Source organism: Oncorhynchus mykiss, chromosome 7 (genome assembly GCF_057628025.1).
Source record: "Oncorhynchus mykiss isolate SJ-2025 chromosome 7, ASM5762802v1, whole genome shotgun sequence".
Lineage (NCBI taxonomy): Eukaryota > Metazoa > Chordata > Actinopteri > Salmoniformes > Salmonidae > Oncorhynchus > Oncorhynchus mykiss.
In genome coordinates, this window is record NC_143028.1 from 70782501 (window position 1) to 71000000 (window position 217500).

General features: G+C 41.9%; 4 protein-coding genes across 11 annotated transcripts in view; 1 reads left to right on the forward strand and 3 right to left on the reverse strand.

Annotated features, from left to right (window-relative positions):
- Positions 1-20030: 20030 nt before the first annotated feature.
- On the reverse strand, positions 20031-33930 carry LOC110528509 (Krueppel-like factor 15). The gene is made up of 3 exons (XM_021610615.3): positions 33733-33930; positions 30272-31784; positions 20031-22637 (listed from the first exon to the last, which is right to left on the reverse strand). Exons 2-3 carry the CDS (start codon positions 31528-31530, stop codon positions 22472-22474), a joined length of 1425 nt encoding a protein of 474 aa, XP_021466290.1. The 5' UTR covers positions 31531-31784; positions 33733-33930; the 3' UTR covers positions 20031-22471.
- Positions 33931-46563: 12633 nt separating this feature from the next.
- LOC110528510 (cilia- and flagella-associated protein 100) lies at positions 46564-60378 on the forward strand. The gene is made up of 15 exons (XM_036984089.2): positions 46564-46656; positions 47000-47026; positions 48280-48374; positions 48688-48874; positions 50251-50318; positions 51908-52071; positions 52247-52327; positions 53158-53372; positions 54160-54256; positions 56407-56449; positions 58162-58316; positions 58615-58750; positions 59002-59204; positions 59523-59616; positions 59905-60378. Exons 2-15 carry the CDS (start codon positions 47002-47004, stop codon positions 60016-60018), a joined length of 1677 nt encoding a protein of 558 aa, XP_036839984.1. The 5' UTR covers positions 46564-46656; positions 47000-47001; the 3' UTR covers positions 60019-60378.
- A 17372-nt stretch (positions 60379-77750) lies between these two features.
- On the reverse strand, positions 77751-213767 carry LOC110528512 (copine-9). The gene is made up of 20 exons (XM_036984091.2): positions 213447-213767; positions 200374-200414; positions 190920-190966; positions 174266-174369; positions 155114-155153; positions 154809-154811; positions 147353-147429; positions 125542-125605; positions 119971-120074; positions 119439-119543; positions 118554-118595; positions 117295-117370; positions 115668-115721; positions 115392-115453; positions 114769-114815; positions 113843-114024; positions 108921-109048; positions 88390-88492; positions 88250-88307; positions 77751-79601 (listed from the first exon to the last, which is right to left on the reverse strand). Exons 1-20 carry the CDS (start codon positions 213521-213523, stop codon positions 79327-79329), a joined length of 1689 nt encoding a protein of 562 aa, XP_036839986.1. The 5' UTR covers positions 213524-213767; the 3' UTR covers positions 77751-79326.
- Positions 213768-217140: 3373 nt separating this feature from the next.
- The window catches only part of LOC110528513 (phosphatidylinositol-3,5-bisphosphate 3-phosphatase MTMR14), a 48052-nt gene continuing 47692 nt past the window's right edge, over positions 217141-217500 (reverse strand). For all 8 annotated transcript variants that reach the window (XR_016497435.1, XR_016497434.1, XM_036984094.2 and 5 more), the window contains one exon: positions 217141-217500. This exon is cut by the window's right edge and continues 140 nt beyond it. Coding sequence is in view for 6 of the 8 variants with exons in the window: in XM_036984094.2 (XP_036839989.2) it covers positions 217460-217500 (41 nt within the window). In the remaining 2 variants the exon portion in view is untranslated.

Here is a 217500-nt window from a genome sequence, read left to right on the forward strand (position 1 = left end):
TCTCGTCTGCTCTCAAACCTCTCCTACGCAGATGTGTAACCTACCCCTCTTCTTTTTCAATTGTCTGTCTTCTGAAAAAACCCTGTCTTCTAAGTCTATTTTCTGCCCATGTTTTTTAGGCTGACTATTCACGATTGCCAAAGGAGGTCATTTTCACTCCTCCTGAAACCACAATGGGGGAGAAAGTTAAACAGACAATATCTGTAAATAGGGCCTAGTCAGACTTGCTGGTACCAGTTCGAAGCAGAGGGTGTTCAGTAAACTGTCTCTACTTATGTAAATTGTTTTCTCTCCGTGGATACATGTATCATTATTACAATTAACTCCATGTTTTGGGGTTTTAACTATAGTTAGAGACGTCACCCAGACAACAGGAATAAATTGAATTTTATACCACAAAAATAGAAACAACTCATTATTTTCAACTTATGCGTCCAACTTTTCGCAATTACGTAAAAAGTTAATAAACTACATTGAACAGTTTAAAGTAGATTTTCAATGTGTGTGAGCTGGAAAGTTACTCTAAGAAAGGGGTCGGTAACAGGCAGCCTGCAGCCCAAAACCGACAGACAAGATGATGCAGACAGACACGGTTGACAAGATGACGCAGACAGACACGGTTGACAAGATGACGCAGAGACACGGTAGACAAGATGACGCAGACAGACACGGTTGACAAGATGACGCAGACAGACACGGTAGACAAGATGACGTAGACAGACACGGTAGACAAGATGACGCAGACAGACACGGTAGACAAGATGACGTAGACAGACACGGTAGACAAGATGACGCAGACAGACACGGTAGACAAGATGACGTAGACAGACACGGTAGACAAGATGACGCAGACAGACACGGTAGACAAGATGACGCAGACAGACACGGTAGACAAGATGACGCAGACAGACACGGTAGACAAGATGACGTAGACAGACACGGTAGACAAGATGACGTAGACATGTTTGCCCTGTTTCTAGCTCCTAGCCAACTTCACAGTAGATACAGGATATATGTTTTGTTGTATTATTTATTACATATATAAAGAAATGCAGATGCAAGAGAAGAGGAAGTAGAAGTGAGGCCCTCGTCAGACTCAGGCAGCGTGCATACCATCCACCGCTTCCGAGAATATTACTCGCTAACGTTTAGTCCCTTGGACAATTAAGTAGACAAGCTCAGGGACTGTAACATCAATTTTTTTACGGATTCACGGCTCTCTTCAGATATATTGTCAACGTCAATTCAGCCAGTGGGGTTCTCTGTCCATCACACGGACAGGAAGAAATAACTCTCTGGGAAAAATAAAGGTGGAGCAGTATGTTTCATGATTAACAACTCATGGTGTGATTGTGGTAAAGTACAGGAGAAATAGATGTATATACTGACTCGTGACTGGGTTCATCAGGAAGTGCATAGAGGATGTAGTTCCCACTGTGACAATTAGAACTTCTCCAAACCAAAAACCATGGAAAGATGGCAGCATCCACATAAAACTAAAAGTGCAAATTACCACATTTAACAATAGCGAGGTGACTGGGAACAGTCCAGCTATGACCTCCGTAAGGCAATCAAAGAAGCAAAACAACAATACAAGGACAAAGTGGACTCACAATTCAATGGCTCGGATACGAGATGCATGTGGCAGGGACTCCAGATAATCACAATTATAAAGGGAACCCCATCCACGTCGCGGACACTGATGGCTCGCTCCAGGACAAGGTAAACACCCGCTTCGAGGAAAAAACACAGACCACCAACGTGGGCCCCACCGCTCTCATTCTCCGTGGCCGAGGTGGATAAGACATTTAATGGTGTTAACCCTCGCAAGGCTACCAGCCCAGATGGCATCCCAAGCTACGTCCTCAGAGCTTTTACAGACCAGCTGGCTGCAGTGTTTACAGACATATTCAATATCTCCCTATCCCAGTCTGTTGTCCCCACACGCTTCAAGATGTCCACAAGATGTCCACCATTGTTCCTGTACCCAAGAAAGTGAAGATAACTGAACTAAATGACTATCGCCCCGTAGCACTGACTTCTGTCATCATGAAATGCTTTAACAACGTAGTTAAGAACACTACAATTTGCATACCACCCCAACAGATCCACGGACGACACAATCGCCAATGCACTGCACACTGCATACCCCACCTGGACAAGAGAAATAACTATGTAAGATTGTTGTTCATCGACTACAGCTCAGCCTTCAACACCATAGTGTCCTCCAAGCTAATCACTAAGCTCAGGTCCCTGGGTCTGAACGCTGCCCTGTGCAGTTGGGTCCTAGACTTCCCGACGGGCCCAGGTGGTGAAGGTAGGCAGCAACAACACCTCCGCCATGCTGATTCTCAAAATGGGGGCCCCACAGGGGTGCATTCTCAGCCTCTTACTGTACTCCCTGTTCACCCATGACTGCGTGGCCATGCACGTCTCCAACTCAATCATCAAAAAACATTATCTAAGTTGGTATTCAGCAGTCATAAAAGTGTGCCTTATTTACTTTGAAGAACTACAAAATAGTGATTTTGTCAGACAGCATAGGCAGCAGTTGTATAGAGATGAAATGTTGACTTGGAATGAAATAATAATGTCATCAAACAAAACAAATGTAATATACACAATAACTCTCTGGATCTGATGGGGCCTGGTGTCGATGTCGGAGTTCTGGACCTATCGCCGGGAGCAGTGGTCATATGCTGTCCTGCTTCTCGTGGGCCCGTGAAAGGTTCAAAGCAAAAACACTGTGCTCTCCAGGAGCACGAGTATAGGACATCAATAAGCTGCTCCCCAACATTATAAACCTGTATCAGGACATCAATAAGCTGCTCCATAACATTATAAACCTGTATCAGGACATCAATAAGCTGCTCCCAAACATTATAAACCAGCATCAGGACATCAATAAGCTGCTCCCAAACATTATAAACCTGTATCAGGACATCAATAACCTGCTCCCCAACATTATAAACCTGTATCAGGACATCAATAACCTGCTCCCAAACATTATAAACCTGCATCAGGACATCAATAAGCTGCTCCCCAACATTATAAACCTGCATCAGGAAATCAATAAGCTGCTCCCCAACATTATAAACCTGCATCAGGACATCAATAAGCTGCTCCCCAACATTATAAACCTGTATCAGGACATCAATAAGCTGCTCCCCAACATTATAAACCTGCATCAGGACATCAATAAGCTGCTCCCCAACATTATAAACCTGCATCAGGACATCAATAAGCTGCTCCCCAACATTATAAACCTGCATCAGGACATCAATAAGCTGCTCCCCAACATTATAAACCTGCATCAGGACATCAATAAGCTGCTCCCCAACATTATAAACCTGTATCAGGACATCAATAAGCTGCTCCCCAACATTATAAACCTGTATCAGGACATCAATAAGCTGCTCCCAAACATTATAAACCTGTATCAGGACATCAATAACCTGCTCCCCAACATTATAAACCTGTATCAGGACATCAATAAGCTGCTCCCCAACATTATAAACCTGTATCAGGACATCAATAAGCTGCTCCCAAACATTATAAACCTGTATCAGGACATCAATAACCTGCTCCCCAACATTATAAACCTGCATCAGGACATCAATAAGCTGCTCCCCAACATTATAAACCTGCATCAGGACATCAATAAGCTGCTCCCCAACATTATAAACCTGCATCAGGACATCAATAAGCTGCTCCCAAACATTATAAACCTGCATCAGGACATCAATAAGCTGCTCCCCAACATTATAAACCTGTATCAGGACATCAATAACCTGCTCCCCAACATTATAAACCTGTATCAGGACATCAATAAGCTGCTCCCCAACATTATAAACCTGTATCAGGACATCAATAAGCTGCTCCCAAACATTATAAACCTGTATCAGGACATCAATAAGCTGCTCCCAAACATTATAAACCTGCATCAGGACATCAATAAGCTGCTCCCCAACATTATAAACCTGCATCAGGACATCAATAAGCTGCTCCCCAACATTATAAACCTGCATCAGGACATCAATAAGCTGCTCCCCAACATTATAAACCTGTATCAGGACATCAATAAGCTGCTCCCCAACATTATAAACCTGTATCAGGACATCAATAAGCTGCTCCCCAACATTATAAACCTGTATCAGGACATCAATAAGCTGCTCCCCAACATTTTAAACCTGTATCAGGACATCAATAAGCTGCTCCCCAACATTATAAACCTGCATCAGGACATCAATAAGCTGCTCCCCAACATTATAAACCTGTATCAGGACATCAATAAGCTGCTCCCCAACATTATAAACCTGCATCAGGACATCAATAAGCTGCTCCCCAACATTATAAACCTGCATCAGGACATCAATAAGCTGCTCCCAAAAATTATAAACCTGCATCAGGACATCAATAAGCTGCTCCCCAACATTATAAACCTGCATCAGGACATCAATAAGCTGCTCCCCAACATTATAAACCTGTATCAGGACATCAATAAGCTGCTCCCCAACATTATAAACCTGCATCAGGACATCAATAAGCTGCTCCCCAACATTATAAACCTGTATCAGGACATCAATAAGCTGCTCCCCAACATTATAAACCTGTATCAGGACATCAATAAGCTGCTCCCCAACATTATAAACCTGTATCAGGACATCAATAAGCTGCTCCCCAACATTATAAACCTGTATCAGGACATCAATAAGCTGCTCCCCAACATTTTAAACCTGTATCAGGACATCAATAAGCTGCTCCCCAACATTATAAACCTGCATCAGGACATCAATAAGCTGCTCCCCAACATTATAAACCTGCATCAGGACATCAATAAGCTGCTCCCAAAAATTATAAACCTGCATCAGGACATCAATAAGCTGCTCCCCAACATTATAAACCTGTATCAGGACATCAATAAGCTGCTCCATAACATTATAAACCATCATCAGGACATCAATAAGCTGCTCCCCAACATTATAAACCTGTATCAGGACATCAATAAGCTGCTCCCCAACATTTTAAACCTGTATCAGGACATCAATAAGCTGCTTCCAAACATTATAAACCTGCATCAGGACATCAATAAGCTGCTCCCCAACATTATAAACCTGTATCAGGACATCAATAAGCTGCTCCCCAACATTATAAACCTGCATCAGGACATCAATAAGCTGCTCCCAAACATTATAAACCTGTATCAGGACATCAATAAGCTGCTCCCCAACATTTTAAACCTGTATCAGGACATCAATAAGCTGCTCCTCAACATTATAAACCTGCATCAGGACATCAATAAGCTGCTCCCCAACATTATAAACCTGTATCAGGACATCAATAAGCTGCTCCCCAACATTATAAACCTGTATCAGGACATCAATAAGCTGCTCCTCAACATTATAAACCTGCATCAGAACATCAATAAGCTGCTCCCAAACATTATAAACCTGTATCAGGACATCAATAAGCTGCTCCCCAACATTATAAACCTGCATCAGGACATCAATAACCTGCTCCCCAACATTATAAACCTGTATCAGGACATCAATAAGCTGCTCCCCAACATTATAAACCTGTATCAGGACATCAATAAGCTGCTCCCAAACATTATAAACCTGTATCAGGACATCAATAAGCTGCTCCCCAACATTATAAACCTGTATCAGGACATCAATAACCTGCTCCCAAACATTATAAACCTGTATCAGGACATCAATAAGCTGCTCCCAAACATTATGAACCTGAATCAGGACATCAATAAGCTGCTCCCCAACATTTTAAACCTGTATCAGGACATCAATAAGCTGCTCCCAAACATTATAAACCTGTATCAGGACATCAATAAGCTGCTCCCCAACATTATAAACCTGTATCAGGACATCAATAAGCTGCTCCCCAACATTTTAAACCTGTATCAGGACATCAATAAGCTGCTCCCCAACATTTTAAACCTGTATCAGGACATCAATAAGCTGCTCCCCAACATTATAAACCTGTATCAGGACATCAATAAGCTGCTCCCCAACATTATAAACCTGCATCAGGACATCAATAAGCTGCTCCCCAACAACATAAACCTGTATCAGGACATCAATAACCTGCTCCCCAACATTATAAACCTGTATCAGGACATCAATAAGCTGCTCCCCAACATTATAAACCTGCATCTGGACATCAATAAGCTGCTCCCCAACATTATAAACCTGCATCAGGACATCAATAACCTGCTCCCCAACATTTTAAACCTGCATCAGGAAATTGAGTCTATCATATTGTGTGATTCAATGACATTATGGAGGGCAGCTCAGAACAGCTGAAGATGGATTTTAAAGAACTGATTGGGTCTCGGCTTGACACCAAAAAACGCACCATAATATCTGGCCCTGTGCCCTCCCTTATTCATGGCATTTTTAGCTTTCCATAACTGGCTATGAGACAATTGCAGCTCTGTGGGTGCGACATTTATTGACAATTTTGATACCTTCTGGAAACAAAGCTTGTTTTATAAGGACGATGGGATCCACCCAAATCATCTGGGTTCCTGGATCCTTAAGCAGCATAATAAGGCTGTGTTGAACAATGACTTATCAATGACTCAAACCCAGCTCAGTTAATCCCTACCATTGTGTCACTGAGTTGTCATAATGCTTCAGCAAATGTACATCATACCAGGGGCATTGGAAGACACAATGTACGTAACCGAATGTATGTATTTGTAACTGCCTTGAATTCCTCTGCTAATCCTACAGCTATTGTATGCAGTAATCACATGCCTACGAACCAGAGTTATCAAATCAAATCAAACGTTATTTGTCACATGTGCCGAATACAACCTTGCCACGAAGCCCTTAACCAACAATGCAGTTCAAGAAAGAGTTAAGAAAATTTTTACCAAATAAGGGGGTACTGGTACCGAGTCAGTGTGGGGGGGTACAGGTTCATTGACGTCATTTGTACATGTAGGTAGGGGTAATGTGACAATGCATAGATAATAAACAGCAAGTAGCAGCAGTGTAAAAAGTGAATGGGGGGTGTCAATGTAAATATTCCGGGTATCCATTTGATTAATTGTTCAGCAGTCTTATGGCTTGGGGGTAGAAGCTGTTAAGGAGACTTTTGGTCCTCGTGTTGGCGCTCCGGTACCGCTTGCCAAGCGGTAGCTGAGAGGACAGTTTTTGACAATTATTTGGGCTTTCCTCTGACACCGCCTAGCGTATAGGTCATGGATGGTGGGAAGCTTGGCCCCAGTGATGTACTGGTCTGTACGCACTACCCTCTGTACTTACTGTCAGATGCCGAGCAGTTGCCATAACAGGCAGTGATGCAACCGGTCAGGATGCTCTCAATGGTGAAGCTGTATAACTTTTTTAAGGATCTAGAGACCCATGGCAATTTTTTTCAATCTCCTGAGGGGGAAAATGGGTTTTCGTGCCCTCTTCACAACTGTCTTGGTATGTTTAGACCATGACAGTTTGTTGGTGATGTGGACACCAAGGAACTTGAAACTCTCAACCCCCTCCACTACAGCCCTGTCGATGTGAATGGGGGTCTGTTCGGCCCGCATTTTCCTGTAGTCCACGATCAGCTCCTTTTTCTTGCTCACATTGAGGGAGAGGTTGTTGTACTGGCACCACACTGCCAGGTCTTTGACCTCTTCCCTATAGGCTGTCTCATCGTTGTCAGTAATCAGGCCTACCACTGTTGTGTCGTAAGCAACCTTAATGATGGTGTTGGAGTTGTGCTTGGCCATGCAGTCGTTGGTGAACAGGGAGTACAGGAGGGGACTAAGCACGCACCCCTGAGGGGCCCCAGTGTTGAGGATTAGCATGGCAGATGTGTTGTTGCCTACCCTTACCACCTGGGGGTGGCCCATCAAGAAATCCAGGATCCAGTTGCAGAGAGAGGTGCTTAGTCCCAGGGTCCTTAGCTTAGTGATGAGCTTTGTGGACACTATGGTGTTGACCGCTGAGCTGTAGTCAATGAACAGCATTCTCACATAGGTGTTGCTTTTGTCCAGGTGAGAAAGGGCAGCATGGAGTGAGATTGAGATTGCGTCATCTGTGGATCTGTTGGGGCTGTATGTGAATTGGAGTTGGATGTGAGCCATGACCAGTCTTTCAAAGCACTTCATGGTTATCGACATGAGTGCTACGGGGTGGTAATCAATTAGGCAGGTTATCTTCACTTCCTTGGGCACAGAGACTGTGGTGGTTTTCTTGAAACATGTAGATATTACAGACTCGGTAAGGGAGAGGTTGAAAATGTCAGTGAAGAAACTTACAAGTTGGTCAGCGCATGCATTGAGTACACGTCCTGGTAATCCATCTGGCCCGCGGCTTTGTTAATGTTGGGCAGCATCACTGGTCAGCCTGAGGCTTAGTTTCCCTTTGTAGTCCATAATGGTTTTCAAGCCCTACCACATCCAACGAGTGTTGGAGCTGGTGTAGTAGGATTCAATCTTAATCCTGTATTGACGCTTTGCCTGATGAATGGTTCATCTGAGGGCGTAGTGGGATTTCTTATAAACGTCCAGATTAATGTACCGCTCCTTGAAGCTCTAGCCTTTAGCTCGATGCAGATGTTGCCTGTAATCCATGGCTTCTGGTTGGGATATGTACGTACGGTCACTTTTGGGATGACATCGTCAATGCACTTATTGATGAAGCCAATGACTGAGGTGGTATACACCTCAATTTGATTGGATGAATCCCGGAACATATTCCAGTCTTTGCTACCAAAAAAGTCCTGTAGCGTAGCATCTGCGTCATCTGACCACATCCATATTCCATATACTGTTAGCACTGAGGCAGTGTGTCCTAGTAGGAAGTCCACTGTGTACAGCTCATGCTGCACTAACATAAATAACATGAGCATGTCTTCTTCTGCTAAGCTCCTCAGTAAAGCAATGAATAGAGTCAAGCATGCCAGAAAAGTGCTAAACGTTAACATATGCATCTTAAGAAACAAGGTTCATGAAATCAATAATTTGCTAGTAAGAAAAGACATTCATATTCTGACAATCTCGGAAGCTCACTTAGATAATACCTTTGATGATACAGTGGTAGCAAGACATAGTTATACCATCAACAGAAAAGACAGAAATGCCAAAGGTGGAGTTGTTGCAATTTATATTCAGAATAACATTACTGTAAAGATTAACGAGATATCATGTTAAATACTGTTGAGGTAATATGGCTAGAGGTTCATCTATCTCACCTAATGCCCATTCTGGTGGGAAGTTGCTATAGACCACCAAGTGCTAAGAGTCAGTATCTAGACAACTTCTTGTGAAATGTTTGATAAAGTATGTGATATCAACAAAGAGGTATATTTTGTAGATGATTTAAATATTGACTGGCTTCCATTAAGCTGCCCAATCAAGAAAAGCTTCAAACTGTAACTAGTGCCTCCAACCTGGTTCAGGTTATCAGTCAACCTACCAGTGTAGTTACAAACAGCACGGCAATGAAATCATCAACATGTATTGATCACGTCTTTACTAATGCTGCAGAAATTATCTTTAACAACAGTATCCAAATCCATCTGATGTACTGATCACAATATAGTAGCCATATCTAGGAAAACCAAAGTTCCAAATATAGTCATGCTATACATTTTGCAGTGATTCCTGTTTCTGATGTAAATAATATATCTGTGGTATGTAATGAGGAGCAACCAGATGCTGCAGTTGACACATTTATGAAATTGCTAATTGCAGTTACTAATAAGCATGCACCCATCAAGAAAATTACTGAACAAAAACATTAAATCTCTGTGGATTGATGATGAATTGAAAAATGTTATGGTTGAGAGGGATGATAGAAAAGGAATGGCAAATAAGTCTGGCTGCACAACCGATTGGCCAACGTACTGCAAATTGAGAAATGTGACATAAATGTACATAATGTACATAAAATAATGGTGGTAAAAAGCTTTGGAACACCTTAAATTACATTTTGGGCAAAAATGCAAAATCAGCTCCGTCATTCATTTAATCGGATGGTTCATTCATCACAAAACCCACTGATATTTCCAATTACTTAAATAATTTTTTAATTGGCAATATTAGCAAATGTAGGCATGATATGCCAGCAGAAAACTCTGACACTACACATCCAAATATGAAAGACAAGCATTGTAATTTTTGATTCAGTAAAGTGAGTGTAGGAGAAGTTAAAAAAATATATTGTTGTCTATCAACAATGACAAGCCACCAGGGTCTGACAACTTGGATGGAAAATTACTGAGAATATAGCAGAGGATATTGCCACATTGCAACGATTGTCGTCGGGGGAAGGAGAAGAGGACCAGAAGAGGACAAGCAGCGTGGTATGTATTCATAATACTTTTAATAAAGATGAATACTGAACTAAAACAACAAACCGACAAACTAACAGTTCTGCAAGGTGCAACAAAAACACTAAACAGAAAATAACTACCCACAATCCATAGTGGGAAAACAGGCTGCCTAAGTATGGTTCTCAATCAGAGACAACGATTGCCAGCTGCCTCTGATTGGGAACCATACCAGGCCAAACACATAGAAATAGAAAACATAGAACACAAAACATAGAATGCCCACCCCATCTCACACCCTGACCGAACTAAAACAGAGACATAAAAAAGGAACTAAGGTCAGGACGTGACACACATCTTCAGTCTAAGCCTACTAGAAAGTGTGTGCCCTCAGGCCTGGAGGGAAGCTAAAGTCATCCCACTACAGCGGAGGGACAGTCACAGACACACATACACATGATAAGACAAGCACTGTACACACACGTACACATGGATGTTGTATTGTAAATATGTGATAGTGGAGTAGTGGCCTGAGGGAACAGACTAAATGTATTGGGTAAAGTCTTATGAAATGTAATGTCATGTAATATTAAAAATGGTATATAACTGCCTTAATGTTGCTGGAACCCAGGAAGAGGGGATCCTTAATACGTACAAAGACAAATCTAAACTGAAATATTTTATTAAAGTAATTAATAAATGGTTAATAAGCGGTAAGCAGTAATGGGCAGAAACCTGGCACTATTACTACCATCATGGGAATTTTATGAATTGTTTTATTCTGTGTTGTTACAGCATTCAACCCAAATACTCAGCACTACCGCCTGGTATGACAACTGCACCTCCCACAAATGCAGGGCTCTCCAGAGGGTGGTGTGGTCCGGCCAATGAATCACCGGGGTCACACAGCCTCTCCTACAGCACATCTACAGCACCAGAAGGCTAAGGAGATCGTCAAAGACATCAACCACCCGAGCCACGGCCTGTTCACCCGCTATCATCTAGAAGGCTGAGACAGTAAAGGTGGATCAAAGCTGGGACCGAGAGACTGATAAAAGAGCTTCTATCTCCAGGCCATCAGACTGTTAAACAGTCATCACTAGCCGGCCTCCTCCCAGTATTCTGCCCTGAACCTTAGCACTGTTACTAGCTGGCTGCCACCCAGTACTCTACACTGCACCTTAGAGACTGCTGCCCTTTGTACATAGAGTAATTGAACGCTGGTCACTTTAATAATGTTTACATACTGTTGTACCCAATTGAAACTGTATTTATATACTGTATTCTAGTCATGGCTCATCCTATATAATTACTTCTGTACACAACTTTTCTATTCATATCCATTCTGTCCATTCTGTCTATACACACACACATATATATATATATACAAATAAAGAAATACCCTTGAATGAGTAGGTGTGTCCAAACTTTTCACTTGTACTATGTAGATATATAGCCAACCTTTGCCTTGATGACAGCTTTTTACACTCTTAGCATTCTCTCAATCAGCTTCACCTGGACTGCATTTCCAACAGTCTTGAAGGAGATCCCACATATGCTGAGCACTTGTTGGCTGCTTTCCGTTCGCTCTGGTCACTCTGACAGAGCTCTAGGTGGTTCTGTGGAGGTTGGAGAACCTTCCAGAAGAACAACCATCTGTCACGACTTCCGTCGAAGTTGGCTCCCCTGCCTGTTCGGGCGGTGCTCGGCGGTCGTCGTCACCGTCCTACTAGCCGCTACCGATCCCTTTTTCGTTTGTCTGTTGGTTTTGTCTTATTAGTTTCACCTGTGTGTATTTTGGTTTAATTAGCTTCCCTACATGTAGTAGTTTGAACCGCCCTTGTTTTGTGCGGGATTGTTTTTTTGTTATTCTGTTGTTTGTGGTTTCATGTTTGTATTCTCCGGACTGTTTGGTCCTGTGTTTGGGCTGGTCTGTTTTATGTGCCCTTAATGTTGGCGTGACCGTTTTTTGCCGGAGAATAAATGACGATTTACCGAACCATGCTCTCTGTGCCTGATTCCAACCCACCACTCCGAGTAGGCCGTGACACCATCTGCAGCCCTCCTAGGTTTTCATCAATGATCTCTATGTACTTTGCTCCATTCATCTTTCCAGTGATCCCAGTCCCAGCCGCAGAAAAACATCCCCACAGCATGATGCTGCCACCACCACCATGCTTCATCGTAGGGATGGTGCCAGGTTTCCTCCAGACCTGAATGCCAAGCGTCAAGTTTCTCATGGTCTGAGAGTCCTTTAGGTGCCTTTTGGAAAACTCCATGCGGGCAGTCATGTGCCTTTTGCTGAGGGGCTTCTGTCTGGCCTGATTGGTGGAGTGCTGCAGAGATGGTTGTCCTTCTGGAACGTTCGATCATCTCCACAGACTCCACAACTCGGGAGCTCTGTCAGAGTGACCATCGGGTTTTTGGTCACCTCCCTGACCAAGGCCCTTCTCAAACTGATTGCTCAGTTTGGCCGGGCAGCCAGCTCTAGGAAGAGTCTAGGTGGTTCTAAACTTCTTCCATTTAAGAATTATGGAGGCCACTTTGTTTTGGGGGACCTTCAATGCTGCAGAATTTTTTTGGTACCCTTCCCCAGGTCTGTGCCTCGACACAATCCTGTCTTGGTGCTGACATGCACTGTCAACTGAGGGACCTTCAAATCATGTCCAAGTAATTGAATTTCCAACAACTGGACTACAATCAAGTTCTAGAAACATCTCAAGGATTAGCAATGGAAACAGGAGGCACCTAAGCTCAATTTCAAGTCTCACAGCAAAAGGTCTGAGTTTATGTAAATAAGGTATTTCTAGTTTTATTTTTAATACATTTGCAAAAATTCAAAAAACCTGTTTTCACTTTGTTATTATGGGGTATTGTGTGTAGGTTGCTGAGGGAAAAAAATATTGAATACATTTTAGAATAATGCTGTAACGTAACAAAATGTGGAAAAGGGGAAAAAGTCTCAATAATATCCGAATGCTCTGTATATTACGTTTGGTATGTTTACATCAGACAGATGGAAACTTAAGGTGGGGAGGATGAGTGGGCGTATAACATGAACATCTATTAGCCCAAAAGTTTAAATCTCATCATTTAAGTAATTATTAACTTTTAAACTACTTACTACTTTTTAGCTAATTCACACCTACTTGTTTTTATATATAACCATTTTTTTTGTAGGAGGAGGTGGATCACCTTTAATATTCCACCTGCTTGTTAGCATGTTAACTAACCCTTCCCCTAACCCTAACAACACTTTTAGCAAACCCTAACCTTAACCTTAACCCTTAACCCCTAACCTCTAGCCTAGCCACTTAACTAGAATTCATAACATATCATACATTTGTAACATTTGTAACATATAGGTTTTGCGAATTCATAACATATTGTATGTTTTGCAAATTCGTAACATATAGTACGTATTGTAATTCATATCATATCAAATGAAATGGGGGATGAACATCCAAAAATTATGACATACCCCACGAAACGTAACATATCATACTTAACGGAGTCTCGGATTTACGTAGAGAATAATACAAAATGCTCTGAGAACAGGTTGAGTCCTGCCCTGACAAATTGAGGCTGTTCTGAGGCCAAAAGTGAGTGCAACTCAATATTAGGAAAGTATTCCTAATGTTTTGTACACTCAGTGTATATCAAAATAATAGAAGCACATTATGAGCACATTATGACTGCATGTTGGAATAAGCAGATATGTTTTATTGTTTTCCATAATGTAAAAATATTGTTTTGTTTTCCCGTGTGGCTCAGTTAGTAGAACATGGCTCTTGCAGCACCAGGGTTTGGGGTTTGATTCCCACGGGGGACCAGAAAAAAGAAATGCACTTACTAGTACTGTAGGTCGCTCTGAATAAGAACATCGGATTAACAAATAAAATATTCAATGTGAGTAATCATTCTTGCAGCATGTGATGATGCAGCCTTAGCCTGGCCTCATCATCATGTTACATTTGGTGGCATCGTTGAGATCCAATCTGTCACGATCGTTGGAAGCACCCTCAGACCAACGTGCAGCGTGATCTAGGTTCCACATCTTTTTTATTTAAAGTAATGAACCACGCAACAAAACAATAAAGAATAAATGAAATGGAGTGCTGACATACAACTACACATAAACAATATCCCACAAAACACAGGTGGAAAAAAATCTACTTAACTATGATCCCCAATTAGAGACAAAGACAGCCAGCTGCCTCTAATTGGGAATCATACCAAACACCAACATAGAAAACAAAACTAGAACCCCACATAGAAAACATAAACTAGACTAACCCCCCAGTCACGCCCTGAACTACTCCACCATAGAAAATAAGGACTCTCTATGGTCAGGACGTGACACAATCGAACATCACAGCATAAGAAGAAGGATGTTGTTGCAAGCTTCCCATTGTCCTACTTAACTTTGTCATGATCATTAGCGTTTAATTAATTTAGCGTTCTTTTATTGCTGTAAATTGAATATGACGATGTGATTGTGCGTGGTGGTTGACTGATTTCCACTAACAGAACCTCTTCTGGCCAATAGAGAGATGCTGCTGAAGGAGTGCATGGGATTTGGTTTCAGAACCATTTTTTCAGAGCTATTTTTACCACACGTATTTTTGAAAAACTAAAGATGAGAATATCTCTCATTTGAAAACCAATCAACTTGATCAATTCCCTTTGGCAGTCAGACAGAAAGCGCTAGATGTTTGTCATGCACGGCTAACCTTGAGCTTGTCTGAACACTACAAAGTCACTGGGAACACTGATAAGATACTGCCCACATACATATGTGCTCCTGTACACATTGCCAGATGTTTGCGAGTGTACCCAGTGTTTTCGAAATGGTGTGTCCTTTGACTGAGATAATATAACTCATGGGATATTTATTGCACTACACGTTTTAGTTATTGACTCTCATGTTTCTTGTGTATTTCTTGTCTCTGTGACTGTTTGTTGTATGTCTGAAACAATTAAGGTAGTAATTGCCCTAAGGGGATAGTTGTTTGAATTGAACTGACAATACCTACTGTTGGTTTTTCCTAATGAAATATGTTGTGCTGAGACTGAGGATGTCCTAATATGAACACCATAATATTGATGGAAAGCAAGTTACATCTTTAAAAAAGAGCTTAAACCGTTTTCCCCAAATCACCAAACCAGACCAATTCCTGGGCGAATGTAGGCGTTTTAAAGTCCTCCGACCCTCCTCCTTATTTCTCCCGTTCAATAACAACATTTTGACTGTCTCCTGATGGTGAGTGAGTCAGCACATTTTGCACATGGAACACTACATGCTATCAACTGCTGCTTGTAATGGATATGTCACGCCGTGCATATAGACGCACGGGCTGATTAAAATGGAAATCACGTAAATAGAGAGGCCGTATATCTAAAATGGTGTCCACATGTTTACTTTACATTACATTGGGGCTTGGCAGGAACTGGATGTTCCTAATTAATTTAAATGCTCTCTGCCTCTCAGTCTCATCTTTGTGTTCTCTGAGTTCTAGGAATCAGAGGGTGGGTGGGGGGATGGGTTGAGGGGCATTGATGTAGCCAAACAAGTCGGTTCTAAACTAGGGCTGGAAGTTGATTGCAAAAAGAGTTGATTACTGATTCTAACAATGACTGGAATCAGGAATCGGGAATCGGGACTACTTCACAAGGAATCGGTTCCTGTCCTTTTCATCAAGTTCATGTTTTGTGATAATGATTTCGCTGAGTGCACACGTAGAAATTTGATATTTTCATTCAAATTAGTGAGATATTTTATAATTTTTGGTGCAAACAATAAATACACATTACTACATTTGTGTAAATGTGTTTTGTACCCGTTTGTCTCTTATTTTGAAATCGACTCTTGATTCCCGACTCCAGGAATTTAGGAATAATTTTTATATTTAAATGTGTGTCATTTAGCAGATTTCTGAACATTAACAGCCCTATTTAAAACTGACATTTTCCAGTTTACATACACTTGTTTTCAACCACTCCACAAATTTCTTGTTAACAAACTATAGTTTTGGCAAGTCAGTACATCTACTTTGTACATGACACAAGTCATTTTTCCAACAATTCTTTACAGACAGATTATTTCAATTAAAATTCATTGTGTCACAATTCCAGTGGGTCAGAAGTTTACATACACTAAGTTGACTATGCCTTTAAACAGCTTGGAAAATTCCAGAAAATTATGTCATAGCTTTAGAAGCTTTTGATAGGCTAATTGACATCATTTGAGTCAATTGGAGGTGTACCTGTGGATGCATTTCAAGGCTTACCTTCAAACTCTGTGCCTCTTCGCTTGACATCATGGGAAAATCAAAAGAAATCAGCCAAGACCTCAAAAAAATGGTAGACCTCCACAAGTCTGGTTCATCCTTGGGAGCAATTTCCAAACGCCTGAAGGTACCACGTTCATCTGTACAAACAATAGTACACAAGTATAAACACCATGGGACAACACAGCCGTCATACCGCTCAGGAAGGAGACGCGTTCTGTCTCCTAGAGATGAACATACTTTGGTGAGAAACGTGCAAATCAATCTCAGAACAACAGCAAAGGACTATTTGAAGATGCTGGAGGAAACAGGTACAAAAGTATCTATATCCACAGTAAAACGAGTCCTATATCGACATAATCTGAAAGACCGCTCAGCAAGGAAGAAGCCACTGCTCCTAAACTGCCATAAAAAGACAGACTACGGTTTGCAACTGCACATGGGGAGAAAGATCGTACTTTTTGGAGAAATGTTCGGCCGTAATGACCATCGTTATGTTTGGAGGAAAAAGGGGGAAGCTTGCAAGCCGAAGAACACCATCCCAACCGTGAAGCACGTGGGTGGCAGCATAATGTTGTGGGGGTGCTTTGTTGCAGGAGGGACTGGTGCACTTCACAAAATAGATGGCATCATGAGGCAGGAAAATTATGTGGATATTTTGAAGCAACATCTCAAGACATCAGTCAGGAAGTTAAAGCTTGGTCACAAATAGGTCTTCCAAATGGACAATGACCCCAAGCATACTTCCAAAGTTGTGGCAAAGAAGACAACAAAGTCAAGGTATTGGAGTGACCATCACAAAGCCCTGACCTCAGTCCTATAGAAAATTTGTGGGCAGAACTGAAACAGCGTGTGCGAGCAAGGAGGCCTACAAACCTGACTCAGTTACACCAGCTCTGTCAGGAGGAATGGGCCAAAATTCACTCAACTTATTGTGGGAAGCTTGTGGAAGGCTACCTGAAACGTTTGACCCAAGTTAAACAATTTAAAGGCAATGCTACCAAATACTAATTAAGTGCATGTAAACTTCTGACCTACTGGGAATGTGGTGAAAGAAATAAAAGCTGAAATAAAGCATTCTCTCTACTAATATTCTGACATTTCACATTCTTAAAATAAAGTGGTGATCCTAATTGAACTAAGACAGGGACTTTTTACTGGGATTAAATGTCAGGAATTATGAAAAACTGAGTTTAAATGTATTTGACTAAGGTGTATGTTAACTTCCGACTTCAACTGTATATGCAGTCATTGTTAGACATACAGTACGATGCAATATAAAATCAAATGTACCCATCAACAACACCAAGGTTATTATAATCCTTCCATACTATCCCAGATTTAAAACCTAGTGACACTTTCTTGGAATGGTCCGCTTATAACATGCTTATAAACATTAATACAAAGTTTGTTAGCCATGGAGCAGAGTTAATACATAGATAAGGTCTGTTGGTGTATGATTACAGGATTGCCACTTTTAATAAATATTTTATATATAAACATGTATTTGTGTTAATAAATACATTCATAAGGATATTTAGCTATGGTCAAGAAACTAATGATACATACAGTACCAGTCAGATGTTTGGATACACCGACTCATTCAAGGGTTTTCCTTTATTTGTACTATTTTCAACATTGTAGAATAATAGTGAAGACATCAAAACTATGAAATAACACATATGGAATCATGTAGTAACCAAAAAAGTGTTAAACAAATCAAAATGTATTTTATATTTGAGATTCTTCAAAGTAGCCACCCTTTGCCTAGATGACAGCTCTGTACACTCTTGGCATTCTCTCAACCAGCTGCATGGGGTAGTCACCTGGAATGCATTTAAATTAACAGGTGTGCTTTGTTAAAAGTGAATTTGTGGAATTTAATGCGTTTGAGGCAATCAGTTGTGTTATGACAAGGTAGAGGTGGTATACAGAAGATAGCCCTATTTGGTAAAAGACCAAGTCCATATTATGGCAAGAACAGCTCAAATAAGCAAAGAGAAATTAGAGTTCGTCATTACTTTGAGACAATAAGGTCAGTCAATCCAGAAAATATCAAGAACTTTGAAAGTTTCTTCAAGTGCAGTCGCAAAAACCATCAAGCGCTATGATGAAACTGGCTCTCATGAGGACCACCACGGGAAAGGAAGACCCAGAGTTGCTTATGTTCCAGAGGATAAGTTCATTAGAGTTACCAGGCTCAGAAATTGCGGCCCAAATAAATGCTTCACAGAGTTCAAGTAACAGACACAAATCAACATCAAGTGTTCAGAGGAGACTGCGTGAATCAGGACTTCATAATCGAATTTCTGCAAAGAAACCGCTACTAAAGGACACCAATAAGAAGAAGAGACTTGCTTGGGCCAAGAAACATGAGCAATGGACATTAGACCGGTGGAAATCTGTCCTTTCATCTGATGAGTCCAAATTTGAGATTTTTGGTTCCAACCCCCGTGTCTTTGTGAGACGCAGTGTGGGTGAACGGATGATCTCCGCATGTGTGGTTCCCACCGTGAAGCATGGAGGAGGAGGTGGGATGGTGTGGGGGTGCTTAGCTGGTGACACTGTCAGTGATTTATTTAAAATTCAAGGCACACTTAACCAGCATGGCTACCACAGCATTCTGCAGCGATACGCCATCCCATCTGGTTTGAGCTTAGTGGGACTATCAATTGTTTTTCAACAGGACAATCACCATACACACCTCCAGGCAGTGTAAGGGCTACTTGACCAATACAGAGAGTGATAGAGTGCTGCATCAGATGACCTGGCTTCCACAATCACCAGCCCAATTGAGATGGTTTGGGATGAGTTGGACTGCAATGTGAAAGAAAAGCAGCCAACAAGTGCTCAGCATATGTGGGAACTCCTTCAAAACTGCTGGAAAAGCATTCCAAGTGAAGCTGGTTGAGAGAATGCCAAGAGTGTGCAAAACTGTCATCAAGGCAAAGGGTGGTTACTTTGAAGAACCTAAAATCACTTTTGTGGTTACTGCATTAATCCATATGTGCTATTTCATAGTTTTGATGGCTTCACTATTATTCTTCAATGTAGAAAATAGTAAAACATTTAGAAAAATCATTGAGTTGAGGCCAAACTTTTGACTGGTACTGTATATCCTTTGTTAAAGTGTCCAGTGTTTCCAGATTTCTATGAAATACGATCAATAATTAATTACTAAATGAATGAAATAGTTTTCCTTCCAAAAATGGTAGTTAAGTATGTTAAAAATAAGCTTTTTTTGTGTTTGAATGGTGTGGGCATACCCCTACAACAGAATATTGTGGGAGTATACCAGTACCAGTACACTTTTAAAAGTGAAATTTTCACTGGACAGTTACTTTCAACAATGTGTTGCCCCTTAACATTAAGAATACATTTCTGTAATAAAGTCACAAGATCAAATGTGAAGAAATAATAAAAAGTAATGATCACAGGATCGCTTCTTAAAATTTTATTTGTAAATGCATCTTGGGTAGAACAAAGAAAAAAAATATAATATATTGATATGTTCTGAAATGTTTTGTTATGTACACGTTTAGGGCGTATACTAGAAATCTACACAACCACAAACGAAGGGTCCGATTCAATCAGATCCGGATTAGCATCCATCCACATAGCTGATGTTTTGACGGTGTCCGAGGTGGAACTGTGTTGGAGCTGTCAAATCCACAAGTGGCTCCCGGCATTATACCTAAAGGGGACATTGCCATTGGCTGCAAAGTCACATTAAGAGAAATCCCATGCAGCCTTGTTTACAAGTTGGAACACTGGAATGCAAAATGGAATCTACACCTCTATTAGGCTGATAGAAATCCTTAATATTCTGTTGAATGATTTTCAATGAGCATCATTATTTCTATATAGCCTAGACTTTCTCGTTCTGAACTTCTAATGCAAGTGGGATGGGTGTGGCTTCATGAAAAAGATAACAAGAGCAGCTGCTCAACGATTTGAGCGCTCCAACGCAGTTCAGACAACGCCAAAACATCAGCTATGCAGGTGTCGGCTATCGCCGATTAACGCTTGATCTGATTGAGGGCTCTATTCAATCCCCATCGCAGAAGTTCAGCTTTACAGAGTGATTTAATTTAAAGGCAAGGTTCCTGTTTAGCGGAGACTGGATTCACGGTAAACACTGCATATGTCAGCTCAATCAGAAATGACGCTTCAGCTTTACAGATTGAATAGAGTCCTGAATCTTGGCCTTAAGATATGTTATTACAATAGTCTTCTGTGTAGCCATGTACACTCCTGCATATTCACATGCATTCATAGGATGCGATAAAACACCTGTGTTTAAACAAGCATTAAAAATTCAAAAATTGAATGAAAGGAATTATGTACAATATAATGTACCCCTGCTTTTTCATCTGCGAACATCACATTAACTATGCATGAATGGTGTCTCACACACCGTACTTTCACAACAGGGCGTGGCGTACTTAACCAACAAGTCTCAAGAGCAAACAGGACATCAAGAATAATGACAACTGTGCCATGGCCTAATAAGTGTGTTATGACAACAGTTTCCAGAAGGTAGTTATTCTGGTTGTTCAGCACCGTGGTGTAGTGGTATCCACATACATGATAACCTCACTTCAACATAAGCTTCTGGGGTATTCCAGTAACAGATCAGATTGTGGAGCTGATTTGAGGCAGATTTTGTGTCAACAGCAAAAAGGAGAGAAAAAGCTCATTGAGATTCAATTCCATTGACAGGATTAAAGGATTATGCATTTCCAATTCCCTTTCCTCATTCTCTCAAACCATGCCACCATTAATCCATAAAACATGCCTGCAATGAATCACTTGTTATTCAGACCATTTTGCCCCCCTAGTAAGGATGCTGTGGCGGGTTAAGGCCAGACAAGTGTCTTACGAACGGCTTGAGCCACTGACACGAAAAAGACCAACAAATACACAACATGAGTTTAGAATAAAAAGCTGAATACAAAATCTAACACTGATTGGAAGGCTTTTTTTTACACATAAAACAATCAACAATCATAAATGTGCGCAATTCTTTCTTTGTTCCATTCTTTTACTTTCATCCGCCTTGTCTCAGAATCTGAGCTGGGGAAGTTTTTCTGGAACTTGAGAAGAGTCCCAGTAGCTTATAGCGAGCGACATGTTCATATTTGTTATCAGTAGTTTATGTACAGAATTGACAATATGCTCTGCCACTCCCTTTGAACAAACAGTGTGATGAATGAGTAAGCTATTCTTTACCCTCTGTCAATGAGCTATGAGTGACAAGGCAAAAAACAAGGAGAACTTTTCCGGGCGAACTTCAACCGGACTTGGATGAGGAATGTCAAAGACATTGGCACTTCTTAACAAGGTAAAAGGCAGTCATATCCAGGTAAAATAGAAACTCAAGGCTATTACTGAAGCAATTAATACATTTCATCTCAAATGAAAACAATCTTTAATTGAAAAATAAAATAAAGACTGAACAGAAAAACAAATAAAAAGTGTACAAAATACCAACAGCAATAAGAATCTCAAGAAACGTTGATTACTAAGAAGATGGTAAGTGTCATGTGTTGGTTTTGCTTTTGCTTTCAACAATAAATTATAGCACAAGACCACTGTTATAGATCTCTCTAAAAGGCAAGGCACACATAAATCTTCCATCTCCATCGCTCTCTCGTGCTCGCGCTCTCTCGACCCCTCTCTCTCTAGCTCTTTCTCTCTCGCTCTTTTTCTCTCTCTCTCTCTTTTTCTCTCTTGCTCTCTCTCTCTGGCTCTTTTTCTCTCTCTCCCCCCCGTAAGTCATACCACACTCTCACACAAGCACATTCACACAAATTCCATCTCACAGACACACATTCCGTGCTCCTTTGGTCTGTGTCCATTGAAGAGTGGTCCGGGTGTGGTCAGTTTGTTGTGCGCAGTGTCCGGCTTCGCGGAAAGCGGTGGACTTTGATGTGTTTTGACAGATGGTCACTGCGGGCAAATTTCTTCTCACACACTGGACACTGGTAGGGCTTGATCCCTGAGTGGGACCGCCGGTGTCGCGACAGCTCATCTGACCTCGAGAACCTGGGAGAGACACAGATAGGAGAGAGATGTCAATCATTTTAAAATAGAACAGAATAAAACATTATTGTTTACATATGTAATGTGATATGTTTATTTTTTCAGAATTATACTTTTTATTTTCTTTGACATAGCAACAGACAAGAGAATTTGCTTTTAGTTTCATTCCATATTATTGTTAAACGTTGACAGTGATTCCGAAATGTTAAGATATACAGATTTGTCTACAGTCACGATAGTAAAAGTAATTTTACAGCACAAAGTTCACAGGAGGCTGCTGAGGGGAGGACGGCTCATAATAATGAACCCTAAAGCAAGACTAGCAATGCTAAATAATTAGCTTAAAACACATGGTTCGGCTAAGCTTAAGGAATGGCAATACAAAAAAGGTTCATGCTAACTTAAAACACATTACCTTACCAGTGCTATGCAGATCATTGTTAGCTAGTTAGTGCTAGCTTAAAACCCAGGAATAAACCCTGGAGAAATGCTATGAGGAAATTCTAAATAGTTAGCGATAGCGTGAAACAGATGGATAAAGCTTAAGGCATGACAACTATTGGCCTCCCAGCAGTCTCTCACAAGCCTAGCTCTTTCTGTCTCCCAGATGTTACAGCCAGAGCTGACAGGATGACGAATTCATGCAATCTGGAGCCTGTGATTTAGCTGCGGAGTCGGTATAAAACCCACTTTACTATCTGTCACACACACATAAAACATGAGTCCCCAAACCACAAGGAAAGGAGAGAAGAGGTTTAGTCTCAGCGAGCCAATCTCAGTAGATAGGCAACTACAGAAGGCCTACAGCAGTGACTCTCAAAATAATGGCTTATAGTCAAATGATAGTAATGAAATAATAACATTGTTATTAATAACAGTCAGCTAATAATCTATTACAGTGCAGACATGTAAAAAGGGTGTTGAAAAGCGTTTATAAGTAGATTGTATACAGTTTATACAAGAGTACGAATCTAGGGCAAACATTCAGAGCACATAATGACACAAGCTCTACTACTCTCTACTGCTACTGCTCTAGAACTGGTGTACGGAGGCCCATGGTGGCGGCTAGAGAGTAGTAAAGTCTGTAGAGTAAGGTAGTTTCTCATCTTGGCCTTATCTTGTTCAACATTCCTCTCACGTGTGGGCACACTACTACTAAGAACCCCCCCCCCCCTTGTGATGGAGTGAAATCGATGTCAACTCTAGATGAAATATGGGGAGATTTAATTAGATTTTTGTATTTGTGTGAAAGAGAGAGAGAGAGAGAGAGAGAGAGAGAGAGAGCGAGAGAGAGAGAGAAAAGGACACACATGAGTGTATAGTGTATGTTTGTGTGTGTGCGTGCGTGCACACAACATTCCCATACCTGTACGTGTGTGTTTGCACGTGTATCTGTTCGCATGTGTGTCCCTCTGTCCAACTGTAAACATATCAGCCTCACATCGATCCTGCTCCCTTTTCAAGCAGCCTGCCAGCCTAGACGTTCCTATCACACAGTCATGCTATTCAGCACTTAGCCTTTTGTTCATCTCATTTCCACACCAGTTTCCATCAGACTGATTGTGTGTACAAAACTGAAACAGGCCCCTCTTGCCCTACCTTCTCTCTCCCTGTCCTCCTCCATTTATATTCCTTCACTCTCTCTTTTTCTTGCACTACATTCTCTCTCCCTCCCTCTCTTCCTCCATTTATATTCATCCACTCTTTCTGTTTCTTGCCCTACCTTCTCTCTCCCTAAATCCGGTCTTTGTGTCCAGGCAAGACCCATGTTGTAGGGATGAGATGCATTGCCTGGATAAGTACTAGTGGGATTTTTGCTGCTCATCTACTGGGACAGACTATTACAAATACATTACAAATACAATACAAATACATTACAAATACATTACAAATACAATACAAATACATTACAAGTACAATACAAAACAAATACATTACAAATACAATACAAAACAAATACATTACAAATACAATACAAAACAAATACATTACAAATACAACACAATACAAAACAAACACAAATACAATACAAATACATTACAAATACAATACAAAACAAACACAAATACAATACAATACAAAACAAATACATTACAAATACAATACAAAACAAATACATTACAAATACAATACAAAACAAATACATTACAAATACAACACAATACAAAACAAACACAAATACAATACAAATACATTACAAATACAATACAAAACAAAACAAACACAAATACAATACAATACAATACAAATAGATTACAAATACAATACAAAACAAAACAAACACAAATACAATAAAATACAATACAAATACATTACAAATACCATACAAAACAAAACAAACACAAATACAATACAATACAATACAAATACATTACAAATACAATACAAAACAAACACAAATACAATACAAATACATTACAAATACAATACAAAACAAAACAAACACAAATACAATACAATACAATACAAATACATTACAAATACAATACAAAACAAACACAAATACAATACAATACAAAACAAATACATTACAAATACAACACAATACAAAACAAACACAAATACAACACAAATACAATACAAATACATTACAAATACAATACAATACAAAACAAACACAAATACAATACAAATACATTACAAATACAAAACAAATACAAATACAATACAAATGCATTACAAATACATTACAAATACATTACAAATACACGGCCGCTGGCGGGTTGCCAAGTTGGTCCCAAGGTCATCATAAATAAATTGACTGATGCAGCGGCCTTTTCAGCAATAGACTGTAGATTGCTCACTGTGGAGAAGTGGACTGGAGTCCATGAATGATAGAGCATATCAGGTACGGACGGTAAGCTGATTCTATGCAAACTAATATGCTGTATGGAGTGTGTAGACACATACAGCACATACACACATGCACCTGTAGTGGATGTGAAACTCGTCTGTAGCATGTTTGCTGGAAAACTTCAGTGACATCATACTTTCCCTGAGATCTTAAACTCTCATGGACAAATTTTGGTGGACAGATGAATCTGTCAAGACTCACATAGAATTATGTGATTATGAGCAGCAGTAGTTCCTGGTTTGGGGTTTTCGTCTATTATTTGAACGAATCAGGATTGGGCAAAGAAAGTTCTTAAACTGGTGTGGTGATTTTCAAGCCTGTGTGTAGATTATATAGTTTTCCACTAGATTCCACAGCCACAAAGTAAAGATAGTCTAAATTGTAAAAATTAATGAAAACCAAAAATGTGCTTTTTGGCCATGATAAACATGGGTGATATTAGTTTGGCAGAGAGTTTCCGTTTGCAAGGCAAGACACTTCACTTCCTTCCCTTGCACAAAGGTAATCACAATTGTTAACGGCATTCCCCCCAGAAGTAAAAAAAGAAATGACAATCTTCCGCGAGATAACTTTACTTCTAGGTAAGCGAGATTACTAAGATCTGAAGACAAACGTCACTCACCAAGTGACAGACTAATCTTTTTCTCTATTGGCATAAATGGTTGGTTTGAATTGCATGTGATGTTGTGTAAAACATTACAAATTCTATCCCTGCTCAGGGCACAACAGAATGCACCCTGTTACACACACACACTAACACACACATGTTACCTCGTCCACCTCTTTGTAAGTACAGTCACAATTCACATATCCCTACTTGTACTTTGTCCATGTGTTAGCCACCTATACTCAGTAAGGTCTTTGCAGGCCAGTGCATATAGATGCATTCCCCTCTGGCTTACAAAGCCAAAGGTTACACTCTTTCACCCGAGACTGTCACTCTCTCCGACTGACCCTGTGTCCTCAGGAAATCAGGCAGCTAAGTGCCAAGAGTCACACACACCATCACACTCTCTCTCTCTCTCACACACACACACACACACACACACACACACACACACACACACACACACACACACACACACACACACACACACCAACGCTCTCACGCATGCACACTCATCAATGCGAGCTCAAACACACACATACAAACACACACAAGCACACACACGGTTGAAAACTGACACCCCTATTCAGATCATGACCAGCCTGATCACTACAAATAGACTTCGATATCGGACGTTTGAAAAGGTCCTGAAAACATCACTATATACATTCCTCAGCGCTCACAAAAAAAGAACATCAATTGCCCAACACTGGGTGCGAACTCATGATGTTCAGTGCCAAAGTGTGCTGCTCAGACCAATGCATCACCGCAGTTTACAATGCTCTCGCAAGCCTTGAGGATACTTGATAATACTTGATGGTAATAGCATGTCGTATTTTGATTATTTTGTTTTAAGTCTTCCCAAACCATAGCCCTAACCTTAACCACTCGGAATCAAAGGATAAACATTTGACTTGTTTCTGTTTTTATCATGTAAACACACAGAACTAACCCAAAAATAGACTCCATTTTGAGGGATACAATGAGATCTTGTTGATGAAGACATCCGTAGGCACTCTTTCTGACACACACACTCTGCAGCAGCCACTGCACAGCTGTGGACTCACAACAGGAGGTGCTCATGTGGCCTCGACCCAAATGCTTCCATTAGTTTTAGTTTCCATCAGTGGAAATATGACACCAACACCATTCTCACATATCCCAGATATCTCATGCCTGACAAAAGTGTGAATCTAAGGGAACACATTTATATCTTTTGACAAACCTCCAATTAAAACTTTGATCGCAGCCTGACAGCCATCACCTTCTATTTTCTGACTATACTGTAGTTGTTTTTGCAAGTCCTGCCCATTGTGCTGTTAGCCAAGAATGTTTGTACCATGTTTTGTGCTGCTGCCATGTTGTGTTGCTACCGTGTTGTTGTCATGTTGTGTTGCTACCGTGTTGTTGTCATGTGTTGCTACCATGCTGTGTTGTCATGTGTTGCTACCATGCTGTGTTGTCATGTGTTGCTACCATGCTGTGCTGTTGTCTTAGGTCTCTCTTTATGTAGTGTTGTATCTCTTGTCGTGATGTGTGTTTTGTCCTATATTTATATTTTTTATCCCAGCCCCCATCGGAGAGGCCTTTTGCCTTTTGGTAGGCCATCATTGTAAATAAGAATTTGTTCTTCACTGACTTGCCTAAATAAAGGTTCAATAAATAAAATAAATAAAAGTCAAATACGTTCCATTTCTTAAAGAGACATCGTCTTGATTATAAGTACTTACCAGGAAGTCCCCAAAGGGAATATCACTGAGTGGTAGACAAGTAAAATGATTCACAGCGCTCCTACTGTCGTGACTAAATTGTGACGCTGCAGTGAAGGAATAGCATGTCGAGTGATCGCCAATTAGCCAAAATGAAACAAGCAACTCAAATCCATGTTAACCAGAAGGAATGCTGCACCTACTCTGAAAGCTTGATGCTGTGAGAGAGGAAGTCTTTCAGGCTGAATCTCAAATGGCACCCTATTTCCTGGTCAAAAATAGTGTACTATGTAGGGGATAGGGTGCCATCTGGGACGCACATTAAGCAATATTATCTGAAGGGGCCTCTGGATCCTGTGAAGTCACACTTTAAGCCACTCACTGGCGCTAATTGATGACCTCATCGGACTGGTCAATTTGGGTGCCAGTCACAGTCTGTGGTACAAAAGCTGCCTTCAATTGAGAAACATGACACCCAGCTTGTACTGTAAAGTGAACTTCCCTGCTAACAACAATGAGTCGTTAGGACGTCCCCGCGACATCACAAAATGGTTGCCTAATGTCATCAGGATGTTGTGTCATGATCCCCTTGAGGTTTTGTCTAGTTCCCGGTTTGTCCTGGGGACATTTTTAGGATGTTCTTGGGACGTTGTGTCATGGTCCCCTGGAGGTTTTTCTATAGTTCCCAGTTTACTGGGGCATCAGGTAGCCTCGTGGTCAGAGCGTTGAACTTGTAACCGAAAGGTTGCAAGATCTGAATCCCAGAGCTGACAAGGTAAGAATCTGTCGTTCTGCCCCTGAACAAGGCAGTTAACGCCCTGTTCCTAGGCCGTCATTGAAAATAAGAATTTGTTCTTAACTGACTTGCCTAGTTAAATAAAGGTAAAAAAAAAATACTGATGGTCTCAAATAAATGTTCTCCCCCCAAAAATGAATAAAACGTTCTACCATGGTCCATCAAGGCCCTGACTGGTAAACCACTGATCCATTCACAGCTCTTTGTCTTTTGGCAATGCTAGGGACACCCACACACAAACTGTGCTATTAACAACTTACATATATTACACCGTGTAAGTTTATTCATACAGTAATTATTATTTAACATGTCCTCACCTGGGATTTGCACTGACAATCTCTTGGTTCACAGTGTTTCGATTGCCCTGCTTTGCCACCATGTCTGTATCAATGACTGATTTCACCTCTAGTCCTATTACTACCCTTCGCAAATCTCAGCTCTGTTAAAAATACACCCACGAAAAACGATGATATCTATCATAGTGATTCAGCAGTAACATTAAAACAGAACAATATGCCCCACCAACATCAGACAACTATATTAACAATCCAAACTCAAATTTCTGAAATAAGTAAATCAATGAGAGAATAGTCAGATTAACTGATAATTACAATAGCAGTGGAGATCGCACTCCTTTGCTAGGAGCAGAGATGTATTATAGGTAATGAATGTGTCTGGGAAATTGTACAGCATAAAGAGCAGTATACCTCAAATCCAAAGGATGTGAGATCAAATCCCAGGTGGGATCACATTGAAAAGTCAGTATGAAGTGATCATGTAACAATATTGTTTATATATTTTTACACTATTTTAGCTGAACAGCGTACAACTTACCTTAAAACTCAGATCCCATTTCATTACTTATAATGGTTTGGGACACCTAGGACAATCGGGGGAGCATCAGAGGACCATGACACAACGTCCTAAGAACTTCCTAAAACATATTTGGGGACGTCCCCAGGTCAAACAGGGAACTAGAAAAAGGTCCCCCAAAGAACGTTCCCTTGGGACCATCACCCAAAGCCCTAAGAACGAGTACAATGAAATTCCTGAGAATGTCCTAAAAAGATCTGATTTGGTCCTCAGTGATGTCCAGGGAACTAGACAAAGGTCCCTCAGAGAACGTTCCCTTGGGACCATTACACAACGTTCTTAGAATGTTCTCAGAACGTCAGAGGGATATTGTTATGCCAAAACCCATAAGGGACGTAATGGGAATGTCACTGAATGTCCTCAAGACATTTGCTGGGTTGTCCCATTGACATATCATTTCCCCAATGTGTCCAGAAAGGCCAAACGATAACAACAAGGGATAATACCCCCTCCATATCTCAGACATGCTTGTGAAAGCTTGGGCTCACTGACTAGTCACTCACTCACCCTAAGCATTCTTTATACAACCTGCCGTAACCTAGCAATGTCATTCAAATCTCGAAACAGGATGTCTTAAACTCTTTAACTTCAAAACCCTGCCAAATACAATTCTGATAACGTGTGATGAGATCATTGCAGCTATCGTAATTCATTATGAAGAATCATCAAGTTATGTGCTCAGTGGTGTATGTTTTCTATTGGTATATGTCTACTAACTTGAATGCCTAAAGGCCTTTAGGCATAGCAAATCCATAAAATGATGATGATCATCATCGTAGTCAACGAGCACCCACTCACCTCCATCCACAGCCTGGCCAGGTGCAGGCGAAGGGCTTCTCCCCTGTGTGTCGCCGGAGGTGGGCTTTCAGGTGGCTGCTCTTGGTGTACATCTTGGTACAGCTGGGGAAAGTGCATTTGTGCATTTTGATGAGGTCCGCCACAGGGTTCTTCTGAAACTGCTGACCCCCCACATGGAGCCCTTGGCCCTGGACCCCAACCAGCACCTCCCCAAGGCCCAGGGGCTTGGCTGCAATGGGCACTGGAGCGATGCGCACAAACTTGGAGGAGACATTAAGGCTGGTGGAGGGCAGCAGCTGGGGAACCAGGGCGAAGGTCTGCCCCTGGATGTTGACCAGCAGCTGGGCAATTTTGATGTCGGATGCCGGCTGAGGGGGAGGCTGGACGACTTGGGGAGGATGATGAGGAGCCGAGGAACTGGGTTCATTTTTGATCTGCATGGGCTGGATCTGCAGGATGACCGGCATCCCACTGCTGCCACGGTTTGCAAAGCTCTCTGTTGTCCCAAGCCTGCTGGATAATGAATCACTCTTGGACCTGTCTTCGTGCAGACCTTCTATGGACTCCTGTGCCGGCGAGGCCGGTGTGATTTTGGTCTCGGTGGTGGTGGCAGCATTCTCGGTAAACACAGTTTGGTCTGAATGCTTGGCCTCGGGCTCCAGCCTTGACCCTGGGGATGAGGACTCCCTGTACACCTCCAGTCCCACCCCCAGCCCCATGATCTCCTCCAGACCCAGCCCCAGCGCCCCCTCCCGGGCCTCCTGCTTCATGGATGACACCACCTCCATGTTCTCCTCCAAGAACTCCTCTATCTCCTCCAATGTGGGCTGGAAGGATGGCTGCTCCATGTCCACCAAGGACCAGACAGAGAAGTCCACACTCTCCTCCTTCAAGGCCTCTGGATGGGGGTGGGATGGCTCATCCCTCTGTGAGTCCCACAGAGAGGTGGGCAGTGACATGGGGATGGCCGCCGCAGTCCCTGCTCCGCCTAGGGAGGTCTGGGACAGCAGGAAGTCCAGGATGCTGTCTGAACTCTCGGCGCTGGAGCTGCTGCCATAGCTGGAGCTGAGCACTTGGGAGTCGGGGCTAGAACAGGAGCGAGGGCTTGATGACTCGCTCAGGTCATCCTCGGAGAAGGGCGAGGGCATCACCTGGTAGGTCCCTGCATCCGTCACCATGTCCGACAGGTGATACACCGAAGGGGCGCTATCGTAAGTTACGAAAGTCTCCTCGCCGCTCAATAGGAAGTTATCCACCATTCCTGGCTATGGGCCAAGAGATTGTCACTCCAATTTGTGTTGAAAATTGTCTTACTGATATAACAGTTTGTTAGGGTTATTCCTCTTGTTGTCGGGAAACTGTCAACAAATAAACCCCAGAAGGGGTCACCACAGCAAGGTCACGCTTCGCAGAAAAAAAATAGAGAAACACCTGTTGTTCTCTCTCAGGATAAAAAATAAGAATGCTTCGGTAGGAAAATACTTTAATTCCAAGGTTTCCAGCCAGGATATATCTAGACAAACACCCATTAGGAGAGAAGAAGAGAGAGAAGATTACTAAACTGAGTTTTGAGATTAATACATTTCATACATAGTAATGCATGTCACTGTAAGAACACACAGACAAGAGTCTACAGGCACAAGAACAGAGGCAAGACCTACTGACAAGTCATGAATCACCAATGCACCACTTGTGAAACAAATGATCTTCCGCCTCTCTGTTCCTGGCTTGCATGTTCAAAATATGGAATGCCGTGCCTGTTTCCATTTCAAGTTCACATGCGGTTGGCGTGAGAGCTGAAGTGGTTACCAGAGAGCATAGGCGGCTATCGCATTCCTTTACTTGTATTTCTGATTCAAAAAAATTCAAAATATCTTTATGAATGCACTCTGTTACACACACACACACTAACACACACACACACACACAACAGTACAATGGGCAAGACTTGAAAAAACAACTACAGTACAGTCAGAAAATAGAAGGTGAATGCTGTCAGGTCAAAAGATGTGTTCCCTCAGATTCACACTTTTGTCAGGCATGAGATATCTGGGATATGTGAGAATGGTGTTGGTGTCATATTTCCACTGGTGGAAACTAAAACTAATGGAAGCATTTGGGTCGAGGCCACATGAGCACCTCCTGTTGTGAGTCCACAGCTGTGCAGTGGCTGCTGCAGAGTGTGTGTGTGTCAGAAAGAGTGTCTATGGATGCAATGGAAATTATTCCTGCCAAAGCACACCTTCGCCTCACACATTTAGGCTACATTTAAATAAGTGTTGTGTGCATTTTTTTAATCAAATTAACTTATTTAATATTCTGTAATTTGAACAAATGTTTTAGTTAACTATGGGGAATCGTTTTCATATTTTTTATCTTACAAAACGTTGCCGTTTTCTTTCATATCTAATTTGCAAAATCCATGCAGCGTTGACCCCCACCCACCCACACACACACAAAAAAAACTGGCAAAGCTGAGATGGTCATCAATGTCTGACCGTCGGTCCCCTTCTCTGGGCCTCTTGGCTCAGTGACCGACAATAAACCTCCAAAGGAACCGTCAACATTATTAAAATAACACCGCGTGAGGCAGCCGTGAGCACTGCGCTCCTAATAGTGCACAAATCACCTGTCATGCTGTTTATAACACTCAAACCGCAATAAATCAACACCTATCGCGTGTAGTGGAATGACACGCGATTATCGCGTCATTATTATTATTTAATTACATGTTTTATTTTTACTCGTTGAGAAGCAACAATTTCACGGTATACAACTGTTCTATTCGGCGCATGTGACAAATCAAATTACATTTGATTAGATTTGTTTCTGCTTGACCACTTATCTTGTTCACGACAAGTAAAATGTGTTTTCGTTAGATTTGTTTCTGCTTGACCGTTTATCTTGTTCATAGATTATAATCAAATCTGGTTTTATTTGTCACATGCACCGAATAAAAAACAGTAAATCTGGGCTTTTATGATCTCTATTAGTCAAGCCACGTGTGCATCAAAACATTATTCAGCCATTACATGCTATTACATAACAAACACTGAATAATTACAACATAATCATTGAGAATATTTTAAAACAAGAATGAGCGTATATAGGCGATCAAATCTAAATCAAATGCAAAGCAATTTAAACACCGTAGGCTAGGCTTACATCTCTACCGATTACTGGCGAAAAAGTCTAATTTTTAAACTTCTCCTTGTCTCATTTTATCATAACTCATAACCGTCAACATATTGATTCTAGTTTTGAAGCAAACGATCACATCTTCTGCTCATCCCGTAGCATAGGATGCGCAGATAAGTGCAGCTTCACCGCTACAACGTAAATATGTTTTCGTCCAGCGGTGCGTGCTGCAGAATGGTCATAGGTTGGAGGAACACACGCCCACGATCTCTTGCAGAACCCATTCATTCTCAAGGAAAAAATGCGGTAAAACTCCATCTTACCTTTTTCAATAAAGCATTTACAAATCCCTTATTTTATCCCAATGCATTGTCTTTCCTTTGCATTTGATGGGGAATCTCTATCTCGAATGCATGGTTTGTCCTTGAGACTTGCCTACCAGAACCGTTCAGACTGATTAGCAGCGAGGCAGAGTAGTTGTACTATATTACCGTCACATGACTGCTGGTGTACGTGTGTGTGTGTTATATGAGTCAACATAAGAGGTTGGATCTGAAGGCTCGACCCAGCTCTGTGCAGCAATTGGCCAACGAAGCGCGAAGGCTGGTCTCTGGATATGTCAATCAGGTTGCGTACGCCTACATGTGGGATGTTTAGTGACAGCAGACAGGTCCATTTCCAAGTGTTTCTCCCTTCCTTATCTGCCCATCGCACGAGGAGCAGATACAACTGTTGCAGTAAATTGAGACGGGGGAAGTTGGCCTATTTTCAGGAGGTTCATATGACCCCAATAGAAAGCAACATAATTGATCATGGATGGAAAATTGACATGGTTGTGAAAATAATACATTTAATTGATTTAATTTGATTTATTCTTTACTTAACTAGGCAAGTCAGTTAAGAACACATTTTTATTTACAAAGATGGCCTACCAAAAGGCAAAAGGCCTCCTGCGGACTGGGGTCTGGGATGAAAATAAATAAAGAAATACAATAGAAATATAGGATAAAACACACATCACATCAAGAGAGACAACACAACACTACATAAAGAGAGACATAAGACAACATAGCAAGGCAGCAACACATGAAAACACAGCATGGTAGCAACACAACATGACAACAACATGGTAGCAACACAACATGACAACAACATGGTAGCAACACAACATGACAACAACATGGTAGCAACACAACATGACAACAACATGGTAGCAACACAACATGACAACAACATGGTAGCAACACAACATGGCAGCAGCACAGAACATGGTACAAACATCCAGTTTGAGAGTTTGTTGCAGCTCGTTCCAGTCGCTAGCTGCAGCGAACTGAAAAGAGGAGCGACCCAGGGATGTGTGCGCTTTGGGGACCTTCAACAGAATATGACTGGCAGAATGCATCGAGTTCATTTTATTACATTTCAATTCAATTATTTTGCTTTCCTCTAAAGGAGCTCACCACACAGTGTTCTCATTAAGTAGGCTATCAAACTGCTGGAATAACTGAATATGTTGTATAATGTTATTACAATGTAATGTTATTACATTGTTACAATCATCCTCTCTGTCCATGCAATATTGATACACCAAAACATTGAATGTGAAGTACTGTAATATGCATTTCTAACACAGTGGACTAGTACTGTGTGGTATTACTTATTGTGAATGAACTTGACAAATGTCATACACAACAGTATCAAGATGCCCTGTTCTACTAGAGCCGATTCAGACCTAGGAAATGTACACGTTCCTATGCACGCCTTCCCTACGAATTTCTCATTAGTTGGTATTCAGACACCATATGCTGGTGCATAACAGGTTCCCTGGCGCGTGCTGAATAAATTTAGTTCAACCTCTGAAAAACCTCTCACTTGCTGGCCAACAGATTTTCTCATGTAGTTTTCATCCAATAGTGTTTTCAGTACATTTAGGTAAAGCCATCCCTTAAAAGGTGCAATTCAGTCCATTTTGGACTTATAAATCCACAGATTGTTGAAGAACATAACTTATAAATGACTCATGACCTTATTTCAACTGCCGTACCCTATCAGAACCAAAAATATAAGCTTGTTATACTCCAATGTTTGAAAACTAGGTAAACAAACACAAGATAGTCTCACAGCATGCGTCCATAGCTCTGTCTATGAATTTGAGAGTGATCACATTTCTCCAGCCGCATCCTTCAGCTTTTTACCGAAACAGGGGTGGGGAGGACACTTTGTTATTGTTTCAACTGCTGATTGACACTTTAAATTGGGTGTACCTTGAATTTAGATTTTCTGGACAGACTCACTAGAGTTTATGGAGAGAAGGGTTCAGAATTTTAGGGATCGATGAACAAAAGTCATATTAATGTTTTAATGTTATGTTTTAATTGAACCTTTATTTAACTAGGCAAGTTAAATATATAAAATATATAAATGCATAAAAAATACAGTGTATTGATCCAATACATGCATATTTGTCTCTGTTTCACCACCAATTGGGAGATTTAAAATGACTCTGATCTTGTAGATTATTTAGAGTAAGGAAAATATTTATTCATCATAAAAAAACAGGGTTGGAGAGCCTTTACGCACAAAATATATAAATGCATAAAACATACAGTGTATTGATCCAATACATGCATATTTGTCTCTGTTTCACCACCAATTGGGAGATTTAAAATGACTCTGATCTTGTAGATTATTTAGAGTAAGGAAAATATTTATTCATCATAAAAAAACAGGGTTGGAGAGCCTTTACACACAAAATATATAAATGCATAAAACATACAGTGGATTGATTAATCCTGAATTTTGCCATATTCAAGTTCAATAGATGAAATATTGGAAAGTGATAAAAGCGTACAATAGGGGTTGATCAGAAGTCCTATAAATCTACCCTAATAATCCTCTCTAATCATGGAACTGTGACGACAACGGTCCAGTCGTGAACCGTGTGTCAGGCTCCAGGTTTAAACTGCTACAGATGTTCTGCGTATCATAATGATTCAAATAGGCTACATGTTATAAATTATTGCACGACTTGTAATACATTAGCCTAATATAATCCACAATTGCTAGCGATCCTCAGGAACAACCACACGAATGTGACAGAGAAAGGAAAGGCAAACTAATGATGTCATGGAATGAGGCACATGTAAGGAAACTAACTCTAAAGTATCAGTTATGTGGGTATAAATGACAGTGGCTACCAATAGTGGCTAATATTTAACACGACACAATTTTGAAATATTAAGTGAAAAGTCTGGGCATATAATTAAAACATTAGAGAAATCATAAATCAGCAGGTTTGGCGCTATACTGTTAATTGCTCATGGCTACAGAGGCCTATAGCTTGGGTTTTCACCCTGCGAGTTATAAGGCCAGCATTTCATAAACTTCACTGTGGAAAACGTGATATGTTGATATGTTTCAGTTTGCTGCCATATGACTAGTTTACCATTTATCTACGGCGATCATACGGTAAAATAGATCTAAAACAATTGTGATTTATATTCACAATCCCGTTATCCAAACAACTTACTCATTTACCTAGCCCCTATAGCTCTTATCAATTAGTTAATGACAGAGCATGGAGAAGGGTGTTATTTCTATCGGAAAAAAATAAAGTACATGTTGTTCCACTTGGAACCGACCTTATTCATCGTTTCATCAAATGTAAAGTTGGGAATGAAGTCAAAATCAGAATACAGTGTATCTGTAGATGCACCTCTGCCACACCTCCATTCCTTTGACCTCCACCCCGATAGAATAGCTGACTGAAACACGCTTTGCCTCATGCCTAAGTTCAAGGTCAGAATACAGGTAGAGAGAAAAGTGGATAAAAAGGGAATTAAGTTCCATTTAGGGGAGCATTACTCAGATCTGAATCGGCCCCCTAGAGAAGTTACTATAGGTCAATGACCTCAGATATGCAAGTGACCACAAATCAACACAACACTCCTCCTTTAATAAACTTGCTTCAAGTTCAGTTACAAAGAGAGGAACCCATGCTCAGGAGGAATGTAGGCCGACCAGTGCAGCAGGCGTACTCCAACAGGATGTTTCAAAAGCATCAGAATGCTCTTGACAGTGCCTGTTTGTTTTGTCAGTGTCTGCAGCATCCTGAGAGAAACACATGACAGGGGAGCAAGTTATTCTGGGACACAGTGAGAGTTTTGTTTACATTTCCACAACGCCTAGAGGAGGAGGAGAGTGAAAATAGACATCTTGGGCGTCCTGAAAATGACACATTTGCTTTCTCTTGCTGTTGATATGTTGTTTGTGGTGGATAGAATACAGTGTATCACATGTATTACCTGGATAATTCTCCATTATCTCTCCCTTTAGAGGAAATAACAACTGACATATATGGAATAAGCAGTTAATGACCACAGTATATATTTATTCTACATTAATATATTTCTACGGTATATATTTCTTCTACATTGATATATTTCTACAGTATATATTTATTTTACATAAATATATTTCTATACAGTATATCTTTCTGTACTTTAATCGACCCTCTGAGGCCTATGGACATTACACAGTAACACTCTCTCTCCCTCTCTCACCAGCTCCAGTGAAGTACACAGAATGGGACCTGACCGCTGTCACAGTCTGTCAGCGGGGGTCTGGCTGGTAGGAATGTATTCGTGTGAATGTAATACTGTGTTGTATGACATGCCAGCCTGTCTGGAAGGCAAACAACAGGCCCTTGCTGACCTGCCCTGTCCTAATCCACAAATCAAACAGCTAGGAGACCTGTTGAGATTGTCGTCCCGCCCGGGGTCACTCCCTAGATTAGGACTGGGTCATGTTCATTAGATGCCAAACGTACTGAAACAGGATTGAAACAGGAGTGACTGCCTGGACTTGTCCAATAAGAAATGCAAATGTTCACTTTTCATTGCAAAACTTTAATAAACTTTTCATGCCCTATTGAATATGACCTCGAGGGATGTAAAGGGGAGTTGAGAGCGGCGTAGAGCAATGGATTAGTCGCTTTGCCTTTGGCCTACTTCCTGGACCTCAAGGGATCGGACTGAGCTCATATTTAGAGCCAGAAAATGTTGGTTAACGTTTCAAACTGACTGTATCCCTAATGACAGGCCTGACGATAGGCTACAGTTGAACTGTGGCCAAATATGTTGACATACAGTATATGACATGGTGTGGACAAGGAGATGTCCTAATGACATATATGTGTTAATATATGTTGACATACATTGTCAGTTGAAATGATGCATGCATCATTTAAAAATATATATGTTAACATTCAAACCAGGGAGTCACATTGAGATCTAAGAGCCCTTTGACAAGGCAGACTATAGCCAAGAAGTCAGCTCCAGCATAATACATAAAAACCTATGGTTAAAATACTGTAGGTTTTAGCAGAAGGCCTGCTGGCACTGTGGTTGCACATTGCACATGAAAAAAAACCTTTCCTTGCATGGAAAAGCACAGCGCAGCATCGGTTTCAACTACATGCACAGCTGACCATGCCACAGCGAGGATTACTTCAAGTGTTTTGAGGAGTGGACTTTACCTGGAGTGCAAAATTGTTGACTACGAGTGTGAGGTCATGGTGGACTCGGGGGCCCAGGATTCCATGGTACATGGACATGTACCGTATGGAGAAATGCTACTTGAGGTAAGAGTGGCACATTGCAACCATACCACATCATGGTTAAAGTAGAAAATGGACAGTTTCTCTCAGTCCTGGGGAGCTGGTCCACAGTCATGAACATTGACGGTTTGAATCTGACCTGGGAATTTGTAGTCACTAGCAACGCAGACCAGTATGCACTGGTAGGGACAGAGTTCCTGCTAAAATATGAGTCTGTACTTGATTTGAGAAAGAAAACATGTTGTGTATTGGGGGAGAAGATTCCGTTGATTTTCAGGGGAGGGGAAGGGGGAGTGTGTAAAGTGGTGGTGATGAATGACACGATTATCCCCTCCAGAAGTGAAATGTTTATAACTGGTAAAGTTGAGGGTACAGTAAACAATGCCAACACTGAGGGATTCTAACCAACCGCCGTACTCTCCCACCACAGCAAAGTGGGACGTAGAACAGGTCATGCAGGAGCTGGACATAGATTGCAGCCAGCCAACTGAGGTGCAGTTGAAAACTGTAAAGGAAATGGTGGGAAGGTATGTGGAAGTGTTTAGCACTGGTGATTTTGACTTGGGTTACAAGAAACTAGTCCAGCATAGGATTGACACAGGGGACACCAGGCCTATCAAACAAGCGTTGGTGCGGGTGTTAATCTGCAAGCAGAGATGGTCGTACATTCCAAGAGCATTTGAAGCATTTAAGACAATTATTTCAGCAGATTGGAGCAGGCAGAAATTAAGGTGAAGCCATCTAAGTGCCATTTGTTCAGCTCGCAGGTGAGCTACCTGGGACACATCCTCTTGGCTGAGGGAGGGTCCACTGACCCCATGAAAACAGAGACCGTCAGGTCATGGCCTAGCCCCGAGTCACTGACAGAGACAGTCAGGTCATGGCCTAGCCCAGAGTCACTGACAGAGACAGTCAGGTCATGGCCTAGCCCTAAGTCACTGACAGAGACAGTCAGGTCATGGCCTAGCCCCAAGTCACTGACCGAGACAGTCAGGTCATGGCCTAGCCCTAAGTCACTGACCGAGACAGTCAGGTCATGGCCTAGCCCCAAGTCACTGACTGAGACAGTCAGGTCATGGCCTAGCCCCAAGTCACTGACAGAGACAGTCAGGTCATGGCCTAGCCCCAAGTCACTGACCGAGACAGTCAGGTCATGGCCTAGCCCTAAGTCACTGACAGAGACAGTCAGGTCATGGCCTAGCCCCAAGTCACTGACAGAGACAGTCAGGTCATGGCCTAGCCCCAAGTCACTGACCGAGACAGTCAGGTCATGGCCTAGCCCTAAGTCACTGACAGAGACAGTCAGGTCATGGCCTAGCCCAGAGTCACTGACAGAGGCAATAAGCTTTTTAGGCCTGAACTACAGGAGGTTTACACCAGATTTTTCAGCTATGCCGGGGCCTTTGTACAGATTGACAGATAAGGGGAAAATGTTTGAGTGTATCGCAACACATGAAGTGACCTTTAATGAATTAAAGTCCAAGCTTACCACATCCCCCATACTGGCTTTCCTGGACCCAAATCTAGATTTCATAATGGATACCAGACACATGTGACACAGGCATAGGGGCAGTCCTCTCCCAGAAACACGAGGGTAGAGAGAGAGTAGAAGCATATGCCAGTCTGGCACTGTCAAAACAAGAGAGGAGGTATTCAACCAAGAAGGAGCTTCTTGCTGTGGTAGTGTTTCTTAAACATTTCGGACACTTTTGCTGGGGAGGAAATTTCTCTGAGAATTGATCACAGCTCACTAAGGTGACTGAGTAACTTCAAACAATCTGAGGGACAGTTGGCTAGATGGTTAGAGAACCTGGATCAGTTTGACTATGATATTGTCCACAGGCCAGGGACACTGCACAGTAATGCAGATGGTGTGTCACACCGACACACACAGACAGAGAGTGTCGACACAGCCGCCTCACACGAGGTCACTGTCAGCCATCGTAAACAAGCCTCAGGATGTCACTATTGAGCCTATAGTTGGAACTCAAACAAGCCAGGCAGAACCTAAAAAATGCAGCTTTTCTTTTGGAAGGAAGGAGCGTGGAGCAGAGCTCCCTGTGGAGTTGCAATCAGAGACAAAGTTCAGGCCTTTCGAACAAGTGTGGGGGGCATTACATGTGAAGAATGGAGTGTTATACCTTGAGTCAAAACTATGAGAGAGATGACACCATCTGGAGAGGGGTTGTACCAGATGAGCTCGTACATGAGATACTTACCTTTATCCACAATGATAGAACAGGAGGCCATTTATGAGTTGAAAAACTCACCAGTAAAATTAGAGCAAGATTTTATTGGCCAGGCTGGCCGAGAGCCATAAAACAGTGGTGTAAGGGCTGTGTGGCGTGCATACAAGTTACAGGGTCCAGCCCCAAGAGCACCAATGACAAGTTATGTCGCAGGCCAACCTTTTGAAAGGATAGCTTAATGGGTCAATTTACAGAGCTGGGGAGAGGTAACAAACACATCATGGTATTTTATTTAACCAGGCAAGTCAGTTAAGAACAAATTCTTATTTACAATGACGGCCTACCCTGGCCGATGCTGGGCCAATTGTGCGCCGCCCTATGGGACTCCTAATCATGGCCGGATGTGATGCAGCCTGGATTCAAACCAGGTACTGCACTATCTTAGACCACTGCGCCACTCGGGAGCCCGGGTACTGTCAGATTACTTTAATAGGTGGTCAGAGGCATATGCCATACCAAATCAGGAAGCAGAAACAGTGGCCAAGAAACTGGTAGAGGAATTTGTGTTGAAGCTAGGCGTTCCTCGATCTATCCATAGCAACCAGGGGTGAAATTTAGAATCTACTATTTTTAGAGAGATGCGCAATCTTTTACAAATGAACAAAACACGAACCACGCTGTACAACCCACAATCAGATGGTTTTATTGGAAAGAATGAACAGAACTCTGATCATTATGCTGTCCCTTTTTGTGGATAACAATCAAAGAAATTGGGATGAGATACTACCATCTGTGATGACGGCATACAGGACTAGTGTTCAATCTTCGACGAGGTTCACACCATACAGGGTGCTGTTCGGTGCTGAAATGACTTTACCGGTTGATGTGGTTATGGGAACACAACCAAATGAAGGGAAACAGTATGTTTCTCAGTATGTGAAAAGGGTGGAAGGGTATTTAAGCACTGTAAGGGAAGCTGTAAAGAGAAATCACCTAAAAGAAACAGGTAAACAAAAGCAATACTTTGATCTAAATGTGTCACCCCAGAGGTATGAGGAAAATGAATATATGTGGCTTAGAGACTACCAGAGGAAAAAGGGGTCGTCACCCAAACTAAGAAAGAAATTCAAAATGGTCCTTTCAAAATGGCAAAGAAACTGTCAGAGATGCTGTATGAAGTACTACAGTGTAATGGACCTTATCATGCCATGGTACACTACAACAGGATCAAACCTTACTTTGGGGTTGTTTCAGAGCATGAGGTCACTGGCACGGAACAAGAGACTGAGTTGAGCACTGACTAATTTGTGCCTAGTCAGACATACTACCCCTCAAGGAAACAGGGTGCTCCGAGGAAAAAGAAACCAATGTTGCCTAGGTTACCTTTCAGGAGAAGGGTGGGGGACATTGTGAGACTGTGGGCTCCAGGGGATGTTAATGCCTCATTGGAACAGGAACTGAATACTGTCAGGACTAAAAGCTCAGTCAAAGACACAGAGACTCATACCACGCAAATGGTCGTGAACACTGAGTTGCCCTGTGCACCTGCAATAGAAAGTGTCTCCTTTGAGACAGGTCAAGCACCTGAGTCAATTGCAGCAGAAGATAACATGGGTCAGGGGGGTAGACCCCAAATAACTATTAGGAGGCCTGTTTGGCAAGAGGGTTATGTGTAAAACTCCCGAGTGTCACAGCGGTCTAAGGCACTGCATCTCAGTGCAAGAGGCATCACTACAATCCCCGGTACGAATCCAGGTTGCATCACATAGGGCGGCACACAACTGGCCGAGGTTTGGCCGTCATTGTTAACTGACTTGCCTAGTTTAAAAAAAATTAAGTACATGGTCAACGCATTCTGAATGTGTTTGGTTACTGAACACTTCTCAAAGGGTATTTTGTGTGTGTTTATCCAGGTTATTAAACACAGGGTGTGTTCAGTTTAAGAAGGGGGTAATATAATGTTTTACACATTTGAAATTCTCTCAGCCTTTCACACAATATTATGTAAATGAGTTGCTGTATGTGAGGATGCGGGAAGCATGCTGAGAGATGGGATTTTGGGGAAGGCGTTGGGTGTGGTTGGTCAGTGCTGTGGTGCACGGTCTGTTCATCCAAATAAAAAACGACTTGATTATTCCATGGTAAATCAGTGTCCTTACTCTAGTCAACAAACAACATGCGCGTTTTGGTGGTCTTACAGGTTTGTTACAATACCAACCACACACGTTTAGTATTTCCATCATCTAGCCATCTAGGACTAAAACAGTTAGACACAGTCCTGCAACAGAAAATCTCATAGAAAAAAAGGTTCCAAAAGGGTTCCTAACACCACCTGTTAAAGGGTTCCAAAAGGGTTCCTAACACCACCCGTTAAAGGTTCCTAACACCACCCGTTAAAGGGTTCCTAACACCACTTGTTAAAGGGTTCCTAACACCACCCGTTAAAGGGTTCCTAACACCACCCGTTAAAGGGTTCCTAACACCACCCATTAAAGGGTTCCTAACACCACCCGTTAAAGGGTTCCTAACACCACCCGTTAAAGGGTTCCTAACACCACCCGTTAAAGGGTTCCTAACACCACCCGTTAAAGGGTTCCTAACACCACCCGTTAAAGGGTTCCTAACACCACTTGTTAAAGGGTTCCTAACACCACCCGTTAAAGGGTTCCTAACACCACCCGTTAAAGGGTTCCTAACACCACCCATTAAAGGGTTCCTAACACCACCCGTTAAAGGGTTCCTAACACCACCCGTTAAAGGGTTCCTAACACCACCCGTTAAAGGGTTCCTAACACCACCCGTTAAAGGGTTCCTAACACCACCCGTTAAAGGGTTCCTAACACCACCCGTTAAAGGGTTCCTAACACCACCCGTTAAAGGGTTCCTAACACCACCCATTAAAGGGTTCCTAACACCACCCGTTAAAGGGTTCCTAACACCACCCGTTAAAGGGTTCCTAACACCACCCGTTAAAGGGTTCCTAACACCACCCGTTAAAGGGTTCCTAACACCACTTGTTAAAGGGTTCCTAACACCACCCATTAAAGGATAAGTTGAGTAATTTACAACGTAATGTTAGACGGTTCCTTGGCCTGAAAGTACTTTATGAGTCAGGAGAAACGGTAATCCATGGTTTGGCTTTATGCAGTCACTACACTTCAGCTAACTTTAGCCAATGCATGTATTCTATCACATACACTACAAGTGAAATGTATCGTCTATACAACAATAGCTGAACAAAAATATAAATGCAACATGTAACAATTTCTACGATTGTACAAAGTTACAGTTGATATAAGGAAATTAGTCAATGGAAATCAATTCATAACACCACCCGTTAAAGGGTTCCTAACACCACCCGTTAAAGGGTTCCTAACACCACTCGTTAAAGGGTTCCTAACACCACCCATTAAAGGGTTCCTAACACCACTCGTTAAAGGGTTCCTAACACCACCCGTTAAAGGGTTCCTAACACCACTCGTTAAAGGGTTCCTAACACCACCCGTTAAAGGGTTCCTAACACCACCCATTAAAGGGTTCCTAACACCACCCGTTAAAGGGTTCCTAACACCACCCGTTAAAGGGTTCCTAACACCACTCGTTAAAGGGTTCCTAACACCACCCATTAAAGGGTTCCTAACACCACTCGTTAAAGGGTTCCTAACACCACCCGTTAAAGGGTTCCTAACACCACTCGTTAAAGGGTTCCTAACACCACTCGTTAAAGGGTTCCTAACACCACCCGTTAAAGGGTTCCTAACACCACCCGTTAAAGGGTTCCTAACACCACCCGTTAAAGGGTTCCTAACACCACCCGTTAAAGGGTTCCTAACACCACCCGTTAAAGGGTTCCTAACACCACCCGTTAAAGGGTTCCTAACACCACCCGTTAAAGGGTTCCTAACACCACCCGTTAAAGGGTTCCTAACACCACCCGTTAAAGGGTTCCTAACACCACCCGTTAAAGGGTTCCTAACACCACCCGTTAAAGGGTTCCTAACACCACCCGTTAAAGGGTTCCTAACACCACCCGTTAAAGGGTTCCTAACACCACTTGTTAAAGGGTTCCTAACACCACCCATTAAAGGATAAGTTGAGTAATTTACAACGTAATGTTAGACGGTTCCTTGGCCTGAAACTACTTTATGAGTCAGGAGAAACGGTAATCCATGGTTTGGCTTTATGCAGTCACTACACTTCAGCTAACTTTAGCCAATGCATGTATTCTATCACATACACTACAAGTGAAATGTATCGTCTATACAACAATAGCTGAACAAAAATATAAATGCAACATGTAACAATTTCTACGATTGTACAAAGTTACAGTTGACATAAGGAAATCAGTCAATGGAAATCAATTAATTAGGTCCTAATCTAGGGACTTCACATGACTGGAAATACAAATATGCTTCTGTTGGTCAAAGATACCTTTATAAAAAAGTAGGCGCGTGGATCAGAAAACTAGTCGGTATCTGGTGTAACCACCATTTGCCTCATGCAACACAACACATCTCCTTTACATAGAGTTAATCATGCTGTTGATGGTGGCCTGTGGAATGTTGTCCCACTCCTCTTCAATGGCTGTGCGAAGTTGCTGGATATTGGAGGGAATTGGAAAAGGCTGTTGTACACGTCGACCCGGAGCATCCCAAACATGCTGCATTTTGTCAACTTTTTATTTAATTTTTAAAATGTAACCTTTATTTGTCACTCAATGGGTGACATGTCTGGTGAGTACGCAGGCCATGGAAGAACTGGGACATTTTCAGCTTCCAGGAATTGTGTACAGATCCTTGCGACATGGGGCTGTGCATTATCATGGTGAAACATGAATTGATGGAGGCGGGTGAATGGCACGGCAACGGGCCTTAAAGATCTCGTCATCGTATCTCTGTGCATTCAAATTGCCTGAATGCTATCGATAAAATGCAATTGTATATGTTGTCCATAGCCTATGCCTGCCTATACCACTGCCACCATGGGGCACTCTGTTCACAATGTTGACATCAGCAAACCGCTCTCCCACACGACGCCATACACACTGTCTGCCATCTGCACAGCTATGCATAAAAGGGTGCAAATATAGCATTTTGCAGTCTGGCTCATATTCAAAATGGTCAGCTGTGCTTTAATAACCTATCAGATAGTCTTCTGTACCCAAAGTAAACAAATGAGACCTCCAGGCCAATTTGATGCTTAACAATCTAACTCCCAAAATCCCTGACAGTTTTTTGAATGAAGTCCTATTAAAAATGCATTTGAGACTGAGGAGAATGTTGGGAAACAGCGCCATCTAGTGGTAATAAAATAGAACCTTCTGAAGAATGATGTTACCACGGCAACATAACGCAACAATCGAGTTCCAATTCCAAAGTAGGGCAGAACTCTCTCAAGATGTGTCAGCAGAAGACATTGTCAAGGGTTAAATCAAATTGAAGGTAAGGAGAGGTGTTAAAACAAAACCGTATTTTACTCTGATAATAATTATCTTAAATTGGTTGGGGAAATATTTGGCTTGTCACAAGAAGCCAATTTGGCTAAGTTGTTGTTCGATTTTTTGAAACATTGTAACATTCTCTAGATAAAGAAAACAACTAGGCATATTCACCATTAGTAACATTCTATGCTACATTGAACACCCTGGGCCTATATATACATTGTTGGGATATTTGTTAGATTAAGTAATAATTGGCATGCAATATATGAGGGAAAAAAACAGTCCCTTTTTTACAAGTATTCGCGCCCCTAATTGTGGTAACTTGCATTCACTTTCTACTCTAGGGATGTTGTCACCAGCATCAAGGCACAGTAAGTAGACACGACGGATCTTCATTTGAGCCAGTTTGCTACAGCAGGAAAATAATCCTGCAGCAACAGGAAATATGAATTATGTGGATTATAATTAATGGCCAGTTTTGTATGGGTTGATGTGTTTTTCATAAGAGAAAATCAAGTCTGAAATTTCAAAGTGAAAATTAAAAACTTCAGAAGCCTTTTTAAACCTCAAATACACTACATGTTTCACATTTCCTGCATTGCATCAAAGTTCTCCAGCAACAGGGTGATCAAATTAAGATTCAACATCTGTATTGTCTTATAAATCTTAATTTTGACAAACTGATGCTGTACTGACAATGTCTTCATCTTGACACACTGATGCTGTACTAGCAATGTCTTCATCTTGACACTGATGCTGTACTAGCAATGTCTTCATCTTGACACACTGATGCTGTACTAGCAATGTCTTCATCTTGACACACTGATGCTGTACTAGCAATGTCTTTATCTTGACACACTGATGCAGTACGAACAATGGCTGTGATTGAGACGGGATTTGGGAGGCTGGCCACGCAAGACTAGGCTACTAAACACATAATAACCTGGTGTTTCTACTGGGGTGAATTCTAGTTTAGATGTTCTATATGATCCTATTTGACAGGTGGACCAAACATGCTGACAGGTCCTCTGATAGTTGCCCAGTCGGCGAGTGCCACCAAGTCATTGACCCCCCCCCCCCCCCCAGGTTTTGGTTTTTACCCTAACACTACACAGCTGAATCAAATAATCAACTCATCATCAAGCTTTGATTCTTTGAATAAGCTGTGTAGTGCTATAGGGGCCCCAGAACCGAGTTTGGGAAACCCTGACCTAACTAACTGGTTAGCATTACTTGTAAGGTTGATAATGAGTCAGTCTGAGGTAACCCGAGAATGACTCTGTCATAAAAGAAATGAGGAAGTAGACATGGGAACCACCTGATCCAATTTCATTCACTGCGTGTTCCATTTGACATCACTCTAATCCCAGTCTAGGGTTAACCCCATTTATAAACTACTGTAGATAAAAACAAATTGTATGGAAAATGTCATCAACAGTTGGGGTTCGGAAATGTATGACACCATCCTAAAAAAGACAGTGACATAGTAGTTAGTACCAGTTTATTCTTGTGTGTTGTTACAACATGCATGCTGTTTTGGAGAGATTATTGTACTGGTACTGGTTTAAATACAAGGGCTACTCTTCTTCGTTGACATTTTCCTTTTTTATTGCAACGTGTGAAGATGTTGGTAAACTGAAGCCTAGGGCAAACCCTTTCGAAGTGCTCGATGACAACATTTCCCCGATCAGGAAGAAGGAAAAGGAGAGCAGGAAACTGGTGTGTATATGTGCTTTTATTATCCATTCAATCCAATTGTTGACAAAGCGCCCTGGGCCGGGTTTCAGTCCGATCGTGGGGTACAGGCATTGCGGATTTTAAAGGCAATTTCTGGAATGGGATCTCCCCGAACACAGGAGTATTGCCTTTAAAAGCAGCAATGCCTATAGCCCACAATCGGATTGAATCCCGGCCAAAATATATATTTTCCAATGCATTACACACATAGTTACTGTTCAGTTACCTCTGTCCAACTGGTATCTGGCCAACATCAGGTTAAAACATGCACCTATTTTCTTTCCCTGAGCTGCAGAGCCAGTTGGGCTTGCAGGTTCATGAGAAGGTGACATATGCAGGCCGTATGAAGGCCAAGCAGGCTGATCTCCGCAGGAAGCTGAGAGAGGGGCTGGAGGAAGAGGACACAGCCCAGCAAGGAGGAGAGGAGAGCAGGCTGGCCGAGCTACAAAACACCCCTGCCTGGAGGGCGGCCTTGATCAAAGGTGGTGACAGACAGAAAGACAGACACACATTCACGGACACAAACACACCTACACACACCATGTTGCTACACCATAATTGACATATACTGAGTGTACAAACGATTAGGAACACCTGCTCTTTCAATGACGTAGACTGACCAGGTGAAAGCTGTGATCCCTTATTGATGTCCCTTGTTAAATCCACTTCCATCAGTGTAGATGAAGGGGAGGAGACAGGTTAAAGAAGGATTTTTAAGCCTTGAGACATGGATTGTGTATGTGTGTGATTCAGACAAAAGTTTGAAGTGCCTTTGAACGGGTTTGTATGTGTCAAGAACTGCAATGCTGCTGGGTTTTTCACGCTCAACAGTTTCAAATCAAAGCACATTTTATTTGTCACATGCACATGGTTAGCAGATGTTAATGCGAGTGTAGCAAAATGCTTGTGCTTCTAGTTCCGACAGTGCAGTAATATCTAACAAGTAATCTAACAATTCCCCAACAACTACCTAATGCACACAAATCTAAAGGGGTGAATGAGAATATGTACATGTAAGTATATGGATGAGCGGTGGCCGAGTGGCATAGGCAAGGTGTAATAGATGGTGTAAAATGCAGTATATACTGTACATGTGAAATTAGTAATGTAAGATATATAAACATTATTAAAGTCACATTATTTAGAATGGAATTGTTTAAAGTGACTAGTGATCCATTTTATTAAAGTGTCCAGTGATTGGGACTCAATGTAGGCAGCAGCCTCTCTGAGTAACTGACTGAATTTCTTCAGCCTCCTGAGGTTGAAGAGGCGCTGTTGCGGCTTCTTCACCACACTGTCTGTGTGGGTGGACCATTTCAGCTTGTCTGTGATGTGTACGCCGGGGAACTTAAAACTTTCCACCTTCTCCACTGCTGTCCCTTCGATGTGGATAGGGGGGTGCTCCCTCTGCTGTTTCCTGAAGTCCAGTTTCCTGTGTGTATCAAGAATAGTTCACCCCTCAAAGGACATCCAGCCATCTTGACACAACTGTGGGAAGCATTGGAGTCAACATGGGCCAGCATCCCTGTGGAACGCTTTCAACACCTTGTAGAGTCCATGATCTGACGAATTGAGGCTGTTCTGAAGGCAAAAGGGAATGCAACTCAATATTAGGAAGGTGTCCTCAATGTGTTTTGTTCACTCAGTGTACATGTTAACACACATTTTAGGTCTACACACACATACAGTGTAGGTCTAAACACAAAGGCTTGCACTGAAGTCATTGATACAACTGAAATCATTCTTATGGAAAATCAAAAGCCTTTGTCATTGGCTCTTTGCCTCTATACTCAACCTCAGTCCCATCGTTTAACATTGTCATGCTGTGTAACCAACCAACCCTACCGTTTCTCCTCAGATTGTAATATAGACAAAGAGAGCATCAATGAGTTTATCAACCAGAAAAAGGAGATGTTTCTGTTGGAGGTAAGAAGGGAACAACAGTCCATATAAACTGACCTGGTAATCATGTTATGGTCTTGATCGACTACAACTGGAATGTGTTTGCAGATATTCGGTCTTTACACAATTGATAATGTAATTGTTATGTATTCATTGTCTTTATTGGTTTTCACTAGTGAAGGGTAGCCCATGTGTAGGTACAGTCAATACAAGCTTTCTCCACCTCCCACATGTTTCTGGGATTCTCCACCTACTTTATTTCTATCTATCTATCTATCATCACAGGAGGTTGGTGGCAACTTCATTGGGGAGGACGGGCTCGTGGTAACGGCTGGAGCGGAGTAGGTGGAAAGGCATCAAATACATGAAACACATGGTTTAATACCATTCCATTGGCTCCATTCCAGACTTTATTATGAGCTGTTCTCTCCTCAGCAGCCTCCACTGCTATCCATCCATCCCGGTATGTTCCTCCTCATCCATATCTCCCTGTCTCTCTCTCTCTCCCAACCCTCTCTCTCTCTCCCATCTCTCTCTCTCCCCAACCCTGTCTCTCTCCCCTCTCTCTCTCCCCAACCCTCTCTCTCCCCCATCTCTCTCTCTCTCCCCCATCTCTCTCTCTCTCTCCCCATCTCTCTCTCTCCCCCATCTCTCTCTCTCCCCATCTCTCTCTCTCCCCCATCTCTCTCTCTCCCCCATCTCTCTTTCCCTCATCTCTCTCTCTCCCCCATCTCTCTCTCTCTCCCCATCTCTCTCTCTCTCTCCCCATCTCTCTCTCTCTCTCCCCATCTCTCTCTCTCCCCATCTCTCTCTCTCCCCCATCTCTCTCTCTCCCCCATCTCTCTCTCCCCACCCTCTCTCTCTCCCCCATCTCTCTCTCCCCACCCTCTCTCTCTCCCCCAACCCTCTCTCTCTCCCCCATCTCTCTCTCTCTCCCCCATCTCTCTCTCTCTCCCCATCTCTCTCTCTCTCCCCAACCCTCTCTCTCCCCCATCTCTCTCTCTCTCTCTCCCCAACCCCCTCTCTCACCCCAACCCCCTCTCTCTCTCCCCAACCCTCTCTCTCTCCCCCATCTCTCTCTCTCCCCCATCGCTCTCTCTCCCCCATCGCTCTCTCTCCCCCATCGCTCTCTCTCCCCAACCCTCTCTCTCTCCAACCCTCTCTCTCTCCCCCATCTCTCTCTCTCTCCCCAACCCTCTCTCTCTCCCCAACCCTCTCTCTCTCCCCCAACCCTCTCTCTCTCTCTCTCCCCAACCCTCTCTCTCTCCCCAACCCTCTCTCTCTCTCCCAACCCTCTCCCTCCCCCATCTCTCTCTCTCTCCCCCATCTCTCTCTCTCCCCCATCTCTCTCTCTCTCTCTCTCTCCCCCAACCCTCTCTCTCTCTCCCCCAACCCTCTCTATCTCCCCAACCCTCTCTCTCTCCCCCATCTCTCTCTCTCTCCCCCATCTCTCTCTCCCCCCCCCATCTCTCTCTCTCCCCCATCTCTCTCTCTCTCCCCAACCCTCTCTCTCTCTCCCCAACCCTCTCTCTCTCTCCCCCATCTCTCTCTCTCCCCAACCATCTCTCTCTACCCCATCTCTCTCTCTCCCCAACCCTCTCTCTCTCTCTCAGTACTCCCTGGCGGTGAAGCGTAGAGAGATCGAGCAGCTGGAGAAAGTGGCAGCGGCGGAGGAGAGGAAGCTGACGCACGCCGAGCAGTTCCTAGAGGACGATGCCATCATATTTGACCAATTCCTTAAAGAGAACGACAAGAACTCTGTGGAGGCCATCAAAGTGTAAGTAACCGACAAATAACATTCTCACAACGTAACATTAACCCAAACCCCAACACGTAGAGCTCTATAGAAAAGTCAGTGGAGGACATCAAAGTGTAACTAACAATGTGTTAGATGTACAGTATGTCCAATGTATTGTCTTCTTAAAGTCACATAGTGTCTCCATTTTGCACAGTGCTGAGTTGGAGACCAAAGTGAAAATGGAGAAGATGTCTGAGATCAAGAGGATCACAACCAGGATGGTGACCATTAAGAGGTGGGTAACAAACAGAGTATTACAGCTAAGATGGTGACCATTAAGAGGTGGGTAACACACAGAGCATTACAGCTAAGATGGTGACCATTAAGAGGTGGGTAACAGAGTATGACAACTAAGATGGTGACCATTAAGAGGTAGGTAACACACAGAGCATTACAGCTAAGATGGTGACCATTTAGAGGTAGGTAACACACAGAGCATTACAGCTAAGATGGTGACCATTAAGAGGTGGGTAACAGAGCATTACAGCTAAGATGGTGACCATTAAGAGGTGGGTAACAGAGTATTACAACTAAGATGGTGACCATTAAGAGGTGGGTAACACACAGAGCATTACAGCTAAGATGGTGACCATTAAGAGGTGGGTAACACACAGAGCATTACAGCTAAGATGGTGACCATTAAGAGGTGGGTAACAGAGCATTACAGCTAAGATGGTGACCATTAAGAGGTGGGTAACAGAGCATTACAGCTAAGATGGTGACCATTTAGAGGTGGGTAACAGAGCATTACAGCTAAGATGGTGACCATTTAGAGGTAGGTAACACACAGAGCATTACAGCTAAGATGGTGACCATTAAGAGGTGGGTAACAGAGCATTACAGCTAAGATGGTGACCATTTAGAGGTAGGTAACACACAGAGCATTACAGCTAAGATGGGCATGGCCTCCTACCTCAGTATAATATTGGAACTGTAGCTGTAAATCAACTATAACATCAATGCATGATGTACGTGTATATCATGTATATCTCAAGGATGTGTGTGTGTGTGTGCACATGTTCATGCCTTCGTTCGTTTGTGTGCGTGCGTGCTCTCCCCCTGCAGTGACATCTCTAAGTTTGAGGACATCATAAAGGAGTTCAAGATGCACAAGGAGTTCCTCTTCAAGCTGTCCCCTCTAGAGTGGCAAGAGGCACATAGGGCCAAGGCCAAGACACTTAAACTCAAGTCTGCCACCAGGTCTGCCACCAAGTCTGCCACCAAGGACAAGCCCAAAGAGAAAGACAAAGATGAGAGGGCTACTCCTAAAAGACGTACTAGTATGTGTTCTTTCTTAGTGTTTGTTATAAAACATACAGGATGTGATCCACTAAAGTTACCTTTTTATAAGTCTCTCTATCTCTGTCTCGCTATCTCTGTCTCTCTATCTCTGTCTCGCTAACTCTGTCTCGCTAACTCTGTCTCGCTAACTCTGTCTCTCTCACTCTGTCTCTCTCACTCTGTCTCTCTCACTCTGTCCCTCTCACTCTGTCCCTCTCACTCTGTCACTCTCACTCTGTCACTCTCACTCTCTCCCTCTCACTCTGTCCCTCTCACTCTGTCCCTCTCACTCTGTCCCTCTCACTCTAACTCTGTCCCTCTCACTCTAACTCTGTCCCTCTCACTCTAACTCTGTCCCTCTCACTCTAACTCTGTCCCTCTATCCCTGTCCATCTATCCCTGTCCCTCACTCTGTCTCTCACTCTCTCTCACTCTGTCCCTCTCACTCTGTCCCTCTAACTCTGTCCCTCTCCCTCTGTCCCTCTAACTCTGTCTATCTATCTCTGTCCCTCTAACTCTGTCCCTCTCACTCTGTCTATCTATCTCTGTCCCTCTAACTCTGTCCCTCTCCGTCTGTCCCTCTAACTCTGTCTATCTCTCTCTCTCTCTATCTTTGTTGATCTCTCTTTCTCTGTTCCTCTCTTTCTCTCTTTCTTTCTGTCTATCTCTCTCACACACACACACACACACACACACACACACACACACACACACACACACACACACACACACACACACACACACACACACACACACACACACACACACACACACACACACACACAGCTACGGACAGTAAGGAGTCCTTTGCGGGCCGAGAGCTGCCACCTATCCGGGATGCTAGGACCCCCTCTAGACAGTCGACAGGTCGGAGTGACAAATTGTGAGTGTTTGTGTGTGTATGTATGTATGTATGTATGTAGGTATGTATGTGTATGGTGTGTGTGTATGTGTATGGTGTGTGTGTGTGTGCAAGTCATTGTAAATAAGTGGAAGACGGCGCCGGAGAAGATGGCTGACGTTTTACGTGCTCCTAACCGATTGTGTTTTTATGTTTGTTCTTTTGCATTGTTTGTAACTTATTTTTAAACTGATTTTGTACATAATGTTGCTGCTACCGTCTCTTATAACCGAAAATAACTTCTGGACATCAGAACAGTGATTACTCACCAGCCACGACTAACATGCAATCACCTGCGAGGAAGATTAAACTACCAAAGGGACATTAAAACTGTAACATCTTATGCTTCACGGAGTCGTGGCTGAATGATGACATTATCAACATACAGCTGGCTGGTTGTACGCTGTATCGGCACGATAGAACAGCGGCGTCTGGTAAGACGAGGGGTGGCAGACTGCATATATGTAAACAACAGCTGGTTCACGATATCTAAGGAAGTCTCAATGTTTTGCTCGCCTGAGGTAGAGTATCTCATGATAAGCTGTAGACCACACTATCTACCTAGAGAGTTTTTCATATGTATTTTTCATAGCTGTCTACATACCCACCACAGACCGATGTTGGCACTAAGACTGCACTCAATGAGCTGTATTCCGCCATAAGCAAATAGGAAAACGTTCATCCAGAGGCGACACTCCTAGTGGCCGGGGACTTTAATGCAGGGAAACTTAAATCTGTTTTACCAAATTTCTAGCAGCATGTTAAATGTGCAACCAGAGGGGAAAAAAACTCTAGACAACCTTTACTCCACACACAGAGACATGTACAAAGCTCTCCCTCACCCTCCATTTGTCAAATCTGACCATAATCCTATCCTCCTGATTCCTGTTTATCGACCTAAAATTAAAGCAGGAAGCACCAGTGACTCGGTCAATAAAAAAGTGGTCAGATGAAGCAGATGCTAAGCTACAGGACTGTTTTGCTAGCACAGACTGGAATATGTTTATTGCGATTCTTCCTATGGCATTGAGGAGTATGCCACATCAGTCATTGGCTTCATCAATAAGTGCATCGATGATGTCGTCCCCACAGTGAGCGTACTACATACCCCAACCAGCAGAAGCCATGGATTACAGGCAACATCCGCACTGAGCTAAAAGGCTAGAGCTGCCGCTTTAAGAAATCCCGCTATGGCCTCCAACAAACCATCTAACAGGCAAAGTGTCAATACTGGACTAAGATCGAATCATACTACACCAGCTCCGACGTTCATCGGATGTGGCAGGGCTTGCAAAACATTACAGACTACAAAGGGATGTACTGCTGAGAGCTGCCCAGTGACACAATCCTACCAGACGAGATAAACTACTTCTAAGCTCGCTTCGAGGCAAATAACAATGAAACATGCATGAGAGCACCAGCTGTTCTGGACGACTGTGTGATCACGCTCTCCGCAGCCGATGTGTAAGACCTTTGAACAGGCCAACTGGTTGCATCACTGGTATGGCAACTGCTCGGCCTCCGATCGCAAGGTACTACAGAGGGTAGTGTGAATGGCCCAGTATATCTCTGGGTCCAAGCTTCCTGCCATCCAGGACCTCTATACCAGGAGGTGTCAGAGGAAGCCCCTAAAAAATGTCAAAGACTCCAGCCACTCTAGTCATAGACTGTTCTCTCTACTACCGCACGGCAAACAGTACCGGAGCGCCAAGTCCAAGAGGCTTCTTAACAGCTTCTACCCCCAAGCCATAAGACTCCTGAACATCTAATCAAATGGCTACCCAGACTATTTGCATTGCCCCCCCCCCCCCCCTTACACCACTGCTACTCTCTATTATTATCTATCACTTTAATAACTCTACCTACATGTACATGTACCGCAATTACCTCGACTAACCTGTTCCCCCGCACATTGACTCTGTACCGGTACCCCCTGTATATATTCTCGATATTGTTATTTTACTGCTGCTCTTTAACTACTTGTTGCATTCAGCGCATGTGACTAATACAATGATAAGAATTTGTTCTTAACTGACTTGTCTAAATAAAGGTTAAATAAAAGAAATAAGAAAAGTGATGACCATGTTATATGCTCTAATTGTTGCTATAGTGCTGAATTCCTGTCTTTTCAGGAACCCTGTGGCAGAGCTGAAGACTGACAGCTCTGAATATGAGGTTAGTTTCAACTTTAGAAGATCAGAATTACGCTGGAAGACAACTGCTTTCTGGCAAATTTCAGCCATCGATAAGCTGACACCAGAATGTTATGAATGAGAATACAAGCCTGAATTTGAGGTTTGAATAAAATGTGAATACAAGCCTGAATTTGACAGAACATATAATGGGCTGGTTTTCTGGACACAGATTAAGCCCCAGGCCTATAAAGCAAGCTCAATGGAGAGTTGAAATACTATTTAAAATATCTCAACTACTTTCACATACATTCAGAGTAAGTATTCAGATATCTTTTATTTGATAAAAGTAGTTGCATATTTTACTGTATTTGGAAATACACTTGGAAAGTATTTGAAAACACTAATACACTGACACAAATACACTCCCATGCATTTAACCCAGGTATTTTAAAATAATATTTGAAATAAGTATTTGAAAATACTCTAAAATATAATTTGGTAGACTATTTGGTTTTTAACACATAACCATTCAAATAATCAAATAAAAGTATTTTTGGGCTGTGTATTTCAAAATACTAAAATTGAATACCAGATACTCAAATACACATGTATTTGAACCCAGGTCTGCTTAAAATATCTACTCCACAGGTTCTTAAATGGTTCTTCCTCAGCTCTTAATGTTACTTGGAGAACACTTGCCCGATAAAGAACCTTTGAAAGTGTCTGTTTTCTTGGCGTGGCATCTACGGTTTTTCAGAATTCTTGAAATGTACGGAAGCCTGCGGATGTCTCCCTTTCCTAGCACACAGCAAATTGGCCACTGATAACTACTGTTGCTTTTTCGGTGTAATAAATTACACTGAAAGTATTAAGAGAGTTCAATTGACTCTCAGTGGTGTAAAAGATGGTGTAAAAGAACCCCCGTGTTGGTGTTAATAACCAGAGTTGGACCAAAACCACTCCCATCATTATCATTTTTCCAAGCATGCTCTATTGCAGGTATATTCTTAGAATTGCTTGTTTCAATATCGGTGTTTGCATGTACATTAATTATTAAATCAATCTTATGCTACTCAAATATAAATAAGACTTTTCTAAACTAATCCAATCTGTTACTTGGACTTATTGCACCCATTACTGAAATGATTGTTCTAGTTTAAATCATTTAGGTAGTCTCATAAAGTATCTTACTATCCTCTTACTCACTTAGTATCTCACTTGGTGAAGACCACAGTGATGAAAATGAATTTATGCAACAACAGTGTCTCTGTCACTAGCAAACACAGTCATGGGTGGTACTCGTAACTCTAAAACTCATTTGAAAGGCACCCTGGGAAATATACAAATAAGGTGCAAGACCCTACAGCAGGACTATTCAATTCCGGTTCTAGAGGGCCGAAACATTGCTGGTTTTTGTTTCTACCTGGAGTTTTGTATGGTTCTTCACATAACCATCTAATTTAAGTTTCTTCAGAGAACCTAAAATGGTTCCCCATATGGATTCGTTCTTAGAAACCTTATTTGGTTCCAACTTTGACCTTTATTTTTAAGAGAGCATGACTAGGATTAATCTGGGAAAACCAGCCCCAAATCTGACAATGCCGAACTCAAACCCCACTATTCGCATTTAGGCTAGCTAGCTTTCTGTTAAAGGATATCTTTCTCTTAAATGTTTTATAAACTTTACCTTTAGTTTTCCACTTACCCCGAAATAAGTCTGTCACCTGTATGTGGTGTTTGTTGCCCCTGCAGGAGAACCCGGAGCTGTACTTCAGGGACCCCAGGCAGCTGCTGGAGCTGCTGACAGAGCTGGAAGAGCAGAACCTCTCTCTGATCCAGAACTCCAGGGAGACCGAAGACGCCCAGGAGGAGTTCCGACAGGTCATGGACTACAACCGCAAGAAGATGTAAGAAAGGTCTGCAGGGGTTAGAGGTCAGAGGTAGATAGAGAGGGAAGTGAGGGCCAAGTTGAAAGTGAATGTAGACTTCCATAGTTATTGTAGATATGCTAGAACTCAATGGTATAGCAGATCTCTACGTAATGTGGGGCTCGTACAGTCGGACTAAAAAGGACGACGAGAAATGACGTTGACTGACATTGACAAGACCAAGGTTTTATGTCAACACTCTACCCTCTATAGTTCCTTCTCTCTTTCCTCACTTGCATTTGTTTCTATTTATGTGCACACATCCCCCTCTCTGAAGGGAGGTGGAGACCAACCAGCTGACCCAGCAGATAGACATCATGACCCACACCATCCAGAGGGAGAGGGAACGGGCTGCCGAGCTGGAGTTGAGGGCCCGCCTCTTCAACTTTGGGAAGTACAAGTCGGACGACCAGGTAGGAAAAAAAGTTGATTTAAGGTCAGTTTAGAGTACATAGTTGATGGTAGGATTTTGGGAATGTAAGCAGATCCTAGATCTGTGACTACGGACAACTTTTACCCAAAGCAGGAAATGGGAGAGGTCACTGGGAGTTACGCAGAGAATCAGAGGACATGCTAATACCAGTAGTGTGCCAGTCATTGGCCTTAGATCACACAGATATTTCACTCTCTTGTTCTTTCTCCTCTCTCTCCCTCTACTCTGAAGGAGGGTATGTTTGACTCCCTGGGTGTTAAGGTAGAGGAGGTGTACCGGGGCTGCGTGGGCGACAGCGAGGCCAACCTGAGCACGCTGCAGATGCTGAAGGCCATCGAGAGCCGCCTGGACGAGCTGCTGGAGAACGTGGAGATCGTCCCCAAGGAGCGGCTGGTGCTGGCCGAGAGGGCCAAGGAAAAGGAGAGGAGGTTCAGGTACGCAAGAGCTGGCATGCAGCCTCGTAGGACCGTCAAATAGGCTAGTCACTTTGGCCCTATTCCATTTAAATCTCTAGGTCCTTAGGCTTTAAACTTTGCCTAGTTGCCTTTGGTTAGTTCATGAACGTGGTTAGTTGATGCAGAGGAAGAAACTCAGGTCTGTGCAATTGGACTTGGGCCCTGTTACATTTCATATTCCATGTGCTGAGTACCAGAGCAGATGATTTATTTTTTAGTTTGAAGCGTATCTAGTTGTTTAGATTAATCTACCCTTCTCTTTCCCCCTTATAATCACTTCCTCCTTCCCTTCCCCAGGCTGCGTGATGAGAAGATGCATCAGGACAAGCAGCACCAGGAAGAGAGGCTGAAGAGGGCCCTGGAGAGAGCCCATGCTGACGTCAAGAAAACAGTCAGTCACACAATCTGCCTCAATACTACACAATTACAATCCTATAGTCCAAAATTATGTGCCAATTTCTGCCCGAAAATCAGTGTGTAACATTACATTGTCATTAGATGCCTATAGGCTAACTGAGATATTGCATAACTAAGCCATTTGTTTAATTACCAAGTGGGCTGTTCTAGTACAATAACATTTGATAAATGTCATGAGTTCATTTCATATAATTGTACTAAAGAAACCATACCATTGTGTTCTCTTTATTTGCTGATGCTAACATAAGGCTTTTTTCTCCAGACTGGCAAGAAACTGATGGCTAGATCACAGCGCCCTGCCCGCAAGCTGAAGACCAGTCAGGTGTATGACATCTCAGACAAGGAGAAGGAGGAGCAGCTCTACTTCTTCACGTAAAGGGCCAAGTCACAACACGGCCCCATACGCCACAACTGACCGGAACTCCTTTCATCTCTGTTTTGGCCTATTGTGGGGCTGTGACTGAGTCACTGTAAATACTGACTTTTTTAATAATTGGGTATGACGGGTATAAGTATGGCTTCTACAATGACCCTATTGGGCACTGGTAATGTCACATGATGGGATAGGTCCTACTTCTTTGGGACTGGATGGAGTTTTTTTTGAGGTGGTGTGGAGCACGTGGACTTTGTTTTGGTGGAGGGCTTTGAGGCAGATGGACAGTGCTCTCCCCACACATTTTACAGAATTTGATTATTTTAACATACCAGATTTGAATTACAATATTTTGCCATACCATATTATTCTTACGATTTATTCTTACACATCTTCATCTATTACCTTATATGTGATTAGCAGTTATATGGACTGACTACTCTAGCCTCTTTGGGGAATTCAATAGGAACCTAAAATCTATATAACAGTGAAAACAGGAGAGCCAGATATAAAATCACATTTATTGAATAAAGCCCTTCTTACATCAGCTGATGTCAAAGTGCTGTACAGAAACCCAGCATAAGATCCCAAACAGGGGGCCTCCAGGGTGGCGCAGTGGTTAAGGGCGCTGTACTGCAGCGCCCGCTGTGCCACCAGAGACTCTGGGTTCGTGCCCAGGCTCTGTCGTAACCGGCCGCGACCGGGAGGTCGCACAATTGGCCTAACGTCACACAGGTTAGGGAGGGGTTGGCCGGTAGGGATATCCTTGTCTCATTGCGCACCAGCGACTCCTGTGGCGGGCCGGGCGCAGTGCGCGCTAACCAAGGTTGCCAGGTGCACGGTGTTTCCTCCGACACATTGGTGCAGCTGGCTTCCAGGTTGGATGCACGCTGTGTTAAGAAGCAGTGCGGCTTGGTTGGGTTGTGTATCGGAGGACTCATGACTTTCAACCTTCGTCTCTCCCGAGCCCGTGCGGGAGTTGTAGCGATGAGACAAGATAGTAAAACGGGGTCAAATAAATCCCAAACAGCAAGCAATACAGGTGTAGAAGCACGGTGGCTAGGGAAAACTCCCTAGAAAGGCCAGAACCTAGGAAGAAACCTAGAGAGGAACCAGGCTATGAGGGGTGGCCAGTCCTAATCTGGCTGTGCCGGGTGAAGATTATAACAGAACATGGCCAAGATGTTCAACTGTTCATAGATGGCCAGCAGGGTCAAATAATAATAATCACAGTGGTTGTAGAGGGTGCAACAGGTCAACACCTCAGGAGTAAATGTCAGTTGGCTTTTCATAGCCGATCATTCAGAGTATCTCTACCGCTCCCGCTGTCTCTAGAGAGTTGAAAACAGCAGGTCTGGGACAAGGTAGCACGTTCGGTGAACAGGACAGGGTTCCAAGCTGCAGGCAGAACAGTTGAAACTGGAGCAGCAGCACGACCAGATGGACTGGGGACAAAAAGGAGTCATCAGGCCAGGTAGTCCTGAGGCTTGCTCCTAGGGCTCAGGCCCTCCAAGAGAAAGAGAATTAGAGAGCATACTTAAATTCACACAGGACACCAGATAAGATAACAGACTGACCCTAGCCCCCTGACACAAACTATTGCAGCATAAATACAGGAGGGGTCGGGAGACACTGTGGCCCCGTCCGACGATACCCCTGCACAGGGCCAAACAGGCAGGATATAACCCCACCCACTTTGCCAAAGCACAGCCCCCACACCACTTGAGGCATAACTTCAACCACCAACTTACTGAGACAAGGCCGAGTGTAGCCCACAAAGATGACCCCGACGGCACGAACCTGTGCTCATAAATCAGTATGAAGTCATAACACAAAACTAGGCTTATTGTACAAAATAAATGTAGAATTTTGCTTCAATCTTTTATTTAATCTCCTGGCGATTGGATTCAGCTATTTTGTAAAACAAGGCTAATAAATAACTAGATGGAAGTTGTCAGATATAGATAAGCATTACAGATACTATAAACAAGTGGACCGGCAACATTTTGAACATGGAACACATACGTCTCATTCCTACGTAGCTCATATGACACAGCTGTAGAAAAATATATCTTACCCTACCCACCACCAAAAAGTTAAAGCTACATAAGTCTAACAAACAGAAAGTGTCTGCTAAATGGATGAGTATAGTACATCATGTCTGTAAGGCATTATTAGACAGAAGCTCTGACAACAGCACAGTGTATGAGTGTCTAGAATATGGCAACGTAGCTGAGACTGACAAGACGTCACAGTTTGACAAGAGACACGAGGGACCTACTGGATGTGCAAAACGACAGTCTCTCTTTAAAAAGACATACAGCGTGTCTTTCTCGCAATCATGATTGTGGTACAAACAAGATTTCAGAAATACAGTAAATAGTGAGAAGAAAAAAAGTCCCAAAATGTAAATGTTCATTTAATTTATCATTCAATTCTTCCCAAGGTGCATTTGGTTCTGGCTTCCACTTCATCCCAACCCAGATGTACACAACTTTTTCATACCCCCTCCCTCTCACTCCAGGTCCTGCAGGTTGATGGTGCTTCCTGTAAACTGGGAGTTGTCCAAGCCATTGTCTTCCTCCGTCATAGCAGGAGGTTCCTGAGGAAAGGCAGACAGAAATGACTCATTTAGTTCTACTTCAATTACAGTACAGGCAAATACACCCCAATTACAGTACAGGCAAATACATCCCAATTACAGTACAGGCAAATACACCCCAATTACAGTGCAGGCAAATACACCCCAATTATAGTACAGGCAAATACACCCCAATTACAGTACAGGCAAACACACCCCAATTACAGTACAGGCAAATACACCCCAATTATAGTACAGGCAAATACACCTCAATTACAGTACAGGCAAATACACCCCAATTATAGTACAGGCAAATACACCTCAATTACAGTACAGGCAAACACACCCCAATTATAGTACAGGCAAATACACCCCAATTACAGTACAGGCAAACACACCTCAATTGCTTATATTCAAATACAGACCTAACTAAAAAGCTTAGCCTACATCTCTTCCAGTCATTTTTAAAACGTCCCCATTTCAGGATTGCAGTGGTTTTCAATTAAACTGGCAGCTCACTACATATCTGACTACCTATGGAGGACACATTGTTTTGTCCAGTTAAAAAGAGACTATCCACCACTTTAAAACCTCACATTTTTGGATGTCCAGCACCATATCAGCGTCTAGATATGTTCAAAATGTCGATTTTCTACATCTGTATAAGAAACGGTGCTAAGAAATGACCCTTTATGATTTCATGGGGAGTACTCACCTGTAGGATGTTGACTGGCAGGTCCACGGTCAGCTGGGAATGGGAGCTGGAAGGCTGGGAGCTCAGCTGGAAGGCTGGGAGCTCAGCTGGAAGGCTGGGAGCTCAGCTGGAAGGCTGGGAGCTCAGCTGGAAGGCTGGGAGCTCAGCTGGAAGGCTGGAAGCTCAGCTGGAAGGCTGGGAGCTCAGCTGGAAGGCTGGGAGCTCAGCTGGAAGGCTGGGAGCTCAGCTGGAAGGCTGGGAGCTCAGCTGGAAGGCTGGGAGCTCAGCTGGAAGGCTAGGTCCCCTTCACTGGTGGGGTCATCCTGACACAGACAAATACTTTATATGAATCAATAAATCACATTACATTCAAAAGGTCATGGATACTAAAAAACCTCCATATAGCCAGGTGGCCCCTGTCAGCGGACACACACGCCTGGCCTGTAATACATGTTTTCACCTTGGCATTCTGCTCTGTGCTTTATAGAAATAAATGCTGGGAAAAAAAATGATTTTTTTAACGGCATTCTAAATGTTGCTGTTAGAGAACCTTCTCACCTGCAGGAGCTGTATCTGAACATACTGGGCCCCTGTGACAGGGTCACGGATAGTCAGCCCCCCATTGGCTGCTGCAGAACCTTTGGCACTGAGGCGCTGCTGGCCTTCCCGCCTTTACTCTTCCTCTGGCAATATCCTGAACTTGCTGTGAAGACAATGACTACAAAAACAGCTTTTGAATTCAGGTTCAATCAGTTTCCACAAGCACTGCTAGAAAACAAAACAAATGCTAGCTTGGATGTTGCAAGTCAGTTTATAACAAATTCTTATTTACAATGACGGCCTACCCCAGCCAAACCCAGACGATGCTGGGCCAATTGTGCGCCACCCCATGGGACTCCCAATCATGGCCGAATGTGATACAGCCTGGATTCGAACCAGGGACTCTTGCACTGAGATGCAGTGCCTTAAACCGCTGCGCCACTCGTGAGCCCAATATGTAACCAACAAAGAAATTGTTCCTGTTCTCCACTAGACCCATAACGGAGTTGAGTGTGTGTTATAATGTACCTGAGCAGGTGGGGCCGCTCCGTTTCCTCTTCTCCACTAGACCCATAACGGAGTTGAGTGTGTGCTATAATGTACCTGAGCAGGTGGGGCCGCTCCGTTTCCTCTTCTCCACTAGACCCATAACGGAGTTGAGTGTGTGCTATAATGTACCTGAGCAGGTGGGGCCGCTCCGTTTCCTCTTCTCCACTAGACCCATAATGGAGTTGAGTGTGTGTTATAATGTACCTGAGCAGGTGGGGCCGCTCCGTTTCCTGTTCTCCACTAGACCCATAACGGAGTTGAGTGTGTGTTATAATGTACCTGAGCAGGTGGGGCCGCTCTGTTTCCTCTTCTTGGCCAGCTGGATGGCTCTGTCGTCGGTCCGCATTGAACCACTACTCTCCTACAAGACAGACGCATAAAAAAAATATGCAGTGACTCACAAAACAACAACATCGCGTCTCATCGGATGTCAGACCTCAAATGGATCAATGTCAAATGGGTTTGGGGTAGGGAGATCTGACCCTAGATCTGTGGTTATACACTACTGAGACTGCACATTCCAAAAACAGATCGCTAGAGATTACTGTTCTATTTAATTATGTGAATAGACCACTCGTCAGTGCTTTGAAGGGCAACTTGTAACCAGAGTGTTCGTTTAGTAAGCCACTCACCACAGCGTTCGTTTAGTAAGCCACTCACCACAGCGTTAGTTTAGTAAGCCACTCACCAGAGCGTTCGTTTAGTAAGCCACTCACCACAGCGTTCGTTTAGTACGCCCCTCACCAGAGCGTTTGTTTAGTAAGCCACTTACCAGAGCGTTCGTTTAGTAAGCCACTCACCACAGCGTTCGTTTAGTACGCCCCTCACCAGAGCGTTCGTTTAGTAAGCCACTCACCACAGCGTTCGTTTAGTAAGCCACTCACCACAGCGTTAGTTTAGTAAGCCACTCACCAGAGCGTTCGTTTAGTAAGCCACTCACCAGAGCGTTCGTTTAGTAAGCCACTCACCACAGCGTTCGTTTAGTACGCCCCTCACCAGAGCATTTGTTTGATGTTGAGATGTTTCTGTTACTTGAACTCTGAAGCATTTACATGGGCAGCAATCTGAGGTAATGTTAACTCTAATGAACTAATCCTCTGCAACAAAGGTAACTCTGGCTCTTCCTTTCCTGTGTCGGTCCTCATGAGAGCCAGTTTCATCATAGCGCTTGATGGTTTTTGCGACTGCACTTGAAGAAACTTTCAAAATTGTCCACATTGAATGACCTTCATGTCTTAAAGCAATGACCGACTGTCATTTCTCTTTGCTTATTTGACCTGTTCTTGCCATAATAGGGACTTGGACTTTTACCAAATAGAGATATCTTCTGTATTCCACCCCTACCTTGTCACAACACAATTGATTGGCTCAAACGCATTGAGGAAAGAACTTTTAACAAGGAGCACCTGTTAATTGAAATGCATTCCAGGTGACTACCTCATGAAGCTGGTTGAGAGAATGCCAAGAGTGTGCAAAGCCATCAAGGCAATCTCAAATATAACATTTTAATTTGTTTAACACTTTTGGTTACTACATGAGTCCATGTGTGTTATTTCATAGTTTTGATGTCTTCACTATTATTCTACAATGTAGAAAACAGCAAGATTTTTTTTTTTAAATTGAAAGAGTAGGTGTGTCCAAACTTTTGACTGGTACTGTAAGTAGTTGGGATAATGGATTTTCAAGAAGCAAATAGTGCTTTCAATACAACTGGGTACTCAGGGGGGAAAAAAGTTGTCTTGAACACACTGAAGTCAACCATTTCCAGGTTGTTTTGAACACAGCAATAGTGTCACTTAACACATCATGATAATGCAAAACACATCATCATGATGATGTGGCAAGTGACACTTGCTTTTTTTCTTGAAAGCACCAAGGTAAAATCACAATGTCAGTGATCAGGTCAGAAAGGCGAAGCTCTAGAAAGATGCCCACCTTCCCAACATGGAATTCCGGATGGAATGACCATTTTTCCCCAGTCCCGAGCTCACCCCCCCCCCGATCCTATATCTTGAAAACTTAACCGCTGACATGCAAAACATTTTAGGACTGTATCAACAGTGAGTGGACTAATGAAACAAACACCAAAATAGTTTGAGTGGTATTTTCTTTTAACACAAACATGAGTCAAATTCAACCACACTAAAAAGTAATTTGCCTCACCTGGAAACACGCACTTGTGCGGCCTCTCGGGTTCAAAATGGGGCCGCTGGTGATTGGTCAGCTGGGTAGCGCTGCGGAAGCGCTCGCTGCAGATCTCGCACACAAAGGCGTTCTCCTGGTCGTGCTGCTTCACGTGTGCCTTCAGGTTGTAGACTGTAGTGAAACAGCGACTGCATCCCTCCCACTCGCACTTGTGAGGCCGCACCTTGTCGTGGGACTGCAGGTGGCGTTTGTGCTTGTAATAGGTGGTGAAGGCCCAGCCACAGCCCTCAAAAGTGCACTTAAAGGGCCTCTGGTCCTCGGTGTGGTTAAGAAGGTCCATCTTGAGCTTTTGGCACGTGTCAAAGGTGCTGGGGCAGCCGGGCTGGGGACAGCAGTACATCGTGACCAAGGCACCTTTCTTGGAGAGTCCCAAAGCGCCAATGATGCTGACAGGCTGGAAGTCGTCACAGTCGACCGAAGAACCCTCTGCGCTGGGAAACCAAGTCTCCTTTGCTTATGGCTCACAGATTCCGGCTCTCCTGCTTGATGACTGGGAATGTTTCCAGGGAGACACCCAACTCTGACAGTGAACAGTTGTCAGCCACAGCCAGTTCCGAGTCACTCACCCAGCCGAGACTGTTCGTGGAGACCTGCCCGAATACCCGCCATGTTGCTTATTAGACCGGGAAGCCACTCCACAGTTGATCCTCCCAAGAGGCGTAAACTGTGGAATGGACCGGGCAAAACCATATTCAAAAGCCCCTAATAGTCTTAATTTATACTCGTTACATTCATATTATTATCATGGTCATGCATATTTTCTGAAAGCAAAATGAAGTACAATATTTTTTACATGTTTTTATTAATTACCGGGGATTGTGTTATTGAGGTGCCACTATAAGCTCATTTCTGGCCAAATAATTCTACAGAAAGTTTAAAGAAAATTTGAATATTTCAAAGGAGAGACAAGACATCCAAAGTACTAATCTATTCAAATCTTTAAAATAAACAAACATTTAGTGGTCTACTATGTTTAAATGGTAACTTATATTACTCAGCCCTTCGCATTCATTACTACGAGGCCAACTGTGCATGCAACTCTTAATAGTCTACCTTTCTTGACACACACACACATATATATATATATATGTAAAGAACGGTAGACTATCAAGAGTTGAATGAATGTGAAGGAAGTTACCATTCAAACATACATATATATATATATATATATATATATATATATATATATACTGTATATATATATCCCTGAGCTGACAAGGTAAAACATCTGTAATTCTGCCCCTGAAAAAGGCAGCTAACCCACCGTTCCTAGGCTGTCATTATAAATAAGAATTTGTTCTTAACTGACTTGCCTAGTTAAATGAAGGTAAAATAAATATACACACTACCGTTCAAAAGTGTGGGGTCACTTAGAAATGTCCTTGTTTTTGAAAGAAAAGCTATTTTTTTTGTTCAATAAAATAACATCAAATGGATCAGAAATACAGTGTAGACATTGTTAATGTTGTAAATAACTATGTAACTGGAAACAACATACTTTTTATGGAATATCTGCATAGGTGTACAGAGTCCCATTATCAGCAACCATCACCCCTGTGTTCCAATGGCACATTGTGTTAGCTAATCCAAGTTTATCATTTTAAAAGTCTAATTGTTCATTAGAAAACCATTTTGCAATTATGTTAGCCCAACTGAAAACTGTTGTTCTGATTAAAGAAGCAACAAAACTGGCCTTCTTTAGACTAGTTGAGTATCTGGAGCATCAGCATTTGTGGGTTCGATTACAGGCTCAAAATGGCCAGAAACAAATAACTTTCTTCTGAAACTCATCAGTCTATTCTTGTTCTGAGAAATTAATGTGAGAAATTGCCAAGAAACTGAAGATCTCATACAACGCTATGTACTACTCCCTTCACAGAACAGCGCAAACTGGCTCTAACCAGAATACAAAGAGGAGTGAGAGGCCCCCGTGCACAACTGAGCAAGAGCACAAGTATATTAGAGTGTCAGTTTGAGAAACAGATTCCTCACAAGTCCTCAACTGGCAGCTTCATTAAATAGTACCTGCAAAACACCAGTCTCAACGTCAACAGTGAAGTGGCGACTCCAGGATGTTGGCCATCTAGGCAGAGTTGCAAAGAAAAAGCCATATCTCAGACTGGCCAATAAAAATAAAAGATTAAGATGGGGAAAAGAACACAGACACTGGACAGAGGAAGATTGGAAAAAGGTGTCATGGACAGACTAATCTAAGGTGTTCGGATAACAAAGAAGAACGGTCGTGAGATGCAGAAAAATGAAAAGATGCTGGAGGAGTGCTTGATGCCATCTGTCAAGTGTAACGGATGTGAAATAGCTAGCTAGTTAGCGGTGGTGCGCGCTAAATAGCGTTTCAATCGGTGACGTCACTTGCTCTGAGACCTTGAAGTAGTAGTTCCCCTTGCTCTGCAAGGGCTGCGGCTTTTGTGGAGCGATGGGTAACGATGCTTCGTGTTAATTCTGTTAATTGACTACAGCTCAGAACACCATAGTACCCTCCAAGCTCATCAGCAAGCTGGAGGCCCTGGGTCTCAACCCTGCCCTGTGCAATTGGGTCCTGGACATTCTGACGGGCCACTCCAAGGTGGGGAAGGTAGGAAACAACATTTCCACTTCGCTGACCGTCAACATTGGGTCCTCACAAGGGCGTGCTCAGCCCTCTCCTGTACTCCCTGTTCACCCACGACTGCGTGGCCATGCACGCCTCCAACTCAATCTTCAAGTTTGCAGATGACACAACAGTAGTGGGCTTGATTGCTAACAACGACGAGACAGCCTACAGGGAGGAGGTTAGGGCATACGGAGTGTGGTGTCAGGAAAACAACCTCTCACTCAATGTCAACAAAACAAAGGAGATGATCGTGGACTTCAGGAAACAGCAGAGGGAGCACCCCCCTATCCACATCAAAGGGACAGCAGTGGAGAAGGTGGAAAGCTTTAAAGTTCTTTGGCGTACACATCACAGACAAACTGAAATGGTCCACACCCACACAGACAGTGTGATGAAAAAGGCTCAAACAGTGCCTCTTCAACCTCAGGAGGCTGAAGAAATTTGGCTTGTCAACTAAAACCCTGACAAACTTTTACAGGTGCACAATCAAGAGCATCCTGTCAGGCTGTTGCACAGCCTAGTACGGCAACTTCACCGCCCTCAACCGCAAGGCTCTCCAGTGGGTGGTGTGGTATGCACAATTCATCACTGGGGGCAAACTACCTAACCTTCTTGACACCTACAACACCCGATGTCACAGGAAGGCCAAAAAGATCACCAAGGACATCAACCACCCGAGCCACTGCCTGTTCACACCGGTACCATCCAGAAGGCGAGGTCAGTACAGGTGCATCAAAGCTGGGACCGAGAGGCTGAAAAACAGCTTCTATCTCAAGGCCATCAGACTGTTAAATAGCCATCACTAACTCATTGAGTTGAGACCCAATCACTGGACACTTTAATAAAATGGATCACTAGTCACTTCATACAATGCCACTATAAATAATGCCACCTTAATAATGTTTACATATCTTACATTACTCATATCACATGTATACACTGTATTTTATACCATCTATTGCACCTTGCCTATGCCACTCGGCCACCGCTCATCCATATACTTAAATGTACATATTCTCATTCACCCTTTTAGATTTGTGTGTATTAGGTTGTTGTTGGGGAATTGTTAGATTACTTGTTAGATATTACTGCACTGTCGGAACTAGAAACACAAGCATTTCGCTACACTCGCAATAACATCTGCTAACCATGTGCATGTGACAGATAAAGGTTGATTTGATTTGATTGTCATGCAAGTCATCCGCCACTATCACCTCATCTTTCAGCATCATAATGCCTCAAGGATCTGTACACAATTCCTGGATGCTGAAAATGTCCCAGTTCTCACCAGCATACTCACCCATGTCACCCATTGTTGCATGTTTGGGATGCTCTGGATGTACAACAGTGTGATCCAGTTTCAGCCAATATCCAGCAACTTTGAACACGCCATTGAGGAGGAGTGGGACAACATTCCACAGGCCACAATTAACAGCCTGATCAACTCTATGCGTAGGACATGTGCCATGCTTCGTGGGGCAAGTTGGGCAAATGGTTGTCACACCAGATACTGACTGGTCAACAGATGCATATCTGTATCCCCAGTCATGTGAAATCCATAGATTAGGGCCTAATACATTTATTTCACTTGACAGATGTCCTTATATGAACTCTAACTCAGTCAAATATTTGAAATTGTTGTATGTTGTATTTATATTTTTGTTCAGTGTATTTAGGAATTTAGGAAGGACTATGTATACTAGAGAAAACAGTTTACCTATACAGTTGAAGTCGGAAGTTTACATACACCTTAGCCAAATACATTTAAACTCAGTTTTACACAATTCCTGACATTTAATCCCAGTAAAAATTCCCTGTCTAAGGTCAGTTAAGATCACCACTTTATTTTAAGAATGTGAAATGTCAGAATAATAGTAGAGAGAATTATTAATTTCAGCTTTTATTTCATCACATTCCCAGTGGGTCAGAAGTTTACATACACTCAATGAGTATTTGGTAGCATAGCCTTTAAATTGTTTAACTTGGGTCAAACAGTTCGGGTAGCCTTCCACAAGCTTCCCACAATAAGTTGGGTGAATTTTGGCCCATTCCTCCTGACAGAGCTGGTGTAACCGAGTTAGGTTTGTAGGCCTCCTTGCTCTCACACACCTTTTCAGTTCTGCCCACAAATGTTCTATAGGATTGAGGTCAGGGCTTTGTGATGGCCACTCCAATTCCTTGACTTTGTTGTCCTTTAGCCATTTTGCCACAACTTTGGAAGTATGCTTGAGGTCATTGTCCATTTGAAAGACCCATTTGCGACCAAGCTTTAACTTCCTGACTGATGTCTTGCGATGTTGCTTCTATATATCCACATAATTTTCCTGCCTCATGATGCCATCTATTTTGTGAAGTACACCAGTCCCTCCTGCAGCAAAGCCCCCCCATAACATGATGCTTCCACCCCGTGCTTCACGGTTGGGATGGTGTTCTTCGGCTTGCAAGCCTCCCCCTTTTTCCTCCAAACATAACGATGGACATTATGGCCAAACAGTTCTATTTTTGTTTCATCAGACCAGAGGACATTTCTCCAAAAATAATGATCTTTGTCCCCATGTGCAGTTGCAAACCGTAGTCTGGCTTTTTTTATGCTGGTTTTGGAGCAGTGGCTTCTTCCTTGTTGAGCGGCCATTCAGGTTATGTCGATATAGTTTTACTGTGGATATAGATACTTTTGTACCTGTTTCCTCCAGCATCTTCACAAGGTCCTTTGCTGTTGTTCTGGGATTGATTTGCACTTTTCGCACCGAAGGACGTTCATCTCTAGGAGACAGAACGCGTCTCCTTCCTGAGCGGTATGACGGCTGCGTGGTCCCATGGTATTTATACTTGCGTACTATTGTTTGTACAGATGAATGTGGTACCTTCAGGCGTTTGGAAATTGCTCCCCAGGATGAACCAGACTTGTGGACGTCTACAATTGTTTTTCTGAGGTCTTGGCTGATTTCATTAAATTTTCCCATAATGTCAAGCAAAGAGGCACTGAGTTTGAAGGTAGGCCTTGAAATGAATCTACAGGTACACCTCCAATTGACTCAAATGACGTCAATTAGCCTATCAGAAGCTTCTATTTTCTGGAATTTTCCAAGCTGTATAAAGGCACAGCCAACTTGGTGTATGTACACTTCTGACCCAATGGAATTGTGATACAGTGAATTTTAAGTGAAATAATAAGTCTGTAAACAATTGTTGGAAAATGACTTGTGTCATGCACAAAGTAGATGTCCTAACCGACTTGCCAAAGCTGTAGTTTGTTATTAAGGACTGTTATTATTGTCCTGTATGTAAACTTCCGACTTCAACTGTAGTTGTTAGTTTAATCTGTGGGGGGCGACAGTGTCTAGGAGATGGATCCATTTAGCCTCTTTTTGTAGCAAGAAATGGTCAAAATCACCCCTCATTCCTCTGCATTTTCTCTACAGCCCAGATCTTTAGTTCATTGACGGTGTGTTGGTGCTGAATAAAGTGCCCTGCTAGAGGGTAGTTCTCGTCCTTGCATCAAATAGAGCTTTTGTGTTCTGTGGTGCGTGTTCTCAGTGCGTGTGGTCATCCCAATGTATAATATGGAGCCCGGGCACTGGATAGCGTAGATTACTCTTCAGGGTGATGGGCTATTGGTTTTTGGATTAGGAAATTGACTCTGTTTTTGTGATTGTGTGCATCAGGATCAGTGTGTGCATGGGTAATGGCCTATAGGGAGTGGGAGGCAGTGGTGACCTGTCAAACAGGGCTTGCCTGTTTTGCATGTTATTTTGGTGTTAATACGTGTCACATATCAGTTTGCAAACAATGTAAAAAATGTATATATCTTTGAGGTAATAAAACCACATACAAACATGGTCTCTTTTTTGTTTTCTTGAGTAAGCCAACTCCAAAATGCAGATGTTTCAGCCTAGCTCAGTGCTTTCTGTGGTGGTGGGGCAAGCCAGAAGAAAATGCGAAGCGTTGAGCTGTGATTGTCTCAGTGTTCTGTCACTCATGGGGACACTAGGTAACCGTCAAGTCTAAGGGTAGAGCTAGAAAATTCCAGCCCTTTGGGTGCTGCCATAGAGTTACATTAGAAGTGCCCATCCAAGAAGGCTCAAGGTCATTGGCCACAGATAAAATTACGTAAAATCACGTTATATGTACAGTAGCTTTGATTGGAATGATCATGTCAACATCATACTTTAAAAATCTTAGCTAGCAGTCATCATCATGAATCAAGTCGACAATATACTGGCAAATCCTTTTTAATCCTTGTCATATGAAGAGAAATTATAGATAAAACATATCGGTGCTCATCGGCCATAAACATTACACAACAAGTTGGAAATCACAAATTCAATAATGAGTGGTTTGGAAGAAATCAGTGACAGTGGCTAACTGCAAACATTGCAAAGCAATCACTAGCCTGCTATTCAGTGGAGTGGCTGTGTGGTTCCAAATCTGGGATTAAGTTTAAAATGATAAACATTCAACATTGGTCATGCTGTCAATGAAGCATGATTTGAGCCACGCTCAAAACAACTGTAAACTCGGAACTGGGAAAACTTGACTTTAGTGAGTTCAAGACAACTGGGAAGTCGGGAATAAACAAGCTCCGACTGGGAAAATACATTTTGAATGGTCATCGAACTCGTAATTGTAATTCTGGCCTCTTTCTAGAGCTACGACCTGAAGAACAATGACGTTATCATGATTCAACCTTGTTCTTTTCTCAGTTCCCAGTTGTTTTGAAAGCACCATAAATTCAGAGAATGCCAGACTTTGATGACAAAATTTGCCCACAAGAAGGATCGCCACGGCACCTTCCTGTTCAAGTGAGCACAGTACAAAAAGGTATTGTACGTTGCTGCAGAAATGATGTAATATGCCAGGGAGATATGTATACTGTAGCTAAGAAAGTCATACTACGTTTATGTTGTGTAGTAAGATATTAGTAGCCCATGTGCATCGCCCTAATAAGAAAGAAAGAATTGCAACGTGTAACGTCTGCTTCCAACTCACACCCTCAAACACATAGATCCCCTGAACGCAGATCACTTTCCAGCCCACACCCTCAAACACATAGATCCCCTGAACACAGATCACTTTCCAGCCCACACCCTCAAACACATAGATCCCCTGAACGCAGATCACTTTCCAGCCCACCTTCCAGCTCACACTCTCAAACACATAGATCCCCTGAACGCAGATCACTTTCCAGCCCACCTTCCAGCTCACACTCTCAAACACATAGATCCCCTGAACGCAGATCACTTTCCAGCCCACACTCTCAAAGACATAGATCCCCTGAACGCAGCTCACTTTCCAGCCCACACCCTCAAACACATAGATCCCCTGAACGCAGATCACTTTCCAGCCCACACTCTCAAAGACATAGATCCCCTGAACGCAGCTCACTTTCCAGCCCACACCCTCAAACACATAGATCCCCTGAACGCAAATCACTTTCCAGCCCACACCCTCAAATACCGATACCCTGAACGCAGATCACTCTCCAGATCCAAATCACCTGAACTCTGATCACCTGTTCACACACCTGTTTGTCATTTACACACACTATTTAGTTCAGTTCTTTGCACCCCATCACTGTGAGGTATTGTTTGTTTTGTGACACACGTCTTTCGTAACGCTGGGTTTCCTGTGATTTACTCCTCCTGTGTATGATAGTTTTTGTCTGCCTCACTAACAATGCATTTTGCCTATTCCCTGCATGTACTTTAGCCTATTGGATTTCCTGTTATCTCCCAGACTACGTTACTAGCCTTTTCCCTGCCTGTACTGTTGCACTTTTGGACCCCCTGTGTATGACCTTCTGCCTGCCCCTGGACCCAACTACCTGCCTCCTCCTGTGTATGACCTTCTGCCTGCCCCTGGACCCAGCTACCTGCCTCTTCCTGTGTATGACCTTCTGCCTGCCCCTGGATTCAGCTACCTGCCTCCTCCTGTGGTCCTTTGCAATAAACACCTGCTGTGCACTGCGCTTGAAACCAGCTCTCCGTCTCCCCTCGTGTGCATTACACAACGCTGCTGAGTTTTTCACCCTCAACCGTTTCCTGTGTGTATCAAGAATGGTCCATCACCCAAAGGACATCCAGCCAACTTGACACAACTGTGGGAAGTATTGGAGTCAACATGGGCCAGAATCACTGTGGAACAGTTGACACCTTATAAAGTCCATTCTCTGACGAATTGAGGCTGTTCTGAGGGCAAAAGGGGGTGCAACTCAATATGAAGGTGTTCCTAATGTTTTGTCCACTCATTGTACAGTCCATGGTCAGCATGCACACTAATATACAAAAAACATTTTAAATGCTTGAAAGTGTTGGTCAATGTATGACCAGTAATGTCATTAATATATGACACCTATAAATGTGTTAATGTAACTAGATATGGAGTATTTTTATCCATATTTAAGTCTCAGTATTACTAATTCACTGTGAGGGCTTTCTCTAAATTTCACAGATTACCATGTAGGCCAATTGGGCATAGTTACGGACAACAGTAAGGGCAGACATCCACCATGCACAATAATAATTAATATGATTTCTTTGGGGAAGTGAGATGCACTATCCAGGTCACTGACTTTTCTTGAAACAGGATTTTGTTAATTCATAGAACAAATATAATCTACCAACTTTTATACTGAGATGAGTCTTAATAATATATCTTTATTTGATATCTAAGCTAAAGATATATAAAACAAATGTACAAACTTACAAATAGGTTTTGACCAACACAAATGGACATGGCATGACATTGATTTACATTTATAGAGTCATTTAAGAAAGAAAATCAGGAGGAAGACTGATCACATAATATTCTGTACAGGAACTCCGATATATTTACATTAGTTATACTTATAAGCAAAAGCTACACTGAACACAAAGCCAGACAATCATGCTTTATGCTAAAATGTTCAGCAGGTGATGTGAGGTTGACTTTTTGACTTTATAACACTGTTACACACATGCACTAAAAACGGCCTATTAGAAATCCATACTATTCAAATGTTCTATTATATTTTGGGGTTATTATATTGGCAGTTCCTGTATACTATACAGTGTACAACAAAGAACATTGACAAAATTCAATACACAATCCAGTCTTTTACAAAACCAACCAAGCACAGAACACTCGCCAAATAGGAATGTTTTAGTCAATTTCAAATGTGAAGAACAGTTATTTTTGACGACCACAACCATCAGCAGTGTGTCGACTAATCAGGTTAGCATGCAAAATAATGCAGTTATGACTTCATTGAATAATATAAAAATAGAATCCTCCCTACACACACACACACACACACACACACACACACACACACACACACACACACACACACACACACACACACACACACACACACACACACACACACACACACACACACACACGTGGGATTATGACATAATTAAGGCCACATATCCATCTCTTCCTAAGTCAACTCTTCATACTACTGTCCATCTTATTCTATAGCCAGTGCTTGACTTGGACTGAAATAGGTTCCGGTACTCAGCTCCACAATACTTTTTAGCTAATGTTTTATAAGAGTAACAGGAGCTCAAGCTGTAGAACATTTGACGTGCCGATACTCAGCTCCGGTGAGCTGCTGTCCAAGTCCAGCACTGGTATTGTCTCTAGTTGACTTGCTGTCACAATGCCCCAAATGCTTGATCGTTTCCCTAAAGTTTGGTCTCAAAAGATTCCCTCATGGTTTCTCTCTTCCCAGGGTATCTAAGGGCCACCCCACAATCTTTCCAATATATGGTTAGGTCCAAGCACTCTCCTTAAGTGCTATGTGAAAATGGAACGGTAACATTTGGCACCAACATCAACAAACTATTGTTATGCAATTTACTAACAGAGAAATAAAAAAAATTGCAAGAGAAGCCATGTCTGTTGTTGGCACGGTCAAAAATGTTATGGTAAACTACCACTATGTAAGAGAGAGTGAATGAATGGAGAGATGGGAACAAAGGTATGTGTGTGCAGTGTATGAGAGAGAGAGAGTGAGAAAGAGAAAGAGAGAGAGAAACAGAGAAAGAAAAAGAGAGAGAGAAATCAAACAAATCACAATAGATGCTTGAATGCAAAATACAAACTTTGTTTGAATGATCCCTTCTAGCCAGGCATTCCTCAAAGAACAAAGGCATAATAAAACGACTAGTACAAAAAAGAATGCATTACATGCATTGTAAACAAACTAGTGTAGAGCCTATGAGCCCAACCAAAACAACAATGAATATATAGACCCATATCTCATTAACCAGAGCTGTGGCGGAGAGAAATCATGCATACATTTGCTATGTAGAGCAGCCATTTCCAACTCCCTCTAAACAGGCTGTGGCGAGGGACCACACTTTTGAGAAGAACTTATGCAGAGGCCTCTTCTCTTTCCAGAAACAATGGATGGACTTGGTGACCGTGAAGCGTTGATGCGTTCTTTGCTACATCTAAGCACTTTTGTTCAGCGAGCGCATGCCGAGTCTTTCTGAAACTAAACAGGAGCTCCACAGATTTTGAAAGATGGAGCAGGTTTTCCCACCATTGACCGACCACTTCATTAATGATTCATTTTTTAATCACCGGGCAAAAGCTAGGAAAAGTTTCAATTTGGAAGGAGGAAATCAAGGACAAGTTTTAAAATAGCTGACTCGGTACTGTACTAATATAATAATAATAATTTGGTGGGTGCTTATTATTGTCCTATTTTATACATGTGACTTAGACCTGTATGTGTGAATTGGAAATGTGCTTTTTGCATATCCCAACTCCCCCTGAGACACCCTTGGAGAGTGGGGTCACAGCCAGGTATATTGAGACCGATGTTTGGGCCAGAAATAACCTGTGCAGGGACATCAGACGACCAGTTGTATGGTGGTTGAAAAGAAACGGAGGAGGGGGTATTTCAAGCTATGCTCCATCTCAAGCCAATTTCAATTTACGACCCTTCATTTTGAAGATGAATGCTTTTCTCTGAACAGAAGTACGCAATTGCCAGCTAGCAGGCCCTTGTGACCAAAGTTATTTCAATATTTACACATTCTGTCTCTAAATGTATTTTCTGATCTGAAATATAGCCATCCATAGGCCATACTAATTAACATATACATTTCAACACGTGGAATATATCAGGAATATATTTTTTCAAGAAGTAACATTCAACTACCTATATACATATAGTGTGGACTGGCATAGCACAATATATTCACTATTCAATCAACCCCTGGACAAGAAGAACCAGTCCTTGCAAAAATGTTGTAAAGATATATAAACACAATGACTCCAGTTGCTGAGGCTGAGACCACAACTGTCCAGATGCCATATTGTTTCGGTCAGAAATGCCCTGAGTAGACACCAAACATGAAGATACTGTGTTTTTAACTTGTTTTGGATATTAACTGACTTTCTGCAATGTTTATAGTGTCATTATACACATGAAAAATATACATTAGCCAGAGAGGGGTCAAAGTAGAATACTACCATGGCAACCCAAGCGGCCAGTTTGTTGCTGTTTCTGTTTCGGACCACAAGAAGATGCAGGGATGAAACACTCATTGCATGCAGAACTAGAGAGGAAAAAAGGTGAACATCTATCTCTCTTTATGTCCGTCGAAAAGTCCACAAACTCTTGCTTTTTCTGACGTTTAACTGTGACCGATCCCTGAACCCTTAAATAAGAAATAAGCTAAGGGTTAGGTAAGGGGCTGGCGACCGCGGAGGCAGTTCCAACAGTTCTCGCCCCAAAGGTCACGCTGCATTTGACCCCCGTTGAGCTGTAGAGTCGTTACATCACAGCAGGGGGGCTGTGTCCGCCAGGCTGGACATCGCTACGGCAGTGAGATAAAAGAAGAATCAGGAAAATAGCTGACTTCAACATGGAAGGAGCGGTAGTGAAAAAGCTTTCAGTGCTATTGCAGTCTACCCCTCTGACTAGGACAGCAACTGCCTGTGTGTGTGTGTGTGTGTGTGTGTGTGTGTGTGTGTGTGTGTGTGTGTGTGTGTGTGTTCATGTCCACACCAACTGCTTCAGTGTGTCTCTTCAGGTATTCGCTACAACTGAAAATGGTCCAAACCATGGCCCTATGGCCCTAGACCTAAGACCCCCCCGACCTCTGACTCCACCCCAACCAAACCCCACTTTCAGATGCACAGGTTGTTGAGTCCTAGAGGGGCGGTAGTGGTGGTGGAGGAGGTGGGCAGGGCAGGCTGGGGCTCGATGTCTCTCGTTTTCATGAAACCCAGCAGCTGCTCGGGGATCTCTGCCAACACGTCCTTGGCCAGCCGTGCCATGCTCAGCACCTGGTTGCCCTGGCGGTCAATATAGTCCCGGAACGGCACAAACTGGACTATATCTCGCTCAGCAATGCGCCCCTTAGAGGACACTCTGACCTCATCACCGTCCAGTTCCTCCATCGCTACAGAACAGAGAGAGAGAGACAGAGAGCGTCAGAAACAGAGAGAGAGAGACAGAGTCAGAGACAGAGAGAGACAGAGTCAGAGACAGAGAGAGACAGAGTCAGAGACAGACAGACAGACAGACAGACAGACAGACAGACAGACAGACAGACAGACAGACAGACAGACAGACAGACAGAGAAAAAGAGAGAGAGAGAAAAAGAGAGAGATAGAGAGGGAGAGACATACAGAGTCAGGGAGAGGCAGAGGTAGAGACAGATAGTCAGAGAAAGAGAGAGTCAGAAACAGAGTGAGAGAGACAGAGGGTCAGAGACAGAGAGAGTCCGAGAGAAAGACAGACAGTCAGAGAGATCCAGAGAGAAGCAGAGGCAGAAAGAGACAGAGAATCAGAGACAGAGTCAGAGAGAGAGAAAGAGTCAGAGAGAGTCAGAGAGAGAGAGAGAGTCAGTGACAGAAAGAGTCAGAGACCGAGAAAGTCAGAGTTAGAGACAGAGGTAGAGAAATGGGACAGCAATAGGAAGAGAGATGGAATCAGAGTTAGAGACAGAGGTAGAGTCAGACAGAGATAACGACACATAGCTCCAATTGTTAGACAGAATGATGAAAGACATAATCCTCTAAGTAAACCCCACAGAAAACATATTTAAAAAAAATGATCCTCAGACTTCAAACTACCATTATTAGGACTGATTCTAAAGCCACAATGTATACTTTTTATTACATGTTTTTAAAATCATCACTGCATGTCTAATAAATCACTGTGTGTGTTTATTTAATGAAAATAACTCAAATACATTTCAGATCATTTATTACCCTGAACCTCCTTTTGCCCTTGAAATGCTCAGTCTGACCATGTGGGCATTAGGAAAGAAATTTGAAGATACACAACCCTGATTGGCTGATAGGATGGTCGAGAGCCCACCCCCTTCCACAGAATAACTGTCATTGGTTTATTACAATCAGATCAGATTGTGACAGCATGATCTGGGGAAAAAAAAACTCCATCCCACCTGAACAGGCTCCCAATTTCATAGTATTATGGAAATATATTTATTTCATATTTTAAACAGGACAATCACGTTTTTAACTGTACTACCCCTTTAATAATATCTAAGGCATCTATATTAGGAAGTCTTGTCTGAGAACTTATAACTTCCTAATATGGATTCCGTAAAATGTCTAATAGTCTAAACCCCTATAACACCACCGCCCCCTTCCCGGCCACCCTAGACCCACCTCAGTTTGCATACCTTCCCAACAGGTCCACAGATGACGCTATCATCTCACACTGCACGCTGCCCTATCCCATCTGGACAAAAAAAAATACCTATGAAAGAATTCTGTTCATTAACTACAGCTCAGCATTCAACGCCATAGTACCCCCCAAGCTCATCATCAAGCTGGAGGCCCTGGGTCTCAACCCCGCCCTGTGCAACTGGGTCCTGGACTTTGACGGGCCGCCCCCCAGGTGGGGAAGATAGGAAACAACATCTCCACTTCGCTGACCGTCAACACTGGGTCCCCACAAGGGTGTGTACTCAGCCCTCTCCTGTACTCCCTGTTCACCCACAACCGCGTGGCCATGCACGCCTCCAACTCAATCAACAAGTTTACAGACGACACAACATTAGTGAGCTTGATCACCAACAACGACAAGACAGCCTACAGGGAGGAGGTGAGGACACATGGAGTGTGGTGTCAGGAAAACAACCTCTCACTCAACGTCAACAAGAAAAAGGAGATGATCGTGGACTTCAGAGGGAGCATCCCCCTATCCACATCGAAGGGACAGCAGTGGACAAGGTGGAAAGTTTTAACTTCCTCGGCATACACATCACGGACAAACTGAAATGGTCCACCCACACAGACAGTGTGGTGAAGAAGGCGAAACAGCACCTCTTCAACCTCAGGAGGCTGAAGAAATTTGGCTTGTCACCCAAAACCCTGACAAACCTTTACAGGTGCACAATCGAGAGCATCCTGTCGGGCTGTAACACAGCCTGGTAGGGCAACTGCACTGCCCTCAACCGCAAGGCTCTCCAGAGGGTGATCATCAAGGACAATAACCACCCGAGCCACTGCCTGTTCACACCGCTATCATCCAGAAGGCTAGGTCAGTACAGGTGCATCAAAGCTGGGACCGAGAGATTGAGAAACAGCTTCTATCTCAAGGCCATCAGACACATAAACAGCAACCACTAACTCAGAGAGGCTGCTTCCCACATTGAGACCCAACCACTGGACACTATAATAAATGGACTAGTCACTTTAAATAATGGCACTTTAAAAATGTTTACATATCTTACATTACTCATATCGCATGTATATACTGTATTTTATACCATCTACTGCACCTTGCCTATGCCGCTCGGCCATCACTCATCCATAAACTTACAGTGCCTTGCGAAAGTATTCGGCCCCCTTGAACTTTGCGACCTTTTGACACATTTCAGGCTTCAAACATAAAGATATAAAACTGTATTTTTTTGTGAAGAATCAACAACAAGTGGGACACAATCATGAAGTGGAACGACATTTATTGGATATTTCAAACTTTTTTAACAAATCAAAAACTGAAAAATTGGGCGTGCAAAATTATTCAGCCCCCTTAAGTTAATACTTTGTAGCGCCACCTTTTGCTGCGATTACAGCTGTAAGTCGCTTGGGGTATGTCTCTATCAGTTTTGCACATCGAGAGACTGACATTTTTTCCCATTCCTCCTTGCAAAACAGCTCAAGCTCAGTGAGGTTGGATGGAGCGCATTTGTGAACAGCAGTTTTCAGTTCTTTCCACAGATTCTCGATTGGATTCAGGTCTGGACTTTGACTTGGCTATTCTAACACCTGGATATGTTTATTTTTGAACCATTCCATTGTAGATTTTGCTTTATGTTTTGGATCATTGTCTTGTTGGAAGACAAATCTCCATCCCAGTCTCAGGTCTTTTGCAGACTCCATCAGGTTTTCTTCCAGAATGGTCCTGTATTTGGCTCCATCCATCTTCCCATCAATTTTAACCATCTTCCCTGTCCCTGCTGAAGAAAAGCAGGCCCAAATCATGATGCTGCCACCACCATGTTTGACAGTGGGGATGGTGTGTTCAGGGTGATGAGCTGTGTTGCTTTTACGTCAAACATAACGTTTTGCATTGTTGCCAAAAAGTTCAATTTTGGTTTCATCTGACCAGAGCACCTTCTTCCACATGTTTGGTGTGTCTCCCAGGTGGCTTGTGGCAAACTTTGAACAACACTTTTTATGGATATCTTTAAGAAATGTCTTTCTTCTTGCCACTCTTCCATAAAGGCCAGATTTGTGCAATATACGACTGATTGTTGTCCTATGGACAGAGCCTCCCACCTCAGCTGTAGATCTCTGCAGTTCATCCAGAGTGATCATGGGCCTCTTGGCTGCATCTCTGATCAGTCTTCTCCTTGTATGAGCTGAAAGTTTAGAGGGATGGCCAGGTCTTGGTAGATTTTCAGTGGTCTGATACTCCTTCCATTTCAATATTATTGTTTGCACAGTGCTCCTTGGGATGTTTAAAGCTTGGGAAATCTTTTTGTATCCAAATCCGGCTTTAAACTTCTTCACAACAGTATCTCGGACCTGCCTGGTGTGTTCCTTGTTCTTCATGATGCTCTCTGCGCTTTTAACGGACCTCTGAGACTATCACAGTGCAGGTGCATTTATACGGAGACTTGATTACACATAGGTGGATTGTATTTATCATCATTAGTCATTTAGGTCAACATTGGATCATTCAGAGATCCTCACTGAACTTCTGGAGAGAGTTTGCTGCACTGAAAGTAAAGGGGCTGAATAATTTTGCACGCCCAATTTTTCAGTTTTTGATTTGTTAAAAAAGTTTGAAATATCCAATAAATGTCGTTCCACTTCATGATTGTGTCCCACTTGTTGTTGATTCTTCACAAAAAAATACAGTTTTATATCTTTATGTTTGAAGCCTGAAATGTGGCAAAATGTCGCAAAGTTCAAGGGGGCCGAATACTTTCACAAAGCACTGTATATGTACATAGTCTCATTTACCCCTTGTGTGTTTTAGGTAGTTGTTGGGGAATTGTTAGATATTACTACACTGACGGAATTAGAAGCACAAGCATTTCGCCCCACTTGCATTAACATCTGCTAACCGTGTGTATTTGACCAATAAAATTTGATTTTAACTCAACTCTGGACCTCAAAGCCAGTTCCATTGCATTTTTTCATGGTTCCCCTCTAATAAGGGACTGATTCAGACCTGGGACACCAGGTGTGTGCAATTAATTATCAGGTAGAACACAAAACCAGCAGGCTCCGGACCTTGTAGGGTCAGAGTTGAATAACCTTGGACTACACCATGGATACTGAAATCTGTTTTGGTATTGAGGAATGGGAATGGGCTGGAGACCTATCCAGTGCTTTAACCCATCAGCGGTCATGAAGGAAAGGGAGCAAGTTATACCTATTGGGACGAGATCATGCGGCATGTTTGAAGAGGACTGACTGGGGATATTATAAATGGCACTACAGAGATGACAGATGGCTGTAGGCAGAATATAGTAGTGCAGAGGAAGAGAGGGGGTGAAGGGACAGCAGGAGGGCAGGGAAGGGGGCCAGGTGCCTTGGGTAAACCCGGACATGTGGGGGGCATCCCCTGAGTCACAGGGACTTATACAGAGCCTCCTGCTCCTTTGAACGTCACACACGCACACACACATACAGACAGAGGGGTGTATACACACATGCACTCTCACACACACTCCGCCTTCTGTTCCCTATGAATGTCACACACATGACACACACAGGTGTGTGTGTGTGTGTGTGTGTGTGTGTGTGTGTGTGTGTGTGTGTGCGTGTACCTTCAGGCACAGGGGTGCTTAGTACACACTGATGATGCACACACGTTCACCGCACGCATGCACATACACACACAAACACCCTCAGACACACACACACGTACAGACACACACACAGACACCCACAGAAAAACAGCTTCATCAAAACATGTGGGGGATTTGGAGAGAGGAATAGTGTGACGGAAAGATTTACAGAGAAAGAGAGCGTAAGAGAGGGGAGGATGGTAATAGCAGAAGAGAGAGAAGAGAAGATGGTGCTTCAAGGTCCAATGCAGCCGTATTTATCTCAAAATACAATAATTTCTGTGTAACAATTAATTTCCTTTCTGTTTTCATTTAAAATAGACAAAAAAAAATAGCTGCGTAGCAAAGAGCATTTTTGTCTGGGAATGTTCAAGTGTGTGTGTGTGTGTGTGTGTGTGTGTGAGACAGTCTGTTTGCATAGGCTCCCTGTGGAGAGAGAGTTCCCCAGCTTCCTTCTGACTGAGCTAAAGGATGATATGAAAGTGTAGATGAATCAAATACCCCTCTTCCTATAGAACATTTAAACCTAAAGTTAGGAACATTCTCCAACCATCACACACTCTGGAGCAAGCAGTCAACCCACCACACACTCTGGAGTAAGCAGTCAACCCACCACACACTCTGGAGTAAGCAGTCAACCCACCACACACTCTGGAGCAAGCAGTCAACCCACCACACACTCTGGAGTAAGCAGTCAACCCACCACACACTCTGGAATAAGCAGTCAACCCACCACACACTCTGGAGTAAGCAGTCAACCCACCACACACTCTGGAGTAAGCAGTCAACCCACCACACACTCTGGAGTAAGCAGTCAACCCACCACACACTCTGGAGTAAGCAGTCAACCCACCACACACTCTGAAGCAAGCAGTCAACCCACCACACACTCTGAAGCAAGCAGTCAACCCACCACACACTCTGGAGTAAGCAGTCAACCCACCACACACTCTGGAGCAACCAGTCAACCCACCACACACTCTGGAGCAAGCAGTCAACCCACCACACACTCTGGAGCAAGCAGTCAACCCACCACACAATCTGGAGCAAGCAGTCAACCCACCACACACTCTGGAGCAAGCAGTCAACCCACCACACACTCTGGAGCAAGCAGTCAACCCACCACACACTCTGGAGCAAGCAGTCAACCCACCACACACTCTGGAGTAAGCAGTCAACCCACCACACACTCTGGAGCAAGCAGTCAACACACCACACACTCTGGAGCAAGCAGTCAACCCACCACACACTCTGGAGCAAGCAGTCAACCCACCACACACTCTGGAGTAAGCAGTCAACCCACCACACACTCTGGAGTAAGCAGTCAACCCACCACACACTCTGGAGTAAGCAGTCAACCCACCACACACTCTGGAGTAAGCAGTCAACCCACCACTCACTCTGAAGCAAGCAGTCAACCTACCACACACTCTGGAGCAAGCAGTCAACCAACCACACACTCTGGAGCAAGCAGTCAACCCACCACACACTCTGGAGCAAGCAGTCAACCCACCACACACTCTGGAGTAAGCAGTCAACCCACCACACACTCTGGAGCAAGCAGTCAACCCACCACACACTCTGGAGCAAGCAGTCAACTCACCACACACTCTGGAGTAAGCAGTCAACCCACCACACACTCTGGAGTAAGCAGTCAACCCACCACACACTCTGGAGCAAGCAGTCAACCCACCACACACTCTGGAGCAAGCAGTCAACCCACCACACACTCTGGAGCAAGCAGTCAACCCACCACACACTCTGAAGTAAGCAGTCAATCCACCACACACTCTGGAGCAAGCAGTCAACCCACCACACACTCTGGAGCAAGCAGTCAACCCACCACACACTCTGGAGTAAGCAGTCAACCCACCACACACTCTGGAGCAAGCAGTCAACCCACCACACACTCTGGAGTAAGCAGTCAACCCACCACACACTCTGGAGTAAGCAGTCAACCCACCACACACTCTGGAGTAAGCAGTCAACCCACCACACACTCTGGAGTAAGCAGTCAACCCACCACACATTCTGGAGTAAGCAGTCAACCCACCACACACTCTGGAGTAAGCAGTCAACCCACCACACACTCTGGAGTAAGCAGTCAACCCACCACACACTCTGGAGCAAGCAGTCAACTCACCACACACTCTGGAGCAAGCAGTCAACCCACCACACACTCTGGAGCAAGTAGTCAACCCACCACACACTCTGGAGCAAGCAGTCAACTCACCACACACTCTGGAGCAAGCAGTCAACCCACCACACACTCTGGAGCAAGCAGTCAACCCACCACACACTGGAGCAAGCAGTCAACCCACCACACATTAAACTCTAGCGGTTTAATTTATACGCTTTTAAATACACATTCCCCAACTCTCTCTCTCCCTTTTCTGTCACGCACGCACACGCACAACTACGGCAGCCACCCCTGATCCCTCGTACAGCCCTGTGTAGTGTCTAATAGGTCCCTCAGAGATCTATCTCCCTTGTCGTTAGGCATGACTCATTTCCCTTCTCCTTTTCCCTTCCCCAACTACCGCCAGTAGTTTTTTAATAATTAAAATCACTTAGCCAATTAGCTTTTGGAATATTTGGCATGTTTACTTTGCGAGAGTCTCCGCTTTGTGTTGCTTCTCTGAAGATCTCAGCTGTCCAACTCAACTCTTTCTCACTTTGCTAGGAAGAAACAAGCTTAATTTCAAATTGCACCCTATTACCTATTTAGTCCACTACTTTTGACCACAGGAAAAAGGGAGGCATCCACAATCCCATTCTACGGAGTGCCATTTCAGGATTTCCCTTGGCCAGGCCGTTGTGCACTTGCTGCGTTGTCATCATTACCCAGGGATAAAAATGAGCATGGTAGGTAGAGAAGGATATCACCCCAACAGAATTATCTCCTGCTGCATATTACTGTTAGCAAAACAAAATGGTACCACGAGTAAACAATGGTACCACGAGTAAACAATGTGAGTGAATGGATTGTTTACATTGTAATATTATTCTTCTATGCCATTAGCCTTCTGAGCTAAAGCCAGGTGACCAAGGTAACAGAGCCAAAGTCTAACCCATCGGGCGCGTGTTCATTAGGCACCATACGGAAGAAATGGACTGAAACAAGGAGGGACGACATGGAAATTGCTCATTTCGTATTCGATTGCAAGAAATTTTAAAACGTTTTCCATGGCCTGCCCTACGGAATACGATCCAGGAGTCACTCACTCTGAGTTCCCATCCACTGAGAGACATGACACAGGAGTCACGACCTGTTACCAATGAGGCTAATGCAATGCTAATGATTATTTGGGATGGGAAGAAGGAATGAACACCCCCCTCTTCCTGGACAGCTACTAATAACGTCAGTTTTACTCCGCCCAATGCACCTTGGGCGTGCAGGATTTTGTTCCAAACCTGCTATAAGACTCATGCTGCTCGTCAGGATCAAATCAGGTGTGTTAGAAGAGTATAACAGATCCAGAGCAAAAGCCCAGCTCTACAGGAGGAGGGATGGGCATCCTCGCTGTATCTCCAAGGCAGGGGGAGAGCGAGGAGGGGATTCACCAGTTCCTAAAACCTTTGGGAAGGAGATTGCAGTAAGTGTTGTTTTGTCACCTACCCTGCTGATCCTTAGTGCACTTCACAGGCTGTGAAGCCTCTGATCAGAAGCTGTGAACCTTGAATGGCTTTTTTGACAGTGGAGCTAGGTACTTTGGGCGTGCGCACACACACATGCCGGATGTACATGCGCACACACACCCACTTACCGTCAAACTCAGCAGGGCCTACTCCCACTATGATGATAGACATGGGCAGAGCGGCAGCCTGTGAGAAAGGGGATAACACACAAAGGTGATGTGTGAGGTACATGTGCCCCCCCCCACACACACACACGATAAGCACTCACATTGACCACAGCCTCCTTGGTCTGCACCATGTCTGAGATGACTCCGTCTGTGATCATCAACAGCACAAAGTACTGGGATCCATCAGTCACATCCTCAGCACACCTGCATAGAGCAACACACCACAGGATGAATCCTCAGCTTCTGTGGCTACTGTATGTGAGTAGGTGTAGGTGTGTGTGCTTGCGTGCGTGCGTATGTGTATGATGTGTGTGTGTGTGTGTGTGTGTGTGTGTGTGTGTAAGAGAGAGACTTTCTTCTGTCTTCTGGTTTTCTGTAGTTATAGCATTACACTATTTGAGTACCGTTACACTAAACTGAGCTCCATTGTCAGACATTATGTTGTCTAGACCTACACGTTCTTACATCACAATTAGACGTTCATCCAAGTTTCTCAAAAGTCAGATTTCAAAGTTGTTCTAAATGTCCAATTTCAAAGAGTTTAAGGTTAAGTTTAGGCATAAACTTCACATTTTTAAGGTTGGTTTTAAGTTTAGGCATTAAATCTGAATTCTTAAGGTAAGGGCATTAACTCTGAATGGTTAAGGTAAGGGTTAAGGTTTGGGATAGGCATAAAACAAAAATTCAGATTTTCTGTCTAAGTGACAGAAATGTTGTGTTGTCTAGACTGTTGATATAGAAGTGTTGTGTTTTGTCGAGAATTTTCACATACTGTAAAACTTCAAAATCTCAAATGTCCCTTTTAATAGCTGGGCATTAGCACAGATTTCAGCAAATAAACTTATATTTCAAATAAACGGCAGGTCTAAATAAATTGTAATCAGTGAACACCATAAAGAAGATAAAGAAGAGCAACATCATTATATGAGACAGCAGTCTGGTTTGACATGGTCAAACATTGAATACTGAAGTCTATGTTCTGTGATATCGATGCAACTACAATAATACAATGCGCAGTAGAGTATCACAGTATGATTCATAATACCCATAAAACCTAGCTGTCAAACAGGGAAATGGTTCCAATTGTTTTTGCACCATTCATTTTTCCTATAGGGGACTTTAGAAACACTTACAATAAGGGCTGTGTTTCATGTAAGCTACCCTGGCATGACTTTTGATAACCGTGTTAATATCTCTAGGACAAGGTGAATTTTATCAATATATTTGCCTGTATTTACCCCCTAAAATGAAATGCTAATTAGCTGCTAATGTGGAACTACAAATGCCCTGATGATCTGGATGAGATAAGAAGGTAAGAATCACCGGATTAACTAATGTTAGCTTAATGTAGTAATGAATAAATTGGCTACAATTCTTTACATTTACAATTGTGTTAACTGTCTTGTGCAAGTTTAAAATTGACACCATACCTGTTAGCAAAGGTGTCAGCTAGAAATTAGTTTGCAGGGATTTGTAGTTTTGCATGTCTACTTTGATGCTAAGTAGCATTTTTGACTCAGAGTGAATAGAGACGAATATATAAACAAAAGTCGCCTTGTCCGGGCCTCCCAAGTGGCACAGCGGTCTAAGGCACTGCATCGCAGTGTTGCAGTGTCACTACAACCTCTTGGCTCATCTCGCTCTAGCGACTCCTTGTGGTTGGCCCGGGCGCCTGCCGGGTTAAGCGCGCGGGTGTTAAGAAGTGCGGTTTGACCGGTCATGATCCGGAGGACCCATGACTCGACATTCGCCTCTACCGAGCACGTTGGTGAGTTGCAGCGATGAGACAAGATAGTAATCACGGAATTGGGGAGAAAAAGGGGGTAAAAATTACTAAAAAATAAATAAATAATAAGGCACCTTGTCCGAGAGACTTGCATGGTTATCAAATCAAAATCCCCTATGGAAAAAATAATTGATGGAAAAACGAATGGAACCATTACCTTGTTTGATCGCTAGATGTTATGGCTATTATTATACCTCCACCATGGGGCTCTATGAGTGGGAGAATGGTGCTGAAGCGCAAAATCAGCGGGTGCATGATCGCAAGCCTACCGTAGTATTTACAAGTCTGATCTGTGATGGATTTGTTATTATGTTTACACTGGTCACAATAAACAGTGTGGTTGTCTTTTCAACAATTGATTAAGCAAAAGCTGTGTGCATTAAGGAAACAGAGGCGTGGCTCAAATAGAAGGCTGTCTCTAATAAGCTCTGGTTATGTTCAGTGTGATTGAAGCAAATAAAGGCCCGGGATATTAATTTATGTTTTACAGTTGAAGTGTTGCGTTGTCCAGACATTGTTATAGAAGTGTTGCGTTGTCCAGACTGTTGTTATAGAAGTGTTGCGTTGTCCAGACATTGTTATAGAAGTGTTGCGTTGTCCAGACATTGTTATAGAAGTGTTGCGTTGTCCAGACATTGTTATAGAAGTGTTGTGTTGTCCAGACATTGTTATAGAAGTGTTGCGTTGTCCAGACATTGTTATAGAAGTGTTGCGTTGTCCAGACTGTTGTTATAGAAGTGTTGCATTGTCCAGACTGTTGTTATAGAAGTGTTGCGTTGTCCAGACATTGTTATTGAAGTGTTGCGTTGTCCAGACTGTTGTTATAGAAGTGTTGCGTTGTCCAGACTGTTGTTATAGAAGTGTTGCGTTGTCCAGACATTGTTATAGAAGTGTTGCGTTGTCCAGACATTGTTATAGAAGTGTTGCATTGTCCAGACATTGTTATAGAAGTGTTGCATTGTCCAGACATTGTTATAGAAGTGTTGCGTTGTCCAGACATTGTTATAGAAGTGTTGCATTGTCCAGACATTGTTATAGAAGTGTTGCGTTGTCCAGACATTGTTATAGAAGTGTTGCGTTGTCCAGACATTGTTATAGAAGTGTTGCGTTGTCCAGACTGTTGTTATAGAAGTGTTGCGTTGTCCAGACATTGTTATAGAAGTGTTGCGTTGTCCAGACATTGTTATAGAAGTGTTGCGTTGTCCAGACATTGTTATAGAAGTGTTGCGTTGTCCAGACATTGTTATAGAAGTGTTGCGTTGTCCAGACATTGTTATAGAAGTGTTGCGTTGTCCAGACATTGTTATAGAAGTGTTGCGTTGTCCAGACATTGTTATAGAAGTGTTGCGTTGTCCAGACATTGTTATAGAAGTGTTGCGTTGTCAAGACATTGTTATAGAAGTGTTGCGTTGTCCAGACATTGTTATAGAAGTGTTGTGTTGTCCAGACATTGTTATAGAAGTGTTGCGTTGTCCAGACATTGTTATAGAAGTGTTGCGTTGTCCAGACTGTTGTTATAGAAGTGTTGCGTTGTCCAGACATTGTTATAGAAGTGTTGCGTTGTCCAGACATTGTTATAGAAGTGTTGCGTTGTCCAGACTGTTGTTATAGAAGTGTTGCGTTGTCCAGACTGTTGTTATAGAAGTGTTGCGTTGTCCAGACATTGTTATAGAAGTGTTGCGTTGTCCAGACATTGTTATAGAAGTGTTGCGTTGTCCAGACATTGTTATAGAAGTGTTGCATTGTCCAGACATTGTTATAGAAGTGTTGCGTTGTCCAGACATTGTTATAGAAGTGTTGCGTTGTCCAGACATTGTTATAGAAGTGTTGCGTTGTCCAGACATTGTTATAGAAGTGTTGCGTTGTCCAGACATTGTTATAGAAGTGTTGCGTTGTCCAGACATTGTTATAGAAGTGTTGCGTTGTCCAGACTGTTGTTATAGAAGTGTTGCGTTGTCCAGACATTGTTATAGAAGTGTTGCGTTGTCCAGACATTGTTATAGAAGTGTTGCGTTGTCCAGACATTGTTATAGAAGTGTTGCGTTGTCCAGACATTGTTATAGAAGTGTTGCGTTGTCAAGACATTGTTATAGAAGTGTTGCGTTGTCCAGACATTGTTATAGAAGTGTTGCGTTGTCCAGACATTGTTATAGAAGTGTTGCGTTGTCCAGACATTGTTATAGAAGTGTTGCGTTGTCCAGACATTGTTATAGAAGTGTTGCGTTGTCCAGACTGTTGTTATAGAAGTGTTGCGTTGTCCAGACTGTTGTTATAGAAGTGTTGCGTTGTCCAGACATTGTTATAGAAGTGTTGCGTTGTCCAGACATTGTAATAAAAGTGTTGCGTTGTCCAGACATTGTTATAGAAGTGTTGCGTTGTCCAGACATTGTTATAGAAGTGTTGCGTTGTCCAGACATTGTTATAAAAGTGTTGTGTTGTCCAGACATTGTTATAGAAGTGTTGCGTTGTCCAGACATTGTTATAGAAGTGTTGCGTTGTCCAGACATTGTTATAGAAGTGTTGCGTTGTCCAGACATTGTTATAGAAGTGTTGCGTTGTCCAGACTGTTGTTATAGAAGTGTTGCGTTGTCCAGACTGTTGTTATAGAAGTGTTGCGTTGTCCAGACATTGTTATAGAAGTGTTGCGTTGTCCAGACATTGTTATAAAAGTGTTGCGTTGTCCAGACATTGTTATAGAAGTGTTGCGTTGTCCAGACATTGTTATAGAAGTGTTGCGTTGTCCAGACATTGTTATAGAAGTGTTGCGTTGTCAAGACATTGTTATAGAAGTGTTGCGTTGTCCAGACATTGTTATAGAAGTGTTGCGTTGTCCAGACATTGTTATAGAAGTGTTGCGTTGTCCAGACATTGTTATAGAAGTGTTGCGTTGTCCAGACATTGTTATAGAAGTGTTGCGTTGTCCAGACTGTTGTTATAGAAGTGTTGCGTTGTCCAGACTGTTGTTATAGAAGTGTTGCGTTGTCCAGACATTGTTATAGAAGTGTTGCGTTGTCCAGACATTGTTATAAAAGTGTTGCGTTGTCCAGACATTGTTATAGAAGTGTTGCGTTGTCCAGACTGTTGTTATAGAAGTGTTGCGTTGTCCAGACTGTTGTTATAGAAGTGTTGCATTGTCCAGACTGTTGTTATAGAAGTGTTGCGTTGTCCAGACTGTTGTTATAGAAGTGTTGCGTTGTCCAGACTGTTGTTATAGAAGTGTTGCGTTGTCCAGACTGTTGTTATAGAAGTGTTGCGTTGTCCAGACTGTTGTTATAGAAGTGTTGCGTTGTCCAGACTGTTGTTATAGAAGTGTTGCGTTGTCCAGACTGTTGTTATAGAAGTGTTGCATTGTCCAGACTGTTGTTATAGAAGTGTTGCGTTGTCCAGACTGTTGTTATAGAAGTGTTGCATTGTCCAGACATTGTTATAGAAGTGTTGCGTTGTCCAGACATTGTTATAGAAGTGTTGTGTTGTCCAGACTGTTGTTATAGAAGTGTTGCGTTGTCCAGACATTGTTATAGAAGTGTTGCGTTGTCCAGACATTGTTATAGAAGTGTTGCGTTGTCCAGACTGTTGTTATAGAAGTGTTGCGTTGTCCAGACTGTTGTTATAGAAGTGTTGCATTGTCCAGACTGTTGTTATAGAAGTGTTGCATTGTCCAGACTGTTGTTATAGAAGTGTTGCGTTGTCCAGACTGTTGTTATAGAAGTGTTGCATTGTCCAGACTGTTGTTATAGAAGTGTTGCATTGTCCAGACTGTTGTTATAGAAGTGTTGCGTTGTCCAGACTGTTGTTATAGAAGTGTTGCGTTGTCCAGACTGTTGTTATAGAAGTGTTGCGTTGTCCAGACTGTTCACATAAACATGTCAGTTTTTGTTGAGTGTTTTTGTGTAGGTGAATGTCAGGCAGGTAATAGTAAGAGTCAGTGGGGTGGACAAAGACCCACTGGCTGCCTGTCTGATTGGACGAAGACCCCCTGGCTTACTGTCTGATTGACTCACTCTCACCATCTGGCCGGAGGGGCATAGGAAAAGAGTGCAGAGTAAATGGAGTTGAGTACTATCACATCCTCTCTACCTCTGTGTCTACTTCTCTCACACTAATGTGTGAAAATCTCTCTCCCTCTCCAGTAACCAGTGGATAGGAGAGGTGGGTGGTGTTGGAGAACCAAAATAATTCCCTGCAGCACTTGTTTTCAACTTCACTTGAGGTGGAATGTGGTAGTAATCACATTAGTCTCTGCTGCTGTGCTGGAATGTGGTAGTGTGGTAGTGATTAGTATAGCGTAGTAGTGATTACTATAATGTGGTAGTTATTACTATAGTGTGGTAGTGATTACTATAATGTGGTAGTGATTACTATAGTGTGGTAGTGATTACTATAGCGTGGTAGTGATTACTATAATGTGGTAGTGATTACTATAGTGTGGTAGTGATTACTATAATGTGGTAGTGATTACTATAATGTGGTAGTGATTACTATACAGTGGTAGTTATTACTATACAGTGGTAGTTATTATTATACTGTGGTAGGTATTACTATACTGTGGAAGGTATTACTATAATGTGGTAGTTATTACTATAATGTGGTAGTTATTACTATAATGTGGTACTCATTACTATAATGTGGTAGTTATTACTAATCTGTGGTAGTTATTACTAATTTGGGGTAGTTATTAGTATAATGTGGTAGTTTATAGGAAAAGGTGGTAGTTATTACTATAATGTGGTAGTTATTACTATAATGTGGTAGTTATTACTATAATGTGGTAGTTGTTACTATACAGTGGTAGTTATTACTATAATGTGGTAGTTGTTACTATACAGTGGTAGTTATTACTATAATGTGGTTGTGATTACTATAGTGTGGTAGTGATTACTATAATGTGGCAGTTATTACTATACAGTGGTAGTTATTACTATACTGTGGTAGGTATTACTATACTGTGGAAGGTATTACTATAATGTGGTAGTTATTACTATACTGTGGTAGTCATTACTATAATGTGATAGTTATTACTAATCTGTGGTAGTTATTACTAATCTGGGGTAATTAATACTATAATGTGCTAGTTATTGTTATAGTGTGCTAGTTATTATACTGTCGTAGTTATTACTATAATGTGGTAGTTATTACTATAATGTGGTAGTTATTACTATAATGTGGTAGTTATTGCTGTAATGTGGTAGTTATTGCCATAATGTGGTAGTTATTGTCATAATGTGGTAGTTATTGCCATAATGTGGTAGTTATTACTAATCTGTGGTAGTTATTACTATAATGTGGTAGTTATTACTATAATGTGGTAGTTATTACTAATCTGTGGTAGTTATTACTAATCTGTAGTAGTTATTACTAATCTGGGGTAGTTATTACTATAATGTGGTAGTTATTACTATAATGTGGTAGTTATTACTATAATGTGGCAGTTTTTACTATAATGTGGTAGTTATTACTATGATGTGGTAGTTATTACTATAATGTGGTAGTTATTACTATAATGTGGTAGTTATTACTATAATGTGGCAGTTTTTACTATAGTGTGGTAGTTATTACTATAATGTGGTAGTTATTACTATAATGTGGTAGTTATTACTATAGTGTGGTAGTTATTACTAACCAGTGGTAGTTATTACTATACAGGGGTAGTTATTACTATAATGTGGTAGTTATTACTATAATGTGGAAGTCATTACTATAATGTGGTAGTCATTACTATAATGTGGTAGTCATTACTATAATGTGGTAGTTATTACTAATCTGTGGTAGTTATTACTAATCTGTGGTAGTAATTACTAATCTGGGGTAATTAATACTATAATGTGCTAGTTATTATTATAGTGTGCTAGTTGTTATACTGTCGTAGTCATTACTATAGTGTGGTAGTTATTACTATGGTGTGGTAGTTATTACTATAGTGTGGTAGTTATTACTATAATGTGGTATTTATTGCTATAATGTGGTAGTTATTGCCATAATGTGGTAGTTATTACTAATCTGCGGTAGTTATTACAAATCTGTGGTAGTTATTACTATAATGTGGTAGTTTATAGGAAAAGGTGTTAGTTATTACTATAATGTGGTAGTTATTACTATAATGTGGTAGTTATTACTATAATGTGGTAGTTATTACTATAATGTGGTAGTTATTACTATAATGTGGTAGTTATTACTATAGTGTGGTAGTTTTTACTATAATGTGGTAGTTATTACTATGGTGTGGTAGTTATTACTATATTGTGGTAGTTATTACTATAGTGTGGTACTTTATAGTATAAGGTGGTAGTTATTATTAACCAGTGGTAGTTATTACTATAGTGTGGTAGTTATTACTATAGTGTGGTAGTTATTACTATAGTGTGGTAGTTATTACTATAGTGTGGTAGTTATTACTATGATGTGGTAGTTATAACTATAGTGTGGTAGTCATTACTAACCAGTGGTAGTTATTACTATACAGTGGTAGTTATTACTATACAGTGGTAGTTATTACTATACTGTGGTAGTTATTACTATACTGTGGTAGTTATTACTATACAGTGGTAGTTATTACTATACTGTGGTAATTATTACTATAATGTGGTAGTTATTACTATAATGTGGTAGTTATTACTATGGTGTGGTAGTTATTACTATGGTGTGGTAGTTATTACTATAATATGGTAGTTATTACTATAATGTGGTAGTTATTACTGTAATGTGGTAGTTATTACTATAATGTGGTAGTTATTACTATAATGTGGTAGTTTATAGTATAAGGTGGTAGTTATTATTAACCAGTGGTAGTTATTACTATAATGTTGCAGTTTTTACTATAGTGTGGTAGTTATTAATATAGTGTGGTAGTTATTACTATAGTGTGGTAGTTATTACTATAATGTGGTAGTTATTACTATAGTGTGGTAGTTATTACTAACCAGTGGTAGTTATTACTATACAGTGGTAGTTATTACTATAATATGGTAGTTATTACTATAGTGTGGTAGTTATTACTATAATGTGGTAGTTATTACTGTAGTGTGCTAGTTATTATACTGTCGTAGTTATTACTATAGTGTGGTAGTTATTACTATAATGTGGTAGTTATTATTATGGTGTGATAGTTATTACTATAATGTGGTAGTTATTACTGTAATGTGGTAGTTATTACTATAATGTGGTAGTTATTGCAATAATGTGGTAGTTATTGCCATACTGTGGTAGTTATTACTATAATGTGGTAGTTATTACTATAGTGTGGTAGTTATTACTAACCAGTGGTAGTTATTACTATACAGTGGTAGTTATTACTATACTGTGGTAGTTATTACTATACTGTGGTAGTTATTACTATAATGTGGTAGTCATTACTATAATGTGGTAGTCATTACTATAATGTGGTAGTTATTACTAATCTGTGGTAGTTATTACTAATCTGTGGTATTTATTACTAATCTGTGGTAATTAATACTATAATGTGCTAGTTATTATTATAGTGTGCTAGTTATTATACTGTCGTAGTTATTACTATAGTGTGGTAGTTATTACTATAATGTGGTAGTTATTATTATGGTGTGGTAGTTATTACTATAATGTGGTAGTTATTACTATAATGTGGTAGTTATTACTGTAATGTGGTAGTTATTACTATAATGTGGTAGTTATTGCAATAATGTGGTAGTTATTGCCATACTGTGGTAGTTATTACTATACTGTGGTAGTTATTACTATACTGTGGTAGTTATTACTATACTGTGGAAGGTATTACTATAATGTGGTAGTTATTACTATAATGTGGTAGTCATTACTATAATGTGGTAGTTATTACTAATCCGTGGTAGTTATTACTAATCTGTGGTAGTTATTACTAATCTGTGGTAATTAATATTATAATGTGCTAGTTATTATTATAGTGTGCTAGTTATTATACTGTCGTAGTTATTACTATAGTGTGGTAGTTATTACTATAATGCGGTAGTTATTACTATGGTGTGGTAGTTATTACTATAATGTGGTAGTTATTACTATAATGTGGTAGTTATTACTATAATGTGGTAGTTATTACTGTAATGTGGTAGTTATTACTATAATGTGGTAGTTATTACTGTAATGTGGTAGTTATTACTGTAATGTGGTAGTTATTGCAATAATGTGGTAGTTATTACTATAATGTGGTAGTTATTACTATAATGTGGTAGTTATTACTATGGTGTGGTAGTTATTACTATAATGTGGTAGTTATTACTATAATGTGGTAGTTATTACTATAATGTGGTAGTTATTACTGTAATGTGGTAGTTATTACTATAATGTGGTAGTTATTGCAATAATGTGGTAGTTATTGCCATAATGTGGTAGTTATTACTAATCTGAGGTAGTTATTACTAATCTGTGGTAGTTATTACTAATCTGTGGTAGTTATTACTCATCTGTGGTAGTTATTACTAATCTGCGGTAGTTATTACTAATCTGCGGTAGTTATTACTAATCTGCGGTAGTTATTACTAATCTGCGGTAGTTATTACTATAATGTGGTAGTTTATAGGAAAAGGTGGTAGTTATTACTATAATGTGTTAGTTATTACTATAATGTGGTAGTTATTACTATAATGCGGTAGTTATTACTAATCTGCGGTAGTTATTACTAATCTGCGGTAGTTATTACTAATCTGCGGTAGTTATTACTATAATGTGGTAGTTTATAGGAAAAGGTGGTAGTTATTACTATAATGTGGTAGTTATTACTATAATGTGGTAGTTTATAGGAAAAGGTGGTAGTTATTACTATAATGTGGTAGTTATTACTATAATGTGGTAGTTAATACTATAATGTGGTAGTTAATACTATAATGTGGTAGTTATTACTATAGTGTGGTAGTTATTACTATAGTGTGGTAGTTATTACTATAATGTGGTAGTTATTATTATAATGTGGTAGTTATTACTATATTGTGTTAGTTTATAGTATAAGGTGGTAGTTACTACTAACCAGTGGTAGTTATTACTATACTGTGGTAGTTTATAGGAAAAGGTGGTAGTTATTACTATAATGTGGTAGTTTATAGGAAAAGGTGGTAGTTAATACTATAATGTGGTAATTATTACTATAATGTGGTAGTTAATACTATAGTGTGGTAGTGATTACTATAATGTGGTAGTTATTACTATAATGTGGTAGTTATTACTATAATGTGGTAGTTATTACTATAATGTGGTAGTTATTACTATAATGTGGCAGTTTTTACTATAGTGTGGCAGTTTTTACTATAATGTGGTAGTTATTACTATAATGTGGTAGTTATTACTATAATGTGGTAGTTATTACTATAATGTGGTAGTTATTACTATAATGTGGTAGTTATTACTATAGTGTGGCAGTTTTTACTAGTGTGGCAGTTTTTACTATAGTGTGGTAGTTATTACTATAATGTGGTAGTTATTACTATAATGTGGTAGTTATTACTATATTGTTTGTTTTTACTATATTGGCAAGCTTCAATGCCATACAACTCTCCTTCCGTGGCCTCCAATTGCTCTTAAATACAAGTAAAACTAAATGCATGCTCTTCAACCGATCGCTACCTGCACCTACCCGCCTGTCCAACATCACTACTCTGGACGGCTCTGACTTAGAATACGTGGACAACTACAAATACTTAGGTGTCTGGTTAGACTGTAAACTCTCCTTCCAGACCCATATCAAACATCTCCAATCCAAAGTTAAATCTAGAATTGGCTTCCTATTTCGCAACAAAGCATCCTTCACTCATGCTGCCAAACATACCCTTGTAAAACTGACCATCCTACCAATCCTCGACTTTGGCGATGTCATTTACAAAATAGCCTCCAATAACCTACTCAACAAATTGGATGCAGTCTATCACAGTGCAATCCGTTTTGTCACCAAAGCCCCATATACTACCCACCATTGCGACCTGTACGCTCTCGTTGGCTGGCCCTCGCTTCATACTCGTCGCCAAACCCACTGGCTCCATGTCATCTACAAGACCCTGCTAGGTAAAGTCCCCCCTTATCTCAGCTCGCTGGTCACCATAGCATCTCCCACCTGTAGCACATGCTCCAGCAGGTATATCTCTCTAGTCACCCCCAAAACCAATTCTTTCTTTGGCCGCCTCTCTTTCCAGTTCTCTGCTGCCAATGACTGGAACGAACTACAAAAATCTCTGAAACTGGAAACACTTATCTCCCTCACTAGCTTTAAGCACCAACTGTCAGAGCAGCTCACAGATTACTGCACCTGTACATAGCCCACCTATAATTTAGCCCAAACAACTACCTCTTTCCCAACTGTATTTAATTTATTTATTTATTTTGCTCCTTTGCACCCCATTATTTTTATTTCTACTTTGCACATTCTTCCATTGCAAAACTACCATTCCAGTGTTTTACTTGCTATATTGTATTTACCTTGCCACCATGGCCTTTTTTGCCTTTACCTCCCTTCTCACCTCATTTGCTCACATTGTATATAGACTTGTTTATACTGTATTATTGACTGTATGTTTGTTTTACTCCATGTGTAACTCTGTGTCGTTGTATCTGTCGAACTGCTTTGCTTTATCTTGGCCAGGTCGCAATTGTAAATGAGAACTTGTTCTCAACTTGCCTACCTGGTTAAATAAAGGTAAATAAATAAATTGTGGTAGTTATTACTATAATGTGGTAGTTTATAGTATAAGGTGGTAGTTATTACTAATCTGTGGTAGTTATTACTATAATGTGCTAGTTATTATTATAGTGTGCTAGTTATTATACTGTCGTAGTTATTACTATAGTGTGGTAGTTATTACTATAATGTGGTAGTTATTGCTATAATGTGGTAGTTATTACTAATCTGTGGTAGTTATTACTAATCTGTGGTAGTTATTACTAATCTGCGGTAGTTATTACTATAATGTGGTAGTTTATAGGAAAAGGTGGTAGTTATTACTATAATGTGGTAGTTTATAGGAAAAGGTGGTAGTTATTACTATAATGTGGTAGTTATTACTATAATGTGATAGTTAATATTATAATGTGGTAGTTATTACTATAATGTGGTAGTTATTACTATAGTGTGATAGTTATTACTATAATGTGGTAGTTATTACTATAATGTGGTAGTTATTACTAACCAGTGGTAGTTATTACTATAGCGTGGTAGTTATTATACTGTGGTAGTTATTACTATAGCGTGGTAGTTATTATACTGTGGTAGTTATTACTATAATGTGGTAGTTATTACTATAATGTGGTAGTTATTACTAACCAGTGGTAGTTATTACTATAACGTGGCAGTTTTTACTATAGTGTGGTAGTTATTACTATAATGTGGTAGTTTATAGTATAAGGTGATAGTTATTACTATAGCATGGTAGTTATTACTATAATGTGGTAGTTTATAGGAAAAGGTGGTAGTTTTTACTATAATGTGGTAGTTTTTACTATAATGTGGTAGTTATTACTATAATGTTGCAGTTTTTACTATAGTGTGGTAGTTATTACTAATCTGTGGTAGTTATTACTAATCTGTGGTAGTTATTACTAATCTGTGGTAGTTATTACTAATCTGTGGTAGTTATTACTATAGTGTGGTAGTTTTTACTATAATGTGGTAGTTATTACTATAATGTGGTAGTTTATAGGAAAAGGTGGTAGTTTTTACTATAATGTGGTAGTTTTTACTATAATGTGGTAGTTATTACTATAATGTTGCAGTTTTTACTATAGTGTGGTAGTTATTACTAATCTGTGGTAGTTATTACTAATCTGTGGTAGTTATTACTAATCTGTGGTAGTTATTACTAATCTGTGGTAGTTATTACTAATCTGTGGTAGTTATTACTAATCTGTGGTAGTTATTACAAATCTGCGGTAGTTATTACTATAATGTGGTAGTTTATAGGAAAAGGTGGTAGTTATTACTATAATGTGGTAGTTTATAGGAAAAGGTGGTAGTTATTACTATAATGTGGTAGTTATTACTATAATGTGATAGTTAATATTATAATGTGGTAGTTATTACTATAATGTGGTAGTTATTACTATAGTGTGGTAGTTATTACTATAATGTGGTAGTTATTACTATAATGTGGTAGTTATTACTAACCAGTGGTAGTTATTACTATAATGTGGCAGTTTTTACTATAGTGTGGTAATTATTACTATAGCGTGGTAGTTATTACTATAATGTGGTAGTTATTACTATAATGTGGTAGTTATTACTATAATGTGGTAGTTATTACTAACCAGTGGTAGTTATTACTATAACGTGGCAGTTTTTACTATAGTGTGGTAGTTATTACTATAGCGTGGTAGTTATTAATAATCTGTGGTAGTTATTACTATAATGTGGTAGTTATTACTATAGTGTGTTAGTTATTAATAATCTGTGGTAGTTATTACTATAATATGGCAGTTTTTACTATAGTGTGGTAGTTAATACTATAATGTGGTATTTATTGCTGTTATGTGGTAGTTATTACTATAATGTGGTAGTTATTACTATAATGTGGTAGTTATTACTATAATGTGGTAGTTATTACTATAATGTGGTAGTTATTACTATAATGTGGTAGTTATTACTAATCTGTGATAGTTATTACTAATCTGTGGTAGTTATTACTAATCTGTGGTAGTTATTACTAATCTGTGGTAGTTATTATTATAGTATCTGGTGCTATGCTGGGTTATAGGAGGTGAAGGAGCCTAGGAGTGGATTGATTCACCCCCACACCTCACATATTGACAAATCCACATGACTGGATGGCCTCAGCTTTACCGCCCACCTTCCTCCTCATCATCACCATCTCTGTCCCACAAGCACCCACAGTCGCACGAGCCGACTGTTTCAGAGCCGGAACAAGGGAAGAGAAGGAGGAGAGGAGGATGACGAAGCATAACAAATGGAATGGAGGGAAAATCTGAGAAAGATTGAGAGAGAGAAAGGGAGGTGGAGAGGAGGGTGAGAGAACGAGTGGGAAAGGAGAAGATGAAAGCTAAAGGTAAAACAGGAGAGATAATAGCAGACAACAGAAAAAGGTATGAAGAGAAAGAAAGAGAGAAAGTAAACATTTGCAAGAAAAAGGAAAGAGAGAGACACAAAAGAGAGATGAAAAAGATAATATTATTCCTCTCATTCTCTCGTGGTGGTGCTTATCATCAGCTGCATCATCATCATCATCGTCATGGTAATATAGCACCTCATTGAATGAGAGCTCATTAAGTCCTTGAGGCCACAGTCGAGCCACAGCATCCCACTCTATGTAGTTATGCAACCGAGCTGCCACATTCACTGGAAAGGATATTGCCATACTTATATATCATGAGACAGCTAAAAATAAAGAGAAGGTATATTTCATGAAATACATTAAAAAAGATTGCCTCATAAAATATTTGATTAAGTTTGGGAAAGAGTGTAGTCTTACGTCCTAGCTGGGAGACTACCAATAACACAAGATTGTCTATTATTCATATTTGAGGCTCTACTCATTTCTATGGAAAGTATGCCGGGACACAATATAACACCTCTGTGGACCGCCTTAGAATAAGGTAAGGAGATGGATAACATTAAAACACATTCAGACAAAAGGACATATACTATTGCTTTCTAGTTCTACAACAACGAAACGATATAATGAATTATATTTCAATGAACTAAAACGACCCTCTCTAGTACTACAGTGTCCTATACATTCAGACAACATTTAGCGACACGACTCCTGACAAGCTGCAATGGTCCCAAGGCCCAATCCTATCCCAGATCATTAAGAATGCATGAGCACACCGAGAGAAGGGGAGAGCAGTTAAGCTAGGCTGTCAGTCAGAGAGAGGCGAGAGGCGAGAGAGAGAAAGAGAGAGAGAGACAGAGAGATACAGAGAGATACAGAGAGAGAGAGAGAGAGAGAGAGAGAGAGAGATACAGAGAGATACAGAGAGATACAGAGAGATACAGAGAGATACAGAGACAGAGAGAGAGAGAGAGAGAGACAGAGAGAGAGAGAGACAGAGAGAGAGACAGAGAGAGAGAGAGAGACAGAGAGAGAGACAGAGAGAGAGACAGAGAGAGAGACAGAGAGATACAGAGACAGAGCGCTCAGGGGAGAACTTGTCAAATTAACTCTTGGGGCCTAGGGCAACGTCAGGGTGGAGAATTGCAGGGGAGAGGAGTGTGTGTGTGGTTTTGTGTGTGTGTTTTGTGGGGGGAGGATGAGGGAGTGTGTGTGTGTTTTGTGGGGGGAGGGTGGGGGGAGAGTGAGGGAGTGTGTGTGTGTTTTGTGGGGGGAGGGTGAGGGAGTGTGTGTGTGTTTTGTGGGGGGAGGGTGAGGGAGTGTGTGTGTGTTTTGTGGGGGGGGGGGTGAGGGAGTGTGTGTGTGTGTGTTTTGAGGGGGGAGGGGGAGGTAGTTTGTGTGTGTTTTGTGGGGGGAGGGTGAGGGAGTGTGTGTGTTTGCATAATGTACAGTGCATTCGGGAAGTATTCAGACTCCTTCACTTTTTTCAAATTTTGTTATGTTATTCTAAAATTGATAAATGTTTTATTTTTCACCTTTCTAACAAGTCAGTTCATCAAATTTGTGCTCTGCTAAAGCTGCCCAGGTCAACTGTAAGTGCTGTTATTGTGAAGTGGAAACGTCTAGGAGCAACAACACAATCTCACAGAATGGCACCACCGAGTGCTGAAGCATGTAATGCGTAAAAGTAATCTGTTCTCCAATTCCAAACTGACTCTGGAAGCAATGTCAGCACAAGAACTGTTCGTCTGGAGCTTCATGGAATGGGTTTCCATGGCCGAGCAGCTGCACACAAGCCTACAATCACTTTGAGCAGTGCCAAGCGTCGGCTGGGATGGTATAAAGCTCGCCGACATTGGACTCTGGAAACTTGTTTTCTTGAGGGATGAATAACGCTTCACCATCTGGCAGTCCGATGGACGAATCTGGGTTTTGCAGAATGCATAGTGCCAACTGTTAAGTTTGGTGGAGGAGGAATAATGGTCTGCGGCTGTTTTTCATGTTTCGGACCAGGCCCCTTAGTTCTTAACGCTACAGAATACAATGATATTCTAGATGGTTCTGTGCTTCTAATTTTGTGGCAACAGTTAAGGGAAGGCCCTTTCCTGTTTCAGCATGACCCCCATGCACAAAGCAAAGTCCATAAAGAAAAGGTTTGTAGATATCGGTGTGGAAGAACTTGACTGCCCTGCACAGAGCCCTGACCTCAACCCCATCTAACACCTTTGGGATGAATTGGAACGCTGACTGCAAGCCAGGCCTAATCGCCCACGTCAGTGCCCAACCTCACTAAGGCTCTTGTGGCTGAATAGAAGCAAGTCCCTGCAGAAATTTAATTTTTTACATGTTTTATTTCATCTTTATTTAACCAGGTTGGCCAGTTGAGAACAAGTTCTCATTTACAACTGCGACCTGGTCAAGATAAAGCAAAGCAATGCGACAAAAACAACACAGAGTTACAGTCAATAACACAATAGAAAAATCTGTATACAGTGTGTGCAAATGAAGTAAGGTGGTAATGCAATAAATAGGCCAATAGTGGCGAGGTAATTACAATTCAGCAATTTACACTGTGCTATGTGCTGATGAGGATGTGCAAGTAGAAATACTGCTGTCATGACGTTGGCCTGGGGGTAGGTTTATGACAGTCAAATACCTCTCCCCCCCTTTATCCTCTCTCTACCCTACTGATGTTACATTTGCAAACCCCTTGGTTAACATAGAGATTCTGGGAACATCAGAAGGTGAGGGGAAATTAACTATATTCTGGTAATCCGACCAATTTAACATATGCAGTGGTACTTAATGAATATGATGTCAGTTCGGTTGTCATCTGAGACATTCTCATCAATGATAAGATGACATAAACTCTACAGTGTAAAGTCTACACATCAGAGTTATCGGATTCACATGGAATTGTTGTTCAATTTAAATGTTTGAATATGAAATTATTCGTGATGGGATGAAATGTGATTTTAGTTTCTACAATGTGAGAATTGGGTTTTCATGAGTGAATTAGGCCCGACTCAGTGGCCCGCCCGCCCACGTGAAGAGACATAAGTTGTAAACTATGAAACACACCCCTTTTCTCCCTCTACTATATAAGCGCTTGACGAAAATGTAACCTCCTGTTCCGAGGATGTGAGGACGACAGTCCGATGTCAGAATGGTTCAGATAATAACTACAGAACGAAGCCAATATCAGTATGAATATTATTCACTACAGAAGTGATACCTCCTAGCCGTTGAGTTAGCAACAGCAGCTGCAAACGAGGGTTATGAAGGAACAGACAGAGTATCCCGTCTATCACACAACGATGTTACTACAACATATCCAATTGACAACCAGAGACATTCTTCAAAGGACAAAGGACTCGGTTTGGCAACACGGCCTTCCATCTACCACCAACCTACCGAAGCGCAGCTCAGAGTAAATATTTATTGCATTTTCCTTTTCCAAATGGGTGGTCATTTAGAATGCATACGATACTGTATTTACGATAGCACAGCTTCTTCCTTTGTCCCTCAGTCTTCCCGTTCTTTCACTCAAACCCAGCCCTTTTCTTTTGTGTAACCAGCCGTCATATCTGTTCCGCCCGCTAGGGAAGTTTTCCTTCATGACGTAAATTGTAATCAAGGTATAATTCATTCTTTGTAGATGTAATTCTGTGTGATTAGTTAGGTATTTAGTAAATAAATAATTAAACCCAATTTTGTATTGCTGATTCAACTTGTTAGCCAGGGTTCGTGAAGATAACCAAGAATTTACAACTTTCAGATGAGACTGAATTAAGGTGACGATTAATATTGACTGCTATTGATTTAAAATATTAATAGGTCTTTAGGAGTTTATTCGGAAGATAACAGCTCTATAAATATTATTTTGTGGTGCCCGACTCTCTAGTTAATTACATTTACATGATTAGCTCAATCAGGTAATATTAATTACGTAGAAAATATTTTACAGAATAGCATGTCATATCACTTAATTCGGAATAGGCAAAGACATGACACTGGTGTGCAAAAGAGCAGAAAAACAAAAACAAATATGGGGATGAGGTATGTAGTTGGTTGGATGGGCTATTTACACATAGGCTGTGTACAGCTGCAGCAATCTATAAGCTGCTCTGACAGCTGACGCTTAAAGTTAGTGAGGGAGATATAAGTCTCCAACTTCAGTGATTTTCGCAATTCGTTCCAGTCATTGGCAGCAGAGAACTGGAAGGAAAGGCGGCCAAAGCAGGTGTTGGCTTTGGGGATGACCAGTGAAATATACCTGCTGGAGCGCGTGCTATGGGTGGGTGCTGCTATGGTGACCAGTGAGCTGAGATAAGGTGGAGCTTTACATAGCAAAGATTTATAGATCACCTGGAGCCAGTGGGTCTGGCGACGAATATGTAGCGAGGGCCAGCCGACGAGAGCATACAGGTCGAAGTGGTGGATAGTATATGGTGCTTTGGTGAGAAAACGGATGTCACTGTGATAGACTGCATCCAATTTGCTGAGTAGAGTGTTGAAGAATATTTTGTAAATGACATCACCGAAGTCAAAGATCGGTAGGATAGTCTGTTTTACGAGGGTATGTTAGGCAGCATGAGTGAATAAGGCTTTGTTGCGAAATAGGAAGCTGATTCTATATTTAACTTTGGATTGGAGATGCTTAATGTGAGTCTGGAAGGAGAGTTTACGGTTTAGCCAGACACCTAGGTATTTATAGTTGTCCACATATTCTAAGTCAGAACCATCCAGAGTAGTGATGCTAGTTGGGCGGTTGGGTGCGGGCAGCGATCGGTTGAAGAGCATGCATTTAGTTTTACTAGCAATTAAGAGCAGTTGGAGGCCTGAAGGAGTTGGCCTGAAGCGTTGAAGCTCAGTTGGAGGTTTGTTAACACAGTGTCCAAAGAAGGGCCAGATGTATACAGAATGGTGTCATCTGCGTAGAGGTGGATCAGAGAATGCAAGAGCGACATCATTGATATATACAGAGAAAAGAGTCGACCCGAGAATTGAACCCTGTGGCACCCCCATAGAGACTGCCAGAGGTCCGGACAACAGGCCCTCGGATTTGACACACTGAACTCTGTCTGAGAAGTAGTTAGTAAACCAGGCGAGGCAGTCATTAGAGAAACCAAGGCTGTTTAGTCTGCCGATAAGAACACAGTGTTTGACAGAGTCAAAAGCTCCAACGTTCCAACATCTAGTGGAAAGCCTTCCCAGAAGAGTGACGGTTGTTAGAGCAGCAACGGGTGGACCAGCTCCATATTAATGCCACTGATTTTGGAATGAGATTTTTGACGAACAGGTGTCCACATACTTGTGGTCATGTACTGTATCTGTGTGTATGTGACTCTTGTATTGTGTCAAGCAAGTCAAAGCACGTATATACAGGTATCCACCCTAATAAGGAAACACTTTAGTAAATGAAGGATACAAAGTATATTGAAAGAGTGTGGTTCCTGAGTTAATTAAGAAATGAAGATTCCATCATGCTTAGGGCCATGTATAAAAATGCCCAGTTGCCCATTATTTTGGCTACCATGGCAATATGAAGAGATCTCAGTGACTTCGAAAGAGTGGTTTCAAAGGAGCATAGGGGGTTTAAAGTGTGTGTGTGTGTGTGTGTCTGTACTCTTTCTGTATGTGTGTGTGTGTGTGTGTGTGTGTGTGTGTGTGTGTGTGTGTGTGTGTGTGTGTGTGTGTGTGTGTGTGTGTGTATGTGTGTGTGTGTGTGTGTATGTGTATGTGTGTGTGTGTGTGTTTGCGTGCATGTATACATGTGTACATGCATGTGTGTGTCATGGCTGTGTGAGTTTGTGTGTGTTCGTGTGTGTGTGTTCATTTCCTGTCATTCTCTCACCGTGCCACCTGGTTGATGACAGGAGCGAAGTTGGTGGGTCCGTAGAGCTGAACGGTGCGGAGACTCTGGAAGTACGCCTCCAACACTCCCTCGATCCCCACGCAGTTAGGGTTCTCACTGTTGGAGTTCTGTAGGAACCATGGACATTATTTAAGCTGGCCCCTCTACACCAGTTGTTTGAACATGAAATCCCCTTTTTCCTTCGAAACCATGAACAAGAAAAATATTGATGAGGGCTATACATTGAAACATATGATGAGGGCTATACATTGAAACATATGATGAGGGCTATACATTGAAACATATGATGAGGGCTATACATTGAAACATTTGATGAGGGCTATACATTGAAACATTTGATGAGGGCTATACATCGAAACATATGATGAGGGCTATACATTGAAACATATGATGAGGGCTATACATTGAAACATTTGATGAGGGCTATACATTGAAACATATGATGAGGGCTATACATTGAAACATATGATGAGGGCTATACATTGCAACATTTGAGACTTTTGATAATAATAAAGAAGTCTTTATGAAGTCAACGTCCATTGTGACGACGTATGCTTCTGAATGCACGTTCATTCCATAATGATGTTATGTATGAAATAGTGTCTGTGTTCTTTTGCCTCATGTCAGGACTGATCGGTAATGGGAGAACTCATGTCAGTAGGCATAACACAGGACTGATCGGTAATGGGAGAACTCATCTCAGTAGGCATAACACAGGACTGATCGGTAATGGGAGAACTCATCTCAGTAGGCATAACACAGGACTGATCGGTAATGGGAGAACTCATGTCAGGACTGATCGGTAATGGGAGAACTCATCTCAGTAGGCATAACACAGGACTGATCGGTAATGGGAGAACTCATGTCAGTAGGCATAACACAGGACTGATCGGTAATGGGAGAACTCATGTCAGTAGGCATAACACAGGACTGATCGGTAATGGGAGAACTCATGTCAGTAGGCATAACACAGGACTGATCGGTAATGGGAGAACTCATGTCAGTAGGCATAACACAGGGCTGATCGGTAATGGGAGAACTCATGTCAGTAGGCATAACACAGGACTGATCGGTAATGGGAGAACTCATCTCAGTAGGCATAACACAGGACTGATCGGTAATGGGAGAACTCATGTCAGTAGGTATAACACAGGACTGATCGGTAATGGGAGAACTCATGTCAGTAGGCATAACACAGGGCTGATCGGTAATGGGAGAACTCATGTCAGTAGGTATAACACAGGACTGATCGGTAATGGAAGAATTTAAGTTGGCTGAATATTTTCTTTAGACAATGTGAAAAAGACAAAATGGGTAAATCAATCAAGACATAAGAACAAAAATAATCCAGCAAACAATATGTCTGTTCCCAAAAATGAATTTATCGTCACATAATAATACAAAGTTAAATAGCCAAAAGTCCTTCAGCCAACATAAAAGACAGTCTGCTTTAAGCCCTGTCCAGCCAGGATAAAAGAGTGTTCTACAGCCTATATCCTTCATTAAAGTTCATCTGACAAAAACGAGACAACAGCCATCTGATCTGAAGAAATAAACCCGCTAAAAGAAGTGAAAATGAATGCCTGCCGAAGACACACTTTTTGTTGTCCGCAACTGTAGCTGGTAAAACAGGTTGCATAACCAGCCACGAGGGACACTGGCACATTGTTGTGACTATTATGGGACAGACTCCATGGGACAGAAAGTATAGTAATAGTATAGTTATGATTCTACATTTTACAGATGTCCAGCTCGAACTTAGTTTATTCAGACCCCTTCGCCTTTTCCACATTTTATACATTACAACCTTATTCTAAAATTGACTAAATAAAAACAATGAATGTTGTTACATGACTTTTATTGACCTTATGGGACAGACTCCATGGGACAGATAGTATTGTAGTAGTATAGCTAGGATTCTACATTTTACAGACGTCCAGCTCAAACTTCGTTTTTTTGCACAATGAGAATTGGGTGAGACAAATGACTTGTATCACACATCTGCATCAACCATTACTGCAGCAACCATTGCTTGTACAGGCTTCATAACATTGTCATAACACTTCATTACCCTCTAAACCAGACATACCGCAACATACACAAGTGCTGAACTAAACGTTATAAGCCTGTCATCAAGATCAAAGGGCAAAGTACTTTGAAAACATTGCTACCTATCGAGGGCAATTTAAAAGGACAAGAAAAATAAGTCATTTATTGTCCATTTTCCTTACAGTCCACTGTATTATTTTGCTTCAACCTTTGTATAATTTCCTTCACGTCAAGGAGATTTCTTTAAGGTGAATTCCTCCAGCTTTGGGAAGAAAATAAAAATAGCTGAAAATAAGGCTGCTTTTGTTTTTTTTACTCTTCTTTGTTCAACAATTCCTCCGCTTTTACTTTTTCCTCTGTCCAGGGAGATAATAGACGTCTAGAATCTGAGGAGAAGTCGTTTTTTTGTGCTTAGTGTTTACTCTTTGTTGTTCTTTCTTCATCGTTTCAGGATGCTAAGCTAAGCGCTACGTCCTCCAAAGTCTATTCCAGTCTCCGTGTCTGTCTGGTCCCTCGTTTGGTTCCTACTTTTCTGCTACAAACAGATGGATTTTTTTTCTTCTTTCCGAGCCACTTTCTGACTCACAATGTTTTCTTCCTCTACCCTTGTTCAAACACTTCACAGAACTACTTGAGGCCGACGCTAGCGCATGGGCTTACACAACGGTGCTGCAATTTGTATTTTGTGTTGACATATTTAAAGGCTTTCGTGTTCTTCGTGACATTATTACCCCATGTAAAGGTAATGTGTTCACGGTGTAATTCTTGTGGGCTGTACGGATGGATAGAGTCAATGTTAGACTTCACAGAAAATCCCAAGAAACTAAGGAAACTCAGTACTGAATCAAGCCTTTTGCCTTCTGACGATGTATGTTAATTATACAATGATGTTATGTAGTATAGAAGTATGATTGCCTCATGTCAGTAGGCATAACACAGGTAGGTATTTCACAGGGAACTGTATTTTCATTGCTAAGAAATGTAATAGATTTGGCTTGGAGCTTCAGTCAGCCTTGGATACAAATTGATATAGAGGATGTACAGAAAGACGGCCTTCACTACTCAAAAATAGGCTATTCAAAGTCTCGCATCTGAGCCCGACAGATGGATACATACAGAGCATTCGGAAAGTATTCAGACCTCATGACTTTTCCCACATTTTGTTACATTACAGTTTTTTTCCATCTACACACCATTTTTACATGTTTTATTTAACTAGGCAAGTCAGTTAAGAACAAATTCTTATTTACAATGACGGTCTGCCAGAAGGAAAAAGGCCTCCTGCGGGGACAAGGGCTGGGATTAAAAATACAAATACATTTAAAATATAGGACAAAACACCAGAGAGACAACACTACATAAAGTGAGACCTTTTTGCTGAAATATCACATTTACATAAGTATTCAGAGCTTTTACTCAGTATTGTTAAAGCACCTATGTTAGCGATTACATCCTCGACTCTTCTTGGGTATGACACTACAAGCTTGGCACACCTGTATTTGGGAAGTTTCTCCCATTCTTTTCTGCAGATCCTCTCAAGCTCTGTCAGGTTGGATGGGGAGGAGTCGCTGCACAGTTATTTTCAGGTCTCTCCAGAGATGTTCGATCTGGGTTCAAGTCCGGGCTCCGGCTGGGTCACTCAAGGCCATTCAGAGACTTGTCCCGAAGCCACTCCTGCGTTGTCTTGGCTGTGTGCTTAGGGTCACTGTCCTGTTGGAAGGTGAACCTTTGCCCCCAGTCTGAGGTCTTGAGTGATCTGGAGCAGCAAGCGGGCTGTCATGTGCCTTTGACTGAGGAGTGGATTCCGTCTGGCCACTCTACCATAGAGGCCTGATTGGTGGATGGTTGCAGAGATGGTTATCCTTCTGGAAGGTTCTCCCATCTCCACAGAGGAACTCTGGAGCTCTGTCAGAGTGACCATCAGGTTCTTGGTCACCTCCCTGACCAAGGCCCTTCTCTCTCGATTGCTCAGTTTGGCCGGGTGGCCAGCTCTAGGAAGAGTCTTGGTGGTTAAAAACCTCTTCCATTTAAAAATGATGGAGGCCACTGTGTTCTTGGGGATCTTCAATGCTGCAGACATTTTTTGGTACCCTTTCTCATAATTGTGCCTCGACACAATCCTGTCTTGGAGTTCTACGGACAATTCCTTCAACTTCATGGCATAGTTTTTGCTCTGACATGCACTGTCAAGTGTGGGACTTTATATAGACAGGTGTGTGCCTTTCCAAATCATCTCCAATCAATTAAATTTACCACAAGTGGACTCCAATCAAGTTGTAGAAACATCTCAAGGATGATCAGTGGAAACAGGATGCACCTGAGCTCAATTTCGAGGTCTCATAGCAAAGGGTCTGAATACTTATGAAAATATGTTTTTTAATTTGAATACATTTGCAAAAATGTCTAAAAACCTGTATGGGGTATTGTAGGTAGATTGATGAGAATTGTTTTTATTTAATCAATTTTATAAGATATGGCTGTAATGTAACAAAATGAGGAAGAGGGGTCTGAATAGTTTCCGAATGCACTGTATACTGTTCACTATTTTAGTTTCTGGCTCTTGTTTGATATGAACTCTTACCCGTAAATGGAAGGGAAGTAAAGAAAACAATGTGGAATGCAACATCACATAATAGTGAATAGTGGAAAAGCGTGAGAGCAAAAAAACATATTACCAGACGGACGTTGATGTCAAAAAATATTGATATAGTTCCAAGAACTCTTCTGTGGATCAGTAAGACTGTAGGGAGAACTACCAGCACCTCTTTGCAATAAATGGAACAGTTCCTGATCATTCCCCACTCTGGTAGAGAAGTAGTACCATTCTCTCTAGCCCTCCCTCTTTCTCTCACCAGTGGGAAGACATGGGAGATCTTGCCGTCCGGTGGCAGCTTGGCTCCGAAGCCGTAGGCGGGGAACATCTTGTCACTGTCGTAGTCCTGGATGATCTCCCCCACAGCCTTCAGGGCCATAGCGTAGGCATTCATCTGGTAGGGACTCATGTAGTGCAGAGAGGTGGGCTGGGATGGGTTACCTGGAACACAGCAACAGAGCATACATTATTTATTTATTTCAACCCATTTTCAAATAGCAGCTGGTTAGCTAATTAGAGAAAGGTTAGCCATTTGTTGGCAAAAATACATGTCCAAGACAAGAAAGCTTACCAGCAGCCAGCAGCACTGGTACTCATGGGGGCTGTGTGTCACGCCCTGACCTTAGATATCTCTGTTTTCTATATATTTTGGTTAGGTCAGGGTGTGACTAGGGTGGGTACTCTAGGTTTTTGTATGTCTAGGGTTTTTGTTTGTCTAGGGGTTTTGTATGTCTATGTTTAGTTGCCTGTCAGCACTAGTTTGTATAGCTTCACGTTTCGTTTGGTTGTTTTTTGTTCATTCATTAAAAAGAGAATGTACACATACCACGCTGCGCCTTGGTCCGATCCTTATGACGAGCGTGACACTATGTCAGATACTCGAGGGAGTGTAATTAGCTCAATATTAGGAGTTGAGAAATAATAATTAATAGAAGGAATAATTATTAGAAAGAAAATATTCTCCTCATTTATATTGTAGATACTGTATGTAATTCAAAATTGGTTTATTGTGTTGTTCCTAGCGATATTCATGAATATACCATGCAGTATACCATGTTAAATAACCCTGCTTTTGATGACAGGTTAGCATAATATTATTTCATAAGGACTTTAGGGAAACGTCCTTCAGTAGCCTAAAAGAGATTAATAAACAACAAACTGTATCAGTAATTTGGCTACACTTACCATTAGACGCTGTGAAATCGATGGCCACTGTGAAGTTGAGTTGCGTCCTGGTGAGACAATGATTAATTATGATGAATAACAAACTTTACCAGGCAAAAACATAATAAAGTCTAGAAAGGATATTGTTTGTTTAAACAACGCAAAACAATTTCAGACATGCACGCTAGACTGAGCAAGCCATCAACATCAGCCTCTAACGTTAATGGAACATCACTAACATTGGCCTCTAATGTTTATGTTATTATGTTATGTTATGTTATGTTATCTCTATAAGTTATTAAGAGTGGACTCTAACATTAATACAAAGTTATTGAGAGTGGGCTCTAACATTAATACAAAGTTATTGAGAGTGGGCTCTAACATTAATACAAAGTTATTAAGAGTGGGCTCTAACATTAATGCAAAGTTATTGAGAGTGGGCTCTAACATTAATGCAAAGTTACTAAGAGTGGCCTCTAACGTTAATGCAAAGTTATTAAGAGTGGGCTCTAACATTAATACAAAGTTATTGAGAGTGGGCTCTAACATTAATACAAAGTTATTAAGAGTGTCCTCTAACATTAATACAAAGTTATTGAGAGTGGGCTCTAACATTAATACAAAGTTATTAAGAGAGGGCTCACCCTCCCCGGATGAAGTCCACAAACGTGTATTCTGACTCCACTTTGAAGGACAGCAGTGTCACCTTCAGAGGATAGAGAGAATGGAGAGATAGGGAGGGAGGGAGGGAGGGAGGGAGGGAGGGAGGGGAGAAACAGGGTGATAGAGAGGGAGAGAAAGAGGGGGGGGGAATAGATGGCAAAGCAAAACCTTTACTGTATATGACATATCACATTGGCAATGAATCCTATCTATAAAACACCGACAGGTGGAGATGGGAAATCTCAAACGATACTCACTGTCCCTGAATTGACGTATTTCTTCTTCTTGCCTTTCTTTTTATGGTTTAGAACCTGAACAAAAACGTGTAGGGAAGGGAAAATTATATATTAGGGCGGCAGGGTAGCCTAGTGGTTAGAGCGTTGGACTAGTAAGAGGAAGGTTGCAAGTTCAAACCCCCGAGCTGACAAGGTACAAATCTGTCGTTCTGCCCCCTGAACACCCACTAAGAGTGGCCTCTAACATTAATGCAGGCCGTCATTGAAAATAAGAATTTGTTCTTAACTGACTTGCCTAGTTAAATAAAAAAATAAAACAGATTGATACAGATGTCTTAGAAAAGAGGACTGTTTGATTTCACCATATCGTTCAGAGTACGTACTGTAGGTATGGAAAGAAATTGGACCGAATCTAAAATTTTATATTATGGAAGACAGATGAAAAATAACTATTTTTATAGCGGGGATATTTGAGTGTAGTCGTAACATCACAAAAATGCTTCACTGCTCATCTCATTATTAAAGATACAATATGACAAACAGTTGTAATATAGGAAGCTGAGGATGTGTCCTTAAAGCTGCAATGTGTCATTTTTTGGGCGACCCAACCAAATTCACATAGAAATGTGAGTTATAGATGTGAGTTATTGGGGTGGCAGGTAGCCTAGTGGTTAGAGCGTTGGACTAGTAACCGAAAGGTTGCAAGATCGAATCCCTGAGCTGACAAGGTAAAAATCTGTAGTTATGCCCCTGAACAAGGCAGTTAACCCACTGTACCTATACCATTATTGAAAATAAGAATTTGTTCTTAACTGACTTGCCTAGTTAAATAAAAAAAAGAATGCTTTCTCTATGGAAGCAGTAAAGGTGCACTATTTCTATGCTTCCCATTCTTCGTTTTTGCGTCTTTTACTTTTGGTTTTACGCACAAGCTGAAAATATAATATTTTTGGTTATGGAAAATATATTAGATGGTACAATGACTCTCTAAAATATACCTGCTTGTTTTGTCACAAACTGAAATTAGGCAAACTATTCACATGTTTTGCAACCAGGAAATGGTGGAGCAATTTCTGCATAAACAGTACAGTCAGTTGAAAATGTCCTACATAGAGAGACATAATATAAACCTTTTAATAAATGCTCACCCCTATGAGCAAAATACATTTTTATTTGTATATATATTTTTTGAAAGTCATGCGTCCTCCGATACACAATCCAACCAAGCCGCACCCCAACCCAACCAAGCCGCGCGCATCCAACCCGGAAGCCAGCCACACCAATGTGTCGGAGGCTACACCGTGCACCTGGCAACCTTGGTTAGCGAGCACTGCGCCCAGCCCGCCACAGGAGTCGCTGGTGCGCGATGAGACAAGGATTTCCCTCCCTAACCCGGGCGACGCTAGGCCAATTGTGCGTCGCCCCACGGACCTCCCGGTCGCGGCCGGTTACGACAGAGCCTGGGCGCGAACCCAGAGTCTCTGGTGGCACAGCTGGCTCACCACTGCGCCACCCGGGAGGTCAAAATACTTTTTTTTTTTAAATGTATTTTTCAGTTGAAAATATTTTTCAACATCTTGTGCTCACTAGGATACATGCTTAAGTGTTGCAGGCTGTAAGTGTTCCCTGTTCTTTTCTCTTTTTTTACCTCATAGACGTTGAACTGGCTCTGGCCTCTGGAGAATTCTCTGTAGCTGGTGGTGAACTCGCCAATGAAGTCATGACTGTGGGAATAGTTGCGAGAGTAACACCTGCAGCATCTGAAAGAGTACCATACTGAAGGAAACACCAACCCCGGCCCCTCATCTTCATCTAAATAGCATCACCTAAAGCCAAATAGGACATGCCTGCTTTCAATCGACATGTCCTATTTAGAGAGGAAGCCCCATCAGTAGCCACCATCAGTGAAGAAGGAAGGGAAAGAGGACAGAGAGATGGAGGGAGGGAGGCAGTCTACACTCCCATTCCCTTAATAAAAAAAGGGGACAGAGATGGAGGAAGGAGGTCAACACTCATATTCCACTCATAAAGAAGAGGACAGAGAGGAAGGGAGAGAGGGAGTGAAGGAGATATGGAGGGAGGGAAGAGGTCAACACTCATATTCCACTCATAAAGAAGAGGACAGAGAGGAAGGGAGAGAGGGAAGGAGATATGGATGGAGGAAGGAGGTCAACACTCATATTCCACTCATAAAGAAGAGGACAGAGAGGAAGGGAGAGAGGGAAGGAGATATGGAGGGAGGGAGGAGGTCAACACTCATATTCCCTTTCATAAAGAAGGGGACAGAGAGATGGAGTGAGGGGGAGAGAGGGAGAGATGGAGGGAGATGAAGAGAGATGGATGGAGATGAAGGTAGGGAAAGATGGAGGGAGGTCAACACTCACATTTCCCCCATAAAGAAGGAACAGAGAAATGGAGGGAGAGGGATGGAGGGAGGGAGAGGAAGAGAGAGATGAAGGGAGGGAGAGAGGAAGAGAGAGATGAAGGGAGGGAGAGAGGAAAAGAGATATGGAGGGAGGAGGTCAACACTCATATTCCCCCCATAAAGACGGGGACAGAGATGGAGGGAGGGAGAGAGAGTGATATGTACACTCTCCATTCTGATATCACATCTGACTTGTTAAAGTTCCAGTCAGTGATTTGTGGTTGTGTGTGCTAACCCTAAACCGGAACCTTATGAGATAGAGTCCCCCATTTTGAGATTCCCCTCCAGAGAAAGGACGAGGGATGACATTTGAGGGAGATTTGGAGCGTCTGATGGTAAATGAACTGGATGAAGGATGAAACGAGAGGAGGTGGAAGAGAGAATAGGGAGAGAGAGAGATGGAGGGAGGGAGAGAGAGAATAGAGCGAGAGAGAGAGAGAGAGTGAGAGTAGAGAGAAAGAGAGAGACAGAGAGAAAATTACCTTCCATTTCGGTCCCAATCATACACATCCACCTTGACCGTCCTGGAGAGAGGGAAGATAAGAGAGAAAGATGAGAATCAGAGAGGTGTGTGTGTGCGTGTGTGTCTATGTGTGTTCCAAGTCAGTGATATATGAGGCATACAGTAGTTCACCCACCAACTACGAAGAATTGTTGAAACATTATTCTCAAATGGTCACACAGATGCATTTTCACTCACCTTAAAGGATTTTACCCAGTCAAACGTATGATGTAAATAGACAACAATATACTATGTTTAATTTGTGTGAATCACAATTCACAAGTATATCAAAGCTGTATCCACTAGCAATACATTCCAAAGTAATAGTGTGTGTTTGTGTGCGGATGTGTTTGTGTGTGTTTGATAACCCGAGATAAACTAAACATCGTGGAACCTCCATGTTGGTCCCAATAACACCAGTGCTGGCCTCTGAGACAATATGGCCGACTGCTGGCATTATTCTGACCACCACAGAGCATTATGGGTACTGTAGTACATCATGCTACAGCAACATTCCAAAATCATCAGTATTGAGGGCAGACAGGACTTAGTCCCACAGTCTTGCCAATGGCTCAGCTAGCAAGGTGCTGGCAACATCAGAGTTTGATTCTGGCATGGATCATACTGGAGAATATACTGCTGTAGCCTATTCTCATTTTTACATTGCTTGTGTCCTTTACCAGCGCTTTGAGATTCTCTCTGTAATGGAAAGCACAATGAAATAAATACATCTTTATAATTTATTAGGTTGCTTTGGATGAAAGCTTCTGCTGAAATTCCCCAAAATAGCTAATGTGGTCATCTCTTTGCCTTGGGGGCTAAGTGACTTTTGACCTATGCTGTTGGCTGTCTGTGTGTCACTCACCTATCATAGTCTCCGTTACAGAGTGCTCGTACAGGGATGGTGAAGGGCTGCCAAACAGGGTTCAGAGTATTCTTTATTACCTCTGTCTTATGGCAGATGGTGAACCTACAGTACACAGCAAACACAAGGAGCTCTGACTACAGATACTGTACAGGGATGGAAAGGTATTAACCACAAATACCAAAGAATATGGTGAACCAACAGAAATAGAATGACTTATAAGGGTACAGTCGAATGGCCGTGGTCTGAGGGGCTTTCCCCCCGCTTCTAGTAATTATATTTGTATGGACCCGAATTCCTGATGCCAGTGATGGCCAGTGATGAGCGTCTCGCTCATTTTAACATCTATGAAGTGGGTACAGAGCACACACAAAGCATAGCGCTATCAACCACAAACACCAAGGAAATGAAAGCGTTGTTGTCTCCAAAATCAACATTTTGACAGATGTGATACATAACAGACGATGTGGGAAGTTAACTCATCCTGATACACACGCATGCCCACCACACAGACATAAACACACACACTCACGTTCCGTCTTCATTGCTGCGGTAGAAGACCAGGAAGGGATCTGACTTGCCGAAGAAGTCTTTTTTGTCCAGCTTGTTGGCACACAACTGCATAGTGGCAATGTCCTGAAAGAAAAGACAAGTCTCAGACAAGTCTAAACATTAAACCAAGGTGGTGGTATTAATCAGAAAAGTATTCAGACCCCTTGACTTTTTCCACATTGTTACGTTACTGCCTTATTCTAAAAATGGATTACATGTTTTACCCTCCTCAATCTACACACAATACCCCATAATGACAAAGTAAAAACGGGTTTCTAGATTTGTTTGCAAATAAAAATATATATATAAATAGTGAAATATAAAAATGTACATAAGTATTCAGACCCTTTACTCAGTACTTTGTTGAAGAACCGTTATCAGCGATTACGGCCTCGAGTCTTCTTGGGTATGACGCTTCAAGCGTTTCTCCCATTTTTTCTGCAGATCATCTAAAGCTCTGTCAGGTTGGAAGAGGAGCGTCGCTGCACAGCTATTTTCTGGTCTCTCCAGAGATGTTAGATCGGGTTCAAGTCTGGGCTGTGGTTGGGCCACTCAAGGACATTCAGAGACTTGTCCCAAAGCCACTCCTGCGTTGTCTTGGCTGTGTGCTTAGGGTCACTGTCCTGTTGGAAGGTGAACATACGCCCCAGTTTGATATCCTGAGCACTCTGGAACAGGTTTCATCAAGGATCTCTCTGTACTTTGCTCCATTTATATTTCTCTCGATCCTGACTAGTCTCCCAGTCCCTGCCGCTGAAAAACATCTCCACAGCATGATGCTGCCACCACCATGCTTCACTGTAGGGATGGGGCCAGGTTTCCTCTAGACGTGACGCTTGGCATTCAGGCCAAAGAGTTAAATCTTGGTTTCATCAGACTAGAGAAACTTGTTTCTCATGGTCTGAGTCCTTTAGGTGACTTTTGGCAAACTCTAAGCGGGCTGTCATGTGCCTTTAACTGAGGAGTGGATTCCATCTGGCTACCATAAAGGCCTGATTGGTGGAGTGCTGCAAAGAAGGTTCTCCCATCTCCACAGAAGAACTCTGGTGCTCTGTCACCCCCCTGACCAAGGCCCTTCTCCCTCGATTGCTCAGTTTGGCCGGGTGGCCAGCTCTAGGAAGAGTCTTGGTGGTTCCAAACTTCTTCCAGTTAAGAATGATGGAGGCCACTGTGTTCTTGTGGACCTTCAATGCTGCAGAAATGTTTTGGTACCCTTCCCCAGATCTGTGCCTCGACACAATCCTGTCTCTGATGTGTACTGTTAACTGAAGGGAACTCAATATAGACAGGTGTGTGCCTTTCCAAATCATATCTAATCAATTGAATTTACCACAGGTGGACTCCAATCAAGTTGTAGAAACATCTCAAGGATGATCAATGGAAACAGGAAACAACCTGAGCTCAATTTGAGTCTCATAGCAAAGGGTCTGAATATTTATAAGGTTTTTCTGTTTTTAATTTTAATACATTTCCCAAAATTTCCAAAAACCTATTTTAACATATTCAAATATAAAATTGTTGCTTTTCAACTATTTTTACAACCAATTGTTTATGAAGGATAAAGGTTGATTCTTGTTTGGAAATGGTTTAGGGGTTGACAGGTTGGATTCAGCAACAAATCAACGCACTTTCTATCACCATACTATAGCCCTTGTCTGCAGTCAAATCACCAAATCGCCCTTTAGTGGCCTCAAGGGTGGAATATTATTAATATTTTTCTTAATTTGATAATAATAAATATTATTTAAAAAACCTGCAGAAAATCCGCTGTTTCTATGTCAAACGTTTTTGTTATATTTCAGTCTTCTGTGATGTATATAAAGCGTAATCTTGGGATACAACCTAAAATTGAATACATTTCAACTCTATATCTGACATGGTATGGTGTCTTCTGTTTTTGAGCCCATTAGTAACCATGTAATAAGATAAAGAGTACCAATAAACGTAATGGTAAAAGTCACTGAAAGTTTTAAGCTAAAGCTGCATTAAGTAACCTTTTGGGCGACCTGACCAAAGCATGTAGAAATGTTATAGATCTGTCATTCTCATTGAAAGCAAGTCTAAGTAGCGGAAGATATGTTCCGTGTGTGCTATTTCTATGCTTTTCACGCTTAAGTTTTGTTTTTGCATCTTTTACTTTCAGTTTTGTACACCGGTGTTCAATTAAGCTGAAAATAATATAGTTTGGATTATTGAAAAGACATTGCACAGTGGTTTATACGGTACAATAAATTCTCTACACATTGCTTGTTTTGTCACTAACTGAAATTAGGCAAACTATTAGAATTTTAGCAATCAGGAAATGTCAGAGCGATTTCTGCATATTGCACCTCTAACAAGTATGCTGTTAACATCCATATTCATCATATTTCACAGGGAAACCTCTGAGAAAGCCAAAACAAAAGACTCTACCGAGGTGGAGCAGCTCAACCATATAAATAGAATAGAATAGATAGACCATCACAGAACATTGACTTGAATGGGTATTACCGTTTTAGTAACTACATTTTTATGAGCCTGACATCCTGTGGAAATCACATCTTTCGAGATCTGGGCGAGGTAGCAGAGTAAACACAACATTTAATCTAGCACGCAGCATGCCCCTTCCTTTCTTTGTCTGTAATGAACGATACACTTTACTATATTCTCTATGTTTGATGATACAGAACTTAACTATGCATTCACAAGTTTTCAGAGCCCTATCCCGATACCCCCAATAGAGATGGAATGAGAATAATACTTCATCTCAATGGGTATTCCTCTGTTTTCTCCTCATTCATTAGACAAATCATTCCCAGGAAGTCAAACTGTGTGTGTGTGTGTGTGTGTGTGTGTGTGTGTGTGTGTGTGTGTGTGTGTGTGTGTGTGTGTGTGTGTGTGTGTGTGTGTGTGTGTGTGTGTGTGTGTGTGTGTGTGTGAAAGAGAGACATAATAACGGAACATAACCTGTCTCTAATTATTCACCCACCAAGAAAAAGAGGAAAACATTTGAGATAGAGAGATAAATCATTCATAAATGAGTGGAATCGTCAATGTCGTTGTTCACTGTCTGGATGTATATTTACTCCAATATTGTTGTCTGCATTACCTGACAGAATGATAATCTTTCACTGCTTGTGCCCCAAATGGCACCCTATTCCTGACATAGTGGGGCCCAAAGGGTTCTGGTCACAAGAAGTTTGCCATGTAGTTAATAGGATCCTTTTGGGACATTACCACAATTTTATATTCTGTCATGATGCTGAAGGCATCTAGCCTAAAGTACAGATATGACCTAGTAGAGGTATGATCTAGCCTAAAGTACAGATATGACCTAGTAGAGATATGTTCTAGCCTAAAGTACAGATATGACCTAGTAGAGATATGATCTAGCCTAAAGTACAGATATGACCTAGTAGAGAATGATCTAGCCTAAAGTACAGATATGACCTAGTAGAGATATGACCTAGCCTAAAGTACAGATATGACCTAGTAGAGATATGACCTAGCCTAAAGTACAGATATGACCTAGTAGAGATATGACCTAGTAGAGATATGACCTAGTAGAGATATGACCTAGTAAAGATATGAACTAGTAGAGATATGATCTAGTAGAGATATGACCCAGCAGAGATATGATCTAGTAGAGATATGATCTAGTACAGATATGTCTTAGTATAGATATGATCTAGTAGAGATATGATCTAGTACAGATATGTCTTTGTATAGATATGATCTAGTAGAGATATGACCCAGTAGAGATATGACCTAGTAGAGATATGATCTAGTACAGATATGTCTTTGTATAGATATGATCTAGTAGAGATATGATCTAGTAGAGATATGACCCAGTAGAGATACGACCCAGTAGAGATATGATCTAGTAGAGATATGACCCAGTAGAGATATGACCCAGTAGAGATATGACCTAGTATAGATATGATCTAGTAGAGATATGATCTAGTACAGATGTCTTTGTATAGATATGATCTAGTAGAGATATGACCCAGTAGAGATATGATCTAGTAGAGATATGACCCAGTAGAGATATGATCTAGTAGAGATATGATCTAGTAGAGATATGACCTAGTAGAGATATGATCTAGTACAGATATGTCTTTGCATAGATATGATCTAGTAGAGATATGATCTAGTAGAGATATGACCTAGCCTAAAGTACAGATATGATATCGTAGAGATATGACGAGTACAGATATGAGCAAGTATAGATATGATCTAGTATCGATAGATATGACCTAGCAGAGATAGGGTCTAACCTAAAGTAGAGATATGACCTAGTCTAAAGTAGAGATATGACTTAGTCTAAAGTAGAGATATGACCTAGTAGAAATATTACCTAGTCTAAAGTAGAGATATGACCTAGCCTAAAATAGAGTTGTGACCTAGGCTAAAGTAAAGATACAGTATGGCCTAGACTAAAGTAGAAATATGACCTAGTAGAGATATCACCTAGTCTAAAGTAGAGATATGACTTAGTCTAAAGTAGAGATATGACCTAGTAGATATATCACCTAGTCTAGAGGAGAGATATGACCTAGCCTAAAATAGAGTTGTGACCTAGGCTAAAGTAAAGATACAGTATGGCCTAGACTAAAGTAGAAATATGACCTAGTAGAGATATGACTGTGTTCCCTTTTTATGTTTTTATTATTTCCGTCTCAAATCAAATTAAGGAAAAATCTCCCCCGTGGCAACATTTCCCACATCCCCATGAAGACTATTTTAAATTTAGGGATTAGGTTTAGGGTTAGAATTAGGGTAAAGGGTTAGGATTAAGAGTTAAGAGTCAAGTTTAGGTTTAGATTAGGTATTAGGGTTAGTGTTAGGTTCAGGGCTTAGTGGAAATAGGAATGGAAATCAATTTTATGTTCCCACGAGGATAGAAGAACAAACAGTTTTGAAAAAAGTACCCAACTGTCAAACTTGAATAAAAGCTAAGAAACCTTTGTAGGAAATGGCTAGTAAAAGTGAAAGTCACCCAGTAAAATACTACTTTAAAAAAAAGTAAAAGTCTAAAAGTATTTGGTCTGAAATATACTTAAGTATCAAAAGTAAAAGTACAATTATAAATCGTTTCATATTCCTTACATTAAGCAAATCAGAAGGCACCATTTTCATGTTATTTTAATGTACGGATAGCCAGTGGCACACCAACACTCAGACATTATTTATAAACAAAGCATTTGTGTTTAGTGAGTCAGCCAGATCAGAGGCAGTAGGAATGACCAGGGATGTTCTCTTGATAAGTGAGTGAATTGGACCATTTTCCTGTCCTGCTAAGCAGTCAAAATGTAACGATTTATTTTGGGTGTCAAGGAAAATGTATGGAGTAAAAAGTACATTATTTTCTATAGGAATGTAGTGAAGTAAAAATAAAAGTATCAAAAATAGAAATAGTAAAGTAAAATACAGATACCCTAAAAAACTACTTAAGTAGTACTTTAAAGTATTTTTACTTAAGTACTTCTCAAGTACTTTACACCACTGAGAACAAAATGTGTGTGTGTATGTGATAACCAGAGATAAACTAAACGACGTGTGTTTTACTGACCCTGCAGTTACTCAGTTCCTCAGCGGTGAATATGATGTTCCCACACTTCTTCCCTGGGATCCCACTGGAGAGAGAGACAGTTCAGGGAGAGGAAAGAAAGAAATACAAAAAAATTACACGTACTGGTTTCGGGTCCTGTGTGGGTGATTTGTGTACATAATTAGCTATTGCAATGCATGTGGAATGGATCTATTAGTGTGCCTCTCTGTACGCAATCATGTGTACATGGTATGGAAGGTAGAGACCTTGATTGAAATAGATATGGACACACACCATAGCTCACCTCATGCTAACAGTTGTGGTCTAAATGGTCAATCCTGATACCTTTACTACCGCACCTTCAGACTCCAAATCAACAGGTCAGAAAACAGCCCATCACTCCACATTAGCACACCACATAATAAACCCAGTGGAAGAGGACAGACCTCAGATCAGATTTTGGGATGACTAAATTATCTTTCATATAAACAGACCAGGGCAGTCCAGGGAGATTCTTCTCCTCCTTCACACATGTTCTGCATCCCCAATGGCACCTTATTCCCTATATAGTACACTACTTTTTACCAGAGCCCATAAATAGGGAATAGGGTGCAATATGGGACGCAATCATAGAAAATAGATGAGGGGTTACCATTCAATCCAAGCAGACCAATTATTTTTAGGGCCTATCGGAGTTTCTATCAAATGATGTATGAGGTGATCAGGGAATTATAATGACATTCGATTGAAAAATGGAGGCTGGACGGGCTGGTGTTAAGAGAGGAATCCCTATTTAACAAGGGGGCAGCTTTTACATTTCTGGTACCGCTATTGATCAATTTGTTGTGAGCCATGGTTTGGGAATAGTTTCATTAGACGTGTGTCAACGACAGAGAGAGGATTAGAAGCATCAGGTTTCGCTTCCCAAGAAGATCATTTATATAGAAAAACAATTCACAATGTTTGACCTTTTAATGGCACCAGACCAAGGCTCTGCAAGATATCAGTTTGTCTCCGTGGATGGTTTGTTCCTCAAGGTTCTGTTTTAGGACCACTATTGTTTTCACTATATATTCTACCTCTTGGTAATGTCATCCGGAAACACAATGTCAACTTTCACTGCTATGCGGATGGCACACAGCTGTACATTTCGATGAAACATGGTGAAGCCCCAAAATGACCTACCATGGAAGCCTGTGTTTCAGACATAACGAAGTGGATGGCGGCAGATGTTTTATTTTTAACCTCAGACAGAACAGATGCTAGTTCTAGGTCCCAAGAAACAATGAGATCTGCTGTTGGATATGACAATCTTTAAGGTTGTTCAGTCGTGCGAAGGACCTCTGCTTTACTCTGGACCCTGATCTCTATTTTGACGAATATATCAAGAATATTTCAAAGGACAGCTTTTTCCATTTTCGTAACATCGCAAATATCAGAAACCTTTTGTCGAAAAACGATGCAAGAAAAACTAACTCATACTTTTGTCACTTCTAGATTAGACTACTGCAATGCTCTACTCTCCGGCTACCAGGATAAAGCACTAAATACACTTCAGTTAGTGCTAAACACAGCTGCTAGAATCTTGACTAGAACCAAACAGTTTTATCATATTACTCAATTACTAGCCTCTGGCTTCCTGTTAAGGCTAGGGCTGATTTTAAGGTTTTACTGCTAACCTACAAAGCATTACATGGGTTTGCTCCTACCTATCGCTCTGAGTTGATCCTGCCCTACATATCTACACGTACGCTACGGTCACAAGACGCAGGCCTCCTCATTGTCCCTAGAATTTCAAAGCAAACTGAAGACTCATCTCTTCAGTAGGTCCTATGATTGAGTGTAGTTGGGCCCAGGGGTGCGAAGGTGAACGGCAAGGCACTGGATCGACGAACCGCCCTTGCTGTCTCTGCCTAGCCGGCTCCCCTCTCTCCATTGGGATTCTCTGCCTCTGACAGTATTGCGGGGGCTGAGTCACTGGCTTACTAGTGCTCTTCCATGCTGTCCCTAGGAGGTGTTTCACTTGAGTGTGTTGAGTCACTGATGTGATCTTCCTGCCCGGTTCTGCGCCCCCTCTGGCTCGTGCGGTGGAGGAGATCTTCGTGGGCTATACTCAGCCCTGTCTTAGGGTAGTAAGTTGGTTGATATCCCTCGTCGGATGGGGCCACAGTGTCCCCCGACCCCCCCATCTCAGCCTCCAGTATCTATGCAGCAATAGTCTATATGCCGGGGGGCTAGGGTCAGTCTGGTATATCTTGTGTAATTCTCGTGTCTTATTTGGTGTCCTGAGTGAATTTAAATATGATCCCTCTAATTCTCTCTCCCTCCCCTCCCAGAGGACCTGAGCCCTAGGACCATGTCTCAGGACTACATGACCTGATGACTCATGGCTGTCCCCAGTCCACCTGGTCGTGCTGCTGCTACAGTCTTCTGCCTGCGGCTATGGAATCCTGACCTGCTCACCAGACGTACTACCTTGTGCCGGACCTGCTGTTTTTGACTCTCTCTCTCTATACATGTTGTCTCAAAAGGTTGAGACCTGCTGTCTCAACCTTTGAATGCTCGGCTATGAAAAGCCAACTGAGATTTACTCCTGAGGTACTGACCTCTGGCACACTCTACAACCATTATGATTATTATTTGACCCTGCTGGTCATCTATGAACGCTTGAACATCTTGAAGAACAATCTGGCCTTAATGGCCATGTACTCTTATAATCTCCACCCGGCACAGCCAGAAGAGGACTGGCCACCCCTCATAACCTGGTTCCTCTCTAGGTTTCTTTCTAGATTCCTGTCTTTCTAGGGAGTTTTTCAGCGCCACCGTGCTTCTACATCTTCATTGCTTGCTGTTTGGGGTTTTAGGCTGGGTTTCTGTATAGCACTTTGTGACATCTGCTGATGTAAAAAAGGCTTTAGAAATATATTTGATTGATTGAGATATTCTGTTGAATCTGACAATTAATCTTAGAGGTTGTACAGTCATCTCAAATAAAACTGAAGTAACTCGGCGTTACTCTGGACCCTGATCTCTCTTTTGAAGAACATATCAAGACCATTTCAAGGAGAGCTTTTTTCCATCTACGTAACATTGCAAAAATCAGAAACTTTCTGTCCAAAAATGATGCAGAAAAATGAATCCATGCTTTTGTCACTTCTAGGTTAGACTACTGCAATGCTCTACTTTCCGGCTACCCGGATAAAGCACTAAATAAACTTCCGTTAGTGCTAAATACGGCTGCTAGAATCCTGACTAGAACCAAACAATTGGATCATATTACTCCAGTGCTAGCCTCCCTACACTGGCTTCCTGTCAAAGCAAGGGCTGATTTCAAGGTTTTACTGCTAACCTACAAAGCATTACATGGGCTTGCTCCTACCTCTCTCTCTGATTTGGTCCTGCCGTACATACCTACAAGTACGCTACGGTCACAAGACGCAGGCCTCCTAATTGTCCTTAGAATTTCTAAGCAAACAGCTGGAGGCAGGGCTTTCTCCTATAGAGCTCAATTTTTATGGAATGGTCTGCCTACCCACGTAAGAGACGCAAACTCGGTCTTAACCTTTAAGTCTTTACTGAAGACACATCTCTTCAGTGGGTCATATGATTGAGTGTAGTCTGGCCCAGGAGTGGGAAGGTGAACGGAATGGCTCTGGAGCAACGAACCGCCCTTGCTGTCTCTGCCTGGCCGGTTCCCCTCTTTCCACTGGGATTCTCTGCCTCTAACCCTATTACAGGGGCTGAGTCACTGGCTTACTGGGGCTCTTTCATACCGTCCCTAGGAGGGGTGCGTCACTTGAGTGGGTTGAGTCACTGATGTGATCTCCCTGTCTGGGTTGGCGCCCACTCTTGGGTTGTGCCGTGGCGAAGATCTTTGTGGGCTATACGCAGCCTTGTCTCAGGATGGTAAGTTGGTGGTTGAAGATATCCCTCTAGTGGTGTGGGGGCTGTTCTTTGGCAAAGTGGGTGGGGTTATATCCTTCCTGTTTGGCCCTGTCCGGGGGTGTCCTCGGATGGGGCCAGTGTCTCCTGACCCCTCCTGTCTCAGACTCCAGTATTTATGCTGCAGTAGTTTGTGTGTCGGGGGCTAGGGTCAGTTTGTTATATCTGGAGTACTTCTCCTGTCCTATTCGGTGTCCTCTCTCTAATTCTCTCTCTCTTTCTTTCTCTCTCTCGGAGGACCTGAGCCCTAGGACCATGCCTCAGGACTACCTGACATGATGACTCCTTGCTGTCCCCAGTCCACCTGGCCGTGCTGCTGCTCCAGTTTCAACTGTTCTGCCTTATTATTATTGGACCATGCTGGTCATTTATGAACATTTGAACATCTTGGCCATGTTCTGTTATAATCTCCACCCGGCACAGCCAGAAGAGGACTGGCCACCCCACATAGCCTGGTTCCTCTCTAGGTTTCTTCCTAGGTTTCGGCCTTTCTAGGGAGTTTTTCCTAGCCACCGTGCTTCTACACCTGCATTGCTTGCTGTTTGGGGTTTTAGGATGGGTTTCTGTACAGGAGTTTGAGATATCAGCTGACGTACGAAGGGCTATATAAATACATTTGATTTGATTTCGATTTGATTTGATTGATTTATATTTATATTGGTATGAATCTGCTTCCATGAGCTTGTGAAGTAACAATGGTTGACACAACATTCAGAATCAGAACAAGTTGACAGACGGTCAAATCCATCATGTAATTGAATGATTTGCTCCATCCACTTGACATGGCATACTACATCCTCTAAGAGATAGGATGATTAACATGCTTGCTGTGAGATCTAAGGGTGTTGTCGTAAACACCCTTGCCACACACACACACACACACACCTGTCGGGTTGACAGCCTCTTTACAAGGCTGTCCACAATGTTTACAAAGCCCTTGAAACTTCTCTACCCAGCATTCCAGGTCTTCTGTATTCTCTGCTAAACCACTGTGACAGCTTGATTACTTCACAAGGGCACACTCAGATTTAGTTGCTGTCAGGAAAGACACCCTAACACCCTTGGTTCTGTTAAACAAACATGTACGCACATATAAGCACAAACCCACACATATGCACAAACAAACAAACACACAGACACACAACCTCGACCTCCTCCACCTCCTTGTAAGTACAGTCACACCGGCATTGAGATGAGGCAAGTAAAAACTCAGACAGCAGCCATCCAAACCATAATTAATTGACGGGATTTTTTCCTTCCTCTGTTATTTTTTTAAATAATTTTTGCCTCCTTCCATCCTTCCTCGTTTACAAGAAGCCCTAATGTTGATGATATATGAGCTGCCTTGCGTCTCGACTTCTAATGACTTCCACATGTAGCATGTTAACATGAGGCCTTCCTTTGACATTCAACACATCCCAATTCTCCACCCCTCTCCTGAAGTGTGCACTCACTCCCTGTTATGGATTTAAAAATCTTAGGAATGGTTTAAGTATTGGCTAGTGGGATTTTTCCACCATTGCAAGTGCACACTTCTGGAAAAAGGATGAGAATCAAGACATAGCCAGTCTCTCACCCCCAGGCCCAATTCAAACACTACCTGAAAGGCTGGATGTCTCTATTGATGCCTTGTGAAAATGGTTTCATCCAGAGGCACAACTTTGGATTAAAAAATGTGGTGGACATAACTTTATAAACACTAAACAAATCCAGTCGGATAAACACAGCGGGTAATAGAGATGATCAATATGAGTGAAGTCAATACGTCATGTCATTTTAGCATGCCATGTCACCAACCATCTCAGATTGTTCTGAAATCGTTTCTGTAGATAGAAACCGATAAGATTAGCATTCCTGAAACATTATTTTGTTGAGATATAATTTGATTGCACCCAAATTGGCCATTTTGATAGGATTCATATTATCTTCCATAAATACATTACCAAACATCCAATTTGGACTATAATTCTTCCTAACAATGAGTAAGACATGAGGAATCCCCCCCAAAAATATCAGTTCTGTATGTCTGACAAGTAATATGGGGCTGCAGCTTGGAGTATTGTTTCTTCAACCTTTGTAATGTATTCCCTGTGAATCTGGTGATATATTTCTTCCAACTTTTCTTTGCAACTTTGGGTAGAAAACCAATTGCTTTTGCTCATGATTAAAATAAATTGTGTGATCATTCTCACAATTAAAGCCCTCCATGAAAGCAATTCAGTTTGTCCACCCACGTCTTAGACACTTAATTTGTGTACAGGAAACGAACCCTCTGTTTGTGGTTTATTCCCTTGAAAAAACAGTCTGGATTACTTATACCATTCCTGGCGATTGGCGAACAGGCAAACCATTAGGCTACAGCAGTTCTAATGGTTTCAATGTTATGGTCTCTAATGGTCTTTAATGGTAAAAGTCCCACCATTATTTTGACTTTTCAAGGAGTTGAAGCATTAGGTTGCTAGGAGAAGGACAAACTGAATTGCTTTCATGGAGGACTGGCTTGACCACACAGTTGACCACTCTATTTATTTTAATCATGAGGAAAATATATTTGTTTTCTACCCAAAGTTGTAAAGAAAATGTTGTGTTCCATTTAATTAACACAAGAGACCAGCAAAATTGATAACAGGGTGTGGTGGCAGTAGCAGGAACAGCGGCATCTAGTGGTTAAAACTTGGTACTGTCGAACCCATTTATGGTAAAGATTGCAAGGGACTTTAATGGCTTATTTCTCTGAACAGGGGAAGAAAACCATCACCAGATTCCCAGGGAATACATTACAAAGGACGAAGAAACAATACTCCAAGCAGAAGCTCCATACTACTTGTCAGACATACATAACTGATACTGTATACTGGTTGTTGTTTTTTTAATACTTTTGTATAATTTTATTGGATCATCATGTCTTACTCATTGTTAGGTATATATTGAAGATTATATGAATCCTATTAACTAAAATGGCCAATTTGGCAGCAATCAATTAGCTTAATTTCTCAAAGATTAAATGATATTTTAACAAAATAATGTTTCAGGAATTCTAATCTCACCTGTTTCTAACTACACAAACGATTTCCAAACAATCCGAGATGGTGGGTGTCTTGTACTTTTTGAGGTGGAATGACTGTGTGTGGAAGTGTGTGTTTCCAGCAGTCTCCACACACACACCGTTGTCCTCCCAGACCTTCCACTGCCTGCTGAGGTTCCCCTCTCTCCTACACACACACACACACACACACACACACACACACACACACACACACACACACACACACACACACACACACACACACACACACACACACACACACACACACACACACACACACACACACACACACACACACACACACACACACACACAATACTGAGTCACATTGCTAAACCTGCTGTGTAGATTAATGTTATGTATTTTATTCATCCTCCACAGCTTTACAGTGGGGTTCCCCCACCCTGTCAGCATGCACTTAGTTAAAATAGCTGGGCTACAGCACGTTGGCGGGACCCCTGACTGTCACTGTTGCATAATACCAGTTAATTTACACTATTCCCTGTCCTTACATGACAGAACGATTGCAACCATTATAATCCAGAACTTGATTGTAGACTAGATCATCTCCAACACAATCAATACAGGCCCATTAACTAATACATGAAACCGATTGTAAGGTCTGACCATCCATCAATCATCTAAACAGGGGGAGAATACAAAGTTAGAGGCTATACATAACCTTTGCCTCTGGGGCTTCTGTTGAGCCAAAAGGGGTGCCTTACTGTACATGGACAGAATACTGTCCAGAAATGTGTATGAACCATACAGGCATCACTCAAGCCAACGTTTGAGGTCAACAATTAGCAACTAAACTTTTGTAACAAAGCAAACCTTACTTCAGAAGTGAGAATCCAAAGACGACATACATGTATGTCTTTGTTTAGGTTTTGCTTTTGATTTTCAGTTTATGGTGGCATGTCCCTAAGTCCTCTATGAAAAGACTAGAGCCAGCGGGAGAGAAATCATTCATTACAAAAAGGCATCCAATATCTATGACCATTGATTAAACACATTTTGAAATGTTATCAATAGAATAGAAGTAGCTAACAGGATTCATCAAAAATAATATACAAAACTAGACTTTGATCTTAAACATACTATACAGTGCCTTCAGAAATTATTCACACCCCTTGACTTATTACACATTTTGTTGTGTTACAAGATGGGATTAAAATGTCATTTTTTTTGTCAACAATCTACACAAAATACTCTGTCATGTCAAAGGAAAGAAAAATTCTAACTTTTTTTTTTATCATAAAAATGTAACATTATTATATCTTGGTTCCATAAGTAGAATCACCTTTAGCAGCGATTACAGCTGTGAGTCTTTCTGGGCTTTTATTCTTTAAAGAATTCTTCAGGCTACGTCAAGTTGGTAGTTAATCATTGCTAGACAGACATTTTCAACTCTTGCCATATATTTTAAGTAAAAACTTTGATTAGGCTATTCAGGAACATTCAATGTCATCTTGGTAAGTAAATCCACTGTATATTTGACCTACTTGGCTGAAAGGTGAATCTGTCTACCAGTATCTGTTGGAAAGCAGACTGAACAAGGTTTTCATCTTGGATTTCGCCTATTCTCAATTCTATTTATTTTTATCCTTAAAAACTCCCTAGTCCTTCCCAATGACTAGCATATCACATCTTCAAGCATTTGCCCCAAACATAACACTTTGTATTCAGGACATGAAGTTGATTTCTTTGCCAGATGTTTTGCACTTTTACTTTAGTGCCTTTTTTGCAGGATGCACGTTTTGGAATATTTCTATTTTTTTATTGTATTATATTTATTTGACCTTTATTTAACTAGGCAAGTCAGATAAGAACAAATTATTTTCAATGACGGCCTGTTCAGGGGCAGAACGACAGATTTGTGCCTTGTCAGGTGCCTTGTCAGGGGTTTGAACTTGCAACCTTCCGGTTACTAGTCCAACGCCCTGCCACCCCAGGTTAGCATTGTGGAGTAACAGCAATGTTGTTGATCCATCCTCAGTTTTCTCCTATCACAGCCATTAAACTCTGTAACTGTTTTAAAGTCACCATTGGCCTCATGGTGAAATCCCTGAGCGGTTTCCTTCCTCTCCGGCAACTGATTTAGTAAGGACGCCTGCATCTACCAATACTGTAGGTGGCCTTCTTTGCGAAGCATTGGAAAATCTCCCTAGTCTTTGTGGTTGAATCTGTGTTTGAAATTCACTGCTCGACTGAAGGACCTTACAGATAATTGTATGTCTGGGGTACAGAGATGAGGTAGTCATTACAAAATCATGTTAAACACTATTATTGCACACAGAGTGAGTCCATGCAACTTATTATGTGACTTGTTAAGCACATTTTAAGTTCTGAACTTATTTAGGCTTGGCGTAGCAAAGTGGTTGAATACTTATTGACTCAAGACATTTCAGCTTTTCATTTTTAATTCATTTGTAAACATGTCTAAAAACATAAGTCCACTTTGACATTATGGGGTATTATGTGTAGGCCAGTGACACTTCATTTCATCAAAATATCTTCATCTTTTTAAATAACAGTCATCATTTGGGGCAAAGTTGGGGTTTTGTTAGCTAACTTGTCATGGTTTTTCACACCGAGACTAATGTGAACAGGTCTGAATACAACAAGTAAAGCAATTTCATTTTGGTTTGAGTGTGTTTAGTTTGACCTGTAGATTAAAAACCACCTACGTACTTTAGCAATATTATTCAAGTCCGGACACTCAGAAGATCAATGCCAGCACATTGTGATCTAGCCTGGTTTTCAAAGACACGGCAGGTTACTAGCTACACTAACTGTCTATGATATGTACAACATTTGATCTATTCAGGCCAGTCCTCCCTCTTCACATCCCAAGAGTGGGTAGTGCCTAGTGACAGGTAGTCTGAGGAAGTGTTGCCACGTCCATGACCCCTCACTCTTGTGGATAAGTTGTTGCCATGGCGACATGTCATTGGTAATAATAGCCAGATCCGGAAAGGACCATCGAGACCAAGCTTCCTTCAGGTTTGTGCTTGGGATATACTGTTTATAGAAAGGCTATAATGTGAGTGAGTAAGAGCGATAAAAGTATTCATTTCTTTGATCTTGATAACTCAGACACCGCTTCCCCAATCACCTAACTTTGACTAGAAAAGGGCTCCACTCAAAGTAGTCCCGGAACGTTGGAAATCAGACGAAACAACAAAAAAACTATTTGTGGTCTTTCGCAGGGACATAAGTATAACACAGGAGAGGAGCACTTTGCAATTTTACCTGTGCCACAGGTCTACTCAGTTGCCTACTCTCCACAACAGAGAGATCGGTCATGGGCATGACGGATAGAGAAGGTGAGGAGCGAAGTGGAGGAATGGAAGGGATGGAGGAGGGAGAGAGGAGATAGCCCCGAAATAGGGTCTCTCATGGGGCCACTGCACAGGGAGGCGAATGTTCATTTTGATTACAAGGAGGGGGATGCTGGTGGTGTGACAAGCTTGGCCCCTGCTCTACACCCCCAGCCCCTCACCACACCACCCCCGTCCCTCGCCCACCCGTCACCCGCTGATGGGAATGACAGGGCGACAGGGCGAGTGACAGCAGGAGCAGCTCATTCAATTACCCGGCCTTCTGATGAAAAACATGTTCACCAGAGAGAGGGAGGGGGACTAGATGGGGGGGAGTGGGGGGGGGGGGGGGGACAGGGAGAGAGATATAAAGAGGAGAAAGAGGGAGGAATACAAAGAGGAGAGATAGAACAGGGAAGAGTGAAAGACAGAGAGGGGAGGGGGATAGAAAGAGGAAGAGTGAGACAGAGAGGGGAAGGAGATAGAAAGAGGAAGAGTGAGACAGGGACGGGAGGGAGATAGAAAGAGGAAGAGTGAGACGGGGACGGGAGGGAGATAGAAAGAGGAAGAGTGAGACAGAGAGGAGGGAGATAGAAAGAAGACGAGTGAGACAGAGGGAAAGTAGATAGAAAGAGGAACAATGAGAGAGGGGAGGGAGATAGAAAGAGGAAGAGTGAGAGAGGGGAGGGAGATAGAAAGTGGAAGAGTGAGAGAGGGGAGGGAGATAGAAAGAGGAAGAGTGAGAGAGGGGATGGAGATAGAAAGAGGAAGAGTGAGACAGAGAGGGGAGGGAGATAGAAAGAGGAAGAGTGAGAGAGAGAGGGGAGGGAGATAGAAAGAGGAAGAGTGAGAGAGAGAGGGGAGAGAGAGATAGAAAGAGGAAGAGTGAGATACAGAGAGGGGAGGGAGATAGAAAGAGGAACAGTGAGAGAGAGGTGAGAGATCGAAAGAGGAAGAGTGAGAGACAGAGAGGTGAGAGAGATCATAAAGGGGAGAAGGGGAAGATCAATTACAGAACAGGAGGGAGAGAGAAAAATGGAAGACACGAAAGACAATCACCTAGAAAAGAGATTCAAGAAAAAGTATTGCCTGTGCCTCCTCTGTGTTTTGTCCCTTAATTCACTCCAATTACCTGAAATAAAAATCTCTCCTCTTTTCTCCCCTCTTTCTCTCCCCCAACAGCAATCTGGTAAAGAGCAGCCCACCACTGTGAAACTCTCCCAGATACAATGGGGGCGATTATTATTGGCAACCTTGATAAATATGAGAAGAGAAGACTTTATAAAATAAATAATACAAATACTGAGCTATATTGTATGCAAAAAATAAAGTGGGAAATGCCATGATTTTATACTAACACATTTGCTCAGCGACAGATATTTTCCAAAGCTCCTGCCAAAATATAAAGCTACAGTAAAACAGCAGCATATGTCTGCGCTATCTGTGGAACGCTGCACACTGTAATCAAGAGCTTTCCACTTGGCAACATGTCTACTTTGTCTTTCTACTTGGCAACAGGTCTACTTTGTCTTGAGGTGGGTGAGAATGAGAGCCTGAGGGTACGAGAGGGAGAAATGCGATGAACGAGGCAAGTCACTTAGCATAAAAGGTCTACTTTGTCTTGAGGTGGGTGAGAATGAGAGCCTGAGGGTACGAGAGGGAGAAATGCGATGAACGAGGCAAGTCACTTAGCATAAAAGGTCTACTTTGTCTTGAGGTGGGTGAGAATGAGAGCCTGAGGGTACGAGAGGGAGAAATGCGATGAACGAGGCAAGTCACTTAGCATAAAAGGTCTACTTTGTCTTGAGGTGGGTGAGAATGAGAGCCTGAGGGTACGAGAGGGAGAAATGCGATGAACGAGGCAAGTCACTTAGCATAAAAGGTCTACTTTGTCTTGAGGTGGGTGAGAATGAGAGCCTGAGGGTACGAGAGGGAGAAATGCGATGAACGAGGCAAGTCACTTAGCATAAAAGGCTCAAAACTCCAACAGCATTTGTATTTTTTCAGTTTAGTCTTTTCTGGCTGACCTTTTTTTAGTCCCTCCTCTCTCTCTTTTTCTTTCCACTGTTTCTCTGATTATACCTCACTCACCCTGTCTTTCAGACAGGCCCCCACTTGGGATGTGCTCTTGTCAGAATATACACTCAAAGCCCTCATTCCACCGGAATGACTGAAATAAAAGACTCCCTCCATTTCTTATCTTCCCCCTCCTGAGCACTAGGAATCGTCAGGCGGGGAGTCTCCTAGCATCCCACCACCCACATAGCGGTTAGAGCGTTGGGCCAGTAATTGAAAGGTCGCTGGTTCGGATACCCAAGCCGACAAGGTGAAAAATCATTTCAAATTTTTTTTTTATCTTCTGGGTAAAATGTTCCATTCTTAGCTTATGCATGCTCTATTAAACTCAAGTCTGTCTAAATGCAAGTCTGTCTAAATGCAAGTCTGTCTAAATTCAAGTCTGTCTAAATTCAAAATACTCCGTGTGTCTCTGTCTTTCCCTTGAATCCAACACAAACAGCGACGTGCTGCTCCAAAGCGTCCTAGCAGGTATACAGTGGTTGCCAGTAACATTTGAAGCACCCCATTTGCATGACAAGCCACTTGTAGATGGAGTATTTGGAGCTGTAACTTCATAATCTACCTCAGCTGCATTATCCACCTTACAGACATTTTCATGGCATTATCATATCTAAAAAGCCATAGTGAATCTTTGAGTCAAGGGAAGAGAAGCACCATACATTGTCTGGCTTGGGAAGACAACAGCAACAACACCAAATAGAGCAGGGGTACTCAAGTACTATTTGAAAAGGTCCGGTCACACAAATTTCCTATGTGGAAAAGATCCTAATGGATATTGTCATTTATCGGCGTAGTCACAAACCCCACCTCTCAACCCATGTGACCCTAAGCTGTTCAACCTGTTCACATCCCTCTTGTAGGCCGAGAGAACATTTTGCTGTTTACAACTCCTGCAATTCTAGCCATTGTGCCATGGGCAACGAGAAAATGTTGCAGTTTTAATGTCTTTTTTTATATTTAATATTATGTGTTTAGATCATACCAAGGGTCATAAACCTGACTGAGTTCCTAAATGATTAGTATTTGTTTTGTTGGGACCAACTACTGACCCCGTTCTGGGTCCAGACTGTGGTCCACCTGAGTATGGCTGACAGAGAGTCTAGACAAAGTATCTCTACCCTGCCATCTTAGTCCCAGCCAGTCAAACAGTTAATACATTATGCTGATATCCTGAGGGTGGATATGGGGCTACAAATAGCTTATAGCCGATAAAATGCTCACAAAACTAACCCCAGGACCTCTCGTCACTGATGCCAGTACACAGGGAGCGTGCCTGGAAGAATTGGTTAGTTTCCACGTTTCTCAGCGTCTCCTCTTGGTATGAGGGTGACAAGGAGACTGTGGGTGGCATGCTAAAGGCGTTTCAAGCTAATTATCTATTTGGACAAAGATCAAACACCCCACAGTGGAAATTATGTTCAATGTTTATGCAGAGCCCGGGCCTCTGAAATGCTACAAAGTCTCCTTGCAGGGGGCACGAGAGGAAATAAAAGTGGAAAAAATATAGAATTGAAAAAATATAAAAGGCGGTTGAAGGGTTTTGTGTCCTGAGATTGTTGCTTGAGGGATTTAGTGTCCTGAGATTGTTGTTTGAGGGATTTAGTGTCCTGAGATTGTTGTTTGAGGGATTTAGTGTCCTGAGATTGTTGTTTGAGGGATTTAGTGTCCTGAGATTGTTGTTTGAGGGATTTAGTGTCCTGAGATTGTTGCTTGAGGGATTTAGTGTCCTGAGATTGTTGCTTGAGGGATTTAGTGTCCTGAGATTGTTGCTTTAAGGGTTTAGACATCATTTTAAAAATATATTTGCTTCCTGGTTACATTTTCCTTTCTTAACTTATGCATGTTCTACTAAATTCTAAATATTCAGTGTGTCTGTCTTTCCCTTGAATCCAATGGGCATTCTTTCAGCTGCATCATTTTCAACAAATTCCATCTAGAACACTGCCTGGTTTCTTCTTCCGAGAGAGACAACAACAAATTCATTGATGTACAGTACAGTGGTTACTGTGTCTGTTGTGGCCTGGTATGAGTGACAGCCTTGAGAGTTGGATTGAAAGAGGTAATATTAAACCAGTGAACAAATATTTTTAGATATGGAGATACGCCTGGGAGAATGAGATTGAGGGCGGGAAGTGGGAGGACATAGAAGCAGCCCGATGTTTTTCATCTGAATCTTAATCTTATCAGGGCAAGAGGTGCTCGAGGAGCGGAACGTAATTACAGGGTAATTTTAGAGCGGTGTGTGTGTGCTGTAAACTTAAAGGGATGAAGGAAGGGTTGGGGGGGACAAGGACAAAGTAACATCCATCGAGTGTACCTGACAAATGAGAAATATGCCAATTATCACTGTATAATATTACATTTTTACGATCTTTTACGCCACGTCGTTATACCAAGTATAAGCTGTTAATTTCATCTGTGTTTTTGTTAAGGTGAAGGGCAGACAACTGAGAGACACGCAGTTTAATATTCAATCCAGAAATCTTTAAGTCAAGTTGTTACACGCGCGGTTAACTTGACCAGTGTTTTCGTCTAGGGGAGCTGGGGCGGAGAGCAGACACTTGGGACGCGATGGACCGTGTGGAAGGAATGAATATGGTTGGCAAATTAATCGGTGTCACGTTCCTCTTAATTTAACTAGCTGCCCACAGCTCATACATCTCAATAAACAATGTTGGTAGGTTGTTCCTCTTTTAAATTGACATTTGCTACGATTTAATTTATTTGGGGAACGTGAAACAATCCTCTTGGCCATGGGATATTTCATTATATGGAGAATAATAAATAGTGGGAAGGGAGGCACGGTGCCATCCTGACCTGTGCATAGACTCCCATTAAAATAAATAAATGGGAAAATAAGTGTGTGTGTAAGTGAGACAGAGAGAGAGCGAGACAAGAGATGGAAGGGTTTGGTCTATAATTTGGTCTTCTAAAATGTCATTAAGTACTGTTATGGTATAAATATGTAATAATTGTGGCAAACAATACCTACCACCTCCCATATCTCTAAACTACCAACGAACAGATCAGTAGTACAGTTTCCATGCTATCTCAGCAGATGTATAGAAGGTTTGCATTTCAAGGTTTAAAAATACAGTTCATATTCCTACTAAAAGCATACTTAACTAAATGGAGGAAGACATGAGAGGGGAAAAAAATGGATTTAATTTTTCAAGGGAGAGAAAGGCATCAAGCAGATGAGGAGGTAGACCGCTGCATAAAAAGGTCATCATGAGGTTCAAGTGTCAGGTCAAGAACTTTGAAAGTGCAGTCTCAAAAACCATCAAGTGCTATGATGAAACTTGCTCTCATAAGGAACGCCACAGGAAAGGAAGTCCCAGAGTTACCTCTGCTGCAGAGGATAAGTTCATTAGAGTTACCAGCCTCAGATTGCAGCCCAAATAAATGCTTCACATAGTTCCAATAACAGACATCTCAACATCAACTGTTCAGGAGACTGTGAATCAGGCCTTTATGGTCAAATTGCTGCAAGGAAACCACTACTAAAGGACACCAATAATAAGAAGAGACTTGCTTGGTCCGAGAAACACAAGCAATGGACATTAGACCGGTGGAAATCTGTCCTTTGGTCTGATGAGTCCAAATGTGAGATTTTTGGTTCCAACCTCCATGTCTTTGTGAGACGCAGAGAAGGTGAACGGATGATCTCTGCATGTGTGGCGGAGGAGTGAGGTGTGACGGTGCTTTGCTGGTGACATTGTCTTTGATTTATTTTGAATTCAAGGCACACTTAGCCAGCATGACTACCACAGCATTCTGCAGCGATACGCCATCCCACCTGGTTTGCACTTAGTGGGACTATCATTTGTTTTTCAACAGGACAATGACCCAAAACACACCTTCAGGCTGTGTAAGGGCTATTTGACCAAGAAGGAGAGTGATTGAGTGCTGCTTCAGATGACCTGGCACCCACAATTACCATATCTCAACCCAATTGAGATGGTTAGGGAAGAGTTTGACAGCAGTGTGAAGGAAAAGCAGCCAACAAGTGCTCAACATAAGTGGGAACTCCTTCAAGACTGTTGGATAAGCATTCCAGGTGAAGCTGGTTGAGAAAATGCCAAGAGTGTTCAAAGCTGTCATCAAAGCAAAGGGTGGTTACTTTGAAGAATATAAAATATAAAGTATATTTTGATTTGTTTAACACTTTTTGGGTTACCTCATGATTCCATATGTGTTCTTCCATAGTTTTGATGTCTTCACTATTATTTTACAATGTAGAAAATAGTCAAACTAAAGAAAAACTGTTGAATAGGTGTGTCCAAACTTTTGACTGATACTGTATTATTTTAAATCTTTGAAAATATTTGAGTAGTTCTTCATTGAGCTTGACAGGCACAATGTAACCATTGGAATAGTCAGAAAACGTGTCAACCCTGCCTATCTGGCACCACGAGCAGACTTGTGCTGACGCTGAACGATCTTTGAAAGATGTCAGGAACTATTTGAACCCAGGTCTGCCTGCCACACACAGCAAACAGCCCACAGGTTTTAAAGCAGCACCAGCTCCAACTCGTGTACTTCTCCACCCAAAGTCTCCCACACAGGAACAAAAGTCTCCTCTCCATGGCAACTCACCAGTGCAGTGTATGCACCGTACCAGCAGAAATACACTGGGGGGGGGGGGGGGGGGGGGCAGGCTAAAGTAAGCACTCAAAGTATTTGAGAAATTTCAAGTAGTATTTGAACCCAGGTGTGGAGATAAATACAAACTCAGAGTATCAGTATATAGCCTACAGACAGACGTTGCAGAGACGCTGCCTGTCAGATAAAAAATATAAAAACTGCCGCAATGCCAAAAAACTCACTCGATACTTCAAAGGCTCACATTTCATGCTTTGAAATGTCATTTTTTTGTATTTAGATTAGAATCAAGACTCACACAAACTGAAATGAGTTTATCAGAATCCCGTGGAAACAAAGAGTTGATGTTGAACGTGGGGGGGTAGGGCCATCATAAGCCATAGACTTACAATCAGGGGCCACGGAGAAAGCGAGCAGAGAGAGAGAGACGTGGGGTCTGTTAACTGGTGGGTTGGTGAGTATTGGATTGATCAAAGCTCTGAGGCCATGCCAGTTTTCTGTACTGTACTGAGTGGAACGAAAGCTGGGTGGGAGTCCACAGAGGGACATTGAGCGTCGCTCTGCATATGGCTTTTAAATATTTCATCAGATGGACTGCCAATAGAAGAGATGTACATCTGAAGCAAGACCTTTTATTGCTAATTAAGCACAACGTTAATAAAGGGTGTGTGTGTGTGTGTGTGTGTGTGTGTGTGTGTGTGTGTGTGTGTGTGTGTGTGTGTGTGTGTGTGTGTGAGAGAGAGAAAGAGAGAGCGAGAGAGAGAAAGAGAAAGAGAGTGGGTGTTTGTGATATTTCTTCAAATTAACTTTAAATTAAGTTCAGATGCGATTGTGAAGGTTTTGATAATGGACTTTGGTGCCGTGGGGAAGCTAGCAAGACACTGGCATAAGCTTGTGTTTGACGGCCGTGGTTTTATGGAGCATGCAGCCTTGCCTTTTGTTGTCAGTTAATAGAATTCCCCAATGTTTTCCCAGATTCCCAATGGGAAGTAAATTACTATACAGTGGAAGGGCTTGAAAACTCCCTCTTCCCTGAGACTTTAAATAAAATCTGGGAGAGGCGGCAACTTCAGACGGACTCCAGTGTACAGAGCAACCACAAACACAACCTTGATGCCTTCTTATAATATTCAAACCTATTTAAATGTCTAATGTGGAAGGCAGAGTGGGAAGATGTAGTGAGAGGTAAGCCTTTCTTCTATATAGTGTCATTCAAAACCAGAATGGGTGGAAATAGATTAAGGATGGAAAAACATTTATTCAATTTCCAGCCATCTGTTTTTATGTAGGTCAGAGGCAGCTATCTGCTAAATAATGAAAATGGACACTGGATGATGGTTTGCTTGTGTGTGTGTGTGTGTGTGCGTGCGTGCGTGCGTGTGTGTGTGTGTGTGTGCGTGTGTGTGTGTGTGTGTGTGTGTGTGTGTGTGTGTGTGTTTACTATCCTTGTGAGGTTGTGAAATTGAAAGTGAATTCAGACAAGTGGGGACATTTCGCCAGTCCTCAAAAGGAAAAAAGCTATTTTAGGCTTTGGGGTTAGGTTTAGGGTTAGAACTAGGGTTATGGGTTAGGGTTAGGGTTAGGGGCTAAGGTTAAGGTTAAGGGCTAAGGTTAAGGTTAGGTTAAGGGTTTGGGAAAATATGATTTTGAATGGGAATTAATTGTTTGGTCCTCACAGTAAAACAAATGTGTGTGTGTGTGTGTGTGTGTGTGTGTGTGTGTGTGTGTGTGTGTGTGTGTGTGTGTGTGTGTGTGTGTATACCAGGCAGAGTAGGGAGGTGTAGTGAGAGGGAAGCCTCTCTTTAATAGGGTGTCATGTCATTAAAAACCAGAATGAGTTTAAATAAATGAAATTGATTCCATTTCCAGCCGTCTGCTCTTATGTAGGTCAGAGGCCTGTTAAATAATTTAAATAGACACTGGAAGATGGTGTGTGTGTGTATGTTTACTATCCTTGTGGAGACCAGAAGTCCTCACAAGGATAGTAAAACAAGGACAATTCTGACAAGTGGGGACATTTCGCCGGTCCCCACAAGGAAAAAGGCTATTTTAGGATTAGGGGTTAGGTTTAGGGTTATGGTTCGAATGAGGGTTAGAATTAGGATTAGGGGTTAGGTTTAGGGTTATGGTTCGAATGAGGGTTAGAATTAGGATTAGGGGTTAGGTTTAGGGGTTATGGTTCGAATGAGGGTTAGAATTAGGATTAGGGGTTAGGTTTAGGGTTATGGTTCGAATGAGGGTTAGAATTAGGATTAGGGGTTAGGTTTAGGGTTATGGTTCGAATGAGGGTTAGAATTAGGATTAGGGGTATGGTTCGAATGAGGGTTAGAATTAGGATTAGGGGTTAGGTTTAGGGTTATGGTTCGAATGAGGGTTAGAATTAGGATTAGGGGTTAGTGGTTAGGTTTAGTAGCTAGGGTTAGGGGTTTGAGTTTAAGGTTAGGGAAAATAGGATTACAGGCTACAGCTATAAACAACATATTTCAAATGTTCTGCCTGCGGCAATGGAACCCTGACCTGTTCACCGGATGTGCTACCTTGTCCCAGACCAGCAGGTGCGGTAGAGATACTCTGAATGATCGGCTATGAAAAGCCAACTGACATTTACTCCTGAGGTGCTGATAAGTTGCACCCTCTACAACCACTGTGATTATTATTATCTGACGCTGCTGGTCATCTAAGACCATTTGAACATCTTGGCCATGTTCTGTTATAATCTCCACCCGGCACAGCCAGATTAGGACTGGCCACCCCTCATAGCCTGGTTTCTTCCTAGGTTCCGGCCTATCTATGTAGTTTTTCCTTGCCACCGTGCTTCTACACCTGCATTACTTGCTGTTTGGGGTTTTAGGGTGGGTTTCTGTACAGCATTTTGTGACAGCAGCTGATGTAAGAAGGGCTTTATAAATACATTTGATTGATTGATTGATACCCCAAGAGACTTGCAGCTGTAATTCCTGCAAAAGGTAACTCTACAAAGTATTGACTTTGGGGGGTGGGGGGGTGGGGGGGGTGAATATTTATGCACGCTCAAGTTCTCATTTTTTTGTCTTATTTCTTGTTTGTTTCACAAGGCATGTTGTGTAAATCAAATGATACAAATAATTTTGCACGCCCAATTTTTCAGTTTTTGATTTGTTAAAAAAGTTTGAAATATCCAATAAATGTCGTTCCACTTCATGATTGTGTCCCACTTGTTGTTGATTCTTCACAAAAAAATACAGTTTTATATCTTTATGTTTGAAGCTTGAAATGTGGCAAAAGGTCGCAAAGTTCAAGGGGGCCGAATACTTTCGCAAGGCACTGTATATGGTGGTGGTGGGCACCCCTATAGTCCCCAGCCTTTGAATGCCACTGGGCACTTTTTGTCCCTTTACCTGAGATCTGAAAGCAGATCATCTCTGATGTCATTTTAGAGAACAGAATGTAGAAGATGAAACAGTTCATCTCCATTGAAATGTTGGTGATAGAAACAGATGGAGAAATTATGCTCTCTCAGTTGCCATAGAAACATGCCCATCAAGTCACACAACACACACACACAACACTCACACAAAGCCCTCTTTCAGTCAGCACAATGCAGTCAAAAGGCACCATGCAGTCAAAATGTACATTTACGTAGTTTAGCAGAAGCTCTAATCCAGAGCGACAGCAACAGATTTTTCACATGGTTGCCTCGAGGATTCAAAGCAGCGACCTCTCGGTTACTGGCCCAACGCTCTTAACCGCTAGGCTACCTGCCTATTTACTATTTCCCACTAAACATAGTGACATACAGCACTGTAAACCAAGAGCAGCGAAGCCTTATTGACAAGTATCCTGCATTGGGAAATTCCCCACCAGGCTCACATGAAGATAAATGACATGGCCAAGATAGACGAGCCAAGTGGGACAGACAGTGATAGGATAGGAATATGATTTATCTAGGTCTGATAATGAATTACATGGTTCACAACACTGTTAGGAGAGTTTCCCTTCTCTCAGAGTGTGTGCTTTATGGCATTGTTGTGTTGTCTGTTACTCACACCAACCAAGAGAAACAGAGAGAGAGGAAGAGAGGAAGAGAGAGAGCGATAGAGAGCGAAAGTGAGAGCACGAGTGAGAGAGAGAGAGAGAAAGAGAGAGCAAAAGTGAGAGCGCGAGAGAGAGAGAGAGAAAGAGAGAGCGAAAGTGAGAGCGGGAGAGAGAGCGAGAGAGAGAGAGAGAGAGAGCGAAAGTGAGAGCGAGAGAGAGAGCGAGAGAGAGAGGACAAAGTTCTCAGTGTGTTGGTTATCAACTTTAATTGAAAAGGGCCCAATTCCATGCTGAGTCATCCACAGGGCCAGTATCGTGTCACTGACCTGGGTTCAAACACCATTGTAAATCATTTGAAATACCCCCGCTATGCCTGTTGCAAGGAACCAATAAAAAAGTGCCACAGTGCAAACCCATCCCAACTGACACTCCCGACAGTCTTAAGAAAGCGCTCAAAGCATTTGAAAGATTTAAATTAGTATTTGAACCCAGGTCTGGTTGTTCGGCTTTCACAAGGGATGCCTAACTATGTCTATAGCATGTGTTACTGCCTCACGCTCTCATAGAATACAATCCTTCTCAGTCCAAGTTTGACGCTAGATTAATCTCTAGTTACATGCCTGCCGTACAGTGGCAGCCTCTGGGCTTAGACACACCAATAATTGTGTTCTTGTTTTTCCCAATCTAAGAGGCAATGAGAACATTGTGAGATTGTGGAGGCCTGTCAAATGCAGAGACGTACAGTGACAGATCGTGTTGTGATGCATGCTTGCACACAGCAGATACACAGTAGATACTTGATAGAAGTCATTGGTAGACTTACGACAGGGTTCTCTCCAGCCGACTGCCTGTGGACCCAATGATCTCCCCCAGAGTGCAGAACATCTGGCCCAGGAAGTCCTGTAACGGGAGAACAACTAGCTCATATTACCCATGGAGTACCAGATTTAAAACATAGCTCATATTATCCATGGAGTACCAGATTTAAAACATAGCTCATATTATCCATGGAGTACCAGATTTAAAACATAGCTCATATTATCCATGGAGTACCAGACTTAAAACGTAGCTCATATTACCCAAGGAGTACCAGATTTAAAACGTAGCTCATATTACCCATGGAGTACCAGATTTAACACCTAGCTCATATTACCTATGGAGTACCAGATTTAACACCTAGCTCATATTATCCATGGAGTACCAGATTTAACACCTATAGCTTATATTACCCATGGAGTACCAGATTTAACACCTAGCTCATATTACCCATGGAGTACCAGATTTAACACCTATAGCTTATATTACCCATGGAGTACCAGATTTAACACCTAGCTCAAATTACCCATGGAGTACCAGATTTAACACCTAGCTCATATTATCCATGGATTACCAGATTTAACACATATAGCTTATATTACCCATGGAGTACCAGATTTAACACCTATAGCTTATATTACCCATGGAGTACCAGATTTAACACCTAGCTCATATTACCCATGGAGTACCAGATTTAACACCTAGCTCAAATTACCCATGGAGTACCAGATTTAACACCTAGCTCATATTACCCATGGAGTACCAGATTTAACACCTAGCTCATATTATCCATGGAGTACCAGATTTAACACCTAGCTCATATTACCCATGGAGTACCAGATTTAACACCTAGCTCATATTACCCATGGAGTACCTGTAAGGGTGTGAACTGGCGGCAGAGAAGTCAGACGCAGGAGAGAAATAACTGTGTTTCCAACGGTGCAGTTTATTTACAAAAACCAACCGGAAAACAGAATAGTAAAAATCAATGGGCAACACAACCCGATTTTCACCAGTACAGACGTACACAAACACTTACAATAAACAATCACCGACAAGGACATGAGGGGAAACAGAGGGATAAATACACAACATGTAATTGATGGGATTGGAACCAGGTGTGATGGACAAAACCAATGGAAAATAAAAAATGGATCAGCGTTGGCTAGAAGGTCGGTGACGTCGACGGCCGAACACCGCCCGAACAAGGAGGGACCAACTTCGTGCCAGTACACAACCCCCCCCCCCCCCCCCCCCCCGGGGGGGAAGCTGTAACCTGTAACAAACCTCGTTCAGTCTCCTCAGGACTTTAAATGGCCCCACAAACCGCGGCCCCAGCTCTTCCGACAGGGCAGGCGAAGAGGCAGGTTTCGGGTCGAGAGCCAGACCCGGTCCCCAGGTGCAAACACCGGGGCCTCACTGCGGTGACGATCTGGCGCTGCCAACTTTCACTGCCAACTTTCTGGCGCAGCACAGCGCGCTGAAGGTGGACATGGGCGGCGAGTTCTGGGCCATCTCTGCCCAGGGCCCGAACGCTGCCCACTCCCCCGGCCGGTCCTGGCAATAGGACCTCAGAAACCTACCCCTTATCTTGGTTAACTCTCTCCACCTGCCCGTTAACTCTCAGGGTGAAAACCTGAGGTAAGGCTGACCGAGACCCCCAGACGTTCCATGAACGCCCTCCAGACCGTCGACGTGAACTGGGGATCACAATCAGACACTATATCCTCAGGCACCCTGTAGTGCCGGAAGACGTGAGTTAAGAAGGCCTCCACAGTCTGTAGGGCTGTAGGGAGACCGGGCAAAGGGAGGAGACGACAGGACTTAGAGAAATGATCCACAACGACCAGGATCGTGGTGTTACTGTGATGGAGGTAGATCGGTCAGGAATGGCCGTTGTGGAACGGGTAAGAGTTGTAACTTACCTCTGGGCAGGTGCCTAGGAGCCTTACACTGGGAGCACACCAAGCAGGAAGAAACATAAACCCTCACATCCTTAGCCAAAGTGGGCCACCAGGACCTCCCACTAAGACAGCGCACCGACCGATCCCAGGATGACCAGAGGAGGGTGACGTGTGGGCTCAATAAATCAGCCGGGTCGCGGACAGCAGACGGAATGTACAGACGCCCAGCTGGACACTGGAGGGGAGCGGGCTCTGCACGTAACACCTGCTCAATGTCCCTATCCAGCTCCCACACTACCGGCGCCACCAGGCAGGAGGCGGGGAGTATGGGAGTGGGATCCATGGGCCGCTCCTCTGTGTCATACAGCCGGGACAATGCGTCTGCCTTAACGTTCTGGGATTCTGGTCTGTAGGAAAGGGTAAACACAAAATGGGAGAAAAACATGGCCCACCTTGCCTGGCGAGGGTTCAGTCTCCTCGCTGCACGGATGTACTCCAGATTGCGGTGGTCAGTCCAGATGAGAAAAGGGTATCTAGCCCCCTCAAGCCAATGTCGCCACGCCTTCAAGGCCTTGACGACAGCGAACAGCTCCCGGTCCCCCACATCATAGTTTCGCTCCGCCGGGCTGAGCTTCTCAGAGAAGAAGGCACAGTGGCAGAACTTCGGCGGCGTACCCGAGCGCTAAGAGAGCACAGATCCTATCCCAGCCTCGGACGCGTCCACCTCCACTACAAACGCCAAAGAGGGATCCGGATGGGCCAGCACTGTCCACCTCAGCTGTCCACTGCAAGCGCACTGGGCCCAGCAATGAGGTAATGGGAGCCACTACCTGACCAAAACCCTGGATAAACCTCTGGTAGTAGTTGGCAAACCCTAACAACCGCTGCACCTCCTTTACCGTGGTTGGATTCGGCCAATTACACATGGCTGCAATGCGGACACTCTCCATCTCCACCCCTGAAGTGGAAATGCGATACCCTAGGAAGGAGACGGACTGTTGGAAGAACAGGCATTTCTCAGCCTTGACGTACAGGTCATGCTCCAACAGGCGACCAAGCACTCTGCGCACCAGGGACACATGCTCGGCGCGTGCAGCGGAGTATATCAAAATGTCATCAATATACACCACCACACCCTGCCTGTGCAGGTCCTCGGAAAATGTTGTCTACAAAGGCCTGGAAGACTGATGGAGCATTCATCAACCCGTACGGCATGACAAGGTACTCATAGTGCCCTGAGGTGGTACTAAATGCAGTCTTCCACTCGCCCCCCTCCCGGATACGCACCAGGTTGTAAGCGCTCCTGAGATCCAATTTTGTGAAGAAGCGCGCCCTGTGCATTGACCCAATCGCACTGGCTATGAGAGGTACGGGGTAACTGTACCTCACCGTGATCTGGTTGATGCCTCGATAGTCAATACACGGGAGCAGACTTCCATCCGTCTTCTTCACAAAAAAGAAACTCAAGTAGACTGGTGGAGTGAAAGACCGACTGTACCCCTGACGCAGGGATTCGGAGACATATGTTTCCATAGCTTCCGTCTCCGCCTGTGACAGGGGATACACGTGACTCCTGGGAAGTGCAGTGTCTACCAGGAGATCTATCGTACAATCGCCCCGACGATGAGGTGGTAATTGAGTCACCATCTTTTTGGAGAAGGCGAGAGCGGATGTGAAACGGCTAGCTTAGTTAGCAGTGCGCGCTAAATAGCGTTTCAATCAGTGACGTCACTTGCTCTGAGACCTTGAAGTAGTAGTTCCCCTTGCTCTGCAAGAGCCGCGGCTTTTGTGGAGCGATGGGTAACGATGCTTCGTGGGTGACTGTTGTTGATGTGTGCAGAGGGTCCCTGGTTCGCGCCCGGGTATGGGCGAGGGGACGGTCTAAAGTTATACTGTTACATTGATGCTGTTGACCCGGATCACTGGTTGCTGCGGAAAAGGAGGATGGTCAAAAGGGGGGTGAGTGTAACGGATGTGAAACGGCTAGCTTAGTTAGCGGTGTGCGCTAAATAGCATTTCAATCGGTGACGTCACTTGCTCTGAGACCTTGAAGTAGTGGTTCCCCCTGCTCTGCAAAGGCCGTGGCTTTTGTGGAGTGATGGGTAACGATGCTTCGTGGGTGACTGTTGTTGACGTGTGCAGAAGGTCCCTGGTTCGCGCCCGGGTATGGGCGAGGGGACGGTCTAAAGTTATACTGTTACATCGGCATATTCACGGGGTATGCGCACGGTGGAGACCTGGTCTGGACTCTCCACCATAGTAGCACCAATGGAAACCCCTACCTGAGCACTCTCGCGACCACCCCGTGAGAGCCCTCTGTGACCAAGAAACAGTGGGGTTATGACGGCGGGTGAACTCCTCAAACTAGTCCAAGGCCGCATCTCCCTCTATCCATACGGCGTTGGCCCACTCCAGGGCTTTCCCGGTGAGGCACGAGATGGGGGCGGCCACCCTCTCACGGCTCGATGGAGCCGGGTGGACGGTGGCATGGTAGAGGTCGAATTGTAACAGGAACCCTAAGCAGTTCGCAGCACTCACGTCGTACTCCTGGGGCAAGGAGATACGAATCCCACTGGGTTCAGGCGGGAAAGGGGTGCTCAGGGGAGACCCCGGTTGTACTAGTGGAGACGCTGGAAAAACTCCCTGTCTCTCCCAGTGGTCCATTGTCTGGACATCACGGTCCATGGTGGTGCCAAGATGGTGTAGTATTGCTGCATGCTCCTGGACGCGCTCCTCCACCCCTATGGCCGGGGTACCTTTTCCTGCTGACTCCATAGTTTGGGTCGGTGATTCTGTAAGGGTGTGAACTGGCGGCAGAGAAGTCAGACGCAGGAGAGAAATAACTGTGTTTCCAACGGTGCAGTTTATTAACAAAAACCCACCGGAAAACATAATAATGAAAATCAATGGGCAACACAACCCGATTTTCACCAGTACAGACGTACACAAACATTTACAATAAACAATCACCGACAAGGACATGAGGGGAAACAGATGGTTAAATACACAACATGTAATTGATGGGATTGGAACCAGGTGTGATGGAAGACAAGACAAAACCAATGGAAAATGACAAATGGATCAGCAATGGCCAGAAGGTTGGTGATGTCGACCGCCGAACACCGCCCAAACAAGGAGAGGGACCAACTTTGGCGGAAGTCGTGACAGTACCAGATTTAACACCTAGCTCATATTACCCATGGAGTACCAGATTTAACTCCTAGCTCATATTACCCATGGAGTACCAGATTTAACTCCTAGCTCATATTACCCATGGAGTACCAGATTTACACAACATGGGGAAACATTTTCCTCTGGCAAAGACACCTGCGCTGAGAGCTAATGCACTGTAAATGTAGTTATAATCTACATCGCAGCTTATCTTTTAACTTTTCTTTAGGAACTTTAATTTAACCTGAGATATAATAAAGGCACGATATTCACACGCCAAAAGTAATGCAATCGCCAAGTTGCATGGACTCACTGTTTGCAATAATAGTGTTAAACATGATTTTTGAATGACTACCTCATCTTTGTACCCCACACATACAATTATCTGTAAGGTCCCTCAGTTGAGCAGTGATAGAAAACTGAGGATGGATCAACAACATTGCAGTTACTCCATAATACTAACCTAATTGACAGAGTGAAAAGATGAAAATCCAACGCAACAGAGTAGCACTCATCATATTTTCAAGCATGGTGGTGGCTTCATCATGTTATGTGTATGCTGGTCATTGGCATGGACTAGCAAGTTTTTTATGGAATGGAATAGATGGAATAAATGGAATAGAGGTAAGCACAGGCAAAATCCAACAGGAAAACCTAGTTCAGTCTGCTTTCCAACAGACACTGGGAGAAAAATTCCCCTTTCAGCAGGACAAAAACACAAGTACAAATATACACTGGAGTTGCTTACCAAGACGACATTGAACGTTCCTGAATGGCATAGTTACTTTCTGAAGGCACTGTAATTCCAATGCAAGAACCCAAATGATGACCCCAGGTATAGCTACATATCGTTATGTTACATCACAGAAATAGATACATTGTGTTCTGATTTTCGTGGTAGCCTATTTGTTCCCCTGGTTGTGAATGGAACTGTATGTATTGGAAAGTGTATTTTGCCATATCACAACTGTCACGCCCTGACCTTAGAGAGCCTTTTTGGTTTGGTCACGGTGTGATTTGGGTGGGCATTCAATGCTCTGTTTTCTATGTTTTTGTATTTCTATGTTTTGGCCAGGTATGGTTCTCAATCAGGGACAGCTGTCTATCGTTGTCTCTGATTGGGAATCATACTTAGGCAGTATGATTTGTGGGAAGTTGTCTTGGTTAGGGGCACTATAGCCCTTTTGTTATTTCTTGTTTTGTTGGCGACATTTTACAAATAAAAGAAAATGTACGCTCACTACGCTGCACCTTGGTCTCATTCCGACGACGGCCGTGACAACAACATGTCGCTGAACTCAAGAGCAGCATGATTTTCCATGAATGAAGCGGGCCTATAGGCCTATTCATATTTCAAGACAGCATGGCTGCATCTCACTGTAGTAGGCTGTAGGCTTTTGGATCTTCATGTTTGTTTATTGCATTTGTTTACTGTTAATGTAACTAGCCTAAGTATAGATTGTGTCATGACTTTATTAAACTTTAGATTTTGTTTACTTTGTATCGCTGTTTTGTTCTGTTTGCATTCAATAGTTCACATTCGCAGTTGTGTCGGTTTTCTTAGCCAAACTGCTAATCAGTGTTTTTGTTTGCATGCATGAATAACTAGGCTACAACTTTCAGCATTAAGTTGGCATTATTTTGGTGAGATAGCTGTGTGTACGTCTGCATTCACACAGGCTGTTTGTAATAGGTGAATTGCCCTATCTACTATATATTTACCAAAACGGCTAGCAAAGAACATTACAAATCATGTTAAACACTATTAGCACACACAGAGTCCATGCAACTTATTGTGACTTGTTAAGCACATTTCTACTCCTGACCTTATTTAGGTTTGTCATAATGGAGGGGTTAAATACTTAAATAATCTAAATGTAATCCATTTTAAATTTAAGCTGTAACACAACAAAATGTGGAATAAGTCAAGAATACTTTGAAGGCTCTGCATATTGAATTCTGCTCAGATCACGCTATCCCAAAATAAACAAAAGTTCCAATTCAAGAAGTGACAGGTTGGCAAAAGATCTCTGCTGTGCTCTACCAGCTCCACGGACAGCACTCTACAACCTAAAGCAAGATCTCTGCTGTGCTCTACCAGCTCCACGGACAGCACTCTACAACCTAAAGCAAGATCTCTGCTGTGCTCTACCAGCTCCACGGACAGCACTCTACAACCTAAAGCAAGATCTCTGCTGTGCTCTACCAGCTCCACGGACAGCACTCTACAACCTAAAGCAAGATCTTCATAAAAACCAACCAGTTAGATTGTTTCTTACCTTTTCAGAAGATCCACATTTATGTGTCCTTAAAAGGCTATAACTAATTACAAAAACACTATTCCTTGTGATTTGTCAAACCGTGTTTATAGTAATGTTGTTGACTAACCTTCTACTCATCCACAATGGTTTGCAATAGAGAGAGAAAAACATCTGTTAGTTGAAAATCTGCAGAGACAAAAAAACAAACAGCATTCTATTTTAGTATAAAAATTATTCAAATTCATTATTCCGACATTCCCTCCTTGAAGAAGAATATCACTTAGTAATCAAATCAAAGACTAACCAAATGTAACAGCTTTAATAGGGAAGTATTTTCCCTTGACAGTTCATTAAGTAAACATAACTAAGTGACATGAAAATATGCAAGATATTCAGCTTATATTAATAGCATGATATCACCAGTGTACTTACATGTTTTGAAATGTTTGAACTTCTGGTGTCCACATTGTACCTGTCAGAAAAAGGGACAATACATCAGCACCTGGTGATGGGTTGAATCTACAAAAAAAATCAAAGTTACTTTAAAAAGGGTCAATCTGCAGTTTCTACAGCAATGTTTTGACTTAAATGAATAATTTGTAGGCTTTTATTCTTGAAGAATATACCTTAGAAATGCCTCATTAGCTTAGTTCAACTGTTGTACCCCATCAGAACACAAAATAATAAAATAAAGGTTGTTTTACTCTAATGTTTGTAATAAAAGTAGATGTATACAAACACTCTATTGCCTCAAAACAATTATTTTGATATCATGGATGGTCAAGTCCATGCATCCATATCTCTGTCTATGAATTTGAGAGGGATTGTCACGTTCGCTGGAATAATTATCGAACCAAGCTGCAGCGCGATATGGTTTCCACATCTAATTTATTAGAAATGCACAAAAACAACAAAGAAAGAACTAAACAAACAACGAACCGTAACTAAGAGGTGTAACATACACTAACTCAAAACAATATCCCATAAAACACAGGTGGAAAAAATGCTACATAATAAATATGATCCCCAATTAGAGACAAAGATAGCCAGCTGCCTCTAATTTGGAATCATACCAAACACCAACATTGAAAAACTAAACTAGAACCCCACATAGAAAATATTAACTAGAAAAAAAAACCAGTCACGCCCTGACCTACTCTACCATAGAAAATATAAGGGCTCTCTATGGTCAGGACGTGACAGTGATTGCATTTCTCCAGACCCATTTTTACCAAAATAGTTGTGGGGAAAATGCTTTGTTATTGTTCCAACTGCTGATTGCCCCTTTAAAGCTCTTGCCTATCTGAACAAGTGTTGTTTCTGTGTTTTAAAAAAAAGATCCTATTCTGGATTTCTATTTCGTACATTTGATGTTGAACTCTGCATTGTTGAGGAAGAGCTTGTATGTAAGCATTTAGCTGGATGGTTTACACCTTTTGTATTCTGTACTTGTGACAAATAACATTTGATTTGAGATCTTTTGATATTTTCCTTAGGGAGCGCATGTGCCAGGATACGGTGTCTATATTAGGACGGTGATAAACTACCCTGAAACAAAGACTACATTCACTGTTTCTCTGAATCCGTCTGTCGTCTCTCTGTTCTCTCCCTTCTTTCAAAGTCACAAGGATTTGGCATCACTGTCACTCATCCTTATCAGGAGTTAATGTCAGTGTCAACAAGAGTTACTTTCAGTCTCATCAGGAATTATGGTTTGTCTAAGTGACACTGACACCAACTCCTTGTGACTCTGAGACTGTCCTTATATGGACACCGTAATAGTAGCCTAAATTGTTTTTCATTTAATTGAAATAAAAAACAAACACCCTTGCTTTTCATGAACTAACCCTTACACATGTCTTTTCTTACTAGCATTGACTTTGCTGATAGATACTTTAATGGGAAACAATATATTGACTTTGACCGTGTGGTTGACTCACCTATTGTAGCTATCTTAAAATTAATGAACTAACTGTAAGTCATTTTAGATAAGAGTGTCTGCAAATGACAAAAATCTAAATGTAAAAATGTAACACAAATGGCATTCACCTGGTTTTTAATAGAAAACAACGTGCTATCAGTTGTTAGGTTGACACTAAAATGATCTTCACGCCAATAGCTACTTGTTACAGTACATCTGGAATTGACCCAAAACTATTTATCAAGCATTGATAAAGTAATAACTAGTTACCATATATAATATGTACCTTTATGACTTTGTGCCCCTCTCCCCACAGGTGTGATTACTACCTCTGAGGGTTTAGAGCTTGAGGTAGTTACCTCTGCAGGCTAAAGTTAAATCTAGACTTGGTTTCCTCTATTGTAATCGCTCCTCTTTCACACCAGCTGCCAAACTAACCCTGATTCAGATGACCATCTTACCCATGCTAGATTATTGGGACGCAATTAATAGAGATCGGCAGGTTAGGGTGCTCTCAAGCGGCTAGATGTTCTTTACCATTCGGCCATCAGATTTGCCACCAATGCTCCTTATAGGACACATCACTGCACTCTATACTCCTCTGTAAACTGGTCATCTCTATACCCGTCGCAAGACCCACTGGTTGATGCTTATTTACAAAACCCTCTTAGGCCTCACTCCCCCCTATCGGAGATATCTACTGCAGCCCTCATCCTCCACATACACCCGTTCTGCCAGTCACATTCTGTTAAAGGTCCCCAAAGCACACACATCCCTAGGTCGCTCGTCTTTTCAGTTCACTGCAGCTAGCAACTGGAACGAGCTGCAACAAACACTCAAACTAGACAATTTTATCTCAATCTCTTCATTCAAAGACTCAATCATGGACATTTTTACTGACAGTTGTGGCTGCTTTGCGTGATGTATTGTTGTCTCTACCTTCTTGCCCTTTGTGCTGTTGTCTGTGCCCAATAATGTTTGTACCATGTTTTGTGCCGCTACCATGTTGTGCTGCTGCCATGTTTTGTTGCTACCATGCTGTGATTTCATGTGTTGCTGCCATGCTGTGTTGTCTTAGGCCTCTTTTTATGTAGTGTTGTGGTGTCTCTCTTGTCGTGATGTGTGTTTTGTCCTATTTTTGTATTTTATTTGGTATTTTTAATCCTAGCCCTCGTCCCCATAGGAGGCCTTTTGTATTTTTGGTAGGCTGTCATTGTAAATAAGAATTTGTTCTTAGCTGACCTGCCTAGTTAAATAAAGGTTAAATAAAATGTTAAATAAAAAATAAATAAAAAATTAAATAAACATCTGGTAAAATCATGACTGTAAGTTAAACCATAAACATACATTAATGTACTTCCTCATATAGTACAGGCAGCCTAAACTTAACTGTAATCAAATCCTGACTTTACAGCTGTGCATGAAGATGAAACAATAGATTACCCGCACAGGACAGGTAAACATCATGTTTAATAAATAAATAAGCAGCGTGTATGTAGATAAGAAGGAAGAGTCAAGAATGACAAAGACAAATGGATGTGGATCCGAATGGTAATGAATTCCAAAATAGGATCGACTGTATGAATTGAAGACCCTATCACCCCCCTCCCACCCACCAGGGGGGGAAAACATGGCACTTTTTTCCTCAAGGCTACCTCGTCATCCTCACGGTGCTCTCTTAAGTGCCAACATAACGAGTTCCTATAAAAAGCTTGTTTGACAAAGGAAATCCACTTGCTGCTAAACTGATTTACACAAATTACTGCACATTACACAAGAATATAATGCATTTTTCTTCTCCGTCTGGAATCTCTTTCTCCCTTTGCACCCACTCGTTTCTGTCAGTGTTTTTGAAGTCAAACAGTGGAGGACGATGCACTGCCTCGTGCTAAAGAGAAACAGCAACCTTGCCATCATCTGGGTCCTTTGAATAGATTATGAAGGAGATTTTCAATAGGACCGAGGGGTCAAATGCTTGACTTGACCGTAATTAACAAGATGAGCTCCTCCAGGACTCCACGGTAGAGTCAAAAGGAAATACTATAGACATTTTAAAGATAGTTAAGTTGGATAGTTGACAGGCATTTAGATAGCTGACTTTATTGAAGATGTACACAGTGTTGGTAAGTAGCCCGTTACTTGCACATTCCAAGACATACATCCGTATTGAATTTGTTTCCCAGGAGAAATATAGTGTCAAGAAAAAGTATGTGGACCCTTTTTAAATTACCTGGATTTCTGCATAAATTTTAATCTGATCTTTGTCTAAGTCACAATAATAGATAAATACAGTGTGTTTAACCTAATAACAAACAAATTATTGTATTTTTCTTGTCTATATTGAATACATAATTTAAACATTCACAGTGTAGGTTGGAAAAAGTATGTGAACCCTTAGGCTAATGACTTCACTAAAAGCTCATTGGAGTCAATGAGGTTAAGAATAGTCCTAGAGTGTCAGCTAAATACTTACAGAAATATATGGAAGATGCTAACATCTCTGTTGACAAGTCTACAATACGTAAAACACTAAACAAGAATGGTGTTCATGGGACGACACCATGGAAGAAGCCACTGCTGTCCAAAAAAAAACATTGCTGCATGTCTAAAGTTCGCAAAAGAGCACCTGGATGGTCCACAGCGCTACTGGCAAAATATTCTGTGGACAGATGAAACTAAAGTTGTGTTGTTTGGAAGGAACACACAACACTATGTGTGGAGAAAAAAAGGCACAGCACACCAACATCAAAACCTCATCCCAACTGTAAAATATGGTGGAGGGATCCTGGGTCTCCCTAACCTGCCGCCACTCCCCCAGTGCTCTCTCCCTCTTCCTCTCTCTGTGTGTGTGTGTGTGTGTGTGTGTGTGTGTGTGTGTGTGTGTGTGTGTGTGTGTGTGCGGAGACAGGTGTGCTGGAGGCAGAGCAGATCCCCACCAGCTGCAACCTGTTCCATAATCAAGACCTCGACAAATACTCAGCCCTGCCACTTCCACACTGCCAGATCGTAACCTCTGCTCAGTCAGTCTGCGTTTTTTAGCCAATTGTTTCTGCTTAGATCCTGTTTTCATGTTATGCCTGTTTTCCTTTGCCTGACGCTGTTTTCTTCTCTGTTACGGTTCTGCCAGCTCTAACTCTGGTCCCCTTCTCCAGTCCCACGTCTTGTCATCCTGCTACTCTGTCCTGGACCCCCCACCCCACTGCCTAATTGGATTCCCCTCTGGTCCTGCTTCCCCAGTCCCAACCCCTCCCGCTCCAGTCAGCCTCCACACTTAGCTTCCTGCAACCCGCCCGAGCTTCCCCTGGCCTGCTCCCCATCTTCCCCGTGTTTCAATAAATACCTTGGTTACCTCATCCCAGTCTCCTCGTCTGAGTCTACTCTTGGGTTCACCTGTTCCGTGCCATGTGACTCTGCTTTGCTGCCACAGGGCCTGGACAGCTTGCTGTCATCGACGGAAAAATGAATTCATCAAGACATTTTGCAGGAGAATGTAAGGCTATCTGTCCGCCAATTGAAGCTCAACAGAAGTTAGGTGATGCAACAGGACAACAACCCAAAAGACAGAAGTAAGTCAACAACAGAATGCCTTGATCAGAAGAAAATACACCTTCTGGAGTCGCCCAGTCAGTCCTGACCTCAACCCGATTGAGATGCTGTGGCATGACCTCAAGAGTAGTTCACACCAGACATCCCAAGAATATTTTGGAACTGAAATAGTTTTGTAAAGAGGAATGGTCCAAAATTCCTCCTGACCGTTGTGTAGGTCCGATCTGCAACTACAAAAAACAATTGGTTGAGGTTATTGCTGCCAAAGGAGGGTCAATCTGTTATGAAATCCAAGGGTTCACATACTTTTCCAACCTGCACTATGAATGTTTACACGGTGTGTTCAATAGATATGAAAAATTATAATTGTTTGTGTGTTATTAGTTTAAGCAGACTGTCTATTGTTGTGATGAAGATCAGATAAAATGTTAACCAATTACCTGCAGAAATCCAGGTAATTCTAAAGGGTTCACATACTTTTTTCTTCCCACTGTAGTTGCTGTGTAGAACCTGAGTGACTGACAAGGCCCTTGGATGGGACAGGTACAGAGAGCCAATTGTAGTGCTAGTACGGTATTGCGAAGCCATACGGACCCGCTAGATCCAGGGAGGATATCAGAACTTCGCTACACATGCAATAACATCTGCTAAACATGTGTATGTGACAAATCAAATTTGATTGTGATTTGATATAGGTAGTGTAAGATGGTGAGAAAGATTGAGCTGTCAAAATGAGTCTGTCGAAACGTCATTGTCAAATGCAAATGCAAAAGATGTATTAAGGCTACTATGAATGCCTTCACTCTTTAAAAAATATAAGGGTTATTCTGCTGTCCCTGTAGTTGAAACCTTTTGGTTCTAGGTAGGTTTAAGAGTCTGGCTTGGCCCTACGAGAATGTAAGATATCTTCTAAAAGTAATTTATCACACTTTATGAACCTTTCGTTTATAACATCTTCAAAGATAAATGTTCAAGTTCTTCTTACATAATGTTTGTATTTTGAATACAAAATATCACAAAGGTATTTGAAACTATTCTATTCTCCAACTCTCAACTTTTCTTCTCTTTTCTTTCAACCTCTTATTATTTCCCCTCTCCTTTACAGCTCTGTGATGGACAGGTGAGGGTTCTGCATGGCCAGGAGAGAGGCCGCAGTACTAGGGCACCTGACAGAACTGACAACGGTGTGACAGACAGACAGACAACCTAGCTCACTGCTCCAGCATCTGGAAGACTCTGATTTGGAAATCTAGGACAAAACTAAGAAATGCAATAAACACTTAGGAAAGAGCTTTAAAAAAGCTGCTCAGTTGTTCAAGCTTCACATGCAGACCAGTTCATTTGTAAATGAGGATCGAACATAGGCACAGGCCCTCATTTCTACCAATTCATCACAAATTAAGTGGTGTCTTTTCAGAAGAAGCTGTGCCTTCAGTTCTTTCATTAACAGCCTCTCTTAATTTTGGCATAAATCTGCTTCCATATGTTGTCACCGTGTTTCAGAGCAGCAGAGGAAAATAAAAAGTTTTTAGTGATAAAGCTGAAAACTAGGGGCCAATGTGTATTGTGATGAAAAGTAGAGAGGCTCACCTGAAGAATGAGAAAGCTATAACAACCACATTATCAGAATCTAGCGAAGTGGCAGAGAGCAGAACTCCCCGCTCTCAAACACTAAGCCTCCAAAAGTATCTCTAAACTCCAGAACCTTTCTTACTTCTATTAGCCTACCTACTCTCCCTCTACAACGAGTCTTCCATCTCAGTTTTTCCTCGATCCCTCACTTTCAATCGGAATTGCCCCTCACTCACTCAGTACAAATCCCATCTCTGGCGGTGTAAAATTGAGTGCTGAGCCAGGCCTGGGTGGTATCAAATGAAATTACAACACAGTAGGATAAGCCTGGAAGCGCTGAGCGAAATTAGATTTAGCAGTGCGAGGAGTGATAAACCCGCCCCAAATATCAGATAGCCTCATTTACATGGCAGGCGACAGAGGACCTCAGGGCAGCTCTTTGTAATCGAGACAAAGGACCGGCATTAAACACATTGTGATATCCTGGAAGGTGGGGCGTGAATTAACACAAATTACCACGTTGATACAAATCGAATCCTAATGAGAAGGAAACATTATTGTAGAATTTCCAAAAACCTTAATTACAGTGAAGGATCAATGCACAGGTTTACCTGGGCTGATAGGGAATCCATACATAATTGATAGCGGCCAGGGGCCCGTGGTAGGGTTTGTTCCGTGCCTGCTTAATTACATTACAGGTAGCCTAGTGGTTAGGGAAGCGAGCCGGAGGGTTACCAGTTCCCGGGTCTGATGGGAAAAATCTGGGGGGGAAGTGACCTGGCAACCAGAGATGCTATTGCCTGCTGTTGTGGCACTTGAGCAAGGCACTTAACCACCCACAACAACGGCTCCATGGAGCCCAGTGTGGCAGGCCCGCCTCTCCAACCTGTATATGTATGTGTCTTTCAGAGGGGTTGGGATAAAGCGGAAGTCACATTTCGGTTTGGCCTTTATAAACCACTGTATCTACTATAACAGCACAAAAACTACAGGTTCAAAAACAAACTATAACACCCTTCCAAGGACAGTGTTACTTCCAACTCTCTCTCAGCAAGGTGTAAAAAATCACACCATCACTCTGACTTGACCTTCTTAAAAACTCCAGCAGAACCCAAGTTCTTTATTCTTCCATCCTTTGCTGCTTGGTCATCAGACAGTCATGTTAGCCTATTCCTTATTATCTAAATGGAAGAAAATGATGTGAACTCCCCTTCACGTTTGACAAGTCATTAGATCTAGGAGAAATGCATGACGTGCATTTACTTCTTCGTGCTCACGACTTGACGAGTAATCAAGTTCTCTTTTTAAAAGAACTCAGTCACTTCTCAGAAGGCAAGCTAATTGACCTGAGGATAGGATCCTCATAATTGAGGAAAAGTATGGAAAATAAAGACCTACCTACCTATCTACAGGATACAACTGAGCATCATGCAGTGTTCTATATCTCTTGTATATCTGCTGAGTCTCTGGAAAGCCTTGTTATGCCACGATACACTAGTCATAACAGAGTGGGAAGCCCTTCTGAAATGTTACCGACCCCCACTCTTCTTTATATAATGATTCCATTAGATACAAGAGAAAAGGATGTTGTCTTCGCCCCATATAGCATGCTCAGATTGAAAGGTAGAACTAAGAGCAGGTATAGATATTAGATAACCCGTTCCATCTAGTTTCCTAGTGTACAGTACAAATGGTACATTGTTGCAGAAGAACTTTCCTGCAATGCAGGAAATGTCAAACGTGTATTGTATTTGAGGTTTAAAAAGACTTCTGAAGTTTGTAATTTCCACTCAAAATTCCCTAACGAAACATGTAATCAACCCCTACAAAAATGTCCATTAATTATAATCCACATACTAACTCACATTTCCTGTTTCTGCAGGATTATTTTCCTACTGTAGCAAACTGGCTCAAATTAAGATCCTACATCTGTTTACATGTAACAACTAAGCCCTATCTTCATCCCCATCTCTATCCCTATCTTTAAGCACTATCTCCATCCCCATCTTTAAGCCCTATCTTCATCCCCATCTCTATCCCTATCTTTAAGCCCCATCTCTATCCCGCACCTTGAAGCCCTATCTCTATCCCCATCTTTAAGCCCTATCTCTATCCCCATCTTTAAGCCCTATCTCTATCCCCATCTTTAAGCCCCACCTCTATTGCTATCTTGAAGCCCTATCTCTATCCCTATCTTGAAGCCCTATCTCTATCCCTATCTTTAAGCCCCATCTCTATCCCTGTCTTCATCCCCATCTCTATCTTCATCCCTATCTCTATCCCTATCTTGAAGCCATGTCTCTATCCCCATTTTTAAGCCCCATCTCTATCCCTCTCCCTATCTTTAAGCCATATCTCTATCCCTATCCCCATCTTTAAGCACTCTATCCCTATCTCCAAGCCCCATCTCTATCCCCATCTTTAAGCCCTATCTCTATCCCCATCTTTAAGCCCTATCTCTATCCCCATCTTTAAGCCCCATCTCTATCGCTATCTTGAAGCCCTATCTCTATCCCTAATTTGAAGCCCTCTCTATCCCTATCTTTAAGCCCCATCTCTATCCCTGTCTTCATCCCCATCTCTATCCCTATCTTCATCCCTATCTCTATCCCTATCTTGAAGCCCTGTCTCTATCCCCATTTTTAAGCCCTGTCTCTATCCCCATTTTTAAGCCCCATCTTTATCCCTCTCCCTATCTTTAAGCCATATCTCTATCCCTATCGCTATCCCCATCTTTAAGCACTCTATCCCTATCTCCAAGCCCTATCTCCAAGCCCTATCCCTATCTCTAAGCCCCATCCCTAACCCTATCTCTATCTATACCCCTATTTCTAAGACCTTACAGTGCCTCCATGGCACTTCCTACCTTTCCTATCTATTGTGATTCAGGATGCTAAAAATAATCTCTAGAGGGAAGGATATGGTTAAATTATTCATCCAGCCATAACAGGGGCTCTCCCTTTTATTGGAGCCACCTCTCGGGACCTGAAATCAGGGAGACGACAGCGGCAGCACTCCCATGGGGCCTTGAAGATCCATATCTGGACAATCCTGGAAATGCAATAGGCATCCAATTTATTTCCATATACCTTCTATGACCTCACTTATGTCACAAGGATGACAGGTGTGACTCCAACAAAAAAAAAGTGGATATCGATCAACGTTTCGTTACACAGGGCTGAGAATAGCTGTCAATAGCCTGTATAGCCTGTATAGGCTGTATAATCTGTGTAGCCTGCATAATCTGTATAACCTGTGTATCCTGTGTAGCCTGTATAGCCTGTATAATCTGTATAGCCTGTATAATCTGTATATCCTGTGTAGCCTGTATAATCTGTATAGCCTGTATATCCTGTGTAGCCTGTGTAGCCTGTGTCATGACGTTGGCCTGGGAGTATGTTTATGACAGTCATAAATACCTCTTTCTCCATTTATCCTCTCTCTACCCTACTGATGTTACATTTGCAAACCCCTTGGTTAACATAGAGATTCTGGGAACATCAGAAGGTGAGGGGAAATGAACTATATTCTGATAATCCGACCAATTGAACATGTGCAGTGGTACTTAATGAATATGATGTCAGTTCGGTTGTCATCTGAGACATTCTCATCAATGATAAGATGACATAAACTCTACAGTGGAAAGTCTACACATCAGAGTTATCGGATTCACATGGAATTGTTGTTCAATTTAAATGTTTGAATATGAAATTATTCATGATGGGATGGGAAATGTGATTTTAGCTTCTAAAATGTGAGATTTGGGTTTTCACAAGGTAGGGCTCTGCTCAATCAGTGGCCCGCCCCTGTGAAGGGACAGGGGCTATAAAACATTTCAAACACGCCCTCCTCTCCCTTCCTATATAAAGCCTTGACGACAATATAACCTCCTGTTCCGAGGATGTGAGGACGATGGTCCGATGTCAGAATGGTTCAGATAATAACTACAGAACGAAGCCAACATCAGCGTGAGCTTTGGTTGTGAATGGTATGAACTTTGAACTCTTATTCACTACAGAAGTCATACCTCCTAGCCGTTGAGTTAGCAACAGTAGCAAACGAGGGTTAGGAAGGAACAGACAGAGTATCCCGTCTATCACACAACGACGTTAGTACAACGTAGCCAATTGACCACCAGAGACGTTCTTCAAAGGACAAAGGACTCAGCTTGGCAACACGGCCTTCCATCTACCACCAACCTACCGAAGCACAGCTCAGAGTAAATATTTATTGCATTTTCCTTTTCCAAATGGGCGGTAATTTAGAATGCATAAGATACTGTATATACGATAGCATAGCTTCACCCTTTGTTCCTCAGTCTTCCCGCTCTTTCACTCAAATCCAGCCCCTTTTCTTTTGTGTAACCAGCTGTCATATCTGTTCCGCCCGCTAGGGACGTTTTCCTTTATGACGTAATTTGTAATCAAGTTATGAATAATTATGTGTATATGTAATTCTGTGTGATTAGTTAGGTATTTAGTAAATAAATAATTAAACCCAATTTTGTATTGCTGATTCAACTTGTTAGCCAGGGTTCGTGAAGATAACCAAGGATTTACAACTTTCAGATGAGACTGAATTAAGGTGACGATAACAGGAAGATAACAGGTCTATAAATATTATTTTGTGGTGCCCCGACTCTCTAGTTAATTACATTTACATGATTAGCCCAATCAGGTAATATTAATTACGGAGAAATTATTTTATAGAATAGCATGTCATATCACTTAACCCCGCATAGCCAAAGACACAACACCTGTATAATCTGTATAGCCTGTATAACCTGTATAATCTGTATAGCCTGTATAAACTGTACAGCCTTTATAACCTGTATAATCTGTATAGCCTGTATAATCTGTATAATCTGTATAGCCTGTCTAATCTATAACCTGTATATCCTGCGTAGCCTGTATAGCCTGTATAATCTGTGTAGCATGTATAATCTGTTTAATCTGTGTAGCCTGTATAGCCTGTATAATCTGTATAATCTGTGTAGCCTGTATAACCTATATTGCCTGTATAGCCTGTATAATCTGTATAGCCTGTATAACCTGTATAGCCTGTATAATCTGTATAGCCTGTATAATCTGTATAACCTCTATAACCTGTATAGCCTGTATAATCTATTTGGCCTGTATAATCTGTATAGCCTGTATAATCTGTATAGCCTGTATAGCCTGTATAGCCTGTATAATCTGTATAGCCTGTATAACCTGTATAATCTGTATAGCCTGTATAACCTGTATAGCCTGTCTAGCCTGTATAACCTGTATAATCTGTATAGCCTGTATAATCTGTATAGCCTGTCTAGCCTGTATAACCTGTATAATCTGTATAGCCTGTATAATCTGTATAGCCTGTATAATCTGTATAGCCTGTATAATCTGTATAGCCTGTATAATCTGTATAATCTGTATAGCCTGTATAATCTGTATAGCCTGTATAATCTGTATAGCCTGTATAGCCTGTATAATCTGTATAGCCTGTATAATCTGTATAGCCTGTATAATCTGTATAATCTGTATAGCCTGTATAATCTGTATAGCCTGTATAGCCTGTGCAACCTGTATAACCTGTATGACCTGTATAACCTTTTCACAGTCCAGGGTCAGCCATTATTAATCTTGGAGCATTTTGGGTCAAGTGCCTTGCTAAAGGGCACATTGACAGATTTTTCACCTTGTCGGCTCAGGATTCGAAAGAGCGACCTTTTGGTTCCTGGCCAAATGCTCTAACAGCTATCATCATGCTATTCATCATTATGCTATTGATTGAGGAGTACCATAAGGTCATGAACTGCGGCGCGATAATTGCAATTCTCTGCCGTGTCACCGAGCATTCCGAGTCGTTAGTCTCTGAGGTGCCATTTCCACACGTCGAAGACATTCCTCTACTGCATTGCCATAAACATTGTTAGAAATGCCGAATTTCCACCTAAGACTTACCCCACACCAGTGTATTGCCATGTTTCAAGTTTTAAGTATGTACGGATACACATGGTGTACACGTCCAATGAAATGCTTACCTGCAGGTTCCTTCTGGACGATGCAACAACAATAAGAAATAATACAAGATAATGGCTCAGTAGAATAGAATAAACATGTATTCATCAGTATAATACAGGAAGGAACAACGTTTATGTTGATGTTGGCACCAAGTCAGAGCCAGTCCATCGAGGCCATGGCCCAGTGAGACACCGTCGCCCGTCCATGGAGTTGGAAACAAGTCAAGTCTGCCATTTGAGTAAAACACAGCCGTAAGCCTTAGGTGGAAACTCAGCATAACATTTTCTCTGGTGGTTAACTACCGTAATGAACCGCTTCCCGGTTCACGGGGCAGTGAATGTGCACAGTAGAAGTCATGTGGGGACACATTTTCATAGCTTATGTAAGGCATTAAGCAGGCATTTATGTACTAGCTGTTAATGAGCCATCAATCCACCACATATTAGCAGAACATGTTAGTATACATTAGCTGATTAGGGGGGAACACTTGTTAATGTGAGTCACAAGAATTTAAGCTTTCTGCCCATATAAGGCATGTCTATGTCCTGGAAAGTTGACTGTTACTTACAATGTAATTCTAGTCACATTAGCCCACGTTAGCAACAACCGTCCCGGTATAGGGACACCGATCCCACAACCGTCCCGGTATAGGGACATCGATCCCATAGAGGTTTTAATGTGAAACATCACTCTTGTTCTTAGAGAAGCTACAATAACACTTTCAGTTTGTTATTTTTGAGAATTTCAGCTGACAAAAATTAGATGGCACTTTAAAGTGGGATGTTTTACGGGTAGAAGTCTGTAGATGTATTAAGTGTAGAAGTTTGTAGATGTATTAAGTGTAGAAGTTTGTAGATGTATTAAGTGTAGAAGTCTGTAGATGTATTAAGTGTAGAAGTTTGTAGATGTATTAAGTGTAGAAGTTTGTAGATGTATTAAGTGTAGACGTCTGTAGATGTATTAAGTGTAGAAGTCTGTAGATGTATTAAGTGTAGAAGTCTGTAGATGTATTAAGTGTAGAAGTCTGTAGATGTATTAAGTGTAGAAGTCTGTAGATGTATTAAGTGTAGAAGTCTGTAGATGTATTAAGTGTAGAAGTTTGTAGATGTATTAAGTGTAGAAGTTTGTAGATGTATTAAGTGTAGAAGTCTGTAGATGTATTACGGGTAGAAGTCTGTAGATGTATTAAGTGTAGAAGTCTGTAGATGTATTAAGTGTAGAAGTCTGTAGATGTATTAAGTGTAGAAGTTTGTAGATGTATTAAGTGTAGAAGTCTGTAGATGTATTAAGTGTAGAAGTCTGTAGATGTATTAAGTGTAGAAGTCTGTAGATGTATTAAGTGTAGAAGTTTGTAGATGTATTAAGTGTAGAAGTCTGTAGATGTATTAAGTGTAGAAGTCTGTAGATGTATTAAGTGTAGAAGTCTGTAGATGTACTAAGTGTAGAAGTCTGTAGATGTATTAAGTGTAGAAGTCTGTAGATGTATTAAGTGTAGAAGTCTGTAGATGTATTAAGTGTAGAAGTCTGTAGATGTATTAAGTGTAGAAGTCTGTAGATGTATTAAGTGTAGAAGTCTGTAGATGTATTAAGTGTAGAAGTCTGTAGATGTATTACGGGTAGAAGTCTGTAGATGTATTAAGTGTAGAAGTCTGTAGATGTATTAAGTGTAGAAGTCTGTAGATGTATTAAGTGTAGAAGTTTGTAGATGTATTAAGTGTAGAAGTCTGTAGATGTATTAAGTGTAGAAGTCTGTAGATGTATTAAGTGTAGAAGTCTGTAGATGTATTAAGTGTAGAAGTTTGTAGATGTATTAAGTGTAGAAGTCTGTAGATGTATTAAGTGTAGAAGTCTGTAGATGTATTAAGTGTAGAAGTCTGTAGATGTACTAAGTGTAGAAGTCTGTAGATGTATTAAGTGTAGAAGTCTGTAGATGTATTAAGTGTAGAAGTCTGTAGATGTATTAAGTGTAGAAGTCTGTAGATGTATTAAGTGTAGAAGTCTGTAGATGTATTAAGTGTAGAAGTCTGTAGATGTATTAAGTGTAGAAGTCTGTAGATGTATTACGGGTAGAAGTCTGTAGATGTATTAAGTGTAGAAGTCTGTAGATGTATTAAGTGTAGAAGTCTGTAGATGTATTAAGTGTAGAAGTTTGTAGATGTATTAAGTGTAGAAGTCTGTAGATGTATTAAGTGTAGAAGTCTGTAGATGTATTAAGTGTAGAAGTCTGTAGATGTATTAAGTGTAGAAGTTTGTAGATGTATTAAGTGTAGAAGTCTGTAGATGTATTAAGTGTAGAAGTCTGTAGATGTATTAAGTGTAGAAGTCTGTAGATGTATTAAGTGTAGAAGTTTGTAGATGTATTAAGTGTAGAAGTCTGTAGATGTATTAAGTGTAGAAGTCTGTAGATGTATTAAGTGTAGAAGTCTGTAGATGTATTAAGTGTAGAAGTCTGTAGATGTATTAAGTGTAGAAGTCTGTAGATGTATTAAGTGTAGAAGTCTGTAGATGTATTAAGTGTAGAAGTCTGTAGATGTATTAAGTGTAGAAGTCTGTAGATGTATTAAGTGTAGAAGTCTGTAGATGTATTAAGTGTAGAAGTCTGTAGATGTATTAAGTGTAGAAGTCTGTAGATGTATTAAGTATAGAAGTCTGTAGATGTATTAAGTGTAGAAGTCTGTAGATGTATTAAGTGTAGAAGTTTGTAGATGTATTAAGTGTAGAAGTCTGTAGATGTATTAAGTGTAGAAGTCTGTAGATGTATTAAGTGTAAAAGTTTGTAGATGTTTTAAGTGTAGATGTTTGTAGATGTTTTAAATGTAAAGTTTAAACATGTTTTAAGTGTGTAGAGTGAGGATCTTTTAAGTGTGAAGGACAACATCAGAGATGATACAAGACGCAGTCAACAAAGAAAACGTGACAGCCAACAGAGTGTGTGTGTGCGCACGATTGTGGACTGTTACTGAATAATTCACCTCTAATGATTCAGCATGGCTGTCCCAGGGGAGGGGGTTAGCCAAAGCCTGAGCATGATCGGTGGTAGGTTTTGCGGGGAATAATAATAAAGGTATACTATTTTTAAAAGTATGTATGTCTATATAGGTATGTGTATATTTATGCATGTGTGTATGGAGATATATATATTAACCCCAGAAAATATATGGTGGATTGTTAATGATGCAGACAATTACATTGATGGAACCAATATTCTTTCCGCAATATCAATCTAATCCAACCTTAACAAAAAATTACACAAATATTTAAAAAACCTGAGCATGTGCCTGTAAGAAAGAGAATGTGTGTGTGTGTGTACCCATCTGTGCGTCTGCATTTTTTACACAATTCACAGTTTCCCTTGCATATTACTTTCTCACTGTTCCCACCCAGTTAGGTAACAAACCAAATTCTCCCAATCCCAGACCAAAGATTAGCAACACTGCAAACATGAATTTACACAACCCATAGGGAGTCATTTGCTAGAGATTATGTCTAACAAATCATGTGGAGAGCCCAAATGGACAGGAAATCCTAAAACTACACGCATAATATAAAGTTTGCCATGTATAATAATATATTATTATAACTGTATATGGTGTAAATAGCCTAGTGATGTGTGTGTATGAGTGTGTGTGTTTGCGTCAATCTATTCCTGCACAGCTGGCTATACCGGTAGGGTTTAAATCAGAACAGTGTCATGACTGTCTTGATCAGGTCAGGTTACAGGAGACCACAACCCTACAGATTATCTCTCAACCCCAACAGAGGAGGAGAGATCTAGGGGTCTGAAGACGTGGGGGGTTTTATGGCCCCCACGCCCCTGGTAAATCTCAGGCCACAGACAAATTCCTTTGTCCTGTCACTATAGAGAACCAGCCTCAGGACATTAAACATGAACTAAAGGGACTTTGGAACAATGGTTTTCGTCAGCCACAATGGTGGTCATGACGATAGATGGACTATGAAAATGTATGTCATTTTTGTTCTGATATTAAAGGTTAATAGATGACGTTATTACGAAAACATTGTAATGTGAAGGGTTTTCCTAGTATATGTTTGATGTTTTTACATTGTACGTTGTATGGAAAATGTCCAAATCAAAGAGAATGTTTTGGGGAAGATGAAATGTTAAGTTAATTGTCTAAAATGGGATTTGAGAAAAATCTAGCCCTTGCCTCATTAACTTGCCCAGAGAATTGCCCAGAGAATTGCCCTAAAGGCGGCCACGCCTACTTCCTGAGAGTATAGAATTTACAACAGGACTACGTGACCCCAGCTGCAGCAGGGTCTTAAAAGTCAACAAACCCAGAATGCAACGCATGTTTGAGGACAAAGAAATCCTTTTCTACCCAAGCTACGGATGAGTAGCTGTGTCTAAGCGGATGAATTCAAGTCGAACCACCTAGCCTCCATCTTCCATCGAATCACGGTATCTAAAGGGTTTCATTCCTATGCTGGGAGCTCTGAGCTACAGAGCTGTCTGGACTCAGAATACCCCTTCCAGAGAAAGGGGTGAGGGAACAGACTCCTAAGCCAAAAAGGACACTGACACCGGGAAGACGGTCAGAGAGGTGCGCCAGAGTAGCGCGTCATCGAACAGCTGAATGCCTACGCAGAGAATCCCCGGTGATCATCACCACGTAATTACATCATTGTATTCTGACCCATAAGAGCGGCAGTTTGAGGCAAGGCTAGGGTTAGAATAGCATAGCTGACAAATTCACCCCAATGTATATTTCTCTTGTGTACTTCATTTTTTTGAAATTCCCATTGTGGGTAACACATGTGCCATAGTGTGTTGGCCCGTTATACTAAGTTCTAATTTGAGCTTTTAGTAAATATTCAATTAAGATTGGTGTGGTACGAATTCATTAGTGGGACCCGGGTCCGTGCAGATTCACGGGCTATACGACGTTCAGAACGAGACTGTCAGAGGCAACTGGTTAATTAGCGGCTGTTGTAAAATCGATATTCTGATATTCTTTGAGTTAATTTGGGAAATAGAAACTCAATAACAACTAGTTTTCCCATGGTGCCCCAGGTTAGTGAGTTAATAATTGCTTGATTCAGTTAATCACGTAATTAGAAACTTGGAATAATTCGATGAGCAACAGTCGTCACATTAACTAATACAAAGTCATGACAACAGGAACACATGGTGTATGACTTGTTGCAATTCAGATTCATGTTCTGTAATTTATTTTTAGCTGTTTTTCTGGGTTGACAGTTTCCAACTCTATTTAAAAGTTTTATCCTGTTCTGTTATGACTGTCTCCAACTAGTATCTGTCAAGATTTTACAAACATCTCTCCAACCCTATTCCTAAAAGCACATATTTTGTCAGCTCCTCATCTTACAACAAAGAGAGTTTTTGCTTAAAATCATGTTTGACTTTCCTCCTCCTTCTTGACAAGATTTGAATGAAATACAACAACAACCGTTGACAAATGCCTTCCAACTACACTGGTATCCACCTACTGTTACATCTTTGCTTCTGCTTGTTTGACTAATGCTTCCTGTCTGCGTGGCAGATCTGGCTGTGGCGGTCGGTTGGTGTTTTGGTGGTGTTATTGATCGTGGTGTGTATGTGTGTAGCCTAATCAATGTGACAGATCTGAGAGGGTGGTTTGGCCCGAGCTACCGCCACCTGCCACATGCTGGGGCCTCTGCTCTTCCTCTCCTCCTCTGGCCCCCTGCTGGGGCTTCTGCTCTTGCTCTCCTCTCCTCCTCTGGCCCCCTGCAGAGGGCATCGATCCCCCCTTCTCTGAGGGAGGAGGGAAGTTGGAACAGTAACATCCCCCCAACAGCCTGTAACTCCCTCCACCCCTGGATTCAACTGTGAGCTGCCTTCGCAGCAGAAAGGAAGCTGGCTGTGGATTTGAGGCAAAGGGGAGTTCTTATGTTGTTGTTGGGCTTGAAAGTGTTTTTTTACTTTATCGGTCAAAGTAGTTTTTTTAAAAGTCAAAAACGTAATTATCCTGCAAAATGTTGTTAATCTAAATGTTTGTGATGCTTATAATAATATAAAATGATGTTTATGATCATGTAAAATGATGTTTATGATAATGTAAAATTATGTTTATGGTAATGTACAATTATGTTTATGGTCATGTAAAATGATGTTTATGATCATGCAAAATGATGTTTACGATCATGTAAAATGATGTTTATGGTAATGTAAAATGATGTTTATGATCATGTAAAATTATGGTTGTGATAAATTATGTAAATATAAGGTTAACAGTGGTAAATATAGGTGAGAGGAACATCCACGTCTTCCTTAGCAATGTAATCATACACCCCAGCATCTACAGATGGAAAATCCGGACTTTCCAAATAAAGTGTGTTTTGCTACGGTGTGCCCAACTGAACATGACCCTGGTTTGATTGAATTGAGCCCTTAGTATTAATAAGTCAAGTGATTCTTAATTGAACCTTGCTAATGAAAACTGATGAATCATTCTCTGGTGAACAGAAGGAGAAAATAGAAGAAGGGAGGATATTACAACAGACGGGAAGAGAGAGAGAGACATGGTGTCCACTTACACATCAAAGCGAAGATTCTGCTTCTCCTCGAAGAAGAAATCCAGGACAAACTTCCGAACAAAGTCCGGGTTCAGGGTGTTATCGATCACTTCTGTTCGGCCAAACTGCTCCGGAACGAAGAGAAGAAGGAGGGAGGAGAAGAAAGGGGGAGGAGGAGGAGGAAGAAGAAAAGGAGGGAGGGAGGAGAAGAAAGGGGGAGGAGGAGGAAGAAGAAGAAGGAGGGAGGAGAAGAAAGGGGGAGGAGGAGGAAGGAGAAGAAGAAGGAGTGAGAAGGAGAGAGAAAGAGAAATTAGTCACTATTACAGGAGATGATATCATCATCGTCACTTGATGGCTTGAAAACTGTTTTGATCTTCAAAATGACTACATAATAGTGCCTGAGGCTGGTCTAGTGGGTAAAGCCACCGCCTGCAGCACATATGCAACACCCTCAGTGGTGTTACTAATAGGGAGTGAATTCCACTCCCGTTTTAAATGACTGAATAGTTCTAAGCAACCTTTACTCTGTTTTCTTGAGACTGCCGACCTGCTCAAACCATAGCGATCAATCATTGCTTTGTTCCAATGTCCCATCATGCTCTCTGTCAGCGGTGATGCGCTATTGATCCATGTTCTGCCACAACACCTGTCAAACATCCCCGACCAACCTGTCCCCCCAACACCCACAGTCTCAAATGTTCACTGTCAATAACAGTCCATTGAATGCACTTATAGAGAGATCTGATGGACTGAAGAGCACCAGATTCTATCAAACATGAATCTTTTGTGTGTGGTTTCAGTCTTGCTTTGCGTGAGCCCATGGTTTCTCCTATAAGCTGTGGTGACAGTGTGATGGAGGAGAGAGATATTATGGAAGGTACTTTGGAGATGTTTGAGGTTTGTGGTCGCAATTGCCAATAAATGTCATATCCTATTTTGATTGAGAACAGTCTGACAGCATTGTACATTGTCAGTGTTTACATAGGACACGGGTCTTGAACTCACAGATATACCACATATGGCCCTTTACCAAAAATTCCCAGATTTTCCAGAAATGACGGTTGAAAGATTGGAATTTTGCAACCTTAACACTGATGCAGCAGTTGTACAGTAGAATGTAGAGTGGAGAAACATACGTGGTACACAACAGCCTGTGGCTGGTATAATATGCGATATATAACAATTTATACATTTAGCCGGTGGTGACCCGTCACCATCATGCAGAGCCCCACCTGTTTAGCTAAAAAAAAAAATTAATATAATTGGCTTGTTTTGCATGTAATTTTGGCATTAATTCGTGTTACATTTCAGTTTGCAAGCAATGTAAAAAATAATATCCTTGAGTTATAAAGCCGCATACAAACATGGTCTCTTTCTTGGGTAAGGCAGCTCCAAAATGCAGGTGCTTCAGCTTAGCTCAGTGTTTTCTGTGATGGAGGGGCAGCCAGCGAAAATACAGAGCTTAGGCGTTGGTAATCTTCTCTAGTTGCTCTGTGATTGGCTCAGTGTTCTGTCACTCATGGGGACACTACGTCACCTCAGAATCTACAAAGAGAGCTAGGCAGTTCAAGCCCCCTTGGGTGCTGCCATAGATTGACATTAGAAGTGCCCATCCAAGAAGGCATTGGTCACAGATAAAATTATGTCAAATCACGTTACATGGCTTTGATTGGACTGATCAAGTCAACATCATACTTTCAAAATCTTATCTAGCAAGTTAGCTAGCTAGACAAGAGGTGAATAATGTCAACAATCTACTGGCAAATCATTTTCAATCGTTGTCAAATGAAGATAAATTATAGATAAAACGTATCGGTGCTCACCGGCCATGGGACATTACATAAAAACTCGGAAATCGCAAATTCACTATTTTGCTTCTACTGCCTGTTATTTGGGGGAGAGTGTGTGTGGTCCAAGTCTGGGTTTAAGGATGTAAAACATCTGTCTGAAAAGGTCTCTTTTCCAAGCTTAAAAAAATAAACATTCACATGCAACACAATGGTTGAATACATGGCCATGCTGTCACTCCAGCATGACTTCTGCCGTGTTCAAAACAACTGGAACTGGGAAATCTCGGACTTCCGACTTTAATGTGTTCAAGACAACTGGGAATTCAGAGAAAAACGAGCTCCGATTGGGAAAATCCGCTTTGAACACTCATCCAATTCGGAAATTAGGGCCTCTTTCTAGACCTTCGACATACCGACCTGAAGATCACTGACATCACGATTTAACCTCATTTTTTTCCAGACTTCCCAGTTGTCTTGAAAGCACCATCAATCCAGAGAATGCCAGACTTTGATGAAAGTTTGATGACAAAGTTTGCCCAGAAGGACTGCCGTGCCACCTTCCTGTTCAAGTGAGCACAGCATGACAACAGTGAGTCCAAAAATATGTCTTACATGCTGCTGCATAAATAATATGCCAGGATATGTATACTATAGCTAAGACAGTAATACTAAGTGTCTGTTGTGTTGTAAGCTGTTAGTAGCCCATGTGTCTCACCCTAAGAATTTGGTCCCTCTCCCCTTTAGAACTTAGCCTAATGTGCAGAACAAATACATATTTTTTAGCTAGTTCATTAACGTCTTAATCGAAATTACGGCTTGCCTCTTATCCTCTCATCGTTCCGTTAGGCCATAGTTTGTAGCCTACATATCAATTGTTATATTGCTTATATAGATCTATCTCATGAGCATCTTATTTATAATTTTAAGCAATGTGGAATGATGCAATTCATTGTTTTTATTACTTTGTGTATTATAATTAGTGCATATGCTTTTCTCCACTATGAGGGGATACTACAGTATATAATGTTTCTGGGTCTATAACCATGTTTGCCAGTGACAGTCTCTTTCCATTCAAATGTTGTTTTTTTTCAACAAAAAGTTCAGCAATAAAACCATGTAATTCCAGTTGATGTTGCAAGGGTTGTTGTGTTTGAGCAATACGCTGTCTGAGCTTCGTTATATTGTCTATAAAAGTGGATCCTCGTGATTGTATTTTCCTTCCTTTTTAGACCACACAGGCCTAGTAAAATACTTCAAATGGTAGGCTAACAGTGCCTCGCTCTCTCTTCATGTGATGACTTAAAGAAGAGTAAAGTTAACTCAACATATTGCTGAATTTATCGGAACTAACGTCTGAATTTCTGTCATGTCCATTTTGAAAGTGCTGAATGAAGGCCTACCTTGTCACTGCTCATTTGACCACACAGCACGCGAGCGTTGCTAAATAAATGTACACATACGTTATTCAATCACCGCATCCAAACTGCTCGCAAGCGTCTGCATAGCCAGGAGCTAAAATAGAACTTGGTTCTATTTGTGACACTTGATGCAATGCACTGCAACCCAATATTACATCCCAGGACAAATTAACTAGCATCAGCAAGCTAAATTGTCATGAATGTTTCATGCTTTTAGACCTGTCCCCAAATGAATGTAGTTGGTTTTGATATTTCAACCTGGGTATCCATTTATTTTTTATTTTACCTTTATTTAACTAGGCAAGTCAGTTAAGAACAAATTCTTATTTTCAATGACGGCCTAGTGGTTTAACTGCCTTGTTCAGGGGCTGGACGACAGATTTTTACCTTGTCAGCTCGGGGATTCGACCTTGCAACCTTCCGGTAACTAGTTCAACGCTCTAACCACTAGGCTACCTGCTGCCCCATCCTTATCATGTCTGGTGTGGATGGACAAAATCAACATGTGCGCGATGGCACACAAGGACGTGTGCATGATATAAGAACAAACATGAATTGACATAACATGAAAGTAATCATGTTTGTGTATGGTTCAAAGGTCAAACCTCATGTCGGCATTCATTGTTACTGAAAGAGAATGCAGTTCATATCGAGTTGAAACCATATTTAGTGAAGCATGTCCACCATGCCAGCTGTGGTTTTTAAAAAGGCAGTAAATGAGGCTGAATGAACTGTTTCGCTGCCAGACGAGGCTCCGCTGATAGCCAGGTGTAGTGGAGGTAAGGATTCACACATGGTGCTGGAAGGAAAGCTCCGCTGTCGGGGACAGCTTTAGGCCCTAACAGTTTGTGGGCACCTTTTGTCACCGTTATAGAGCAATTAATGTATTGTTTAGTGTTTGCTACCCCCCCACCCCACCTGAGAACCCAATTCAGATCCCTCCAACTTTAGGAGGGCATATGAGGTATGCGGTCAGCTGTAGGGCTGGCTCAGGGAAGAGGACGCCCCTGCCTTGCATAGTCACGTGGGAAATCTTAATTGGGCATGGGACACAAGCTAAGGCTTGATCACCCTTTAGCTGGCCACCACTGATTCGAAGGCACACTACTGAGGATGTTTCCCAAAATGTACATCTTAACCCAGTCTAAGAAATAAACCTCCCATGCCACTCTGTCAACATCACGGCAAATCTCATGTGAGTGCATACCATCTATTGGCACAATGGACAGTTTTTAACATGATTCTGTGTTGTGTAGTTGCTTTGCTGGCATGCATTTTTTTTAAAGTGTTCTTTGTACCACCAAGATTTACAAGCTAAAATCGCCAATGCATTTAGCCAGCCTATTTTTCCCTTCTCTCTCCAAATAATGACTCCCAAGTCTCCCAACAGATGTTTGGGACCACTGGCTATCCCATTCTGAAACAACACAGCTGCTTTAAGAAGTGCAGCAGCAGGTATCTGGCGTTGATGGAAACTTGGTAGATTCAATCCTTGGAGCGCTCAAACTATGATGACAGGTGTCAAAATACAATGTACTCAAAAGTGTCATCCATAAAAGACAGATCTACAGATTCATTCATTTCATATCTTGGAGGAATGAAAGAACAGCATAGATGTATTAGATTACTCTTCCTGTCGCCCTGTTCTGTGCTTGTGTGTGTGTCGAGCGTAGTGGATGACTTGACAGGTGCTGAGGGATAGGATGGCGGGATGAGCGTCGGGAGGTGTCGAGGGGGTTGGGGACGGAGGGTGGTGGTGAAGAGGAGGCAGATGTGTCAGAGAGGGGGGCTCTTGACTTGCAGTTGCATCACTCGTTTGATCCCTCGTTGCTTATTAAGGCAGCCGATACTCATAAGGCCCTGCAGTGTGTGTGTGTGTGTGTGTGTGTGTGTGTGTGTGATAAATTAACAACTGCCTGGGTCCTTTGGTTCGAGCTTAGAGAAGGGTTTCTATGTCTACATGCAGACAGATAGCAGAGATAACATGGAGTCAAATCAGCCTAAGGCAGGCCTGGGAAACTCCAGTCCTCGGGGGCCTGATTGGTGTCACACTTTTGCCCCAGCTAACACACCTGACTCCAGTAATCAACTAATCATGATCGTCAGTTAAAAACGCAATTAGTTTAAATCAGAAGTGTTTGCTAGGGATGATGGGGGAAAAGTGTGACAGGACTGTAATTGCCCAGGCCTGGCCTGGCCTAAGGACTAGTAGTGTTCTTTAGGATAAAAACCTAGCTAAAAATCATTAGCTGGCTAGTTGATCTGGAAATTTCATACAAGTTTTAAATGACTTAAGGTATGCAATGACTAACATGACAAAAGGAAAACTGATGATGTACGACTCAATTTCAAAATTGCACCTTCTGTATTCTACTATGACAACTTTCAAGAGTAAGTTGAAAGCCAGACTAAGTTCTTTAAAAAATGTTAATTAAAAAAAAGTTCTAAAACAGAGAAAGTGAGGGAGAAAGAAAAGCTCATCCAGACAGCAAATCGCTCAAGGATCCAACATGTATTCCAAAATAAGACATGTGGCCGCCGAATGTCACGCCGCCCGCCGTGAGTCGGGAATCGAGAGCCATCATTGTTATTCTGTAAGAACTCGGTAGAAAGTAGGTTAGCATCGTTAGCGTCACTGTGACTTCCCACAGAGTGTGGCTCTGCATGCAGCCAGGTGCTCTGGAGTCAGCCTAATGAATCCTCTTTAGCTTTAGCTCAAAGAGAGACGAGAGAGAGGAGGAGGAAAGGCTGCCTGCCTCACGCACGCACACACACACACTTCAATGAGGAATAAATAGCTTTGTCGTTCTGGTCCAAAAACTTGTTCATCCGTTTTTTTTGTGTTTGTTTTGTAACGTTTCATTATTTGAGAACTGAATCCGTTATAAAACGTATGTACGCATGACTATGTCACTTCGTCTGCTCAATGGCATATTATTATTATATCATTGAAGAAAACTTTGTTTTGTCTCGGTTTCGCACTTGCTTTGGATTCTAGTCAACTTGGCTCTGCAGAGCTGCTGGTGAAACTAATACTAATTATCTTGTTTCATATTGTTAGACAAACAAAAAATCTCTGCTACTAACCGAACTGCATCAAAACAAGCTCCGAGCCAAGTTCCATAATTCTACACATCCTCTCAATGCCTATCTATACTACCGTACCAGGGTTGTGTTCATTTGGAATTAAACAGAAGAAAACAGACTAAAACAAGGAAGGACTAACCTAGACTTGTCCAATAAGAAATGCTCATTTTAGTTTTGTGTTGCATAATGCTGAGCAATTAGTGCTTTTTGGAGGTAGGTTTGATTTGTTTAGAATACTTTTTTATTTTTTTACATTAAATGCACTATGAATTATGTGGGTTGAATGTTGTAACAACACAGAAAAAAAACATAAATAAAAGTCCCATGATGCTAGCGACTGGGGATTAACAATGGTACCCGCGATCCCAGGACTGTCCCAGGACCACTCTTCACATTTCCTGAAAAAATGTAATGACAAGGCCCGGGAAATACAACATTTTGTCCCAATGTGGCACTAATACAAAACAAACAACATGCGTAGCAACAGATTGATAAAATATAATAGCACATTATCGGATGTAGCATGGAAGCATTTAGCCTAGCATATTTTTTTCACACAAAGTTACCATAAATTCAAAGCACACGCATAATTGATCCTGCCAGACTGCACATGAGACCCGAATGCAGTTTAGAGTTCTCATCAGAACAAATCTGATCCCGGTCCGACCCAAACCCGGTGACCTAAAGACTGAGCCCATGCCTTGTCCGACATCACAGAAATTAAATGAGCCCGAACCGGAAATAAATCCAGATTTCAAGAAAACAGTTAGCTATATTGATTTAAACTAGCGAGGAACACAAGGTGGAGGCGAGCAGCAGCGGGGTAAGGAAACGAGGAAACAGCCATTGGTCCTAGAAAAAGCGCAGTGTAAAACTCACCTTAGTTATGAGCAACTGAATTATGAAAATATTGAAATGAAGTAGGCTAATGCAATTGAAAGCATGTTTCAAATTCTTGCTTATACTGAAAATCCCAAAGTCATGTCCAACCGTAATACTAATTTTGGGCTCCCGAGTGGCGCAGTGGTCTAAAGCACTGCTTCTCGGTGCTAGAGGTGTCACTATAGACCCTGGTTCGATTCCAGGCTGTATCACAACCGGCCGTGATTGAGAGTCCCATAGGGCGGCGCACAATTGGCCTAGCTTTGGCCGGGGTAGGCCGTCATTGTAAATTAGAATTTGTTCTTAACTGACTTGCCTAGTTAAATGGCATCTTCTTGATTGGGAGAGTGCCATCACGCTGCTTTAAGACAAGCGTGGGGGATTTGTCTAGATAAATCAATCAATGTCAGGTTGTGTTCACTCCTTTTGGATATTTGGTAACAATTAGGCTGGGGAAAATGTTAGCTAAGATGAGGTGAGTGCTAATGATCACCTTTATTCATATATTAGCTGATCAGAACATTTACCACAATGCCTGTCCTACTCCTGACCAAAATCCTGTGGATTGTCTAATAATCAATCAATGAGATTTTGTTTCACTGAATCTGTCTGTATATTTGGTTAATTGACCTCTGGCTGGACAAGAGGAAGTTGTAGCTAATTTATTAGTTTGCTCATCTATCACTGATCAGAAATATAAATCAAGTGGATTATTTATATATTGACTCACAAAGTAGCCTTATATAGAGCCGAGGCTATTTTCCTATCGTCCCAATCTCTCTGAATCCAAAAATTCGAACTCCTCACATGAACATTCCTAACTTTATTCTGTAACCCATAGATTGCATTATCAAAGGATGTCTCGCCTATGCATGTCAAAATACCGCTATAACATGTCCCCCGCTTCGATTGAGAGCTTCGGTAGAGAATGTGTGATAAATAAACAGCATGAGAGTATATGTTTTTTTAAACAGTTGGTCCCTGTTAAGATTACTTCATATTTAATAACATTTCTCTCTTCATGTCTCCATTACTCATGAGCTGATCTGTTATCTGTCTAATAATCCATTCGATTTAGCCAAATAGGATATATTCTGTCATTCTTTGGACCTTATCTAGCAAGGTTAGCTACTTTGGTAATTTGCCTTTTGTTTGACTGCCATTACAAAGTTTGTATGATTCGCAACGCTATAGCCTACTCGGGGTGCGCTCTGCACGTCCTGTGTGTCGAGATAACCTAGGCTTACTGCTGAAATTAGCTGAACTAATTGAGTTACATGATAATACTCAGAATTTATGAACGGTCAGTTTCGCAATTCACAACAACGTCATTTGTGAACAAAGTTACTCTATCATTTCTAAATATCAAATTCACTTGCTATAAAATCTTTACAATCTTATTTTGGTAGATCCCTGGCATAGTGGCAGTATTTTTGCGGTATTTCTCGGGATTAATATGAATTATTCGCAGTACTGAAACTTTTTGGGGGAAATATTAATCCCTAGTAGTGACTGCTTACTTTTCTTTAATTAAATATTTCAGTTGTGTATATTACATTTGTTTTATTTTATGGTTTTATTATTTATCTCTAGAGAAACTGCGCAGCAATGTGCGCATTGAGCTCACAGAAACGTAAAAAAAATACAAAAATAACCGCCATTTCGGTTAGTCCTCAGTACTAGTGTTGCAAAACTTTTTTATTTGCCTGCTCATGAGCACGACCCAGGGTGGTGAGCCCCATATTTCTTACTGATGAGAGAGCCTGCCAAACAGCATCCGTAGCGGTGGGCAAAGAATGCATCTTTTACACAGTGATTAAACTGCACCGCAGCACCGCCTGAGGGAGGTCGGCCAGCAGACTGGGAAATGGAAGCATATGGGCAAGTCCAGGCTCGGCTCCAACCTGGCAACGGAAGCAGAAACGAGCTGCTCTTCTCTTCATCCAGATTTATTATAAAAGAGTGCCGGAAAATAGACAGAGCAAAACTGAGGAGCTCGTCATGGCAGAGCGAGACTTTCATGGGAAATTAAAGGGGGGAAACTCATTGAGAAGTTCACAGAGATGTAACTTTTTGGCTGGCCGTTTATTATATAAAAAGTGAAGAGAAAATATGGTTCTGAAGAGTAAATACCAAACTTTTATCGTTCAGACAGTGATGGCTGGAGACTTAAAAAGTTGAGGAGGATAATGGATTAAATATATTTTTGGAGAAAAAAAGCTAATGGGCTGATGTTCTAAGTTACCCTTTACAAAACATTCTGAACACCAGCACAAGTCGTTTAATTCGCCTATGGCAAAACATTGTAAGTACTTGAATCCATGCACAACATACAGAATAGCCAATGTTGAGAGTCTGAAACTAAGCGCAGACCAGTCTATGCTGCATTCATTGGAAAAAAAGGGAAGAAACTGATACATTCACAGGGTAACTTTATTAAGACAGGACCAGATTTACCAAAGTGTAAAGGAACAAAAGTTCTGAAAAGTAAATACCAAACATTTATCACTTTTATATTTCAAAAGACTTGGAGGGAGCATTAAATGATTGTCAGGAAAGATTGGTATGAAACATCCTGGCTTAGTTTGTAAGTAAGGGAGTTTATCCCAAAAAGATTGCTGTATTCTTCATTTGATACATCGCACAGCAATCTAGCATTTTCTTAAACTATCACTGTAAAGGTATCCTGTTCCTGAAGGATCAGCACATCCATTCAGCTGACTGGTGTAATTTAAAAAAATGTATTTTACCTTTATTGAACTAGGCAAGTCAGTTAAGAACAAATTCTTATTTTCAATGATGGCCAAGGAACAGTGGGTTAACTGCCTTGTTCAGGGGCAGAACAACAGATTTTTACCTAGTCAGTTCGGGGATTTGATCTTGCAGCTCGGGGACTCGATCTTGCAACCTTTCGGTCCAACGCTCTAACCACTGGGCTACCTGCCGCCGCATTGGCTCCTCACTAAAGCAACTATAGGCCAATGTTCCCCCAGTTTTTGGTGAAAAAAACATTTGTAGCTATTTAGCATACGCCTTTATGCAAAGTGACTTACTCATATTACAGACAGTGTGTGTGTCTGTGGATGTAGGTATTTCTCTCCCCAAGATACTGATTAAGGCTTGCTGGGCAGTGTCTACCTGTGTGGTTTCCTGTGGAAGGTAACCGCTGAGCACCTTTGATATCGCAACACAGAACTTAAACCAAGTTCCAAGTTTTATTGTCACGTGCACAAGTACAGTGAAATTCCTTTCCCAACAATGCAGTAATCAATAATAGTGGTACTAAACAATTAAGTAAAATAGAACCAAAACACACAAGAAACAATAACAAGAAGAACAGGAGAAAGTAAGCAAGCTATATACAGGGTCAGTGCCAATACTATTTCCAATATGCAGGGATATGGAGTGGTAGGGTTAGCTATGTATAAGGGTAAGGTGACTAGGCAACAGTGGTGGAAAAAGTACCCAATTGTCATACCTGAGTAAAAGTAAAGATACCTTAATAGAAAATGACTCAAGTAAAAATGAAAGTCACCCAGTAAAATACTACTTGAGTAAAAGTCTAAAAGTATTGGTCTTAAATATACTAAAGTAAATATATATGCTACAATGTACTTAAGTATCAAAAGTATAAGTATAAATTATTTCAAATTACTTATATTAAGCTAACCAGACAGCACACTTTTCTTGTTTTGTTTAATTTACGGATAGCCAGGGGCACACTCAAACACTCAGACATAATTTACAAACGAAGCATTTGTGTTTAGTGAGTCAGCCAGATCAGAGACAGTAGCGGTGACCAGGGAGATTCTCTTGATAAGCATGTGAACCATTTTCCAGTCAGCCTCTCAAAATGTAACAAGTACTTTGGGTGTCAGGGAAAATGTATGGAGTAAAAAGTACATTGTTTTCTTTAGGAATGTGGAGAAGTAAAAGTAAAAGTTGAAAGTAAAAAAATGTAAAATAAAGTACAGTTAGCCCAAAAAACTACTAAGTAGTACTTTAGCGTATATGATGATTGTACTGTGTGTGAGTCAGTATGTGTGTGCGTGTTGTGTGTGTGTGCGTGTTGTGTGTGTGAGCAATTGAAGTGTGTGTGTGAGTGCGGGAGTGTGTGTGTGCGTGTGCGTGTGCGTGTGCGTGTGTGTGTGTGTGTGTGTGTGTGTGTGTGTGTGTGAGAGTGTGTGTAAAATCTTGAGTGTGCATAGTCTGTGCATAAAATAGAAGGATCATTGCAGATAGTCCCTGTAGCCATTTTGTTAGCTATTTAGCAGCCTTATGGCTTGGGGATGGAAGCTGTTCAGGAGCCTGTTGGTGTCAGACTTTTTGCTCCAGTACGGTTTGCCGAGCGGAAGCAGAGAGAATAGTCTGACTTGGGTGGCTGGAGTCTGACAATTTTCCAGGCCTTCCTTTCACACCGCCTGATATAGAGGTCCTGGATGGCAGGGAGCTCTGCCCCAGTGATTGTACTGGTCTGTCCACAGGTGCAGTTGCCATACCAAGCAGGGATGCAGCCAGTCAAGATGCTCTCAATTGTGCAACTATAGATCTTTTGAGGATTTGAGGGCCCATGCCAAATCTTTTCAACCTCCTAAGGGGGAGAGGCCGTGCCTCCAAGACTGTGTCTGTGTGTGTGGACCATTTTCAGTCCCTAGTGATTTGGAGACAGACAAACTTGAAACGCTCAACCTGCTACGCTACAGCCCCATCAATGTGGATGGGGGCGTGCCTCCCTCCGTTTCCTGTAGTCCACGATCAGCTCCTTGGTCTTATTGACATTGAAGAAGATCAGGCCTGACACCGTCATGTCGTTAGCAAACTTTATTATGGTGTTGGAGTCGTGTGTGGCCAAGCAGTCGTGGGTGAACAGGGAGAACAGGAAGGGACTAAGCACACACTCCTGTGGTGCCCCCTGTGTTGAGGGTCAGATTGGCAGAGGTGATGCTGCCTACCCTCACCACCTGGGGTCAGCCCTTCAGGAAGTCCAGGATGCAGTTGCAGGGTCCCAAACTTGGTGACGGGCTTGGTGTTGAATGCTGAGCTGTAGTGAATGAACAGCATTCTTACATAGGTATTCCTCTTATCTAGATGGGTGAGGGCAGTGTAAAGTATAATTGAGATTGTGTCATCTATGGATCTGTTGGATCGGTATGCAAATTACAGTGTGTCTAGGGTATCTGGAATGATGGAGTTGATAACCAGCCTTTCAAAACACTTTATGATTACAGATGTGAGTGCTACAGGGCGGGAGTCATTGTGGCAGGTAGCCGTAGAGTCCTTGGGAACAGGAATGATGGTGGTCAGCTTGAGACATGTGAGGATTAGTGTTGTCATGATACAAGAATTTGGACTTTGATACCAATACCCGGTTTAGTATCACTATACTCAATATCATCACGATACTCGATACCAAAACAATACCACAACAAAATTGGCATATTAGCCAAAGTCACAGAATGACACTTGTCCAAACTTAGCTACTGCTCTGTTCAAACCTTGGGCCTCTTTTGAGTTCAATTTCATTTGAACATTTTAATGTAAACAGGTTTTAGACAACAATGTAGGCTATGCATTAATGAATAAATTATACATTCAATTTGACTTTGTTTTTACCAATCTAACTAAAAAACAATATAATGGTAAATCTCTATTGATAAACTGGGTAAATCAAGATGTTAGTCAGACTAGTTCTAGTCACAACACAGGTGAATGTATATTATTCAGTAGGAGTGTGTGCATGCATTGAGTTATTGAGCTGATATCATGTAGCTACAGATGACTAACAATTACTTCCATTAAGGACTTATTTTTATCGGCAACTGCTATGAGAACAAATTATTTTATTGTACTGATCAACAACATTTGCATAGAAGAAGTGATCTCTTCTTTCATAAAAGTGTGCTCTATTTCTTTAAAAAAGTAATGACGTCATTCGCAGAGGCAGAATGTGACTGTGGAATCTGACTTTGTGGTTATTGAACCAGACAGAAGGCAAGGGAGACAAATAAGTGAATGAGTTTTTGGTGGCAACGGAGACTAAGGGAATTTATTAATTTGATTGGGGAAGCAGCGAACCTTCACTGTGGGGACAAACTTCGGTGATGCATTTTCTAATGAAGCCAGTGATAGAGGTGGTTAGCTCGTCGATGCTATCGGCAGAATCACGGAACATCTTCCAGTCAGCGTGAACAAAGCAGTCCTGTAGCATAGCCTCCGATTCGGCGTACAATTTCTCTATGGAGAACATCATGGGTACTTCCTCTTTGAGCTTCTGCATGTAGACAGGAAGGAGGAGTATAGAATCATGATCTGATTTGCTGAAGGGGAACGAGGGAGGGCCTTGTATGCTTGCTTGTTGTCACGCCTTCTCCCGCTCTCCCTCTCTGGTGCTCGAGGGCACCAGGCTGCCCTTTATTACGCACACCTGTCACCATCATTACGCGCAGCTGCACAATATGACTTCCCTATTTGTCTGCTCCTGACTTTGTTCCCTTTGTCAGCTTTGATGTCGTTATTTTTCCCTGCCCAGACGCTGTTCCTGTTCTGTTTCATGTCCGTCGTTCATTAAAATGTTTTCCCTGTACCTGCTTCTCGTCTATCAGCGTCGATCCGACAGAATGCTGACACCCCTAAAAGAAGCATCAGGGAGTTTTGTTTTTTGATTTGGTTGGGGACTTCGGGTCCGGGTGCTGTCGCCGAGGGAACCGGGGGTGCCTCAGCTAGCTAGCCGGGCTCCCACGCCACAGCCGGATGGCCGGACTATGACCCCTCAGCTGGTTCGTTGGGCTCCAACGCCCCAGCTGGCTAGTCTGGCGCCCATGCCTCGGCCGGCCCGTCAGGCTCGCCCAGGTGGGACGCCGGGTGGCACCCCTAGAGGAGGCGGTACTGTCACACCTGTTCCCTCTCTCCCTCTCGCGCCAGGCTGCCCTTTATCACGCACACCTGTTACCATCATTACGCGCAGCTGCGCAATATGGGACTCACCTGGACTCCTTCACTTTGTTGATTGACTTCCCTATTTCTGTCTGCTCCCGACTTTGTTCCCTTTGTCAGCTTTGATGTCGTTATTTTTCCCCTGTCCAGACGCTGTTCCTGTTCTGTTTCACGTATGTTGTTCATTAAATGTTCTCCCTGTACCTGCTTCTCGTCTACCAGCGTTGATCCTTACACTTGTGTGTAGAATAGCAGTGGTCTAGGACTTTATTGCCCCTAGTGGTGAAGGAGACATGTTGATGGAAGTTGGGCATCACGTTTCTTAATGACTAGTGGCTCATTTGAGCCGGATCCTACCGAAACAGGACCTGGCACCTCTCCATTAAGTACTGTTTCCTTCCTGAACCGATTTGGCCCGATTCGTTAACTCTTATTATATGAAACATAACTTTCACTATTTGCAATGTAAAAATGTGAATTAAAGTGAAAGTTCATTGCCTCGTCTTAATTCTCCTGCCCCCTAAAAAAAACGCATCGTGAAAAAGTCAATTTTCAGCCTAGGCCTGATATTCTAAGAGTTGATTCGGGTTGGGCCAGCCCGAGCTTATGGTTTACACAACATTGTAACCTATGTTTGAAACCAACGCGTGGCCGTGTGAGAAGGGTGTCTGTATCTCTCAGAGAACTAGAAAGAGATTCACTTTCTATTATCGCTCTGCTCTGATTGACATGAACCTGCAACTCATCTCTCCAGTGTTGCACTTCATAATGTATTTCCTTATAAAATCATAGCCGCACGATGGGTTCTGGAGGAGCAGTAGCACACCTGATAAATTGAAATAAATTTGCCAAAGTTACGGAATTACTGCTGCCTGTTCAGAAAGAAATAGAATAACTCAGAATAGCCTACTACACCATGAGAAGGCCTATAATTTAGCCACAGAGGTTCATATATATAAAAAATGCCTAGCGCCAATAACAAGGCATAGCCTACAGTCGGGAACGTGTGGCAAATCTGTTAGTGAACAGTATGCAGACAAAATAGGCCTTTCACAATATATAATCGCGGGAAAAACTGTAATCCGTCTGCTGTAGACTACCAAAATATCTGATCAACTTCAAAATATTGTTTCACAAAGTAAAACAAGAGAGAGATAGGCTTTTGGCACGAACGCATCGGCCATCACCAGCTGCGCATCATTGGGTGAGTCAGTGAAACTGGAAAGCATTTTAAGGACTATCATATCCTTCAATGTGTGTTACCACACACCTAGGCCTAAGCTATTGATCGATTCAAGACAAGATCGTTTTTATTGATCTCAGATACTCAGTTTGTCAGGGTCAAAGTAACCTGTCATTTCGATAATATGTGCGGTATTAAAAAGGATTCTGCCAAAGTCTCCAGTAATGTAAAATGACGTAGAATTGCATGAAATGCAAGTAGACCCTAAGCTACTCAAAATGTTCCCAATGTGTGCAACTTCTGCAAGCACCTCTAGTCTACTGCTCCCTGTTACTACGCAAATGCTATGATAGGCATGCAATACTTAATTATAAAAGGTGATTTTTTTTGCTGATGCTTTCCGGTACCTCAGAGCCCCTCAGGTCACCCCCATTTCACGTTCACTTTTTGTTCCGGCACCTAATTGATTTACGAACTGTTAATGAAGCAGATTTCAAATCACTGGCAACCAGAAAAGCAGCCTCCAGGTGCTTGGTTTCCTGCTTGTTTATAGTGTTGTACAGTTTGTTAAGTGCCAGTTTGTTCTTTATCTTGTCCTGAGGTGGAATATATACAGCAGTCACAATAATAGCTGAAAACTCTCTTGGGGAGGTGGAAGGGTCGGCATTTGACCATTAGGTATTCAAAGATGGGTGAACTTCCACTGCGCTAGAGTCAGTACACCGATTGCTGTTGATGCATACCCCTCCCCCTCAGAGAGAGAAGAGAAGAAGAGAGAGAGAGAGGGCATCACAATACTCTTCGTTCACATATCCAAGGCTTTTGCCCCTTTGAGTTCCAATAGCTTCTTAATTTAAAAAAATTTGTGACCAAATGTTTTGATTACTCATTCCAAAAACCAATTATTATCTTGACTGACTTTTGCCAATTAAAGTATACTTGTCTATTAAAGGCTTTCCCCCCCAATGTGACTGTCAGAGATGATTTAACCCACATATGAATGGGTGAGCCTTCCCCCTGGCTGTGTCTGGCTGACAAGAAATGTGATTTATTATGGAGTCTCAAGACCAGAGGTTGTGAGAGAATCCAAATTGGAACTTGTTAGAACCTGTTCAGACCAGTTAGGCCCAGTTAGGGTCGGTTCCACACTTTTAAGCCCTATTAGGCATTGATTCTGCCGTAGTATTAGCAACGATTTCAATCAAAAATTTAACTGTTCCTCAAAGAGAGGAATGCTCTTCCTCATTGTTCCAAACTGAGTTTAAATGTATTTGGCTAAGGTGTATGTAAACGTCCGACTTCAACTGTATAATAGCAAAGAATGGCTTATCCTTCCAAAGGCGTATACGTAAAATCTGTAATAAAAAAGTACTTTCACTCACCTCTCTCCACTCCTTTGTCCCGATGCCTTGAACGTACAAAACCACAACTGTGAAGAGAGAAATAGAGAGAGAACGAGAGCGAGTGGGAGGGAGGAAACAAGGTCAAATTAAAATTAATAAAGCCTTATTATTAATAATGAATACCAAGTACCAGAATATTTCATTCAAATTCCTGCACTAGATGTCTTTGCAAATTCACCTGTTAATTTATTTGAATAGAGACAGATATAATTAAAACATTGATGCATTGAATTGCTTTGCGTTGCACCATAAGCTTGCAAGAATTTCCAGCATTATATTATGCTCAGGTCCTGTAGAGAGCTAAGAGGCCATATTTTCATGGCCATGCTTCAATACCCACTCAAGGTATGCATAGCTTTCAGACTGTCAGACACATTCATACTTATGCTATTAGTACAGATGTAGGATCTTAATTTGATCACCCTGTTGCAGGACAACTTTCCTGCAATGACGGAAATTCAAAACTTGTGCTACAGGATTAATTTCCTGCTGTAACAAACTGGCTCAAATTACAATCCTACATCTGTACACACAGCATTGACTACAAGCATAGGTTACTGTGTGACATACTGTGTGACATACTGCATGTTCCTTATTTAACAGTGGCGAGTATTTATGAGAAAGCATCCGAGTGAGTGAAACAGCGCCTCTGTCTCTGTATGTGTAGCCCATCTATCTGATTCTGTCTGGTCAAATAGAGTATGACATTGTTGCCGCCCGTAGCACTGAATGCAAGGGAAGACAGCGAGTATTTGGCCTCCCTTGATATAAAAAGTATAAAATAATAGCCCATCAGTGTTGAGCTAAACTGAGTGAGCTCAACTGTGACTGGTCCTGGCTCACCCCCCAAAAAAAGTGTCAAGGCAAACCAGTTTGGATTTGACTACACAACAATTACGTCACATCAAAAGCAAAACGTAATAGACAGGAAACTTGAATTGTTGCTTCTCTTTGTGTCGTTGTCCTCCGGTGGCTAGCTAGCTACAATTGGCCCTTTCCTGAATTAGCAATGAATGGAGATAGGGATTTGAACTTGTGGTTTTACTTAATTCTCCATACTGGCCAATGATTTTCATGGCGATTCTGATCCAACCATAAATTTATACATTGTGGCCCTGGCCTGAGAGGATGGAAGTAGCTAGATGTATACTGAACAAAAATATAAAATGCAAGATTTTATCGAGTTACAGTTCATATAAGGAAATCAGTCAATTGAAATAAATTCATTAGGCCCTAATCTATGGATTTCACAAGACTGGGAATACAGATATAAATATGTGGGTCATAGATACCTTTTAAAAAAGGTAGGGGTGTGGATCAGAAAACCAGTCAGTATCTGGTGTGACCCATCTGCCTCATGCAGCGCGGCACATCTCCTTCAGATAGAATTGATCAGGCTGTTGATTGTGACCTATGGAATGTTATCCTGCTCCTCTTCAATGGCTGTGCGAAGTTGCTGGATATTGGCGGGAACTGGAACACGCTGTTGTACATGTCAATCCAGAGCATCCCAAACAGGCTCAACGTGTGACATGTCTGGGGAGTACGCAGGCCATGGAAAAACTGGGACATGTTCAGCTTCCAGGAATTGTGTACAGATCATTTTGCGATGATCATTTCTCCAACACTTTACATGTTGCATTTATATTTTTGTTCAGTATAGTAGGCTAAACGTTAACTAGCTGCCCCATCGTTGCCCATGAAAAGAAAGTTGGGCTAGCGAGCAAGCATTTAATCCAGGTAGCGTAGGACAACTAAAAGTGTGTACTGCACAACAGAGAGTAATAGACCATTTCATCAACATGAAAGAGAGGAGGATGGGATTGGTCTTTCTCTACAAGTAGGGTGAGTAAATATGCTTTTTCTACTTGCATGAACGAACACACAGAGAAATCAGAACCAAGGACAGCCACATCATATTTAGCTTACGTTGATTGGACTAAATTGTTTTTGGTATCTTTTAGTTGTCACTAAACATAGGTGATTAGATGATGTTGAAATATTGAAGTTGAAATGGTGCTGGAATAGTGAACGCAGCTCCTGACTTTCCAACTTGCAGTAACTCGCTGTGGTTCTAAATCAATAGTTGTTTGGTAGTCCAAAAATGTCAGAAACATTCACTTGCTTGACCATGCTGTAGGTCATGAAACTGTTTGTTACATGCAATATGTTTTGTGGACTTCACCAGACAGAGGTTGCTCTCCAGTTTTGTGATGATTTTTTTTTTTTTCCTGGCTTGGCTTCCCCATTGATTTTACCCACGCACTGCTACTGTTATTTAATACAACTTTATTTATCTCCTCAGGGGCATCACCCTTGCAATGTGCTTAGCATAACACAGAAAGCAAGAATAGCACCTGACTTTGAGATGAACTCAGTTATACTGAACCTGGTCTGATATGAAGATATCTTATCCAACACTGGAGAGCTCCTCTGAACAATACAACAGGTATCCTCCTTTCTTAAAGATTGGACATATTTACAGTGCTTCCCCTAAGTCGCGATAAGGGGCTGGACTTAATTAGCATTCCTACCTCTCCTCATCCAGAAACAAACATCACAGCAAATCAAAGAGGAGCGCGCCAACACACCCTATACAGAAACCAATCAGCATAATCCTGCCACCGTGGGACAAGTACGAGCCAGCTGTGATGCCATAAAGCCCCAGCCCAGGCAAGCGCTTTCCATCCCCTCCTCTCCGCTTCCTTCATCAATGGAAAAGAAGAAGGATCCTGAGTGGCGTCACTACCAACCCGGGTTTGATCCCGGGCTGTATCACATCCGGCCGTGATCGGGAGTCCCATAGGGCGGCGCACAATTGGCCCAACATCATCCGGATTAGGGGAGGGTCTGGCCGGGCTAGGCCGTCAATGTAAATAAGAATTCATTCAACGGATTTCCCTAGTTAAATAAAGGTTGAATTAATATGTAATAATAATAATAATAATAATAAATATATATAAAAGGAGAAAACTCGGGTCGAGAGTTTGGGGGCGGTGATTTCTTTAAGCCCAAGAGGGAGATTGGAGCCTTCATGGAGAGTGACTGGCCAGTGGAGAGGAGGGAGAGAGGGATGGAAGGAGGGAGGGAGAGATGAAGTAGGGGGAGGGGATCCGGAAACATTTAAGGAGACTGAGTGTGTTGTCCATTAAGGGTGGGTGGGCATCTGATGAGGTGTCCCTTCAGGAGTTCTGTTGGTCAGTACAACCGTCACCACATCCCCTGTATTCGGGTTCCCCTAGGAAAGACACTTCACATCCTCTAGAGCCGGGTTCCCCTAGGATAAACACTTCACATCCTCTAGAGCCCGGTTCCCCTAGGATAGACATTTCACATCCTCTAGAGCCCGGTTCCCCTAGGATAGACATTTCACATCCTCTAGAGCCCGATTCCCCTAGGATAGACACTTCACATCCTCTAGAGCCCGGTTCCCCTAGGATAGACACTTCACATCCCCTATAGCAGGGTTCCCCTAGGAAAGATCATTTTAAGGGAAGGAGGGAATCATCAAGACCCTAATATAAGTACTTCTGAGGGGATGAGGGAACACAACCATCAAGACATCCCCTAAGTACTCATGAGGAGATGAGGGCGTTGACGACCATTTTGATGGAGCGATGAGAGGTGAAAGAAATAATGGGTTGAGCTCTCAAAGACTGATCCCCAAATCCCTGAATGAAAACACAGATCTGCCGTAAAGTTACGACTTGATCTCACAAGAAACAGTTAACAGTGCCTTCAGAAAGTATTCACACCCCTTGACTTTTTCCACATTATATTGTTGTTACAGCCGGAATTCAAAATGGATTAAAAAAAATGAATAAAAAAATCTCACCCATCTACACACACAACCCCATTATGACAAAGTGCAAAGATGTTTTTTGAAATTTGAGTATTTAAACAATATATATACAGTACCAGTCAAAAGTTTGGACACACCTACTCATTCAAGGGTTTTTCTTTACTTTGACTATTTTCTACATTGTAGAATAATAGTGAAGACATCAAAACTATGAAATGACACATGGAATCATGTCGGAACCAAAAAAAGAACTGTTAAACAAATCAAAATATATTTTATATTTGAGATTACTCAATGTAGCCACCCTTTGCCTTGATGACAGATATATCTGTTACAAGAGTGTGCAAAGCTGTAATCAAGGCAAAGGGTGACTAGTTTGAAGAATCTTAAATATATTTTGATTTGTTTAGCAGTTTGTGGTTACTACGTGATTCCATATGTGTTATTTCATAGTTTTGATGTCTTCAGTATTATTCTACAAAGTAGAAAATAGTAAAAGGTGTGTCCAAACTTTTGACTGGTACTGTATACATATATATACTTCATTTACATAAGTATTCACACCCCTGGGTCATACATGTTAGAATCACATTTAATACAATTACAGCTGTGATTATTTCTGGGTAAGTCTCTAAGAGCTGTGCACACCTGGATTGTATATTATTTGCACATTATTATTATAATTATTATTATTTTTTTCATACTTCAAGCTCTAAAGTTGGTCGTCGATTATTGCTAGACAGACATTTTCAAGTCTTGCAAGCCGATTTGCAAGCCGATTTAAGTAAAAACTGTAACTAGGCCACTCAGGAACATTCAATGTTGTCTTGGTAAGACACTCCAGTGTATATTTGGTCTTGTGTTTCAGGTTATTGTCCTGCTGAAAGGTGAATGTTTGCCAGTGTCTATTGGAAAGCAGACTGAACCAGGTTTCCCTCTAGGATTTTGCCTGTGCTTAGCTCAATTCCGTTTCTTTCTATCATAAAAATCTCTGTAGTCCTTGCCGATGACTTGCCCCAAACAAAAACCTTAGTATTCAGGACATAAACTCAATTTCTTTGCCACATTTTTTGCAGTTTAATGCCTTATTGCAAACAGGATGCATGTTTTAGAATATTTGTATTTTGTACAGGCTTCCTTGTTTTCACTCTGTCATTTAAGATATTGTGGAGTAACTACAATGTTGTTGATCCATCCTCAGTTTTCTCCCATAACACCCATTAATAAACTCTGTAACTGTTTTAAAGTCACCATTGGCCTCATGGTGAGATCCTTGAGCAGTTTCCTTCCTCTCCGGCATCTGAGTTAAGGAAGCCTGTATCTTCGTAGTAACTGGGTGTATTGATACACCATCCAAAGTTTAAATAACTGCATTGTATGTGGGCAGTCCCCCCCCCCCCCGGATCTACCAATAGATGTCCTTTTTTTCGAGCCATTGGAAAACCTCCCTGGTCTTTGTGTTTTAAATTCACTGCTCGACTGAGGGACCTTACAGATAATTGTATGTGTGGGGTGCAGAGATGAGGTAGTCACTCAAAGATCATGTTAAACACTATTATTGCACACAGAGTGAGTCCATGCAACTTATGTGACTCGTTAAGCACATGTTTTTCTCCTGAACTTTTTTGTTTGTTATTTATTTAACTAGACAAGTCAGTTAAGAACACATTCTTATTTACAATGACTGCCTACACCGGCCAAACCCGGACGACGCTGGGCCAATTGTGCACCGCCCTATGGAACTCCCAATCAAGGCCGGTTGTGATACAGCCTGGATTCGAACCAGGGTCAGTAGTGACGCCTCAAGCACAGAGATGCAGTGCCTTAGACCCGAGTGGCGCATAACAAAGGCTTGCCATAACAAAGGGGTTGAATAGTTATTGACTCAAGACATTTCAGCTTTTCATTTTTTTATTAATTTGTAAAATTTTTAAAAAAAAACATAACTCCACTTTGATATTATGGGGTTTGTGTGTAGAACATCAAATGGAATCCATTTTAAATTCAAGTTGTAACACAACAAAATGTGGGGAAAATGTGAATACTTTCTGAAGGCACTTGTATACACTGAGTAGTAAGCTTCAATGTAACAAAAACATAAGGCCTATCGGAGTCAGCTAGTGTTGAAAGAGTGCAAGGCTGGCGCGACACTTCCCTTTAGGGTGTGTCTCACAGTACTACGTGATAGCCATCGACTGCACTCTGGCCTCAATTGAACTGTGGTTCAATGGTCACACTGAAGGTTCCAAAGGAGACATGAAAGGCCCGGCTAATCCAGGACCACTGAGCTTCCACCTTTACAGTGTCCGGCCTGGGTTTGAAGTCCAGGACCCCTCCGTATCTCATCATTATATCTTCTCTCCAACACACACCATCAAAAAAGTGTGTGTGTGTGTGTGTGTGTGTGTGTGTGTGTGTGTGTGTGTGTATGTAACCATGACAAGAGAGATATAGTTTCAGGATGAAATTAACTGGTGGCCTATTATTTTTTTTATTTAACCTTTATTTAACTAGGCAAGTCAGTTAAGAACAAACTCTTATTTTCAATGACGGCCTAGGAACAGTGGGTTAACTGCCTTGTTCAGGGGCAAAACAACAGATTTGTACCTTGTCAGCTCGGGGATTCGAACTTGCAACCTTTCAGTTACTAGCCCAACGCTCTAACCATTAGGCTACCCTGCCACCCCATGGTAATTACGTAACATTAATTAAGAATAAATCTAAAATATATGTAGAATAATTGATTCAGAATACATTACTATTCCAGACATACAAACCAACATAACTGACTTGCTGTGAGGGTATATTGAATAAAGAATGTACATAAAATCTGTTTAGACAATGGTAGTCCCCAAATAGCATCCTATTCGCTATAGTGCAAAGTAGTGCACTACATAGAGAATAGGGTGCCATTTGGGATGCATCCATTTTCTTTGGAATCAGATATACAGTACATGTATCCGGGATTCAGCTTTGAGTTGTGCAGACAGGTGACCTTTTCACAATCACTATTGAAATGTAACACATAACTCAAGTAACACAAGTACCTGTCTGTGATGAAGAAGCACTTCACAGAGTCAAAATCAAACAAAGAAATCAATCGAGGGCTTTGTTTACTAAGCTCCCTATATCAGGAACACAGTCTCTATTGAAGATTTAATTAGTCCTTTACCATTGGTGAGAATGAGTTGAGGGACACACACACGTCTGTGTGTAGTGGATAGCGAAGTGCATCACTACGGTACCATTGGCTCTTCTGGGTCAGTGGTATTTACAGCGTTTCTTGAGTACGGTGTGTTGAAATGCAGAGGGCTGTGAGTTAGGGGTTGTGAATTTCCACTTCATGTTCAATTAAGTGTGGATTTCTCTCCCCTGAAAATAGAGATATCCTGAGCGATGTAGTCTCTCATGGACAGACACACGTATCATAAAAGGTAGCCGCGTCTGTCGACAGACTGTGGAATGGGACAACCAACAATAAATCTTCTTCCTGGAACTCAGATTTTTCATCAAGATTTCAAATCTTTGGAATTTCGGAAGGGGAGGGAGCATTCGGCCCATAGACTTGGAAAATGTACAAACGAGTTTTGGGCAACAGTTTACCCCACAGAACTTAAATCGAGCATCTGACACAATATTTTCGTTCTGGGTATCCAAGATAATGATAGATGCATTGATGACAAATGCTCAGATTTTCCTCAACAAGATCTGTAGACTTGAAAGGCAGATGGAAGAGTTCCTGTTCAGACACTAAGTGGAGGCCTGTGTGGTCCAGTGGTCAGTGTAGCTGAATCTGGAACATGCATGGACCAAAGTCAGCATGGGTTTGAATCCAGCCCACTGATACTTCACCTTCCATCTTTCCTCTATTGTGCCATCTGTTCAATAAAACCAAAAATACAAATCCTGACTTGCAAAACAAGGCAACGCACACATTGCCAAATTGAATTTGTGCTGCTGCAATGTGTAAAGGGAAATGTAAAAAATGTTCAACTTCATATTGATCATCTCGAGCAACATGTTTGTATTTCTATGTTTTGTAGTAAAAAAGATAGATGAGATATTATTATTTCACCCTGCTGGTCATTTATGAACATTTGAACATCTTGGCCATGTTCTGTTATAATCTCCACCCGGCACAGCCAGAAGAGGACTGGCCACCCCACATAGCCTGGTTCCTCTAGGTTTCATCCTAGGTTTTGGCCTTTCTAGGGAGTTTTTCCTAGCCACCATGCTTCTACACTTGCATTGCTTGCTGTTTGGGGTTTTAGGCTGGGTTTCTGTACAGCACTTTGAGATATCAGCTGATGTAAGAAGGGCTACATTAATACATTTGATTTAATTTTATTTTCAACAACATCAGTGATCATCATGTGATTTTAACCAATTATGAGGAGGCATTGCCTACTAATTGGTTGACAAAGTCATTGGAAACACTTATCTTACTCAAAACAATAGAAACATTGAATTTTCACATATGTTGATGTTGGGGTGGTGCTGGAAATGAAGTTGAACAGCGGAATGTCCATTTAAAATATATAGGGCTCCTCAATTGCTTGGAGGAGCATATACGCTGAAACTACTACTCCACATGCGTCAGTCGTGTGTGTGTCAAAAAAACAAAACAAAAATCTAAATCTAATTTTATTTGTCACATACACATGGGTAGCAGATGTTAATGCGAGTGTAGCAAAATGCTTGTGCTTCTAGTTCCGACAATGCAGTAATAACCAACAAGTAATCTAGCTAACAATTCCAAAATTACTACCTTATAGACACAAGTGTAAGGGGATAAAGAATATGTACATAAAGATATATGAATGAGTGATGGTACAGAGCGGCATAGGCAAGATACAGTAGATGGTATTGAGTGCAGTATATACATACGAGATGAGTATGTAAACAAAGTGGCATAGTTAAAATGGCTAGTGATACATGTATTACATAAAGATGCAGTAGATGATATAGAGTACAGTATATACATATACATATGAGATGAATAATGTAGGGTATGTAAACATTATATTAGGTAGCATTGTTTAAAGTGGCTAGTGATATATTTTACATCACATCCCATCAATTCCCATTATTAAAGTGGCTGGAGTTGAGTCAGTGTGTTGGCAGCAGCCACTCAATGTTAGTGGTGGCTGTGTGTGTGTGTGTGTGTGTGTGTGTGTGTGTGTGTGTGTGTGTGTGTGTGTGTGTGTGTGTGTGTGTGTGTGTGTGCGCGTGCGTAATTTGGAGTGGAGAGCAAAGGAGTTGTCAAGTCAATCAGGCAAAGTCATGTAATTAAAAGATGAGTTGAGAGTTGAACCTTAAGCCTTAAGGCAACACTTGCCATATAACGCTGTGTACCTGACTATCCTGGAGGCTAGACTGACAGTAATTACCTAAAGGTGCATGGTCACTGAAGATAAGATAGATACATTGTGTAGTTCCATGTGTTCCATGGTGGTATCTGGAGCGCCTTCAACAGTTCTATTTTAAGAACACTCGGAACAGTAGAATGGCATGTGTATGTTATACAGGTCATGCAGATGATGTCATTACATCATGTTTTAAGCTTTTCATATAAACTTGTAAGTGCTTACAAGAAAGGCTTTGCAACCCTTGTAAAGAAGCATCACATACCAGGGTCTGATTTGGAGAAGGTGTCCATGTCCAGCAGGTTCCTGTTTGAATGGGAGAGAGAAACAAGATTTAAAAACTGAGAATAACACTAGCCTGAGTGCCAGATCTGTTTGTGTTGTCTTGCCAGCTCCATTGCTGTGTGACAAGGACAGTATGCAGTGGGCAACTCCAACTTGGACTATCACCATACATGGACAACACAATGAATATCAGAAGTATAAATAATTTAAACTAAGTTATTTGTTCAATTTAAAAAACACAATTGAATCTCCCACTCCTGATTGAGACATGTAACAGCCGGTACAGAGAGTGCTGCCATATTAAAGGGAAGACCAGGATAAGATGAAGGCAATGGCGGATATAAAACCTCTCTAGGGGTGGGATCCTCTTGGGGCTTTACACTCAGAGGGAGGTGTGTGTGTGTGTGTCAGGCTGGTAAGGTGTAGCTTGTAGCTGCTGGCAGATGAAGAAACAGGTCTTGGGGTATTTGCTCACATGCTTAGTTTCAGACACCAGATTAGCTGGTCACGGGGTACTGGCTGGACACACCAGTCTAGCTGGACACAGGGTACTGGCTGGACACACCAGTCTAGCTGGACACGGGGTACTGGCTGGACACACCAGTCTAGCTGGACACGGGGTACTGGCTAGACACACCAGTCTAGCTGGACACGGGGTACTGGCTAGACACACCAGTCTAGCTGGACACTGGGTACTGGCTGGACACACCAGTCTAGCTGGACACGGGGTACTGGCTGGACACACCAGTCTAGCTGGACACGGGGTACTGGCTGGACACACCAGACTGGCTGGACACGGGGTACTGGCTGGACACACCAGACTGGCTGGACACAGGGTACTGGCTGGACACACCAGACTGGCTGGACACACCAGTCTAGCTGGACACAGGGTACTGGCTGGACACACCAGACTGGCTGGACACACCAGACTGGCTGGACACAGGGTACTGGCTGGACACACCAGACTGGCTGGACACACCAGTCTAGCTGGACACAGGGTACTGGCTGGACACACCAGACTGGCTGGACACAGGGTACTGGCTGGACACACCAGACTGGCTGGACACAGGGTACTGGCTGGACACACCAGTCTAGCTGGACACAGGGTACTGGCTGGACACACCAGACTGGCTGGACACAGGGTACTGGCTGGACACACCAGACTGGCTGGACACACCAGTCTAGCTGGACACAGGGTACTGGCTGGACACACCAGACTGGCTGGACACACCAGACTGGCTGGACACAGGGTACTGGCTGGACACACCAGACTGGCTGGACACACCAGTCTAGCTGGACACAGGGTACTGGCTGGACACAGGGTACTGGCTGGACACAGGGTACTGGCTGGACACACCAGACTGGCTGGACACAGGGTACTGGCTGGACACACCAGACTGGCTGGACACACCAGTCTAGCTGGACACAGGGTACTGGCTGGACACAGGGTACTGGCTGGACACACCAGTCTAGCTGGACACAGGGTACTGGCTGGACACACCAGACTGGCTGGACACAGGGTACTGGCTGGACAGTGGACCTGCAAGTCCTTCCCTTTCCTGACTTCAGTTTGGAATAGCCTCTGGTGACCTGCTTTCAGTTCAACGGCCAAAAGGCTTTTGTCTTGTTTTCCTTTACAGACTTCCACTGCATGTGATAAATGTACAGTTTTAGTTTATGGACGCATGCCAAAATTTAAATAATTACAAATCAATAACACATTTGCAATAAGCCCCAATGATAAACTCCCAATTCCTCTGACCTGATCTAATTTGTCTAAAATGCTCGTATTTTGTAGTTTTCACCGTGATGAGCTCAGCAGGTCAGGATCGGCCATGTTGTTTTGAGAATGACTACCTCTCCTCCATGTCTTGTCTCTTCCTTCATCGTTGTTGTACCAATAGGGACATGAGGAGAACATCCAATCGGAGCGCTCTCCTGCTGTGATTGACATTCTCGGACAGCGCCAGCCCATCCCCAGCTCCATGTTGACCTACTCGTTATCTTGTGTTAAATCAATTTGTTAAATCACCACCGAGGTCACTTCAACAGCACACTATGAGGAAAAAAGCTTCATATCCTGAAGCCCTTACCGGGACTCAAACCCGGGTCCAGCGTCTGTCAAGCCAACACCTTAACCATTACGCCAAGAGGTCCAACGTGTCCTCACTCTTCTCTGTACAAGTCCCTTACATGTACACGCCGCTCCAATTGCTTCACAGGCACCATCCCATTTCTGACACCAATGTGGTGAATTTGGTGGGTATCCACGACCAGGACTCAAACCAGGGTCCAGCGACTGTCAAGCCAACAACCTTAACCGTTACGCCAAGACGTCTGAACCTCTTGACAAGGTAGGTAACACTAGGTGTTAGGTTACGGTTGCTACAATAGCAACTTAGATATAGCTACACGCTCAGTTGGTAAGAGTGTGACGTTGCAGAGTTGTGGGTTCGATTCCCACTGGGTACTCAATATGCTGTCATTGTACTGTAAACTTGCTTTGGGTCAAAGTGTCTGCTAAATGACTTATTATTATAGCATACATTTGCTTGGTGTTGTATTTACATCAAAAGGAAGGGCTCAGGCGAAAGCAATGCAAGATGATAAAGGACAGTACAATCAAAACAACACACTTCACAATAAGTAGAATTTATTCCAACCTGTCAAAACATGGATTGTGTAAAGGCACATTTGAATGAACACAGTAACAGGTGTTGCTTTGTCACACCATGACAACATCATTTACTGTAACTATATAACACAAAACAAAGTTTGCAGTGGTCTAACAAAGAGGATAATACTTTATGACTGCAATTCATTTAGCACCTGTTTATTGCACAGCACCGTACACAGAGACAGAGACACAGATGGAGAGAAAAGGGGAATACCTAGTCAAAATGCATTCAAATGAAATGTGTCTTCCGCATTTAGGGGGTTGGATAGAGAGAGAAGGGTTGGATAGAGAGAGAAGGAGAAAGGTTGGCTAGAGAGAGAGAAAGGTTGGATAGAAAGAGAGAAAGTTTGGCTAGGTGGAGAGAGAAGGGTTAGAAAGAGAGAGAAGGGAAAGGGGGATACCTAGTCAGTTGTATAACAATGCATTCAACTGAAATGTGTCGTCCGCATTTAGGGGGTTGGATAGATGGAGAGCGAGAGACACAGAGAGCGTGAGAGAGGCGTAGCAGGAAGATAGGAATGATGTGAACCAAGAGATTGTGAGTTCAAATCCCAGGTGAGGACATGATGAATATTAATTACAGTATAGATGAACATGTACAATGTATCTCAACCATGTACGTTAAAAGCACTATTTGAATGTGTTGGTGTCCCAAACCTATTGTTTGGGGCAACTACAAACTTTACGTTCAGGTAATACTTTGAACGCAGTGTTGAGTAAACAAAAAGGCAGTGGATGGAATCAGTTACTAAATAATAATTAGTTGAATCAACTAGATTTTTGTGTTGTTTCAATGTTAAACTTATACTTACCTTCCTCAATATTATAGCTATGAATGCCAATAAGGTCATAGATGTTTTAAATATATTATTACACGTAAATGGAAGGGTCACGCATCTTTCAAGGCTCACAAGTTCAGGCTGCTTTTGTGGGGTAATCACGTTGACGGGTCTCTTTCAAACAAGAGCGATGAAAGAAACTGGTGGAAGAGCCAGTCCTTATTAGATGTTGCAATGCCTTCTCAGACCAGACCGAGTTTGAGACTCTGACGTGGAAAGACATCAGTCAAAAAATATTAGGCTAACAGAAAAAAAAGAATTTGTAATATATACAGTACCAGTCAAAAGTTTGGACACACCCATTCATTCAATGGTTTTTCTTTACTTTGACTATTTTCTACATTGTAGAATAATAGTGAAGACATCCAACCTATGTAATAACACATATGGAATCATGTAGTAATCAAAAAAGTGTTGAAACAAAAAAACAGCCAGCCTTTGCCTTGACAGTTTTGCACACTCTGGGCATTCTCTCAACCAGCTTCATGAGGTAGTCACCTGGAATACATTTCAATTAGCAGGTGTGCCTTTTAAAAAGTTAATTTGTGGAATTTCTTTCCTTCTTAATGCATTTGAGCCAATCAGTGGTGGTGTGACAAAGTAGGGCTGGTATACAAAAGATAGCCCTATTTGGTATAAGATCAAGTCCATATTATGGCAAGAACAGCTCAAATAAGCAAAGAGAAACGACAGTCCATTATTATTTAAGACATGAAGGTCCGTCAACATGGAACATTAAGAACTTTGAACGTTTCTTAAAAAGTGCATTCGCAAAAACCATCAAGCGCTTTGATGAAACTGGCTCTCACGAGGACCGCCACAGGAAAGGAAGACCCAGAGTTACCTCTGCTGCAGAGGATAAGTACATTAGAGTTACCAGCCTTAGATTGCAGCCCAAGTAAATGCTTCACGGAGTTCAAGTAACAGACACATCTCAACATCAACTGTTCAGAGGAGACTGTGTGAATCAGGCCTTCATGGTCAAATTGCTGCAAAGAAACCACTAGTAAAGGACACCAACAGGTGGAAATCTGTCCTTTAGTCTGATGAGTCCAAATCTGAGATTTTTGGTTCCAACCGCCGTGTCTTTGTGAGACGCAGAGTAGGTGAACGGATGGTCTCCACATGTGTGGTTCCCACCGTGAAGCATAGAGGAGGTGTGATGGTGCTTTACTGGTGACACTGTCAGTGATTTATTTAGAATTCAAGGCACACTTAACAAGCATGGCTACCACAGCATTCTGCAGCAATATGCCATCCCATCTGGTTTGAGCTTAGTGGGACTATCATTTGTTTTTTAACAGGACAATGACCCAACACACCTCCAGGCTGTGTAAGGGCTATTTGAAGTGCTGCATCAGATGACCTGGCCTCCACAATCACCCGACCTTATCCTTTTGCGCCCACGGGGCAGTATTTTCATTTTTGGATAAAAAAAATTCCAGTTTTAAACAGGATATTTTGTCACGACAAGATGCTCGACTATGCATATAATTGAGCTTTGGATAGAAAACACTGACGTTTCCAAAACTGCAAAGATATTGTCTGTGAGTGCAACAGAACTGATGTTACAGGCGAAACACAAATACAAATCCAATCAGGAAGTGCCTCATTTTTTGAAAGCGCTTCATGCCAGTGACTCCTTATATGGCTGTGAATGGGCTACGAATGAGCTTACGCTTTCTACGTATTCCCCAAGGTGTCTACAGCATTGTGAAGTCTTTTTACGCATTTATGTTGAAGAATAGCCGTAAGGGACCACATTGAGCAAGTGGTCACATGATGGCTCCCGCAGAAAATCTTGCGTAAAGTACTGAGGTAGCCATTATTCCAATTGCTTCTAATGAGAAACCAATTGTCCCGACGGATATATTATCGAATAGATATGTGAAAAACACCTAGAGGATTGATTCTAAACAACGTTTTCCATGTTTCTGTCAATATTATGGAGCTAATTTGGAAAAAAGTTTGGCGTTAAAGCGGTCGATTTCGCAGCCAAACGTGAAGAACAAACGGGAGCTATTTCGCCTGCAAAAATAATATTTTTGGAAAAAAGGAACATTTGCTATCTAACTGGGAGTCTCCTGAGTGAAAACATCAGAAGTTCTTCAAAGGTAAATGATTTAATTTGATTGCTTTTCTTATTTTCGTGAAAATGTTGCCTGCTGCCAGCAGAGCCTAGCATAGCATTATGCCATGATAAACTTACACAAATGCTTGTCTAGCGTTGGCTGTAAAGCATATTTTGAAAATCTGAGATGACAGTGTGATTAACAAAAGGTTAAGCTGTGTCTCAATATATTTAATTTGTGATTTTCATGAATAGGAAGATTTTCTAGGAAGACTTATGTCCGCTGCGTTATGCTAATTAGTTTGAGGCGATGATTACGCTCCCGGATCTGGGTTTGAGAGTCGCAAGAAGTTAACCCAATTGAGACGGGGCAGCAGCGTAACCCAGTGGTTAGAGCATTGGACTAGTAACCGAAAGGTTGCAAGATCGAATTCCCGAACTGACAAGGTACAAATCTGTCGTTCTGCCCCTGAACAAGGCAGTTAACCCACTGTTCCTAGGCTGTCATTGAAAATAAGATTTTGTTCTTAACTGACATGCCTAGTTAAATAAAGGTTAAAACATTTTTTTAAGATGGTTTGGGATGAGTTGGACCACAGATCGAAGGAAAAGCAGCCAACAAGTGCTCAGCATATGTGGGAATACCATTTCAGGTGAAGCTGGTTGAGATAATGCCAAGTGTGTGCAAAGCTGTCATCAGGTAAAGGGTGAAGAATCTAAAATATATTTATATTTGTTTGACACTTTTTTTTGGTTAGTACATGATTCCATATGTGTTATTTTATAGTTGTGATGTCTTCACTATTATTCTACAATGTAGAAAATAGTACAAATAAAGAAAAACTCTTGAATGAGTAGGTGTGTCCAAACTTTTTGACTGCTACTGTGTGTGTGTGTGTGTATATATATATATATAATACACAACTGTTTACAGTATAATCGAGGTGATGGCATTGGAAATCCTTTTGGCTGCTTCTGTTCTGTAGGTGGCACTGTGGCCTCTTTTCAAAGGATGGGTCCCAATCTCTCAAAAGCCCCGGGATCCAGTTGGACAGGGGTGGTCTTCTAGTTACTGGGATGACAACCCAACTTGAGATAAATATGGCAGAGGCTCAATTAAGTTAGTCATCTTGACTACTTTCTTAGGTCATTCTCTCGGACACCAAAAGATTTTAAAAAATAAATACATTTTAAAAAGTGTTGATAGGGGACAGAATGGGGTCAGACCATTAAATAATTGGCATACACATTACTCTTACAGAATTTCCACGTGGGCAAGGTTTTTTGAAATGTAACCAATGCCTATTGGATGGCAAGAAGGGTCTCCCGACCCCTCCTTTCTCAACCTCCAGTATTTATGCTGCAATAGTTTGTACTGGGGGGCTAGGGTCAGTCTGTTATATCTGGAGTATTTCTCCTGTCTTATCCGTGTCTTGTGTGAATTTAAGTATGCCGTCTCTAATTCTCTTTCTTTCTCTCTCTCGGAGGACCTGAGCCCTAGGACCATACCTTAGGACTACCTGGCCTGATGACTCCTTGCTGTCCCCAGTCCACCTGGTCATGCTGCTGCTCCAGGTTCAACTGTTCTGCCTGCGGCTATGGAACCCTGACCTGTTCACCGGACGTTCTACCTTTCCCAGACCTGCTGTTTTCAACTCTCTAGAGACAGCAGGAGCGGTAGAGATACTCTGAATGATCGGCTATGAAAAGCCAACAGACATTTACTCCTGATGTGCTGACCAGTTGCACCCTCTACAACCACTGTGATTTTATTATTTGACCCTGCTGGTCATCTATGAACATTTGAACATTTTGGCCATGTTCTGTTATAATCTCCACCCGGCACAGCCAGAAGAGGACTGGCCACCCCTCATAGCCTGGTTCCTCTCTAGGTTTCTTCCAAGGTTCTGGCCTTTCTATGGAGTTTTTCCTAGCCACTGTGCTTCTACGCCTGCATTGCTTGCTGTTTGGGGATTTAGGCTGGGTTTCTGTACAGCACGTTGTGACATCAGCTGATGTAAGAAGAGCTTTTTAAATACCTTTTATTGATTGATTTTAACCAAGACCAATCATTTATAAACAAACTTATTCGGATATAACATAAGCACAGCAGATCCCCTTATTGTATGGGACACTTTTAAAATGTGTCTTTAGAGGCCATGCAATTCAATACTCATCTTTAAAACCAAAGTACTTTAGGTCAAAATACTTCTATTAACAATGGGAAATAGAGGGACTAACAGTATAGATAGAAAGCAACAAAAAAAACTGTACCAGAAAGGCACCAAATAAGTTAGGAAATAAACAAAAATAACTGGATTTAAGAAAGATCAAGAGTAATGTGTTATAAAAAAAAGCAAACTGGATGGAATATGAAAATTCACCAAATTAAATTTTTATCTTCAACATAGAAATGCTACCAAAATAATTTACTGAAACTTGTTACAAATGATGGAGTCATCCATGATTCACCAAACAACATTTTGAAAGAGGAAACAAAGTACTTTAAGCATATGTTTTAGTTTCAGTCTCCTCCATCTCCACTAACCAAAATGAATTGTATGGATTTTTTTCTATTAATAATGTTAAATTAACAGCTGTACAGAGAGACTCATGTGGAGGCCAAATTACAGAGGAGGAATTTATTGATGCAATTAAAGCCTTTAAGTCCAGGAAAACTTCAGGGCTGGGTGGCATACCAGTTGAGGTATATCAAATATTTGTTAATGTACTCAGAGGACCGTTATTAGCATGTTTTAACCACTCTTAAAAAATTGCAGGCTATCCAATACTCAGGATTAAGGTCTGATTTCACTATTATTGAAACAGGAACCAAGTGGTAAATTTAAAATATCTAGTCCATTTGAAAAATTGGAGGCCCCTTTCAGTGGTGTGCATACCTTTTTTAATTATATTGTCGGATATTATTAATCGTAATCAGACAGGCTTTTTATATGGGCGATACATTGGAGGTAATATAAGACAAGTACTGGAAAAAATAGAACGCTATGAAAAATCCGGGAAACCAGGCCTGGTATTCATAGCTGACTTTGAAAATGCTTTTGATACAACTGGAAGTTATACATAAATGCCTGGAATATTTCTATTTTGGAGAATCTCTTATACAATGGCTTACAGTTATGTATAGTAACCCTAGGTGTATAGTAAATAATGGCCACTTCTCAGAAAGTATTAAACTGTCAAGAGGAATAAAACAAGGTTGTCCACTATCGGCATATCTATTTATTATGTCCATTGAAATGTTAGCTGTTAAAATCTGATCCCAAAATAATATCAAGCGGCTAGAAATTCAGGGCTAAAAACAAAGGTGTCATTGTACGCTGATGATTCATGCTTTCATTTTAATCCATAATTTGGATCCCTCCATAGCCTCATAGAGGATCTAGAAAATGTTTCTAACCTCTCAGGATTATGATAAGTGTATTATATTATGTAGGTATTGGATCACAAACAAATAATGTGTCACCCCGTGTTCAAGAATGGTCTTTTTTCCTTTATTCAGATTACAACCGCTTACTTTTGGTTATTTGAAAATTAAATAATCTCCAAAATATAGCCATTTTTAAAACCAACCATAGAAAGTTGGTTCAAATTTAAGTTTAATCCACCAGAAAAGACCGAAGAAATATTACAACAAATATGGTTAAACTCAAATACTAATTGTTAAAAAATAGTTTGTCCTCAATTGCAACAATCACTACTGAGTTCCAAACTGCCTGTGGAAGCAACGTCAGCACAATAACTGTTCATCGGGAGCTTCATGAAATAGGTGTCCATGGCTGAGCAGCTGCAGACAAGCCTAAGATCACCATGTGCAATGCCTAGCATCGCCTGGAGTGGTGTAAAGCTCGCCACCACTCTGGAGCAGTGGAAACGTGTTCTCTGGAGTGATGAATCACGCTTCACCATCTGGCATTCCGACAGACTAATTTGGGTTTGGCGGAATCCAGGAGAATGCTACCTGCCCCAATGCATAGCAGCAACTGTAAAGTTTGGTGGAATAATTGTCTGTAGCTGTTCATGTTTTGGGCTAGCCCACTTCCAGTGAAGGTTAATGCTACAGCATTCTAGATGATTCTGTGCTTCCAACTTTGTGGCAAAAGTTTGGGGAAGGCCCTTTCCTGTTTCAGCATGACAATGCCCCCGTGAACAAAGCGAGGTTCATACAGAAATGGTTTGTCGAGATCAGTGTGGAAGAACTTGATTGGCCTGCACAGAGCCCTGACCTCAACCCCATCCAACACCTTTGGGTTGAATTGGAACGCCAACTGCGAGCCAGGCCTAATAGCCATCAGTGCCCGACCTCACTAATGCTCGTGGCTGAATGGATGCAAGTCCACACAGCAATGTTCATACATCTAGTGGAAAGCCTTCCTAGAAGAGTGGAGGCTGTTATAGCAGCAAAGGGGAGGACAAACTCAACCTTAATGCTCATGATTTTGTAATTAGGTTTTCAATGAGCAGGTGTCCACATACTTTTGGACATGTAGTGTATATGGGGGATACAACCATCTCTGCAGATTTTGCTGGGGAGAGACGGAATCATTAAATCACTTGTTTTGATACTGCCCATATGTAGCTTGTTTTTGGTTGAGGTTCAGGAATGGCTGAAGAATTACAACATTTACCTGGAGGTAACTATGCAAATAGCACCGCTGGGTAATTTGAAAAAAATAAAAATAAAAGATAACTAACCTAAAATATACTGTGTCTGTAAAATGTATATAGAATGTATAAACTGGAAGTAGAAGCCTAAGTATTGTAGTCCATTCGTTTACTCCAATTAGGGGAGGGATGGTAGGATTAGGGGGAAAAGATAAAGAAGGAAAATATATACACAAAATATATATTTACCCCCAAAATATATTGGGGATTGGAAATGCGGATAATTAAATGGATAGAAGCCACAATCTGCAATATTAAAGCTGATCTACCCCCTAAAAACAGATATTGAATTAACTGGCCAGACTATGGCTTGTTTGTTTTGATTATTCATGTATTTTTCTGAGTTTGGCTGTCAAGACCCTGTGGGTCTCTATGCGCCAAGTACTCTCTCATATTCACAGCTGATGCCCAGTTGCCATGGAGTGTGTTTCAGGGGGGAATTCACCCAACCCCATTCTGTCAGTGTCAGGCAGCGAAGACAATCCCCCCTTGCCACCCCCCGTCACCCTCTAGACCAGCCCTGTCTGTTCCATGGGCCGAGGTAGGCTGAAAATGCTCAACTCAACAAGTTATTTACATTTGTCACCCAAACAGGATTCTTTAAAGGATGTTACTTTTGTAGGCCATTTCATTTCAATCTAGAGGACATTTCTCCAAAAGGTACAATCTTTGTCCCCATGTGCAGTTGCAAACCGTGGCTTTTTGATGTCTGTTTTGGAGCAGTGGCTTCTTCCTTGCTGAGCGGCCTTTCAGGTTATGTCTATAGGACTCGTTTTACTGTGGATATAGATACTTTTGTACCGTTTCCTCCAGCATCTTCAGCATCTATGCTGTTGTTCTGGGATTGATTGGCATTTCTCGCACCAAAGTACTCTCTAGGATCTCTAGGAGACAGAACACGTCTCCTTCCTGAGCGATGGGACCATGGTCCCATGGTGTTCATACTTGCGTGCTATTGTTTGTACAGGTGAACGTGATACCTTTTTTGGGGGAATTTCTACCCCAATTGTCCAATTGTTGTAGTAGCTACTATCTTGTCTCATCGCTACAACTCCCGTATGGGCTCGGGAGAGACGAAGGTTGAAAGTAATGCGTCCTCCGATACACAACCCAACCTAGCCGCACTGCGCACAGCGCGCATCCAACCCGGAAGCCAGCCGCACCAATGGGTCGGAGGAAACACCCGCTACAGGAGTCGCTGATGAGACAAGGACATCCCTACCGACCAAGACCGCCCTAACCCGGACGACGCTAGGCCAATTGTGCGTCGCCCCATGGACCTCCCGGTCGGGGCCGGTTATGACAGAGCCTGGGTGCGAACCCAGAGTCTCTGATGGCACAGCTGGCGCTGCAGTACAGCGCCCTTAACCACTGCACCACCCGGGAGGCCCTTGAACGTGGTACCTTCAGGCATTTGGAAATTGCTCCCAAGGATGAACCAGACTTGTGGAGGTCTACAATATTTTTTCTGAGGTCTTGGCTGATTTCCCCATGATGATTTCCCCATGATGTCAAGCAAAAAGGCACAGGTACACCTCCAATTGACTCAAATTATGTCAATTAGTTTATCAGAAGCTTATAAAACCATAATGGAATTTTCTGGAATTTTCCAAGCTGTTTAAAGGCACAGTCAACTTAGTATATGTAAACTTCTGACCCACTGGAATTGTGATACAGTGAATTATAAGTGAAATAATCTGTAAACTATTGTTGGAAAAATTACTTGTGTCATGCACAAAGTAGATGTCCTAACCGACTTGCCAAAACTATAGTTTGTTAACAAGAAATTTGTGGAGTGGTTGAAAAACGAGTTTTAATGACTCCAACCTAAGTGTATGTAAACTTCCGACTTCAACTGCATTTCCCTTTAAGTGTCTGAAGAGACGTCATGAATTAATGGGATTGTATTTAAAAGGAACGTTTAGCCTGTGATTTAACCAACATATATATTGCTTTCATTATTTACTGCTCTATTCTTCAAGTTAGACGTTGGTTAAATCACAAACATAGGCTAAACATTCATTTTAAATACAATCCCATTTGTCTTGTTTATTCTTTATAAGTAGGCCTAGGTAACAACTAAGTACGGACTAAGATGCACCAAGCTCAGTGCTCCAACAGGCTTTAAGACAACTAGGCTGTATAGGGCCTACTTGTGTTAACCAGGTCAAACACTATGAATCAAGGCATTGGTTAGGACTCAATCTCGATTCCAGTGGTCTTGTTGGACATGCAAAGTTTCACTGTGAAAATAAGTGATGAAGAAGTGCGCACGGCACTCCTGACCTGAATAAAATGTGGGCACCCACTCCTTCCTCTCACACACCCCGTCTAGCGGATTTGAATGTGACAGGAACATGGACGGTGGCGTATTAATATCCATAACCTATCCATGTGATCTGCGAGTTCGCCCGTTGGAGCTCTCTCGAAGTCACTCAGAATAAATACAGTTATGCTGCTCTACCCCCACGTAGCTCTACACCCACTGTTAATGCAAATTCCTTGCAAGCGTCCGAGTTCTGCGCAGAGATACAAAGACACTTAGATCTAAAATGTTTTGAAATTACGACTATTAGCCAACAGACGTTTGAGAATAGTTGAAATACTAATTACCTGCAAAAGATAGATTCACAAACATCTCCGTGCCAAATAAGATAACGTTACAGGCTACAGCACTCATTCCCGTTGATAGACTATCATTAAACATTATCAACAGCGTAAATATAATATGTTCTTTTCAATAATGACTATTGGATACGTTGTGATTATACTGGTCTTACCTGCACGAGACAGTAAGTTCAATTTTAGTCGCAGGTACGGTGGAGTTGAGCGGGTCGAAGTCCCCAATTGTGGCCATGGTCAAGCTTTAGATCAGTTCCTCTTCAATGTGAACTTCTCAACGATGTTCAGCCACTACTCTTGGCCGATATTTTGTTTGAAAATATCTCCCTTCGCCTGGAAAAAAGAGACAAAGGCACCAAATAGCTGCGTTTGTTGACACACGTCTTCAGAGTTGAGCGCGAGGAGCATACCTGTGGGTGAGGCAGGTTGGGCAGCGCTCGAGACGTTCCATGGTGTGGTGGAGGAGCGCGACAGAACGTTGTGCGCGTCACTGGAAAGCACGGACGGGTCCTTCGCTCCATATTTCTGTTTAACCATCGGCAGGTGGAAGCAGAGCCTTTCAGAAGTTGTTGGCAGCAGAATGTTGGATTTCAAGTTAATGCGGCATTAAAGAGTGTTTTCTATGAAGCTCAACTGTATATTTGTTTTCTTTTTAATTGTGATATTGTCCCACTATAGGTCACCAGTGGAGCTTCCCAGTTGGGAACAGTTAGGACAAAAAGGAGGAGGGGGAGGGGAGGGGGGGTGGACCACCATAGAAAATGTTTCAATAATAAATCAACATGTAAAAAGTGTTGGCTTGCCAAATAGGTTGCTGTCGCCAAATTACCAGAACAATATAATTAGATAATGAATTATATCATTCTATATAGACTAATCATAATGCATTATATGATATCTGTGATCAAAACACTGGGTTTGCAGAGAATGTGAAAATCAGAACAGCCAGCAGAGCCAATCTATAGCCAGTGGCCTGTTTCTCTGCACATCTTTTAAAGTCTAAAATATAGGACCAATGATTCAGGGTAGAAATGATTGTACATACAAACAAACAAACCTTTGTTTCTTCTTTATTCATAATTACCACCTGCAGATCAATTCACCTTTATCAATGTAGCCTCACTGGCGACAATTAAAGAGCAATTTAAAAAGGAACAAACATGATAAAATAAAAACATGTCAATCTATTGACACAGACAATAGAAGTAAAATGAGTGTGCAACGAAGCATTTCAGTCAAATCAAGAGGGGTACAAAAATAATAATAATCATACTAAATGTACTATATTCAACTAGTTTTAATTAGTTGGGGAAATTACATGCAAAAACATGGATGAGTTGAACAATCGCTTGAGGTGCTTGTGTAATTCTAAAAGGTAAGTGCCCAGTGTGAAGTGAGTGGTATGGATCAACTGTAAACAATCTAGGGGCTCTAGGGCTGCCTATGGCCACCAACAGGGACCTATAGGAATAGAACCAAGTGCCACCAATGTATCCTACCATGGACATAAAATGTATCATACCAGAGAAATATTGAATATCAGAGTTGATTAGTACAGGATATGATGGTAGTAAAATAATTTAAATCATAAAAAATAAAAAAGTAAACATCTCTCAAATTCAGGTGGGAGGAGTGGTTTATTTTTGATTTTAAAGGATTAGACAGTGAAAGCAACCGGTTAAGCTTACAATGAAGTCCGGGTTTGGACGGTGTAGGCCGTCATTGTAAATACGAATTTGTTCTTTTAACTGACTTTCCTAGTTAAATAAAGGTTAAATAAAAAATACTGTTGGAGGATTGAATGAGACAGAGAATGGACAATTGAGGTATACCCAGATGTACAATATTGCATCAGTCCGCACACTGGTTGACAAGTGAGAGTACTCTAGAAAAGGTAACATCTCGCACCAATATCCTTAAATCGTGGCCAGTCTCATCTTCCTGATCTGAAAGGCTTGTTTCGGATCTCAAAGAGGAACTGAGAACATGGAGAGGATAGGATGGATAGGGAGAGATCCCTGTTCAGTGGCAGCGAACTGATCCAGTCCACTGGCTCATGCAGCAATAAGAGAGCTTTTACTAGGCCATTAATGAAGTGTTCAAGTGCTAGAAGTTATCGGAATCTTCTAGTTCCGAGTTGGACATTTCAATTGAAAGACCCTCCATGTCGCAATTACAAGTGGGAAACGGAGTTGAGACGTTTCACCACGGACTAAGCTTTGACCTTTTCAACCAAAACATGGCAACAAATCATTTTTTGACAATTACAATCTTCTCAATATGGATAATGTAGCTAGTCTGACAATACTGTGAATGTTAAGCAAACTAGCGGACTTAATTATTAACAATGTTAGGGCCTCTTTATACTACTTTGAGGACAAACTAGGTCCAGAAGTGATACTTGTGTATTGTAACGAGACAGATCTAGATTCAAAACTTTTAAAGAGATGTCTCCCACACTACCTCCAGGGGCTTAAGTCACAAAGAGAGGTCATGTTCCAGGCTGACTACATTGCAGTCATGCCGCTCGCACTGACCAATGGTTCTGTGCCATGTCTTTGACTGCACAGTCAGGTTTCAGATTGCTAGATCTGATGCAGTAAGATTATATGTTTAACACCTATCCAGGTGTTGCGAGCCGACTGCAAGGTAGTCGGTCTGGAACGCAGCCACAAAGTACATAAAATGATAAAAGGCTGATAGCAGTGTGGCTCGGAGCCATCATGTCGCACAACTGAGAGAAAAAAAGTTGAGAGATGAAGTGACTGAGCATACGAATAGCTGTCAGAAGTGGGCTCAAATCTAAACCTTGTGAAGGACTTTTAAAGAACTTTCAACACAGCCAACTAATAGGCCTGGCTTCTGGTATGTGGTCTGAAGCCCAGGTAATGGTGTCACCTGGATCTGTTCACGCCACAACCGTAGGAGTCAGCATGACAGCACAAACAGGTCTGGGACCAGTCTAATGATGGTGTGTAGAAGACCATGTGAAAATGTTTTGTATGGCAACAACACAACATTTCTTTGTTTAAATTTCTGCACATAAAAGTGACTTAACAGACCTTAAAAGTCTAACTATTAAAAACCAGTAACCAATTCAAAAATAGGCTGATAGGATTCAACATATTCAATTCTACAGAATTAAGCTACATCCAGCTTGATATGACTTTTCTATGCCAAACAGAAACAGCATGTTTCTATTGCCCTGACACACTTAGCTAGTGCTGTTTGTTGACAACCACAGTACACGCACTACAATTATAGGGTAAAGCTTCCTTTTGATTCGGCACTGAATAGCAGCTTCTGATTCGGCACGGAATAGCAGCTTCTGATTCGGCACTGAATAGCAGCTTCTGATTCGGCACTGAATAGCAGATTTTTTTGAGTGTTCGTTCACTACAGAGAAGTGTGGTGTCTTCGATTTAGGACGGATCGACACGTTAAATCCAAAATAATTACTTTAAAAACAGAAAAGAAATAACTCCACATAAGCTTTGAATGCTCTGCATGTAACAAGTCAATTTTACTCTGACCACACTCATAGCACCGAATCCATAAGAAAAATGCTCCATACGTTAAAGTACAATGGTCATCTGTCTCTTATTGTGTGGCTGACATTGCCACCCCCCCGAGACACTCCCTGAATCGACAAAAAAATATGCCAAACAAAAAAGGAATAACTCCAGGGAGAAAGTTGGAAATGCATGAATAAAAAAAGATGTATTTTTAAAAGAGAAATTAAAGAACAAAATAAACCCAGGGTATGTAATGTTTGAGATGTGTATGTATATAAAAAAATAATTAAAAACACTTTTAAAGCAACAAATATAAAAGGACACTTCAACCCCTGAATAGAGTAGAAAAGTTTGGCACTTTTTATTTTTATTAGAGTCCATACGAGATGCATCTTCCCTTGATGGAGATGAATGCGGATTGTGGACCGCAATTCAATAGGACGGGATTTAGTGGGAGAGGGGTGGGGTGGGGGGGTCAGGGCCCATATTCACAGAGCCTCACGGTAGGAGTGCTGATCTAGAATCAGGCCTTCCTGTCCATATGATCTAACAGGAAAAACTGATCCTATATCAGCATTCCTACTCTGAGACACTTTATGAATACAATGATTACGGGCCCGGAGCTCACATTTGGGGTGGGGAGACCTGACCCTAGATTAGACGATGCTGTTGGTGCCCCGGAGGCCCACGCCACGGG

What these genes read in the sequence shown, in the direction of transcription:
- LOC110528509 (XM_021610615.3), bottom strand. Translation starts at nt 31,530, where the DNA reads ATGGTGGATAACTTCCTATTGAGCGGCGAGGAGACTTTCGTAACTTAC. An exon ending in TGGCCAGGCTGTGGATGGAG is followed by an intron (nt 22,638 to 30,271) that starts GTGAGTGGGTGC and finishes TGTCTCTCCCAG; the next exon opens with GTTCTCGAGGTCAGATGAGC.
- LOC110528510 (XM_036984089.2), top strand. Translation starts at nt 47,002, where the DNA reads ATGTTGTCACCAGCATCAAGGCACA. An exon ending in GAGGGCGGCCTTGATCAAAG is followed by an intron (nt 48,875 to 50,250) that starts GTGGTGACAGAC and finishes GTTTCTCCTCAG; the next exon opens with ATTGTAATATAGACAAAGAG. An exon ending in AGGATGGTGACCATTAAGAG is followed by an intron (nt 52,328 to 53,157) that starts GTGGGTAACAAA and finishes CTCCCCCTGCAG; the next exon opens with TGACATCTCTAAGTTTGAGG.
- LOC110528512 (XM_036984091.2), bottom strand. Translation starts at nt 213,523, where the DNA reads ATGGCCACAATTGGGGACTTCGACCCGCTCAACTCCACCGTACCTGCG. An exon ending in CGGCTGGAGAGAACCCTGTC is followed by an intron (nt 125,606 to 147,352) that starts GTAAGTCTACCA and finishes CTCTCTCTCCAG; the next exon opens with TGGGATCCCAGGGAAGAAGT. An exon ending in AGGCCCTGCTGAGTTTGACG is followed by an intron (nt 79,602 to 88,249) that starts GTAAGTGGGTGT and finishes TCTGTTCTGTAG; the next exon opens with CGATGGAGGAACTGGACGGT.